The 288,358-nt window shown below is 36.6% G+C and overlaps 1 protein-coding gene across 18 annotated transcripts; it reads right to left on the bottom strand.

Moving 5' to 3' along the window:
- Positions 1 to 47,671: 47,671 nt before the first annotated feature.
- Positions 47,672 to 222,812, bottom strand: MPDZ (multiple PDZ domain crumbs cell polarity complex component). Of its 18 annotated transcripts, none has more exons than XM_015117692.3 (47): positions 222,528 to 222,812; positions 194,020 to 194,092; positions 191,081 to 191,247; positions 167,525 to 167,734; positions 166,737 to 166,876; positions 165,521 to 165,734; positions 164,680 to 164,808; positions 162,877 to 163,086; positions 160,547 to 160,661; positions 160,145 to 160,233; positions 149,767 to 149,950; positions 148,877 to 148,948; positions 139,994 to 140,103; positions 137,029 to 137,175; positions 136,005 to 136,169; positions 133,962 to 134,147; positions 132,603 to 132,812; positions 130,122 to 130,238; positions 127,257 to 127,424; positions 119,222 to 119,503; positions 118,840 to 118,963; positions 111,432 to 111,630; positions 105,774 to 105,878; positions 101,173 to 101,265; positions 93,669 to 93,846; positions 90,763 to 90,873; positions 86,672 to 86,770; positions 83,212 to 83,374; positions 80,911 to 81,107; positions 79,666 to 79,757; positions 79,029 to 79,119; positions 76,772 to 76,852; positions 69,144 to 69,236; positions 68,980 to 69,054; positions 67,678 to 67,852; positions 65,603 to 65,748; positions 64,527 to 64,610; positions 64,179 to 64,372; positions 61,940 to 62,087; positions 57,585 to 57,671; positions 55,914 to 56,004; positions 54,977 to 55,020; positions 53,997 to 54,119; positions 52,600 to 52,704; positions 51,918 to 52,030; positions 50,906 to 51,029; positions 47,672 to 49,086 (listed from the first exon to the last, which is right to left on the bottom strand). In XM_015117692.3, the coding sequence occupies exons 2-47, from the start codon at positions 194,033 to 194,035 to the stop codon at positions 48,940 to 48,942; spliced, it is 6,213 nt and encodes a 2,070-aa protein (XP_014973178.3). In that variant the 5' UTR covers positions 194,036 to 194,092; positions 222,528 to 222,812; the 3' UTR covers positions 47,672 to 48,939. The 18 variants fall into 18 exon arrangements, with proteins under 18 accessions (XP_014973178.3, XP_077822760.1, XP_077822759.1 ...); XM_077966634.1 differs by having other exon boundaries at positions 222,684 to 222,812; XM_077966633.1 differs by lacking the exon at positions 222,528 to 222,812 and adding an exon at positions 194,739 to 194,863.
- Positions 222,813 to 288,358: the final 65,546 nt, after the last annotated feature.

The following is a 288,358-nucleotide window of genomic DNA, read 5'->3' as shown; positions in this document are numbered from 1 at the left end:
CTCTCTTTCTTGTATAGAGCTTGTCAGCTCTTCAGACTCCCCACTGCAACCCGGATAGCGAGGTTCATACTGATTTGGAGGGTAAGTGAGGCCTAAATTTTTAAGACAGCATTGGGAGCCACATAGAACCATATTCGTGTGTGTGTGTGTGTGTGTGTGTGTGTGTGTGTGTGTGTGTATGTGTTTTGAACACATATATCTGTAGGTTACATCTTCAGATGTAAATTAGGAAAAAACTTTCCTAATTTTTCCCATCTACTTGGTAACTTTGCTACAAAATCCTTTCAATTTTTATTAAAAATAATTAATGGACTCACATATATCCTGGAGTATATATTTACCTGTTTTATCTACCCATGTTAGCCAAACATTTAAGAGATTTATACTATGTACTTTTGGCCTAATTATTAAGATTTTAAGCTGGTGAATTCATGCACTGCATCATTTCTGTACTTTGATTTCTTCAATTCCTCTGCTGGTGCTAATATATCACCTTGCTCAGAACTGCCAAATCTTTCCGATCCATGGGATGAGGCTTCACCAGAGTTGGCAGCTCCTCTCTTTCGCAAATTGCTTTGGCACCAATAGCTTCTCCTGAGTTGCTAACCTCAAAGGGCTTTGTCTTACTTCATTTGGGCTGCCATAACAAAATGCTATAAACTGGGCAGCTCATAGACAACAAAAATATATTTCTCGCGGCGCTGGAGGCTGCAAAGTTCAAGATTAAGGTGCCAACAGATTTGGTGTCTGGTGGGGCCCACTTCCCCACAGATGGCGCCTTTTTGCAATGTCTCACATGCTGAAAGGGACAAGGCTACTCTTGGGCCTCAACAGGGGCACTAATCCCTTTCATGAAGGTGCTTCCCTCATGACCTGATCCACTCCCAAAGGCCCCACCTCCTAATACTATCATCTGGGGATGAGAATTTCAATGTACAAATTTGTGGGGACATAAACATTCGAACCGTAGAAAGCTTACACGTCTGTCTCTGCCACACTTTTATCTACCCTCTCTTTAGCGAAAGTTGCATTTCTGACAGAAGAGTCCCTGTGCACACCTTAGCATGCCTGGCATTGAATCTAAAGGCCAAAGGACTCTCATATCTAAAAACATTCTTTAAAGTTTTAGAAAAAGTCAACTCCAGAGAAACTATTTCCAGGTGAGTAATAACTCTAAAAATTACTCATCAACTGCATTCTTCAAAAATATCAAAGTTAAGGCTGGGCGCGGTGGCTCACACCTGTAATCCTGCACTTTGGGAGGCTGAGGGAGGCAGATTACTTGAGGTCAGGAGTTTGAGATCAGCCTGGCCAACATGGTGAAACCTCATATTTACAAAAATACAAAAAAGTTAACAGAGTGCGGTGGTGCACGCCTGTAATCCCAGCTACTTGGGAAGCTGACGCAGGAGAATCTCTTGAACTGGAGAGGCAGAGGTTGCAGTGAGCCAAGATTGCACCACTGCACTCCAGCCTGGGTGACAGAGTGAGACTCCATCTCAAAAAAAAAAAATAAATAAATAAAAAAAATATATATATATATATATATATATATATATATGTCATAAAAGACAAAGAAATCTGGGAAACTGCTCCAGATTAAAGGAGATTCATGGGGCATGAGAAATAAATAAGTAATATGTGATCCCTACTGGGTCCTGTACTAAAGGAAAAACATGCTGTAAAGGACATTGCTAGGTAGGCAAATTGACAAAATTAGAATATAGATGCTACATAAGATAGAAGCCCTGTGTTTACGTTAAATTTACCTAAATTGATAACCATACTGTGGATAGATAAGAGAATATTCTTTTTCTTAGGAAATACCCATTTAAGGATTTAGAGGGAAAGGAGCATGATGTATGCAACTGAATTTCAAAAGTTTGAAACAAAGAATGATGTTTGTATAGATAAAGAAAGCAAGTGGCACAAACCATGAACAATAAATGCATCTGGGCAAAGGGTATTGGAATGTTCTTTAGTGTTCTTGGAGCTTTTCTATGAGTTTCAAATTCTTTCCAAATAAAGGATTCTATGTAATGGCCTGTCCATCAGTCCTACTGAGTTTTAACTCCCTTTGAGATAGATAAAGCTTGGGCCCACAACTGTCACCATCATATCCAACTTTCCAAAGTGAGAAATTCCAACTTCTAGACATTCATATTAGGTTGTGTCTCAGGCAAAAATGCTGGTAACTTCTATTAAAATGGTATTTTTTATATTGTCAATAAAGGTTTTAAAATATATTGGAAAAAGAAAAAAGAGTAAATGAAATAAAAACACTACATATAAAGATATAAAAACAAAAAGAATCACATTTGCATCATAATTTGAGACTCTTGCCTTGTTACATACCAGCTGCATGACTTGGGAAATGTCATTTTGCCTGTTTGTTTTTTCAGTTTCTGTATCTGGAATGTGGAGCTAAAAATCCCCAGTCACATGATAAATGGTAATTATAATTAAGAACCTAAATAGAATCAGTAGAAGCTTACCTGGGCTTGAAATTTCTTTTTGCAGATGATCATAATTATTATGGCGGGATCAGGTACAGCACCTAGCCTAATAATCTATGGGACACAATCCTACAAGCCTAGAGATGATAGGCTTATCATCTTCCTGCAAGATGTGGCACTTCAGTCTTCTTATTTTTGCATGTTAATAGCACCAACTCCACAGAGCTGATCTGCTGAAGACCAACTCCAAGACAGACCCCACCCCATTTCAGCCTTTTCAACATGATTCGTTCAGGCCACACTTTTTCACCAGAGTCTTGATTGAGACAATGGAAATTTCCAATTGGAAAACTTAAGACAATGAAACATACAGCTCTATTCTACAGTCCAGGGCTAAATGATACAAAATGACTTTATGTTTGAAAGGAAAGAATACAAAGGTTTTGACACATGGCATCTGTAATTGCAAGTACATATCAAAAGATACACATGTTTTTAGAGAATTCTTTTAAGCAATTTTTTTAGTCTCAAATCCAATTTTTCCAGGTGTTTCTTTTAAGAAATCATATTCAGACTTGGTGTTTTAGGGCTTTTGTATAATAAAATAACATTTGAGGAACAAGAAAACTTTTTCAAATGGTAACATAACTGAAAAATTGTATGATAATCAATATTTCTGCTGTCTAACTCCCTTTTTCACAGAGAAAATAATTAATCACCTTTATTTCCAGGATATCAGATAAGGGATTTCAAGAATGGAACACAGGAATTATAAAAATGTGCATCAGGCCCAAGAAACTAAGGAGGAAATGAGTTGAACTCCCTATTTTATGTAATAAGAAACAGAGGTCCACAGAAGATTTATTGAGGACTACTCAGCTCATGACCACACATCTAAGTGAAGCTTCCTTGGTCTGCACGCTCTGGATGCTGTTCTGTTCAGCGGGCCTGTACATGCCACCAACTCTGCAGCCTTTTCCTCAATATCTCTTCCCCTCCTCATGGCCTCTTCAAGGCTTTCTAGACAGGCTGCTTCAGATGACATCCTGAAACTGTTCGTATTTCTATTCTAGGTGTCTTCTCACTGCGATATGAAGATTCCTCTCAACTCTAATGGAAAATACCATTCTTATTCACTGAAATGCAATTTGATAGCTTTTGCATCTAGGGGTTCTTCCTTTTTTTCTTTTTTTTTTTTTTTTACCTCCATTTATACAACATTTGTTGAACATCTCTGAGTGAGAAGAACTATTATAGGTGCTGAGGATATAAAGAAGAGTGAGACAAAGCTCCTGCCAGAAAGAACTCAGTCTTCCTTCTGTTGTCATTACAGAGACCATAACCCATCTACCAGCTTGCATTCTTTTGGTTCTTATTCTTGTCTATTGGACACGGACATGACCTAGCTAATATTAGATGATATTTGTTTACATGAGTTCTATTATGTCTGCCCATCTATCCATCAGTCCGTGCATCTATTTATCTCAACAGCTGAGGATACCATTCTTTTCCCTAGCATGTCAACTTGCCTGATTTATTAGTTAGCCTAGCATAGGCATGTTTAGTTATAATACTGTTTCTCACAATGAATGGTCTTTTGTCCACAGGGTAAATCATTTTGAGTTATGTAAAATGAGAATCTGACAGTGTCCCCTCAGGGATGTGGTACTTCCTCTGTTATTTTGTAAAGCCGTAAAATGACATTTAAAAACAGTACCATATAATCAAATCTTCCCAAAATACCAGAAAAGAATTAGTAAACTTCTAAAACTTGAGTCTTCTTGTTCTTAATGGTTAGTCTCTTAATTAACAGCTTAGAGATCCCACCTGCTGTCAAAATAATTGTGCCATCTTCTCACTTAATTTTAATATGACCTCAAAAGACTCCCAGTTTTTTTCTCTCTCTCTTAGAGATTTGTTTTACTTTCTACCACTCTTTTCTCAGAAAGTGTTTCAATACACATTTTAACTCAAGAGGAACTGAAATGAAGGCATGTTTTAGTTTTTAAAATACAGGAGCCTCTTTGACAGGGAGGGGATCTGAAATAAAGGGAGCAGCCTTATTAAAACTTGGAGCTGTGCTTGAACACATCCTAAAATGATTAAATTGTGTGTTCTGGTTAAAAATTATAAGCTGGGTAGTTTAAAGCCACTCCCATTGACTAATAAAATGGAAAATCTTGGGGTAGCCCAGATGCTAGTTTTCTGTGAGCTGCTTCTTTATGAATTGCAATGTGAAATGTTCAGTACAAGTGGCAGTAAACAAAAGTAAGATTAAAAAATGCCTGGAGGATATGTGAGTCACAATAATTATGGAGTCAATTTCTGCCTCCTGATAAAGACTAGTAATAAATTTTAAGTACTGGAGCTACTGATATAGTAATAAATATTGATGTAAAACAAAATTCAGACTCTTTTTTTTTTCCAGCCTGAATCTTCAGCCCAGCCTGGCAGCTATGATTACTCAGACTTTAATGAAGGGAAATTTCTTTATGTTTTTTTAGATTAAACCACAACGGAAAACTCTATGTCTATCTAATAATAATATATTACAATTTACATGAAATGTAAATAAGGCATTGCAGTTACAATGAATTATTGGTGACCCAAGATATTTTATAATACTAAGTCCTTATAAAGGTCAAACAATCTGCCCCTCTAAAATAATTATTATGTCATAACAACAAAAAAGAAAATGAGCTTGCTTGAATTCTTGGTGTTTCATGTGAGCCACAAAAATTAAGAATGTGCATCTACTTTTCTTCAAAAAATGATAATAATAAAAGCCTTTTATTTCCATCTGTTGATATACATTCCTGCTCTTTGCTTTTCTCCCCAAAGTACCTCCATTTGGAAAACCTTATGGGAAAGCAAACTCTTTGTAATTGGCTTTGCTTTTTCCTTTATGCCAAAAATCTAGAAAGTGGCATAGAATAAAAGGATCCCCAGTCTAGAAACTGGACAACCCGTCCTCTAGTTAAATTCCTGCCTTAGGGGTGCTGTGAGACCCTGGGAAATTCATTTACTGTCTTTGTACTTCTATGTTTTCATTTAAGAAATGAGAATATTGACCTGGATAAACCTGTACAGTCTTTGCTGGTACAATTGTATGATATAAAATATGACTTTGTAAGCTCCAACTTTGCACCTCTAAGAATATTGCATTTGAATCCATTATATCTTTGAATTTTTTTACGTTTGAATTATTTTCTGGGTGACTTCCCTGAGAACGCTAGCAATGGAGTAACATGTGCTCTAGCTAAATGAACTAGGTTTTCATTTGATCTTAGGAGTTAACCCAGTACAAAAAAGAAAGTTTTTAAGTCCATTTACAGACACCAGTCACTCTTTCTTCCATTCATCCTGAATTATGCCTGGCCATTTTTCTTTAACCTGGTTTTTATTTTTGCACTCTTTTCCATCCTGACTTCCCACAGCCCCTGTTCCTGCCTGGCTGAGGAGCCCCATACTGCGCCATCTTCGACTGCTCAGCTCACACACCTTATTTCATGACATGTTCCCATGCCCTAAGAAATGAGTTGCTTTTCCCTACTGCTGCTCATGCCTTTCCCACTGCCATGCCTTCACTTGTATTGTCCACTTTTCTCCTCTTCATTCATCTACAGTAATACTGTCCAATGGAACTTTTGGCAAAGATGGAAGTGTTCTGGGTTTTCCAACATGTCAACCATGAGCCATATGTGACTAGTGAGCACTAGAAATGGGGCTAAGTGACTGAGAACCTGAATTCTCATTTCATTTAATTTTCACTGATTTAAATTTAAATAGTCACATGTGGCTAGTGGCTAATATATTGGACAGTGCAACTCTAGATGATATCATCGTCAGGTGTCTAGTTCAAAAGCCACTCTTTACAGGATAGGGCTCATTAAAATCACCTCAAGAATTTTTTAAAAAGAGAGAAGCCCTCAGTTCCATTCACAGATTTTCTAGTAGAATTGGTCTGCCATGAGACCTGGGTATGCATATTTGTAAAAGGTTTCCCAAATGATTCTAACATGTAGCCAGAGTTGATAACGATTGTTCCAGAAAACATGTCAGGCTTCCCGTTTCTCAATACTCGCTTGATACTTCTGAACCTCCGCACAATATTCTGAATCATTGTATCTACCATCTCCTTTCACGACTAGCTTCAGTTCTCTTCATCAAATTGTAAACATCTTTTCTTGTTTTGTCCACTGACATGACACGTCCTGAATACGTTTTTAGTGACTGAATTTCTTTCGCTTATTGTACATATTCTTGAGTTGAAAAATATTCATGTCTTTCCATTTTATAAATCCTAAATGAGGTTAGGCATGCGTGGCTTTCTATCCTGTCTTTAAAACATCACTATTCATTGTAATTAGTCTATTAATGAAAGATGTCTATGCTAGGCTGTAAGTTCCAGGAGAGCAAGGGCCATCCCCATTCACCATTGTATCCCTAGTACCTAATCTGACATATAGAGGCATTGAATAACTTATTGTCTAACGAATAATTTAATGAAAGAAGTACTTGAACAGATGCATTTAAGGTAAAACCCAGGTATTGCCTTGTTGATGAAAAGTGAGCATATTTTCAAAAGATCAAAATACAGACCATCTCCATCTTGAGGTTGTATGCATGTTTGTGCATGTGCATGATATGTGTGCGTGCATGCATGAGTGTCTGTGTGTGTGCATGGATGTTTTGTGTGTATGTTTGAGATGCATGATTATTATGAGCATCCTTAAGAGGATCCAAAACTTGCTGAGTATTCCAAAGAATCTCTCAGCACCTCTTGGTTCTGCACAGCTGGTAGCTGTGCTCTCCCTAGCTATAGTCCTGGGAGATATGGTATTAATACTGAGTGAACAGATGGTGTAGGGTGTGTTACTTAAGACAGTTTTGCCAGGAGGTAAATTTATGCTTTATAAATGTACTTCAAAACTATGCTATTTGATTTAATCACTTAATGCAAAGACAGCTGCATACTATATTTGCCTTAACTGCAGTTATATGGGTTATCTGCCAATCTGTTAATTATAGTATTTTGAAAGACTTCAGGAAAAAAACAGTAATTATACAGATTGGGGGTGGAGGGGAGGAACATTTTTGAAGCCTAAATTCAGACATTCATTCCCAGCTAACACAAACTTATTGAAGACTTAGAAAACCTGTTAGGAAAGTGGGAGTAGATGTGATGGTTTTCCTTTGAAAGGGACTTACGTGTGTGTTCTCACTTTGCATCAGTTTTCCTGGGTAGTAACTGCTGGAGAGATGGGAGTTGAGTGATATTTCAATAGGACAGAGATCCAGTCTACTCACACTAAGGTCTTTTAGCAACTGTTCAAGCCCTTAAAATTAAAATAAATGAAGGAGGAGGTTCAAACATGCCCTTGACTTTTTTCTACTTTCCCATAACCTGCTTGTTCACTGAGTCCTCTGTACCTAAATTTTCTCTGCAAAACTGTTGCAGCAATGATTAAGCATGTTTAATTAATACTATATGAGGGAAAGGGAGTATTTTAAGCTTAGACTGACAGCTTCCTTTTCTTGCCAAGGACTAAATGTCACAAACTTGTAGGAAAAGTCTGGCCCATTTCCCCTATCCCCTGGGAACTCATGTTAAATGAATTTCATTGTCATTTTGAGAACAAGATTTCCTGTCTGTGGGCAGTCCCAGGATTAAAGTGTTGAATGGGATCCAGGTGGTAAATCAAAGAATTCTGGAAAGAACATTAAAGACTCTTTGGTTGAAGTCTCTCATTTGATAGGTGAAGAAACTGAGGATGCAAATTCTTAAATGATTTGCCTTCTGAAACCAGTAAAGGAAACTGGGTGACTTTCACAAGGCATCCTTTTCCATTGGTGTAGGCATTTTTAACATGCATCCTCCTGCCAATGAAGACTACAGAGAGAGAAAAAAAAAAAAAACGGAGGGAGCAAAGAGTTCATTTTCTTGTGCTGGTTCAATACATGACTGGCTGGAGCTACATCTAGGCAAAGTAAGAAGACAGTCGTAATAGTAATAGCTCTTCTCATTGATTTCCCATGGCCTCCACATTCCACAGCAGCCAGGGCCATCCACTTTGAGAACAGTGCCCATGGGGTGTAGCATCGCAGCCTGAGTGGTCACCAGCTACCTACTGTGTGCTAGGCAATGTATTGTGTACTTTCCCAACATCATCTCAATTACAGTATCTAGAAACCTACAATTCAAACATTATTTCATGCATTTCACAGAGAAGAAAACTAGCTTTCAGAGTTTCAATGATTTTACACAAAAAAAAAAAAGAAGAGAAAGGAATCAAAGATTCTCACTACAGAAAATCACCAAACAGCAAAGGCAGACAACAGGACAGGAAGAAAGGAACAAAAGGTCTCCCTACAATAACCAGAGAGCAAAAAATTACAGCAGATGCAGAGGTTGAGTAATTTGCTTCAAGTCACGTAGGTAACTTCTAATGGAGTTCCATATTTAGACTTGGACTTACAGATTCAGAAGGGGTTGCCTTTCCAAGAAAATATTTTTTTCTTAATATCTTTTTTCCAAACCTGGCTAAAAATACTTCTTCCAATCCTCTGAGGTCCTATTACTGAGGCTGTTCAGTACCATCTTGCAGCCTGTTACTCCTAAGCTATCCTCTGCACAGCAGTCCATCTGATGGCTATCTCATCTTCATGGATGGGCTCTATGGAATGTTCAATAAACCTCAACTGATAACCTGATATGTGCTTAAACCAGGTCATCAAAGCTGCCATGTAGTCCCAACTCTTTCTCTGCAGGAAGCACCCATTTTGAGAATATCCTGGTCATGCTGATATGAAGCTGCTTATCTGACCAGAAGAGTAATTAATTTCTTCTTGCATTAGGCAGAAAAAATAATGCCGAAGTTGGCAAATGGAGGAAGAATTGGAGGTTCAGGCTTGGCTTTTGGTACTTCTCAAATCATACTTAAGTGACTGCCGTACTTAACTATGAAGGAGTGTGAAGGGTCTTACAACTGGTCCCTAGGATTTCCATTTCCTTACAGGCATTTAGATCAAAATTAGGACAATGGTCATCGCTTTGAGCCTTTGGATCTCTGCTTTGGACCTCTTTTTTAGAACAGAGGCAGATGTTTTATTAAATTTCTTAAATGCGTGCCTATGTGTGATCCCAATTTTCATGTTTTGTGGCAGCATTTTTGATCAATATTCCTTGGCTGCTATCTATTTTCTCTATTCCTTTTCTAACTTTCTACAATATCTCTAATTAAATATATATTATGTAAACCTTATATATAATATATAATAAACTTTCTTTAACTAGTAGAGGATAAACCTGCTTCTGCTTTACTCAAAGATAACTATATATATATATTACATAATTTGCATCAGTTATCCTGGGTAGTAACTGCCAGAGAGATGGGAGTATACATATATATGTGTATATATATGTGTGTATATATAGTTATCTTTGAGTGAAGCAGGTTTATCCTCTACTAGTTAACTAAATGAAGTTCATGCATTGGAGGCAAGTATTCTAAGGAGAATTTTTTTCTGTTTTATACTAAAGTTAAAAGCTTATGGTATACATATTTTATGGCACAGGGCTGTGTGTGTGTGTGTGCTTCTTTATGGTGTAAAATAACTTTCAGGGAAGATCTGTCACTAGTCCAATTACCCATTTCTGTTGTTCAAAAGCAGGCATTGCTCCTAGGAGGTATGTCAATTCTGGAGAATTCCAGCTGTTTAGTTTCACAGCCCCACATAGAAAATCTGGGTTCCTCTTGGCATCCTTATTTAACCAGTACTGCATTTGGCAATCCTTTCTTAGACACTGTGATTTAGGATTTTTTTTAAAAAAACAAAAAACAAGAAACCTTCCTACTGTCATCAGAGATAAAATCTGTGTCTGTATGCCATTATACTTGTTCCTTTGGGGTGATTTCTAAAACAAGGGAGGAATAAAAATGAACTTTACTCCATCATCTAATCCATGGAAGCCCCCTCTTTACAGATCATTTTTATTTTTATTTTATTTGTTTTTAAAAATCTTACTTTTTAAATAGAGAAAAAAATCATACCCACTCAAATATAGTCCATTGGTCTTTGACAAAGAAACAAAGAAAATTTAGTAGAGAAAGGATTTTCTTTGCAACAAGTGGGGCTGGAACAGTTGGACATTCATGTGTAAAAATATAGATCTAAACACAGACCTTATACCTTTCACAAAAAATAACTCAAAATGAATTATAATCCTAAATACAAAATGTAAAACAATAAAACTTCTAAGAAATAATATAGGAGAAAATATAGGAGACATTGGGTTTGGCAATAAGCTTTTAGATACAACACCAAAAAAATTTTTTTTAAATGCAAGAAAAAATGGTAAGATAGACTTTATCAAAAAAAAAAAAAACTGCTCTGTGAAAGACACTGTCAAGAAAAACATCTCAAGAAAAATCAAGACACAGACTGGGAGAAAGTATTTGCAAAACACACATCTGAAATGATTTATATCCAAAATATACAAAGAACGATTAATACTCAACAACAAAAAAAATAACTTGAAAATAAGCAAAAGATCTGAACAGACATCTCATCAAAGAAGATGTACATATGTCAAACAAACACACGAAAATACTTTCAACATCACATCATTGGGAAAACTGTAAATTAAAACTACAATGAGAGAGCCAGGCATGGTGGCTCATGCCTATAATCCCAGCACTTCAGGAAGCTAAGGTGGGAGGATCACTTGAGCCCAGGAGTTCAAGATCAGCCTGGGCGGCATGGTGAGATCCCTATCTCTACAAAAAATTTTAAAACTAGCCAGGTATGGTAGCTTATGTCTGTGGTCCCAGATACTCAGGAGGCTGAGGTGGAAGGATTGCTTGAATCCAGGAGGACGAGGCTGCGGTGAGCCATGCTTGTACCACTGCAATCCAGTCTGGCAGACAGAGCAAGAGCCTGTTTTTTAAACAAAAACAAAAACAAGAAACAATGAGATACCACCACAAACCCATTAGAATAGCTAAAATCTCAAACACTGACAACACTAAATGTTGGCAGGGACGGCGAGTAACAGAAACTCTCATTCATTGCTGGTAGGAATGCAAAATGGTAACAGCACTTGGAAGAAAGTTAGGCAGTTAGTTTCTCATAAAAGTGAACTTACTCTTACCACATGATCCAGCATTCACACTTCCAGGCATATACTCAATTAGGTGGAAAACTTACCCACACACAAAAGTCCACACCTGAGCGTTTAGCAGATTTATTCAGAATTGCCAAAAACTGAAAGCAACCAAGACATCCCTCAACATATTAATAAATCAACAAACTATGGAACATCTTAACTGAGCTATCATGCCACCAAAAACCTAGAGAAACCTTAAATGCCTATTGTCAAATGAAAGAAGCCAATCTTTAAAAGCCACATGACATGATTCTAATTATATGACATTCTAGAAAAGTCAAAAAGCTACAGAAACAGCAGAAAGATCATGGTTACCAGGAGAAGGAGGAGAGATGAATAGAGGAAGCATGGGATATTTTTAAGGTGATGAAACTACTATTTATGATGCTGTAACGTGGGTAATTGCATTATGCATTTGTCAAAACCCATAGAACTGTCCAACATAGTGAATCTGCATGTAAACTATGGACTTCAGTTAATAATAATGCATCAATAAGATTTATTAATTATAAAAACATCACATAATGAATGATATTAATGCAGCCGGGCGCAGTGGCTCACGTCTGTAATCCCAGCACTTTGGGAGGCCAAGGCGGGCGGATCACGAGGTCAGGTGATCAAGACCATCCTGGCGAACACGGTGAAACCCCGTTTCTACTAAAAATACAAAAAAAAATTAGCCGGGCGTGGTGGCGGGCGCCTGTAGTCCCAGCTACTCAGGAGGCTGAGGCAGGAGAATGGCGTGAACCCGGGAGGTGGAGCTTGCAGTGAGATGAGATCACGCCACTGCACTCCAGCCTGGGTGACAGAGCGAGACTCCGTTTCAAAAAAAAAAAGAAAGAAAAAATGAGAGACTTTGACAGAGGAGATAAAATGTCAAGAGAAGGAAAATGGGGAATAATAGTGGAAGTAAATAAGAGCGAAGTATTACCTGTTTGTTTATAAGGCGTTTTATGCCTGGTGAAATAACACTATTTCCAGGTTAAATTTAACTTTATAATATGCATGCTAACATTATTTCCTTGCAGAATATAAATGATGTTCTGAAACTGTAGGAAAATTAATTACATGTATGAAACAATTTTGGGATGATCCACCCCCTGCTTTAGTATGCCCTGAAGGCCAAACTTACATATCCGTCATTCACAAAAAAACTTCCCTTTTTCATAGATTCTGCTTTCACACAGCCACACCTTCTGTACTTTAAGCTGCCCTAGAGTGTCTTTTAAGTCTTCATGAAAAAGACTTCAGACAAATGATTTAGAAATGGATTAATCGAACAAAGGGTGTTACCCAGTGTATGCCTGTGGCTGTATGAAATGCAAGCTAGGACAGAGTTTAGGATGCAGTTTGTGTCTAAGTAACTTAGTCTCTCTTTGCTTAGGAATAGTAGAAAGAATATCACTGGGAAGAAAAATGCTCTTTTTTGAAAAAAGACAAGGTATTCAGCCATGAAGGCCTGTATCATATGTTGTGTTTCTTAGGCTCCAGAAAAAGGTCCCTAACACAGTTGAAACCCACTGTGGCTGTGATGTATGTCAACAGTTTTGAGTTCTCTACAAACTACACAGACCAAGGTACACTATTAACACTTTCACTCATTAGGAATTACCTGCCTTTTTCTTCTGTCTTATTTCCCCAACTAGATAGTGAATTTCTTAAAGTTAGGAAACACTGTGTCTTTTTCTTTTTCTTTTTGGATCATAACACCATACTGTCTTAAACATCATATATGCTGAAAAAATGTTAATTTTTAATTATTATTTTAAATTTCACTTAGATTTCATTTAAATATATGTATTCAAAAGTGCATGTAGCACAGGTTATAAATTTGTCGTGTTTCTCCTTCTGCTTCTTGAATGTATTTTTCTCATCTTAAATTCATTCCAAAACTATAGCTTATAATAAATATAACATTTTCTCTTTTCTATTTTCTTGTTAAAAACCCAGGGTATTCAGTATTGACCCTAAAAAATTATGCCTTTGTAATAGGGTTAAATCAGCTATAGAGTAAAAGCTATGCCAGAAGAACCTTAATAATGCTTAAAAGCAAAACTCTAAAAGCTGACGTGTAAGTTACTTAACCACCTGGCAGAACTAAGTTCACCACTTTTAAAGACAACAAAAATGGCCAGGCATGGTGGCTCATGTCTGTAACCCCAGCATTATGGGAGGCCGAGGCGGGTGGGTCACCTGAGGTCAGGAAGTGAAGACCAGCCTGGCCAACATGGTGAAACTCATCTCTACTAAAAATACAAAAAAATTAGCTGGGCGTGGTGGCGAGTGCCTGTAGTCCCAGCTACTTGGGAGGCTGAGATAGGAGAATCGCTTGAACCTGGGAGGCAGAGGTCGCAGTGAGCTGAGATCGTGCCATTGCACTCCAGCCTGGGCAAAAAGAGTGAAACTCTGTCTCAAAAAAATAAATAAATAAGTAAATAAAAATAAAGACAACAAAAGCAAATATTTACCATGTGCAAAAAGTATATATTTTGAATTTTTAGAGATAGAAACCACAATGTTGAGACGTTCAGTACGCAATAAAAAATTACTAAGGAGTCAATGAAGTAAGACATTGCAGCCATTATCTGGGAAGAAAAAAATAATGGATCACTAGAAACAGATCCAGAAATGAAAATGATGGTAGAATTAGCAAAGTCTTTAAGTTATTACATATTCACTCAGTATCTTTTAAACATTAAACATCACAAAGAAAGAAATGTGAGATATAAAAAAATGGTATTTGTAGAACCAAAAAATAACATCTTAAATTTCAAACAAATTAGTAGATATGGTTAATGACAGATAAAGCAGTGGAAAAGACCACTAAAATTAAAGACATAGTAACAGAAACTGAACAAACTAAAATACAGAGGAAAAAAAAGAAAAAAAAATAAACAGAGACTCAGTGACCTATGGTTCAATAGTAAGCAATCTAATGTGCATATCGTTGGAGTTCCAGACAAAATAAAAAAACAGTGGGTGTGGGTGATTAAAAATATTTCAATAATAATGTTCAATTTTTCCAAATTTGATGAAATCTATAAGCTTAACACATACTGCACAGTTTAAGTTCAAAGAAAACTACATCAAAGAAAACCATAATCTACTTGCTAAAAAACAGTCATAAAGAGAAATTCTTAAATGCAGCTAGAGAAAAAAAATGGATACACTACATATTGGACAATAAAGAGGGGAATAATTTTAGACTTCTTGACAGAAATTATGCAAAGCAGATGTATTAGTTTGCTAGGACTGCCATAACCAAGTACCACAGATTGGGTGGCTAAAAAGTAGAAATTTATTTCCTCATAGTTCTGGAGGCTAAAAATTATTCAGAAAGTTTTTCTCCCTGGTTTGTAATGACCGTTGTATTAGAGTTTTGCAGAGAAAGAGAACCAATAGGATACACTACATATGTATGTTATGATACATATTATTTGTATGTATAATATCTTATGAAAGTTGTAAGTAGTATGTATTCAATGTACATATCCTTAATTATATATTTTCTTCATTATATAAAAATGAGGAATTGGCTCATGCATGCTGGAGACTCAGGAAAGCCAATGTTGTTATTCAGTCCCAGTGAAAAAGTCTGGGAACCGGGAGAGCTGATGATGTAAACACAAGTTCAAGGGCAGGAGAAGATGAGATGAAATGTCCCAGCTCAAGCAGGGAGGCAGGAAAATGGGGAGAATTTCTCTTCGTCCACCATTTGTTTTAATCAAGCCTTCAACAGATCGACTAATACCCAACCACACTGGAGAGGGTGGTCTACTTTACTGAGTCCACCAATTCAAATGCTAATCTAATCTGGAAATACACTCACAGACACACCCCAAAACAATGTTTAGTCTGGGCATCCCACATCCCATTGAAGTTGATACATACAATTAACCATCATAGTCATATTCTTCCAGTATCTTCACATGTCTTCTTTCTGTATCTGTATTTTCTTTTGTTTCCTCTTCTTGTAATGATGCCAGTCATATTGGATTAGGGCCTACGCATATGACTTCATTTTACCTTGCTTAGGTAAGGACGTATCTCCAACCACAGTTGCATTCTGAGCTACTGGGGGCTAAGACATCAACACATGAATTTTGGGAGGAAATAATTCAGCCCATAACACCAAATAACAATGAAAAGGCATATTTGAAATGATAAATGAAAACAAAAATTTTTTAATCTCTATTTGTAAAACCAGTAAAAACATCATTAAAAATGAAGGGAAATAAAAATGTTTTTATACAAACACAACCTAAGAGAATTCATTACCAGCAGGCCTGTACTACAGGAAGTTCTTCAAGTGTTAAGAAAATAAAACCAGATGGAAATTAACATCCACAAAATTAAGGACATTTGCTTCTGGCAAAGATGGAGTAACAGACTGGATTTCTTCTCCCACATGAAATAACAAAAAATGGACAAAATATACAAAACACAGATTTGCAAGTCACTGTACATAAAGTAACAAAGGATAATAACCTTGAGATGGAAAACAAAGGAATGTTCCACACAATTCCTTCAGCTTACTGCTTTCAGAGCGTCTCCAGGCTGCAAGTCAGAGAGGGCAAACTCACATAGAGCACAGCGGACTCCCTGAATTGAGCAGATGGAGGTGAGAATCTGGAGATTCCAAGGTAGCTAGAACTTGCAGAACAGAGTACCTGAGAAGAGACAATTACACAGGAAGAGAACTCTGGCGTCTGCAGAGAGTTTCCCTCACGTATTTAGTTCAGTACTAACGAGTGTATATGTGTGAGAAAACTACTTGAGATTGTGAAGAAAAAAAAATTACACAAAAGAATGAAGGTATTAATGTATGGTAATCATGGGAAGAGTTCCTATTCCCACAAGCCATATGAAAGCCCTCACGATTCCTGGGGAATTGGGTAAAGTGCACAAAAAGAATAGTTAGCTTTAGAAGGATCACTCTTCCTATACCAGTTAGCAAATCTTAAGAAGCAAGACCTGAAGGGATTTAACTCTTTCCAAGTAACTTATTGTGTCCCAGACAGAACTCAATAGTAATTATAAAAATGCTTGTAAAAATCATCAAGCAGCTGGGCATGGTGGTGGGTGCCTGTAATCCCAGTTTCTTGGGAGGCTGAGGCAGAGAATTGCTTGAACTTGGGCGGCAGAGGTTGCAGTGAGCCAAGATCACACCACTGCACTCCAGCCTGGGCGACAGAGCGAGACTCCATCTCAAACAAACAAAAAAACAAACAAATCATCCAGCACCTCACAAGGTAAAATTCAGTGTTTGATATCAAGCTAAAATTACTAGGCACACAAAAACGTAGGAAAATGGTCAGGCATGGTGGCTTACACCTGTAATCCCAGCACTTGCACTTTAGGAGACCAAATGGGATCATTTGAGGTCTAGAGTACAAGACCAGCCCAAGCAACACAGCAAGACCCCATCTCTACAAAAAATAAAATAAAACTTAGCCAGGTGTGGTGATGCATGCCTGTAATTCTAGCTATTCAGGAGCCTGAGAGGGGAAGATCACTTGAGAGCCCAGGAGTTCAAGGTTATAGTGCCATCATGCCACTGCACTCTAGCCTAGGCAACACAATGAGACCCCTGCCTAAAGAAAAGGTGGGGGATGGGACAGAACAACATAAGCCATAATGAGGAGATTAATAATCAGTAGGAACAACTCAGAAGTGATATAAAGAAGAGATAATTTTAAAATATTGAAATAACATTAGTAAGCTGAGGGACCTACACCTATTATCAATAACCTAGGCAAAGCCCAAAGGAGAGGAAAGGGAGGGCAGGGGAGAACAAATACTTAAACAAGAAAGAACCGAAACATTATTAAACTTTGATTAAAACTATAAATTTACAGATCTAGGAACCCCTAGGTAAAGAAACAAACCAAAAAAAAAATTGCTCAATACCAGTGGTAAAGAAAAAGTTTTAGAAGCAGGAGTATAAAAAAAGATACATTATATATACAGGAACAAAAATAAAGATGCTGGCAGATATCTCATCAGAAACCAGGCAAGTGAGAAAATAGTGGAATAACATCTTCAAAGTATTGAAAGAAAAAAATCTGCCAATTTAGAATTCTATACCCAATACACATACCTTTCAAGAATGAAGGCCAAATAAGCATTTTTTAAGATTTACAAAAGTTGAAAGAATTAATTATAAGCAAATCCACATTACAAGAAATGTGAAATGAATTATTTAAACACGAGGTAAATGGCAAGAGAAAGAAATATAGATCTACAGAAATAATAAAGAGTAATGGAAATTATAACTATATGGGTAAATATGTGAGATTTATTTATCATTATTTAAGTCCAAATTGACAGCTTAACAAAAATAGTAACAATATACTATTGTGGAGCTTATGGCATATGTGAAAGCATTTGACAATGTTAGCAGAAAGATCAGGAGAGAAGAATTGGAAGAACACTATTGTACAAGTTTTATACTGAAAATAGACCGGGCGCGGTGGCTCAAGCCTGTAATCCCAGCACTTTGGGAGGCCGAGACGGGCGGATCACGAGGTCAGGAGATCGAGACCATCCTGGCTAACACGGTGAAACCCCGTCTCTACTAAAAAATACAAAAAACTAGCCGGGCGAGGTGGCGGGCGCCTCTAGTCCCAGCTACTCGGGAGGCTGAGGCAGGAGAATGGCGTAAACCCGGGAGGCGGAGCTTGCAGTGAGCTGAGATCTGGCCACTGCACTCCAGCCTGGGCGACAGAGCGAGATTCCGTCTCAAAAAAAAAAAAAAAAAAAAAAAAAGAAAATAGAGAGGTATAATATCATTTGAAAATAGAGTATGATAAGTTAAAGATGAATGCTATACATTGCTGAAATAAAAAAAGTAAAGAACTATAATGAATAAATAATAAAGTAGCTTCTATGGTCTGAATATTAATACACCACAGCCCCAAATTCATATGTGGACACCTAATCTCCAATGCAATAGTATTAAGAAGTGGGGCCTTTAGGAGGTGATTAGGTCATGTTGACTCTTTGATCTTAGACTTCCCAGCCCCAGAACTCTGAAATATAAATTTCTGTTGTTATATAAATTACTCAGTCTAAGATATTTTGTTATAGCAGCCTGAATGGATAAGAAATAAAATATAATTGTAAGAAATATTTAACCAATGCAAAAAAGGCATAAGCAAAATAAAAGTGAACAAAGACCAGATGGGACAAATAGAAAAACAAATATTAAGGCAATAGAAAGCAAGATGATATATTTGAAACAAACCATATAATAACCATATTAAATGTAAATGTTCTAAATACCCCAATTAAAAATAAGGAATTATCAGATTTGATATAAAACTAAGATCAAATTATACGCTGCCTACAGGAAATTTACCTTAAATAAAAAGGTACAATTGGATTAAACATATGAAAAAAAAGTGCAATGCTAGAACTAATCAAAAAGATATGGAGTGACTATATTAATATAGACATAGTAGATTTCAGAACACAGACTATTACCAGGGATTAAGGGTTTCATTTAATAGTGTTAAATGGGTTAAATCTTTAGGAGGACATAGCAATTTTAAATGTTAATGTACTAATAATACAACTTCAAAATACATGAAGTAAAAACTGATGGAAATATGGAGAAAAAATAGACAAATCCAAAGGTTCAGTAAGAGATTACATGTTTCTCCTAAAAATTAACAGAATATGTAAACAAAACATAAGTAAAGATATACGATATTTGAACATCAACCAACTTGACCTGACATGTTTAAACCATTTCACCCAACAAGAATGTAATGTACATTAATTTCAAGTGCACTCAGAACATTTACCAAGATAGGTTATACTCTGGGCCATAAAGCAAGCTTACAAAATTTAAAAGGATTCGAGTTATAAAAAGTACAGTCATAAAACATTTAGCAACAGGGATACATTCTGAGAAATGCATCATTAGGTGATTTCATTATGCAAATATCATGGAGTATTCTTAACACAAACCCAGGTAGTATAGCCTACTACATACCTAAGCTATATGGTGGTATAGCCTATTGCTCCTACACTAAAAACCTATACAACATGATACTGTGCTGATTACTGTAGGCAATGGTAACCCAGTGGTGAGTATTTGTGTATGTAAATACATCTAAACACAGAAAAGGTACAATAAAAGTACCTTATACAAAAAAATATAAGACAGTGGTCCCCAGCATTTTGGCACCAGGGATCAGTTTCATGAAAGACAATTTTTCCATGGACTGGGATTGAAGGCATGGTTTGGGGATGATTCAAGCACATGACATTTATTGTGCACTTTATTTCTATTATTATTACGCTATAATATACAATGAAATAATTATGCAACTCACCATAATGTAGAATCAGTGGAAGCCTGCGATTGTTTTCCTGCAACTAGAAACTAGATCATCCCTTTTGGGAGTGATAGGAGACAGTGACAGATCATCAGGCATTGGATTCTCATAAGAAGCGTGCAACCTAGATCTCTTACATGCACAGTTTATAATAGGGTTTGCACTCCTATGAGAATCTCATGCCACCACTGATCTGACAGGAGGTGGAGCTCAGGGGGTAATGCTCATTCACCTGCTGATCACCTGCCACTTACCTCCTGCTGTGTGGCCCAGTTCCTAATAGACCATGGACTGGTACCAAGCAGTTTGGGGACCCCTGGTATAAAAGATTAAAAAATGGTATCCATGTATCAGGCATTTACCATGAACAGAGCTTGCAGGACTGGAAGTTGCTTTGGGTGAGTCAGTGGGTGAGTGATGAGTGAATGTGAAGGCCTAGAACATCACTGTACACTACTATAGACTTTATAAATGCTGTACAATTAGGGTATACTAAATTTATAAAAAATATTCCCTTCTTCAGTAATAAATGAACTTTAGCTTACCATAACTTTTTTACTCAATAAGCTTCTGAATGTTTAGCTTTTTGACTCTTTTGTAACAGCACATAGCTTAAAACACGAACACATTGTATAGCTTTACAAAAATATTTTCTTTATGCCTTTATTCTATAAGTGTTGGTATATTTTTATTTATTTATTTATTTTTTTACTTTTTAACTTTTTTGTCAAAAATGAAGACATAAACATACACATTTGCCTAGGCCTACACAGGGTCAAGATCATAAATATCACTGCCTTCCATCTCCACATCTTGTCCTACAGAAGGTCTTCATGGTCAATAACACACATGGACTTGTCATTTCCTACGATAATGCCTTCTTCTGGAATTCTCCTGAAGGATCTGCCTGAGGCCATTTTATAAACAGTTATTTTTTAAATAAGTAGAATGAGTATACTCTAAAATAATGATAAAATACAGTATAATGAATACATAAACCATTAATTATTTAGTATCATTATCAAGTATTATGTACTCTACATAATTGTATTGCTACACTGTTATGCAACCGACAGTGCAGTAGTTTTGTTTACGTCAGTATCACCGCAAACACATGAGTAATGCTTTGCACTATGATGTAATGACAATAGCTATGATGTCACTAGGTGGCAGGAATTTTTCAGCTCTGTTATCTTATGGGATCACTACCATATATGTGGCCCATCTTTGAATGAAACATTGTTGTGCAGTGTATGACTGTATGTACTCTCACCACATCAGAATTAAGTTGGAAATCAATAATAACATGATCCATGAAAATTTTTCAAATATTTTGAAACTAAATAATACACCCCTAAATAACACATTGGCAAATAAGAAAGCAAATGTAAACTGGAAATTATTTTGAACTAAAAAAAAAGAAGAAAGCACAACATACCAAAATGTATGGCATAATGCTAGAGAAGTACTTAGGGAAAAATGTACAGCAAAAAAAAAAAAAAAAAAAAAAATGCCTATAGAGAAGAACAAAATATCAAATCAATGACTTCAGTTTCCTTTAAAAAGTAGGAAACTAAGGGGACACTAAAACCAGGTTAAGTAGAATAAAAGTATAATAAGGATTATGACATAAATTAATTTCAAAAAATAAAAATGTTATAAAATAAGCAAAACTTGGCTGAGCACGGTGGCTCAAGCCTGTAATCCAGCACTTTGGGAGGCTGAGGCGGGTGGATCACAAGGTCAGGAGATCGAGACCATCCTGCCCAACATGGTGAAACCCCATCTCTACTAAAATACAAAAAAATTAGCTGGGTATGGTGGCAGGCGCCTGTAATCTCAATTACTCGGGAGGCAGAGGCAGGGGAATTGCTTGAACCCAGGAAGCGGAGGTTTCAGTGAGCTGAAAATGCACCACTGCACTCCAGCCTGGCAACAGAGAGAGATTCCGTCAAAAAAGAAAAAAAAATCAATAAAACTCAGAGTTGTTTTTTTTGAAAATATCAATAAAATCGATAAAACTTTAGGCAGACACACTAAGAAAAAAAGAGAGAAGATATTATCAACTTTAGGAATAAGGAGAATGATATTCCTACAGATTCTATAGATACTAAAAGGATAAGTGTAATTATGATCTTCATGTCAATAAATTTGACAACTAAATGAAATGCAGAATTTCTTTGAAAGATTTAAATGACCAAAGCCAACGTAAGAAGAAATGAACAACCTGAATAACACCATGTCTATTATATAAAATGGATTCATAGTTCAAAACCTTTCTACAAAGAAAGCCCCAGGCCCAGATGGCTTCACTGATAAATTCTACCAAACATATAAAGAAAAACTAATAGCAATTCTGTATAAACTCCTTCAGAAGATTTAAAAGAATAACCCCCACTCTATTTTATGAGGACTATATTATGTTGATATCAAAACCATACACAAACATTTATAAAAGAAAACTAGAAGCCAGACACAGTGGCTCATGCCTATAATCCCAGCATTTTGGGAGGCTGAGACAGGCAGATCATTTGAGCTCAGAAATTCGAGACCAGCCTGGGCAAAATAGTGAGACCTCATCTCTACAAAAACAAATAAAAAATAATTAGTCAGGCATGATGGCACATGCCTGTGGTCCCAGCTACTTGGGAGGCTGAGGTGGGAGGATCACTTGAACCCAGAAGGTTGGAAGGTTGAGGCTGCTGTGAGCTGTGATTGTGCCACTGCACTCCAGACTGGGCTACAAAGTAAGAATCTATCAAAAATAAAAAAAAAAGGAAAGAGAGAGAAAGAGAAAGAAAGAAAGAAAGAAAGAAAGAAAGAAAGAAAGAAAGAGAGAGAGAGAAAGAGGAAGGAAGGAAGGAAGGGAGGGAGGAAGAGAGAAAAGAGAGAAAGAGAAAGAAAGAAGGAAAGAAAGAAAGAAAGAAAGAGAACGAAAGAAAGGAAGGAAGGAAGAGAGAGAGAGAGGAAGGAAGGAAGGAAGGAAAAGAAAACTATAGACAGATATCTCTCGCAAACATAGATGGAAATGTCATAAACAAAATTTTAGCAAGTTGAATTGAACAATATATAAAAAGCACAATACTTTATAGCCGAGTCAGTTTTACTTCAGGATATGTTTGGTTAAACATTTGAAATCAATTAAGGTGCTTCACCTTTATATTAATAAACTTAAAAAATAATAAGCTCAATAGGCACAGAAAAGGTACTGCACAAAATCCAAGGCACCTGATAAATACTCTCAGCAGACTAGGAAAAGACGGGAACTTCCTCACTTGATAAGGAGGAGAAACAAAAAGCCTACAGCTAATTTCATACTAGACACTGAAAAACTAAACACTTTGGGACAAGACAAACATATAAGCTCTCATAACTTGTATTCAACATTATATCGGAGGTTCCAGCTAGTGCAATACACTGTGGGAAAAAAAGATTAAAATTATCCAAATTAGAAAAACAAAACTACCTTTATTATCAACTATATAGAAAATCTAATGGAATATATAAAAAAGCTATTAGAATTAATATGTATTTAATATGTTTGCAGGATACAAGACCAATGTACAAAATCAATTGTATTTTCACATTCCAGCAACAACCAGAAATTGAAATTTAGAAAATAATACCAATTACAGTAGTTTAATAATATATTAAAAACCTAGGAGAAATAAATCTCACAAAAGATGCAAAAGACTATACTCTGAAAGCTACAAAAGATTATCTGGAGAAATTAAAGTCACCTAAATAAAAAAGACTTTGCTCATAGGTCAAAAGACTCAATATTGTTAAGAGGTCACTTTATTCCAAATTGATTTATACATTCAACATAATTCCATTCAAAATTCTCAAAGGCTTATTTTGAAAATAATTTGCAAATGGACTATAAAACTCAAATATAAATGAAAGGGGCCTAGTGTAGGCAAAAGTACTTCAAAAATTAAGACCAAATTTGGAAGATTAATGTTACTATATTTCAAGATTTATTTAAATCTAGAATAATCAAGACAGGGAGGTATTAACATCAATATAAAAAAAAGTCAACAGAATAGAAATATCTCTACACATACATGGACAACTGATTTTCCACAAAGGCAAAGGCAATGCAGTGGAGAAAGGATAGTCTTTTCAACAAGCAATGCTAGTATGATTTAATATCCAAATGCCAAAAATTAACTTAGATATAGATCTCACACCTTATATAAAAAGTAACTCAAAATGAATCATAGACCAAAATGTAAGACTTAAAACTATTAAACATTTAGAAGAAAAGATAGAAGAACATATTTGTAACTTTGAAGTAGGTGAAGATTTTTTAGATACACAGCAAATGCATGATCCATAAAATAACAAATTAATATTGTCTTTATCAAAATTAAAACTTCTGCTCCTTTTAAGACTCTGATAGTAGAATGGAGAGAAAACCACAGATTAGGAGGAAAAAACAAAGGACCTGTATCCAGAATGTATATAAATACACACACACAACAACAACAACAGAAAAACAACCAAGTCAATTTTTAAAAGAATGGGCAAAAGAGATTTAGACAGATGCTTCATCCAAGAAGACATACAACTTGTAAATAAGAACATGAAAGTTGCTCAACATCATATTCATTAGGGAAATGCTAATGAAATTGTAAAGTAAAAACTGCACACCTATTAGAATGACTAAAATTAAAAAGTCTGGCCATACCAAGTGTTGGTGAGGATATCCACAAACTGAAATTATCATACTTTGATACAGTTTTTTTGTAAAACCACATATATACTTTCCTAATGACCCAGTAATTCTATGCCTAGGTTTTACCTAAGTGCAATGAAAGTGTTATATCAACACAAAAACTTTTTTTATGAGCCTGTTTAGCATCTTTATTTATAATAGCTGAAAATTTGAAATATATGTTCATCTTATAGGTATGAATAAATAAATTGTGGATATAACAACAATGCAATACTACTCGGGAATGAACCATTAATACATAGAACAACACAGATGACCTCAAAAACACGCTGAGCAGAAGCAGCCAATACAAAAAGAATGCTTACTGTGATTTTATTAATATGCAATTCTAATAAAGAAAAACTAATCTGTAGTGACAGAAAACAGGTCAGCGGCTGCCTGTGAACAGGAGTGGTGACTGGGACAGGGGAACTTGACTGGGAAGGACACAATATCCCCAACTTTTGGGGATATTGGAAATGATTGATGTAAAGATTTGTTGAAATGTTTTAAAATCTACACTTAAATCTGGTACATTTTACTGAATATAAATTGTGCCTTATTCAAGGTGATGTTTAAAAAAATCATAGCTATAGATGGCTAACTTCGCAATATGTCCTAGCCATAATACCTATTCAATAGTGAGATCTACATCATTTTCTATACTTCGTGTCGCTCAGATTTGTCTTTTACTTAAAAAAAAAGAGATTTAATGGGTATCAAAGGAAGAAAAAAAAAACTTTCTAAAGATGTGCCAGCTTGCTTTCAAAACAATCATTTATATAACTGAGATGAAAATGTAACCATCCTATTTCAGCATTCAGTCTTTTCAGCTGAAGCAGATAAAGATCTGGGTTGCTGAAACTTGTTTTGCTGCTCCATAAAATAGCTGCTATATCATTGACACTTAAAAGGCATGAATCATGGCACAACCTTTCTGTTTAAAGGCTGTATGTAGCACAACAGTTGCATTCTAAACTCTAACTATGTGGTTGAGAAAACCTTTAACTTGACCTGTCTTTAAAATTCTGATTGAGTCCAGTTTATACCACCTCCCCCCACTCCCTCGGGATGCAACTACAACTACAATTCTGGTAAAAAGAAGAGTGAATGTCAAGTCAAAAGGCGTGGCTTGGATTATCACTCTGTCCCTTTTTATACTGTGTGAATTTGGACCAACTATTTAAATATATTATATTTATTTTCCTTATCTGTAAACTGGAGATTGTTGTTTCCATCACATGAGCATTTGGAGTACCCTGTTTCATAATGTATATGAGAGAATCAAGTCATTCTATGCCCTTAGTCAATAATGATTGAATGGAAAATCAGAGCCTTGTGCAAAAAAGCTAACATGTTGGAGGCCACCCAGAAATAATGCTACAAGTAAGAGAGTATGACTGGTATGACACTATGACACACTAGAAGAGAGTTAATTGGCTGTTATTCTCCAGGGCAGGCTGGCCTTCAAATATGACAGAGGAAATCTTGGCAAAGTGTAGTACAAGTTGGAACGATAGTTGAACTGGATTAAACATCGGGTTAACCAAGGCCATCTTTTTTCTGATATAATATATTCAAGCGTCTCTTTTAAGCATAATCTTATCCATAAAGGAGAAGAAAAGAATCCCTCTCACAGACTTCTCCCCTGCCGCCTCAAAAATAACCTTCCTTGGTAAAAGTTGCCAAATGAAAATATATTTTCCAAATTGGGCAATATTCGTGAGATAAGAAGGAGTTCTGACAGGTTTCCACTTCGGGAAAAGACACTTTACAAATGCAGGTCTTCATACCTGAAATGCCAATGACTGCTTCGAGGTCTAAAGATTTCTCTTCTGCTCTAAAAAAAATAAATGCAACATATTTGAGGTTAACTTTGAACATCAAAGTATTTTTTAAGAAAGAAGTGTCAGAATCCACTATGGCTGTCTCCCAAGGAGTCCTTTTTTAAATCGTTATTACTGGATTGCTTTGGATTGTAACACACTATCTCCTTAAGAGCATATCCTTGTAGTTCCCTAAGAAAAGTCAATGTAAATCGAACCACTGCATGAGTGATAGTAGATTTACTCACCAAGGAGAAAGTTGAACTGAGTCAGAACCATTTTTGTCTAAAAAGTTGCTATTACAAAGCCTTTCAGGAAGTTGCTTGTCAAGCCCCAGGCCACACCTAGAATTAAATCCCTTGCAAATCCAAAAAGTGAGTTTGTGCAAACAGGACAGAATATCAAAACTACTTGTGGGAGTTACAAAAGAATATGTTGGTGACAGCATTAGAGTTTTTGTAGAAAAGCCATCACCTAAGCCAGTAATTGTCAACATTGTCTCTGAGACACTGCAATTTGCTTGCAATAATCTCAGTTTGTTTAAAAATTCCCCAGGGCAATAATTTAGTTCAGTGTACAGGCATATTTTGCTTTATTCTTCTTCACTTTATTGAACATTACAAATACTGAATTTTTTACAAATTAAAGGTTTGTGACAACCCTGTGTCTATTAGTGCCATTTTCAAACAGCACGTGCTTACTTCATGTCTCTGTGTCATGTTTTGATAATTCTTGCATTATTTCACACCTTAAAAAATTATTATAATATCTGTTTTGGTGCTCTGTAATCAGTGATCTTTGATGTCACAATTGTAATTGTTTTAAGGCACCACAAACTGTGCCCATATAAGACAGCGAACTTAATCCATAAACGTTGTGTGTGTTCTCACTGCTCCACTGATCAGCTGTTCCTCCATCTCTCTCCCTCTCCTCAGGCTGTTCCATCCCTTGAGATAACACTATTGAAATTAGGCCAAATAGGAACTCTACAATGGCCTCTAAGTGTTCAAGTGAAAAGAAGAGTTGTGTGTCTTTCACTTTAAATAAAAAGCTATACAGGAGCAGTGGCACATCCTGTAGTCCCAGCTACTCAGAAGGCTGAGGAAGGAGGATCACTTGAGACCATGAGTCCAAGGCTGCAGTGTGCTAAGATTGTGCTGTGAACAGCCACTGCGTGCCAGCTTGGGAAACATAGTGAGACCCTGTCTCTAAAAAAATTAAAAACAAATATAAATTAAAAAATCAAAAGCTAGAAATGATTAAGCTGAGTGAGGAAGTCATGTTGATAGCTAAGACAGGCCAAAAGCTAAGTCTCTTGCACCAGTTAGCCAAGTTGTGAATGCAAAGAAAAAGTTCTTGAAGGAAATTAAAATTGTTACTCCAGTGAACATGAATGATAAGAGAGCTAAACAGCTTTATTGCTAATATGGAGAAAGTTGTAGTGTTCTGGATAGAAGATCAAACCATTCTGTTAAGCCAAAGCCTAATCCGGAGCAAAACCCTAACTCGTCAATTCTGTGAAGGCTAAGACAGGTGAGGAAGCGTAAGAAGAAAACTTAGAAGCTAGCAGAAGTTGGTCCGTGAGGTTTAAGGAAAGAACCCATCTCCATGACATAAAAGGGCGAGGTGAAGCAGCAAGTGCTGATGTAGAAGCTGCAGCGAATTATCCAGAAGATCTGAGATCAATGATGAAAGTGGCTACACTAAACAACAGATTTTTAATGTAGATGAAACAGCTTTATATTGGAACAAGAGGCCTTCAAGAACTTTCACTACAGAAAAGTCAATGCCTGGTTTCAAAGCTTCAAAGGACAGGCTGATTTTGTTCATAGGGGCTAATATAGCCAGTGACTTTTAAGTTGAACCCAACGCTCATTTACCATTCCAAGAATCCTACGGCTCTTATGAATTATACTAAATCTATTCTGTCTGTGCTCCATCAATGAAACAACAAAGTCTGAATGACAGCACATCTGTTGATAGCATGGTTTACTGAATATTTTAGGCCCACTGTTGAGCCCTGCTCAGAAAAAAAGTTTCTTTTCAAAATATTACTGCTCAGTGACAAGGCACTTGCTCACCCAAGAGCTCTACAAGGAGATGTTGTTTTCATGCCTGTTAACACAATAACCATTCTGTAGCCCATGGATCGAAGGGTGATTTTGACTTTCAAGTCTTATTGAAGAAATACATTTGTAAGGCTATAGTTGCCATAGACAGTGATTTCTTTCTTTCTTTCTTTTTCTTTTTCTTTTCTTTTTTTTTTTTTTGAGACAGTCTCGCACTGTCACCAGGGCTGGAGTGCAGTGGCACGAATTCAGGTCACTGCAACCTCCGCTTCCCAGATTCAAGCGATTCTCCTGCCTCAGCCTCCCAAGAAACTGGGAATACAGGTGCATACAGATAGTGATTTCTCTGATGGATCTGGGAAAAGTAAATAGAAAACCTTCTGGAAAAGATCCACCATTCTAGTTGCCCTTAAGAACATCTGTGCTTCATGGCAGAAAGTCAAAATATGACCATTTAGAGTTTCTTCCAAAGTCCAATTTCTTTTGGAAGATGTTGATTTCAATCCTCATGTATGACTTTAAGGAATTCAAGACTTCAGTGGAGGAAGTCACTGCAGATGTGGTGGGAATAGTGAGAAAAGTAGAATTAGAAGTGAAGCCTGAAGATGGGAGTGAATTGCTGCAATCTCTAAAGCTTGAATGAATGAGGAGTTGCTTCTTATGGATGAGCAAAGAAAGCAGTTTCTTGAGATGGAATCTACTCCTGGTGAAGATACTGAGAACACTGTTAAAATGACAACAAAGGATTTAGAATATTATGTACACTTAGTTGATAAAGCAGCGACAGAGTTTGAGAGGATTGACTCCAATTCTGAAAGAAGTTCTACTGTGGGTAAAATGCTATCCAACAGTATCACATGCTACAGAGAAGTCTTTCATGAAAGGAGTAGTCAATCAATAAGGCAAACTTCATTGTTGTCTTAAGAAATTGACACAGCCATCCCAGGCTTTAGCAACCACCACCCTGATCAGTCAGCAGCTGTCAGTATTGAAGCAAGACCTTCCACCAGAAAAAGATTAGAGCTCACTCAACGCTCAAATGATTGTTAGCATTTTTTAGCAATTGCATATTTTAAAATTAAGGTATATACATGTTTTAGATACAATGCTCTTGCACACTCAATAGACTACAGTGCAATGTAAAGGTAACTTATATGTACTGGGAAACCAAAAAATTGTGTGACTCACTTTATTGCAATATTCCCTTTATTGTGGTTGTCTAGAACCAAACCTGCAACGTCTCTGAGGTATGCCTGTTATTGAAAAAAAATAAGTATGTGTCAGGCAGGACTTTTGTCAGGACAGTGGAGATCTTACAAAAAAATAGCCAAATACCATCAGAGTGTTAAACTTAATTTATCTTAGAGTTAGCAATAGTATTTATTAACTTAGAGATTTTTAGCCCTTATCAGGCAGGGATAAGTGTACCTAGCATAGTTTTTGGAATTTGGATATGCTCAATAGATGTTCACGTTGTTCAAAAATTGAGAATCTACTCTATGAAGAGCACTGTTCTTGGGAATAGATAATTATTCAAAAATATAGGTTAAGGCCTAACCATGTCTAATTGAGTTTTCTAAGGAAATCTCATTATGAGGCCTCATAGTTCTTCGAGATGTCTCCAGAGCATTCCATTCTTCAGTAAGTAAAAGTTACACTTCTATAAGTACGTTTATAGAAAAAATTCATTCTGAGTGTTTCAAGGCCAAAGATACCAGCTAAGGTTACTGTTTATTCTTCAGGGGAAAATTTATGCACAAAATGCTGAAGGTTGCAGTGACAGTCACAGAGTTGGAAAGGGGAACTTGAAAACTGATTTTACTTTTATCATTGAAGTGTTACAACATAACTTTATTGAATAAAACACAAAATAAGCACTCTTTAAATCCATTTAAACTCACATAAAAAAAAACTCAACCAAATATTTCATTTAATCAGAAATGAAAACTGATTAGAAAGAAAAAGGAATGGGGGAGGGGGGGAAATGTATTTTAAAATGTCATTATTATCTTCCAAATTCCAGCAATGACACTAAATAGTAATGTCAATGAATAGCCAGGCTTCTAAATGTTGAGTACTTCCTGTGGCAATTATTTTAAGTTCTTCATATATAATTCATTTTCTTTTTGTTCTGAATACAAAGAGCCTGGCTTTTTCACTTTTATATTTTCCCACCTTAAGTTGGATTTTTACAAATGGAGGCATTCCTTAAGAGTTGACTTAAGAATTCATTGATTTAGTGCTTGATATTAATTTTTGCAATAACCACTAAAGCCTGTGCGATACCCTTCTTTTTGCCCAAAACATGTACTTTAAGAAACAGCTAATTTTCATGGAAGCAAACAGAATATAACCATATCCTCAAATCTGGAAAAAGTTGTATCTTACTTTCTACTTTTGTACAAGTTTCTGAGAAAATGTAATGCTCCAGTACTTTGGAAGTAAAAGTACTGAAATTTTACTTTTTCTGAAAAGTTCTTAGAGCCACTCAGAAGAAATGTGAAAGATGCGGAGTCAGTGGGAGGACAGGGTGGGAGCTGGCGGGGCGGGTTGAGCGGGGGAGGGTAACGGATACGGGAGAACACAGCAGAAGTAGCATGGACTCTACTGCCCTCTAGTGCTTGGATTCCAGAAGAGGATTAAGGTGTTTCCTGGCTTTCACGTGTTCTCTTGTGGGTTTATTTTTCCTTGGAGAATTTTAACCAAATGGGAAGGTCTTTAACCAAGTGACAACATTGCCTGAAGTATCAGGAACAGCCATCATTTACTTCGTCAGTCATAATGATCATCGAATTTTTTCTGTATTTACTCAGGTCAATGAGGAAAACACATCAAAAACAGAACCAGCACTTTAAAAGTATTGCTGGAAAGATTCCCCGAATAATTTAAAAGCAGAGTTTCATAATCGTCTGCACATTTTCCCCAAACTCTTGCATTTCTTGTAAGCATCTAGCTTCTTTTAGCACGTTGAAAAGCCCCAGAAGTCTGAGAAAGCTGGCCCGGTGGTGTCACTGTTGCACTGTGCGTGCACAGACAAGCATGGGTTGTTGAAACCTAAATGGCTGATGCTCCCGGGGTGTTCCACATGTTTTAATGTGGGTGTAAGCTATTTCATCTGCTATACTTACTTCTCTAAAACGTGTAGGGTAATCCTTAATTTTTTATTACTAAAATTTCCTTATAAATGGAACTTGCATCTTCTTATAAAAACATTTTAATGATGTTCATCACTAATCTAAATTTATCCATTTGTAATGCACTTCCATTTACTGAATGTGCTTCAAAAGCATATATATGTCAATTGACTACACAACATACACATGCTTTTCTAAATGCACAAAATATTAAATTAGCCACAAAATGGCTCTGCCTGGTAACTTGATATGACAGTCACTATTATACAAACATAAACATTTAATCAAGCTTGTATAGAGAACTTGTATCAATAGTAAACACAATAGTAATCAAAATATCATTTTTGTTTAGTCTTGTTTCTATGTAGTTGTCTCAAGATTTAGTAACTGGCACAATAATAAACCGATATGGTAATTTGCCTGATATTGCTATGGGGAGAACAGATAAAACTTAACTGAGCTCCAAATCACAGATATGATGTAATAATCGGTGAACTTTAATACTTGCTAAGCAAATTGTTCATCCACACTTTCCTACTCTGTTAAGGAAAGAGTTGAAGCTAAAAAATCTTTCAGGTAGCTTCTTGCTAGAAATTTGTATACCTTAGAATATATATATATATACACCCATGTACAAGTTGTAGGTGCTTCTAGTACTAAGTAAAATGTGGACTTGTTTTTCTAAGCAGTGGGGTGCCTAATATATAAATATATATTCTAATGGTTTAATGTCTGAACTTTGGGAGTACAGCTCAATAAATTAATAATAATAATTAGCTACTATTCATCTCCTTTACACCAACTTCAAGTGTGCAAGACTAATGCTTGCTTAATTTCCTTCAATTAAGCTAACACGATAAGATACTATTATAAATTATTTAAGTATTGGATTCTTGAAAAAAACATCATTTTCAAACACTTGTCTTAAATTAAAAGTCACTTATTATCAGAGAACCTGAGTTTTAGTCCCAGTTTCACCATAGATTATTGGTACCATTAAAGATGGCTCATGTATAAAATTAGGGGGTTGTATTAAATTCTTCAGTAATATAAATTTTTAAATCGTATTGAAAATCAAAACTTCTTAAGCCTGTTATTGAGTTTGGAATGATAGCATTCTTGACTCGAAGCATGTATAATCGACGCTTTGGTCAAATTTAACAAGCTAGAAAGATAATAGGTAATTGGAATATAAAAATACACCCATGTACAAGAACTTAATGAGTAAGAACAACCAACTGAGAAACATATTTGACCATGAGAGGACTGGCTTGTACTTTACACTCTAACCTTCCAATATCAACTACATTATTTTGTTGTAACTTAGTGGATTTGCCAAAAGCTGACCCAATATTTCCCTCTCCAGGTCCATGCTTCCTTCATGTTGGACAATACACAGAGGTTTTTCTTTTCACCACTCGAAGTTCAGTTAATTCCTCAAAAATAATAAACACATCCTCTCGACCCTTTCTGGCTTTCAACTCCTGTCCAGGTTCCATAGGAAAAATCTACTACACAATATGCTATCTGAAACAGAAAAAAGAAGTAGTAAAGCCTGCTACGTGACACATCTGTTACACATTATGGAGGTCAAAAGCGGAAGGAGCCCCAGGCCTTCTGGGGCTAAATCACTCTATCAGTTTAAAATTGGTGTGGTATAGGTGTGCTTCCCACAAATGTATTCCTTGGAACTTGAATCTCTCTCGATATTTTTGGTCCCCAGTGAAGATTTATGATATATTGCTATCTTTGACATTCTGATAAGTCTGTCAAAACAAATTTCTTTAACTGTGTTTAAACCAACGTTCCAACATTTTATTTTTGGAGCATAGATTTTTGTGTTTTAATAAGTAATATATAACATTTGAAAAAGACTGTTCCAGAGATAAAAATTTATGAGCGCAAAAAGAAAGATGACCTCTGATTAATAATAGCTACGAGTTTTAAATGTTCATTATATTCTAGGTACTTTCGACAAGACACACCTTAACACATATTAGCTCATTTGACATAAAACTTTCTGAAGGATAAGGGATTTGAGGCCGGCCTTAAAGAGTGAATAAGCCAGGAACATGTTGAGGAAAAGGTCATCCCAGAAAAAGGTAAGTTTAAATAAAAACATGAGGCCAGTATATGCCAATCATGTTTGGAAAATGGCAACATGAGTGAAGGAGCTAGAGCTTCATTAGAACCAAAATGGGGAATTAGACTGGAACATTAGAAGCTAAGTTGTAGGTGCCTCTAGTACTAAGTAAAGTGTGGACTTGTTTTTCTATGCAGTGGGGTGCCTAAGACACATTTGAGCCAGGAGCGGCATGATTAAACAACTGGTTCAAGTGACTTTTGTCAGTGATACATGGAGCCCAGAGGAAATAAAAACCACATATTTGGAAGTAAAATCAGGATGCATAAAGGACCCGTACTTTAAATTTCTAAAGCATCTGAACATGGCCAACAGTTTTCTTCAAAATCTCCACAAGTGTTTTGCTCATCACCCTGCTCTAATGAAGCCTAGCTTTCCTCAAACACTAGCATCTAGCACATCCCACACACTAGTTTTTCGATGTAACTTCATTTTATCAGAATACATTAGTAGTGCTTAATTGTTTCATTCAACTATAAAATTTTAACCCATGTTGGGAGTTAAATATTTAGGAGTGATAGAACCTGTCTTATAAAGCACCGAAGAGGTGTGGCCAGTGAAACAGGAGGGACCCATCAGGAAAGAGGGGCAGCTTGGTCAGTGGAAAGCACAGGGCGCCATGGCAAACTGCCTGCCAAATCCAGACAAAGACTTTGCAAACAGGAGGGGAAACTCAGATAAATCCCAAGTGCATTTCACTCAAAGCGTGGGCAGACGACAGTGACAAATGCAGGACAGGCAGACCACACTTGAAAATGTAAAGCATGTAGGCCAGGCATGGTGGCTCACACCTGTAATCCCAGCACTTTGTGAGGCCGAGGCAGGTGGATCACTTAAGGTCAGGAGTTCGAGACCAGCCTGGCCAACATGGTGAAACCTGGTCTTTACTAAAAATACAAAAATTAGCTGGGTATGGTGGTACACACCTGTAATCCCAGCTACTCGGGAGGCTGCGGCAGGAGAATCGCTTGAAACTGGGAGGCAGAGGTTACGGTGAGCTCAGATTGTGCCACTGAACTCGAACCTGGGTGACAGAGTGAGACTCCATCTCAAAAAAAAAAAAAAAAGAAAAGAAAAGAAAAGAAAGAAAGAAAAAGTAAAAAGAAACTGTAAGGCATGCAGTGTGCAGTAATTGGGCACTAGGTGAGACTTGGTGTTTTGGATATGGAAGGGAGGAAAAATATCTTTTCCTTCTGTCCTTGTGTGTTCTCAGCTGGGGTCCCTGTAACAAAAGGCAAATAAACAAAGAAATGCCTACACATTTATTTAATATAAGCTCTGTGTGACACAACAACTAGATTTGATTATAGTAGGTCTGACGAACAAGAGGAGAGTTACAGGAAACTGTGATAGGACATAAAGCTGGTATGAGCTAAGATTAGTAAACTGGGGGAAACTTAGCAAGGCCTGTTCATTTAGATTCCTCTTGGCGATGCTCTGTCTTTGGAAATAAGGATTCTCATTTCCTCCAGATAAAAGGAGAAAACCTTTCACATGGGGGTCCTATATGACCTGCTTCAGAGGAAAGTCAGAAAGTCTTCCCCACACCTGCTGTTTCTCAAATGCTTTCAGCTTAAAATATTCAATATGCCATATATAGGGTAGCATGTCCTGAACACCATCAGACGGATGTGCCAGCCCTGAAGAGGGAACCCAAAAAGCATGAAGATGACAATCAAAGCAATCAAGGACAAGGACAAGAAAAATAAAAAATCTAAGTAAAAGAGATGTGAAACATGAAAGAAGTGCCTCTTTGTTTGATTCAAGGTAAGCCTGGTAGTCAAGACCACCATGCTGACCTGCAGATTGCATGGTGAGAGTAAACTCTTTCCCTTCTTGACCCTGCTCGGGGCACATACTGAGAAACAGGGCTTGCCCTCTGACAGTGACCACATAACACTGCCTTGGGGAGGGGGGAACTACTGAACTCTCTTCACAGTTTAGAGGAGGAAGATTCTCTCCTTAATAAAACAGTCTGGATCTAGAGAGCCTAACGGTTAGCAAAAACAGTGGTAAAATGGATTCTAAGTTCTCTCCTCAACCACTATACACTCCATCCCCAATTACTGCCAAATACATGTCTCCACTTGGGAGTCGGAGACATCTTCTGTATAAGGATTTAAATACCTATATGTGGGAAACAGAAGCACCATGGTTCTTGCTGCCCTGGCTCTTACAGAACTTTCCAACTGGTAATGAAATGTTTCTCCTCTCACTGCAGCTCCTGCGTCAGAAAATTTCTCTCCATGTCACCAAAGCCATCCAAGTCCTCCAATGCCCCCACTCCTGCTGGGGGACTTACAGGTCACTAGTCCTGTGAGATGGCAGGTTACCCACAGGCAATGGGGTGGGAAAGGGGCACAGTCAGGGCACTATGCATCAATTGCAAAGGAGATGGCAACTGGGGATTATCATTCGAGGACAATTTGGCACTCAGTCCTCTCCCCAAGGCTCCTTGGTCCTAACAATGGAGGATTGATTCTTCTCCTCCTTCCCACTTGAAGGTTCCCATGTTCTCACTCCTTCCATTCGTTCTCCCTCGCCAGCCCTATTATGATATAGTTTTGAGGAGTAAGAACACTAAGGCACCCCCACTTTTTTTCCTAACGTTTTTGCCAGCAGCTATTTTGAGACTTTGCTTAGGTTTCAGTGTGGGCTGGGGAGGTGGGGGAAAAATGGCCCTTTGATAAAGGGAGAGAAAGACAGAGAATATACATGGAAAATAAACATATTTGTACTTCAAAAAAGGATTTTTTTGCTTGCTATTATCTACTTATATGCTGAATCCAGGTAATGGAATGACTTGTCAAGAAAAGGGGTCAGAGTTAGTGATGAACTGTATTTCCTAGGGGACTATTGTGTGCTTCTGTCCATGACAGGTGAGAAGTATATAAAGTTTCTGGGTCATTGAGCAGTCCTGGGTCAGCCTAACACGCCTGGCAGGCAGAAGTGGTCATTACTGTTTGAAGACAGAGGAAAGGAATGGAGCAGTACAAAATGTGAAAGAAAAAGTGCTGAGGAATGAGCCAGGAGGGGGAGGGAAGGTAACTTTAAATCCATTTTTTGAATGTGAAAAATTAGGACAAAACAGAAGTAAAAAGATTTTTAAGGTTAATGGACAAAACAACTAACATTTTGTCAATGAAATGAATGTTTAGACTACTTTAGTTATATTTTTTGGTTGCCAGACTGTGCTGCTTTGAATATGCTGTACTTATAATTGTGTTACATATAAATTATGGTGTAATCAATGATCATGCCTTTATGAAAACTAGCCTTAGATTTCAACTTTACAATATAAATGGAATACGTATGAAGGATTTGGAAAGGGCCCAGAAGAAAGCAGAAGCAATTGAGAAGTTGCTGAGTAAGCCACGGGTAGAAAGGGCTTCATCATCAGGGAAGTCACGTTCAGCTATGGAAGATGGAAGACTAGGGCATGGGGAAAACAGACTTCTTAGAACTCTCCACCCGCTTACCTCTCATAGGCTTTGGCTTCTTCTTTTGTCAAGGAAGGGTTGAAAACATGAAGTTTAGATAACATTTGGGAAATTCTGAGAATGCCTGTGGTGCTTCAGTCTCTCTAGTAAAACAACGGGTTGGAATTTAAGGCTTCCCCTTCCCCTGGTTCTTCCATCAAGTTGCCTCTTCCTACTTACCTTTGCCTTACTTTCTCAGCTTAGCCTCAGGCCATGGGCTTTCTGTCTACTCATCTTAACTGAGGTAACTAATGCTGTGATTCTTCTTGAGTAAATGCCATCACTGCCGCTTGCTCCTTATTTTTATCCAATGCAAAGACTACATCCTTTCATTTCAAAGAATTTAGCTTTTATCTATTTCTACAAAAGATGCAAGGAATCATTCTACAGTCCTGAGCAAGAGTGAAGATAATCACATAAAGAACATGGGAACTGCAAGGGAACTGCTACGACAGTGTGAATAACAGACAAATACCTTTGGTACAGGGAGAGAGTAGTTTGGCGGAGGGGGAGAAGGAGAAATAGGGGAAGATACTACCAAGGATGTCCCTATAGCCTCTGGGATTGTAATCAATTATCTGTTTCTAGAAAACAATCTGTCTACAGTGTTCATGCAGGATACAGGTAAAAAAAAAATTCTCAAACCAAAGAGCACCCTGGTTATCAATTCAGAAATAAAATTCATTGTTGTCCTATGTGTTGTTTTTGGTTTATACTTATTTTGATTATACTTCAAGTCAATTCTATACTAGAGAAATATTTGGATATTGGGCCAACTTAATAATTTAATTCAGAAAACCCATTTCATCTGGAGTATCTAAAATTTGGCATTACTTCACATCTCCATCTCTAGCCATCTGTTATGATGTCTCTCAAGGGACTTTAAGATGGCTCATAAAGGACAGAGGAAATATTCTTTCTCCTTGCATGACACTAAATGGTACCACTGGACTAAACTATGTTGATTATCACTAATATTACCTAAGGAAAAAGTCAAGTAGATAAACAAAGTCTAAGTACTAATTTATATGAAGAGTTTTTGTTTGTCCAATAAATGCTGCACCCAGTTTGTAAAGTGGGTTTGATTAAATAAGATATACATCATATAATATTTTCTTTTTTATAACACAGACTATCTTGAGATTAGTTGTGATTGATGGAGAAGAATTCACATTCTAGAAAGGTTGAGATCATATTGCTTGCATCCGCTTAGATACCATGCTCTCTCATGGATACCAGTCACCGGATCAGAGTTTTGGTAATGTCTGCAGAAAGCAACAGCAGTTGCTTCATACACTGGAAACCTTGAACATTTTTTTCCCCCTGGCTTCCTTAGTGTGTGAAAAATATCCGTAACTTACCACCATTCTCTGTCCCATTTTCCCAAACCCAAAAATTAAAAAAAAAAAAAAATCAGAAAGAAATGAGAGATAGAAGATGCAAACTAGCATTGGCCCACATTTGCATTCTTCTTGGTTTCTCTTTTTAATTGTCCAAGTCCGTCCCAAAATGATTCTTTCATTTACTTATAATTATTAACTCATATTTGTTTAGCAGACAGTTATGAAGCTTAGTCAATGTATGCAATATGTAAGATTTTACAAATTCTGGCTTTTTTCAAAATTAGAATTATAAAATTGCCCCTGCTCTTTTGTTTTCCACTAGACTCTGAAGACGTCCACATTTAACTTTCACATCGGATGGCAGAAATCTCATCAGAATAGACTGGAGGCTAATGATCTTCCCCTTTCCTTTCAACAAACTTTTCTTCTTATTTCCCTGCCTTCTTCCTTCCTTCCTTCATCCCTGCTTCCCACTTCTGAGCAAAATTCTGGTATTAACATTGTTTCCAGGATAGTAACAGAGTTCATAATGTAAATACAACAATACACTGGAACTATCTGTTACAAAATGGATATGTCCAAGACACAATGATGATAACAATGGCAGAAAGTTTATGCTAGGGGTGGGTAAGGGCTTGTTCTTTAATGGATCTATTTTGATTAAAAAAAATATATATATATATACACATATATATATTTGCAAAATTTAAAATTATATGCCACCCCATATTTTTAGGAAATTGTGGGATATATGTTATTCATTAACAACGTAACATATCACCAGAAAGGTTTCATTTCCAGGGCTACATAACAGGAAGTAGAATGCATGTTTAGACAGTATCTTGTCAATATGGTAACTTTTAACCTAAATGTGTAGTTAAGCTAATATACAATAACAATGATCAATGTTTATATAGCACTTTAAAGACTTTCACATCCTTTATATATTGTGACTTTCAAAACCCTGGGAAGGAAGATATTATCCTCATGAATAAATAGATTTAGAGAAACAAAATTTCAAACTGGGGACTCTAATCCTATTTTTCCCCTTCAAAATTTTTTGAGCAACCAGAGTTTCTAATCTGTCTAGTATTCAGAATTCCTATATGTAAAGTTCTGTTAACTTTTTCCAGTAACTTTTCTTTTTCATTTGAAAGTTGAAACATAGATAAGCCTCCTATGTATCATGGGAAGTACAGCACATCAAAAAATATGGTCCATGGTTCATAAAGGAAAAGTTACCAATGATTTTCACACTTCAGAACTTCCCATCACAATTTTGACATGGACACATATATCTTAGCATAGGAAATGATAACGTCCACACAGGTGGCTCCGCACATATATTCTTTTGGATCTCAATTCCTTAATGTTTCAAAGTGATTCTTGGCCCTTCACTGTCTTCCAATATTTGGAATGTATGATTTTTAAAATAAATATTCATAAAACACTTTACTAGCAAGTGGAGATGGAGACTGGTTTAGAAACTTAACTCATCCAGTGTGCAAACCTAAAAATTAGGCTTATGTGTACCAGTTGTCTGCTGTCCAGTTCAGAGAGGCACCACCCTTGCATGACACCCAAAGGAAAGCATGCTACAGTATCTTAAATAGAAGCTCTATTTTCCCAGATCTTAGACAGTATGAACTTTCACAGCCAGGTCTTTGTAGAGCATGAGGCTTATTTTATGGTCACATGTGATCATCCCTTGGCAGAAGTCCTCTTTAGAAGCAAATTTCCTTTACTTGACTGCTTAAAATAATGTAAAAACTTAACCATTAGAGGTATATACAATTTCCACCTTACATTTCTCCAATTTATTTAGTATCAACCGTTTGAGAAATAATAACTAATATGAAGGAAAACAAGCATTTTGCCAATAGTATGATCTCACCAACTTCCTTCTAGAATGCTGTTTAGTCTACCAAGCTAAGTTCTTCTTTTTCCCTCCTTTTGAAGAGGAATTGTACATAAAAAGGGAATTAAAGTGGAATCTACTTATCCTAATTAACACAGATGACTGGAGAGGAGGGATTATATGAGTGATGGATATTTTGCATTTTCCCATTATCTTGTAAATTATATACTTGGCTTATTATACAAGCGCTGGGGCTTTAATTGATAAAACTTCTCACTAGGTTTAAATATCTCCCATCCAAAACATCTCTTATTTAAAATGTTAAGGAGTGGAACATTGACTTCACCAATCAATGAGACCTTGCAGTTCTCAATTCTCCTAGAATCATTTTTGTTTTTAGCTTCCTTTTCTGGCAGAAATTATGAGGAAATCTCTAGGATAAGAAAGTAGGAAGGCACTTTATAAGATTATTTTGAAGGTCGGGATACAAATTCATAGTAGTGTTAGTACACTCTTTGAGATGGCCCCCACAATTCCACTATATGTATCACCACAGCTCTTAAGTTACACTGACTTTTGTAATCCTAACAATATTTCTAGCATTTATCAGGTGCTATCATAAGCAACCACCTCATCTCATTTGATACTAAGAGTGCTGTGAGGAAAGATGTTATTATTCCCATTTTGCCAACAAAGCAGGCAGAGGCTCACAGAAGTCAGCTGCCTGCTAACCAGGAGCCCAGCCAGGTTATGAAGTCAGGGCCCTGAGCTCTGGAGGCCCAGGCCCTTCACATTACATTTCAGAGAAATCTGGAGTTCCTTCCATATACAACATTTATCAGCTATGATTTACATTAAATGCAAGAGCAAGACAGGTAAAGTGAAGGATAAAACATTGATAACTTTGTTATATGAATAACTGTAATGTACAGAAAGGAAAAGCTTTAGAAAAAATTAACTACTGTAAACCAAAAAAATGAAATTCCAAGGTCCCCCAAACATCTGAATGGACTCCTCTTCTCAGCCAAGAGCCTTCCAGAGTTAACCTGAATAATGAGTTCAGGCCATGATGAGAAGGGGGAGCCAGACATGCCTTATTATACCCTCCTCCCTTTTGGAATTACTGATAGAACACACTAGGTCTGATAAGAAACATTTACAATCTATTCTCTCTGAAGCCTGCTACCTAGAAACTTCATCTTTAAGAGAAAACCCTGGCCTACACAACCCCTTATCATAACCTAGACATGCCTTTCTGTTAATAACTCTTTCTACCAGTGTCTAATGACAAAATCTTTGAATTTGCCTATGGACTTAGAAGCTCCAGCTTCCAGTTGTCCCACCTTTCCAGACCAAACCAACATACATCTTACATGTATTCATTTATATGTCATGTCTCCCTAAAATGTATAAAACCAAACTGTATCTTGACCCCCTTGGGCACATGTTCTCAGGGTCTCCTGAGGGCTATGTCATGAGCCATGGTCACTCATATTTGGCTCAGAATAAATCTCAAATATTTTACAGAGGTTGACTCTTTTCATCAACACCGCTGAACAGAAGCAATAATAAGCAGACACTTACAAATAAATGTGGCTTACAACGATTACAAATGTAAATTTTAAATGTGAAACTTTTCTCACAGTACTTTGGGAGGCAAAGGCAGGTGGACTGCTTGAACCCAGGAGGAGTTCGAGACCAGCCTGGGCAAATGGTGAAACCCTGTCTCTGCCAAAAAAAAAAAAAAAAAAAAAAAAAAAGCAAAAGTTAGCCTGGTATGGTGGCTTGCACCTGTAGTCCTAGTTAGCTACTCGGAAGGCTGAGGTGCGAGAACTGCATGGGAGGTGGAGGTTGCAGTGAGCCATGATTGCACCACTGCACTTCAGCCTGAGTGAGAATGCGAGACCCTGTCTCAAAAACAAAAACAAATATACATTTTCTTCATTAACGCTAGGATTAAACAGTAAAAGATAAGGAAACTACATGCTCTTTAGGCTAAAAATAAACCACTTGTTCTTAAAAATTAACTAGCATCCTTTATTATAAACACCTGACACCCGCTCTCCTATTTTGATGAAAACTCTGCCTGAAAAGTAATCATAGTTTACTGGTCCTTTATTTTAAAAAAATGGATGTAATAAATACATGTGTAATTATAAGAAATATAATAGGAATGTGTAACAAATATTAGAAATAGGATTTTAAAAATCATTCTGAAGCTAACAGCAGTAGTTGCTGGTTGTACTTTTAATTGCATATGTATCCAAATGCAACAAAATGAAGTTGACGGGAATACATTCCTTAAGTGAAGAGAACTCACAGAAAGGTTTTTAAAGCTCAGTCACGTTACTGAAATATCTGTAGCAAAATATCTATATTTTTAACTAAAGCAAAATATTTTCTAGAGAAGTTACTTCTTAAAGAATTGAACAAGTTTATAAATATCTCAGCAATGATTAACCAATCCAATTTATACCTAAAGAAAACAAATCAACTTATTTAGAATTCCACTAGTAAATTATTCTCTTTAATTCATGTGCAGCATGTGTAAATATAAACTTACACTTAAGTACTTCCTTGCTAGTTTGAGAACAATCTTTTTCTAATGGGAATGACAGACATATATTTTGATATTCACAGAAAGAACAAATCCAACAGTAATAATAACTTGTTTTAAAAATAAGTATTCAATTGTTTCATTTAACTTATAGAATTATATTTCTTTCCACTAAAAAATAATTATGTTAGGCTTTCTGTGGATTGTGTTGCCTTACTCAAACTTTTCTGGAGCCAGCGAATGAACATATTTCATACTCAGTTGAGAGATTTTTATCAGTACACTTAAAGGCAGCAGGGTGCATAATTAGGTATGCCTGCCATCTGCATAGCCCTCCAGGTGCAAAAGGCATTAGCTTTATTTAATATTACCACAACATTAATTTTACTCCATTAATTTATGTCATTTGTCCTTCATTTCAAACTCAGATTGCCAAAACTAAAGCATTGGGCACGATGACCCAATTCTGATTTTGGTGAAAGTCTCATAAACAAAATCTTAAGCAACCTCCCTAGCTAAGAATATACTTAAGAACAGGAATTGACTGGCTAGCTTTCACATCTTAAAAAAAGGAGTCCTATAAACAAAATGTTCTTGATTTTAGTATTAATATTTTAGAGTTTTTTCCAGAGAGGAAGAACATCATAAGACCATGATTTTAAGTGGCAATGACAAGGCACTAGGAAATATTGAATCACATCATTAGAAAGGTATGAAAATACCATTCAGTTCCTTTAAGCCCAGAAAAGAGTTTCCATGGAGTTTCTGACACTATTCTAACATTTGTGATTCTCTAACAGAAAGCAGGGTGCAGACCTACAGTTTTGACTCTTGGTGGACAACAGTATCTTGGTAAAATTTTGTTCCTTTGCTTTATGAACTTTTGCTTAGAGTTATTATGGCAAATGATACTGGTTTTCCATTGAAAGTAATGAGATACTATTTCTTTTGAGCAAATTTAACTTAAAAAAAATCAGTTTCCTTTAAAGAAAAATGTTTTGTAATTCATAGTACAGTTACACAAAAATATAGGAAACATCACGAAGGCTGTATATAAAACTGAAACTTTGGAAAGTTTTGTGTAAGTTGATTTGCATCCAACTTCCAAAGAACAAGACATGATTACACAAAAATAAAAATTGAAGGTTAAAGAAAGTACTGAACTTATACGATTCTATGTCTTATAAGTACAACTGCGCCAATCATTTCTTAAAAGCTTATTCTGTGCAAGGTATTAGTACTTCACATGCAGTTATCTCATTTAATTTTCCAAAACAAGATAAATCTTTAAAGTTTTGCTGAATGGAATAAAGTACATTTAGGTGAATGAAGTTCAGTGTAGTGGAACTGTGAATGCCAAATATTTTAAGATAGACTCAGGTCAAAAATTGTAATTTCCAGTACATCAATAAGAAAATATGTAAGAAGAAAAATTATGTTTTCTGAGGATAACTGTGTGTGTTTCTGTAAATATGGATGTAAAGAGGAGGAGGGTGGGGGGAGAAAGGATCACAAAATACTCAACACTTGACATAACTTTCCAAAAAGTGTCTAAAGTTAAGTGAACAAGTTGAAGTTTCCTCCTAGAAGCAGCCTAAGGCAGTCTTTTGATGGTGCTATCCTTTTGGAAATTTCATATAACTTCAGGGAGACAGTTCTGAGATCCTTACCATACATTTGCCTCCTGCTTGACAGAATGCCTTTTAAGGGCCTATTATTGAACTTTCAGTACTTGGCTGACAACAAAAATTCTTCCACAGATAATATCATTTTTTTTTTCTAAATTACATTGAAATGAATATGGAATACTTGTATTTTGAGGAAAAGGAAATTTCAATGCCAAGCATATAAAAATCACCTTAAGAACATTTGCTTTCCCATGTTCATGCTCTTAGTTAGAACTTTTCTTGACACCAACTTTTGCCTCTTAAGGTATTGGAGACCAATCCTGCCTTACAAATAACTCTCTTTAGAAAAGCACAAAGTTAAACATGAATTCCTAGTAGTCAAAGTTGAGAAACATCTTTGTGCAAATCAAATGCATTCCAGAATATCTGTCACTGACATGAAACAACACACCAGGGCCGCTGAAAGCAAGTGATGATAGTTTTGACATTCCCACACCTAGACAAAAAATAAATAAATAAATAAAAGCCTATTTATTACTTGTCTCCCTGAACACATCTTTTCAACCTCTCTATTTACTCTGGGATCTCAAGAGGGGCACCAAATCATTGTATGGCATTCTCAGACAATCAAGTAGCTGACCAAATCTAAGGCAGTTTAGTATTGTATATCTCAGAGCAGGGAAGAGCTCCCTTTGCTTCTTCATATCTATCAGAATCTGCTTTGTCAAGATTCATAAAATGGAAAAAAAAAACCCTCTCCTCCTTTGTCTAATCTTTCACAAATTTTAATTTTTTTATGCTTCTAACTCCATCACTGTCCTATCAATTCTGATTTGCTACATTACCTTGCTATTCCTGCTGCTAATATATATGTGTGTGTATATATGTGTGTATATATATATATATATGAAATACTTTATTACTGTTATTATTATCCTTTTGGAGTGGTATGAAGAATACCAGAAATCTCTGATATTTCCAGTTTGATTTAATCAAATATAATTATATTTATAGAACCTATTACGGGCAATCCACTGTTTTGGGTGGTACGTTGGCACTAACATTGTAATATTCAAGTCTTTACTTAAACTCTTTGTTCAAGCACTTTCTTCTTTCACCACAGACAACTACTGTATTTCCAGAAAGAAATAATATAGCAAGCATAAGGCTTCGTTACTTATCCCCAGTACTTACGAATCTATATTTTTTCCTCTCAAACTTTACTTTCCTTCCTCCCTCCCTCCTTCCAGTTTCTCTTTAATGTGCTTTGTCTTTGTTAATTAATAGCTACTCATAGAGTTTCTCCTGTTAGCCAGACATAATGACAGTAGCTCAGCACACATAAACTTTTTTTTTTTTTTTTGAGACAAGGTTTTATTCCCATCGCCAACTGGAGTACAATGGTGTGATCTTGGCTCACTGCAACTGCTGCCTCTCAGGCTCAAGTGATTCTCCTGCCTCAGCCTTCCGAGTAGCTGTCTGGTTAATTATTTTATTTCTTTTTTGTACTTTTTGTAGCGATGGGGTTTTACCATGTTGCTCAGGCTGGTCTCAAAATCCTGAGCTCAAGGATCAGCTCACCTTGGCCTCTTGAAGTGCTGGAATTGCAGGTATGAGCCACCACATGCAACCAACATTTAAGATACTCTATCAGTTTCCCAGTGCTTAAACAAACTGTAGCTTAAAAAAACAGAAATTTATTTTCTCACAGTATGGAGGCCAGAAGCCTGAAATCAAGGTGCCAATAAGGCCAACTTCCTTCTGAAGGCCCTAGGGAAAAAACATGCCTTGTCTTTTCCAGCTTTTGAGGGCCCCCTAGGTATTCCTTAGCTTGTTTGTCTGTTTGGTTTTATTTTGCCTCCATCTTCATGGGGCCTTCTTCCCTATGTCTGTGCCTTCACAATGCCTACTTAAATGGAAACCACAGTCATAGGATAGAGCACATCCTAAACCAGCATGAACTTAACTCACTACATCTGCAAAGACCCCATTTCCAAAGGTCACGTTCTGAGGTTTCAGATGGACATGAATCATGAGGAGACACTATTTAACCTGGGCTGTTCTTGTTGGGAGCACTTAGACATATTATGAAACTTGAAGGGGTTGGTTGGCTTTCTCCCATACAGTCTGGTAGGGAGCATCCTCTATAAAAATTACTTGCTAGCTCAAACTCAGATGGGAGGTTAGTTCATGTTCCAGCAGCCTACCATGAAATAATGGCATCTTTCATTATGGAGAGCCACTAAATGATGGCTAAGAAGGTAGATGTGTCACTGGGATACTAAAATGAGTTTTGTTACATTGGGCACCTAAATTTACAATGATTGGTTAACAACTTTTGAGTTGTTGCAATATGTAGTTTCTTCTATTTATTTTGTGTAAGAATCACTGAATTCTCATATTTTAGAACTAAGTAGAACCTTTGTGATAAAATAATCTATCATTTTGCAGATAAGATGAATGAGAGGGAAATGCATGTTTGTTAGCTAATTTGGTACAAAACTAGTAGAGCAAATTTCCCCTCATTCCTTGCTCAGTGTTCAAGTTGGACTTGTCATGTTTATTAATGCAAATAATTTTGATTATGATTTTGTCCATCTGAATACACTTGAATAGTTCTTGACTACACTGAAGAGCAACTTACAATATTACTGCATTAACAGCATCTGAGAAAAACATATACAGGCAGGATACTTCTCTTTCTACAATGTCATCTTCCTCTAATCTATGAGGAGTCTATGAATCTTTAGTGTTAGAAAAAATTGTGGAGGTAAAAAATATTAAGCTTTCCATAATGATGTTGTCCAAAGTTCCTTTAGCTGTAACTATGGACACCGTATGTGCAGTTAGACATGATAAAAACCAATTTTAAGTTGTAAATCTTGAACAGTATATAACAAAGCTTTTCCACAGTAAAAAGAACAAAAAAAATGCTTGCTGCTTCTTTGTGCACCACTGAAAATTCTTATTTATTCACTTTAATTCTGCATTTACACAAAAATGCTGTAATAAAATATCTGTACACTACTTCTGTTACAAATATAGATAATATTTAAAGTGACTTTATATATTCTAATGTAGGAGTTTCACGCTCTAAAATGGGAATGAACACATGATAATTCCTCACCAGTTGTCTCAATAAACAGCTCCATCTGTTTCCCTTAGTCTTAAACTATTGTATTATAAGATGTTAATATAAGGCGATGAAATGAAGTTATGTTAATCGCCTTAATTTTTCTATCAATTTACTAATGGCAAACAACCAAAATAATTACTAACACATTGTTTTCTATCATTAAGATTAATATGAATTGAAAACCAATTGCACAGCACACTAACACATTTTTAATGTTGCATCAGTTGTTAAAATCAGCACTAAAGATTCTGGGACCCTTCTATGTTCCGCTATGATTAGCAGCATAGTTGCTTTCTAGAAAAACCATAGTCAACATGGGGTGGCATCATCATTTACTGATAGCAACATGAAAATTTTTTATAAAAGGTCAAAAATAAAAATGAAAATTGAGATGTGCATTAAATATAATTTCTTTATAAAATTTAGGGACATTGCTTCATATATTTGCTATTTACTCAATTATAGAAACCAATTTTAGCAGGAAAAATACATATGCATGCAAGAGGTGGGGAGATGCAATGTTTTTATTATACTGTGTTGAAAATTTTAAAATACTGACAGTATTTTTAAAGATTTTTCAATAGAAAACTTTTTTTTTCCTTTTTTTAGTTTGGGGTTTGGAGAGGAGGTAGATTGCCAAATTGAGGCATTTTTTAAAAACTCCCCAAGACTTTCTTCTTTATTTTATATTTTCATTTTTCATCCTAATTTACTGAATCCATTTTTTTTGGTTAGCTTTAGAATTATCTTTCTTTATACTAACGAGATTAGCATGTAATAATTCTTGCCCATGTGACTACAAAACGTTAGATATCTTCACAAATAAAAACCAGATTCACCTACACAAATATTCCTTCTCTTTTTTAAGTTCACAAAATGCAAGAAGAAAAGAAAAATGATGTGAGGTTGTCAGTAAGGAAAGCATTTCTATATGAGAAAAACACACTTAAGTGTTATTTCCCCCCTATAGTTTTGAAGACCCGCTGAACACAGCATAAAAGAAGTCAGGACCAGTCCATTCTCCTCACAGTAGGAGGTGAGCTAGGGGTGGGGTTGGCTCAATTCTGGCAGTCAATTCAAGACAGAACCATCAAAGTGACAGTGCCTTTTGTCCGTTTAAGGATGGCAACAGCTTCTTCATGGGTGACTCCTTCTAGACTCTGCCCATTGACAGCAATGATCTGATCGCCCCTTTTCAGACGTCCATCTTCAGAGGCTGCTCCCTGCAAATTATAAGGTAGACTTGTTTATTTCTCAAAAAATGCTGCCTTGCAGCTCACAACAGAAAAAGATCTCAACAGGAATGTAAATTGCTCTGCATGTACACACACATTGCTCCCAGTGCTCCATGGGTGCTCTAAGCCATTAAGCAATGATGAACATAGACAAAGAAGGTCTTTCTCCTAAATGGTTTTAGCATTGAGATACCAATTTGAGAGAGAATTTAGCAGTCAACAGATTAGTTGGATGGGTTTTTGGCTGTTCAGCACAGCAGTTGGTGGGAACACAAATTAATAAAGAATATTTGGGAATTTGCCTAGTAGGAATGATTCAATAGAATCCAGGATTTTCTATCCTGTAAAGAAGACCTACAGAAAGAAGGTAAATGATTAGGTAGGAACAAAAATAGTTTTACAGGACAATGGCTTGAGGGATGACAAAATCCAAAGGTCTGAAAAGCACAAAGCCACCTGAACGTTCACTACGGCAGGATAAGGCGTAAGTTCTAAATTTAAAACCCACTGCTATTTCTAATTCTTTTTGTGGTTTTGAAAAAACTATGCAAGCTGTCTTAGTTCTTACTTCCCCAGGGTAGAGAGATTCTTCATATTCCTTATGGACCCTAAATGATTAAGATTAAATACAGACATTGTTGTTTGAAAAAGAATAAAGCATGCTTATAGAAGACAATTATACAATTAAATATAAAATTAAAGATATGGAAAAGTTAATGAGGAATCCATAATGATGAAATTCTTAAAATATGTTCTAACTAGCATGCCTTAAATAAATTGTTCCTAGGCTGAGGAAAAGGACTGTGGACTCTTCTATTCACTAGCAAATGCTGTTTGTATTTTTGGACATACCAATAGCTTTTTAAAAAATCTTATAAATTAAGCCTATAGCTAGCTTGTTGTAGGTAACAGCACTTTAAATTGGCTTAAAAAAAAAAAAAAAACCTTTTCCAAAATAATAAAATAAAACATCCATAAGGGACCATACCACTAATCCAAAGGCCCTATATCAAATTTTTAAACAGGTTTGACTAAGTTTTGTTTCTTTTTACACTATAAATTTTGAGATTCTAAATTTTTCCCTGCAGGAATCTTGTCCAATTTTGTAGCTCCTGAAAAACGACTTAACATATTAACAATAATTATATGGGTTTAAATTATTTTAATAGGTTTACCAGTACTGCAATATCTTTACTCTTATTCTAAACCTTAAGATAGAATAGGTATAATTATAACTAGACAATCTTGTTAATTGAATCCCTTGATTGCAAATCACTGACTTATCATAGAGGGTTGCTGGATACTCCCTAAATTTTTTTCAGTAGTTATTTTTGTTTTAGTCAATGAAATTAAACTTATAAAATAAATGCTTATTAATTTTCATGTGTACTTTATGTACTTCTCTATAACTATTTTATACTTCACAACGACAAAAATATGCAAACAGAAATATCAGTGCTCTATAGCATACACATTTAAAATGTTCCATTTTCAAAAGACAATCATGTGCAATTTGTGTTCAAAGAAAAAAAAATAGGCTTTACTAACCAAAGTTCATTAATATTTTTATGTATATTGTTAAGAGTTTCCATGGAGTTTCAATTTGAACCTATTTTCCTTTAAATATAATGAAACCTCAAATTGCACAAAAATATTTAATGACCTGTTCCTGTAGGGAGTTTTGAAAAGAAATGATCAACTGTTAACCATTTGGCATTACCTCAGGCCATAAACTAATAAGCCAGCTGCTGACCACTATTAATGAATGTTTAGGGGAAAAGAGGGTGGTTAAAATTTGCAAGCTTACCTTTGCAAACACTGTTTTAACATAAATGGGTAAGTCTCCATGAGGGCTGCCATATCCTCCAACTATACTGAAGCCTAAGCCATCTGGTCCTCGCTCTAGTGTAATAGACTTACATTGAGGAGGTCTACGGTGAAGGAAAGGAAAAACAAGATTTAAATTAAAAAAACCCTATATCTATATATATGTTATGAATTATCTGACATCCACCTAAAGCTAGCATAATTCTCTTTGTCACTGACAAGGAGTATATTATGGGTATTTTTGAGATGCTTAAATTGTCAGTGCACGCTGTGCTCGGTATTTTAAATTTACATAATCTAATGAAATCCTACTTAACACCCTAATTCGATTACTCATTTACAGTTCCCTTAAACTAACATATTCATGGCATGTTCTCGTTGTACAGAGAAGCTCATTCTTTTTCCAGTTTATTTAAAGTGAGAGGGCTAAAGTTCAGGGGACAATAACAGAATAAGTCATAAACATCAGTACACCCAAGCTCAGAGAGAAAAATCATTTATAAGCAATGGAAAAGCTGCATCAAATTATTTAAATTTTCTAATGTGCCTCTCTCTGTTTTCCAATGCTTTTTTATCCAATTGTTGTTACTTAATACCGTGAATTTTTTCAATCCAAAGTATAATATGTTAAATGAATAGGCAGTGCTGGAAATTTTAAAATGATAGATTTGACTTGCTCCATATTACATGAAGTGGTAACATCAAGATTAAAATATCCTCCGCCCCAAAATCAGAGCTGAAACCATGGGAAGGGTAGTAGCATGCATATCTATCTAGCTAGTTATCTATTTCTCTACTTATCTTTGATCAGCTAAATCCATGCCATAATTATTTGAGTTTAGAAGCACCTGATATGTGTAATTCATACTTCATATATCCTATCATTTTACCTGTACGTAATTCCTAGAAACACGGGACAGAGAATGCAACTGTCAGGAAGACTTGATTCATAAGTAAAAAATGATAACACTAATCATCATGTATGAGCGCACCCTAAATCATCCTGAAATATACTGCTTGACGTCAGCCCAGTGAAAGAAAGACTGGAACTTGCAGGCTCCTGCTGATGACCTGTGACCACACTCACATCTCCTCCAGCAACCACCTGCACACAGGAGAAGGATAAACAGAAAAAACACATGTTCCTGGGGCTAAGGAAAGTAATTTTTCTTCAAAAAGAGCACTTGGATTAAAATGTACATTTTATTGTCCATTTAATCATTTCTGTTAACATAAAATACAACCAAAGAGAATGAAATTTCACAAGGTCCAGAGGCCTCTTAACTGTCCTGACAGTAAACACATTCTTCTAATTCTATTGTACAAAGTTTTTTTTGACGTTTTTAAAATGTGGTCTCATATGTAATTATTTTTTAAAGATCTTTGGAATACAAGCCACTTGCTAGCACTACTTAAAACTCTAGCAAATAATCATGTACTGCTAAGGCCTGGATTTTTTTCCCCTTAAAGTATAAAACAATCAATGCATCCGAGTAAAATGTTACAAAATATGTTTCATATGCACTTTCTTGGAACTCTTAATCATTTACGTTCAAGAGAAATATTAAATAAAATAATAGCAAAATATTTAATCATTTTTACTGCTTTAACATCAAAGTTCATGTGTCTTCAAGCTACCTATATTCTGAATTATGCTTGGGATAAAAATCTTACCTGCATTTCAATGGAGCCAGATGCATTTTTCAGTAGGTTAACTGCTTGGGTGTGAGTCATGCCCTCAGTGGATGTGCCACAGATAGTGACAATCCTATCCCCAACCTGCAAGGGAGAGAAAGAAACGGCCATCTGCTAAAGCAGCCATGGAGAGTGGGTCTTTGAGACCTGAGTATTCATTTCCTTCTCCACCTTGCACATGACATATATACTGCTACCAGCCACTGAAATATAACTAAGGAAACCACTAATTCCAAGAAGTCCAATAAGCAGCAACCACAAAAAGAAGCAGTGCATAATGGTTGAGTTCCATAGTGTCCAGGGGAGAGGGAGGGAGGAGAAAGTCACTCTTCCCTGCTCTTCATTTCTCTTGGGTGAGACATTACTTCCTATTAAAAGAAAAAAAAAACTCACTATCATTTGGAAACTGAAATTTCTCTGGACATTACTATTATAATCATTAGATGTGACTCTAAGTCAGAGGTTGGCAGACTAAGGCCCAGAGGCCAAATTTGGCCCACTGCCTGTTTTGGTTAATAAAGTTTGGTTGGAAGACAGCCATGCTTATTTGGCTGCTTTCACAGGGCAGAGTTGAGTAGTTGCAACAGAGACTCACAGGTCCCACAAAGCCTAAAATATTCACTATCTGTCCTTCCAGAAGTTTATTGACCCTGTGCTATGTATACAATCAGATTTTAAGTGTCAGCCATAAATCTGGATATCAAAGGAGGCTGAACCATTCCCAGCCTAAAGACTATTTAAACTAAAATGTGGTTATGTTCTGAGACCTATTTTTTGAGGTATGAAACCATAGAGATTTTTGCTTTAGAGAGACTGAGTTGCCTTAATGGAATATTCATGTAATTTTAGAGCTGGGCAGTTGGCATAAATTCCATCGTAGTGCTCCACAATTTGGATAATCCCTCAGCTTTGAGGCAACTTGCATATTGTTTTATAACATTGTAAGTCATATTTATATTAAACTTCTGCAAAATTATCAGTGAATGCAAATAAGTAATACTTTTCAATTTAACAGAGTTAAATCAGCATTTAAACCAATAAAATATATAAGAGAAAAATTTCACTTCATACTGGTGTTCTGAAAATACTTTCTGTTCTCTTTTAGCTTGTTCCACAGAATTTCAACATATAAAAATATGTATTAAGAAACAACTATAAATCTCCCTATTTCATTTAATTGCAAATCTGCATTTTCTCCTTTCTTTTAATATTCTTTATCTTTTACCCTAAGCAAGCCTTGCCGTGGTTGGATTAGATGATTTAAAAGTAAACGTAGACATTTAAAACTGCCTTGCAACAGATAGCCAAGTTCAAAGGTTTATAAAAACACTTCTGCACATTTTGCTAGGGCTTCTGGGGTTGTTAGTATGACTTACTCTGAGTTTTTGGGTCTGTGCTGCAACTCCAGTTGGGTGCATCATTGCAATAAATATAGGCACATCACCAAGTGGGCTGCCCACTCCTCCAGCGATGCTGATTCCCAGTGAGTCAGTAGGGCCCTGCCATGGAACAGATACAAAATTTTGGTCAAAGTGATATTTTTCATTGACCTTTTGTTTATTCTTTGGCATGATATCTATAGTCAACTCTGATCTTCTAAGTGGAAGGGCGAAAATGAAGTACAAGAAAACTGCATTACTTTGACGCAGGTGCTTAGTGTGGCTCAGGAAAATAAGCATCTGTTCAGGAAGTAAAATAAATCAAGACATTCTAAATGAAAATCATTTTGCAGAACTGATGAAAAGCAGGTAAACTCACGAAGTGAAAAGACCACACTTTTGGAATCAGTCCTGTGTTCAAAGCCAGGAAGTCACACTTGTAAATGCAGGAACTTGAAATAAGTACACTCCACTCAATAAATCATTAGATCTTCATTTACAAAATGGAGACAACAGTGCCTCTCACAGAGGGCTGCAGTGAATATTAAATGACATGATGATGACATGAAGTGTCTATAAGAGTGCTCAGAACAATACTAAAGGCTCAATAAATCACAGCTGCTTTTACTTTGTCTCTTGTGAATGGCTGTCGGGTGAATCTGTTTCAGAACTAATAAGTATCTGCTGAAGTGAAAGGTTTACTTATCAGTGTAACAAGTGAGAGGCATTGTACTATTTTGTGTGGGGTCAAGTTGATGCTATTTTCAGCAAAAGAGAGTATGCAAACTGATTTTTCAAATGAGGTACTATGATCAGGAAATTCATTAAGGACTACATTATGTTATTTCACATGTAATATGTAATAATACATACTTTTTTGAGATGAATACGTTAAAACAGTAAGCAAGTTAACAAGAAAACGCATAAGATGTCTCCGAAAACACCAGAGTTTATATTGTTTTCTCTCCCCAAGTTACCTTTTTTATTTCAACTGTTCTTAATCCCTGTATTTCAGATGCCACTGTAAAGGCAAAAAAGATAAAATAGGGTTATTTTATGTTCATTCATTTTTTATCTCATTAAAATATCTAAAGCTGGATGGGACTAAATGGAATAACCTAGGTTTCTTTTTTATTTTTTTAAGGGGGTGCTCAAAGCTGCAAGTACACATGATTAGAACTGTCTCACATAGGAACTATTTATTTTTCCAGTTGGAAAAACGTATATACCATCCCATTCTTCCATTCTTCCTTCTCATTTTAAGTGTTGATTATATAACTACATAATCCACTTTGAATGAGTCAAGGGCAAAATGTGCTTTGCATAGAAAGACACATGTGCACAGTTGACAGGAATAAAGTCATGGATGCATTAAAAAAATTCATGAACTTAAGTGCCTAAATTTCTAGAATATTAGTCACATTGCAAACACAGATTGCCATATGGTTAGTTTCTTCAATTTGAACAACTCTCAACCAATGCACCAAGCCAAAAATTCCTCTGCAGCATGATTTCACGTAATTAAAACACAGGAGGATCACATTGATTTTCTCAAATTTTTGCAATCTTCATGGAAAAAGAAGGCTTCACTTAATGGCATCTTCTGATTTACTGGTGTTACATTAAACACAGAAAAGGAATAAAATCAAATACACCAATCTGCTTAGTAAGAAAAAAAATTACAGAATCCTGATTAAAATGTTTAGTGTATCTTGTAGGGTAAACATCAAATGGGAAAAGCTGCCATAGGCACAACTTCATGTTGTTCAGACTTTTTGCTAACACATGTTTTTGTACCTATATTAGGATATGGGATGATGTGGGGGAAAAGAAAGCTCAGAGGTAAACAAGAAAAAAAAATCAGTGTTGACAGCCAAAATTCAAACCATGTTTAAAATACTGAACCAATCTTACATGCATTCTTCTTTGAGCTACTTTCCAGTGACTCCGATGTACTGGATCCAGAGAGTGGAAAAGTGAAAGATGACAGGCTGCCTTCACTCACCTACAAATACACAACTATTTCAGAATGTTTTCCAAGTAACATACTCCCTAAATACCACTTATTTCAGAATTTAATCTAGAGACACATACCTGTTAAGCAATGGTGGCATTTGATAATTTGATGAGCAATTTAAACACAGTTTCTACTGGTGTTTTTTTTTTTTTTCTTTTAAAAGGAGAATTTGTCTAGTGACATAAATGAATTAGAGCTAAAAGGGTAGATGAAATTGATTCCAATCTACCTAAAATTTTAGTGGATAGTCATAATCTAATACAAACTAATCTTCTTTAAATTTAAACTGATGTGGTAGGAAGACTAGGACTTAAACAAAAACTGTAGAATTACGGTCAGCTAATAGGAAACTTATGGTAGTAACTTAGAAAATTAGTATCGGGTCTTTTCTTTTTTTTTTTTTCCTTTGAGACGGAGTCTCACTCTGCCACCCAGGCTGGAGTGCAGTGGCGCATCTCCGCTCACCACAAGCTTCGCCTCCCGGGTTCACGCCATTCTCCTGCCTCAGTCTCCCACGTAGCTGGGACTACAAGCACCCTCCGCCATGCCCGGCTTTTTTTTTTTTTTTTTTTTTTTTTCCAGTAGAGACAGGGTTTCACCATGTTAGCCAGGATGGTCTCAATCTCCTGACCTCGCGATCCGCCTGCCTCAGCCTCCCAAAGTGCTGGGATTACAGGCGTGAGCCACCGCGCCCGGCCTACTATGGGGTCTCTAGGGATAGATTGATGAAAATTGGCTTCCACCATCAGTAGACAAGACTGAGGAGAGGGTCAAGAGGTCTTGTCAAGAGTCTTGAAATATTTAACATCATATTTTTATACATGGTGCTGAGTATCTATAGTTCACTTATATGGGACTCTTCAGTTGAATATTGATTGATGTTGCTATAAAATATTTTAAAAATATGTTATCTTGGGGTGAGGTGCAGTGGCTCACGTCTACAATCCCAACACTTTGGGAGCCGAGGCGCGTGGATCACGAGGTCAGGCGTTTAGAGACCAGCCTGGCTGACGTGGCAAAACCCCATCTCTACTAAAAATACAAAAATCAGCTGGGCGTGGTGGGGCACGCCTGTAGTCCCAGCTACTCGGGGTGTAGAGGCAGGAGGAGAATCACTTGAGCCCGGGAGGTGAAGGTTGCAGTGAGCTGAGATCGTGCCACTGCACTCCAGTCTAGGTGACAGAGAGAGACTCCATCTCAAAAAAAAAAAAAATAAATAAATAAATAACAAATAAAAATAAAATAAAATGAAAATAAAAAATATGTTATCTTGGTAGGCTTTACATATATTAGGTAGTTACCTTTTGAGATTATGGAAAAAGAATCATGTCAAAAAAGAATGCTTGAAATCAATTTCCTTAGAATAACTTATAAACTACTCAACAGCTACACCTTGTTTACCTGGCTACTCTGATTCTTTGTTCTTCTCTGTCTCAAACTCTTTACCTCAGTCACTATCCCATGTTGCTAGGGGGCCAGACCTTGTACACAGACCCACAGTCAGGGCCATCTATGTGTCTTCTTGGCATGCTGATTGCATCACCCTGATGCACTCCACAGCTACCCACCTGGCTGCTTTGAGAAGGCCTCCTTTCTGAATGGAATGGACCAGCTTTGATTCTTCCAACTTCCAAGGTTACTGTGCCTAGGGAACACTGGGGGTGGGGATGGAGGGGTGTTTTATGGAAATGTTTAAATAAATGCTATAATCATCTTTAGGAATACATTTTATTCTTCAAGACTTTTTTGAAAGGCATCTTCCTTTTGGAATTTCTATAAGCAAGGATACCTCCAATCCCTTGTGGAAAATGGCTTTTTTAGAAAACATTCAAACTAATAAAAATAATAACAAGTAGCAGCAGCAACACCAAGTGTCTGTCTTATCACCTCATGATTTCTATGGAGACTACTTCTACCAAAAAGAAATGGAGAATTGAGCAATTATCTCATGAAACACACTAATTTTGATAGGCCAAACAAGCTGAATAACTGAGGGTTTAAAAAACAAAGTGACTGTAATCCCAGCACTTTGGGAGGCCGAGGCAGGTGGATCATGAGGTCAGGGGATCAAGACCATCCTGGCTAACACGGTGAAACCCCGTCTCTACTAAAAATACAAAAAATTAGCCAGGCGTGGTGGCGGGCGCCTGTAGTCCCAGCTACTTGGGAAGCTGAGGCAGGAGAATGGTGTGAACCCAGGCGGTAGAGTTTGCAGTGAGCTGAGATTGTGCCACTGCACTCCAGCCTGGGTGACAGATCGAGACTCCGTCTCAGGAAAAAAAAAAAAAAAAAGCAAACACAATGAAACCACCACTACCACCACCTCAGCAACTTGTTTTGCCCTCAATAGAAGACGTACTTAGATAATTGGGTAAATTCTCTTATGGCCACACTGGGCCTGAATAAACTTATGATATAAAATTTAGATAACTACTACTATCAACAGGAAACATGAATTGAAGACAATCTTCTTGTACCCCTTTACAAATAAACCATAGGCATGCAAGAAATGATGCACAGTCTAATATGGAAGTAGCACAAGGAGGTGTTTGAGATCCTGTTTTGGAGTCACTGGATTAAATCCAGACTATGTGATTTATTAGCTGTGTGACCGCAATGGATGTTTAACCTTAATAAATCTTTTACTCTGAATTTTAAAAACATACAGTATTATAGGTTGTTGAGATAAATAATCCATGAACAATGCTTATGACAGTGTCTAAAATGGAGTAAGATTAATACAAACATTGGATACTGATATTATTATTCAGTGATGAGAGTACAAAGGGATGTGTTATTCTTGAAGATGTTGATCATGAATCATACTTTGAAAGGTCAAAACTTGACTTGTAATATCCATAAGTTTGTTTTTTTATTTGTCTGATTTGGGGTTTCTTTGCTGCAAATTTACCAAACTCTTCTTGAAACTATTTATATTTTCAGTTTACATAACTGTAAGGTTAACATGTCCATACATTAATTATTCACTGTGTAATGTTGCAACCCGTTCACCTACCTGTAACACTTCTCTCAAATATCAAGGGCTTTATTTTAAAAATTGTTAATTTTTCCAATACAAAAGCAATTTACGCCCACTAAAGAAAATTTTGGAAATAAAATGAAAAAAGATGGGGAAAGAAAAGGACCCATAAGTCCAACAGATACCTCATAATTATTGTTTAAAAAACTTAAAAGATTGTATTTTTTACACAGTCGTATCTATGCCGTAAATACAATCCTCTGTCTTATATTCTCCACTAATTACAGTAGTCCCCCTTTATTGTAGGGGGGAATATGTTCTAAGACCCCCCGCCAGTGGATGGCTGACACTATAGATAGTGCTAAACTCTACATATACTATGTTTTTTCCTATACATACAGTTTAATTTATAAATGTAAAATAAGGTTTAATTTATAAATTAGACACAATAAGAGGATAATAGTAAAATAGAACAATTATAACAATGTGCTGTAATAAAAGTTATATGAATGTGATCTCTCTCTCCTTCTAAAAATACCTTATTTTACTATACTGTGGGCAACTGAAACCACAGGAAGAGAAACTGCAGATTAGGAGTGACTACTGTATATATTTTATCATGTTAAAATAGTTGTCATGACACTTTGGGAGGCCGAGATGGGTGGATCACGAAGTCAGGAGATCGAGACCATCCTGGCTAACACAGTGAAACCCCATCTCTACTAAAAATACAAAAAATTAGCTGGGCGTGGTAGCGGGCACCTGTAGTCCCAGCTACTCTGGAAGCTGAGGCAGGAGAATGGTGCGAACCCGGGAGGCGGAGCTTGCAGTGAGCTGAGATCACGCCACTGCACTCCAGCCTGGGTGACAGAGCAGGGCTACCGTCTCAAAAATAAATAAATAAATAAAATAAAATAAAATAAAATAAAATAGTTGTCATGAACATCCTTTCAAACAGATACACGTTTGCCATGCATCCTTACTATTTATACCAAAGTTTATGTAGTTTTTGCCAACCACGTTGCTTCCAATTTTCCCACTATTACAAATAACACTTCAATGAACTCTATGTGCATGAAGAACTTTATGTGAAGTTGTGTATTAAGGATTATTTATAGAAGATTTTTAAATGAAAAATTAATAAAACAAAAATAAGCAGCAGCAACAAACATGTAAGTTATACAAATATTTATGGTGTTCATTATGTACTGTCAGACTAGCTTTTTTTTTTTTTTGAGATGGAATTTCATTCTTATTGCCCAGGCTGTACTGCAATGGTACAATGGTGCGATCTCGGCTCACTGCAATGTCTGCCTCCCGGGTTCAGGTGATTCTCCTGCCTCAGTCTCCCGAGTAGCTGGGATTACAGGCACATGCCACCACACCTGGCTAATTTTGTATTTTTAGTAAGGGGTTTCTCCATGTTGGTCAGGCTGGTCTCGAACTCCCGACCTCAGGTGATCCGCCCGCCTTAGCCTCCTAAAGTGTTGGGATTACAGGCATGAGCCACCACACCTGGCCAGACTAGCTTTTTAAATGACTGTTTTAAAAATTATTTACATTGTTTTATGGATGCTTCCATTTTTTCTCTCTTTAGGATATATAATTCTTAAAGAGATAACAATTGTTTTTAATGTGTCTCCAAAAAGAATGTATTCCTCCTTAAAGAATTCTAATTACATTATGTTTTAAAGATTGAGAACCCTAATGAGAAGTGATAGATGTTAACTTTGCTTTAATAACCAATTTATAAACAAATTCATATGTTTGGTTTATATAAACCAAGTGCCCACTTGAAAATCCCTCCATGAAGCCCAGCCACTCAGAGGCTCCCCTTAGCGTATTAGACCTCCAACAGCTCTACTGCTGCTGGGCACTGTCATGCAGGCTTATGTTAATTGCTACCCATGATATGGGTACTGATGATGACAGTTTTCTAGTTAATGTTGAATTATACTTCTTCAGGTCATAAAACACATTAGGTTAAAAAACAAAACAAGGAGATAAGCATTGCCTATTTACAGGAATGCAAATTCCCTCTAGAAACTGGAATATTCCCTGACAGAGAATATGGCTAGGTCCCAGGAATTGTCAAGTGACTTTTCTGTGCTTTACAATTCATTCATTTTTAAAAATGAAACTGGTTCTGCCTTTCCAATTGGATAATGATCCTTCATGGTGAGTTTTCTTTGGAGGAAAGGAGGAAACCAATTTTATAATGTAAAATGTACTTGAGTTTAGAATGATACCTAGGGATGGAGGCCTTATAATTAGGATAATCCCCAGTGAAGGTACTGCCGAGTGAATCTGCATTAAATTACTTTCGTTGCATAAGGATGACCATTCTGCTTCTGATTTTAAATGTCAATTTCAAATAGTTCAATAGTTTTGAGTCAGATTAGTATTTGGAGCAAACATTCCCTTTTATGAAAGATAAATGATAAAGTCTTTCCATTTTAAAAGATGACTTTTTTTTTTTTTTTTTTTTGAGACAGGATTTCTGTCACATAAGCTGGAGTGCAATGGCATGACCACAGTTCACTGCAACCTGTGCCTCCCAGACTCATGCAATTATATACTGTGAGTAGCAGTGTGTATTACCATTCTCATTTTATGGGTCACTCAGCTACTAAGTGGCAAAAGTAAGACTTAAGAATCAGTCTTAAGGCACGCACCACCATGCCCAGCTAATTTTTATATTTTTTTTGTAGAGATGGGATTTTGCCATGTTGCCAAGGCTGGTCGCAAACTCCTAGGCTCAAGTGATCCACCCGCCGTGGCCTCCCAAAATGCTGGGATTACAGGCGTGAGCCATTGCACCCAGCCTTGAGGTGACACTTTAAATAAAGAGAAGTCATTAGTAATTTGACTATGATAGCCCAATGTTAAAATTCTCTTTTTTCTTCTATGCTATTACACAGAATTATTTTTGGCATCTTTTACCTTTAGCAAAGCGGCAACCGCTTCCTGGGTGGCATTACGAACATCTTCCCCATTCACCATTAATATCTGGTCTCCCTGCATCAGTCTTCCATCGGCATCTGCAATTCCTCCTTTGACAATGTCTGACACAAATACTCCAGTATCGTTTCTGCACACAATTTTGAATTTCAACATTATCTTTTCCTCAACTGTAATGCAATGCTTATTTAATAAAAAGTTATGTTTTTACCCAAAATTTTTACTTGTTTTTATGACTTTAAAAGTTTTATTATTTGGAGCAACACTGGGGCAACATTAGAATTATATTTTTTGATAAATAACAGCTTATGTCTTAGAGTGCTTCATAGATTGAAATATCTCCAATAAACATATTTATTCTTCATCAATTATATACTGTGAGTAGCAGTGTGTATTACCATTTTCACTTTATGGGTCACTCAGCTACTAAGTGGCAAAAGTAAGACTTAAGAATCAGTCCTTGGATGCAAGCTCTACTGTTCTTTCCAAACAAGAATGGAGCTTTGAATGATAGTAACTTGTGGTTAAATACATATGTTGCTATCACCATCAACATCATTAATATTGCTGAAAATCATAACAGATGTGTATCTCAAACTAAACACCATTTATTAACTAAAAATCTAAATACCATTGCTGTGATGTCTTTTATTTGAAATCATTACACATCTTCCACACGAGACAGGTTTATGCAAAATAAACACAAATCTTATTCCCAACCATTCTTTCACAAAACTTAAAAAAAAAACAAACCCAAAACTTCTAAAGATACGAAGATAACCATAAATAGAAATACATAGTAAAAGCTGAACTGTATCACTTGTTCTTGCCAAGGTCATGACATCAAACCATTTCACCATTTGATCTTCCACTTTCCCATCTTTATAAACTGGATATTGGATTAGATGGTCTTTGTATGGTCTTCATAGAGTTTAGGGTTAATTAATGGTGGTTTTTATGATGACCTGGTGACCCCACATCCTGTAGTAGCCATGTTACCCATGTCATGTTTCATAAGAACTAGGCTACTGATACTGTATTCCAAAAAAAGTATAATGTTTAGACATATTCCCACTGAGACTCAAATAATATGCTAAATTCTTTGTGTTTAAAAGTAATTAGCCTTTAGCTGTCTCTGAGAAAACAAAATGGTGTAAACGCTTTTTATTTCCATACAGAAAAGTCGCTGCAGAACCAGGGGTCTATGCTGCTGGTTTGGCAATTCTGAAGAATGCCTATTTCCAAAGAAGGATATCCTGACATAAAGATCACCATTTCACAGATTTCCAACTCACTGGAAGAAATAAGCTGATTTGAAATGGTGGCTATCTGAGGCCCAAGGAATGACGAAATCAACTTAGGGCCACTGCAGACTGCAGGTGCGCTTTTTACTGAATGCTGACTTCACAAGTTTAACTATCTGGTAGATTCTGAGATCAGATCCAGATGGGCTTATAATACTAAAAGGAAGAAAGATTTATGAAATTTGCTGGATTATATATTTGTTAGTATCGCTTATAAATGAATTTGTTAATATTACTTATATGTAAATACTTTTCAAATGTACTTATATATAAATGAATTAGGTTGTGAATTTTTGTGCATTCACTATTCCATTACCACCCAGGCCCCTTGCTTTAGGTCCTATTGATGGCACACTCTTGTTCACTCTGATCCTTCTCCCTACAGTATCTTCCATTCTCCTTTAATAAACCAATTCTCACTTATCACTTTTAGCCTCAGCTCAGACACCTCTTTTCTTGGAAATTTTCCCTAATTCACTTTAATTAAATAGGGTCAATTGGTCCCTTTCTCCTTTGCTACCATGGGTCCCCCACAAAGCATCTTTGTCACTCATCAATAGATTCCTTTGTTGCAAGAATATATTTAATTCAACATTCACCAGACGATGAGTTTTTGGAGGTCAGGAACCATGTCTTCTTTAACCGTGTTTCTGAAAACTTAATGTATTTCCTAGCACATAGCAGGTGCTCAAAAATATACCAAATGACTTTTTGTTAAGTACCTTCAAAACCTTCCAATATTCTGATTTTAAAAGTCCAAAACCGACATCTTTTTATGGTTCTGTAGTGAGGGGGCTAACAATTACCTATTGAACACTAGCCACTGATAAAAGATTCAGCTACTGCTATTACTCTTTAAAATAATTTAAGTCCCATCATTTCCAAGGGAGCATTGGGTTTGTCTTCCTCAGTCACACCTTTTACCAACAATACTTAATCCTAGGCCTTTTCCCGGCTTCTTCTGCAGCTCAATAGTGAGGGTGTCACACACTTCCTCCTCTTTGTATGGGGCCTCATCTCTGTAGAGTGTCAGGCGCACCCTCTGTGGCGTCTGTCTCAGGACATTGATTGCTTCATCATGTGTGGCCTTTCTCAAGTCAATTCCATTCACCTGGACAGAAATGGGACACTGACTGTGAGGAACATGAGAAGCAAAGGGGAGTAAGGTGGGGAAAGGGAGAGAGAGAAAGAAGCAAAGAAAGAAACACTCCCCCCAGGAGCCTTTTCTCTGTTAATTTTGAAGGTCAAAAACAGGCATTCTATACCTCTAAGATCTGATCTCCAGCCCAGAGTCTTCCATCTTTACATGCTGCTCCTTCTTCATAAACTTCATGGATAATAATGGCACCCTAAGGGCCCAAACAAAACATACCCATACTTATCCCATTCTCCTAGGAATGGTGAGCAGAAATGGAGTCCAAACACATTACACTTTGACAGACAGCAATAAGGGTTATAAACTCTGGCTCTACAGGTACAAGCCCCATATAATTCAAGGGAAAGTGTAACAACAATTTTTGCTAAAAGGCTCAAAGGAGCTTATACATTTTTCCTAATGATAGAGAACATTAAAGAAAAAACTATAAAATAAAACATGCATACACAGATGAGAGACAACTTTCTTATTCATAAATGAAATCATTTTTAAGGTATTTTTGGCATTTAGAAAATTTTGTCTACAAAGTATCTAATTTTTCAAACTCTCTCTCTCTTTTTTTTTTTTTTTTTAAGATGCAGTCTCACTCTGTCACACAGGCTGGAGTGCAGTGGTGCAATCTCAGCTCACTGCAACCTCTGCCTCTCATGTTCAAGATATTCTCCTGCCTCAGCCTTCCAAGTAGCTGGGATTACAGACGCCACCATGCCAGGCTAGTTATTGTATTTTTAGTAGAATTGGGGTTTCGCCATGTTGAACAGGCTGATCTCAAACTCCTGGCCTCAAGTGATCCACCTGCCTCAGCCTCCCAAGGTGCTGGGATTATAGGCATGAGCCATCGCGCCTGGCTCAAACTCCTCTTAAAATGGGTTTAACTCAACCTGGATATCAGCAAAAAGGAAATTAAAATGTAGCAAGGACTGGTGAACTGATAGAAACACTTTGAAATTTCAAGGTCAAAATCACCAGTGTAGCAGAATCTTGCTGAGTCAGTATTTATTGGCTTGCTCAAAGGAAAACCCCCTGTACCCAACTGAATATTTGCCTTATAAATTAAAATAACAAATACAATTTTTCTCGGCCTTCACATTTCCTTTACTAGAACTGCTAGACATCTCCCCATAATGGTCTCCGAGGCATGGCTGAAGGGCCGCCTGTGCAGAAGCACCTCTGGGTGGTGCTCACCAGCAGTGTGTCTGAACCCCCAACGATGCTCAGGCCCAGCCCTGTTCGCCCTTTGGAAATCTCGATGGTGGTTTCACAGCCAGGGATAATGGGGCAGGTTGCAGGATCAGACGCAAAAATTGCCGGTGTTGATGATCTGCTTGTATCTAAAAATAAGTTAAAAATGAAATACAAATAAAAATTAGTTACAAGGCATATCCATCAAACTCATCACACAGATTGACTCTGAGGGATCGGCAGGGAAATGGGTCCAAGACTGTGGGCAAAAAGAGACTTTATATTTACCTCAATCTTTTAATTATATTTAAAAATAAAACAAATGTGATTAAATCGCCATTGTTAATTTAAGGTAGTGGGCAGAAAATTACTCATTTAATTATTTTCTATACTATCCTGCATGTTTTAAATTGCTAGAGATATAAAGGATAGGATATGAAGAAGAGAGAACAGAGTTAAATTGAACCTCAAGTTTCACTTTGATATTATCCATTTCAGTGAAGCCAAACACACTTCTTATGAGTTAAAAGATTTATAAAACTCAGAATGGAGATATGTTGCAAAGACCTGGAAGTATATTCAGGGAAGACCACAAAACACATCAATAATTTTGGTTGTGATGCCTGCTTTTCGGGGCTTTTTACATTTTTGTTTCCTTCTTATCCTAGAGCATCTCTTCTTATGTAATCAATTCTAAGCAAAAAAAAGGACCATTTGCAGTTTTCTCCTTGGGTCTCACTTGATGTTTTATACATTCAGATGTCAAATCCTGGTGCATATATGTTCCGAAATGAATAGGTAAGAATAGATCACGAGAAAAGGGGAATATAATTTCACACATTATTTTATGAGAGTCTTCATATCATATCATATGTTTTATGATAAAACAAAGAGCATACAGCAAATAGCATGTTTTGGGAAAGCTAGGACACTTGGTATAGTAGCGTATGCTTTAGACAAGATGTTCTCTTTTTAGGAAATCAGAAACAGACTATTTTCTTGCTCCTTAAATGGTAAGAACAGGTGTAAGATATTTTCTTTTATGTTAAGTTTTCATTTAGCATTTCATATTTTTATAGACAACACTATTTAGGGATCAACATAAAATTGAAAAATGAGAAAATTTCCATAAAATCTTTTAGCACTTCAGTGAATTATCCAGTCTTTCTAAATAAAGGATTATTTTCGGAGATGTATTACTTTAAGACTTTTTCATCCAAGTACATTACAAATGTTTTAAACTAGTGTTTCCTTAAAAAACTGTTAAAAGAACAGTTTGGAGGCCAAAAGAAATTTCTCCCCCCACCCCCTGTTACAGAAAAAGCCAGTGCCTTTAAGTAATTTTTTAAAGTTTTGATGCTGCAGAGCTTGAAACTTACTGTTTTATTACACATCAGTGTATTCTTTCTCGAAAAGTAACTCAAAGGAATAATGTACCTCCGTATACTAGACTGGAAGTGTAATGACACATTAAAGTGTCATCCTACGGTTCACTTAACCTAAATCCATTTCCATTATGACAAGACCCACTATTACACCTAAAACATAGAACTCAGATCTGCTATGTAGACCACGGCAATGACTAAAGAGTTTCTTAAAGGGGCAGGCAGTACTGATCCCACCTATGAAACAGGATAATTGCACATTCATTCTACAGATAAGAAAGCTGAAGCTTAGGGAAGTTAAATTATTTTCCCAGTTTAAAAAAAATCATCTACAAAATGATATTTCTAATTCATTAGTCAGATGCCTGGAATCAAGGTGCCCTTAGCAACAGATTTTTGGAGAGCAAAGAATACCATTCTCTTGTTTTAGAGATGAAGAAGCTGAGGCTTTGAGTGGTAGGTTTCCTAAGATGCCACAGCTGCTTAATGTACAGCACACAGATTGCCTGCCTAACAGTCCAGTACTCTTTTTCTAGAAGTGCTCTCTTTACACCCTGCCCTCACCATAGGGCTCCCTGACTACCACCTTCCAAACAATGAGCCACAGTCAGGCAACTGCCTCCCAAGCAGAAACCCTTTGCTGAGTTCAGGTGTTCCATATGTGCGGGACTCTCATGAGCCCAGAGGCCTTACTTCGGATAGACTCTGGTTCCGGGGAGCCAGACTGTGGGACCATCAGAGACTGGGAGCTGTTCTTTTTTTCTCCACTGGCTGCACCAGCTGCTGAAGGAACAGCCTGGGAATCTGGATTCTCAGCATGGATGGTAAGTTTTACTGTCGTCTTTGTTGTCTTCAGAAGGCTAATAAACTGGCAGGGTGTATGTGTGGAAGAGAAACAAAATTCAAAGGTGAATTAGTTGACATACCAATGAGTCACCATTACCAATGGAATCTAATTCTCTCTGTGGTTAAGGGTCTCGAGAGACAGATGCAAATTATTTCTTTGTCAGGACTTGGGTAAAGAAAGAAATGGCTCTAATTTCTCTCTATCTTTTCCAAATGCCTGATGTAGATTAGGGCCATGGTTACTTTCTACTTTAACTCTAGCTCTGACCAGATTTTTCCTTACATAAGACTTTCAACTTTTTACATCTCTAATCTCATCCATTTTTCTGGATGCCCACAACCTTAGAAGATATATGGGTTATTTTACCTACTTCCTGATTCTATAGAAGCAGCTTACACAAACAGTTTTAATAAAATAGAAACACATATGTTACAAGCAGAATAAGAAAAGCATGCAACAAAAAAGTCAAGGCAAATGAAAAGTTAAAACATAGATTTATGGGTTAAAGGATCTGGCCTAAATACTTATTAAAAACTGAATTTTTAAAAAGTAACTTTAAGCTTCTTACTGGACAATGAAGAAATGATTAACAGTTATATGGTTCTCCCTCATTATAAGAAAGAAAAAGCATACCATATTTCAAGGAAACAAAGCTTTTTTCTGGCACTTATAAATAAAAGGCCTCAAATGAGATACTAAATAAATATTAAGATCTCTTTTAAGGAGAGGAAACTCAAGTACGAGATATGTTTAACCCTAATAAAAGTTATATATTTAATGGTTGAGTCTTACAATCTGTTTATAAAGTAGTATACACAGTGGATATTTATAACAGCAAATATTCATTAAAAACATTTTTGCACTAACAGTCACTATTAAAGAGTTTAAAGTTTTCCTAAGGAATAAATGGAAATATTTATCAAAAATGCCCAGTGAATATCGAATAATTTGGCAACAAAAAATACCTTAACGCTACCTGGAAAATAAGAAATAGAAATTGAAGAACTTGTGAATAATCTCTTCTTTTCCTTAAGAACATGTCTTTTACAGCTACAAAACCCTAATTCCCTATGATTTGTAGACACAAACACTTTAATCATGCCCAAGGATGGGCCTATATTACCATTTGCTTTATTTTGGAAAATTACCTTTTCAACAGGGTAACCAACAACAATTTCATCATCTACAGCCAATATCTGATCTCCGACTTTGAGTCGTCCATCCTAAATGGAAATGTAGAAGAATTTGAGTGATATTCCAAAAGTAATTCCCTCCCCAACTACTTAATGACAGCAAGAAAGGTAAACCTCACCGTGGCTGCTACCCCATGCTCTGTTAAACTCTTTATGATGACTCCACGGAGTGTATCTTCTTCGCTGATAGCAATACCCAAACCCCCCTGATCCTAGAAAAGTAAAAACAAAAATGCTCAGAAGACTTGAGATAGATTAATTTTATCCAAATGGATACCAAGGGTAAGAAAAGCAATTAAAACTCTTCTAAAGTCCAGAAATCTAAGACCTTAGATCTTACATCTAAGATCTTAGAAATCTTGTCTTTTCTTAAGCAAACTTTCAAATTTTCCTAATGGGCATAAATTTTCCTCCATCAAATATTCAAGTGTTGTCACTCTTCCCATATGTCTGACATCTTTAGTAACTTTAGCAAAATATCTAGACAGCAAAAATACATTCAATAATTCAATCAAAACATTCAGCATTTACAAATTTTGTCTAATGACTGAATAAGTCATTCAAAACCAACCAAAGAATCCCACCTCCTCTCTGGCCTGTCGCTTGGAAATAACAACAGGATCTAGTCCCTTCATTCTTTTCTGTCCCTCTTCTTCCTTTAGCAGGCAGACTGCCATTACTGATGCAGACTCTGTCCTTTTGGGGGCTGAACATTCAAGAGTTGTTTCTCCAGAGAACAGCATTTCAATCTGCTGCAGACTGAAAATGCCTCTCAGTCCCAAGACAAGTTCCGAGAACCTGCCAAGGCTGGGGAGCTACACCTACTTTGCTACATTTTCCACATTTCCCTTTATCAAAACCAAATGTTCAGAAATACTGGCTTTTAGCTTTCTTTAATGTTTACTTTAATAAAATTAAAATCGAGTTTTTAACATTTTCATGCTGGCCAGAGCCAGCAACCTAATTTTTTCTCCAGAGAAAAGTTACAAAAAGCAAAGAAGAGAAAAGGGAATCTTGACATGGTTTCTCTGAAATATACACATGAGTTAAATGTGCCATCAGAGATGTTTATGGTAATGGCTATGACATCAAGGTAGGTTTCAACATCATTTTAAAGATTATCAACCTGTGGCTCTTCTGAGGTAGATTATTAATGCCTGATGAGTTTGAAACTGTCACTGACCATCTCTCTGCTACCTCTCTCTTTCCAGGTAATCAGTCATGTGTATCTGCCAGAGTAAGCTGCACCTTTAGAGTGAGCAGAATTGACTTTACCTTCTACCTAACAATAGAAATTTGGATATGCCACTTAACATCTCTAATCCTCAATTTTCTTACCTACAAAATCTAGATTTTCTTGTCTACAAAATGGAATAATAATACTTGTCACGTAACGGTCAGGAAAGTACTTTATTGGTACAGTGGGTATTTGCTGATTGTTTACCTAATACTGCTTCCCATCTTACCCCTTTATACAAATTGATTTTTATTAGAATATCTAGCCTTCCCACCCACCCCTCTCTTCCCCCAACCGTCATATTCTCTCTCCCACCTTCTTCCCTCACCATGTTTCAGGCTGTAGATTAAAAATATGAGCAGAAATTATTTGCTACTTCTCCCTTCAAGAAGGAACCTAAGAGCAGGAGCTCGACTTAGAGACTTGATTCTAACAAAGAGAATAAAGCAGAAGTAATGGTGTATAACTTCACAGCCAGGTCAAAAAAGGCAAAGGGGCTTCCTCCTTGCTGTCTCTCTTGGATAACTTGCTCTGCAAGATGCCAGCCGCCATTGTCCTAAGAAAACTCAAGCAGCCCCATTTAGAAGAAATAAGGCTTCTTGCCAACAGCCATTTGGGTAAATCATCTTGGAAGCAATGTCCAACTCAGTCAAATTTTGAGATGACTATAGCCCTAGCTGGCAATGTGTCGGCACTTGCACAAGAGATTCTCAGCAGATCCCCCAGCTAAAATGCTCTGAAATTCCTAACCCATAGAAACTGTGAGACCATAAATGCCTGTTGTTTAAGTTGTGAAGTTTTGTGGTAATTTGTTACATAGCAAAAGTTAAGGAGCTCCAAGAATGGGGTTTGAACAACTGAAGTCAATTCTACAATTACAGTCCCATGGTCACAGTCCCTGGCTCAGAAGTAGACACATGATCTGAACTGATTCAATTAGGATAATCTTGGAACTTTTGTTCAGAAGGCTTGAATAGCCATTCTCTCCCTTCCCCCAAGATACATATAAAAGAAGTAGTGCATGGCCCAACTATGGTTGGCAGCCATTCTAAAACCATGAGAAAGACAAGTCTTGGGATAAAGTTGACACTGAATGGCACCGTATCACACAGACAGGGAAAGAAACAGGCTCTTGATGACACTATTCAGTCACAGGACCAACCACCCTTGAAGGTTGCTGACCTGAGTCCACAAATCCTCTTCCTTGATGAAACCTAATAGAATTAGTTCGTTTTTTTCCTATTATTTGCAACAAGAGGAGTCCTAAAAGAAACAATAAGCAACAAATCTGCATGCATAATATGCCCAAACTCAACTAGAATACTACAAAAACAACTATATACACATCAACAAACAATTTATTGATATCAGAAAAGCAGGATGAGGCTGGGCGTGGTGGCTCAGACCTGTAATCCCAGCACTTTGAGAGGCTGAGGCAGGTGGATCACCTGAGGTCAGGAGTTCAAGACCAGCCTGGCCAACGTGGTGAAACCCCATCTCTAATTAAAGTACAAAATTAGCCAGGCATGGTGGTGCACACCTGTAATCCCAGCTACTCAGGAGGCTGAGGCAGGAGAATCGCTTGAACCTGGGAGGTGGAGGATGCAGTGAGCCGAGATCACACCACTGCATTCCGGCCTAGGCGACAGAGTGAAACTGAGTCTCAAAAAAATAAAAATAAATAAATAAATAAATAAGAAAAACAGGACGACAAATAAGAAAGGATAACAGCATATGAGTGTGCAATTTTTAATTTAACTGCTCAACTTTCCAACTTACTTTTACCAGAGTGCATATAGTCCTTAGCAAGAAGAGATCTGAGATACTTTGTTTGGGGCTAGTTATTAAAACACTACCATACAGGAAATAGAAAACAAATTAAGGAAATATATTTTCATGGTTTTTTTTCTGTTTTAAAATATTATTTTAAAAGTTATTTAGAGATGGGGTCTTGCTATGTTTCCCAGGCTGGTCTTGAATTCCCACCTCAGCCTCCCATATAGCTGGGACTACAGGGATATGCCATTGCGCCTGGCTTCAAGGAAATATATTTTTGAATGAGCTGTATCATTAAGCAGCTAGAAAAGAGTAATAAACAAGAATGAAAAGTCGAATTAAGTTTAACAAATTATTATTATTTGGAGGATTATTTTGAAGGTAGAAGCTTCTCTAAAATTCAAAAGAAGAAAAACTCTTAATCCTATTTCAAGGCTTTCCCCACATAAAATTGTATGGATATGAATCACAGCTTTAACAGTCATAGAACGCTATTACCTGCTTTGATGCATGGGTACTTCCTAGGGCACACTGTGCTAAAAATCAATCTTTAATCAAAACTGTTTTCTGATCAATTGAATTTGCATTTCAGTCAGCTACTGTGGGTTTAGATTCTACATATGGGAGCTTTCTGCTTATACTTCTATTTTCCCATTTTTAAAAAATATAAAAGATTAAAAAAAAGATAATTGACTTGTCAAGAGTTTCTAAGGAGTCAAAACAGAACTAGAAATGAGCTGTTAGTAGAGCTCTCACTTTTAGACAATGCAAAAATTATTCTCTTCCTGACTCTCCTGATCTCAACATCTTTCCCCCTTATGCATGTACAGCACATAACCGTTTATTCATTCTTCCTTCCCAGATATTTACTCAGTCTGAACTATGTCCATGACAGTAAGTAATGGGAAAGAAAAAGTGAGAATTTCTTCTCTCAACATGTGTACGTTTTAGATGTACAGAAAAGATACCCACATCAAATTTCATCACAGGAGACAAGCTCTTGGGTCAAACATGGTTAAGTGACAAATAAAATGAAGACATTAATAGTAAGTACTACATAAACCAAAATATTGAAGTAATATTTCAAAATAAACACAGGTGAGATTTAAGTTCGGTCTTTAGTGTATGTAGGATTTATATAAGTTAAAAGAAGTCAGAAAGACCAAGTGATATAAACCAAGGCAAGGAGGGATAAATTCTCAAAACCTTCTCCATGAGCTCTTGATTCAAATCAGTTTGACTGAAGTACAGGATTCCTAGAAGGAACATACAGGCATTTTAGAAAGGCAGAGGGGGCCCAGCAGCAAGTTGAAATAGGTAATGGATGGGAAATGGGACTTGGAGGCAGAAGACCAGAGTTCAATTCCAGCTCTACTATTTGGAGTTATGGGAACAGTTCAAAGTGGAGAAAATAATAGCAAGCTCACAGGGTTGCTAAGAAGTAAATAACATAATGAACACATGTTACATTACCATTAAATTATTATGTCAAATAACTAACTATAATTTTAAAAAAATGTAGGATAGTAAAAATGACAAAAGATTTAAGCTGATTCATGAGTGTTAGAAGCTGTTTCTTTCTCCCTTCTTTGCTTAATTGAGTTTTATTCCCAGAGCCATATAATAATGGGGTTAGGAGTGCCAGGCTTAGTGTAATATGTCACTTAACGTCATTTTTAACAATGGCTTCCTCAAGAGATGTTTTCAAGGATATATTCCATCTGGAACTCAGAAATTCATGGTTAGAAGTATTAACAAAAATAATTATAATAACTCACACTGTGGTAAGCACTTTGTATAAATTCTTTCATTTAATCCTTACAATAGCATCTCTAATGTAAAGGGATTTTCTTCATCTCATGAGGAAAGTGAGACCCAGAGAAGTTAAACGGTATAGAAAATAGCCTGTTGTATGGCAAGAGTGACACCACCTTGAAGCGAAACTGCCATGGTGACCAGTGTTTGACTCCTGCATACCAAGGTGTTCTGTAGCGAGCCCTGTAGTATAGATAATCCTTCATAAAGATGTTTACCTAACCTCTCCACTGGTAACAAGTTTCAGCAAGAAACTCTGAGACGTGACCAGCTACATGTCTTTATCCTTGCTACGTAAAGAATACTTTCTGGAGGGTGGATGCTGGGATCCACTGTCTTGTGGCCACCAGCAACATGGCTTCTGTACATAAGTCCCTGTTAAGCATTTCTTTCTGATAAACTGGATTTGTCAGCCTCTCTCTTCAGGCTCCCAGCTCCCTCAGTCTTTGGAGGTTGGTTTGCATATACCTGCTCACCATGGAACAAATGGCTTGCCTATTGCTCAGAGAAGTTAAGTGACTCCAAAGCCCACACTTAAAATCATTAAAATCATGGTTAATTGCCTCTTCTGTCTAGCTACTTTTAAAAGATTCTTGTATCCCCTTAGTTACTTTGGCTTTCATCAATAAATACATTCTAGCTACCTGAGCTTTAGATTTGTTTGAAATCTACATATAAATGGAAGCTTTCAGTGGGCAATACATTGAGGTTCTCCAAGGTCCTGCATTCCTCAATAGCATCTAATTTAGAAAGGGAAGTACACATAATAGACATCTGCTGAATAAATAAAAAAGGAGGCGAAAGGCAGAAACCAGCTTTTATATTGCAGAACGAAGGAACCTTGCTCATTAGCTCATCCAATCCCAACAATAACCCTTAATATAGGCAGCCCATTTACAGAAGAAGAAAGTGAGGACCAATGGGATTAAGTGATTTATAGCCGATCACTCAGGATGTGAGAAGGGCTTCTGACAGACAGCACAGGCTTCTGTCCACCCTCATTGCTAAATGCCCAGCCAAAGAACTTGAATGTATCTGTTAGGAAATGAACGTCCTTGGGAGGTTCTGAGTAGGGGATTAAGATGCTATGAACATCTATCAAGGACCTTAATCAGGTAGTCTAATGTGGAAATAGAAAACATCAGAGAAAATCACTGACAAGTAGCCATCAGACAACTCTATACCAGCTTATTCATCCCTAATTATTAAAACAATAATAATAGCAAACAATACTTGTATATGTGTGCCAGGTGCTGGAAACTGTACATATGTATATTTAATTTTCACAATATATACTTAATTCTCACTACAAGTCTATGAGGTAAGTTGGACAATTATTAAGTCCATTTTCAAAAGGCAAAACTATGTACAGGTTAAGAAACATGCTCAAAGTCACAGTCTCATAGCCAGTGAGTGATAAATCTAGGTCTCTGACCCAGGTGGTCTGGCTTTAAGTCTGTGCTCCCAACCACTACAGTAGGCTGCTCTTTATTCATCTAACATGTTCATTCCACAAACATTTCCTGGGCACTCATTATATCCTAGAATATACTAAGCCTCAGATGATAAATTAAAATCCATACCATGAAAGGATATTTTAAAATTATCTAATTTTGGACTTTTCTAAAGATCAACATAAACAGATTTTTTTAAAAAATCATTCATTATAAAGTATTCAACATACATTTAAATGTTTCATAATTAACAAATTATAGGGAAATGATTGCACTGTTAAATATTATAAACTCTTCAGGATTTAGGAGGAAAAGAAACTAAGAGCGGAAATCAGAAAGGGAAAGAGGAAGATGTCATCTCTCTTAAATGGCGACAGAATGAGGGATTCTCAAACTGAAGTGTATGGACTTCTTGATAGAAAGGTAAAAAGACTTTAGTAACTTCTTTTCTTTTTAACCACAACAGAAATAGTCCATCACGATAAAGACTCCTCTTACGTGTATAGTACAAGACTAGAGCGATGCATTTTTGTATATGGTTATCACTGTAAAAAACAATAGCAATAAAAATATCAATATCGTCAGGGTACTTTTTTCCCCTGAATACTTAACAGAATCTGACCATGTGCCAGGATAAAGGTGCTCTTATCATCTTCAATTTACAAATAAGGAAACTGAGGCAAAGAAAGATCATACAATGTGTGAAGCGTGTACTTGATGAAACAAGGATTCAACCCAGACAGAATGACTCTGGAGCTGAGGCTCTCAAGCATCATACTGTACTGCCTCCTGGTTGGAGAGTGGCAATACGGACCACTCTCTTTCCTTCTGTCTGCAGCACTTCCTATAAATATTCTCTGACCTCCCTACCCCACCTCCTGCCTTCCTCTTCTTCCTGGGCACTTCACTGCTCTTTCAGCTTATACTCATGCTCTTCCATTGTCCACCTGCTTAACTGCATGAGCCTGAAGCACCCAAAAGCATTTATAGGTTTCTGTTCAGCAAACTATCTCTTAAAGGCAATCATCTGAGTCGAAAATTCACTTCTAAATATATGAGCTTTCCTATTTTTAAAGGACAAAACTATAATTTCTATTTCTTTATTTTTATTTCCTCCATAGCAGGACCTTAGTAAAGGAATCAATGGACAGATACCTAAATTTCCTAATTTGAAATAATGACAAAAGGGCAAGCTGGACCCCTGATAAAGTATCAGTTAGCACAGTAGTTTTCAAACTTAAATGTGCATCAGGCAGGTCTAATAACACATAAACTTCTGGGCCCAATCCTAGAGTTTCTTATTCAGCAAGTAAGTTTGAGTGGGCCCAAGTATTTGCAATTCTAACAAAATCTCAGATGATGCTGATGCTGTTAATCTGGAGACCACACTTTTGAGAACACAGTGAATTAGAACACTGATGTAAAGGAACTCACATCATTTCATTCCAATTCAAAGCAGATTTACCTTGGGAAGCTCCAGATGTTGCACATTTTTAAATGAACTGAGGTCCACAGCTGCATCAGAAGTAGTAACAGTTGGCTCTGTCTGACAGAGGGAAAGAAATGACAAAAAGGACAACTGCGTGTTAGGAATTTTGATTTGTTTAAATATAAGGGCCACTTATTCAAAATTATTTTATACATTACACAAAATTATTTTAATACATTTATTTATTTTAATACACTATTGTTATTTTAATACATTTATTTATTTTAATATATTTTTGCTATTTTAACATTCTATGGAATTTATGAACATTATATTCTTTTCAAAATACTTATGAGGTGTAACTGGACAACAATCAGTTGAGAGCACAGATAGACCAAGTGGCTTGAAGACTGCCTGGATTTACTGTATAATGAAAACTGATGGCAGCCCAGCTACCAAATGGTGAAACTCACTGACAGAGCACCAGCAGAAACACCATTCATTATTCTTTACTGCGTTATTTATCAAGTGAATTGAAAACGTTAATGTTTTACCTGAACGTTATTAAAAATTCCTTAAGAGACATATTTAGCACAAGTAATATGAAAAAAATATATTACTTTATAACCTAGTTATCTTAAATAACCACATGGCATAGTTGAATGTTAGGAGCAGCCAGAATGAGACAATGATTTGTACATCTATCTTATACACACATAAGCTCTATTTGTATATATTGATTTAGGAAAGAATGTTTCTCTTCCTACAGCTATCCCCACTGATAATCACCAAAGTTCCTCTAATTTAAAGCTTTTCATTCTCTACTAACTCCTTTTATTCATCATACACATGTATCCAAAGCTTTCCTAAATCAAAACAAAACCACTCTCCCAATTCTCTATCACTCTCTAGCCACTGCCTCTCTCTCTCCTTGATTTCTTGTCCATCATTTGCCTTCTCAAAAACCACTAAAAGTCTCCTAGTTACCAAACCCAAAGGACTCTCTCTACTCATCCTCTCGCTGGATTCTTGCTACATGGCAGCATGTAGAGCTGTGGAGTGTACCCTTAAAAGACACTCTCCTCTGCTGCTCTGCCACATGCCCTCCTGGTTCTTCATAGCCTTGATCTCTTTGTTCGCCTTCCTCCTTATTGTTGCTACCACATGATTCTGCCCTTGGCCCTCTTTCTCTCTAAATGCTTTCTCAAGACCTCAGTTTCCATGGCTTAGAAATGCCAAATCTGCATCTACAGGAAATCATCTCTAAACTGGAAACCAAATGTCCCAATGTAAACTTCTACCAGGCTATCCAACAGCCACTTTGTTCTTACCCTGCCACAAATAGAATGTACCATATTTTTGCAAATATCTTTCTGTATTTTCTATTTGGTAGAAAACAGCCATCCCTCATATCACTAAGTCAGACATCTGAAAACCTTGTATATCCTATCTGTTTTATTCTCCAGTCCAAAGAGCAATATCTGGTATAAGGCAGAGTACTCAGAAAATATTTGTTGGTTAAACACATCTTCAACCACTCATTTTTCCTCAATGAGTACATTTAGTTGGGGATGAAGTATTACCAATTTGGGTCTTAAACATCTGATGTAACCATTCCCTCTTCTAGCTTTAGTTCAGGTCCTCGTTAACTGTTTCCTGAATGATTCCAATAATTATCTTACTTCCTCTAACTTCTCTCCCCTGCTACTTCTGATTTTTCTCTACAGTACTGCCAGAGAAATTTTTAACTATACATTTCTCATTCTTTGAGCTCCACACTGTCTCAAAGACAAGGCTGGCACATGTTAGCCTACCAGTGTATTCCATGATCTGACCCTTTCCCCTCTAATATTGACCCTTTCCCCACCAGCTCCCATTCCCTGCCCCTCATTGCTCAGTGATGCTCTATAATTTTGTTCCCTGCATTGGCCAGAGTATCCACGCCATTACTCACTCCATGCCCTCTGCTTGCAACATTTTTACCCCCCAAATCTTCCAACATACACTTCATATGTAACCTTCCCTATAAAGTTTTATTCTCAATTTCTTTTCAGAGGCAGAACTGATAACTCTTTTCCCACCCTCACTACAGGCTACAAGTACTCTTCACATAAGTGGTATGCTTATTTCCATGAGCATCTTCTTATACTAGGATTTACACTCCGTGAAGGCCAAGGATGTAACTTAGCTACCTCTAAGATCCCTCTCTAAGTGTTAGGTGATTGTTTGATTGAATTAATAAAGTGCACATCAATCAAGTCTTCCCAGAGAAACAAATATAAGTTACATATACCTCCTTATTTTGAAGATTTTCTGAGGTAGAAGGCAAAGGTTCTACTGCATTTCCAGGACATACGGCCATCTGATTCACTGCATCTTTATTTCTGAAAGCAAAAAAACAACAACCTGTTATAACATAATGGTATTATTTTCATTCTCTTACTTCAAAAGTCAGAAGGTTATCAGAGAAAAATTTTTAACCCCCAAAACCTGGAACTATGACACTTACATATTTACAAATATTTCCTTTTCTTTCTTTTTTTTGAGACAGAGTCTCTTTCTGTTGCCCAGGCTGGAGTGCAATGGCACAATCTCAGCTCACTGCAACCTCCGCCTCCCAGGTTCAAGTGAGTCTCCTGCCTCAGCCTCCCTAGTAGCTGGGACTACAGGCGTGTGCCACCATGCCCGGCTAATTTTTCGTATTTTTTCTTTCTTTTTTTTTTTTTTTTTTTTTTTTTAGTAGAGACGGGGCTTCATCATGTTAGCCAGGATGGTCTTGATCTCCTGACCTCGTGATCCGCCCACCTAGGCCTCCCAAAGTGCTGAGATTACAGGGCCCGGCCACAAATGTTTTATTTTCATTCAAAAGAACTCCGCGTAGAAATGCTAACAAAAAGTATTTGGTAAACTAGCAAAAGAAAAATGATCACCTGATAAAAATTATTTTCACTTTAGAAGGGGCACATTTAATGATTGATGAGGCATTCTGATGACTTCTTCCATATAAAATCTGACCATTGATCTGTGAGAAATAAATAGCATTAGTTGGGCCTGAAATTTTAGTATCATAAATTTTTATCATCCTTCCTCATTAATGAAAAGCACATTTTTTCTTCCTTTCAAATATATTTTATATTAAATGTTATATATTTTCCTCCCCAGAACATGAACCTGACTTTTCATGGTGAATAAAAGAATAGCTCATGTTTAAAGCCAGCATTAAAATAATGCACATGAAGTCTGACATCCATGGACTGCTGATAAAGAGGCACCACTTGGACCAACTGCAGGAGAGTAGACAGCAAATTTCCTGGCAGGCACTGGGCTCCCAGGATGCTCTGCACAAAATGAGGGCTCTGTGGAAAAACTTGTCACCTGCAAGACCATCCTGGGAAGTTCCTTACTGTCGTATTTCCCACTTAGTCTCAAAACTCAAGCCCTGGAAATAGGTCACTGGGAGAAGGAATGCTGGGTAGATTCAGGATTTAGGCAGCAAACTGTGCCTAAACAGTATAGTGCCTAATGCAAATGACTGGCTCAGTCATTCGGTCGTTTAGTCCCTGCCAACTGAACCTTCCATGTCTATAGGGAAACATACTCAGCATGGGAAGAACATAAAGGCAGTATAAAATCATGTGGATCCCAGCCCGGGAGGGGCAAGGACAAACAACAGAAGCAAATAAAATTCTAAACCCTATAAAGTATGGTCCACAAATTTATTTTGTTTGGCAGGCTGAGTTACTGCTTGTTATTTAGCCTTAACCTTGACCCCACCCCACCTCACCCTCATCACTTCTCCCATTAGTGATTCAAGTTCCAGAATGTCCAGTGGGTCAGCCTCTGGGGAATTACTGGTCACTTGGCTTTTCAAAAACTCCTAATAAAAATGCAGCACACAAAACAAATGCTTTTGAAGTGTGAGCTTTATTACTATCTTGGGGCAAAAATTGTTTCTGGTGCTACACAGTCATGACCTTTTAATGGATGTTAATGGGAACATGGACTCTACTTAGTAGAAATTTGGTTTAGAGCCAGATTTGCTGCAATGCATCTATTTTATTAAGCAAGCAATGGCTTTCTCAGTCGCTATAAGGTATAGGTGATTTTCTGGAAACTGACGGTTCCATTACACTTATAAAACAAGAATAAATCCAAAGTTTTCCACAAAAACTTACCTCTAGAAGCTCATCTGCAATTTGTAATCGACCATCTTTTCCTGCAGCTCCATTTGGATCAATCCCCACTATGAAGACACTCATCCTGGATCGGTCTTTGTTCCCAGCAAGACTTAGGCCCAAACCACTATGACCTTTCTCCAGTTCAATCATATGCAGCTCACCTGTTAGGGTTCCATAACGCTCTCTGATATTTTCTACATACAACAACAACAACAAATACATATTTAAAGTTAATTTACAGTCAAATGCTTTACTGTGGAAAGCTATTTAGTTTTATCTCAAAAGGGCAGTATTTAGTACCAAAATGTAATCTTTGTCAGTTAAAAGCTAAATAGACTAGTCACTTGGGCATCAGAACTGGCTTCCTGGAGGACCCAAACTTTGAGGAATTTCTTTGCATCTAGGGTGCAGAGAGCACAATGTCTGATTAATCAGTTCACCTTGGGGTGGTTATGCCAAAGAGAAGTAATTCATATTTACAAACTCTCTTTTTTTTCTTTTTTTTTGAGACGGAGTCTCGCTCTGTCACCCAGGCTGGAGTGCAGTGGCCAGATCTCAGCTCACTGCAAGCTCCGCCTCCTGGGTTTATGCCATTCTCCTGCCTCAGCCTCCCGAGTAGCCGGGACTACAGACGTCCGCCACCACGCCCGGCTAATTTTTTGTATTTTTTTAGTAGAGACGGGGTTTCACCATGTTAGCCAGGATGGTCTCGATCTCCTGACCTCGTGATCCGCCCGTCTTGGCCTCCCAAAGTGCATATTTACAAACTCTCAAAAGACTATGATTAAACCAGAAACTTGATCACTTGCAGAGGAGAACAGAACTGAGGCATCCAGAATATCTGTGTTCACTGAACAGTGGGAGCTTTTCTCCCATTGGAATATCAACATTGTATATCACATCATGTTGGGCAGTTTCTGGGTAGATATATGCAAAATGAAGGGAATGAGCTTCCTTTTTGCACAGAGCTATCACGCCAGGACAACTTGATATATGTATCCCAGCTTTGGGACACATTTCCTAATTAGATGACACCATTTACATCTCCTACCCCACATCTTCAAGAGGTGATGGTTATTGTGCACCCTATTTAATCTATGAGGGCTAAGGCCTCACGTAGGTGCTCCAGTGCACAGCCACAGATGAGCAACCAGCCAACAGCCAGCATTACTTGCCAACCATGTGAATGAGCTGTCTTGGAAGTCCAGCCCAGCTGGGCCCAGTCACCCACTGCCCTTTGATAGATTAATAATAAATTGTTGTTTTATGCCATTACATTTTGGGGTGGCTTCATAATAGAAAACCGAAACATTCCAGTTCACATTTTCCTCAAGAGTACATTCTGACCACACTGATTGTTAGCAATACGCTCTAGCGTCACTGACAACAGACTGAGAAACCTACAAACTTTACCAGTCATCTTAGAAAGTGTTACTGTATGGCTAATGGGCTAATGTCATGCGTTCTACATTGATTCCTAACTGCATCAACCTCATAAACTATTTCCTGATTCCCACAATATAGCAGCACAATTTTTATGTTCTGTACTTCCTAAAAAGATGTACTACAGCTTTCTTAAAGGAAATAATTCGATTTTTAAAATAAAACTTTTTAAAACAATGACATTGATAACTTTGGGCTAAATTTTAAGTATTTTTCCTGTAAAATGGTATTTGCTTAGAAAACAGAGACTCCCTATTGGTCCTAAGAACGGCTGCCTATGAAAGCCTGCTGGGCACCAGGCGCTGTGCTTAGCACTCTTTTGGCACTGTCTAATTGAATGTTAGCAACCTGAGGGAAGAACTCCATTTTAAAAAGAGAGATAATAACTAGGCTAAAGCTTACAGACAGTTAAACAGTTTAGTCAATACCTAAAGTTTTTGTCTCCACAATTATACTACATCACCATTCTGGTATAGAAAATGCACCAGAAGTTCAAGGTGTGATATCAACAACAGCCACATTTTACATGAGGAATCTGAGGCCCAGAAAGGGGTGGTGACTTGTTCAAGACACAGAGTGGCATAGCTTCTGAGAGAGTGCCCTGTCCTTATTAATTCTCATACAAAAGGCAGAGTGAGCTTTAATAGCACTTTTAAAGGAAAGGAAGAGTATGATTTCATGCTTCAGGAATGTATGCTGTATTCAAGCAAAACAAACACCATTTTTTTCCACACAGAACTGCAGTATATATCACAAAGCTGCAACATACTTATTTATCCAGGGCACAATCCTTGAGAAACTCAGAGCTATTTTAATACCTCTTATAATTAAATGCATCACAAAAAGACAACTTACTCCAGCTGTAACCAAACTCATCCTCTTTGTCCACATCTTGTGAGGTTTTGCTTGCAGATGACTGTGTGTGATCACTACCCATTTCTGCAAAGGCTGAAGGAGGGGGTGGGGGCACACTGCACAATGGAGCCTTCTCTGGCTCTGACTCTGACTGACTGGGTGCCTGCGGGAACAAAAAGAATGCAGTGGGTTTGTGCAGTCTAAGGAAGAAAACTTCAAGAAGAAGAAATAAGATTATAATGTCAAAAACAAAGACTGGCTTTAAAATAACTAACAAATAATGGAAAGCTCATATATGTATATAATATATATATAAAATAACAAGTAATGGAAAGCTCATATATATATATATCTCTAACAAATAATGGAAGGCTCAGATTGTTAAATATTTTATATAATACATATATGATATATATATATAAAAACATATATATATGAGCTTTCCATTATTTGATATTTTAAAGCCAGACTTTGTTTTTGACATATTCTTATTTCCATATATATCTATTTATACATATAGATAGATAAGAAATATTAGATGGGATTCAGGCAAAGTTTAAATATATTAAACTAAGTAGTATCAAAGAATAATTCACTAAGCTTTTATTTGCTATTTTAAGCCAATGAATTAATGAATTTGAAGGCTTAAATGACTTGGTAGAAAACTGAACTTATCCTTTTAGAAAAAAATGTCATTCAAAAGTTATAACGTTTGGGTCTGGGTAAGATTTGAGGCATGTAGAAAAATCTGCCAAGAAACTGCAGAAAAAAAAAATTAACAAAGAAGTTGCCCTTCAAAGCTTATTAGTGAAACTAAACATAAATAATTATTTATTGCTACCTGAATCCTCTCTCCACATGATTCTCTTAACAAATCCAGGACAGCAAGTATCACACATGCAGGCTTGTCTACCAGGGAGCCAGTTTGTTAGCACAGAGCACACACTCGGATCTGAGAGGCATGGTTTTAAGAACACCAGCTTTCCCTTGCCAAGGCAGATCACAAGATAAATGAGGAAACACAGAGGCTCCTTAATAGAAAGCCAAAGCGTAGCATACTGGCTGTCACTTAGGGTCATAGGTCCTATTTCAAAAAAAAAAAAAAAAAAAAAAAAAAAAAGGATTTGGCATCATCAAGTTCTTATATTGCAAAAATAATTCCAGTTTTTGCCATTAAAACTCCAATTAATTTTGCACCAACCTAATATTATAGATGATCAAACAGAATGCTAAGAGTTTGAAAGGTCTTTAAGTCACTGAGTTCATTTTATTCATTTTGCAGATGAATAAACCTTTTGAACCTGAGGCTATAAGAAGTGAAAGTTTTTGTTTCAAATCAAACAGTGGTACTAGACTTCTTTTTGCTTAACTCTTAATCCAGTACACTTTCCATTATATCATGATGTCTCCTCCAACTTGCATAAGTAAGACAGTACCTAACTCAAAGGTCAGGGACATCCAGCTAAAGTTCTAACCTTGTTACGAAGCTGTCCCTGATGCCTTGAACCTATGGTTTTCCTATATATCTTTATTTTACTTTTTTACTGCATAAGAATTCCTCTGATACAATGTTTTATTATGTATGTTTATATCTAGAAAAACATTTTTTTAAACTGACTTCTTATAAGGATACATTAAGTGATAAACATGCACAAATTACTTAGCAATTATTTATTGGTGCCAAGAATTAGAATACCTAAAAAGATATCTAACACTAGAACTATCTGAGACTGAATGTGACCTTTCTTTGTTGATTCAGAAAGCACTCAATTTCTGGCAAAGCAAAAAGCTGACTGATAGGGATTTAAGGGCCTAAGTGTCAGATTACAGAATCTGCTATATTGAAATGTACAGTCTATACGTCATTGGACAAACAGATGAAAGTTACTAATGTAAATGGAACCCTTGTCATCTTCCCAAATGCTGTGCCATAAATGTCTCAAATAAATAATATACCAATAAAAGCGAACAAACACACACACACACAAAACCCTCATTTGATCCAATCAAGTTTCATTATCATAGTAAAAGGAGCAATATATGCACTTTAGAATTTTTCTGGCTAAAAAAATTTACTTCTCTGTAACAACAGAAAATGTTATCAAGCATTGATTAAGTCCATTCCATTTTTTAAAAGTAGAACAAAATCTAATTTAAACTTCCCATAATTTTAACAAATCTAAAGATGACATTTTATAGATCTTGCTGCATAATTTTTCTGAGCTGTTATTTTAAGAACAAACAAACAAACAAAACCTGCTTATCTGAAAAACTGTCTGGGATCTCAGGCACAACATTTTCATACTGTGAGTAAACCAAAACCTACCTGACTAGTAAAACCAATATAAGCCTCTATTTACTTGAGGGGCAATCAGGTGTTACATTTTCATATCCCTGACACCCTCATTCTCATCAAGATCATGTATCTGCCTTGTTAGTGACACTTTTTAAAAGGTACTCATGAAAATATAGCTCTTTAACAAAGATTGCTTAGCCTTCATTGTCAAAAATGCAATGTATACTTGAAATCACTCCATGCCGTGTATGTACATATCAAGTACAGCACACACATAAAGCACACTGTAACACACCCACATACGAAAATTCCACACTGACACAAACCTTAAAGGGTATGGGAGCAAAAGGGTTAGTTGGGGAACAACAGAAGATAATTCTACTTGAATTCTGTAATTCCTATAGCAATAGAAAACATATTGCTTCAGATATAGCACCTTTGGTTATCCATATCAATAACATGGCATTTATTACAATAACATGGAAATCTGATGAATATTCATAAAGTGTTTCCTGAAAAAAAAATTGTTGACTGCTTTCTTCCTTTTCATGATTAAATTATGGTATATAAATTATTGTAAATTTTTGTTTCAATTTTGGTTTTATAATTTCATCAGAAAATGAGAAGATCCAAGTATAGATTTACGAGCATTGAAACAGTTACGTTTCCTGATTCAGGCAATTACATGGGCATGCTTCATGAATATTCAATAGACTCCTGCATGTACACATACACAATTATTTGTGCAGTGATTAACTCATGGAAGAGCTTTTATGATCACCTTGTAGAAGTCTTTAAAGGATTTAAATCCCAACACATGGTTTTAAAGAAATTATGTGTGAACGTATCACACATTTGGCAACTAACAAAAATTTAAATATCAGAAATTTTAAATCACACCAAAATGAAAGAAAAGCATTGGACTCATGATTCTCCCTTACTCTTCAGAAGGGCCATTTAATTTCAGCAATAAAAATAAATATTCTCTGGCAGGAAAATGTGCTTAAGAAAGGATTTGCATGCCCACTCCAAACAGCTTTGAGGGTTTTTTTTTTTTCCTGCCCAAATGTAGTAAATAGTGAACTGGGACAAAGACACAGCAATAACAAAGAACAAAACATTTGCAAAAGGCAACCAACAGCAAGACAATGGGCATTATCCAACCTTGTCGGCGTTGATTTGTAGAGAGTCAGCAAATGGGTTAGTGCTGCTGAAGTTGTACTTAGGGTAAAGGTTGTGCGGCAAGGAAGGCAAAGGGGATTTCTAAAAGGAAACATAAGAGGCGCTGAACGCAAAGGAAATGTATTGAAAACAACTCAGTTTTAAAAGCAAAGCACATACTGATTTAAAGAACTGCCTGTGTGAAACTAGATCCTATCAGATCCAGTCATTAATAGCAACATCTTAAAACAGTCTGGAACTAAAGATTTGTTTCTGATGACCTAAATCTATACCTGAGTCTAAATCAGGTCACAAACCACACAGGAGACTAGTTGTCAAAGTGATTCCAAATTTCTTTTATTTTTGCTCAGTGACTTCAGTATTACTAACAGAGGCACATATATTTTGCCCATCTTATATATTAATACACGTTTCATGAATATCAGTAAACATGTCCAAAATTAAAACCACACAAGTTTTTAATTTACATCTAAAAGCTAAATGTTTTTTTAAAATAATCTGTCTAGAATGCAAATTATAAATTGGTCTGCTAGTTCATTGGTAACCTTCATTATTCTTTTATTTTGTCTCCCAGTAAGGAAACTTTCATATTTTGACTTGATATTGACAGTGCTTCAGAGCAATTGTATTTTTTAACTTAAAAAATCAATAATTTATTAAAAAATGAACTCCTGTACAGTGGTGTTCTCTATTTCTGCCCAGTTTTTGTGGAGGTAGGAACCTGGAGATTCATGTTTTAAATAAATTTCCTATAAAATTGCCCACATTATTGGAGAATTTATGAGGCTTTAGACAATATTTGAAGTCCTGCCTTACAGTGTTTCTCAGAGGTTTTGTGGCTTGCCAGTAATAAGCCCTGAGCCAGACTGTTAGAGTTGAAAATACATATTAAAGCCAGGATGACTGCCAGATAGAATTTAGCATTTTCATAGTTAAAAAAAAAAAAAGTAATTTCCTTAGCACAATAAATTCTTCTCCTTCTTTTCACACCCGCTATCTTTTTCTTTTATTGACTGTATCTTTCAGGGGAAATTGCAGACATTTAAAATTCATTTTGGCTCCAATTAAATGTTTGTGTTACTTCTCTCTATAAAAAAGCCCCACTGGCAGGCGTCAAGTATAGGGAGAGGTTGTCATGTGACACCACCCTGTATGGGAGAACACTCTGGAAAGACTCTATCCTCAGTATGCCTGCACTAAAGCTTATGCCACATTACCCTTTCAATCTGCTCTTCTTGCAATGTTTTTCCTACAGAGGGAAGACAGGAAAAGAAATGGGCACAATGACATTTCTGCTCATCTCAACTCTCTCTCTGCTTTTCAGTTTAAAATGTCAACTCCTGCTTTACAAAAGAGAAGATCACAAATACCAAGACACATGACCATTTATTAAGGTGGAAGAAATGACTAGGCAGAGGTGACAAATACATCCTAGGCAAAACAATTCAATGCTATGGAAGGTGGAGATTATTTCTAATCTCCCTACATGGGACTTTTAGGTTTCCAGTGTACTGTATAATTCTGTAGAACACTAGAAAACAAAACTAGCAACAAATGGAATATTTAAAGAAAGCTCCAGTTTATAATTTTTTATTACTTTTGTTTTCTTTTCAATTTGCAGATCTTAGAGGATTAGAATTTGGCCCTGATAGCAAAGTGTAAAAGTATAGCATAGGCACAGCAGATACAATGGTAGATTACTCTATTATTAGGAAAAGATTTTTAGAAACAAACTATTTCTTGTTAAAAAATCAATGATGATACTTCTGTTTATAGTCTCAAGGGCTGAGAAAAGCGGAAATATTAACAATGAAGCAGCACAGGGAAGACAGAAACATTCTCTGGTCTATATTAAATAAGGCCCACCTTTCAGTGAGAAAATGCGGTCAGACTGAATTCTGTGAAGGGTCATACAGGTGAAATTATCAGGGCTACTTCTGGAAGTTTCTGATTCGTGAAGAGCCTAAGGGCCAACGCAACTGACTGTCTTTTCACCTTACGTTTAAGATTTCCTAGGAGCTTTATCCTACAACTACAGATAAAACAATTATCAGTAAGAGACTTTTAAGTATGTGCATTTGTGAGTGTCCCTTTTAGATTACTGGAGACCTAATTATTTCCATAAGGAAATAAATCATTGAAACAAAATATATCTCGTTTTAAATGCAAAATTAATTTTAATTTTCTAAAGCAAAATAAGTATGACTTGACTAAATATGTCATTTATAACAAGATTTACCCTGGAACAACTGCTATAAAATCAGGTATCATTATACCTCAGAGAGTAAAATAAGAGTATTTTCCAGGTATATGAGACAAGATCTTCCCAGCTCATTGGAAAATGTGCCTGACACTGAAAGGAATACTTGTAATTTTAAGTTTTTAAAGCAACATTGAGAATCACTATTCAGCAATTTATAGTATTGTCCCAAATGATGTAAAAGTTGTAAATTATAAATAAAACAAAAAAAAGCACTAAAACCCACCCACAAAAAATAGCTTTAACTTAAACACCCATTTAACATTATTATGTTGTGTCTATGTTTAACACACAAATGGAAACAAATGTAAAAGGATTTAGAGTTATTTAAACAAATAGAATAGTTCTGTAAAGAATGCAGCATGATGCAGCCCTACCATTTGGCAAATTTTCTTTCTGAATGGATAATTATTACCTAACAATAAACAACTGAATGATTAAAAATTGTAGATGTTGAAGTGCTTACATTAAAAACTACTAGATTCACTCTTACAGTAAACCCGGAACAGAGTTACACCTGTCTTCACAACAGAAGGGCCAGTAAAATAAATCTGGTCACTTTACAGTCCATGCATAGAATATTGATAAGTTACTTTGACAGAGTTCATCTAAAGAGCTGTTGGTTATTTTCATATTTGAACCTTAATATCTTAAATTCTTAATTTCAGAAGTTAAACTGAGCCCTAGTATCTTAAATTCTTAACTTTACAAGTTAAATTAAATGTATTTTGCAGGTAAAATTACATATTTTAAGTTTTAGATGATACCTTCAACTTCCCTCACATATGTTGATATTTTTGTTTTAAAGACAACCAACCCTAAAAACTAGTAAGCAGGTAATTCAAAGAGAATCACTATGATGGAGGTTGTTAACTTAAACCCAAAAAAGGAGCCTGTAAGTGCTTCAGGATATCTAGGAAATGGTATGCAATTTTTGAATGGATGTGTATGTTTCTAAAGAACTTTCAAAGGGGTATGTGAATCCAATATGCTTAATAACTGCTGCATGTGAATTTTTTTTTTTTTCCCATGAGGCACAAAGAAGGAGTAAAAAAAACAGTTTTAAACTCTTGGCATAATTTTCATCTTCAGCATCAAGTCATATCAAATCCAAAGCCTTGCTCTGTATTTTTGTTAACAACAATCATTAAATGTAACTTACATTTTCTAAAATGTTTTTGAAAGCTATTTTACCTGTAGTGACTGATGGCAAAATGGGTTGGCAGGTTTCTGTCCACCAATAGCTACACAGTGATGAAGAGCTACACAGTGATTGTGGCTAGAGTACAGTAATTATGAAATCACTTGTAAACAAATCTACCCTGTGCAAATTTAACGTTCAGTGGGATACACAAATACATGAAAGATCATTCACAGATGATTATGGGATTGCATAAGCAGGAGATTCTGTCTAGAGAATAAATTTCGAGAAAATGTCATTTATTTGGCTTCTAAGGGGCTCCACTAGAGATCACCGATGATTAATCTGAATTATGATGCCACATTCCTTTTAATAATTTGTGTATTTTGTGATTAAAATGAATACTAATAATTAACCATCTAGATACCTAGAGATACTGATAAATCCTACTTCTGTGTATATTCAACAGACCTCAAAAGTCTTTATTAAACATGGTGGAAGGGATTTCCAGGATAACTCAATTTCTGAGAAAGCAAAACAAACTTTTAACAAGTCTTCTGAGATTTGAAAAATCACTGTCTTTGCTCATACAGACAACTTGGCCCTTGATACATTAGATTCCAAGTTGAACACTGTTTGGATATGCCTACCTTGCCCTTTGTGTTCGCTTACCCTTGATCTGTTTATAATGCTCTGTACCATAAAGACTACAGGGTTGCCTGCTTTCCGAATGGCTTCCACAGCTTGTTCATGGCTTGCATCTCTGAGGTCCATTCCATCCACCTGCAATGGAAGGCCTCAGCTTAACATTTCAAGAATCTATAGAACAACAAAAAAATGTGTGGATATGGAGTTTTAGGGGTACTTGGTTAGACTCCTAGAAAATCTGTTTTAATATCAAAAATAATTGAGACTACATGTGAAGCTGCAGAACATTCTGTCTGTCCAGCAGACTTGTGGTCCCTTGCTTTGGACACATATCTCTGTCTCCAATAATTAGTTCAAGTCATAATTAGTTGAAATGAAGGCTCTGCTTCTTCATTCCTTACATTGCTCAGCTGCTCCTTCAAATTAAAAAATCAGTATCATTAACGAAATAATACGAGCGAACTATCTAGCAGCACTGTCTTCATCATGAAAGTCACCGTACTAATTTTCTTCTAATACATTATAGGGTGGTTTGGGAAGTAAGGGGTGATGCCTTGTGTCTGTACAAGGAAACTTGAAGTTCAAAACAAAATTCTGATATCCAGAAAAATCAGATAATGGTAAGGTTAGTTTTGCAAAAGAGTCCTTACAGTAGATATGACAGGAGCTGGAAGCTAAGAAACTGTGTTTATTTGTTAGTAATTCTTACATAGTTTGACAATGAAAGTTATCTTGTAAATTTTGTTGATCATGGCTTGCCTGAGTAATGATCAACTCAGCTTACACACTTTATGAATAAGAAGGAAAATAGTGTAAAAAGCCAAATGCTAATCCTATCAGAAAACTATAGGATGTTAGTGTCATTTTATCATTTCCAATTACCATGTTATGATATATACAACAAAAGAGTAAACCCACAGTGGACACAATTCTAGAAAAGAACATTATTAGATCTTTGCACAGAACATTACCACCTTTAAAAGAATTATATAGATTTAAATAAAAACCTCCCTCAGGTTGATAATTAGATGACAATATTTTTTTCAGTGCATATTAAAATAGCTTCTAACTCTTTTGTAGAACAAAAGTCAGTATTCACGTCTACCATATGTCTACTATATATTCCATTCATGGAAAAATTTAACAGGATGTTAATTATCTTTCCTCAAGTCCAAAGCATTCCATTCTCAGAATGGAATGATTTGCAGATCTGCACTCACCTAGTCTACATACATTCTGAGAAACTCTTAGTAGAGGCACGCTTTAGAATCCTTGGGATTACAGAGGACTGAGGCTTCCTACATACTAGAAAAGCCCTTGCAATATGGCACAAATCATTGCTAAATTGCATACAGTATTTTAAAATGCATAAAAAAGTTCTTTCTTTTCCATTTTAAAGGGGAGTTTTAACTTTTTAAATATATTTAAACAACATTTGAGAGCAAATTATGACCTTTCCTGACTATAAAAAAAAAAAATCTCTTCTTCTATTTAGGTCAAAGGTATTTAATAGTGAGGTATGTGTAAAATAAACTTCTTAGTGATAATCCAAAATGTGAAATTTTAGGTAGTGTCCTACATAAAGGAGTTTGTTAAAACGGTTCTAAGATATCATCTAATGAAAGAATGCAGGAGAGAGAAAAAGCCTATCATTCTTCCTTATAAATGGTCATCAAAAAAAGGACTTAGTCCCTGTTTTCTCTCAGGTCCCAATCTTCTTCCATCTAAGGCTCTCAAAGACAGTCAGTCATTGAAGGAATCAATCAATCAATCATCAAAATGTTCATTTTAAAGTCATGGTTGATATGTTATAATCTTCTTCTGAACAATTAAAGTATTCCAATGTGTAAGTTATATGGGTTTAGAAAATGAGAGTCACTTGTATAAAGTAAATATAATGGTCATTACAGTGTTAATAAAATTATCTTTATTTAGAAGTTGTCTCTTTTAGTCTACTCTGTAAATCCTGAAAACTCAGAAAATCTGGGTCAGGTACTCCTTTCTCTATCCTTCTAAATAAAATTATGCTTATCCCGATCAAATAATTTATCACACTGTTCTGAAGTGACTTGATTACTTGTCAAGTCTGTCCCACTTGGCAGGCAGGCACAGTGCCTTGTTTACTGTGGGATGCCCAGAGCCTGTTATAGCACCTGGAATGCAACAGCTGTTCCAGGAATATTTGTTGAGTAAATGAGTGAGTGACTTATGAGAGGAGAGTCTATTTAAAATATTGAACTTTGCTTTGAATTAAGAGATTACACACAACTTGACATGCTTCTAACACGTAACAAAATACACATACATGTGCACACACATGCACACAGGCACACACACAGAGCCTTCACTGATGAACACAGCACTGAAAAGGAGCGAGATCCTGGCTTTGACTAAGAAAGATTTACATGAAAGGTAACTGAGGTCTCAGCATTAAATATTTTACTAAAACAGACTCACTTGGGGAAAAAAAAACACACACACACTCATCCAACAAAGTTGATCTGCAATGAAATGATAATAATAAAGTATTTCTTGAAATACAACCTCATTAATAACTTAATTATATGTACATTTTGTGTGTGTACATATACATACATTGTATGTCTATATAATCTTAATTCAAATTTTTTCCCTGAGAATTGTGCTTTGTTCTTTCAAACAGAACATAATTATTTTACCTTGGAGCCAATTTTTTTAAATGGTTGGCTTTATCTCCAAACACCAGTCTCTATATCAAAACATATAATCTGTCATTATATACATAAGAGAAAATTATGTATGAAAATAAACAAATAAAAAGAAATAATTTAACCACACACATATTTTACTCGAATGCTGGGTTGAGTAACTAGTATGAAGATGACAATTCCCTTGGTACAAAGGATGGAGCAGGTGAAAAATTTTAGCACAGAAAGCTCACTGGAGGGTACCTCTACGATTCTATCTCCAGGTTTCAAGGTTCCATTTTTGCCAGCTGGACTATCTTCCAGAACATGTTTGATGAAAATGCCCCTCATCACTTCTCCGTTGCTTAGACGACTCCCCATCCCTCGTCCACCAACAATGCTGATGCCTAAGGATTTGCTTGGTTCTCTCCAGAGTTCCACCCTAAAAAATAAATAAAATTTTCAACTCTTAGGAAAAATCGTAAGGGTAAAGCTTCATGATACTGGATTTGGCAATGGTTTCTTATATATAACACCAAATGCACAGAGAACAAAAGAGAAAATAGATAAAATGTACTTTATCAAAATTAAAAACTTTTGTTCATTAACGATACTCTCAACAGAAAGGAAAAAAAATATTTGCTAATCACATATCTGATAAGGGATTCATATGCTGAATACAAAGGGAATTTCTAAAACTCAACAACAACAAAAAAAACAAGTGGTATAAAACACAGGCAGGTGTCTTGAATATATATATATATATATATGACCAATAAGTACATGAAAAGATGTTTAACATCACTAAATATTATGGAAATACAAATAAAAAGCACAATAAGATACCATCTCACATCCAACAGGATAGCTACTACCTACTAAAAAAAATCACACACACACAGAAATTAATAAGGATGCAGAGCATTTGGAACCCTTGTGTACTGTTGGTAGAAATGTAAAATGGTGCAGCTGCTATGGAAAAGAGTATATAGGTTCCTCAAAAAATTAAAAATAGAATTATCATATGATTCAGCAATTCCACTTGTGGGTATTATAACCAAAGAATTTAAAGCAGGATCTCAAAGAAATACTTATACACCCATGTTCACAATAGCCAAGACGAAGAAGCAAACCAATTATCTATCAAGAAATGAGTAGATAAAATACTATATACATTCAGTGAAATATTATTCAGCCTTAAAAGAGAAGGAAATTCTGAAACATACCATAATATGAATAAACCTTGAAGACATTATGCTAAGTGAAGTAAGCCATCTAAGTAAAATAAAGGACAAATGTCATTTAATTTCACTCATATAAGGTACCTAAAGGTACCAAATTCATAGAGGCAGAAAGTAGAAAGGTGGTTGCCTGGGATGGGAAGAGAGAAGAAAGGGGAGTTGTTGCTTAATGGGTATAGAATTACAGTTTTGCAAGCTGAAAAAAGTTCTGTAGATAGACGGTGGTGGTGATTGCAGAGCAATGTGAATGTACTTAATGCCACTGAACTGTACATGTAAAAATGGTTAAGACAGCTTAAAACAATAATAAAAATATTTTAACAAAATGAAATAAAATGTCATATATGTTAATTTTTACAAATATTACTTTGCTCAATTTATTAAGGTTTTACTAGTAGTAAAACAAGATAGTTTACCTTCTCAATTATGTGTCTTGTAGAATCTAATAATATATTAATGTCTTTCTGAAAATAATTTGTTATAAGTAAAACTGGACTCATACTCCAGGCTGTAGCACATACCAGTGTAAAAGGATGATTTTACTGGATCTTAGTATTACATATATTAAGCAATCAAAAAATTCAGCTACTGCTAAACAGATAGTAGCTTCTAACCTTAGCAACCAAATCAAAGGAAAGAACGCTCCTGGACACACTATGTCAGAAAGTCACCTCTGTAGAAGAAGTCATTCTTGCCAAGGCAGACGTGGTCACTAACAGTCAGGACATGAAGAGCAGTGACTGACAAAATCCTACAGGATATGATTTTCTCACTATCTCCCCAACCTCCCCTGCTGATATGATTTGGCTGTGTCCTCACCCAGATCTCAATTTAAATTGTAGCTCCCACAATTTCCACATATTGTTGGTGGGAGCCGGTGGGAGGTAACTGAATCATGGGGGCAGGTCTTTCCTGTACTATTCTCATGATAGTGAATAAGTCTCACAAGACCTGATGGTTTTATAAAGGGGAGTTTCCCTGCACAAGCTCTCTTCTCTTGTCCGCCACCATGTGAGATGTGCTTTTCACCTTCCACCACGATTATGAGGCCTCCCAAGCCACGTGGAACTGTGAGTCCATTAAACCTCTTTCTTTTGTAAATTGCCCAGTCTCGGGTATGCCTTTATCAGCAGCATGAAAACGGACTTAATACACCTGCAGTGGGCTCTGTACTTTTCTCTCTCCACTCTAGCTACCACATCATCTCCTCACTATTCCTTAAGTTCATCTGGCATGCTCCCCACTTGGGGCCTTGGGGCTTGCTAATTCCTCTGCCTTGAATACATTTCCCATACCCACAAAATAAAGACAGGAACTCATATGTAATAACCGCAAATAGCTATAAAAGCTATGAGTATATTTAAAGCACATGCATCTTGTGAAAAGGCAGGATGTAAGAAAGAGTAAGGTGATTTGCAGTGAGGTCTTTGGCCGAGATGAGTCAGAGCTCAGGTTGTTGGAGGAAAACAGACCAAACAGAACTTTAAGGAGATGATGAGGCCCTGCAATCTGCTCCATGCTGCACAAAGGAAGACAATGTTGGACATTAAGTAGGATAAGATAGCACTGTCAAACACGTTTTCAACACTGACATTTAAGGAGCTCCTAGAGAAGAGAAAAGGTTGAAGTAAGGACCCCTGCAAAATGATTGAGGTAAGAAGAGGCTGGCGATGAAAGAGTACCACAGAGAGGAGAGGACGGGAACCAGGTGAAATGAAAGCAGATGCTGAGGCACATCTTCCTTTGGCCAGTAACTCTTTTTTTTTTTTGACTGCAAATCTATAACTCTAGAAACTCTACCTGTTTAGTTTGAAAGGATCTTACCATGATCCTTGATCTTATAAAATCTTTGTTAATAAACTAGTTAAAATCCTATTCATTGTTTTCTCTTACTCCAGAAATTCTGTAACAGAAAAGAACCAACATCCACCATCCTTCCCTGTTTTTGTTTGTTTGTTTTTGTTTTTGTTTTGAGACAGGGTCTCATTCTGCAGCCCAGGCTGGAGTGCAGTGGCATGATCATAGTTCACTGCAGCCTTGACTTCCAACCTCAAAGTCCTGGGCTCAGGAACTCCTAAGCTCAAGTAATCTTCCCGTCTCAGCCTCCCTAGGCGCTGAGATTACGGGCATGAGCCACTAAAACTGTTCCTTCCCTGTTTTCTTGAAGCTGTTCCTAAGGCAAAATGGCAAAGGAGTTAGTAAGTTTAGCCATTGCACATATAGTACATTTTACATATAGTAAGTTCAGCCACAAGTGTACATATTTAACAATCCAGAATACATAGGTAGGACTCCTTAACTCTTTTCTTAAAAATAAAAAAATAAAAAAAAAGAAGGAAGGAAAGAAAATGTCTCCAAGAGCTCTTCGTGTTTGGTGCAAATTAGAAAGTGATTCTTACGACTTCTTGAGTAATACAAAAAAACATAAGTAACAGCAAATGTTTATTAAGGGTTTTACCATGTCTTCAGTATTATTCTCTAAGTAAGTTACATATACTTTCATTTAATTTTCATGTCATACCTATAAGGTAGACATTCTTACTGGCCCCATTTTACAAAGAGAAGAGACACAGAGAGGTTAAGTAACCTTTGGATAATAGCACCTTAGGTCTCATAGGGTTTGGCACAGATAGCAAAATACTTTCCCTGGAAGTAAAGGTTGTAAATCCTTAAAACAATGAAGACGATAATCAAAGACAGAACTGCCAAAATGACACAGCAGTGAGAAACCAAACTCATTATTCACTGAACAGAGAACAGAAACACAGTGAAAGAAAAAGGAGGCCTAGAAAAGAAACAACTACAGAATATGTTTGCTTCAGAGATCATTATGTAGGGGGAAAAAAATGGCAGCCTATTTGAGATTTACATATAGGTTTAAAAAGAATGAAATTCAGGAAGACAGAGCTGTTAAACACAGCTCTGAGGCCAGATTGCCTGAGATGTAAACTGAGACTCTGGGTGCCACTCCTGCTCTTTTGCTACTTAATGATTATGTGACACAGGGCATTTACTTAGTCTCTGTGTTACTTTTCTCAGCTTTGAAATTACAGCCAACAAGAGTCTCTGAACAGAGCTTCTGTGAGGATTAATTAATACATGTAGAGTCCAAAACCAAAGCTTTGGCACATAATAAGCAACCAATAAATCTTTTATTACTCGTTATGATGGTGGTGGTGGTGGTGGTGATGAAGGTGATGATTACTGTGGTAATGAAAGCAAGATATGAAACTGAAACTCAATCCATATAACAAATGACCAAATGTTCACCATACCTGATCAATCCTGTTATACCTAGTACACCTTGTTTATTTAGAAAAGGGGCCATTTTCCACCCATTAGATTGATAAAAAAACTTTTAAAAAAATGATCATATGATGTGGTAACAAGAATGTGGGGAAAAGGGAACACTCATATACTGGAAATAGAAATAAAAATTGGTATAGTGGCCAGGTGCGGTGGCTCATGCCTGTAATCCCAGCATGTTGGAAGGCTGAGGTGGGTGGATCACAGGTCAAGAAATCGAGATCATCCTGGCCAACATGGGGAAACCCCATCTCTACTAAAAATACAAAAATTAGCTGGATGTGGTGGTGTGCACCTGTAGTTCCACCTACTCGGGAGGCTGAGGCAGGAGAATCGCTTGAACCCAGGAGGAGGAGGTTGCAGTGAGTCAAGATCATGCCAGTGCACTCCAGCCTGGCAACAGAGGAAGACTCCGTCTCAAAAAAAAAAAAAAAAAAAAAAAAAAATTGATATAGCAATCTTAAAAAACAATCTGACAACTGAAAGTAAAAAATGCATATAAACTTACAGGCCAGCAATTCCAATTCCACTTCTGGATATATTCCCTAGATAAATTTTCATGTGTAAGTATAAAGAAATAAATATATTTACTGCACAGAATTATTATAATAGCAAATAACTATTAACTAATATGAATCTGACAATTAATAAACCATGGTATATTCATATATTGAAATGCAACACAACAACTAAATTGAATGAATTAGATCTTTAAGGTATCAAGCTTGACAGATTTACAAAACGTAAGAATTGAGAGAAAAATTAAGCAAAATGGAAAATACATGTAGTAGTATAATATCAATTGTGTAAAATGAAAATCACATGCAAAATAAAATATAACCTATTTTATAATATTAAAATTTATATTTTGCTAAAAAGAATTCTCTAGTTTCAAACGAATTAAATTTTTGTTGATTTCATGAATGACTGTCCCATTACATTTCCAATGCTATGAAGCATGTTAACAACACTAACTCCTAATTTATTAAAAGCTCTGGTTATTCCATTAAGCTTTCTTCTCATGCTCTATGAACTTCCCCTAGAAGTAGCTTAGTGCATCTAGGGGAAGCACTACATTAGTGAGTACAGAGTACCTTCTTAGAAGGATATTTGGAAACTTTGGACATATTCTTCATGTAAGGTTGTTAGCACTTTTAGAGCTATCTTAGGATTGCATGAAGGTTAAAAGCATAAAAATTTTCCAGTCCAGAAGTTATGTTCTTCTTTCTCATAAGAAAATTTCAGGATTCCTGTGTCAAAGGCTTTCTCTCTGTTTAGGTACCAGTGACAAATATTTTATCAATATAGACAAAGCCAACCACTGACTCACTATGTGTCAGGCACTCTGCTAAGGATTTTAGACGACACTGAATTTTCCCCCAAATACAAAAGATTCTATTATTAACCTCGTTTTACAGATAAAGTGGCAGAGACCTAGCAGAAATTAGGAAACTTGTCTTAGAAAGTACCAGAGCCAAAGTTCTAACATGGCTCTTACTGACACCAACCATTTTGCATACTGCCTTCTGTTTAATCCATTTTCATGCTACTGATAAAGAAATACCCGAGACTGGGCAATTTACAGAAGAAGGAGGTTTATTGGACTTATAGTTCCACATGGCCAGGGAAGCCTCACAATCATGGCAGAAGGCAAGAAGGAGCAAGTTACAGCTTAAGTGGACAAGAGCAGGCAAATAAAAGAGCTTGTGCAGGGCAACTCCCATTTTTAAAACTATCAGGTCTCGTGAGGCCCATTTACTATCAGAAGAACAGCATGGGAAAGACCCACCCCCATAATTCAATCACCTCCCACAGGGCCCCTCCCACAACATGTGGGAATTATGGGAACTACAAGATGAGATTTGGGTGGGGACACAGAGCCAAACTATATCACCTTCTAAAATCTACTTTTCCTCTTATAATATTGTTTCTAAAACTGACCAACCCATCTTTTTTTCTTGTGATTACTGTCCTCCTAAAAAATTCAAGTTTATCACCGTGACTACCTGCTACAAAACAGTTTCATTTAACTTATTTCCACCTCTAACCACAAATAAATATGACACTTAACACCTCAGAATATATTTTCTGCCACAGATCTAGCACTTATACCCTGTTCTCAATGTAGGCAGCAGTATAGAGAGCTTGATGGGAGTTTTTAAGTGAGCTAAGTGACTTCTGAAGAAACTGAAATAAGAAACTCATTTTAGATGGCTGAAAATCCATGCTGCTTCTTTGAAAGCAACATAAAATAATGTTTTTTATATTTTAAAAATATTTAAATGTGATGGCTACAGGTTATCACTGGTGGGCAGGGGAAATCATTAAATTGTACTGGCATTTATGAATATTACATATTCTTCTCTTGAGCATTTTATTTATTCACTATGTAACAAATATTAATGTTTACTAAACACAAAGCACCATCGTGATGGTGACCTTGAGTTTGGGGTGGATGTCCACTGATTACCTGTGTTTTACTCTAAATGTGAAATATCTTGTGTTCTTAAATTGTTTCATGTGTCTCTACATCTTGCCCAGCCAAGTACATTAGAGGTTTCTTGAGGCAGGATTTGCATCTTCTACTTACCTCCTTGTTATTCACAAAATCACTGGCTTTAAGTCTAGGTCCATAATCAGGACTCAGTAAATTCCTATTAAACTAAAATTGATTTTACTCAGTATAAACACATCAACATGCTTTAGTGATGCACGTGATACATCTAAGTATATTTGAGGATGTCATCTTATCTATTATACATGAAACTGGTCCTAGACAGATTATGACTTAGGATAAACTCGGCCTACGGTAACAAGACTACAAGGGTACTTTTACACACACACACACATACACACACATGTTTTGATATATGTTTGCCTATATAGTTTCTACAAATGCTAGGTAAAATTTAAATGAATACTTTTTGGTATACCTAAGATCAAACTCTACAGAATGTAATCCATTCCAACTATCTATGCATAATTTTCTTTAATTTAGTTCCTACTATGTGCCAGATCTCTCCATATATGTTAGTTTTAACCCTGTGTGATACACATTATTCTCTCCACTGTACACATGAAAAAAATGATGGGTTAGAAGTATTAAACAACTCACCCGATGTGACAAGAAGCAAGTTGTAATCCAGCACTTGAAACCACACCTGCTTATCTTTAAACCCTATATATCCATTGAGTGGGCTGAAGACAGAAAAAGTCCTTACCGCCTGGGCTGATTCCAATTGCTATATGCTGTGTTTTGAAGTTCACTTTCTTCGCCCTCTCCCTCTTCTCGCTCTGGTAATTCTGGGATGTCTCTGGTTAAAGAATTACACAATGAGTACCCCAAAATCCTAGTAAAAACATGCAAGATTATATGTACTCTACTATTGATTTAGCTAAAAATGCAGGACTGCTTTATATTTTCACCGTACACGGCCTTAAGTATAAAATATTTTTACATTGGGGGAAAGAAAAACCTAACCAAACAAAATTAAAACCTTGCTTTAGAATCAACCTACCATAGCGTAGAACTGAACGCTAAGACTCTTGTCTAGTCTGTTTTTTCCCTGATGAGACATGGGAGCACAAAGGAAAGGAATGGGAAAATCGGATAAATACCAGGTTTGTAAAGAAAACTCATTGAACAAGCATTTCTTAAATTCCTATAATGTGCAAGAAGCTAGAAGTACTATGTAGGTTTTAAGCATGTATGCACAGCCCTGAACCCTGTCCTGAATGAATTTCTCGTCAAGTTTGCCAAGAGTTTAGTATTTCTGCTTCCTAAGGATGGACCAATGATTTTCTTTCCATTTTCAAAAAATTAAGTGAAATGCTTGTGGTCCAGCTTCACCCCATCCAGAGGAACCTGGCACAGAATACTTCTTAAGGGAAGCAGTTTACAACGTATCTGTGTTCAAGGTCACTCTTCCACTTCTGTAGCAATTTAGATTTTGCCAAATGCCAGGCATGTAACAAAATGTGCCCAGTCTACTGATTGACTGTAAAGAAAACTGTACAATAATAACAATATCAAGACATATTTTGTTAGTCCAATGGAATACTTTGTATCAATAAATGATGCTGTGAGGACAACAGAGAATGGTTAAACTGATTATAGCCTGTGCCTCGGCTGTGGTAAAAATTGGATTGCTAAAGAAACATGTCCACATATAAAGCAAAGGCGGCTATAAAAATTCTGATTCAACAAATGTTTTCAGTCGATATTTACAGAAATTGAAGAATTAAAAGAAAGTATGTAAAATTACAGCCATTCTCCCCTGACAGGAATACTGAACTCTCTCAAATGATATAATATTTAGAATTCAAGATCAGAAGTCAGCTAATTCAGTCATCCATCTGAGCTTTAATGCGCTTTGCAACATTTCTGGCAAGCAAATATCCAGGCTCTCCCAGAACATCTCATTCTTTCTTAGACCTGAATGTTAAGTTTTTGTTTTTAAGCTACTAGAGTAAAATCTATTTGCTATTGGTCCTACCCATTGGTTTTGTGTTTGAATTTCCCTCCTGTGCAATTAAAGAATAAAGCTCTGAATGAGGCTAGGGTTCCCAGAGTCTAAGTCTGACTAGGGTAGGAATGGCGGGAAGAGCTCCAAGAGGGAGATCCTAAAAACGATGTCAAAGAGTTGACAGAGAAATATTAAAAGTGAAATCTTCATCCAGAGGATGCAAGGCAGAGAGGTTAAAAACTAGCACTAACCTTCTGGAAATACAACGGGAAAGAATATGATGAAGAAAGCTGACTTAGAAGACAGACAAGAATTATAACTTAGAAACAGTCCTTAAAATACTCAGTGACAGCTAGGGGATGTGGGGAGGTCCTCAGCCCTAAGGCCTAAGCAGTGGGAGCTATTCAGAAACAGTGTAGCCAAATTGCATCTTGCTTCTTCCTTTTTAGGTACAAGAAGATGAATATCCTGAATAATCCAATACAAGGACCCCGGTCTCTTCAGATGATTCTATAATCTTGAATCCTTTCGCAAACCCCATATATGCTCCTCTACATGTGCTGATTATTGTTTACTCATCTTAGTGTGTGGTTTCAGGGACTCCAGTGTCATGTCTTCCTGCATGCACTCAGCCAAGAAAGAAGTCAATCAACTGCTTTTCCACTGTCTTAAACCACTGAATACCAACAAAATTTTTATCAACTATAATAAGTAGATCTCTTTATATCTGCAAATATGTACCAGGTAAAGTAACTGGCAGAAAGTCACATGGTGAGAAAGATACATGATGAGAAAAACAGTATAGGTGAGATTTGGATCGAGGGCAACTTACCATAAAACCTGAGTTCTTAACTTCCATGCTATATGGTCACATATTTTTACATGGTGCATGCTTCGTAGACTTCTGCAATTCCTTCCTTGCATCCAATGGTAAGAACACGGATTATGTTTACATTCTACACTTGGCTCTGGCATTTATTAGCTGTGGGAAAGTTACTTAACCTTTCCCTGCTGTAGATTGTTCCACCAAAAATGCATATCTAGTTGCTCTATTTTAAGCATTCTGATATCCATAGAAAATACACTTTCTCTGCAGTGAAGCAGCTAGTCATAGCATAGGACAATCCAGGCTATTCTCTTTTCTGTGCTTGGAGGAAGCACAGTGCTCAAAGTGGCTTTCTTTCTAATAACTTTTGAGTATTTTAAGGCCCTAGAACTTAACAAGACTCAGATGTTAGCTGGTGTATTCTTTAAGTCAGTCATTTGATACAACCTTTCAGAGAGACATTGAAATAATTTGTTTTACCAGTTTGATAGGAAGCACTGGGAAACTATAATCAACTCATGTCATTAACCCAATAGTGGAAATTCTGGAATGTGGCTGAGCTTTATACAGTGTAAAAGTAAATATAGTTGTCTCCTCTATCCCTCGTATCCTTGAGTCCAACATCCATGGATTAAACCAAAAGCAGACCAAAAATATTTGGGGAAAAAATAGATGGTTGCATCTGTACCAAACGTGCACTTTTCTTTTTCTTGTCATTATTTAAAAATATACATATAACAACAACTTACATAGCCTTTACATTGTATCAGGTATTATAAGGAATCTAGAGATGATTTAAAGTATATGGGAGAATGTGTGTAGGTTACGTGCAAATACTACATCATTTTATACAAGGGATTGAGCACCCGTGGATTCTGATCCGTGGAGAGTATTGAAACCAATCCCCAACAGATAATGAGGGACAATTATATCCTTTCCCCATAATATTCATGAGGCCCCAAGGACCATGCCATTCCTTCCCTTTATTAAACAAATAACATACCTTCCCCTTCCCTGACACTTTCTGTATTCTGTAGTCATCTGTAATGTGCAGAGGAAGCAGTGAAGCAAGATCACAATGAATGTAAGGTCACTGGAGACCGTGGTGTTCTGGGATGTTCTCACATCCACTAAAGAATGGTAGAACTCGGCTGGGCATGGTGGCTCACGTTTATAATCCCAGCACTTTGGGAGGCGAAGGCGGGTGAATCACCTGAGATCAGGAGTTCAAGACCAGCCTGGCCAACATGGTGAAACCCCATCTCAACTAAAAATACAAAAAAATAGCTGGGCGTGGTGGTGGGCACCTGTAATCCCAGCTTCTCAGGAGGCTGAGGCAGGAGAATCACTTGAACCCGGGAGGCAGAGGTCACAGTGAGCCAAGATCGCGCCATTGCACTCCAGCATGGGCAACAAGAGTGAAACTCCGCCTCACACACACACAAAAAAGAATGGTAGAACTCTTCTGAGAAGACCTCAGAGTGCTTGCAAGGCCATTTCTGCTCTACCACATGCTTACAAGAAATTTGGTAGTCAGTTGCCAGCACAACTGAAAAACACAGGTCCACAACTGAGAGTGTAGAATGGTACATTCTTCATGGAAAAGTGATTTGACATTATTTCTCTCCCTGATCTTGACTCAGTCAGCAGCAGCATCAAAACCCAGTTCCTCCCTTTCCTAAGAAAAAAGAAAATGTTCCCTTTATTATTTAAAGGCTCTTAATACATTGTATATCAAGTGCCTTTAAAAAGCCAAACACTGTTTCCTAACATGCATACATGCTAACAGGTTCAGCTCAACATTCTCCAAAAGAGCAAGAAAATTACAAACAAAAAATGTTCTGGTCTAGGCATGGTGGTGCATGCCTCTGAATCCCAGTACTTTGGGAGGACGAGGTGGGCAGATTGCTTAAGCTCATAAGTTTGAGACCAGCCTGAGCAACATGGCGAAACCCCATCTCTACAAAAAATACAAAATTAGCCTGACGTGGTGGCACATGCCTATAATCCCAGCTACCTGGGAGGCTGAGGTGGGAGGATCCATGAAGTGCAGGTGCAGCAGGTAGAGGCTGCAATGAACTGTAATGGCACAACTGTACTCTAGCCTGAGCAACAGAGTGAGGCTCTGCCTCAAAAAAAAAAAGAAGTTTCTGAATTTGTATGCTTGTTAATAAAAGAATAAATAACATTTCTGAAGAAGTTTGATAATATTTATGAAAGAATAAGAAACATCATACAATTTCTTCTGTTCTAAGAAATTAATGAAATAATACTCCTTTGGGACAAATTATCAAAAATCAACATGTTAAAAGTGATACATTGTGCAGTAGAATTAAATATTAATTTATTAATTTGAATATCTGTTTCTCAAATTTTCCATACTATATAATAATTGCTTATATAACTGAAGGAAAGGGAAGAAGAAAAGGATTCAGACCTTTTCTTTGCTCTAATCCTCCCTGACTCTGAATTCCAAATTCTCTACAACTTGCTGTATCATTCATCGCATTTGATTTAATGTTTCACTTACCTGCCAGTGTATGAAGAAAAAATATCCAATGCCATTATTTTTCCAGATTGTTGTCCTAAGCTTATTTTGAACTCTTCCAAATGTTCTGCAGGCACATAAGTAATTCTGGAAGAAACCAGAATCCATGGAAGTGAAGGGAAATAATATTTTGCCTGTTAGGAAAAGCTTCTAAAATAAAGGAAACAAATCATATTGTCCTTTTCTCCCTACTTTTTCACACAGCTCATTTAATCAGTATATTCAGCAGAGAATCCAAACTTCAATAGGATAGAGTATTCTATAGGGAAGAATAACAACAGAAACTAAGTTTTTAAATGCTGCTGATTCACTATGTGTTTACCAATCAACAGGCAGGGAAGGAAAACAATTATTTATATTGTAAAATGAAAAGGCTAACAACAATTTTTTTAATATTAGGAAGATCTACAAATCCCTAGAATAACAATTGTCAGTAATAACATTAATTTTGCCCAAAGATTTCTGGGATCTCTAGCAGAAACAAATTAGGTATACTCTATTAAAATACTGAATATCACAAATTACTTTGCATCTTTCTATAATACATAATTAATTCTAGAGATTAACAAGCATTATCAACAATTATGTTAGCTCTATTAAGTTATGAACTCTCAAGTCTGAAGTATGAGACTAAACCATTTGAGTTTATGGAAAGACTTACTAATTTGTAGCAATTTTTAAAAATTCACTCTGGTCTCAAAGAAAAGTCTACTATTTACACGTGAATGGCCATCTACTAATTCAACAAGTACTGACTGAATGCCTATTATGTGGAAGACACTGAGCCAAATGCTGACTCTTGCTGTAATGTTCAGAAACTGATACATAAAAATTCAAGTTTACTGCTTTCCTGTAAGGCTTCTTACATAGTGGACACACTTTTTAAAGCAAGCTGTTTCAAGATCTTCAAGTTAATGAATAGTAACATAAGAGAAATACAGTATCTGAACTCAATACAGCATGTTTGTGCAACTAAAAATTAGAAATCACAAAGAGGTATTAAATCATCTGTCCATAATTTAGCTGTTAAAATAATAAGTATACAAAACCTCAGCACTGGAGGGCAAAGGTAAAAAGATTGTCTTTTATGTTATAATGAAATAAAAAATTAAACCAGTGTCATAATTTACTGAATGAGTAGTATACATAATTTCAAACATATTGGTTATTCTATAGAAAGCATTCACTCATTTACTTCAAAGTGTGAGGTCACTTGGGTTTGGAGTCGGAAGACACAGTTCTGCTACCATACAGAGTGTCATGGGGTAAATCACCACTGCTGAACCTCCATACCCTCTACCACAAAAAGGATGCCACTTTCGTGATGCTACTGTAAGCTGAGAAGCACAATCCAAATAGAAGTGAGTGCTCTCACAGGTCATCAGCTCTCCTGGTCATACTGATCACTCGGGCAGAATACACGGAGCCTTTGGGAATCTCTTCATGACACTTTTACCTCAAAGGTCAAAAAATGAAGCAGAAAGTACAGATCAATGGATTTAAGACTAGGCTGGCTGAAAAAGTTGCATTCTAATTCTGGCCCTATTTAATTTATTCATCTATAAAGACACCTTCTCTAAGATGCTACAAAAATATATTGAATAGCACATTTGCTTTTATCCCTTCAAACAATACATTATGTCAGGACAGAAGTCTGATTATATTTTAAACAATGAAAAAATAAAATAAAGGTAAACATGAAACCTAAAATATGAAAAGGCTATTGAAGAAGACTGGTATTATTCCTGAAGATTCAGTAAAACTCATATAAATAAAACATAAGTTTAAAAAGCCAGGAAAAGGTCAGGGAAAAAAGGCAGGATAGAATAGCAAAAATAATAGCAATCAGTACAAAGTCTTTAATTTTTTTATTGGTTTGAGAAAGAAGGTAAAGATGTTTCTTCCCAAACAATGTTAAAAATGAGTTTTTCTTTATATTTGTTCAAAGTTGTTTTTTCTTTTGAGTAGCGGAGGCATTTACAAATATTTTTCTGATACTTTGCGTAGTAGTGAGAAAGAGTAGAGACGGCAGTTTTCCTAACTATTTAGCCACTACAGAGTGAGGCCACCAGAACAAGCATCCCACAATGCAACAGAACATGCAGAGCCATGCTACCACAAGCCTGGTCACAGGATCATACAAAACCTCCGAATGGCCAGCAAAAATGCCAAAGCTAAATTACGAGATGCAAAAACACACTGAAAATGCTTATTTGAGAGTTGAATTAAAAATTCAAACTAACTTTTGGTTACACATGGACTAACTTTTGGTTACACATGGACTAGAAGAAAAAAGAATACCATTAGTGATGCTGAAATGCGATATGGCTATTAATGCAGAGACTATTCCTGCACGTGCAGACAGGATCGTTCCCTTACAAAGGAGCTTGAAAGCTTCATAATTGGAAAATATGATTTTCAAGAGTTCACAATCATCAGTACAATGTGAAAACGTAACAATCTCATAGCTCTGTTGGATTTTATGTTCTTATTTAAATAAAGAAAACAATCCAAAATGTATATACGAAATCCATATCTGGATCTATCCTTGCATTGGGACATTACAAAAGCACAAAATTGTTTTCACAGACAAGTTGTAACACACAGCCATAATGAGCTTTTGAATCACTGATACTCACACATAAAAGGGGGCTCGATCGTCAGCAGGTGCTGCAGAAAATCTAGAATGTGAAGCATACGCCGCGGCATCTTTTTACAATGGTGTTAACAAATGTCAATGTCTTGTGCTGAATGTGAGATGCATACATATGTAGTTAAAAGTGGGTGCTCCTGGTTGTTTTTTTTTCCCCTTTCCACTTCCCTCCCATCTACACCTCCCCCAGAAAAGCATCTGCTCTTTACTAGTGTCTATAGCAGTGATTATTAACAAGCATGAAAAAATGTAACTGCAATCAATCTTTTATTCCTTGATCAGGAATTCATCCCACACTTTAGGTTAAGGCAGGTGAATTCTGATTCAGCTCAGTAATTATCTGGCAGATGTTATAAGCAGCTGCTGCTAAGCACAAAACCCTGGCTATTATTACAGAAATATAAGAGCTCCTGGCAAGGTGGAGTGAGAAGTGAAACAGAATGCATTCTGGTGAGGCTTCGCATCTGGTTTTCCATAGAAAATAATGAAACCTGGATCTTAAACTGGCTGTTCTTGAACTCTTGAAACTCAAATTATCTACCCATGCATGCATGAACACACACACACAAAAGTTCCTAGCTATCTATCGTAAATGGCAAAAAAGAAATCCAGTGCATTGTCTCAACAAGCAATGCTTTCCCTAAAAACCAATCAGTTATGTAACTGAACCACAGTCTCTTTTTTTAAAGTCCCTACAATACACCCCTCCACCACCACCCAGATTAAGCTAGGTTCACAAAGAAAAATAATGAGAAAGAGATGTGGATGGAGCCTAGATCCAGGTAATGAGCACAAAGCTTAATGGGCCCGAGGCAATGTTATGGTTCCATTCAGAGTAATGGAAGGACTAAATGTTCCTTTTGGGAAGATTATTCACAATGCTTTCAAGGTAATTCTAAACCTTTTGCTTCACGAAACAAGTGGTAAGAGAGGGACAGGGCCAAAAACACTTCATGCAAAATGCACAGAACATGCTGCTCAGCCCTGGTCAACCTAAATGGCTCTTTGTGTTTTAAAATCTAACATATTTTTGTTTCTAAAAAAGCATTATGTAAGGATGATTTTAGTTTATTTTTATCATTACTCAATGAGTTAAGCTATGACCATTTGAATCAGAGCATCTTTAAGGCATGTGAGAAGAAATCAATGTGTTTTGAATATCTGCATGTGTGTTTACCTATATGAGAGCAAGACTGACTGAATGAATGAATGGATGATTGATTTCCAGAGGAGGGAAGGTTGTATGATTTTTCTTCTTTTTAAAATAATTTAAGGTTCTATAGTACATTTTGCCTCCTGAGATCCTAAAGCAAGTACTTATGAAGCTAGCTCTCTAGATATCTTTGATAGTCATAATAAAGCTTCTGCCCACATGACAGGGTAAATTCTGCTGAATTGGTGGGAGAGGGGAAACGGAAACACAAAACAAAAAAATAAGGAAAGGGGAAAAAAGACTTTGAGACTGAAAATGTACCTCAAAAGTTTTCTAGAGTTGACCAGATGCATGACTTATGCTAAACTGGTGTCACAATCGTCTTATTTTTTAACCACTCTTAAAGTTCTGCAGTACATTAGAACTGAGGGGTAGGGCTAGTACCAAGTACTAATTCTGGTGATCAGAATGCCAAAAAGTGGGCAACAGAGCAGTATCAGCACACACAGCATAAATGTACATCATGGCACAATAAATCAGATGAACGGTTACTAGGTCGTCTGCATTTTATACTACATCTAATCCACGTAAACTAAAACCCCTGCAATAAATACATAGATCTATGCCATGGAACACTGGCCATAAGTGGTAAGGAAAACACTTGAAGTTTCTCTTTTCTTATGATAAAAGGACTGACATTTTTAATGAGGTTCACTTGTACTCCAATTATTATAAGGCAATTAAGGAAGAGTAACATGATCTGATGATCTGTTCAACTGTAAATAAAAGTCAAAAAAGCATACAAAAATATGAAAGCCCATTAGTGAGGATTTTGCCTAAAAATAATACTTCTTTTATATAAGACAGAGGAATCTGTTCCAAATGGTATATACTTTTCTTTTTATTGACCACAGAATGAAAAACAGTCTGTACAGCTTTTATTACCTAAGACCTAGCAATACATACTTTGCAAAAGGACTGGTAATAGAGAATGTAGTCAGTAAAATAACATTAATACAAAAAAGTCTCCCACACTAGTAATCATTATATCGATTTTAGGTAAACAATCTTTCCCTGAGCTCTTATTTTATGATGTTATCCCTCATACATTAAAAACAAATATTCAAAGATTAATGCTAGAGGAAAACGTCACATTGATGAAGTGTCACAATAAAGTAATGAGCTGATTTTTATGTTGGCTCGAGGAATGTTTAGTGACTTAAAAACCAAACCACATATATGATGTGCTTTTAGTACATTATGGGATTACTGGAAATTTTAAGCACTTCCTGACAAAATATCCTCCATGACCTACTAACAGACCATACCAATATATTGGTCTATCCCCTGGGGTCATGAGGTAGCTCAAGAAAGGGTAAGTTTTGGGTCAGATGGACACTGTTTTATCTGGTCTTTTGCATGCATGGCCCTTAAAGAACTGTCTTAGTTCTAGGATTCACACAGGTCAATTAGGTAGGGTACAATTCCTTATAATGGAGCCAATCCAAACATCTTTCCAAGATCCCAAAAGTGGGCCCTCTTGCTCTGTGAGAATCATTGCATCCCCAACTTCTATGGTTGTTGTAGAAATCACTGGAGAAGTATAATTAAAAATACAAAGCAAGGTTTCCAAATTTTTAATATTGCTATAGTCTCCAAGAAACTATACTTACAATCGAGAACTACTCAAAAATAGTCAATTTCTTGAGTGATTTATGTTTAAAAAAATGTGAAAACATTTGTATCTCAAACAGAAGTGTATACTGAAAAAGAATTCTGGTTAATTGAAATTCCTGAATTTCCCAAGCCAAACTGGGCTCCAAATGATACTTACTTTATGTCAGGGCCAATGAGAGAATGTCTTCTCAACATAGCTCGTGCCTGGGCATTGGTTACACTGATGGTAGACTCTTCATTAATGGACAAGATGCAGTCCCCAACGGCAATCCGGCCATCTCGACTAATGGCACCTCCATGAATAATGCTTCGAACAATCATCCCCAAGCCATCTTTATTAGCACTAACTGTCATTCCTACAGGAAAAGAGAAATGCAAATATAATTAAATACATGATTTTCCAATTCATTTTAATTTGAATTTAATAATTTCTATGATTTATATATTAAAAAATACGAGTAACATTTTAGTCAATAAAAAGCACAGCAAAAACAGGAAAAATGTTTCTAACAAAAAATATTAAAAAGTGTTTCTAACAAAAAATATTTTTAAGTAAATTTGTAAATGTTTGTGAAATTGTATATAGTCAATACATTATAAATCAAACAGGTCTACATTGTGGAATGAATGTAATTTAGACCATGTGATGTGCTGACCCCTTGAATAGAAAGGTCTCTCAGGGAAAGTACTATGATAGCATCAAATCAGTTTTACAATATTAGATCATCTCTTACACATAAAAGAGAATAAAAGGACTACAAAAGGAAAACTCATTCTATAAATTAAGCAATTATCCGCTATTACCTTATTCCTTTATCACTTGTTCATTCAAGATCTATTTACTATATGGCTAATATGTGCCAAGTACTATGTTGGTTGCTTAGGATAAAAGCATAGCACAGAATTCCTAACATCAAGAAGCCTGTATTGAAGTCTTCACACCTGGAGCCTATCACAGTGGTGTCCGAAAGCATAGTAGTTCGTTGAAATGAATTTGTGTGAACTTAATCTATTTCCATTTTATCTTTGAACTTCAATAAGCTTCTAATTTGGATATTAAATTGCTCTCTTTTCATGTCCCCTGGGTATCTCACAGAAAATGCAATCTTAGCATGCATAAAATTGAACCTGCAATTTTTCATCTTACTTTATTTCACCATTTTTCTTCCCTTTTTTGGTAAATTGCACTACCACACTACCCTCCATTATTCAAAGTAGAAATATTGGGGTCTTTCTTGATGCATACCTCTCTCTTATCCCCTGTATTTAATCCAACACCAAATCCTGTCATTTCTATTCTCAAAATTTATCTTGAATCCATTTACCTACATTTTTCCATTTAGATACTAACTCTAGACTAAGTCAACACCTTCTCTTGCCTGACTTTTTGCAAAAGCCTCCTTCCTAACTGGTCACCTGCCTTCCATGATTATCTCCTCCAATGCATACTTCCCTCAGAAGACAGAGAGGCCATTAAAAAAAAAGACAAGTAATATCCTATCAGTCCCTTGGTTGCAACTCTTCAATGGTTTCCTGTTATAGTAACACACAACACACTTGCTCAGCACAGTCTATAGGCCAGGGGTACACTGGCCTTTGCAGTGTGAATCCTTGCACTGTGTTATGTCCTTCTTGGTTCCCTGAGTTCTAGCAACAAATACATCTCATCTCTGTCCATTTTGAAGTCTTTGCCTGACACCTTCTTTCGGCAGCTCTTGCATAGCTAACTTCCTCTCACTCTTCAGTATCAGTTCCTCAAAAAGTCCTTCTCAACAGACTCTATCTGAATTAATGTTCACTCCTCACTCTATCCTCACTCTATTCGTTGAAAAATATAAAATCTTAAAAATTATATTTGAAACTTTGCAAAAATAATGTAAGTTCACTTAAAATGAAGTGTTGAAAGTTTCTTCCAAAACAAAATTATATAATTAAACAAGCTATGGAGAGATATAAAGCTACCAGGGTATTTATAAAAACTTTTCTTTGACAGATGTCACAAATTCCTTTTTAGGTTTTCATATATTTAAAAAAATGATGTCTTTCCAAATATTAATTCTACTCATACCAAATCAGATATGATATTTCAAACATTTTAAAAAATGATTCTGATTATGTTTCTAGCCTAACATCTCATATGTGGATATGGGCAATCCAGGCTCCTACTTATTTTTTTCTGATAGAAATAAAACATTTTTAAAGGTACTTAAAACATTCTGTTAAGACGCATACTAACGATTTTTCAGTGTATTGTTAAGAATACACCTCTGCTTACCATAAAACAATAAGGTATCATTTAGGAGAGAAAAAAGGCTGGATCTGAAATTTTTCAAAAGGTACTCTATTTTGTACTGTTAAAGCCAGCCTTCCCAGCAATATCCACAATACAACTGTACTTTGGTAAAATAAAAATGTGTCAGCACAAAGTAAAATTTAACTCAGTGGATCACACTGGGAATCTAACTCATTGTCTTTTTCTCATTAGCATCATGCAGACTACAATAAGGCAAGACACAGACATGAAACCTGTCATGAGCTATGGCCGACATGATCTCTGAATTCACTTTTAATAGCATATTTAACTCATGACTCTCAGCTATTATGCTGTCAGGTCACATCAACCATGTAAACCAGGAGGTCAACATCAGTTAGCTGAGTTTATACTTTCCTTTCACCAAACGACAATTTTCAACGTTCAATAACTTGGAGGTAATCTCCAATAACTAGATTTTGGTTGTAACTTGTAAGATCTTTCCATTTTATTCGTGGAAGAAGTATGAAAGAATATCCCAAATCCCAAATCGTGTGCTTTGGAAATAGAGAACCGGTTACGAATCTGAATTATTCCACCACTTCCAATCAGCACAAGCTTGGGCATCTGACTTAACCTCACACAGAGCCTCAGTTTACTTATCTCTAAAAAGGGATGACATTTGCTCTTATGGTTGTTTAAAGAATTAAGTGAGAAACACATATGTATAGTAACTTTCAAAACACCTGACACAAAGTGTACAACAAAATTTAGTCACAAAACTAAAAACAAAACAAAACTCATAAAATATGTTTAAAATGCATCTCTCTCCCAAACCAAGGTTACATTGCTCCCTAAAGACTAAATGTAAATATTAATTCAGCTTCAAAATGAAGCTTGTTATTACAACAATCATAATGTGCCCTTGGGTAACTCAAGTATTGAATGTATTGTATGCTATATGTGAAAATCAGAGACAGACAGGTTTGAGTTCTGACTCTACCTCTTTAAAGGTTGAGTAATTTCAGAGAAATTCCTGAGTCTGTCTATGTTTCTGTATCTAATCAGTGAAGGGAAGATAAGACTTCCTTTCTTTTCCCCTGAAGAACCTTGTTTTTTACCTTCAAGTCCAAACACCACATCATTAACCAAGGGACCACAGACTTACGAAAAAGCATCAAGATTAGAATTTTTTAAAGGTCACTATATGCATGTGTACATTTATTAATGTATCTGTATTTCTGTATACAACATTTTCATTCTAATTTTAACAAAATTCAAAAACCCAAATGATTCATGAAATCAAAACAATGGATTATGACAGATTTACAGAAACCTGCCATTTATTAAAACTTCTTCTGGTTATCACAAGACAAAGAAACAAATTATCCACAAAGCTAAAACTGCAAACAACTGCTTATAGCTGATTAAGGGGAGACTATGAATCTAAGAAAATGAGCTCACTGATAGACCCCTTCATAACATACTTTTCCACCAGTACAAACCCAGCCTCTATTTAGACTGCCTAAAATACTATTTATCACACTTCTTGTTACTTCAAGTTATACAGCCAACACCTTCCTACACTAAAGCTTTATTGAATGCTTTATTTTAATATTTACACAGATTTTTCAAGATTCCTTTACATTTAGTTATTCGAAGTGCTACAGAAATCTGAACATTGAGCATCTCCTGTCAAATGAGATAACAGAGTAATGTTCTTGCCTTGGCATGCAGTAAATTTTAACTCCAAAATGCCAGAGGAACCTCACTGGGTCCCAGGAAATCAAAAAGCCAGGGAGAAAGCCCTATAAACATATTGGGCATATCAATAATGGAAATGAAGCAGAAAAGTTAAACTAATTGTGATTTACAGTTTTGTATTACAGTGTGAATGGTAAACTAATGGTGCTGTGATTTCACATTTAAATGTCTTACTTTTTTTTTTTTTTTGAGACAAAGTTTCACTCTTATCACCTAGGCTGGATTGTAGTGGCATGATCTCGGCTCACTGCAACCTCAGCCTCCCGGGTTCAAGTGATTCTCCTGCCTCAGACTCCCAAGTAGCTGGGATTACAGGTGCCCACCATCATGCCCAGCTAATTTTTTGTATTTTCTGTAGAGACGGGGTTTTGCCATGTTGGGCAGGCTGGTCTTGAACTCCTGACCTCAGGTGATCCGCTTGCCTTAACTTCCCAAAGTGCTGGGATTACAGGCGTGAACCACCATGCCCAGCCAATTGTTTTACTTTCACTAAACAAATGACAGGGCTCTTTTACACTTTAATTTTAAAGTCAGGCTGTTGAGGGAGGTTTAAATGGATTTCTAGATGTGATAGAAAGGAAAGACAGTTCTGCCTTTCACTGTTTTCTTCCAATAACTTAATTAACCTAGTATATTTTTATATCAAAACTTAAAAACTAAGATGGAAGCAACTCAAGTGCCCATCGATAGATGAATGAATAAACAAAGTATAGTGTATACATACAATGGAATATTATTCAGCCTTAAAAAGGAAATTCTGACACATGTTACAACATAGATGAACCTAGAAGACATTATACCCAATCACATATGGACAGATACTGTATGATTCCACCTACATGAAGCATTTCGTCAAATTCATAGAAACAGAAAAATGAATGGTAGTTGACAGGGGACTGGTAGAGAGAGCAATGGGGAACAATTGTTTAATGGATACAGAATTTCAACTGGGGAACCCAAAAACGTTCTGGAGATGGATGGTGATGATGGCTGCACAATGACGTGAATGCACTTAATGCTACAGAAATGCACTCTTAAAAATGATGAAAATGGTCAATTTTATGCTATGTATATTTTACCATAATTTAAAAAAGCAATATATCTTGACATATTAGCAGAATAAATAAGAAAATCCATATAATTCCCCAAAAGATGAAGAAATGCTTTGACAAAATTCAACATTCTCACAATTAATTAAAAACTGGTAAGCAGGCCGGGTGGGGTGGCTCACGCCTGTAATCCTAGCACTTTGGGAAGCCGGGATGGGTGGGCTGCCTGAGCTCAGGAGTTCAAGACCAGCCTGGGCAACATGGTGAAACCCTATCTCTACTAAAATACAAAAAATCAGCCGGGCATGGTAGCAGAGGCCTGTAATCCCAGCTACTCAGGAGGCTGAGAGGGACAAGAATTGCTTGAACTCAGGAGATGGAAGTTGCAGTTAGCCAAGATCATGCCACTGTACTTCAGCCTGGGCAACAAAGTGAAACTCTCTCTCAAAAAAAATAAAATTGGTAAGCAATCCAAATAGTCAGGTTGCAAAATCTGATGTGCCCAAACCATGGCTCTTACAAGAGCCTCCTAACTGCTTCACCAACCTAAGCTCAATGTTCTTCTTAAAACACAAATCTGATCATGTCACTTTCATACCCTTAGCTCCCGCTGCCTACATGAAGCATAAGGCAGTACATGGCTGCAGCAGAAGTTCTGTGTCCTGCACACAAACCCATCCAGCAGCTGTCTCCCACTTATCATTCCTTTAGTTCCAACTCTGACTTTGCTGGTCATCATACCACACTTCATCCATATCGAACCAGTTTCAGTAATATTTAACATCTCTCTGCCTTACTTCTAAGTAGCTTTCAACTTTTTCAAATTCCTCAACTATGTGGTAAAAATCTCCTCTTTTTAGACCTAAATCATACATCTCCTCTTTTCTGAAACCATTCTAAAGTTCTCCACACTTGGAGAGCAGGGATTAGTTATTCCCTCTTTAAAGCCTTCAATGTTCTCTATAAGTATCTATCATAGCACGTACAATATTCTAACGCCTTTAGGATTTTAAATGTCAATTAGCTTACTCTCTTAAACCTGCATTAAGAACAGTAATAATATTATGGTGTCTATGCATAGTGGATAGAGAATTAAAATAAATGTTTGCTACTTCAGTAAATACACTAGAATAATAGTTCTCAAATAGGCTTTGTAAAATCTCTGCCTTATCAATTATTCAAGAAAAATGAGTTCTATGGCCAATTAAATGTGAAAAATGCTACATCTGATAATCTCTTAGTGATTCACAATGCACATGGAGTATAAAAGATATTGAGATGTAAAAAGAAACCTGTCTTCTTAAATTTATCTCATTCCAAACTTTTAAACTTGGAAGTCATTTATAACTCCTATTAACATCCTACAGAACTAATATTTTGAGTAATATGGCATCAGAAACACTAAATTAGCCGATAAAATAATTCTAGCATGGCTTAGATATCTGTCTCATAATCAATGAGTTATGGAAAGTTCTGCAGTTAAAGCTTTGTATCATCCTATTAAACATAATGTATATAAGAAATATTACAACAACATAAATATTATCTGCTACAATTCTTTGTTTAGCTGCTGTTGGTAGTACCCCGCCACCATCAAATGGAACAAAATCTTGGCAACCAAGGCTGAAATCCCACTCACCAAGTAAGCACTGCTGGATTCCTCTGCCAAATCTCAAAACAAGGAAACAAGACCCTGCCATAAAATGTCAATGTAATGGGTAGTGGTTGGTTACTTCACAGAAAGAAAAGGATCTCTGATACTGAATTAACCATAGAGTCTTGGGCTGCATTTGGACACTCAAAGCAACTCATCTACCACCCTATTTATCAAAAAAGACAGGGCTGAGTCACATGACTGTATAACTCAATGAGAGAACAAATATGCTCTGCCTCAACAGTTTTAGCTATTGTAATTAGGATATTTCTACAGAAAGTCTTCTTTGCCCAATTCAGAGGGTTTTGTGGTTAAAATAGGACACAAAAATCCTGCCACCTGGGAAGTCCTACTGAATAACTCACATTTACATTTTGGTGGTGGCACACCTGGTTGTCTTTTTAGTCTTTCTTTCAGCGAGTGAAAGAAATTAAATGCAAACTGACTTATACATCACTGGTTCATTCAAAGAAACTAATAATTTACTTTTCCAAAGAATTTAGAATTCCAAATTGCTGAGTTTTCATTTTCTAAGAATTCCTTTTCTGATTTGCTGTTTCATACACAAACAATTCATATATCTTTTACTGAATGTAAATGAGGCTTGTGAATACTCTGAAATAATTAAGACAATGAGGGATTTCTGCTCATACGAAGTAAACAAACCTGTAAACCATTTCAGAAAAAATAATGAGGACACAGAAAGAAAAACCATAAAAACTACAGGAAAATTTCTACCATCTGTTCTCTTATCTACAGCAAAAAAACATTGAAATTTACCATGTTCAATATTTCCCCTTGTCAAGGGGGTTAAGAAATAGGTATATGAGGAAAATGAGAAACTTACCTAGGCTAGAATTGCCTTTGGCTATATTAATAGTCCTTTCAAAAGATTCTTTAGATACATTTTGAAGCATGACACACTCAGCATTAGAGGCCAGGGAGCTCTGTTCAAGCAGGTACTCAGAGCCCTGTAAGAAAGAAAAAACAAGCCACAAGTCACATGGAAAGGGAAACTAGACTTTGGAGTGTGATTTCAACATCACGCACATTCTCTAATTGATTGTGCTTTATTCTGCAAGAACCTGCAACCAAAACAAGTTCATAGGTTGCTTTCTGAAAATCTTAGTGCCAAGAAGCACTCATTCCAAATGAAGAGAATGGCCAGAATAACCCTTCAACATTCCCTACCTCATCATAAAACACAAACCATATCTTTAAAATATTACCTTTCCAGCTGAATCGGGTAGCACAGAAGGAAGTTCTGCACTTGATATAACTTCACTTGGTAAATGAGATTCAGTCCACACTATTGTGTTTTCACATTCATATTGCTGTTCAATAGCATTTGCAGGTGTGTAGTCATTTACAGTAAAGCCAGAAGCAGACCCCATACTTATGTCTACCAAAGGTGTATTCTCATCCTGTCTTTGCAGGAGATTCTGGGTATATAGTTCCTCCAAAGACATATGCAGATCAAGTAGTGGATCACAAGAATTTTCAATAACATCCTGGTAGTTAAAAAACAAAACAAAAGAAAATGAAAAACGTGAACAGAATTACATCACTTCTTAATGAACAACTATTTAGTAAAATGTAAAACATAACATTTATTACTCAAAAAGCATTAACAAACACAATTCTTCACTTAGCAGGTTTTCTGCATATCTTTATTTTCATAAATGCTTTTAAATATATTTCCTGCAAGTCATACATCTTATGTTCTACTGCGTTATACTTGTACAAGATACTAAACATAAGATCATTTAGATATAATACTACATTATATTTACAAATAAAATTATTCAGAGTTTAAGTTACATAGAAGAGCAAGTAGCATACTTCCAAATCTCACTTAAAGTGTAGTTTGTTTCCCATCAGTCTGAAGTTCCTATTTATTATGAGATCAAGAACATAAAAAGTATGACATTGATTTGGACTCATAAGAGCCTCCCAGAGAAAATTATTTTGATAGGCATTTATAAGTATTTATGGAGAAGAATAGACAGCCTTACAATTCAAATTATCATAGGAAAAATTTGCATAAATACCCTGTAAGATATAACAGAAGGAACAGTAAAATGGGTTGTCATAAAATGTAGGCTCTAAATCCAGGGTCTGTTATTAACAATTTGTATATCACAGAACCTCTCTTGGCTTTATATTAGATAATTTCTACAATCCACTGAAACTCTAAAATTTTATAGTTCTATATAAATGTGTGTATCTACTTACAACAGATATATTGTATCACTTATGTGCTCTGGGAAAGCAGTCGCTTCACAAACTGCTGTTGAATAAACATATCAGTTTTCCCTTCAATTCTTTCATTGATAATTTTAATGTATAAAAGTAGCATATGAACATACTATTGCATAAAGGATTCAAGATACAGACATATATTGTGTATGCATATAGAATACAATACGAAGAGTCTTTGCTATGGCTTCTACTTCCATTCCCTTCCCCAATAAAAATGGCTGGCATCAGTTAGGTGTTTATCCATCAAATTTTTAATGCATTTGCATAATATATACATATAAGTACACATGCACACACTCACACATACAAGCAGATATACATATATTTTTAAAACTAAACACAGCCATACAATAAATAGCATTGTTTTTTTTTTTTTTTTTTAATTTATTTATTATTATTATACTTTAAGTTGTAGGGTACATGTGCATAACGTGCAGGTTTGTTACATATGTATACTTGTGCCATGTTGCTGTGCTGCACCCATCAACTCGTCATTTACATCAGGTATAACTCCCAGTGCAATCCCTCCCCCCTCCCCCCTCCCCATGATAGGCCCCGGTGTGTGATGTTCCCCTTCCTGAGTCCGAGTGATCTCATTGTTCAGTTCCCACCTATGAGTGAGAACATGCGGTGTTTGGTTTTCTGTTCTTGTGATAGTTTGCTAAGAATGATGGATTCCAGCTGCATCCAAGTCCCTACAAAGGACTCAAACTCATCCTTTTTTATGGCTGCATAGTATTCCATGGTGTATATGTGCCACATTTTCTTAATCCAGTCTGTCACTGATGGACATTTGGGTTGATTCCAAGTCTTTGCTATTGTGAATAGTGCTGCAATAAACATACGTGTGCATGTGTCTTTATAGCAGCATAATTTATAATCCTTTGGGTATATACCCAGTAATGGGATGGCTGGGTCATATGGTACATCTAGTTCTAGATCCTTGAGGAATCGCCATACTGTTTTCCATAATGGTTGAACTAGTTTACAATCCCACCAACAGTGTAAAAGTGTTCCTATTTCTCCACATCCTCTCCAGCACCTGTTGTTTCCTGACTTTTTAATGATCGCCATTCTGAGATACCATCTCACACCAGTTTAAATAGCATTGTTTTTCTGCAGTATCTTTTCATCTTGATGTGAGAAATTTCCATGTCAATTTAAAAACAAGTCAACTTCAATCTTCTTATGGCTGTAAGTTATTCCTAAGTATGAAAGACAGTGGTGTGTCGACTCTGAAGCCAGGATGCCTGAGTTCAATTCCTGGCTCAACACTAATTAAATGCTAGAGCTTTGACAAGTTACTTAAACACTATGCCTTGACTCTCTCATCTACTAATTGGGGAAATCAACAGAAACTAATACAGGACTGTTGGGAGGACAGAGAGTATTAATCTCCACAAAGTACTAGAAACAGGCCTGACTTAACAGAAAATGTGCAATAATTTTTAGCTACTGCTGTTATTTATACTCTACATCTTTGTCCATATGTGTGAAGATATATTCACTATGAATCACTAGAATTGCAATGGCTGGTCAAATGATATGCACACTTAAAATGTCGGTACGTGTTTTTAGTAGAGACGGGGTTCCACCGTGATGGTCTCGATCTCCTCACTCGTGATCTGCCTGCCTCGGCCTCCCAAAGCATTGGGATTACAGGCGTGAGCCACTAAAAATACAAAAAAATTAGCCAGGTGTGGTGGCTGGTGTCTGTACTACCAGCTACTCAGGAGGCTGAGGCAGGAGTATGGCGTGAATCCAGGAGGCGGAGCTTGCAGTGAGCCCAGATTGCGCCACTGCACTCCAGCCTGGGTGACAGAGCGAGTCTACATCTCAAAAAAAAAAAAAAAAAAAAAAAAAAAGTTGATATGTACTGCTAACTTGTCTTCCAGTTTTCTCTCACAAAAGGACAATATGGGAATACCTGCTAATGAATCTTGCCAGCCCTAGATTAGTTTGGCAATCTGATTTGTAAGAAATATATTCATTAGTGTTTTATTATGTGTGTTCCTGACAATTATCAAAGATAAGCCACTTGTATTTCTTCTGTTAACAATCTCTTCAAATTCTTTATCCAATTTTTCTCAGAGTTTAAATTATATACAGAAGCAAATACCTCATAATTTCAAATTTCACTTAAAATGCAATTTAGTTCTAATCACTTTGAAGTTCCTATTTATGAAGAGATCAAGAGCACAAAAACTATGTTATTAATTGATCTGGATTCACAGGAGCTTCCAAGAGAAAACTATCTTAATAGGCATTTACAGGTATGTATGGTGAAGAACATTCTTCTCGTCATTGGCATGGTCTGAGTATAAAGTCTTTGTGATATACACTGCAAATATTCTTCCAGTCTGTCACTTGTCTTTTAGTTTTTATAGGTACTATTTTGTCATGCAGAAGTTAAATTATCTCTGCAACCAAATTTGTCATTTTTTTATGCTTCTGGGTTTTATATATTACTTAATAAGTCCTTTCACACAAAGTAAATGAAATGCTTTCTAGTATTTTTCTTCTTTTATAAATGCTTTGTTTTACATTTTAACCATCTAGATTTATTTCAGGGAATGGGGTGAGATATGGGTCTGTCATTTTTTTTTAAAGGGGTAATTAATTGCTCCAACACAATTTATGACACTCCTCTCCTTGAATGCAACTTATTATCTCTCTAGAATTATCAGATATTCCTAGCACAAAGAATTGAGGCAAGTGGAAATATTATATAAGCAATCAACATCTGTAGTATCCTCAGAAACAAATGATAGGAAGGTATCATCCTCCACACTCCCAGAATCTAAACAATAACCTATTGGCTCCCTCACCCAATTTTGATAATTTTATTCTTAGGAAAAACAATAATGTACTTACTACAGAATTGGTTAGCTTCTATATTACTAAATTAATTATAATAATTAGTAAATCATCTCCCCCATGCCTCAAAGATAGCAATCAAAATTGCTTTTCATTAGAAAAAGAGGTCAAGTCACCCTTGTTAGCTGGGGTGTACTGTAAATGGTATAACAGTCCCATGAATAATTCATGAAGGAGTTAACACAGACATGTAGAAAAGAAAGAGCTAATCAACACAGTAGACAACATACACCCACTTCAGAAACGTTTCTGGTTGCTCAACAACCAACTCAGTTTTATTTTTAAAAGTCTTATGGATCTAAAAGAAAAACAGTTCTTCCCTCATAAGAGGTACAAAAATAACCACAATTTCCCAGTGCAACTTGATATCTAAAGTGAAGTATTTCAAAAGTCTATATTAATATGTGACTTCGCTTGATATATTCTTGTCCTCACTACAAAATTAGAAAAAGGTTAAATTAAAATGTCAAATGTACTTTTTTAAAGTTCTATTTCTTAAGTGCAATGCATAAATTAAAGTTAGACTTGCGCATATTATTTACCCAGATAATATATTTACAAAAACTAACTAAATACACGAGCATTCAATAGCCATAACCTGCTTTTCTTCAATAAGCAGTCTACCAGAGAATTCTTATTATACTTTTAAAAAATATATTGCAACCACAGCTGCTCCAACTGTCCTTCTCCAACTCTTTCTGAGATAAAGTACACTTCCTTTATTGTTTTGACACTGATCCTACTAAGGAAAAAGGCAACATCCTTTAAACCTTTGAGAGTCTGCAATTTTGTCACTAAGACTCTCACAGTCACTCTCATCATTTTAATTAGAGTGATTTAGTTTTTTATTCTAACCCCATCTGCAAAAAGAACAATTAAGAAATAGTATCAACATTCTAAACATGGATGTGAAGGCAATAATATTTTATGCCAGACAATGACTCTAAGAATTTGTAAGAATGTTCAGACTACTAAAAAAAATCATTAAATCTGTTAGTTGAGCTGACGTACAAGGTGCAAAAGGGTTCCTATCTTGATAAACATCAAGTTCAATCTGCCTTAGAATAAAAAGTATTTCCTGGCAGAACCGACATTCAAGAATGAAGGATGGACACCATGTTGGTAACAATATTGTCACTGGACAGAGTGAGAGTATGGGTGTACACCGGAGGGTAGGGTGTAAAGGTGTGAATAAGCAGTAGAAGGGGAAACTTCAATAGATATTAAATCTGTATCCGTTGTATTTTTAAAGCAAAACAGAAAAAAAAAATGTTCTAAAAACCACGTTAAGATTTTAAACAAAAGTCTGCAAATTTATAAAACAATTATTTCTGCATTTTGTCATATCTTTGGAGGTAACAAGGGAAAAGGAGTAAAATGATTAACCAAAGAAATAAAACTTAAAATAATAAGAAAGGAAAAACATGGCTAGAGCCATGTTGCTTTTAAAATCCATACTTCAATGACCTGCCTCTATTAAGCCAAATGCCATAGAGGCAGGTATATTTTTCAGGTTCTTGAGTAACAGCTATTTCCCATAAATCTTTACATGGTAACTAATCAAATTAAACAAACACATACTCTTTAAAAAAAAGTAAAGCAAAATGGACCCCCAAATTAGATAATTTTGTGAGGAAGAGCCCCAATGTATGGCTGCAGCCCTTTAGTGTTTAGGCTGCCCTGAAGAGCGAGGCCTCCCTCTATGAAGAGTTTGTGCTGCAGGTGATTAGCACTGATCACTTCTGGTAGTATACCTGACGAAGGCCAAAAGACCATTCATCAAGGGGAAGAGACAGGTAAAATTATTTGTTCATTTCCAGTTGCCATTTAAGGCTCCAAGATTATCACATATTTAGCAAAGTCAAAAATCTAAGGAACCGCTGAGATCCTCACACTCTATTTTATCCTTTCAAATCAGGATAGAGGCATCTTTGTTTTTCTTAAAAATCATATACTATATGGTATTACTTTATAATTAAAAAGCCTTTAAGTAAGCTCACTTTTAAGAAAAATAGTCAATTGTAAATTCCATAACAAATCACCATTGGGTGTTTTTAATATAAATTTATTGCAAAGAAACAAGGAAAGACACATTATATACTTATTTTATTTACATGAACATTTTTAGTAAAAGTCTAGGTATTAGAAAGTTGTCCCCAAAAATATAAAATGTTGCAGAGATTTTACCATGATGTAGGAACAGTCCCACATTCTAAGAAAACTAAGAGCACACAGGAGTTTCACAATGTGTTTTAAAACACCCTCATTAATGTCTTCTTTGTTGTTTTGTAGTTTAAGTATTTCAGTTGATAAACCAGCTTGCCAAAATTTGCTTCAACAAAAGAGTAAACTGCTTGGGGAAAAAAAAAAAATAAATAAAAAAGGAGGCAAACAGACTTCAGTAAGCCAATATGTTGTGCTGCATACAGCCAGCATTTGCCCTGTAAAATATATGCTTCTCAGTATGCAGATTGTGTAATCCCTTTAAGTAACAATTACTAAGTTAAACAATGCAATCTGTCCACTGGCAAGAAGACGTGTGCTATGCTGTGGATTAGGAGATTCCATCAGGAGATGAACTCAGCTTCCAGCCCTGAGGCTAGTAAAGACTGAACACATTCCAAAACACATTCCAGACAGGACACAGCCAGACAGACAGTCTCAGGTGTGGTGAGAGAGGAGCATCTGCTCCACTCAAGATTATACCTTGCAAACCAATTCAAGGAGATTGCCCAGCATCACTTGCAAGGGTAACAGGTGCACCTTGAACATAAAAGAAAATGCTTTGAAAATGTTCTGGCTAAAAAACCTGTTAATCAGGAAAAGAGGAAAACAGTGCTAGACCTATGGAAATTCTACTTTCCAACTTATTCATAAATACCCTTCCCACTGACTTCAATTTATGCAGAAAATACATACTTCATATATTAAAAAACATTGTCCAGTCTTTTCAACTTAATTTTAAATGTATGTTTATCGTATATTTCTGACATAGAAAAATAAAGAAAATATATTCATATATGAACTGTTTGCCATGATTTAACATATATAAACATTCTGCCATATTTTCATCAATCTTTCTTCATAATATGCTATAATGTATTAGACACATAGCTAAATTCCCATACTTCCTTTTTTCTCCAAGGATAACTTCTTTTTTGAAGTTGAGAAGTATCCTGCCAACACATTTTTAGATTTTACTATACATATGTACACAGATATTCATAAAAAATATATGTTGAATTGCTTTGCATATCAATTTCCAAAAAAACAACTGCAAAAAATCAAAAGAAAAATGAGCAACCCAATACAAAATGGCCGTAAGATATGAAGAGATCTTTGATTAAAAGTGAAAAACAAATGGCCAATATTATGAAAAAATATTCATTCTCATTAGTAATCAGGAAATCCACATTAAAATGGCAAGATACCATTTCATACCCAAAATACTGGAAACATTTTAAAGCATTACTTATTCAACATCATAGAGTATGTCAACAATAAAATTAATATAGTTGGGGCATTTATGCCAATAATCTATTTCTAAAATATGAACGGCACAGATATGTCAAATAGTGACTAAACTCTCCATTCATATCCAGTGACATAAACATAATTTACCATTCACTGTGTTTTTTTATGTACAGTATTCTTTGGCATCATTTTGTATGAAAACATATGATAGCATTAAGTTTAACTTAGCTAGTAAATGTTAAATTAATGCAAGAAATATTTTACTATTCAACTCTGCATAGAAGTCAGTTTTAAAACCATTAAGAAAATAAAGTTATTCTTGTAATTTTTCCAAAGTAGACACTGCTAAAAACACAACTTGAGAAATATATGATGTTAAATTTTTCTTTCTGACATGCAAACCCTAATCAAAGTTTTGAGTCTCTGCGTCTATCATTCTCAGACACTAAATTTAAATAGTTTCTAGTAATCTGAAAGCTACCCGACCAACACTGGCTAAATGAAATTGTACTTTAATCCAATAATGAGTCCACAACTGGAGAAACATAATGTCTCCAATATGTTATTCCCACAACTCCCCATAAGGACGGACCTCTGGAAAATTATACACAAGACTTTCCTATAAAAGAAAAATGGGTATTTCCTTTGTACCTTAGGAGAAGACGATGGAAGGGAAGAACCATAGTTCAGGCCATCACCACAAGAACTGCCATGAAGAGATAAAATAGAGGTTTGAGTAGAGTAGATGCTGTCATTATCAGGAGAGTATTGAGACTCGAATGTGGATTCATCTACTAAGTCAGCATCATTTGTGTCCACCTAGAAATAAAACAATAATGTTAGCTGGGAATTCTGTTATATTACATATATGACAAACTCCACTTGAGACTAAACGGCAAACTGGTAACATTCTTTTATCTATTATATTTTCTGTATGCCCTCTTCACCCTCAACAGAGACTGCTAATGCAGCAGAAAAAGGATAAATAGCCCACCTGCAGTAGAAAGTGCTGGCATACAAAGTTATTTTATTTCATCAATAAAAGGGCTAAAGGCAACAATTAACAAAGGGCCTGGATCAAGTCTAAGTTTAAACAGTTCCATAGTTAAGTAAAATATTTACTTTCTTCCAGTTCCCACGCCCAACTCTTATAATTTTATAATAAAATTATGTCATAATTTTTCCTAGTCAACTAAAATAAACTGTTATTCAACGAGGCAGCTAGGCAATTATATATTTGTAAGCCACACTAAAACTATATATTTTGTTTAAATTATCTTGAACTAGATTTTAAAACCATTCAAGTTGCAGAAACCAAAAAGAAAATCTGTGATTTCATGCTAAAATTATACTAACAAACAAGGGGCCTAATTATGATCTGGTTATGGTGAAGCTTTAAGTTATAAACTTGTTAGAAAATGCATAAAGAGTGAGATAGAGAATTTCACTACATATGCTCTAATAATCCTATTGCTGTCTTCTGTCACAGAGTCAAGATTAATATTTAAATCAAGATGAGCTTGAAGTTCTTTTTGCAATTCACTCAAAGTCATACCTCAGAATAGGCAGAACTGACATATATACTACCTTTCTCTGATATTACCAGCATTTTCTGTCTATCTTGGCAAAATTCCATATGTTCTATTTTTTTTTCTTTTTTTTTTTTTTTTTGTAATTTCAACGTATTGTTTAGCCAGGAGAAGTTAGAAGAATTGTAGCATTGTATCAGGTCACGTTCTTACAAAAAAACTATTAAAAATACCTGTGGGCCATTTTGAAATGATTTTCTCTTCAAATATATTTCATAGGCCTAATAATTTAAATACATGTTCAAATTCACTAATGAGTCACTATGTGGAGGTTGACCCTTACAAATATACATAACATACAACAATCTAGATAGATGGTATTAACTAAGCCTTGTGTCATAGATTACAATACATATTTAAGTAACATTAATGAGAGAATACCTCAATATAATTTGTATGTATACTGCTGGTATCTTAGGATCTTAGGAGAGACATTAACAATCAATTCATTTATTTACCGTAGAGATAAAACACTAAGAGTCAAAGAAGTTGAGTGACCAGTCCAAGATTACTTAGCTGGCTAGGGAGAAGACCCAGGATGCATACTACCATTATAAGATGCCAAGCTCACATAAAAGTGGAACTAATCTGCCTTTTGATTGGTATCCATTTAAGGAGGTTCAAGGAAGCCATGTAAACTCCAGAGAATATTACTTCATCGGTACTTTAGAAACAATCATATATAGTATTTGTATCCTGCGACATTTCAAAAAGTATTTGCTATGGCTGGGTATTATTTAACACCACAGTACCTTACGTAATTTGTTGTATATACTAAGCTCTCTAGTTTTGAAGTGCTAACATAATACTCCCGGAGAGCAGGGCCATACGTTACCTGGTATGTTAAGTATTCCAGTGTGAAATTGTTGCATTTATTATAACACATACAAAAACTTCTCAAATAGCTATTTCAAGAGCTTGCAATTTAAAAATATTAACGAAAGGAATCGTCTCCCCCAAAATTAGAATCAGCAAAATGTATATATAGTCAAAGAAATAATTCACTCTTTTAAAGCAAGATGTGTGCAGTTATAAACACATAATGAAGAATTTAACAGGTTTTAAACCTTTCTCCAGTCTAATGAAACTAAAACAAGTATTTAAAAAACAAGTATATTCCTTTTTAGCAACAGTGCACAATGTCTGCCCCATAAAAAAAACGTTGAGTAAGGAACCTAGCTCTAATAGTAGGGGTAATGTGAATAGGATGTACAATTTGTTGTATTTATATTGAGTAAATGTCATATGTATATTTATGCTTGGTATTTAGCTTTATCCTTTAGTTATTAATATAGCATTGTACCCTCTACCAGAAAAAAAAGTTTCTTAAGGGCAGAGTGGCTCCAAATACTTTTATTCCAATGGATACTATTTTAAACATCAAAAAGAAATGAAATTTTAATTTATAATTTTTCTGGCAAATCAGTATATTTACATATATGTATATATAGAAAACATGAGGTTTACCTTTCCTTAAAACTGTGGTGTTCTTAATAACTGAACCAATTCATATGATTTTCAGACTATAAATATCTAATGGAAAAAAGATACCGATTACCTCATTAAATAGAGCCAAAACAGTGCTTTGTGACTGAATATTGAACACAGTTAAAGAATGCCTAGAGATATCTAAGCGTGAAATTGGAGCAAACAAAAGCTCCACCAACTTTAGGTATGGCACAAAGACTGACTCTACACACTGCTACAATGCAATGTTAATTAAATTTTCCTCACAAATGTTTTTCATATTTACTGTGGTTTTTCTTCCCATATTCAACTATGAGAACTAAGTTGGAGAAAACATGTTTATCTTTCCAAAATATAATAATGAACAAAGAATATAGTAGATTTCTTCAGAATATTTTGAAAGGCAAAGTAAGACACATCAGGTTTCTGAAAGAAAGCTTGGTAAGTCATAGCCACTAACCAGAGCCAAGTCAGCCCTAAAGAGGGGTTTGTCAGCGAGCCCTTCTTCCTCACAGGAGTGTGGTGGGTAGAGAAAGGAATCCTCCTTAGCAGAAACATAACCTTCTTCTGGTGAAAGCTGTGGGGAAAATGGTATTCAAGGAAAAGAGAGAGAACAGCAAAGAAGAAAGAAAATGGAAAAGAAAGGTAAAGGCAGGAAAAGTGAGGGGGGGAAGAGAAAGAAATTGGAAAGTTTTCAAATGATATGACTTCAACATAGAATGTAAGTATAAAATCTGATATTCATATTTAACATTCATTTGATAAGATACAATGAGGATTATTTACTCTAATATAAAAATCACCTGTTGGATGAGAATCCCTTTCTACTAATTTTTCATTCTTCTTGTAAGATTATTTTTTAAATGAATGAATTTTAATATTCTAATAATCTTCTGGTTCTTTTTATCTGCAAAATATTCTGGCCAAACAATGACTTCCTAATATAGAAATGAAGCAACTTTTAGGTATTAAGAAATAAAAGAAGTTGCAGAAAAACAAATATTAAAAAGAAATATCAACTTCAGTCATCCCCCTACAAGAATATTATTTTAAAGAATTCAATTTACTTGAAAAGGAATGTTAGTGAACTCTACAGTGAACTCAATTTAGCATGGCTTATAAAACAAAACAAAACAAAAACCAAATCTCTACATGTCCACAGTCTGCTTAACTTGCAGTTTAGAGAGATTATGTTCCAAACTTGGTCACACTGACAGAAAAGCTACCACATTTATTCCACTCTCAGATGAAATGGGCTAAAATATTTAGATAATCAACCTGCCTACATCACCTGGTATCAGTAAAACATACAGAAGAAGCATTATAGGGGAAAAAACCGTTTTTCTTCTCTGCCCATATATGTGAGCTTAACATATATTAAGCCTCTATCATATTTTGCAATGTGTACTGAATTTAAAATATCAAATACTGTCATAAAAGAAATTTATTTTGGAACTATACAGAAAAAAAAAAGACTGCTTCTGAATAACTGGTATGGTTTCACCTTAAGGACAGTAAAAATAAAAGGTATATTGAGTCATATTTGCCATTTCTCTATGTCCAACAGAAAGACCAGAACCAAATTTATAATCCAATCTCAAAAATACATAGAGTCCCTGATAGCCTATCTTTATTCTTACATTCCCGTCCATAGTGCTCTTTTGTCATGATTTTTACAAGCCTGGTTCGATTTCAGATTGGATTACCATATTCTTCAATCATCTTGCCCTCCTTCTCTTTCTTTTTTCATAAATACATTTTAATAGGCTACTGAAATCATTTGTGAACTAAAAAGTGGTGCATAAAACTTTAACTGACACTTAAAATACATTGACAAAGCTTACTGTTTTAACAAATTCTTTCACAAAAATCAACAAACTCATATTGCTACTTATGAAACTATATTTATGTGTTTGCATTTTCTTAAGAAAATGTGTATCTGCTTTTTCACTTCAAACTATATTCACGTACTGGAAAACAACCCACAAATATTGAGAACATCTCTAATATTTAACTGCAATACAATAAGTGCATCTAATACAATATACTGCTTTATGTAGCACAGATTCATAAAGTTGTTTCTATTATTACAGTAATTTATGATTTGGGAGCTATTCCCTGCCAGGAGAGCCACAAACTGATGAACCCATTTTGGAAAGTTTAATTTCCTGCTCTGCAGTAATTAGACAGCAAATGTGTTGAAGTCAACTGAATTTAGCAACTTGAAGTCACTCTGACAGAGATTCTACTTTATTCCACTGTGATTAAAGATTTTGTTGTTAATGCTATTAATTTTTCTAATACCCCACTACATTGGTATAGATATTGTAAGCCATATTCCTTTTAACATATTTGATTTTGCATTCATCATGACCTTATTATCAAATATAAAATGTCAAGGCTGGGCACGGTGGCTCACGCCTGTATTCCTAGCACTTCAGGAGGCTGAGTGGGGGGGCAGGGGGGGATCACTGGAGGTCAGGAGTTTGAGACCAGCCCGGCCAACTTGGTGAAACTCTTGTCTCCACTAAAAATACAAAAATTAGCCAGCCATGGTTGTTGTGTCCCAGCAACTCAGGAGGCTGCAGCAGGAGAGTCGCTTGAACCTAGGAGGTGAAGATTGCTGTGAACCGAGATTTCGCCACTGCACTCCAGCCTGGGCAACAGAGCAAGACTCCATCAATCAATCAGTCAATCAGTCAATGTCAAAAGTGAACCAAAGACCAATAAGTTAGAAGTTTATTTGTAAACTTCCTGGCTATTTTCTTTCTTTCTTTTTAAAAATATTACTCAAAATTAAATCTTTATACCCATGGAGCTAGTAATCACGTTGATGAAAAGTACTAAAAGTCATGATTCAGTCATGAGAACACCTAAAGCTAAAAGTAGACCTATGAACCATTTTGCTTATAAAAGGAAGCAATAAAATCTGAATTCTTACGGGTAAAGGCTTAGCAACTCCTATTCTCACAGTTCCTGATGGTGCTCCCTTCAGTGCTTCTACAGCTTCCTCAAGACTGCTATTTTCCAAGTTAACATCATTTACAAACATGAGTCGGTCACCAGGAAGAAGTCGTCCATCCTTTTCAGCAACGCCGCCAGGCACCAAAGAACGAATTATAATCACAGTGCTTGCTGGATCAATTGGATCCTGACAGAAGGCAATAAAGAAAGAGGAGTCAGCTCATTTTACAAAGAAAATTCTTCTACAGGTCGTCCACTCTAAATTGTAAGGAATGAGTAATTGTTTCAAGTGTGTTTAAAAATTTTCATGCCAAAAAAATTTCATACAAAATTTCTAATTAATTATTTAGACAAAGATTATCTCCATTTTAGAGGGTTTAGGAAGAAGTCACCTTAAACAATGGCACTCTCACTTCCTAATATTCCTGAGTAGACCTCTTAAATTGTACAGATAACTTTAAAATTATAATTTTAACTTTGATAAGTTATCAAATTTTGTAACTATTATTGGAGGCCAGATGTTGGGTATACTAATTATTAACAAAAGCCCTTGTTAAACAGGGTGTTACTATATGGAACATCAACTCACTACTAGAATATAAGTGCACTGAAGGTAGGACACATTGTTTTGAAATGAAAGAACAGAGAGAGAGAGGCCATAAAGTACGTGGTACTGAAGTATTTTCAGACACACAGCAACCTTAATGTTTTAACAAGGCTCTAGAGTCAGGCCCTATGAACACAGCTTCCTGGAGTCATCTACGGTGGCTTTCTGATCCAGGGTAAGGAGCAACAGCTGCACTCCATCAGACAGGCTAACCATCTCCTTGCTTAGCCAAGAATGCAATGCAGACAGGGACACAAGGCCAACTTGACCAACTTAAGTATATTCATAAATTTTGTCAAATGATTGGAACAGCAGAAATATTAATTGGCATATCAGATTATACATTAGCATTCATGTTATAGACAAAAGAAATATCTACTTCTTTATGACTTATCATTAAAATATGAGTCACCAAATAAGTGCATGGAAGTAAAAATAATATAAACACTCCTCAAATAACAAAAAAAAAACCCACTATGATATTCCTAAAATGTGTATTCCAATTCTCAAGAGGTGAAATAAAAATAGCTCAATGAACTCAATATTAAAAGAAATCCTTTATGACAATCAATGAATCATATAAATCACTATTGTGAAAGACTGACTGGAAAAAAGAAATTGTCTTTGATGGCTGTAAACTATCATCATCTGCTTTTTCTCTGATAGCAACAATATGCCTTTAGTATACAGCATCTTTAAAAAAAATTGTTAAAAGCAGTATATACTTACCTGATAATCTAAAATGCTAAAACCAAGTCCTTTGCTCCCTTTCTCCAGCTCTATGTGCTGAATGCCAGCCTCCCACATGGCCAAAGGTGCTTGAACCTCCTCTGTACTCTGATCCGCATCAGTCATCGCCAGCACTGGATCCTCTGTCTCTGATGACCCGATGAACTCACCTAGATCTACATGAGGCTGGATAACATCAGACAGCTCTTATTTCAGAGGCATTACATTTGCTGACACACATACCAGCACTACAAGAAAAGGGGTATTCCCAGCGCCTGTCCAGAACAAAACATCCTCAAACAAGAGTAGCAACAGCTTTTCATGAAACCTTTAGGAATTAAGGTACTAATTATTGAAAGCTGTTAAAAAGGAAGAAATACCTAAGTTTTAACAAACATTAAAAATATATGATTCAATGGTTTACGAAAATATGCAATGTTACATCTCGACAGCACGACTGTGGGTGACTGTCACTTCCTTCGTCAGTGTTTCAATCATCTCTACAGTCAGAAAAAAATGTAAACCCATTTTGATATTAAATAAAAGGAATTCTTAAGATAATTAAAAACAAGAGAAAATGGATATATACAAAAGTTATATACTCTATGCAAATAAGAGTTCTAAAATGCTGTGACTTGTGCATATGGTTATTTCATTAACAAATTAACATACACAGTGGCAAAACATAAGATTTGAAACCAGATTTGCCCCAGCTTGAAGCAGCTTGAATATTTAAAATCTGAGTTACATTGAGCAATGTTCATAACCTGGGCCCCAGAGTTACCCATCTCATAGAATTTTCTGAGGACTAAATGAAGTAACATTTATAAAGCATCTGACAGAAATAGGGATTCAAAATGTTAGCTTCTTTCAGTAAAAATAAATTAAAGAATATAGGTTAATTCAAACTTTGTTCATCTATACGAACATAACTTAAAGATGTGTTTATGAGGATGAAATTCTAGTTTGTACAGTATCTTTGCTTCTAATCAATTATTGCACAGCCTAGGACCACAAATGCAAATGATGCCTATCTGCTTTATTGTAATAACCCCATTATACACATAAAAACATGGATGGATATATATAGGGTGCTAGACTTTGAGTGCTATAAAATTTGGAATTATGTTTCTTGTTCTACCCTACTCTAATCACCCATATGAATATTAAACTATGCATTTTATTCTTCCAATTTTTCAAAATTATTCCATTGTACTGATTCATTCAATATAATATAAATCAAATCCTAACATCATCTCTCAATATACCTTAAAGGAGATTTGATTAGACCACAAATTATGCAAAGTCCAAATTCTAACTTTAGGTATGTATTGTGTATCCTCAGAAAAGCTGATTAGCTCCATTTCTTGACATCATGATATCAATGAATGAAAAATAATAAACAAACAGGAAAATGTGACTTCCTGAATGTCACAGAGAATTATCTGACATGTAGCATTATGGACTCAAATTTACGGTATTTTAAAAGGACAGTATGTAAACAAGTAAGACCTATCCACACAGAAATGCTGTGTCCATCCATATTTTAGCCATTCACTAAGTGGTAACTGTGTGCCAGGCAGAGTTGAATAGGTTATTCAAAAATATTTTTTAAAACTTATGTACTATGTACACACTATTTATATACTTCAGTTTTCTCTTCTGCAAATGGAGATGAATATGAGCATCTACTTCATAGAAATACTGCAAGTAAATTAAACAAGTATGTAGTGTGCATTAATATCTAACATGATTACATAATCTTATTTAACCTTCAGGGCAACTTTTTGAGACAGGCATCATGACTGACATTTTACCAAGGAGAAAACTGAGGTTCAGAAAGATGAAGTGATTTACCCAATTTCCCACAGCTAGTGTCAAGTCTGATTCAAACCCAGATTTGTCTGACTTTAAATTCTATACTCCAAGCCATGGGCTATGTGAGTAAATCAAATACCTAATTAAAAAATGCTTAAAATTTTTTAAGTCATTTAGCCTTTCCATTATATATGTAGGTTAACCTCATGTATGCAAATCTGATACCTTTTCTGTTAGCTCAATATCACATAAGTCCAGGCTATCCAATTCTGATTGGGTGGTGGGTGGCACAGTTCGACGACAGCACACCATTGTCACTTCTATAGGCAATTCTTTTAAGATATTCACCACGTCTTGGTGATTTTCCCCAAGTAAAGTTATGCCATTTACCTGTGAAAAAAGATATATTGTCCAAGAAACAACACTTCATAATATGAACATTCTTTTGAACACCTTTTTTATTAAATATAAATTTTACTATAGTCATTACCATAGTTTACTGTGCTCAGAACTATAGTGAGACCTGTGGAAATACCATCTAAATTTATGTGCAAGTTTAGAGTATTGTTGGAATTAGAGCTTCTAAAGCACTCAAAGAAAAACCACTAGCTTTCATTCATGTTTGATCTGCCAGTGTAGTGGTCTGGGAAAAAAAGACAATAAAAATACTTCCAAAGAATGAAAGGGACAAGGAGAAGAATATTATAAAACGTTGACATTTTATGTAATTATAAAGTAAAAAAAAATTGGACAATGACATATATTGTATGCTAGTGTGTTTTGAAAAGTGAGGGAGAATAATATATTCAAACTTTCTTATTTATGCATTAAAAATACTGGCAGATTACAAAGAAGCAAATATGTTAGTAGTTACCTAATGAAGGGTGATGAGAACTGGATGAATGGGGACAGGAAGGAGACTCTTGGAAACATCCTTTATCTTTGTATTCTCTGTGATTTTAAACACGTGAATGTATTACTTATTCTAAAAATTAAATAAATGTTAAACAATTTTCAGACTGTTTTTATAGTTTTCTGAACCTAAATAAAAAATGGCGTGGAATTAGGTCTAAAGCTAAATGTACACACAGATACAAAATTTCTGCTTTGGGTTGTTTTCATCTGTAGATTTTTCTCAAGTCCCCTTTGGAGGGGAAATTTAAAATGAGAATTTATTCACCACATTAAGCCTCCTGCAACCTTTTCCACGTCTCGTTTAAGGAGGAGAAGGAACAGCATAGCTCCTTACTTCCAATAGCTCGTCTCCACTGAAAAGCTTCCCGCTGTGTCCAACAGGACCCTCTGGCAGAACAGATCGGATAAAATGATGTCCCACTGTTGCTTCCAGGCTTATCCCCAATCCACTGTTCTCACTAAACTTGCTCACATGGGCCACCTGAAAAGAAAAAAAAGAAACCATCACAATTTTTATATTCTTTCTTTTTATTTCTACTCATGCACACATTTTACGTTTTATGTTTACCTAAAAGTGGTCATCTTTCTCACAAAGCTTCAAAAACCATATGGTAAAAAACTGCAAAGCTTTGGGGCTTTTCCTTTGAAGGAGTACTGGTGTCTTTTGATTTCATGAACTAACAAACTGAACAGAAGCAGTGAGCTGCAAGCACCCATTACATAGGTCTCATTTGCTTCTCATAAATAGGTACAATTTTTCTCCTTGTTTCCCAAGTAGAAAAACGAGGTTCAGAAAAGTTACCATGACCAGAGTTGCACAGCTAGAAAAGGGTTTGAATCTAAACAAAGAGCCTAGAACCACATTCCTGGTTTTATGCTGTATCCAGAGACAATGGTCTTTAAAAATGATCAAAGCTTAAAACAAAAGAATGAACTTCCAATTTCCTACTGTTAAATTAAATAATGAAGAATGTTAGAAAGCTGCTCGTTTTCACACAGAATCCAAAAAATATAATACTAAAATCAGAAGGTATGCCAAAGATGATCTACTTTATCCCTTTCATTTTATAGTTAAGGAAACTGAGGGATAAAAGGACTAAAAAAAAGTTTCATTAAAAAGAGCTTTTTCAACTTTTAATGATAATGTGCAGAAGTCAGTTTCAGAGGCGATATCATCTGACTTTGAAATCTAATACTGGATGAAATCCTTCTCACTCCTGAAAACCCAATTTAGACATCACTTCCTCTGAGAATGTCCCATCCAATAATGTCCATTAGTCAGTACTGTTATACTACTTCCCTTATGATTTCATTTATGCTGTATCACTACATAGCAAACAATTTGAAGTCAGATCTATGTCTTATTACCTTTATCTGACCACAGCCCATAAACAACTTAGTCCTTTTTCATTTATTGTACACTTTTGCCCTTGACAGATTACTAGGAATGCCACCAAGAAAGCATGAGCACAAAGGGTAGCTAAAAGTTCAGCCTTTGGATAAAGAAAATGTAGCACATATACACCATGGAATACTATATAGCCATAAAAAAGAATTAGTTCATGTCCTTTGCAGGGACATGGATGAAGCTAGAAGCCATCACTCTCAGCAAACTAACACAGGAACTTATGAGTGAGACCACCATATGTTCTCACTCTTAAGTGGGAGTTGAACAATTAGAACAAACGGACACAGGGAGGGGGACATTACACACCAGGGCCTGTAGCGGGGTGGGGACAAGGGGAGGGAGAGCATTAGGATAAATACCTAATGCATGCGGGTCTCAAAACCTAGATGATGGGTTGATAGGTGTAGCAAAACACCATGGCATGTGTATACCTATGTAACAAACCTGTACATTCTGCATATGTATCCTAGAACTTAAAGTAAAATTAAAAAAAAAAGAAAAAGTTCAGTCTGAGCTCTGACGCCTATGACAAAAAGGCTAGTTAAAAGGTCTCCTTCATTATTCAGTTACCACCCAAAGAAATGCAGTCTCAGTTATGCACACCTGCCACATTAACCCTATCCCTCCATGAAAATAATTTCTAAAGTTTCATGTTAAATTAACCACTGTTAAGATGGACCTTAATGTATTTTTCCTTAAGTCAATTCAAAATGGTAGTAACAGCTATACTTACTCAATCCATATTTGACTGTTAATCATTTTGAATGTTTAAAAAAAAAGATTATAGCAAGGTGCAGTGGTGCATGCCTGTAATCCCAGCAATTTGGGAGGCTGAGGCGGGCAGACTGCTGGAGTCCAGAAGTTCAAGACCAGCCTGGGCAACATGGCGAAACCCAGTCTCTACAAAAAATACAAAAATCAGTTGGGTGTGGTGCTGCATGCCTGTAGTCCAAGCTACTTGGAAGGCTGAGGTAGGAGAAGTTTGAGCCCTGGTGGTCAAGGCTGCAGTGAGCCATGACTGCACCACTGCACTCCAGCCTGGATGACAGAGCGAGACCTTGTCTCAAAAAATGAGAAAAAACACCCAGATGATTATGGTCACGAGGATTAAATCAAACACTAAGAACACTGCTGCTTGGCACAAAGTACTCTATAAATGCTAGTCATTAATATATGTCATCTGTTGTATCTTCTCCCTTCTAGTCCAGAGGCATACAAATTTACAAGAAATATGAAAAATTCTACCTAACATAGTATTTTATTCTTTCTTTTGAAATCCGTGAAATTTGCTGGTATGTATCTTAAGATTGATCATTTATATGAATTTTGTTAGACCTCCTTTTGGAATGGTAGATCACAATGGCTATGCTAGATATACAGGCTATTAATAAACATAAAACATTCACCACAGCATAAGAGGTATGAAAAGAAGTATGCAGAATTAACCTCTTCAGGAAGGTAAATACATAGGAGGGGAAAAGAAAGAGTAGAAAAGAGTCCTTTTACAATTTCGTTCATAAGTCATGATACATTTTGTTTTATTTTTAAATAAACTCATTCTATTTTCATTCTTTCTATAAATCATAGGTTTAAAAATCAGAAAAACCCTTCCTTGTGTCTATATTATTCATACTATTACTGGAAATATTAAAATACTGATAAAATACAAGTTTCAAAACTTCTATCCCATTTATTTCAGTTCCTTTGTTACTATATACCTTTTTCCAACCTAAATTTTTTTTATTACCTGAATCACCACATTAGGTTGTCTAAAAAAGTCCTGTACATTTGGTTCTTCTCTGGAACTCTAATGATTGCCTCTATTATTCCCTCAAACTGCCTGCTGAAATACAGTTACAAGTTGTAAATTACAGAAGGTAAGCTAACCCACCACTATTTCATAGTTAATTCCCATAATCCTTTGCCACTTTGTCAGCAGGACAGCTTCTTGTTTTCGTGCATCTTCTATTTCTTCTATCTCAGCTGACAGTAATGGATATCCTGAAATAGTCAAGGCAATTAAGTTAGTAGCAAACTACAAAAATCTCCATATCTTAACATCCTGTACCAAGGATTCTGTGATCAGATCCCATTGTATCAAATCAAATTCTTCGCCCAATATATGGGCTATTCTCATCTCCATAATTATTTTAATACTTCAATTAAGAACCCTATCATTTCTATGTTTGACACTACTCACTTTTAACAGATTTATTTTAAATCTTAACTATATTTCTATTAAAGTGTCCATGTATTATCTAATTTTTATTTAAAAGAATAAGGACTCTGAGTAGTTCCAGAATTCACTTTGTAGTCCTCTGCTAATGCTACAGTAAAAAGTGATGTCATCTTCAATGTTGTCTGTTTTATTTTCATTTAGTTCATCAGGGGGAAAAAGGACTAAGTTATTACTTCACAAAATCAAACAAATGAAATCAACAAACAATATATATAACTCCATGTACAATGAGAAAATATAAAGAAATAATAAACTAAAGCTATACATTAAAAGCCTATAATTGATATCTCAATAATTTACAAAAAGAGAAATTTTTAAAAGGAAAGAAAAACACTAAACAAATTATGTAAACAATACTGAATTTAAAATGCTTACCTAAAACAAGAAAGTGGTTGAGAAATTTAAAGTCATAGTCAAAGATTTCCATATTTCATGACAGTTCCTACTCATAAGAGTTGTCTTTTTAAAATCTCTATTAGGCACTATTCTCTAAATTAAATTTCAATATCCTTTTTAGCTTTCAAATTTCAAAGTTAAAGAGTGTTAAAAAATTCAGATTTCTTATTAGTTGCCTCCTCTTTTAGTGGGAATATCCAGGAGCTTTCATTTCAGGCATATTTTGTAGATCTGTTATGCTTTAAGCGAATAAGATGATTCTGTTTTCTCCTTAAAAGACTAAACAATAAACTATAATTTCTTTTTTGGTTTGAAGACTAGCCTCCCCAAATAAGTGTTATTTTCTCAAAATTAAATTCAGTCCAGAGGTTAACAGATATAAAAGTACAGCTAGATAGAAGAAATATGTTCCAGTGTTTTTGTTTGTTTATTTGCTTGTTTTTAAATTAGATGAGGGATCTTGCTATGTTGCTCTCAAATTCCTGGTCTCAGTAACACTCCTGAGTAGCTGGGATTACACCAATAAGCCACCATGCTGAGCAATTCTAACATTATCGGGTGACTACAATTAACAAGTTATTGTATATTCTCTTTTTAAAATATTTTAATGATACATAATCATATATATTTATAGGGCATATATGATATTTTGATACATGCATACAATGTGTAATGATCAAATAAGGATAATTAGGATATCCATTTCCTCAAACATTTACTATACATTTTTTTGTGTTGGGAGCATTCCAAATCTTCTTCCTATTTTGATATATACAATAAGTTATTAATTATTGCCACTCTACTGTACTGTTGAACACTAGAACTTATTCTTTCTCTTTAACTATATTTTTGTACCCAGTAACCAATATCTCTTCATCCCATCCCTCCCCAAACTCTTCCAAGCCTCTGGTCATTCTACTCTCTATATCCAGAAATCAAGTTTTTAAGACCCCACTTGTAAGTGAGATCATGCAGTATGTGTCTTTCTGTGCTTGGTTTATTTCACTTAACACAATGTCCTCCAGTTTCATCCCTGTTGTTACAAAAGAAAAAATTTCATTCTTTTTGTGGCTGAATGATATCCCATTGTGTATATATACCACACTTTCTTCATCCATTGTCCTGTTGATGGGCACTTTGGTTGCTTCCGTATCTTAGCCATAGTGAACAGAATGGCAATAAACATAGGGGTACAGATATTTCTTTGCTATACTGATTTCCTTTCTTTTGGATATATACCCAGAGTAGGATTGCTGGATCATACGGTAAACTGTTTGTTTTTTGAGGAACCTCCATATTGCTCTCCCCAGTGGCTGCACTAATTTACATTACCACCAACAGCATATGAGGGTTCCCCTTTCTCCGCATCCTTGTCAGCATTCATTATCGCTTGTCTTTTGGGTAAAAGCCATTTTAACTAGGGTTAGACGATATCTCATTGTAGTTTTGACTTGCATTTCTCTGATGATCAGTGATGAACATTTTTTCATATACCTATTGATCATTTGTATGTCTTCCTTTGAGGAATGTCTATTCAGATCTTTTGTGAATTTTTAATCAGATTATTTGTTTTTCTATTGAGTTTTTTGAGCTCTTTATATATTCTGGTTATTAATCAGATGGATAGCTTGAAAATATTTCTCCCATTCTTTGGGTTGTCTGTTCACATTGTTGATTGTTACCTTCGCTGTGCAGAAAAGCTTTTTAGCTTGATGTGATCCCATTTGTCCATTTTGGCTTTGGTTGCCTGTGCTTTTAAGGTATTACATAAAAAATCTTTGCCCGACCAATCCAATGTCCTGAAGCATTTTCCTAATGTTTCCTTCAGGTCTTATATTTATATATTTAATCCGTGTGTGTGTGTGTGTGTGTGTGTGTGTGTGTGTGTGTGTGTGTGTGTTTTGGGACAGGCCTCTGTAATATACTTGGAAGTCTGTTGGTGTGATGCCTCCAGCTTTGTTCTTTTTGCTCAAGACTGCTTTGCCTATTTGGAGTCATTTGTGGGTACATGTGAATTTTAGGGTTGTTCTCTACTTCTGTAAAGAATGTCATTGGTATATTAATAGGTATGGCATTGATTATATAGATATCTTTTGGTAGTATGGATATTTTAACAATATTAATTCTTCTAGTCCATGATCATTGAATATCTTTCCATATTTTTGTGTCCTTTTCAATTTCTCTCATCAGTGTTTTGTCGGTTTCACTGCAGAAATCTTTTACTTCTTTGTTCACATTTATTCCTAGGTATTTTATTTTTCTTGCAGCTGTTGTAAATGGGATCACTTTCTAGATTTCTTTTTCGGATTATTTGCTACGGTGTATGCTACTTATTTTTTATGTTGAGTATGTATCCCGCAACTTTACTAAATTCATATCTCAGTTCTAACCATTTTTGGTGAATTCTTTAGGTTTCTAAATATAGGATCATTTTATCTGCAAATAAGGACAATTTGACTTATCTCTTTCCAATCTGGATGCCTGTTATTTCTTTGTCTTGCTTAATTGCTCCGGCAAGGACTTGCAGTACTTATGTTGAAGAAAAGGTGGTAAAAGTGAGCATCCTTGTCTTATTCCAGATCTTAGAGAAAAGGCTTTTGACTTTTCTCTGTTCGGTATATTAGCTGTGGATCTGCATATATGGCCTTGATTATTTTGGGCATGTTCTTTTAATTGCTAGTTTGTTGAAAGATTTTATCATGAAGGAATGTTGAATTTTATTGAATGCTTCTTCAGCATCTATTGAAATGATCATATGATTTTTGTTCTCTGTTCTGTCAATGTGATGTATCCCATTTACTGATTTGCATATGTTGAAACATCCTTGCATCCTTGGGATGAACGATACTTTATGATTAATGATCTTTTTAACGTGTTGTTGAATGTGGTTTGCTAGTATTTTGTTGAGGATTTTTGCAACTATGTTCATGAAGGATTTGTAGTTTTATTTTCATTGTGTGTCCTTGTCTAGTTTTAGAATCAGGGCAAGGCTGGCCCCATATAATGAGTTTGTGAGTATTCCCTCCTCTTCAATTTTTTGGAATAGTTTAGTAGAACTGGATTAGTTCTTTAAATGTTTGGTAGAATTCAGCAGTGAAGTGTCAAGTCCTGGGATTTTCTTTAATGAGAGACTTTTTATTACCAACTCAATCTTGTTACTGGTCTGTTCAGGTTTTCTATTTCTTCATGGTTTAATCTTACAATCTTGGTAGACTGTAAGTGTCCAGGAATTTATCCCTCTCTTCTAGGTTTTCTGATTTACTGGTGTGCAGTTGTCCATAATAGTCTCTAACAATCCTATGTATTTCAATAGTATCAATTATGATGCCTCCTATTTGTCTCTGATTTTATTTATTTTAGGTCATCTTTTTGGCTTAGTTACTACGGCAAAAGACTTGATGACTTCGTTTACCTTTACAAAACCAACCTTCTGTTTTCTTAATCTTTTGTATTTTTATCTCAATTTCATTTATTTCTGCTACAATTATTCTTCTTTCCTTCTGCTCCATCAGTTTGGTTTGTTCTTGCTTTTCTCAGTTTCATAATTAGTTTGTTTATTTGAAGTCTTTCCTCTTTTCTGATGTAGGTATTTGTTGTTATAAACTTCCCCCTCAGAACTGCTTTTGCTGTAAGCCATAGGTTTGGTATGCCGTGTTCCCATTTTCACTTGTCTCAAGAAATTTTTAAGTTTCCTTTTGAATTTATTGATGTATTTACTGTTCAGAAGCATAGTATTAAATTTCAATGAATTGGTAGAGTTTTCAATGTTTCTTCTGTTATTGATATCTAGTTTTATTCCATTATGGTCAGAAAAGATACTTAATATGATTTTGGCATTTTAAGATTTATAAAGACTTGTTTTGTGTCATAATATATGGTCTAGCCTGGAGTATGTTTCATATGTTGTTGAGAAAAACGTGTATTCTGCAGCTGTTGGATGGACTATTCTGTAAATGTCTATTGGGTCAATTTGGTCTACAATGAAGTCTAACTGATGTTTTACTGTTGATTTTCTGTCTGGATAATCTGTCTACTGCTGAAAGTAGGGTGCAGAAGTCCCCTGCAATTATTATATTGCAGTAAATCTCTCCCTTCAGGTTTATTAATTTTTAAATATATTTGGGTGCTCTGATGTTGGGTGTATATATATTTACAATTGTTATACCTGCTTGCTATATTGAACTACTGATGCTTTTCTCATTATATAATAATCTTGTATTATTTTTTTACTGTGCTCACTTAGTCTATTTTATCTGATGTAAGTATAGCTACTTCTGCTCTTCATTTTTGTTTCCATTTGCATGAAATATCTTTTTCCATTACTTCACTAGAAAGCAATGTAGCAATATTGGGGCTCCTTTGAATGTGGCGTTTCTTTTCTCTTGATGCTTTCAGTTTTCTTTTTTATTTTGCTAGTCTGATTATGATGTGCCTTGGGGATTTCCTCTTTGTATTGAATATATTTGGTTACCCCTAAGCCTGTAGCTGGATGGTGTTGTCTTTCTCCAGATTTGAGAAATTTTCAGTTACTATTTCCTTAAATGTGCTTTCTAGGCCTTTTTCTCTCTGGTCTCCTTCAGGAATTCCTATTACACAGAGGTTAGTTCACTTGATGGTATCCCACAATTCTCATAGGTCTCCTTCACTCTTTTAAATTATTTTGTCTTTCTGCTCCTCTGATAGGGTTATTTCAAATGGTCTCTCTCCAAGCTCACTAAGTTTCTCTGTTTGATCAAATTTGCTTCAATAAAACTTTCTAATGAGATTTTGGCTTACTGTATTATTTATTTCTAAGGTTTGTATCTTTTATTTATAAAAGATAAAAATAAAAGATACAAAGATAAAAATAAAAGATACAGTGAAATAAAAGATACAAAGATAAAAATAGAAGATACAAAGAAATAATTCTTTATCAAATTTCTCATTGTGATCCTGGATTTTTTTAAATTTCATTTTGTTTTCTACCCATATTTTCCTGTGATTCCCTGAACCTCTTTAGCAGGATTATTCTGAATTTTCTGTACAACATTTCATAGATCTTCAATTCTTCTGGGTCCACTGCTGGAGCTCTGTTAGTTTCTTTTGGTGGTATTCTACTTCTCCATGTTTTCACAATCCTTGTATTTTTACACTGATGATGGTTCATTTGAGGAGCTGGCTACCTCTTCCAGTTTTTGCAAGTGCTCTTTGGTGGTGTCAGAGCTTTACTACTTGGTATCAGAATTTAAATGCTGGGCTGTTGTTTTTTCCCATTCTGGGGAGGATTTATATGAGTACTGGAACTAAAACACTTCCCTGGAACTAACTCCTTGATGTGCTATTATTTCCCGTCTAGGGAAGGCTTACAGCGAGCACCGAAAGTTAAACATTGCCCTAGAATTGCATTGTTGCCCTGCTATGGGTCCCCGGTCTGCGGAAGATTTAAGCTGGCACCAAAACTTAACCCCAACCTTTCAGTTGTTTCTAGGCCAGGAGACGGCTCCATGAGAGCACCCGGATTTTGTGGAAAATCCAATTAAAGACAGCATCTTCCCACAGATTGTACCCCAGCAGCAACATGGAACCAGCCAGTCTCTTCAACATGGCGTACCCACTTATCAGAGTGCAGAATACCTGCCAAAATGCATGCCAGTCACTGTGATCAGTGCCTCTGTCTTTGTTCCCAACTCACCCCAAGTGCTTTAGCCCTCCCAGAACTCCCAGTGGTTCACAGGCAAGGGACCTAGGTGGATTTCCAGTGAAAGATTACCAGACTAGTGGAGAGACTGAATGTCTAACTCCAATTTCCTCCTCTCATCTTGGGAACTGTGGGTCTAAAGCAATTCTCTTTGAGCGGCATTATGCCAGCTTGAGGAAGGGGGCAGCTCAGCCTAAAATTACCATTTATCTTATCAGTCATGGCTTCTCTCAATTCCGTAGGCCTAAGAAGTTTCTCTGCTTCTCCCTCTAGTTCTGGTGAACTCAGGGTTGAACTCTGGTGAACCCAGGGTGGTATTTTTGTCTTTGATAGTTTCTAGTTGTATGTATGTAGGAAGAAGGATGTGGGAGGAATCTTCTAATCTGTCATCTTGTGATATCACTCTTCAATTTACTGTATATTTTCAAATAGCCAGAGGAGCAGGATGTTGCATTGAGTGTTCCCAACACAAAGAAAAAATAAATCTATGAGGTGATAGATATGCTAATTACTCTGATTTGATCATTATATACTATATACATGTATGGAAATATCAGACTGTACCCCAAACATATGTACAATTATTATAGGTCAACTAAAAATAATAAAAGCAAATAAATTCAGTACAGAGGGAAATAACTATGCAAGGATGAACACAGATTACAGGGAAGCTTTGAACTGATTCTGCAAGAGAAATAGGAGAGTGTTCAGAGTCCTATCTCTTTCCACACTTTCTAAGTCTGCTGTGTTTACACAGCTAGGCAGTGATTTAAGCAGGTGAGATTACGAATGGAGAAAGTAGGGAATCATGCTGCTGATAAAAATAGTCTGTAATTCATATTCAGCCAACCTTCAGCAGAACAACTCTACATTCTTACCCTCTCACAATTGCCCCAAGACTGGATTTCAGGCATATATTTAAAAATCATAAAGTCTAAACCTCTGATCTGGCTGGGAAGTCAAATGACTCGTCCAGGCTTGCATGACGTGTAAAATACCTGTGGAAGAGGCAATAATATCTTATCCCTTTTCTGAGGACTGGTACTAGGGCAAATGCATTAAAATCACTTAGAAGTCTGTGCTTTATTTTGTTTTAAAAAGATTCTGGGATTCCTGATTCTAGGTCTATAGTCACCCCCATGTATCCTGCCACAAACACACATACACATACACACACACACACACACACACACACACACACACACACAGAGAGAGATTTCTCATTAGCTACCTTCACCAAAGCAAAATAGATGGTTCTGCACCTTGGTGATAACTCCCACACCCATGCCCACTTAATATCGCAAGTATCATGCTCTAAACATTTTTATCCTTTCCTACAATTCTTGATATTCACTTTAGCCTAAATAATTTATTTACTTATTAGTGTAAAAATGGCAGAATGTTATTAGTACATGTGAATTCTACAGATCTAACTTCTGGAATATCTCTGCAAACATAAATATCCCTTTAAAATAGTAAAGCTCATTCAAAATTTTCAGCAGAAAATCCAATAATGAAGGAACAGATATGTTAAAGAACAACAAAGCTTTGGTGTAATTATATAGCAAAAAGAATTCACACGAAGGGAGGGAGATCAGTCTTGTATTCTGTTCAGTGGGTTTAAGTTATCAAGTACCTAAAGCAATCTGAAAGGTAAAAGAAGCACAAAGCACACAGAATAAAAAGAGGAGAGCAACATTCTGGCAAAACTATGTATTAAAATAATGCTACTGGCCAGGTGTGGTGGCTCACGCCTGTAATCCCACCACTTTGGGAGGCCAAGGTGGGTAGATCATTTGAGGTCAGGAGTTTGAGATCAGCCTGGCCAACACGGCAAAACCTGTCTGTAATACAAATAATAATAATAATAATGCTACTCTAAATTTTTAAAAATAGCTTGATGGGTCCTATGTTTATAGTGAGAGAATTCCCAGAAGGTGTGATAATTTCTCTGCAATTACCTTCCAAACCAACTTCCCAATATTAAATCTTGGAACCCCTGAAAAATTAAGAAGTGAGAAAAAAGCCTCCCAAAATTGAACAGTCTCATTCCCAAGAGCTTATATGTTAATGATTCTCCTGTGTTTATTTTTAAATACTTTATAATTTTATAACTGTTAGTTTATGTTGGCTGTATACAGACAAAGAGATTAAATTAGAACCACATATATAACCAGTTAATTCCTAAGGAGTTCTAGTCAAAAAAATATGGAAGAAAGAATAGACTGACTCAGCAAGAAAGTATAAGTGAACAATAAATGAAAGAATAATTTAGCTATAAATGGAATGTTTTAATCTGTAAGACCACTTAGTCACATTTATAAATAGGGATTTACAAACATCACTTTTTGAAATTTTTTTTAGTAACTTACAATGTATCCATAGAGGCTTAATCACATTTGTAAAAATCATTTCTAAAAAAGAAAAATAATGAAGTACAAAAGCTGGCTCTAGGTGTTTACCTTCTTCTTCAATTGGTAATATGTTGGTGTTTCTCCTCGAAGATAAAGAATCCTCATCTTTTTCATAATTTTCTTAAAGATAAAAATATTTTAGTAATTTTATCTTTAGTATAATCAAGCACTTGAATTTTTCTAAACCCAGTATATTTATTTGAACTCCTACATGAGAGTCTGTTTTTTAGAGATAAACTTCTTAATAACTATATGTACTTAAAGGCAAGTTCTGTTAGTGGAAAAGAAGTAATACATTTCTCCTGTGATTTGCTCCACTGTTTCTTGATAGTGCAATATGTATAAATGGCATAAATATCAGAATGGTCCACAATTTTAGAAATGAAACAGCCAAAAGCCTTTTCAGCCAAAAGCCTGATTTCTACCAATAAATCACTGAGCTACATAGGGGTTTCAGTAATTTGCAGACATATTCATGTACAAACAGCTTATGAATGACATTTCTAAATGTGGAAGTAAAGTCAATTCCTTCAAGGAAAGGCTGGGCATTTAGAATTATTATGAAGGTCACATAAATAATCCAGGTGGACGAGCACTCCCCTAAAGTGAGAACATTGCAATGACATCCAAGAGTAAGGCAGAAACAGAAAGGTAGATGACTGCCTGTTTCCAACTGAGAAATGGTGACAATGAATAAGACAGAAAGAAATCTGCTCTATTCAGCAGCCTACTCTATAGTTTATAGACACATTGCTGGTCCCGATTAATCCTGACTTTATTAAACTTCCTTTCTTGCCTTGGTTTATAATGAATAGTTGAGGGTAAAAAGCATTCTGAATAATTTAAAACCATTCTGAAATAGTAAGTTACTTTGGAATTTAAAAAAAATTGGAGACAATATAAACGTCTAACTAAAAACCAGATTAACCTAGGATTACCTTTGATTATGCTGGCATTAACAGGGGACAAATCTGCATCTTTTGTGACGTCTTCCCTTGACATGAGCTCGGCTTCCTGCTTCATTCCTCTCCTCATTAGTGTCAGGAGCACCGTTTGTCCTGTGTGTCGCAATACCTCTACTGCTTGTTGATTAGTAAAACCCTGAAGATTTGTGCCATCTACCTGCGATTAAAAAAAAGCATGTTATGTGTTAAATAAATGGATATTTGTATTACCAATTCACAAAATGTGTATGTATAGTTTATTAGTGTGAAAAGAATGGGGAATAAGTATTCCTCTCATTAGGGAATGGACAGGAAGACCCTAATATCTCTTTGGGAACCAGTATTAACAGGGATGCACTAGAATCACTTGAGAGGGTTCTGTTTATTTTAATATAGATTCTGAGGTACCATATTCAGAAACTGAGTCACTAGTTCTAGGGTAGGACACAGGCTTCTACACCATTTTTTTTTCCTTTTTGTTGAGACAGGGTCTCACTCTATTGCCCAGCCTGGAGTGCAGTGGCGCAATCATGGCTTCCTTCAATCTTAACCTCCTAGGCTCAAGCGATCCTCCCACCACATCTTCCCAAGTAGCTGGGATCACATGTACACACCACCACACCTGGCTTTTTTTTTTTTTTTTCTTTGAGACGGAGTCTCACTCTGTCACCAGGCTGGAATGCAGTGGTGCAATCTCAGCTCACTGCAACCTCCACCTCCCAGGTTCAAGTGATTCTCCTGCCTCAGTCTCCCGAGTAGCTGAGACTACAGGTGCACGCCACCATGCCCAGCTAATTTTTGTATTTTCAGTAGAGATGGGGTTTCACCATGTTGGCCAGGAAGGTCTCGATCTCCTGACCTCGTGATCTGCCTGCCTTGGCCTCCCAAAGTGCTAAGATTACAGGCATGAGCCATCGCGCCTGGCATACTTTTTAAAAATTTTTGTAGAGATGGAGTCTCCCTATGTTGCCCAGGCTAGTCGTGAACTCCAGGGCTCAAGGGATCCTCCCACCTCAGCCTTCCAAAATGGTGGGTTTACAGATGTGGGCCACTGTGCCCTAATCTACTTCTTTTTAAATATGCTTTTATATTCCTCAGGTGATCTCAATGCACAGTTAAGTCTGGAAACCAAACTATGCAGGATTAAAAGGAATAGAAGACAGTGATGAATGTGCTTATCAAGTGCACTGACGTATCACAAGGTCATATTTATAATGCCTTTCAAAAAAGAAAGAAAAAAGGTGTCTTTTTATTTGTCTTTTCAAAAAAATAAATACATTTGATTTTCCCCTTTTCACAAATGACAAAACATTCAAAAATGTCCCTGTGATCTTTCCAAAATATAGATATTATCGTATCTCCCCAACCCTCCCTTCTACAGATAACTCCCAGGACAATGCTCCAAATTCTCAACGTGGCTTAGAACGGCCTGTGTCAACTGCCCCCATCTCCCACCAGCCCCAACCTCATCTCTCATGATGCAGTCCATTACTCTCTGCCCCTCAGCCACAGAGGGCTCACTTTCATTCCTCTGACTCGCAGTGCTCCCTTCAGCCATGGAGTCTCTGCAATTTACCTCAGCCTGGACTCTCTGGATAGCCCACTCTAGACCATGCTCTTTCTCAAGAGCTTACTTAGAGAACACTTATAATTGCTTTATATCTCAGTTCAATAGTTGTTTTCATAATAAACTATCTTGATGTCTTTGACTGCAATCAAAGCCCTCTTTTACACATTCTTCCTCATAGCAGTTTTCAGAATTTTAATTTTACATTTTCTGCCATTATGCGGTTTATGACTATATGCTCCAAGGACAGGCTCTGTATTATTTTTGCTTACAGTAGTGTCACCAAAACATGGTGCTGTCCATACTATAGATATTAAAATATAGAGCCATTGGCTCATAGGTCAAAAACTTATTTGTAAAGTAAATTATATTTTGAGGAAGATAAATTTTAACATGTTGTTCAATTTATAAAATCACAGTAAAAACAATTTGAAAAATCAGAGCAATAAATTTAATGCTGAAATTCAAAGTCATTGATATTCCTTAGAATTGCAAAATGACTATAAAATGACTGTACATGTAATGCTTTTCCAAGCATAGTGGGGCCATATTAGGCATTCAAATGTTTACTAAAGTAGAAAAGATCTGGATTTTATAATCTAAATCTCATAATCCAGATCTTTACTAACTTAGTAAATATGTGAAAATCATAAGATCTAGATCAAGGCTGGGCACAGTGGCTAATGCCTAGTAATCGCAGCACTTTGGGAGGCTGAGGCAGAAGGATTTCTTGAGCCCAACAGTTTGAGGCCAGCCTGGGCAACATGCTGAAACCCTGTCTCTATAAAAAATAGAATAATTAGCCAGGCGTACTGGCACATGCTTGTAATCCCAAATACTTAGGAGGCTGAGTTGGGAGGATCACTTGAGCCCAGAAGGTTCAAAAGGCTGCAGTGAGTCATGCTCATGCCAATGCATTCCAGTCTGGGCATCCGAGTAATATTTTTTTATATTTTATTTTATATTTATATTTTACATTTATAAAAAAAAAAGAACGAGATCAGTTGTCTCCAAGATGGAGTACCCTTACTGCAAAGGTTTCTGAAAGAATGTAATAAAACTTCTAATTAAACATTTTAAAAACTCATTTGCTTTGTAAATATGTGTATATGTGGATGTGTATATATATAATTATGTATATGTACACATAGGTAAATACCATATAATGTCGTTAAGTATATATATGATATATATAATATATATAACAATATATATGAATACATAGTGAGGAGGAAAGAGGGAAAATGAGTAGTTAGCTATTTTTACTAGAGGAAATATTCAATCAAAAATCCAGAAACCTCTGATCTAGTTGAAAATCTCATACTCTGTCAGTTCCTTAAACCTTCTACAATACTTCTGAGCTGGATGGTAACTTGAACATAAGTATCTGGCTCTGTTCTTTCTCCCTACCTCCACCCTGCTGATTACCTGTTACAAAAACTAACAAAACAGAACAGAGAAAATACTGCAACAAAACTGGAAACCAAAGAAGCACCAAAGTCCTTAGACCAGCAACCTGGAGGAATTTCTACTAGAAATAGTCTGCGCATGGCCAGATCAAAGGCAGGCCAACTGAATCTCTGTATGTGTGGGAATAGCCTGTCTGGCAAGAAGAAACTTCAGCAACAAACAAACAACACCCTCTCATTAAATGAGGCAGTCAGATGGTATATGTGGATCCTAATCAGTAACTCCAAGAAACACACCAAGTACTAAAGGCCATACTAAGCTGGGTTCCAAGTAGTAGCACAGAATTACTTTATTTGTAATAAAAATTACCTTATCCACACATGTGTGCACACAAGCACACACACAACTCCAACTAACTCCTGGCTATCACAGCAAACACAGAAAACAAAAACAGAGGCAAAGTCTCCCAGTGTGATCCTCTACCACTGGTTTCCTCTTCATTTTGTTAATCTACAAATGAATCAAATGAAGCTACAGTAAATTTAAACTTTCCCCTTCCCTGTCACTTTGTCAATTGCTAAATCATCTGGGAAAAAAAACATACAATCTGCAGCAGAACTCATCTCAACTTCTATCTGTACAAGCCCAGTTATTTTTGAGGACGACCAAGGGTCATGGGATGTGAAATAAGATATCACAGTCCAAAAGCAGGTTGTATATTGAAGATCGGTGCATGTATCTTCCTATGAAGTTGTTATTGCAGTGAACAGGAAAAAAGATATTTCCTGTAACTTACTATCAAAGTAATTCACATTTCCTTGTATTTATGGAAGCAGGAATTACAGTTACAAGAAGACACACGTATCTACGGAACAAAAAAAAAAGAAAAAGAAAAAGAAACTTACAATGATGGCAGTCAACAAGATTTTAAGTACTGCGAAAACAAAGTCAGCACATGGAAGACCAGGTCATGTAATTTTCCCGTATCTCAGAGGAAAAGAATAAACAGATAAAAAATGATCAGAAACAAGGCTGGAGACACATAGGCTGATATAGGAAATTCAACACACTAATAAAAGAAATTATAAGAAGAAGATGGTAAATGAGGGGGGAAAAATCAAAGAAATGATCAGGGAGAAGGGAAACTTACCCAAATCTACAGATCAAAGAGGCACATGAAAAATCAGAAAATGATGAGAAATAAATAAATAAATAAAACTTCACACCTGAATGTACCCTGATAAAATTCTTATATTTCAAAGATAAAAAGAAAAAAGATCTACCAGCCTCTAGGCAGCAAAGAGAGAGACTAGGTTATCTGTACAATTGTGGTAAAGAAATTACAAACCAAGAATCTTATACTTAGTGTGATGTATGAGAAAACAGAAATTGTGTGATGTATGAGAAAACAGAAATTGTGCTTGAGATGCTATGATTATTAATATCCTATATCAAAGCAAGTTGTAAAAAGGGCCACCATGCAGAAATTTAAACTAGGTGGTAAAGAACTACAATTCAGGGCATAAAAGAGCTGAGTGTTGTTAAATGTTAAGAAAAACTTAAGAGGAAGATTTTTTTTAAGAGGAAAGAATGCTATACCTACTCAGGTATTTCCCCCTTGACTTCAAGTCCAAAGCCACCTGCAGAAGGGGCAATGCAGTAGATTGTGTCTAATGCCACCAGGAGGACAAGGAAGAGGCTGTTTAGCTGCTTTGACAGTGAAGCCAGAGGAAATTTCTGTTATGTTGGGACCTGCTCACCTCCCTAGCTTTGTCTGGGCATAGACCAGGGGAGGACCACACACAGGAGTGAGCCAGGCTCGAGTCTCTAGGTAAGCCATCAGTTCGTAGTGGGCTTCTAATATTCCAGGGGGTTCATTTGAAATTAGACTATTATTTAGTATGGGAAAATTTTACTAATTTGTAACTGTGTCTGATTATTTTGATTGGCCACAGGATAACTTATTCTATAAGAATACCCTAAGACATGAAGACTTGCCTAGGATTTCTTCTAGGGGAAAGGGAAGAACCTTCCCCATTAAAAATTAAAACGGGCAGTTGATGACAAAATTTTTCAAGTTAAGATTATACCTAATAAATCCTCTTTGCCCAACATAGTTGTTATCCCCAGCCAAAGAGTCAAAATATAAGAAGTCAACAGAAGAAGTTCTCAGAAACAAAAAGTTTAGAAAGTCCACTAACACCTTCTCTTCCTGAAAGTTTACTCAAAACACTCTAGCCAAATGCGAGATTAATTAGATTTAAAATTCAGTAAGAAAACTGTAGTATACAAGATCCACTGCTGAGCAACAAAATAAGTAAAATTCAAATCTAAATAATAGTATTACAGCAACAAAACAGAATTTAAATGTTTCATGTCCTTAAAAGAAATATAAGGTAGTATGTAATAATCTGTCTGTAACAACAAACTGTAAACAACGTAACTATCCATGATTAAGCCGGCCTCAATATATCACAACAGACCTACATGTGCTTACATAACTACCTCTCCCAGGTAAATTTTTAAGTAAAATAAAAAGGTATAGAAAAATATAATATGATGCTATTTAAATATAAATATATGGAATTTTTCTAAATTTTAAACCATAAACTAGTGGTTTCTATGAGAAAGCTTTTTAACCATGTTCAAATTTTATATTCTTTAAACCTTAAAGACAAAAATTAATCTAAAATAAATGAACTTGCTATTTACTCTCACACTAATAAAGGAAAAAAACAGCAAAAATCTCCACGTTGGGGCTCCATGAATATTCATAAAATACATAGAACTTTAGGCTCTTTTTATCTGCAAAACATTTGTATTGTTCAATTCTATTAAAAGTGAAGTTTTATTAAGAAAAATCTAATGTGTATGATTTTAATAACAATAAACTAAAAGTATGTTTAAAAATGCATTTTTTTTCTTTATCTTCTGAACTTGATGACTTGGATTTCAAAATGGATTCCTTACTCAAATGTCAGAGAATAATACTAGCACAGAAGAAATTGCTATAATGGAACAGTCATGAACTTTTAAACCTAGACTTCTGTTCAAATGTCTTAGTTATCTTCATCTGTAACATGGAAATAAGAAGATCTATTTTCCAAGAATTATACCACTTGGCACTTTGTAATGGGAAAATACTCAGAAGCTGGTATTATTATTAAAAGAGTAAAGAAGTGAGTAATAAACATAAAAATCTCCAAGGCTTTCGTGGGAGAGGTTTCTCTTCAATATAATCACACCCATGCTATATATAAGCCAAAGTCACTGAAGCCTAAGAGGTCCTGGTTAGCTCTGGTTCCACTTTATCACAAGAGAGTCAAGAAATCAGTTCAGAACCCATGGTACCACAGAGAAGAGTGCAGTAGAACTAGGTAGTATAATGGCAGCAAATTGCCTATGCGCTGTCTCATGAAAAGAAGAGATCCAGGCAGGGTGCGGTGGCTCATACCTGTAATCACAGCACTTTGGGAGGCAGAGGGGAGAGGATCTGTCAAGCCCAGGAGTTCAAGACCACCTGGCCAAGACTAAAATTAAAAAAAAGAAGAGAGCCAACATCCTCATAATGTGCACTGCAGACACCACAATTAACAGGAACAATTACAGGGGAGAAATACTCGTTGCAACAACTTACAAAATCTGGCCCCTGAGCATACTCAACCCAGCTTGCCAGGGCCTCCTCCAACATATCCTATACGTATAGAGAACTTCAATCTATGAACACAGTCACAGAAAATCAAAGGCAACATGTGATACTTTTCCTTATTTATATGCTTATTTAATAATTTTTTATCAATTATAATTTCCTACTGCTTTTAGCACAGATATTGAATATCAAACTAAAAAGAATGAGTGTATGTTTTCATCTTATGACAAGTTTGGTCAACTTTTGAAAACACAACAGGATCCTTTTGTCAAATAATCAAGTTATTAACAGAATATCAACATATGAAATGGGAAAAATAGAAATTCAGTCTATTCCTTGTCACTGTAATGCCTATAGTGAAACCCTGTGGATGTAGGAGTCCACAGAACACAATGTGTAAAACAAGAACCTTGTAACAAAATATTTTTAAGTTACAAAATAACACTTCATCAAAATAGTAAGAAATAATTTCTTAATCTCATCACTTCAACAACCACAAAATAAAAACAGATTATACTTCTAATAGCTGCTGTCCAAACAAAAATCAAACAAACAGACAAAGACTGCAGTTGTGAAAATGCAACTAAATGTGAAGAACATTGCTGCAAATATCTCAAAAGTCCACAAGATGGTGATATTTAGTAAAAAATTAATAAATGATCAAAAGCATTGCATGATATTCTTCAGGATTTTAAAATGTTTGTATCTTTGTAGTAAAAGAATGTTTGCTAAAAATTACAAATCAGAATACTGATGAGAGTGAAGTCAAGTGATTTTATTGAAAGCAAGAAAACATTTCAGAGAAAAGATTCTTCCACCTTTGCATCAACAATTTCTTTCATCACTGACCTTGCCTAAGAGGAATTATATTTGAGATTCCACTTGTACAAGAATGAAGATAATGACAAATTTAGAGGGAAGTTATCATGAGACCCTTCAAATATGTAATCATTTTAGACTCTCTAAATAATTAATATCGGCTTAATTATTAAACTGCTAACAGGTATTTTCAATAAAACACTCATTTGATTTTCCTGAACATCACACAAGAGAATTTTCCTTATCCCAACTTTGTAAGTGAAGAAACTGAATCAGGAAGTTTGATATGTAGTAAAATACAGAATTATAAGATTCAGCAATTCCACTCCTAAGTATACACCCAAGAAAAATGAAAACATACACCTACTTAAAAGCTTGTACATGAACGTTCACAGCAGCATTATTCATAATAGCCAAAAAGTAGAAACAATCCAAATGTCCATCAATTGATGAATGGGTAAAAAAAAATATGGTATATCCATATAAAGGAATATTATTCAGCAATAAAGGGAAATGAAGACTGATACATGCTACAACACAGATGAAACTTGAAAGCATTATGCTAAGTGAAAGGAGTCAGTCACAAAGAACCACGTCTTGTATGATTCCATTCACATGAAATATCCAGAATAGGCAAATCCATAGAGACAGGAAGTAGACTGGTGGTTGCCTAGAACTGGGAGAATGGGGGAGAAAGTGAATGCTAAGGGGTACTGAAAATGTTTTTAGGGTACTGAAAATGTTTTACAATTCATCGTGGTAATGAATGCAAACTCTGAATATACTAAAAGCTATTGTACTGTACATTTTGAATGGGTGAATTGTATGGTATCTGAATTATATTTCAATCAAGTTGATTTTTTAAAAAAGCTTTCTAATTGATTAATATAGATAACAGGAGAAAAAAGAGTAAATTCGCTATGCTTTCAATTTGTAATTCAGCATCAGATATGGATTTAGACTCCGTAACTATTCCTTCTCTCTTTCACTTTCCCCCAAAACAAAAAAAAATGTACAGTAATTCATTTACATTGTATGGTAAAATGAAGATACATAGAGAAAGCTCATTTCAGGCATATAGCCAGATGAGGTGGCAAGCATAATTTGATCTTTAGTATAGATTTGAAGAGATGAACAGGTGTAGGCAGGAGTTTCACAGAACTAAACCCAAGAAGACTCATGGAGCTACAATGTGGACTTAAAGGGAGAGATAAAGGATTCCTTTATTTTTTTAAATAGTGGTAGGAAAACACACAATATTTACCATCTTACCCATTTTGAATAGTACAATTCAGTAGTGTTAAGTATATTCACATTATTATGCAACAGGTCTCCAGAATTTTTTCATCTTGCAGAACTGCAGAAGTATACCCATTGAACAACTCCTCATTTATCCCTCTTCCCAGTCCCTGGGAGCCACTATTCTAGTTTCTGTTTCCATAAGTCTATTTTAGATACTTCATGTAAGTGAAATCCTACTGTATTTGCCTTTTTGTGACTTATTTCACTTAGCATAATGTCCTCAAGGTTTTTCAGTGTTGAAGCATGTGATAAGACTTCCTTCTTTTTAAAGACTGAATAACATTCTATTGGAGATATATATATATATATCACATTTTGTTTATCCATTCATAGTATTTGGGTTGCTTCCATGTCATGGTGATTGTGAATAATATTGCTATGAACAAGGACTCCTCTATCTTAATATCCTACTTTCTCACTATTATTAAGCATAAACAAATACCTATTAAGATATATCAGCATTCCCTCAAGATGTCTTTCAAAGAATATGAATATATGTTTGGAAGAATAAGGACCTCACAATTACAAAAGTTTAGTAAACACTAAGGTAAAACAGATAAACAGGTTTCTCTATTGCAGAACTCTTGTGTGTGTGTGTGTGTGTGTGTGTGTGTGTGTGTGTGTCTTTTTTTAGAGACAAGATCTCATTCTGTTGGCCAGGCTGGAGTGCAATGGTGCAATCATAGCTCACTACAGCCTTGAACTCCTAGACTCAAGGAATCCTCCCGCCTTGGCTTCCCAAGTAGCTGGGACTATAGGCAGACACCATCGTTCTCAGCAATTTTTTTTTTTTTTTCAGAGATAGGATCTGCCTGTGTTGGGATTACAGGGCATGAGCCACCAGCTCATTGAAGACACCCAGTTGTCTTCAATTTTTCCATGTGCACTGTGATTTCATAGGAGACTATACTATAGGCGGTTTTCCCCTAAACTTATTTGATCAGGCAGTTTTGGTGCAGGGTCTCTTGAATTTCTGTTTCAGGCTGCAGTCTGGGGAGTCCAGTATCAACTGAACACTGAAATTAAAGTTGGACTCTTTTGTACACTGCCTTGAATAGCCGTATGTTTAAAACACATTGATGTTAGAATGATAACAATGATAGCTTGATCTAATTAAAAGAAGCTAGATTTTTTTTTCCATTCTTATATACCCTTAGGGCTGAAAGGAGCCCCGGCCATAAAGCCAACAAGAACAGTATCATTTTGCTGATTAAAAAAAAAAATGCAGGCATCCCTAATTCATATTGCAGTACTCTAAAGGTACTGGACATCTGGTCTCTACCTCTGGAGTATCTGCAAGGAAAGTATAATAAGTGTAATATTAATATAATAACTTCATTACAACCAGAAATTAGATATATCAGGAATTATTCAAGAAAGAAGTCTCCCCTTCCGAACTGAGACTAGTAAAGCTTATATCCAATGCCCTTATTTTACTTCCACAAAATAATAAAAAGGGTAATTGTAAAAAGAGCCTCAAGTCACCTAAAAAGCTTAAGCTTTTTTTAGTACAGAGGTATTTTTTTAGTAGAGAGTTAACTGTAGCTCTCAAAACTAAGTAAACTAGGAGAATGCAATTCTCAACTATGAAAATTAACAAAGGTATTGTTAAATGTGTAACTTACTGCTATAATTTGGTCCCCAATTTGGATTCTGCCATCATGCTCAACAGCACTGCTTTTTGTAATGCTCTTTACAAAGATTCCTGAAGGTTCTAAGATTAGAAATAGGTTATTTTTCACAATTTTCAAAGCACATTCAAAGAATATCCATCTTCAATTCTCCAAATATAAAGCTCTAATTTAGAATAAATATGTATCATCTAGTAGAAACATAGGCTAAGGAATAAAATAATTGTTTTGTCTGTCTTAAATACAATATAAGAGTCGCCTACACTAAATTATTCCTAAGGAAGTTTTCAACCAGTTTATCCAACAATGTGAAACATGTAATATCAACTCAATATTCTGTAAGAGATATCAGAGGTAACTGCCAAGTTTAAAAGAATATTTAATGTTTAAAATTACCCAATTTTTTATCTCCAATGTAACCAGCAATGGTAATTCCTAATCCTTGGACATTTTTAGTGAGTTCTACATCAAATGTCTCACTTTCTTCACCTTTCTGAGTAGAAGCATCAACCTAAAATAAAATCAATAAATATACAGTGAAATAAATATGTAAAAAGAAAGCCAGGGGCCTACTTTAATTCTCTAGCAGAGAATTATAATAGAGATGATACCTTTAATCCTGAACACAGGGATAGGCATCATCATATTTTTTCTCAGAAAGGGATGTTAGGAATAAGATTGAACCTTCCCTTATCAGAGAATACATTATTGTTTGCGTATACTAAATTTTAAATCAAACAGTTTTTTTTTTAGCAAACTCTATTTTCAGAGATGGCTCATCTTAATTTCTGAAGAAGTTAGGATGCAGTATAGCTGAAAAACTAATGTTATGAATTCAGATCAACAAGTTAAATCTAGCTTTGCCACTTAATCTAGAAAGAAAATATCACTTTTGTCAACTGTCTATCAGGAAAAGAATAACAACAACTAGACAAGCTACCATTTATTGAGCAGTTTGTGTGTAACTCAGAATTAAGACTTTACATGTCTTAATTCATTATTCCTCATAATTCCTCATAATTCAGCATCCTGAATGAGAGCTGAAAGTGGGTTTCTCAGATGTCAGCCTTCTCTAATAGAATTGTTACTAATTCTATGTTGGACAGAAGAGCAAGTCTCCCTAAAATTAAGCACTAGTTAATTGGTACAATATATCATCGATAAGCTATTGGTACTATGTATTAGTATGGTGTCAGCAGATGCTACAGAGAACTGTAGGAAGGGCACAACAAAATCAAAGCTATAGAGTCTAATGGACAGTCAGGTTGGGGCTAGCTGATGTTTTCTAATTTCTTTAAACAAACTCTGACAGTCCACTTAAATGAGATATAATTTTACAGTAAAGTTTGATTTATTTTTTTCATTGCACATAATTATCTGTGCAAACTTAGCAAAAGTTTAAAGTTTAGATAATTACAAGAAAATGACAGGATGAAATCTGCTTCAATTGAAACAAATGTGTTTTCTATTTTTAATAAGACTTATGCGAGTGCTATTTTAGAGAGTGGCAATTTGACTATCGAATGGTTTTAAAAGGGGCACAAGCTTCAGAAATGATGATATGCACAGAACAGATATTTTTCTAAGCTTTCAATTATATCAAGTGGTTTTCGGTATTGCATTCATTTATATATCGCTGAATAAAATGTTTTGTTTACCACAAAAGAATGCCATTTAAACACTTTCATAAACAAGCTTTCTTTACTTCTTTCTCTTTGCAAAAAATAGCAACCAAATTCAATTCCTAAAAACAACAGAATCATGGAAATTACAAGTGTTCTAATAAAGTTTTAAAGGGCTTGTGGAGGAGGTTAGGATATTAAAAAAAAATTTGTAGCAACTGCTTAGAAAAAACTTCAATAGAACAAAACAGATTTTTTTACATCTATGGGAAAAGAATATAGGACTTGTATTTACTATAAGGCTTACCTAGAAACTGGGTGTAATTCTCTTCTTAAATATTTAAGAGATTTCTGGATAAATTATTTTGTTAGTATTTATCTTCTGTAGTCTGGTGACCTATAAATCTGCTGATATACCCACTGCTTTCCAATAATTTCAAAATTTTCTAGCTTTTTCCATATCAAGTTAAGGACAAGGATGGAATACTATGCACATGAATAGAGCTTTTGTTATAACACCAAAAGAATAACTTTTGTTTAAAAGTATATAACTGGGTCAGAATAATGACTACTTATTACAAATCTGATAATAGTTCTAAGATATACTTTAAAACAATAACACTAAAAGGTTTTAGTAAGCCTTTTTCATGCCCACCAAGCCTGCCCTCACTCCTCAACCTCCACACATTCAAAACAAAAACAAAAATACTAATGGAAGGTTGATGAAAGAGAATGATTAGAACTATGACCCACCTTACAGAGAGTCTTCTAACTGAGAAAAAGACAGAATTAAACATTTTAGATATCAGTACCAAATAATTTTTAAACTTTTATCCATACTTTTAAACATTATCCTCACAAATGTGCTGCTTACATAAAAATGTAAAATAATCTAGCATTTTTAAACAACCTGTTTTTCATTTTACACATTATTCCTGATTAATAAAATATTATTAGTGCTAAAGCATCCCTACATTTGAATTTCATTACATTATTTAGCACTAATATATGAACATTAGTAAGTCTAGTTTCTAAATAAACATCACTGTCGTCATCTAAGTGCTATTTCTCTGACTTTCACATTAACTATTCTTAACTACTTACCCGCAACTCTGGAGTTGAAGTTGGGGATGAGGAGAGGGTGATGCCCAAAGCAGTGGGTGCTGTATGTTCTTCTATGGCACCTCTTGCAATCATCAACTTAACTCTATTTCCACATTGCCTAAGGACTTGTGCTACTTGCTCACTGCTCATTCCTGCTAGATCTGTGTCACCAATCTTTAGAATGTGGTCTCCACTGCATAAACGCCCATGCTGAGTAAAACAATATTGAATAATTAGACTATTATTATTTTAACTGCATCAGAAAAATCGCAAATGAGGAGAGGGGATTAATTTTTTAAAAAGCAATAATATGAGTTACCAAACAGGACATAAAACACACGGTTATAATATGAACTGTCTTTTGAAACATCTTAGCATCATTCGGTGTGATGCAATAAATGAAATCTACAAATATTCTTTAAATCAATAGTTCATATCAACTTTCCATTTTGACTTCTACCTACCAAGAGTTCATACGAACTTTTCACTTTGATTTCTACCCAAATGCCTTTTTGTGAATTTTTTGGAGGGAAAGAAAAAAATGCCATTAAGCAAAGTTGTATATAAGTCACTATGCAAATATATATTACCTAAAATATGGTATAAACCACAAGAAAGCATTATATTAATATCACAACTTTCTGCCTGGCTATTTCTATTATAAATGTCCCAAAAGAACTCATGTGCAGGTGAAATACTTGTGTAGTGAAAATTCTGAAAGATGTGAGGAGTGAAAAGCAGTCTATGAGCCTCCATACACATGCAGTCCATTAACTTTCTGCAATGATGGCACTCTTCTGCACTACTCAATACAACAGCTATGGAGCTCTTGAAATGTGGCTAGTCCAACTGAGAAACTGAACTTGTTATTTCATTTAATTTTAATTAACTTAAATTTTAATTTTAAAGGTGATATGCAGACAGCTACAGTATTGAAAAGTGCAGCTCCATACTGAAGATAAAGCATGTAAATATCACATGCTAGTCAACTAGAGACATTTCATTTGATGCTGCTAGATGCTAGCTAATGTTTAAAAGGAAGAAAAATTTGCATACTATTATATTACTGTTAATACCCCCACTGACAAGGTTGTCATTAAACAGGGATTTCATTTATGAATACAGGAAATATTTGATGAACTGGACTTCCTAGTTTAAGTTCAGACACACATGTACGAACAACCACTTTATTTTTTAAAAAGTTATAATCAAGGCAAAACTTACTTAAACCAGTAAGCCTTATCAAATTAAAATATAAATCATAACAAATGTGTTAAATCTTTTCTCACATATATTGCAACAATATCACATATCATAAATGAAAATGCCTCAATAAACTACTTAAGTGATAAAAACAGGCTGTGTTTCATATACAAAGACGATATCAGTGACCCATCACTAAAGCAACAAGTTGAATTTTTTTGCCTGAATAATAAAGTATATTTTCCCATAATACCTTGTGACTACAAAACAGCTGACTAGGTTTATAAATATGAATTATGACTATAAAATAGTAGCTACCTCCACAATTATCAAATCCATAACCTTGGCTTTAGTCTGAGGTTCAAAAGTGTTAAGCCCATTGTCTAAAACTATAATTTAAGATTAATGTCCCTTTTCAAAGGTATTCCTCCCCTAGGTCTAAGACAACACTTCAGGGACACTCAATAAAACGAAAGATTCTAACTCAATTTCTTTGGCATCATCTAAGGCCAAAGTTTCTTCTCTATAACAAAAAAAATGTAAAAGATGTACCCATATTATTTGATAACATAGCATAAAAGATCTATTGATGTAGCCTACCTGATCAGCTACTCCTCCAGGCAGAATGGTTTTTACTATCACACCAGTTGCTTTTCCTCCTATGATGCCAAATCCCAAACCAGATCCATCATTCACCAATTCAATAGTTTCCACGTGTTGCCAGTGAACCTACAAACAAAGCTCATATATGAATTTGTAGAAATTTATAAAGCACTAACATTTTATATTACAGTAGAAATTTTTGTGGTTATTAAATAATTAAATTCAGACATAATGAGTCCTAACAATGTCCCTTTCACTTGGTATACTTCCCTTTCAACAGAATGTAAGCGCTACTGACAGAACCATTCTTGAAATTATCAATATATCATCATAATGATTTCACTTCAGCAGTTAAAGACAGGCACTGATTTGCAAGATCTTTTGTAGCACTTCTTACAAAAAAAGAAAAAGATCAAGGGAAAAAAAAAGGTCACATGTTAAGAATGTCTTCTGCACAATCCTGCCTTGAGGCAGGATTCCAAATTAGATGACTTCTTAAAAGTTACTGACAGCTAACTGTAACAATATAATTGTATAATTTTAAAATCAAAATCAACAATGTATTTGTCTACAGATAAAGTCAATTTTTGTTAAAGGACTACATTTTCCATTTTTAAGGAATGCTGTCAAAGGAAAAAACTACACAAAGAAAAGTAATGGTTGTTTCAGAACCTAGAAGCTTTATCATGCTTAAAGAACAAATATTCCAGGCTAGGGAAAGATAATAGTCAGACAAAAACTAAAGAAGTGCAAAGACCCTACACAAATTAGAAACTTGGAGATAACCAAAAAGAACTTGAAAAATACGTTGTTCCTTTTGAAAATTTTAAGTACTCACTGGATTAGAGTGAGCTGAAATGGTGCTGGCTGCAGATGGAGAACGGGAAACTATGGGGCTGACGAGCTGAGGCAAAGAGCCTCTGGCGATAACTAGCTGGACAGTATCCTTGGCTTTCTGCAGGATGCTGACAGCCTGCTGATGTGTAATTGTCTGATCAAGAGCCTGTCCATTGATAGCAAGAATTTGATCAGTTTCTTTCAATCTTCCATCTCTATCAAGGATGAAAAAGGGGATAAAAGACAATCTGAGAGTTCTCAAGGAAATGACAGCTTCTTTAGCATGTATGTTCAAGTCATTTTTAATCCTAGTTTTAATTCCAATACTCTAAGCTTTTTCCTGCAGTTCTACTTTTAAAAAAATATACGCTTTGGCTGCAGGTCATCAACTCTCGTAAGGTTATTCCACTGCTACTCCTACTCAACTCCTCCCATTTAAAAGTACTCTTTATTTCAGCTCCCCATTCAGCCTCCATGACATCTTGGATATTCCCATCTTCTAAAAATGAAAGTGGATATACCTATACAGTTGGCCCTCTGTATCCATGGGTTCCACATCCACAGATTCAACCAACTGGGGATCAAATATACTCAGAAAAAGTAATGCCACAACAATAAAAAAAAAAAATCACACAAATTTTAAAAATACAGCATGACTACTAATATTTACATAGGATTTGCATTGTGTTAGGCATTATAAGTTAAAGATGATTTAAAATATATGGAAGAATGTGCACAGGTTATATACAAATACTATACCACTTTATATAAGGGACTTGAGCATCTGCAGACTTTAGTATCTGCAGGAGTCCTGGAACCAATTCCCCACGGATACTGATGGACAACTATATTAAATTATTGCTTTGGGTATATAAACAAATGCAACTCGAATTATTTTGGGTCATTTCCAGTATAGTGATTTTTAAAATCTAACCAAAAAGAGCCCATTTAATTAACAATCAAAATAATGTTATCCTCAAATTTTTCTTTCCTTACCAAAACTTAAGTAAGTTATGACTATATTTAAAAGCTACTCCCATTTCAAAGGACTTGCTATTTTATCACAACAATGTTAATGACTTCTAAAAACTGGTTAATAACCAGATTATGTTCAATTATTTGTTTCTATTCATTATTATCTTTCTAAATTCCCGCACAGTGACCAAAACCTTCAGAATGTGGTATCGAAAACAAAGTAGACGCTGTGACCATCTCACCTATGAGCCACACTGCCCTCTTGTATCTCTTGTACAAATATTCCCAGCTCTCCTCTGTTTTCACTTCTTAGTCCCACAACACTAAACCCAAGGCCTCCAGATGGAGGTTTGAGGAGCTCAAAAACTTCTACATGGCGACCCTGTTTAGGAAACAAAAAAAGAAACAAAATTAAAAGCCAGGCCATGCATGGTGGTTCACGCCTGTAAATCCCAGCACTTTGGGAGGCCAAGGTGGGAGGATCACCTGAAGCCAGGAGTTAGCGACCAAACTGGGCTACATAATGTGACCCTATCTCTATAAAAAATAAAATTAAAACTTAGCTGAGTGTGGTGGCACACGTCTATAGTCCTAGACACTCAAGAGACTGAGGCGGAAGAATCCCTTGAGCCCAGGAGTTTAGAGCTGTCACAACACTGCACTCCAGTGTGGGTGACACAGCAAGACATGTCTCAAAAAAAACTTAAATTAAAAGCCAATTATTGCAATAACAGTCATCTTATTAGAACCATTTCTTTGTTTAGAAAAAAAAGAAACTGAAAAAAATTTTTCCAAGGTAATTGTTAGCACTTTATCCTGAAGAATATTTCTATAATACAACATATAATACTCAAATTTAAATGATGATAAAACTGTACTAGAAAATCTCTGAACCATCTAAACTCCCACAACTTTTTGTTCCAATTGTTTCAGATGTTATAAATGTCACTATATTCTCCAAATTATCCACAATTTGATCACATTCTTAAATTATTAAAGGTATTACAATAACAGAAAGAAATGTTCTTACCTGGGCCATATTTTTGATAAGCTGATCAAATTCATCACAAGCAGGTTTCCCATTAATGTGTGGAATACCAGATCCTGTAAGCGCTTCCAGATTCCCATTGTTTGGGGATAATAAAAACGATTCATTTTGCAGAGTAGGAATCACAGCTGGGCTGAGATGAGGAATGTGGGCATATTCAATATTTGAAGTTGCTGAAGTTGCAATATTTACCTAAGAGTAATACAGGGAGTATTAAGAATTTTGACATTCCATAAACTATTTCATAGGAAATATTCCAAGGGTACAAGGACGTACATATGAAATTTCAAAATGTCCGAATCCTTTGATCCAGCAATTCTATTTTGGGAAATTTATTTCAAGGATAAACATTAGGATAATACACAAAGATGTGTGTGCATCACTAAATGTTCAATGCAGCACCATTTATTAGATGGGAAAATTTAAAAACTAATTACTTCCAGGGTTCAACTTCAGGGTACTCATTAAAACACACCCACAAATACATCCAGACATACATTTTTTTGTCCTCAGATCCTATGAAGTAACCTCTGAACTCTCAGAATTTCCTCTCTCAGAATTTCCTGAGTGAAGAGGTATCTTTCTCCTTCATGGTGGGCCCCAAGGCCACATGATATAAGCCCAAACTCGGAGTTGAATTTTAATCATATGGGCAGGGCAATCAATCACACCTATGAAATAACACCCCAATAAAAAATTCTGAACACCAAGATCAGGTAATATTCCTGGGTTTGCAACACAGTCAAACACAGCTACACATGTGCTTGTGCTTTAAGCTAAGTGCTATTATGGAGTCAAAAGTTTTTTTAAAAAAATTAAAACTTTATAAAGCAAAAAAAGTTACAGTAAGCCAAGGTAATTTATTATTGAAGAAAGAAAAGTTTTTGTAAATTTAGTATAGCCTAGGTGTACAGTATTTATAACTTATGTATAAACTCTATGCATAAGTTTTTTACCTGTCCTTAAAAATAAAACAGAAAACTCATTAAGTTACCAAAGTTACCAATAACCCAATCATTATAATGGCTATCTAGTAGCATACAGTATATTGACTATTTAGCAGTGTTCAGTAATGTCCTAGGCCTTCACATTCACTCACCACTCACTCACTGATTCACCTATAGTAACTTCCAGTCCCGCAGGCTCCATTCATGGTAAGTTTGTCCTATACAGGTGTACCATTTTTTATCTTTTAACCACATTTTTACTGTACTTTTTCTATATTTAGATACACATATAATTACCACTGTGCTACAACTGCATACAGTACTCCATATAGTAACACGCTGTACAGGTTGGTAGCTTAGGAGCAACAGTTGTTGCCTAGTTGTGTGGTAGGCTATACCACCTAGGTTTGAGTAAGTATACCCTACAATGTTTGCACAAGGATGAAATCACCTAATGACACATGGCTGTACTCTATACATATTGTCACACATAGATCAAGCACAAGCTTGTCACACAAGCTTTTAGTTTGGAATCCTCCCATAATCTGCACTATGCATCTCTTCCTTTGGCTGACTTTTAACTGCATCCTTTCCCTACAAGAGATGATAATCATGTGTATAACAGATTTCAGAGATTCTCGAAGACCCTCTAGTGAATTATGACACCTCAAGGTGGCTGGGGAACCTCGCAAACTTGCAGCTGATATCATAAGTGAGGGTGGTTTTATGTATCCTTATACCTTTAAGTTTGTAGCTGGACCTTAACTTGCCGCAGTTGGTATCAGAAGTGTGCGGCAGCACTGGCAGTCTGGAGGACTGTGCCCTCAAATTGTGCTGACTGGCTAACTCTAAGTACAACGACACACGTAACAACAATGGAAAAGATCATCCCATTTTGGGAAATGATTTTATAATTATTTGTGTGTGCCTGTTACAAAGAGTTTGAAGTTAAATATAAATAATAATAAAGCAATGCAGTCAATCCTAATTTCATATTTATGTTGGGTGTCTGGATTGTGACTTTTTGTCTATAACTACTTAACAGAAAGCTTACTTCAATGATGTTTTGGGGTCACTCTCTGACCTCATCTCCTAGCAGTCTGTCCCTCACCCACTTAGCCTTAGCTGTGCTCCCCTCCTCACTGTGCCTCAAACTGCCAAGGATATACCACTCTACCAGACAGGTATATCCTTCTCCAAATATCCACATGCTTCCTTATTTCATTCAGGTGTGCCCAGCCTCACCACAGAAAAATCCTCCTTGGCATCCCTATCTAAGACAGCACCATTATACTTCACAAACTTACTCTGCCCTGTTTTAATTCATGGCACTCATTACCACGTGATCCACACCCTGCTGTCATGAAGCTTTCATCCCAGTCAGTGGAGATAGACTAGAATGCAAAAACTCTCCAGCGGAAATTTGTGACTATTTTGTTTTTACTATGCCCTCATTCTCTAGAAGAATGCCTTATACAGAGTTGATGTTCAACATACATTGGCAGAAAAAAATGTTTATCTATTTTTTAAGGATCTAATTCTGATCCAATCTCCCGACCAACCTTTCAAGTATCATCTCAATTCTAAGGATGATGAAATCATGTAAAGTCACACACCTAAGCTGTTTGTGACCTAAATTTTTTTCATCATGGTGTTCCTATCATCCTTGTATTATACACAAAACATACAGTCCTTGTATTATACACAAAACATTTTAGATATCATTTTTGAAATAAAACATTAGGCAAAGAACATCCCCTGGCAGAAGCTATCAAAATATTTCACAATATGTCACCAAAATCTACACATAAGAGTTACCTATCCTTAAAAATAAAACAGAAAACTCATTAAGTTACCAAAGTTACCAATAACCATTATATTGGCTATCTACAATCACAGATGAAAAAGAGATCAATGTGATGAGAAGAGACTTTTGGGAATCCTTTTAAATGTTTATTTTAAAATCTATAGCAGACACGATCAATTATTACTTTTTCAAAAGTAAGCTTCTTATGCCAAGACTGATTTTTTTTTTATCCTGAGCCATGACAACTTCAATAAAGTCTGCCAGCAGAAGATACACAGCTCAGGTTGAAGCAGATGGCATAATGAAATTTGTGACAGGCTGAGGATCCCACACACCAAGACCTAATGGCTATGGTATGTTTACATAGGAAAAAATATTTGGACTTATGCTATGGTAAGCCAGAATGAACAAATCGCATTCAGAGAATAGAGAATCTGTCTATAAGAAATTCACGGTAAAATAGAAGCTCTGATATTATGAAATATTAGGTATAAAGGCATTCCAAGAGTAAAGTCAGTGGGAGCAAAACAAGTAAAATATTATAAAATGAGAACTGTATAAAAGTATTTAATATCAATTGTCATTTCCTAATTTGTTAAAGGTTTGAGGAAGTTCAATGACTCCTCCTACTTCATCCCTGACCTTGAGGTCTACATAAATGTAAAAGCAAAGGTTACAGAGATCACATATTTAAAAACTATTATTTAATTATACCACCATACAAAAGTCTTATTTATACATTGGCAAATTTATACTCATAAGAAAAAGCAGAAAGGCACCTTTGATTATGCTATAATTCTTTATTTAAATGGCTTTCTGAACTATAATCTCTTTGAGGAACAGGAATTTATCTTATTTGCCTTGATAGGTCTGTTCATAGCAGTCATGCTATAAATGTTTAATGAAAAGATCTTGATTCTCATCAACAGAATATAAATTACACAAAATATAAATTATTTTGAGAATATAAATTAAACAAAATATAAATTAAACAAAAGAAAACATAAATATCTGGCAATTTTTATATACAGATAAACATTCTGTATAATTTACGGAAGTTGTTAGTAAATGGGCTAGAGTCACCAAACAATTATCTGTTTTCTGTTTAAGTTCTGGCTGAACATTTCAGTCTAAAAGAGGCTTTTATGTATTTAGTAAATAAACACATTAATTTATAGATTTTAGTTAGTGCTATTACCTAAAACATAACCTAAATACTATGCAAATTATTCAATTTAAAAGTCTGCAAATTCTATGTGAAAGGGCAAGCTAAAACATCTTCTAAGTATTTAACAGTATAGGAAAAGTCCTCTTATAAGATGCAGTTAGAACCAGTATTGGTTCACATGCTACAAAAGGTCAAATAAAGCAGAAATCATAACAAAGAACAAATATGTACCTTACTTTTACTTAAAAAAATGCATGTATATTCATCTGTATATAGGATTTGTTCATACATGCAATTTGTTCAATCTGGCTTACCATAGCATAAATCCAAATACTTTTTACTATGCAAACATACCATAGCCATTAGATCTTGGTGTGTGGGATCCTCAGTCTGTAACAAATTTCATAATTCTAAATATCTTTTATCATAAATATGTTTTATAGTTTGATCAAACATAACTAACAATTTCACCAATAACTGTTTTATCAATTCACCTATATAGTTTTTCAAAATAATTTAAATACTTTTTCACAGAAAAATAAACTTGTCATAAAATTGTATATTATATAATAAAGTTGTGCAATTATAAAATAAATACAACTGGTACAAATAGCTTTAAAAATGACTTTTTGAGAAATGCACATTTAGCTGGTACAAGCTAGCGAAGGACACAAACTAGAGAAGGTCTGAGTAGACAAGTGTTTAGTGCCCTAGGTATCATTCAATATGCCTTCCAGAAGAAATGGACAGTATCTTCTTAGCAAGTTCCTCATTTGCAGGTGTGTAGGAGAGCTGCTTCTAGAATAGCATCCAAGAAAACATAATTTATCTTTAGTTCTATATACAATGAAGGTCATTCTGTGTGAATAACTGTATCAGAGTAACTTTTCCACTGAGAACAATTAAAAATGTGTATAAGAGCTGTTAAAAAATAAATAAACCACTTTAAAGGTATCAAAAAGAAACCAACTCTTCTGCCATACTCTATTGATGCAAAGCAAAGCAGTATCCAGCCCACATCAAAGAAGAGGGGAATATACAGAAGCATGAATATCAGAAGGCAGGAAATACTGGCCATCTTAGAGGCTGACTAGCATGGCATATCATAGCAAAACAGCTAAAAGCCAAGATAGAAAGAAAATCTTAAAAACCACTAGAGCAAAAAGGTATCTAATCTTCAAAGAACAATAAGACCAACAGCTGACTTCTGAAGAAAAACAAAGGCCAGATGTTGATGAGATGATTAAAAAACAAAAAGATAAAAATACCTGACAACCTAGATTTGTCATGCCACACACCACACACACACACACACACACACACACACACACACACACACTCCACCCACAGTTACCTTAGATTTGCATAAAAGAAATACCAAAGTAAAATCTTGGGCAGGAAAATAATTAAATCTCAGATGATCCCTATGCAGAAAATATTACAGTACAAAAAGGAGTTTAAAAATGTAAATCAGGCTGGGTACAGTGGCTCACGCCTGTAATCCCAGCACTTTAGGAGGCTGAGGCATGTGGATCACCTGAGGTCGGGAATCAAGACCAGCCTCACCAACATGGAGAAACCCGGTCTCCACTAAAAATATAAAATTAGCCAGGCATGGTGGCGCATGCCTGCAATCCCAGCTACTCGGGAGGCTGAGGCAGGAGAATCACTTGAACCCGGGAGGCGGAGGTTGCGGTGAGCCGAGATCGCGCCATTGCACTCCAGCCTGGGCAAAAAGAGCGAAACTCCGTCTCAAAAAAAAAAAAAAAAAAAAAGTAAATCGGTATGAATTCCTTAAAACAGTAAATAATCTAAACTTGTGGAGCTTTAAAGATATATGTAATTAAAGTACATACAGTTGCACAAAATGTAGGAGTAGGGTAAATAAAGTTGAAGTGTTTTAAGTTCCTTGCACTTTTTAGAAAGTGGTAAAAGTACTAATTAAAGTAGAATCAAAGAAGTCAAGGATACATATATCTGACATATGACTCATATCTAGAATATATAAAGAAAACCCAAAACTCAATAGTTAAAAAAAACCCAACTAGAAAAGGAGCAAAAAACAGAGACATTTCATGAAAGAGGATATATGGCTGGCAAGTAAGTACATAAAAGAAATTTAGAATCATTAGCCATTAAAGGAATGCAAACTAAAATCACAAAGAAATATCACTACGTACCTATCAGAATGGTGAGGATGTAGAGAAGCTGGATTGCTCAGACATTGCTGGTGGAAATGTAAAATGGTACACCCCACTGAAAATAGTTTGGCAGTTTCTAAAAACAACTAGACATGCCTTTACCACACAACCTAGCAATTGCACTACTGGTTATTTATTGTAGAGAAATAAAAACCTAGGTCCATACACAATTGCTCACAGCAGCTTATATATAGTGAAAAAAATAGTGAAAAACTGGAAACAAAATGCCCCTCAATAGGTACATCCAATAAGAAATACTACTGAAAAATAAAAAAAGAAAAATATTAATATATACAACTTCAAGATATCAAGGGCATTATGCCGCATGCAAACAAGCCAATCTCTAAAGGTCACCTATATTATGATTTTATTTTTATAACATTATTGAAATGACACAATTATAGAGATGCAAAATGAATTAAAGGTTGCCAGGGGTTACAAATGTGGGAAAGGGGTTAAGTATGACTATAAAAGAATAGAATAAGGGAGATCTTTGTGGTGATCTTGATTGTGGGGATAGTTAGGTAAATCTACGTAAGTTGAAACAAAACAAAACAAAACAGAGGGAGAGGAGGGAGGGAAAGGAGGGAGGGAGGAATTTAAAACAAATCTTGAACTGAATGATAAGGAACATACGACACACTGCATATACTGCAAACTACATCCAGAATTGTTGGATATGCAGCTAAAGAAATGCTTAGAAATGTAGACTTAGATGTAAGAGGGAAAAAAAGGAATGATGAAATGTCAATGAGCTGAGCATCCGAATCAAAAAGCTAAAAACAGAAAACCAAACTCAGAAAAGGAAGAAAATAACATATATTACAGCAAAAATCAACAAAACAGGAAAATGATACAATAAAGAAATTCAAAAAAGTCAAAAGTTGATCTTTGAAAAGAAGATGAGATTAATGAAACTGATAAACCTGTAACAATACTGATTAAGAAAATATAGCAAACACAAATTTCCAGTATTGGGAATTTAAAAAAAGGAACATAGACTCTACAGGCATGCAATAACCTTATGCAAAAAAATGGGGAAAAAATACATGAAATGAACAAATTCCTTGGAAACACATTTATCAAAATACCAATAGTGTGAGGCGGACTACTTGAGGCCAGGAGTTCGAGACCAGCCTGGCCAACATGGCAAAAACCCATCTCTACTAAAAATACAAAAAATTAGCCAGGCATGGTTGTGCGCGCCCATAATCCCAGCTACTCGGGAGGTTGAGGCAGGAGAATCGCTTGAACCTGGGAGGTGGAGATTGCATTGAGCCACTGCACTCCAGCCTGGGTGACAGACAGCAACTCTATCAAATAATAATAATAATAATAATTTTATATCTATCAATGAAATTGAATGCACTATTAAAAATCCCCCCTCCACCCAAAAACAGAACAAGAACAGGTTTAGAGTTTCACTGGTAAATTCTTCCCATTTTTTTTTCCAAATTAAATCAATTTTTTGGTGACAAGAAAAAGACGGAATTGCTCTCCGTCTTTTTGTTTGAGGCCAACAAAACCTCAATTGCCAACTCCAAAAAGGATTATATTAGACAGAAAAGCTATAGATCATAAACATAAATAGAAAAATACTAAATGAGAATGTTAGCGACTCAATTCAAAGATACTTAAAGAGGAAAATGATTATGACCAAGTTGGGCATTCCAGAAATGTAAGGTTGAGTTAACATTTGAAAATCAGTTAGTTTAATTCACACAATGAACAGAATACAGGAGAAAAACAGGATCAGCTCAAAAGACGGGAGAAAAAAATAATGGATAAAATCCATGCTATCACCACTTCTATTCAATATTAGACCCAAGGTTTTAGGTCATCCAATAAGGCAAGAAAAATAAGTTAAAAGTATAAAGACTAGAACTGAAGAAACAAAAACCATAATTATTTGCAGACCACACAATTTTGTATACTGAATATCCAAATTAATCTACAAATAAACCATTAGTTTTAATAAGTGAACTTAGTAAGTTGGTGGATGTAAAATCAATATCAAAAAATACAGTTTAGTATTTCCCAGCAAAACAATTAGAAACTAAAATGTTTTCTAAAAATACATATAAAATATGATAAAATTTTTTTAATTGGAACACAACATGGAGTTTAGAAACAGACCCACACATATATGATCCCGTGATTTACAACAATAATGACAATGTAAGGGAGAAGGGATGATCTCTTCAATAAATGGTTCTGGATCAAATGGATATTCAAATGGAAAATTATTTATAAATATACACATGCACATAAATACTTTATTTCTACCTCATATCCAAAATTTAAAAGGTAAAACTTTAATAAAGCTTCTGAGAGAAAATCTCTGTATTTTAGGAGTAGCCAACGGTTTCTTAAGTAGGGCAAAAAAGAAAAAAAAAAGCAATAGCCATGAAGAAAAATTTTATTTTTAAAATTTAAAATTTGTTTTTAAAATAAAAACAACTTCTGGGGTCATTAAAAGATACAATTAAAGGAATGAAAAGCCAAAATACAAAGGAGAAAATGGTTACAATACAAATATCCAACAAAGAAGTTGTATTCAGGAAATATAAAGAACTCTTGTAAATCACTAAGAGAAAGACTGAAAAATCAATAGAAAAATGGGTGAAAAAAAAAAACAGGAAGTTCCCAAATTTTGAGAAGATATCCAAATGACCAATCCCACATGGAAAGGTGCTCAGCATTATTATTCATCAGGAATATGCAAATTAAAACAATAAAATGATAATATAACATATCCCCCGAGTCACTAAAATTGGAGGAAATAAATTTAAAGTGGGTAGTACTAAGTGTGAGCATTGATGTGGAGCCACAAGAACTTTCATACACTAAATATCGTGAAAGAGTTGGACTTATAATTGCCTTGGAAAACAGTTTGGCAGAATCCATGAAAGCTGAATATATACCTTAGGACCCAGAAATATCACTCTTAAGTGAACATCCAAGAGAAATACACACTTATGAATATTAAAACATAGGTACTAGGAAGTTTACAGCAATTTTATTTATAACAGCCAAAAACTGCAATCAACAGAAGAGTGGACAAGTATATTCTAGAATATTCAAACAGAAAATGAAAAAGAACTACTGTTACACATACAATACAAATGAATCTCACAGACACAAAGACAAGACAAAGAAGTCAGGCACGAAGCATATATGCTCAGACTGTATTTACATAAAATTCAAATAGTAATACTTATCTCTGAGATAAAGTCAAAATAGTAATTCCTAAAGAGGAGGATTAGGACTGAATGAAAGGTGAAACAAATTATGAGTGCTGATCATTTTCCATATCTTGATTTACATAAGGGTTACATGTATATCTAATTTGTTAAAAAAAAATCCTTGGGCACACCTTTTCCCTTTAATGTATGTTATTTCTCAATTTTTCAAAGTTTGCAAAATAAGACATATAATCAAAGCAAAAAATCTGGGGCATTCCAATGAAAGATGTAAAAACACGTCTCTTAAAGAAGGCAAGTAATAGCAACGGCCTGTATACAGAAAGCTACATCTTGTCTATCCGTAACTATGAATTTAAAGTTTATTGACCAAACATTCACCTTAAAATGAGGAGAACAGGAACTAAATAACTGAAGACGAAGTTTGGTCTACCACTGTGACATGTGGCCCTCCACCGGCTTGATGTGGATTAAATGGGCTAATTCCCACTCCCAGAAGGAGTCCTTTAACAAGTGCTCTGGTAAAGATGAATCCTCAACAAACATATTTTAACCTCTGTAACACATTTAGATTTGTCTTCCACAAATATTATAAATTTTTAAAACTTTTAATAATTTTATTGCATACCAAATTATTTTTTGGAAATAACAATTATGCCATACTTCCACACTATTTTGATACATGCTGGGACAAGGCTAATGTAATTACAAGATTTCAAAATTATAAATTACTTATACCTCTTTTCAAAAACATTTACAATATTTTCACCATAACTACATGATAATGCACTCAATTTTAAACCAATAGAAGATTTTCAAATACATATATTCATTTAACTAAATGTACTATAAAGCACTAAAATATCACTTCTTATATTTCATCTATTCCTTCTGAGTTGTTAACTGAAAAGAAAGTTAATATTATTAGCTCTGTTTTAATGGTTACCATCCATCTTTCCAGAAGTATTTCTGTAAATACCTACAAAAATGACTGCTTAGGATCAAACTTTATTTCATAAAGCATTTTTTGGTAGATTATCAAATCTGTTTTATGATTGTTATTTTGACTTATTCTCAATACACAGTATACCAGCAAGAATGACCAAAATACTTATATATGTCTGATGGATGTTATAATCTATCATTTAAAAGCTAAAATATACGTCATCTTAAATTAGGTTAGTAAGAAAAAATGAGTACTACTTTTGCAACCCTAGTTTTGGTAAATTGTTTAAACAGACATACATTGCTAGTTCAATTTCCCATATTTTTTGTTTATTTGTTAGACACCTTAACATAATGAGAAACAAGAAATAAGCCATTCTTCAGGGAATTTGCCATAACAGACGCACCTCTTATAAACGCAGACTTTATTTTAAATCATGCACCTTGTATTTGCTTCTTGCAGAACAAAAAAATGTGCTTATTTTCTTGTGAATTTACCAAAAATGCTGTAAAACACTCTCTGGAAATGATTCCAACTATGAAATGCAAAGATTGGATGCTGAGAGCATTCAATGAAATACAGCACCTAAAATGATAGCAATCACAAGAAAAAATTTTTATACATGATAGGACTCCATTTCAAGTTTGGAACCTAGAGAGGCCTCCTTTTCCATAAATCTTTCAGTGAAATACTGATTAAAGCACAGCTCTGATGCATTATTGAACAGGCAAACCCTTGCACAGTAATTGATGGTGGCACTCTGATTTAATGATCCTTATTTTTAAAGCTAATTAAAGAAATTGAACTGCATGTTCAAAGGGGATTAGCTTAATGTGACGAAACTATTTTAGACATAAGGTAGCTCCTGGCTCCTGAACTAAATGAGACACAAAACGGAGCAATAAGTTATAAGAAGGGAAAACAATATTTTCAAATACAACAAACAAAATTTTACATTTTCTATGAGACCTTCCTTTCATTTATTCAAGTATTTATTGAGCATCTAAAATGTCTTAAACATCACTAGGTGATAGGGATAGTAATTAAAATGACAAAATGCTTTCCATAATCACTAATATGTTAAATATCCTACAAAATTATTCTTCTAGGCTTAGCTCACTCAGCTACTGAGATAAGATACCTTTCTGTTCACAGCTATGAATTCTCGAATACCAAAACAGATAGTAATTGAGAACACACATTATAATTTGCAGATATTTTTAAGTAGCCTTTGACTAACATTTGCTGATAAATTTAAAAGATAAGGGTATTCAATTGAGAAAGTAAGTCCTTAACACAAGAATGTTGATAGAGTCATTTTAAGTAATCAAAATTTAAATTTTCTGCACCTGCCCCTATATAGGTACAAATGCGTATTTGTCTTAAAATTCCCTTGTGCTAAAAAAGTTAAACTGTGAACTATAAAATTGAAGACAGAAAGCAAAGAAAGCTTAAAAACTAAACAAGGAAATAAAGTGTATGTTAAGACTCTGCCTTTTCCCTTTTTATATTTGGGAAGGTGTTCCTGGATGATCAATAATCTACCCAATGTAACACTGATTGTTATAATCTGTTAAATGACAAAACCAAATACAAAACTATAGACTTTAGCTTTTACACAATGCTGTCAATTTAAGTGGATGAATGAGGAGTTAACAGACTATTTTAATATTTTAGTTTTTATTCAAACCTGCAAAGATCTTATTTATTCTTTAAACTACATAATAAGAGATTTTTATTAAAATCAATCCACAAGGCATACTGCACTAAATACTGAGTTGTGTGTGTGTGTATATATATATTTATATTTATACATAAATATATATATTATATATAGTATATATATATTATATATATAAATATATAATATATTTATATATATATTTATATATACACATATATATATATTTTTTTTTTAAGACAGAGTTTTGCTGTTGTTGCCCAGGCTGGAGTGTGCAATGGCGCAATCTCGGCTCACGGCAACCTCTGCCTCCCAGGTTCAAAGGATTCTCCTGCCTCAGCCTCCCAAGTAGCTGAGCTGGGATTACAGACATGCGCCACCACACGCAGCTAATTTTGTAGTTTTAGTAGAGATGGGGTTTCTCCATGTTGGTCAGGCTGGTCCTGAACTCCTGACCTCAGGTGACCCACCCACCTCAGCTTCCCAAAGTGCTGGGATTACAGGCGTGAGCCACCGTGCCCAGCCCTCCATGTGTATTTTATAAACGCATTTTCTTCTTTAAGAAGGCCTAAATGACACTAAAACCTTTGGGAATACACTTAGGTAAAAAAATTAAGACTCCCACTTGCCCAAATTTCATAAAATATTTATGAACACTTGAATAAAGATTGGAAAATAACTTGAAGTTAAAACATAGTTTTGTTTTAAACTCTTTTCGTTATTGTTATCAAAAAAGTGTTTCCTAACTTCTTTTCTAAAAAGTTGGCTCCTACAATGAAGTAAAACATACCAGGATGTTTTACCTCTCCCCTGAGTTCCCACTGAGATCCTAATTTCAAAAATAATGGGTTATTTTTTCAAATTCGTTTGATCTTTTTTGATAGTATCTTTATTTCTTATTATTGTCATTGGGTGGGTAGAGGTGTCCGAGGTACGCTGAAAAAAAGACTACAAATTCCTTTCAGCACCTCTCATAAAGAGCAATATTCTATTTCCCCATCCTTTAAGTTACAAATTCTTGATACAGTAAAACTTGTTGATTTTATTAAATCTTGACCCTCAAGAACATGTCTTTTTTATGTTCCATGTTTCAAAATGGTAAGCAGACCAGGTTTCTGAGTGTTTCAAGGCCAAAGATACCAGCTAAGGTTACTTTTTATTCTTCGCGGGAAAATTACAGGTGGTTCATGCCTGTAATCCCAGCACTCTGGGAGGCTGAGGTGGGCAGATCGCTTGAGTCCAGGAGTTTGAGACCAGCCTGAACAGCATGGCAAAAGCTCGTCTCTACAGATAGATAGATAAATAAATAAATAAATAAATAGCCTGGCTAATGGCACACACCTGTGGTCCCAGCTCCACAGAAGGCTGAGGTTGGAGGGTCACCGGAGCCCAACAGGTCGAGGCTGCAGTAAGCCATGAACATGCCACTGCACTCCAGCCCAGTCTACGTGACAGAGCAAGACACCGTCTCAAAAAAAAAAACCAAAATGGCAAAATGGTAAATATAAAGTGTTTATGCTGCACAATAAATTCAATGGTTGTCTCACAGAAAAGCACTAATTTGAGTTGCAAGCTGAACTAGCCTAGCCGCTTTTTTCATAAGTATCATATTTGGAAAAAAAAAAAATCAAACTGTGATTATATAGACTTGGGTACAGAAAAGACATTTTCTCAAAAATAAACAAAGTAAGCCCGTGACTGCAAGGAAAACAACAAACAGGACTTACTGCCCATAATAAAATTTGAGCTTTCAAGTGAAAATTAGAATTTTAGAACATCTGTATCTGCCACCTTGATCTTGACACCTTTCCATAACTGGAATTTGTTGATAAAACTGCAACTGATACCAGCAAGTATAACTGTTTTATATTATATAATGAAACGGGAAATGTGATTTTTCCATTTTTCAAATTTTCCAAATGACCAATGTAATATATACGAAGCTTTAGTTTAAAAAAAAATTCAAAGACCAAGACAGACAAATAGAGTTTCCTGTAATAGAGAGTGAAATACTTAGTGATTTGGTTTCAGATTTCACAGTGATACAGGAGTTAAGAAGAAATTACTTAGGCTGATAGTGAGGGTATAGTCCTTGGTAAGGTTTTCCAGAAAAGCAGCCCCAAAATCATTTTCTTCTCTAACAAAGAGCAGCCTGTGAAATTGAGCTGCAGACATAAATAAGCTGTAAGCTTGCACAGGTGAATGCCAGCAGCTGTGCCCACTGGAATACACTACCTGGGACTAGGCATGTTCAAAATGGTGGCTCCATCTTCTCTTTTTGCCAGCCACAGGTACAGTAAGGAGCAGACAAGATGGCAAGAGCCAAGTGGAAAGTCCACTTGCACAGTAAGATTAGAGCGGGGCGACCAGCCTTCCCTTCGAACTGGTCAAACCAATCTGTGTGCCCTACATAAATCAGACACCCCCTCCTCAAGCCTGCCTATAAAATCTGCTGTGGTCTGCTGCCTTGCCCCTTCTTTCAGATGCCTCTTTCTGGCAAGGAGCTGTTCTCCTCTCTCCTTTCTTCTGCCTATTAAACTTCTCATTCCTTAACCCACCCACATGTGTCCATGTCCTTAATTTTCTTGGTGCAAGATGACAAACCCCGTATATTTACCCCAGACAACGATGCTGCTTCAACAGTGCAACTAAACTTTAAGAAACCGCCACAAATTTTGATGCACTACCAAAGAAGGATACCACAATTATCTGAAAAAGCTATATCCCTCCCTTTCCCAGCTTACATATCTGTGTGAGGCCAGATTTTCTTCAAAAACATCAACTAAAACAGCAAATCCAAACAGACTGAATGCAGAAGCTGATGAAAATCTAGTATTCTGCTATTAAGCTGCACATTAAATATATGTGCAAAAATATAAAATAATGCCACTCTCCTCAATTTTTAAACATGCAATGGGGGATTTTTAAATACATAAATATTTAAAACATTTCTGAATTCTGATTTCTAACATGGCATATATTGATAGATAAAACCATATGAACAAAAGATTTTTGCAGACCTTAATAATAATTTATGACTGTAAACTGATCAGGAGACCAAAATGTTTCACAGGATATATGTACTGAGAATAAACTCTTACTTAATATCACCTACTAATAAATATCAGTACCAGAATACAAATCTGGATCAGGTTTGTCTCCAACTACTACTAGACCACTCTGCCACAATCTGAGATGAGATAATCATAAGAAGTACTCAAATCACCCACAAATCCTTAAACTATATTCACTATGCTGTTTAAGAAGAAAATAAAATAAAATATATGGAGTTCTATGATTAAGACCTAGGGTCTGGAGTCCAGCCTGCCTGGCTCTATCGCTTAACCTCTCTGTAACTCCATTTCCCTATCTACAAAATGAGGAAAATCATATTACCTACTTTATAGTATTGTTGTAATGATGAAACCATTAACTACAATAGAACTAGAACAGTTCTGGGCACATAGTAAGACTTGATGCTATGATAATTGCTATGATAATGATAAGTGATGTACTTTTTCAATGTCATCACTAAGAGAAAAGGTGGCATCTCCAAAATAACTTCAGTTATTTGGTTAATTTACTTATGTTAAAAATTAGTTGTCTGTCAAGGAAAGATAAATAATGAATGACAGTTTTGAATATTTAAGAATACTCATGCATTCATTTATTAAGCAATCAGTTTTTGAGCTTAAGTATCATATAAGGTACAAATATTTAAAGATGAATATGGCATGGATTTTGTGCCAAAAGTAGCAAATGGATGTCAAGCAAACCTGAAATACAATTAATTATAAAGCTCCTTTTTACGCTTGTTAAGAACAAATGGCAAGTGGAATGCAGCATATACCACAGTCTAGGCATGTGTGTTTATGCATATTTACAGAATGTCTTTTCTTTATTTAAATCTCAACAATTCTGTGTTTTCTTAGCTAAATTTCCAAGAGAAAAAAATTTAAAAAGTGTAGCTTGACCTAAAATTATATTCTTACCAAGGTATGCTGAAATTTTCTACGTCAAAGTGGGGAAGGTATCAAAATTAAGTAAATTAATCTATTTGAAATGCCATGGCAAATAAGTAATTTAGAAACTGAAAATTTAAACAAACAACATGTTAGAATTCTTGCAGTGTTTTTCCTATCAGTCCCACATTTCTAGGAGACAAAACTGACTCAGTGTTCACAATCTGCTTAGAGGAAAATAAAAATAAAATAAAGCTTTACAGAGAAGTATAATTATATAGGAATGGACACACGAAGATTGATTATATTTTGCCATATTCTCTCTCCATTCCACTATTATCTTTAACCAGATCATTCACTTTACCTTTAAAATCTAGCAAAATTATTAATATAACCAGACTGAAAGTACTGGTTTATGTCAAAAAGACTCTATGATTAAAATTTGGGAGAAGAATTTACAGGACATGGCATATTTTAACTTAATGAATTTGAGTTTAGATGATGTTTAGCTCAAGTGCATTTCTCTTTAGGGATGCTATTAACTGTTTTTCCATCTTATTTGCTCTTTAATACAGAGAACTAAGGGTTCAGAAACAGTGTAACTTATAATAAAAGTAAAAAAAAAAAAAAAAAGACTGGCTTCAGGGTTAGACAGACCTCAAATTCTCCTAAGTCTATCAATGAATAATTTTGTGGGTCAGATTATGTTATATAAGCTAACCCCCAATTTCCTCACTGGATAAAATGAAGACAAAACCTACCTTATGGAACTGATGGACTAGCTAAATGAGGCAGTCTATAGTACACAAGGGCTTCTTGAAAGGTAATTGTTGTAGCTTTAAATGTAAAATGAGGCCTATTATTCTTAAATTTGGAGGTTCAAAAAAACTCATTTAGGTTATAACCAGTAAATTTCACATTTTTTTCCTTCTTCTCCAAAGACCATTTAACATTGTCACAAAAATACCATACAATTATCACCATTTGCTGTTTTAGACACACATGCATAGCCAATAGCAAGATGGTGTTGCATTTTAATCCAGCACTGTATAAAAAGCTTGAACAGTGCCTTCTTGCCCACGGTAAAACAAAAATTTTAGTCCCTTCAATGGCTCTATATTTACAAACTTTTAGCTAAAGGAACAAACATTTAAAAGCTGTTATTGTACCAAAAATAAAGTATTTGAAATTCCTACAGTAAATAAACTTTACGGTAAATGTAAAAACATAAGAACCACTCATTCTCTTTTAACTTCTCCTAGATAATGCACACTAGAGTCTCAAGAAATAGATACTTCGCTGTCAGGTGGCTACAAAGCTCTATCGTAAAAGTAAAACTATTTCAGGTGTAAGAAAGATCATTTTCATTTTCACAAGCAACAACAGCTGGGAAGAGTTCTGCTCCATTTTTAGATAATTCTTGTTAATGAAATCAAAGCATATTTCTTCCTTTCTGTCCTCCTTCCCCTACCAACACCAAGTCATAACTTAACCTAGACATTCTTGGAAAGACAGTAGTCGTCTTCCCTTTACTGATAGCAAGCCTACAGGTGAATCATCCTCCTTTTGGTCTCAAATTAGAAACTATAGGGAAAGGATCTTTTTTTTTTTCGTCATTTATGTAAGTAATAAAGAGAGGGAGACACAAGCACTTTTGTCCTTTAAGATATGAATCAAACAAAACAGTATCTTTCTGACTGTCAAAGTCAAAATAGAGTAAGAAAATCCTCAGTTCACAAAATTTCTCATTTTCCGTCAATCTAAAATAATAAATGTAAGAAATTATTTGAGCTGCTGCTGTTGCTACTTTAAGTAGCAACATACCTCAACACTTTGGCCATGAACTCTTCGCAGTCTTACAAATCTGTATCTACAGAATAAAGACTCCTCAGACATGTCCTGGTACAGTGTGTGTTCCACCTAACAACCTCTGCTCACCTCAGATATTTGAAGCTGAACCTCTGAAGTACACATTGACTACCAGACTACCTACATCTCTAGGTTTCCTAGAATTTGCTCCTGTTTTGAGCATCAGAAGAAAAAAAATTCACACAGAGTGTACATTACTTGTGTGGCCTTGGGCAGAAAAACCATTAGTAAATTAGGATGTGATGCTGTATTCTTAGAATTAGTAAGACGAAAGAAGTATTATAACTGAAGATCTTACTCATCAAAATGTCATTAAAATCACTACCTTAATTTTATGTTAGGATGATTTTTTTTTTTTGAGACAGAGTCTGGCTCTGTCGCCCAGGCTGGAGTGCAGTGGTGCAATCTGGGCTCGCCACAAACTCCACCTTCAGCCTCCCGAATAGCTGGGATTACAGGTGTGCACAAGCACGCTTGGCTAATTTTTGTATTTTCAGTAGAGACAATGGGGTTTCACCATGTTGACCATGTGGTCTTGACCTCCTGGCCTCAAGTGATCCGCCCGCCTCGGCCACTGCATCCAGCCTGTTAGAATGATTTTATCATGTTAAAAAATGTGAAGAAATAAAAAACAAAATGATTGCTAAAATAATGTATATAATAGAAGGGTTAGAAGACAAAGTTAATACAATATCAAAAAAAAAAATGCAAAAGAACAAAGGTGATTAATCAACCAACAAACAAAACACCTTACTTGAAAAGGTTCTTCACAGTCTGGCTCCATAGTTTCCTCTCCTGCCAATACCCCTCATATAATCTACTGCTCTGATAATATAGGTCTGCATGGGGCTCCACACCAGGGTTTCTGAACCTCAGCAATGCAGACATTATAAACCCAATCGTTTTTTTGCTGTAGGAGGCTATGCTGTACACTGAAGGATGTTTAACAGCATCCCTGAACTCTACCCATTACCTGTCAGCAGCATCTTCCAGTCATGACAGTAAGAACTGACTCCAGACACTGCCAAGTTTCCCTTGGGAAGGGAGAGCATAAAAGAATCCTCAGTTGTGAACTGCTCTGTATCCCTGTAAACACTGCTCTCTCTACCTGAAATCATTTCCCCCACCTCTGCAGAACTCATTTTTCAAGCCCATTATCCATGCTATTGCCTCCACTGTGAGGTTTTCTTCTAGTCAAAGTTACTCATTCCTTCTTTACTATTCACCTTCTTCGTTTTCTTTTCTATGTTCTATTTTCCCCCTCTAGATAGTGAGAACCTCCATCTGATTATTCTTTGTATTTTTATTAATTTAGATGTTCAACAAAGGTTGATTATTAAATGAATATGAGAATATGAGCCTCCATGAGATAACCCGCCCATTGCCAAGGCAAAACTGGTTCACTGAATCCCACATTGTCCTTCAGTTCTGTCTGTCTCTCTCATTTTTTTTTTCTTTTTTTCTGTTTTGCTTTGCTTCTGGGAAACAAATTAAATGACATACTCAATTTTAGTAACCCAAGGTCCTTGGTATATCTAGTTCTGTGATATTTTTATTTGGTCTTTGTTTAGGTTTACATTTTAATCATTCATTATTTAACAAGTTTTGCCATCAGAAGTTGCTTCAAATTCTTTTTGAAATATAATTAGTGAAAACTTACAAACATAGAAATATAAAACCAAAATTTTATATCATGAAGATCTCATTTCATGAAAAAATTTCAAAAAAAGATTGTTCACTGTAGGATTCAGTGAACCAGTTTACTCTAATCAACATTTAAGAGTAATTTTCAACCCTGATCCTATGTTAACACAGCATCTCTGTAGTTATTTCAAGAGTTGTCATAAAATTTCCAAAGAAAAATCTGCCTTAATTTTGTGTGCATATACATTATGCATCTAGATGATATGTGTGTAAGCCTACACTTTTGGGAAGGAAAATAAATGAACTAGAACCCTGGAAACATTAAACAAACACCAACAACAAAACAATAGAATGTCACACTCCAAAAAGTCTGAAGGTCATTGACAAGGAGAGACCTCCTGAATATTCTGTGCTGAGGCTTATTTGCTGTCTAAGCAGCTTTTGCAGCCTGAGTTATCCACATTATTTCTCTAATCTTGGAATTGTTCTCTGTTGCCGTAGCTTTAAAAATAATCTTAGCAATGTCGATTTTTAAGTATTGGTTCTAAATTTCTATTGAAATTAATCATTTTAATTCTCAGTTTTCCTACAGATAATTCAGGGTAAAAAGATTAATTTAGTGCCACTGGTCAATTCTTAAGGCAAAGCAATTAATTAATCAAAAAAGTAGCATCCACCTATACTGGACTGGAGAAACTTCACAGAATAAATATGCAAATCCAATATCCTCAAGGCTGACAAGTTTCTATTATTAAACTGCTAACGTGTTTATTTCCCCCACAATAGCTGGATTTTTGTCATGAATACGCATTAAGCCCTGTAGTGATTAGCAGTGATGACTAGGTGACAGTGAGGACACTACTTGAGAATTTGCATTTGACAGATCATTGACATACAGTCACAGTTCTTTTTTTTTGTTTTTTCCCTTCACTTAAACAGGAATCATGCAATAGGAAATGAACCAGAGCTATTAAAGATTATTCAGGTTTAATAGCATGCATCCTTTTAGCTGGCATTAGAACAATACACAATGTGGCAGAGTTAAACAGAGACATCAATTATATTCTCAGACCTGCTAATATTTTTGACAATATTTAAATAGCACATCCCTTCAGGGCATGGCTTTTTTGCCCTCTTAGTTACACACCTGTCAAGTGTTTAATTTGCCAAAGGGAAACAGTTTGATTTCTAAGGGCAGTCTTAATACTGAAGAAGCAAATTGAAAAAATTAAACATTATTGAATAGAAGTAATGAGAAGGATCTGAGGGAAAAAAATTGTAGGCTTAATTCAACATGGCATGTCAGCATCTGTCATTAATGCAACAATATGATCATGTTTTCCAATATGCTGCATATACCTCAAGCTTTTCAATTATTCAGTTCCTTTACTTCTAAAAAAACAGGAGGCTGATGGAGAGGGAGAATCAGAGGGTCGTATTTTCTAGTAATAGTAAAAAAGATGGAGATAGTAAATTGTACCTGTCATGCATATAAAATTATACATTTGAAAATACGGAAGGTATGAAGTAATAAATATAAGCTAGCCATTGGTCAGATTTGTGTAGCCACTGGTTTAAAATAATAAATTTCATTCCTCAAATTCATTAATTATTAAATTATAAATATTAATAAATCAGCAGTTGGTAAACTACATAGAAAATGTAAATCTGACATGACAAAAGTCTAGAGTACTTATATTTAAATTTTAGAATAGAAAATAAGTTTTTAAATTTTTAGTCATATAAGAAAGAATCTGGTAAACAAATGGAATTGAATTAGTAAAGAATGGAGATTAAAAAAAAGAGTCACAGACACTGTAAAAAGTTATTAATGATTTTAAACAAAAGAAAATTCTTGGCATCTAGGCACCAACTTTCTACCAAAAAAAAAGGAAGAAGAAGATGTAAGACAGGCTCCAAAGAAAACTGACTTCTAGTTCTACTCTACTCTTACAATCAAGTCACTTAACCTCTCTAAGCCACTGTAATCTACAGGGTATAAACTAGGTGTTTTTCTTGGTCCCCTTCAGTATTAGTTTTTCACTGTACATGAACATGTGGCCAAGAAGCCCAAAGTCCAAAAACATGTAAGGCATGCCCCATAGAATTCTCAGACCTCACAATTTTTGTAGTCTTAAAATATACCAGTGTCTATCATTAACAAAATAATAAGATTATGCTGTAGTTAGTCTCAGTCTCAACACATTTCCAAGTAGGTTTCATCTGAATCACGTGGGACCCAGATAGTCTTAGAGCCCATATCCTACCTCCATATGGAAATGGTAAAACAAGCTTAATAGGCAGGCCTATTTGTCCCCTCCTTTAATGGGACACTGTATGCACAAATACTATACCTTTTATATAAAACTGTCTGCAAGGGAAATTTCAAGTTATCTCACTGGGCCAGTGGTATGTCCCAACACACTTGCTAGCACTCTTTTTGTTTCAACTTTTCTTCTCATTCTCATCATGTTTTCACATAACATAATAAGAATAGAAGATATCTGTTCAACTTCTTTACACTCTCTGAAAAAGCAGATAATTTTCCACAACATAATTATGCTTTTATTCAGGATATTGGTTTCTCCAAAAGCTGGCCAATCCATTCTGAAAACCAGTACTGAAAATCAATCTTGCCAGGTATGGTGGCTCACTCCTGTAATCCCAGCACCTTGGGAGGCTGAGGCAGGTAGATCATTTGAGGTCAGGAGTTCGAGACCGGCCTGGCCAACATGGTGAAACCTCCATCTCTACTAAAAATACAAAAATTAGCTGGATGTGATGGTGGGCACCTATAATCCCAGCTAGTCGGGAGGCTGAGGCAGGAGAATCTCTTGAACCAGGGAGATAGAGGCTGCAGTGATCCAAGATGGTGCCACTGCACTCCAGCCATGGTGACAGAATGAGACTCCGTCTCAAAAAAAAAAATAAAACAAAATCAATCTTTTCAATAACTTGTAAAGGAGACAAACACAACTACATATAACAAAAACACCTTAAATTCATGATCACGACTTAAAACCATTAGATAGAAATTTACTATAGAAAAGTATTTGTGAAGATTCTTCTTGATTTACTTTTTTTGCTACAAAATATCTAGATTAAGAAGTTATATGATATTAAACAAATTCATTCTCTCTTATTACTTTTTGTTCTTTCGCATTAGCCACATTTTGGTTTTTTTTTTTTTAACTGAAGCTGTTTCACTCAGTTATGAAACTAATCTTCAAGTTTCATTTTTAACCTTAAATGGCAGAATATTTGCTAGCAAGTCATCTATAACCGTTAAATTAATGCTAAAGACATCAGAATGAAAACCAACTTGGATTGAAGGCATAATTAGATTGATTTCAAACCTTGAAGATAACAAACATTTTTAAAATATTTTTTAAAGCATAGAAATGGTGATTAAATTAAGTAAGTTCAAAGAACATCTGACTTCAGTTTTCATTCTGTCATTGTGAAATGTTTCAATTTTAATATAAATGCTAGGACTTTTTAATGCTCATACTTTTTACAGAACAAAAAAGCACTGTGTTACATTTAGAAGTTCTAATGTTTATCACCATCTGAGCTGTCATGGAAGCAATTGCTACTTACACTCTTTAAAGAAGTGAGAATTGCAATTCCTCTAACTGATGACAATGTAATTATTCCTTTTACTGTCAAAATAGAGGTGATTTCCCTTCCTCATACACATGATTACACATGCAAATCCAGGCTTATCTGAAATCTTGTAAGTATACTGAATGTCCGAATCTGAATGAACGATCACATGAACAATGAGCCTGAGTGATGATGGAAACCAAGTCTACAGCCAACCATCCTAAACATATTTTTATCATCCGTTTTTCCTGTAGAAACTCATTCTTCAGCATCCACACAGCTTTCAACACAATGTCATATCATCTACAATATACAGCAACAACCATTACAAAAATAACTAGGAGGAAAAAAGCCACATTGAATCTGAATGTCTCATTTGGAGGTTTAAATGACTTCATTAACTATTCATTAACACATAGAAAAATCAGCCTTTCAGAAAAACACCAGCCTTTCACAAGATCTATGCCATGTCGTGAACGCCTGCTTGGGTGAATGATGTCCTACCTGGTCTTTCAGCTGCTGTACAGAAGTCTGAAGGCTCAGAATCTGACTGAAGAGAGGGCTCTGCAGGACTGACTTCAGAAGGCTCAGTTTGTCTTCATTTGCTACATCCCCACGTTCTCGCAGCTTGGTTTGCAAGCGCTCTGCTGCCTGCAGGGCCCGATTTTTGTCTATACCAAAGAGCAGCATTTGTCAATAATAGGATTCAAAGGACACATGTCCAGCCTATGAGGACTCCATCTAGTAGAAATTCTAAAACTATTTCTATTGAGTGCATAAAATTGTCCCTTTTAAATTGAATAAAAAACTGCAGGCCGGACACGGTGGCTCACCCCTGTAATCCTAGCACTTTGGGAGGCTGAGGCGGGCGGATCACTTGAGCTCAAGAGTTCGAGACCAGCCTGGCCAACATGATGAAACCCTGTCTCTACTAAAAATACAAGAAATTAGCCAGGCGTGGTGGTGCACTCCTATAATCCCAGCTACTCAGGGGGCTGAGGCAGGAGAATCACTTGAATCTGGGAGGTAGAGGTTGCAGTGGGCCGAGATCAGGCCACTGCACTCCAGCCAGAGAGACAGAGCGAGACTCCATCTCAAAACAACAACAACAAAAAAAACTGTAGAGAAAGTAGACATTTTTTAATGGAGTACAAAAACACAAAAAATACAAAACTGAGTACTTTTTTTTTTTTTTGAGACAGAGTGTCGCTCTGTCGCCCAGGCTGGGATCTCAGCTCACTGCAAGCTCCGCCTCCTGGGTTTACGCCATTCTCCTGCCTCAGCCTCCCGAGTAGCTGGGACTATAGGCACCCGCCACCTTGCCCGGCTAGATTTTTGTATTTTTTAGTAGAGACGGGGTTTCACCGTGTTAGCCAGGATGGTCTTGATCTCCTGACCTCATGATCTGCCCGTCTCGGCCTCCCAAAGTGCTGGGATTACAGGCTTGAGCCACCGCGCCCAGCCCTGAGTACTTTTTAATACTTTAAATATCTTTCTCCAAAATTAAATAGCAAATAAAATAGCATATTATATTCGCTTCAAAGCTAATCAATTCAAATAATTACTGAACACCGTATAAATCAGGCACAAAGTTGCAAAAAGTAAATATATTCAGTAATTATGTCCTACTAGTCCTAGCGTCTTACAATCATACTTACGCCAGAGTTTCTACCACAAATAATAGTTAAAAACCTTTCCCTGAAACACAAACACATACACTTACACACTCTTATAAGTGAAGCCAAAACTTTTTTTTAATGGAGATTGTTCAGATGTATTACTTAGATTCATCATGGTAACAAGTATATCTATTTAAACATATTTCCCGTATCCCAGTAATGATAAAAAGGGTGAATCGGCAGGGCGCGGTGGCTCATGCCTGTAATCCCAGCAGTTTGGGAGGCTGAGGCAGGTGGATTACTTGAGCTCAGGAGTTTGCGACCAGCCTGTTCAATATGGTAAAACCTCGTCTCTACTAAAAATACAAAAATTAGATGGGCATGGTGGTATATGCCTGTAATCCCAGCTACTCAGGAGGCTGAGGCAAGAAAATCCCTTGAACCCGGGAGGTGGAAGTTGCAGTGAGCCAAGATCATACCACTACACTCCAGCCTGGGCGACAGAGTGAGTGAGACTCCATCTCAAAAAAAAAAAAAAAAAAAAAAAAAAATGGAATCATCACCACAGACACTTTCTATAGCACCAAATCTGAAATTGCAAAGAAATAGGGTGATTAAAACATGAATTGATGTTGATCATAAGTTCACACACACACACACAATGAGTAAACAAACAATATTTACTCATATGCAGAATTTTAAAAACAAATAATGATAAAGATACACATGAGCATCTTATTCTGGGTTATATGTCCCATGGTATCTCAGAATACAAATCTAATATTAATTTCCACATCAATTATTTGGAAAGTGTGCAACTCAGCACAAAACAAAATAAAGACTAGAAAACAATGGTTTAAATAATTCTGTATTTGCCCTTTCCTTTCCACTTTCCTATTAAGAACTTTCCCATGTGGACTAGGAGTCTTTACAGCATGTGCGTTTAGTATAAAATGGGAAGTGAAGGAAATGTACATACATACATTTTCATTACCAGCACAGTACCAGGAACAAAAGCCATCATAGAGATCCCCACGATCACAAAAACAGGTCCTTCTCTCGTTACTGCCACTGACTCTCACTCTATCCCTCAAAACCCACCAACGTCAAGGTATCTGCCATAATGATTAAGGTGCCAGAGTGAAATCCAAACACTTTCCATTTAGTCATACCCAAAGAGTTACCTGGAATAGGGTAAGGAACTAGAGTGTCAGATAATTGCATGTATTGTGCCATACCTGATATATCTAGCTATAAATGGTTCTACTAACTAGTTTCTTTAAAACTAAAGAGCAGTGGGAAAAACAAATTATTATCACATGAGTCTGGGAAATGTAGATATTTCGACCTAAATTATCTCATGTAGAAATTAAACTGCCTTAAAGCATAAGACTAAGTAACATTTTTCTCTTTATCAATTAATAGCAAGAGCTCAGCAGTACTTCACCTGCCACAAGTAATATCTTCTTTCAGTATTAAAAATACTGCTAAAATTCCAAATGCTTTCCAGAAATAGATATTAACCAGAACTGGGCTCATAAATCAGAATTGGGCTTACATTAAGCTTTATTAAAATCCATAACTGGAAGAATATCTCATATGTTTTTAATTTTTGCTCATATGTAATGTGTTTTTTATAACACTTCAGATGAAATTGTCCAAATACAGAAACATATTACCTTAGTACAATGTTAGTAGGTAAACACTTTTTAAATCTAGATACTATAGACAGAATCCTGCTATGTTAAACACACCATATGTCAAAAATCCCAATGGGAGGAGTTACAATTCTTATAAAAGTAGGCAGAAAAGAATAAGTCTTACCAATGGCTTCTAACATTTTTTTCAAAGTTCAGTGTTCTTCTCTAAAATGATTAACAGCAATTAAAATGGAACTCTGCAAAAAAGAAATAAAATAGAGTGGTTATGTTTTATCAGAACTTTATATTCTAAAGCTAAATACTCTAAAATTTTAAACACTCGATACAACTCAAATTCTTTTGACCATTAAAATCTTGTTGATACAACTTAAGATAGTTCTCTTTATAGACAATAAAGTAATCATTTTAGGACTTATTCAAAATAATCTTCTATGTATATATTTACCCATAATACTTGGATAAGGTAAAAGACATAAATTCTGTTTTAAATAAGGTGGCAGAAGTTTCAAACATATTTCCATAAGAAGTTCCACTTACAATACAGACCACTATAATCTTGTATTCACTTATAGATCTTTAAGTGTAGAATAAGAAGCTTACTTAACTCCACATAAGAAATTCTGTGGCAAAAAAACATAAAAAGTAGAAAATGTGATCCTGCCCTCAAAGGCTCACACCCCTAACTGAGGAGACAATGCATGCATACCTATTAGAAATGAACTGTGGGCTGGGCGTGGTGGTTCACACCTGTAATCCCAGCACTTGGGGAAGCCAAGGTGGGTGCGTCACTTGAGGTCAGGAGTTTGAGATCAGCCTGGCCAACACGCTGAAACCCCGTCTCTGTTAAAAATATAAAAATTAGCCGGGTGTGGTAGTGCACACCTGTAATCCCAGCTACTCAGGATGCTGAGGCAGAGGAATCACTTGAACCCAGGAAGCGGTGGTTGCGCTGAGCCGTGATCATGCCATGGCACTCCAGCCTGGGCCACAGAACAAGACTCCACCTCAAAAAAATAAAAAAAGAAAAGAAAAGAAAAAAAGAAATGAATGTGACACTCAAGCAGTACCTGAACTACTGGAAGATAATATATTAAATCATGGATGAAAAACTGAACAAAAGGGAGCACATAGTGTTAAATTTTTCAAAAGTTCTCAAAATACTCTCCTGACTATAATGTTCTGCTCTTTCCCATTCAAAGAAACCTTCTCAACTCCTTCAATCCACACATCTCATCTTCCTCTAAGAATACTTAACTAGATTCTTTTAAGTACTGGATACAGATCTGCAACGCTAACATCCACGTCACTAATGCATCTTGAGCCTTTGCTGCCAAACAAATCTGCACAACTATCCCCAAAGTTCCATCTCTCTTTTGCCTCACAGAAAACCCTGAATCATGAAGAAGACAGTCAGTCAGTCATTCCTTCAATAGAAAAAAGAAATCTACCACCACACATTCTCATTTTTCATCTGGAAGATAAAATGGGATTTCTCTTAGAAAGAACAAGTTGCCTCCTGTTACCTCTTTCAGACAAAATTCATTTGGCTAAAAAGGAAGTGTGTGATGTAGATGAGCAGATCTACAAAACATCAATGCCTGCAATTAGCTCTGTGTGATAACAAAGAACAGTATGTATTGACTTGTCTTATCCCAATTTAGAATATACTATTTGAAACATCAACTCCATTTCAAATGTCAAATCGTTTAACTACTGGCACTTGTTTTAAAAAGTGTCTTTGTGTCAAGAAAAGAGGATACTGGCTCTGACCTGGAATTGAAACCTAAATAGAAGTGTGGCCTTGAGCAAGGGACCTATCATTTCAACATCTGTTTCTTTTAAAACACACTTACTCATTGGGTATATTTTGAAAAATGAGATAAAGTATGCCAATTTCCAGCTCATAGCATAACTTGTAACTATGATACATTTATTCAGGATTAATGCCGAGTCAATATATTCCACATAGATAGGAATTCCAATGCCAAGCAATACATTATTTCATGAGGCCTAATATAGGGTAATATTAACAAATAAATTGGTGACTTTTTTACTCTTATTTATAAGGAGAATATAATATTCCTTCACAAAACAGCCTACTATTAGCCACCCCACCTCAGAAACAATTAACTTCTGGTAATTAAAACACAAAAATAGGCCAGGCATGGTGGCTCATGCCTGTAATCCCAGCACTTTGGGAGGCTGAGAGGGGTGGATCACGAGGTCAGGAGATCGAGACCATCCTGGCCAACATGGTGAAACTCCGTCTCTACTAAAAATACAAAAATGAGCTGGGTGTGGTAGAACATGCCTATAATCCCAGCTACTCAGGAGTCTGAGACAGGAGAATCACTTCAACCAGGGAGGCGGAGGTTGCAGTGAGCCAAGATCGTGCCACGGCATTCCAGCCTGGCAACAGAGCGAGACTCTGTCCCCTCCCAACTCCAGAAAAAAATAGGGCTGGGCATGGTGGCTCACGCCTGTAATCCCAGCAAATAACCTCAGCTCAGAAGTTCGAGATCAGCCTGGCCAACACGGTGAAACCCCGTCTCTACCAAAAATACAAAAATTAGCTGGGCGTGGTGCATGTGACTGTAGTCCCAGCTGCTCCAAGAGGCTGAACCAAGAGAATTGCCTGAATAAAGATACCCCAATATAAGGAAGCCCAGGGCTACAAAAGTATATTTAATCACCCAGGAAGAAGCATGATAGCAATAAAAAAGCATGGACTAGAGAGTCTGATGACCTGAATTTAAATTTCAACTAGCTATATGCCCTTGTTAAGTCACTTATCTTTTTCTGAATCTGAGTCTCTATTTATAAATGAATGATGTTTATAACGTTTTGAAAGGATAAAATTATACATGTTTTTGGTATGCACATGAAAAATTAATTCTAAAGATAGACAGTGTTCCTGACATACATGGGAGGTAGACCTCGGATTTAGAAGCTCACTGATTTATGGGAAGTCTGCAGAGAAAGTACAGCGTAGGCAGTTCCTAATTGAGAAAAACACTGTTGTCCGAAAGTTCATCTACAAGTCGGTTACAGTAAAATAGAATTACTTTTTCTTCCCCCAAAAATTACACAAAGGTTAAAAAAAAAAACAAAAAATAGCTCCCAGATGAGAGAGCTCTACTCTTTTGTATTTCAATGATTTTTTAAAATTACAGTTTCAGAGTTTCTTTTCTAGGCTTGGATGTCCCTAAAATAAATGCATAGCTTTTTTTGAGATTTTTCAGGGGATTTCACCATTAGCAACCCCGACAAAAACATAAGAACTTTTAAAAACTTGTTCCTTTCTGTGCCTGATATACCTGTCCTGAGGATTCAGTTCTAATTATAAACAAATTCATTTATAATCACAAAATTTTTGAGATAGATTGAGTCTACTCCCTTCAAATTGCAGCCATGAATTCCTCTTGTCACCTTTTCACCACCCTACCATTTCCTTTCCCTTTTTGCCCATTTAAATACTATATGGAAACTTAAGGATACCTGAGTGATAACAGTGGGTCATGGCCAACTGGCATGACTTAAACAAGATCCAACATGTCAGAAGAATGGCAAGTTCTGAGGGATTTTCTTTTTCTTTTTTTTTTTTTTTTTTTTGTCTGGACAATTCATGCTAAGCAGTGACAATAAGGAATCAGAGAGGCAGAAAAGAGATGAGCTATGGATATGATAAGAAGGAGATCAGCACTAATGCTGAAACAGAAGCAGAAATGATAACAGCAAACACACAGCACCTACCACATGCTGGGTACTATTCGAATCATGCTTCCAATTAAGTCTTTTAATACTTACACAATTCACTCACTTTATAAACAAGGAAAATGAGGTACAGACAGGTTAAGTAACTCTTCTAAGTCCACACCACTACTAAGTGATAGAGCAAGGATCTTAACACAAGCCATCTAGCTCCAGAGTCCACAATTTAATTTCTACAATATGCTGCCTCTAGAAAGCAGGAAGATTCGACTTCCCTGTTTCCAAGTTCAAACAGACCATGCCCTACATAAAGTGAAACCAAAGGAAGAAATAGAGACCCAAAATGAATGAAGTCTGAAATGGAATAGACTGCTGTAGATAGTCAAATCAGCCAACTGTTCAGACAAGGTATGAAAAAGTCAGAAATACATATGTTAGAAACCAGCAGTGGGTCTATCAAAGACAGATCAGGAATATTCACCATTTATGTAATGTTAATGTCCATACGTCTTTAAACAAATCACTTTTAAAATCCAAGATTTTAAGAAAAACCCTTAAGAAGCCTCTTTAAATTGATATTCAAAGTATATTCAAAAACACTGCTTTTACATTTCAAGGTACTAAATCCCTCAACACAAAGAGAATTAAGAATACACAGTATATTGTTGTAATTGTTCTATTTTATTATTAGTTGTTGTTAATCTCTTATTGAGCTTAATCTGTAAATTAAACTTTATCATAGGTATGTATTTATAAAAATAAAAAAAAAAGCATACCTCAGAGATATTGTAGGATCAGTTCCAGACCACTGCAATAAAGTGAATCTCTCAATAAAAGGGGTCACACGAATTTTTTGGTTTCCCAGTGAGTACAAAAGTTATGTTTACACTACACTGTAGTCTATTAAATGTGCAACAGCATTATGTCTAGGAAAACATTCTATACACCTTTATTAAAAAATAGTTTACTGTCAAAAAATGCTAGTGATCATCTGAGACTTCAGTGAGTCATAGTCTTTGTGCTGGTGGAGAGTCTCGCCTTTGTAGTGATGGCTGCTGACTGACGGGTGGTGGCTGCTGAAGGCTGGGGTCGCTGTGACAATTTCTGAAAATAAATCAACAACGAGCTTTGCCACATTGATTCTTCCTTTCATGAAAGATTTCTCTGTAGCATGGGATGCTGTTTGATAGCATTTTACCCACAATAGAACCTCTCAAATCCTGCTCCTACTTTATTAACGAAGATTATGTAATAGCCTCAATCCTTTTTTTCATTTCAACGATGTTCACATCTTCACCAGGCATACATTTCATCTCAAGAAACCACTTTCTTTACTCATCCATAAAAAGCAACTCCTCATTCATTCAAACTTTATCATGAGAGTACAGCAATTCAGTCACATCTTCAGACTCCATTTGAAATTCTAGTTCTCTTGCTATTTGTACCACATCTTCTGTGACTTCTTCCACTGAAGTCTTGAACCCTCAGCATTATTTGTAAGAGTTTTAGAATCAACTTCCTCCAAACTCCTGCTAATGTTGGTATTCTGACTTCCTCCCATGAATTACAAATATCTTAATGGCATCTAAATTGGTCAATCCTTTCCAGAAGGTTTTCCATTTACTTCGCCCTAATCTAGCAGAGGAATAATTAAGTACAGAAGCTATAACTTTACAAAATTTATTTTTCAATAATAAGACTTGAAAGTCAAAATTACTCTGTGGTCCAGGGACTGCAGAATGGATGTTGTGTTAGCGACATGAAAACAACATTCATCTCTTTGTAAAACTCTATCAGAGCTCTTGGATAACCAGGTGCCTTGTCAATGAGCAGTAATGTATTTTAAAAGAACCTTTTTCTGAGCAGGAGGTCTCAACAGTGGGCTTAAAGCATTCAGTAAACCATGCTATAAACAGATGTGCTGTTATCCAGGCTTTCTTTTTCCATTCACAGAGAACACAGGCACAGCTGATTTGGCATAATTCTTAAGGGTCCAAAACTTTTTGAAATGGTAAATAAGCACTGGCTTCAATTTGACATCACCAGTTGCATTAGCTCCTAATGAGAGAGTCAGTCTCTTTAAAGCTTTGAAGCCAGACTACTCCTATTTAAGTCCCTGATAGCCTCTTCTTTCAATATAAAGCTGTTCCATCTACATTAACAATCTGTTGTTTAGGGCAGCCACCTTCATTAACGATCTTAGCTAGATCTTCTGGATAGCTTTCTGAAGCCTCTACATTAGCACTTGCTGCTTCACCTTGCACTTTTATGTCATACAGATGGCTCCTTTCATTAAGCCTCATGAACCAATCTCTGCTAGCTTCCAACTTTTTTTCTGCAGCTCCCTCACCTCTCTCAGCCTTCACAGAACTGAAGAGTGTTAGGGTTTTGCTCTGTATTAGGCTTTGGCTTAAGGGAATGTTGTGGCTGATTTGATTTTCTATCCAGACCATTACAACTTTCTCCATATCAACAATAAGGCTGTTTTGCTTTACATGTGGTCACTGGAGAAGCTCTTTTAATTTCCTTCAAGACCTTTTCCTTTGCATTCACAACTTGGCCATTTGGCACAACACACCTAGCTTTCAGTCTATCTCTACTTTCAACATGCCTTCTTCACTAAAGTTAATTATTTCTAGCTTTTCATTTAAAGTGAGAGGCATGCAACTCTTCCCTTCACTTGAACACTGAACAGCCTAATTTTAATACTGCTCTGTGTCAGGGAATAGAGAAGCCTCAGAGGAGGGAAAGAGAATGGGAATGGCCAGTTGATGGAGCAGTTGGAAAATGTGCAACATTTATTAAGTTCGTCATCTTAAATGTGCAGGGCTGCAGCACCCCAAAATAATTAAAATGGTAACATCAAAGACTACTGATCACAGATCACTGTAACAGATGTAAGAATAATAAAGGGCATGAAATATTGTAAGAATTAACAAAACGTGACACACACAAAGTAAGCGCATGCTGTTGGAAAAGAAAATGGCACCAATAGACTTGCTTGACACAGTGTTGCCATAAACCATCAATTTGTTTAAAAAAATTCAGTATCTGCAAAGCACAATAAGGCAAAATTCAATAGAATAACAGGTCTGTACATATGGGGTAAGGTACTATGTTTGGTTTCAGGCAACTACTGGGGGTCTTGGAATGTATCCTCCACATTCCAAGGGGTGGGACAACTGTATTCAAACCTGGCACAGAAAAATTACCAGTTTCCCTCTAGTTGCTGTTCAGGTATCCTGCTTGTGGCTATATCACTATTTGGTCATAAAAACTGAACCTAAAATCTGTTCCAACAGCCTTAGCTTTTAGAACCACAAGACATATCAGTAATAGCTCAATGAATTCAGTATCTGTTAGGCACCAGAGTGCTAGGCAAGTGCAGTTTATCCACGCTCCATCATGCGTGTGAGGACTCTGACCACCTTGCTCCCCATAATATCCTCCAGTGCCTGACACATTATTCCAGATAACACAACAGAGAAAAGGAGAGGTCGGGGTCTTAATCAAGGTGACACAGCTAGTAAGTGGGAGAACTTGGAATTGAACCCTACTGTCCCTTATTTTAAAGCCCAAACTCTATCACACTACCCCCTATTTTCCGAACTATCTCGCAAAAATCACATGGTGAAAATATATTGTCGAATTTATAAAAAAGAAGATACAGAACAAGGTATGAAGTTGTTACACTTTGTACAGAAGAATAGGACGGCAATTGTTTAGGTAAGTAAAAACTGATGTGTGCGTGTTTATAAAAGCATAGACTATTCTGCAACTTTTTCAAAGACACTGATAGTGGGATATGGCAGGCTGAAGGACGCCGAGACAATCTTACTTTGCACTGCATTACTTTTGTGTTTTTCAAACTTTGTATCTTAATAGAGGGCTGCCAGATTTATCAAATAAAAACACAGGATGCTAATTAAATTTGAATTTCAAGTAAATGAATACTTTTTTAGTGTATGTCCCATGCCATACTTGGGACATATTTATACTAAAATCCAATCTTATTTATCTGAAATTCAAACTTAACTTGGGCATCTGCTATTTTATCTAACAATCCTACTATGTACATGCTAGCTTAGAGAAAAAAAAGACATATAAAATCATTTTACCTTTCACGCTTCCTGTAAAACTTTAACATCACGAGAGAGCTGCCTAATCCTCAATACATCTCAAAGATTTTACCTGTGACCATATGATTCTCCAGCAATTTGTTGATAACATTAGTGTCAGCAGGGGATAAAAATAAAACAGAATATTTGGTATTATTTAGAAGTAGGAACGGATTAACTGAGTAATCATTTTACTTTTCAACAAGTTGTAATGGTAACATGTAGGCACAGCTTTTACAAAGTAGAGAATCAACGTTTGAAACATAACACAAATCATTCTGCTCAATGCAGATTATATGGCAACTAACAAGTGAAAATATGTTTTATGCTAAAAATAACTCTATGTAGAGAAAATGCCCCAAATGCATACAATTTTCTAGTTATCTTAAACAATTCTGACTGAAAAAGGAATACAACATTAAAAGTGCTTGTTTCAATGGCTTGCAGCTTGTCAAAGTTGCTCAGCATCTGTTATTGCATTTAAATTTACCATTCTATCATTCATAGTTGCCGCAGCAGTACCTGAAGTTAGCAGACAAAGGCACAACTGTAGTAGTCAAATGCAAGTAGATTTTCATAAATTCAATTGTCCATAACAGCAATACTTACACTTTCAGTCATAATTCCTACTTTTGGGTAACATTACTGAACTATAGCTCTAAAAGTATAGAAATGTCACAGTACCCACCAACATCACGCAGTCATCCAACAGAAATCACTCAGCCTTTTCTTAGCATCTGTTCTTCTGAACTGCTCCCTCATTTTTATAGGCTTTGATCAAAAAAGCATTCATGAACACAATTTTTATTTTCAAGTTGACATTTATAAATCTTCCTAAATTTATTCAATGAAAATAAGATGTATTAATTCCACTTTGCCCACCAAAATGAAAGAAAATCAAGTATTAAAGAACCTTAACTTCACAACATACTTCAAATATTGATTAATATTCTTATTCTTTATTTATAAAAACTGCCATACAAATTACCTGAAATGGAAATGCAGTAGTCCCAGCTACTGGGGAGACTGAGGCAGGAGAATCACTTGAACCCAGTGCAGCCTCCGCCTCCTGGGTTCAAGTGATTCTCCTGCCTCAGTCTCCCAAGTAGCCTGAGATCGAGCCAGCACACTCCAGTCTGGGCAACAGAGCAAAAGTCTGCCTCAAAAAAGAAAAAGAAAAGAAAAGAAAATGCAGGGAAGGTCAAGAGATTAGAAAAGGACTCAAATTCTGTCATTTACTGATTCTGCAAACACACATGGGGCACTTACATGACTGGCATGTTGTCTAGTAGCAGAATTGGAGAAATGATGATACAATCTGGGAACTCACGTACAAGTGAATGAAAGGAAAAGAAATAAACAATTAAAATATAAGAACACAAAGGAGGGACACCCAAGCTGAACTGAGAAGTCAGGGAAACTTCCTGGAGTCACAGACTCCTGCACAGAGTCTTAAAGAATAGGTGGGGGAGAAGGTCTGATGAAAGAGCTCCCCACATAAACGCAAGAGTGCATGGTACCTTCTGAGCACTGCAAGTAGTTTCTTATGTAGTACCTGGATTGGGGCTGAGGAAAAACGAGAGACAGAGAAGATGAGGCTGGAGATGTGAGTAAATGCCAAATTATTCAGGGCCCTCCATACTACTCTTAAAAAGTTGACATTTGTTTTTTGTTTTGTTTGAAACGGAGTCTCGCTCTGTGGCCCAGGCTGGAGGCCACAGCGGCACAATCTCAGCTCACTGTAACCTCCGCCTCCCAGGTTCAAGCTATTCTCATGCCTCAGCCTCCCGAGTAGCTAAGATAAAAGGCCCCCGCCACCACACCCGGCCAATTTTTGTTGTTGTTGTTGTTGTTGTAATTTACTTTATTAGAGACACAGTTTTGCCATGTTGGTCAGGCTGGTCTTAAACTCCTGACCTCAAGTGATCCACCCACCTCGGCCTCCCAAAGAGCTGGGATTATAGTTGTGGCCACTGCACCCAGCCATTAAAGAGTTTAGATTTAATTAGAAGTTTATTTTGGCAAAGTGATCTTTAGAAAGATCACTCTGGCAATGGTATGGAGGACATACAAAAATCAAGAGAAGCTAGGGATAAGGAAGTCAGGTAAGAGGCATTTTCAAAACTAGAGAAACAAAGAAAAATGGGAGATAGATTAAGATTAGTTAAGAGACATAAGTACTGTGACATGGTAATATGGAGGTAAGGAAGATGAGTTTAGGATAAATCCCACCTTTCCTGCTTTGGTTATTGATGGATGGTAATACTACAAGGAACATGTCAGTGTTGTGAGACTATTCTAGAAATGTCTGCCCTAATAGAGTTTGAATAGCTGAGTATAGTACCTTACGATGTTGCTATGGAATGAACTGTGTTGCCCAAAATTCCTATGTTGAAGCCCCAACCCCGATGTGATTGATTTTGGAAACAGGTCTTTTAGGGAACAGTTAACATTAAATGAGGACATAAGGGTGGAGTCCTGATCCAACAGAATTGGTGGTCTTCTAGAAAGAAGAAGAGAGGAAAACCTGTCTCACTGTCTACATGCAAGCACTGAGAAAAGGCCACATGAGGACACAAGAAGGTAGCCATCTGCAAGCCACAGACAAAACCCTCATCAGAAGCTGAACCCTGCCAGACCTTGATCTTAGACCTTTCAACCTCCAACACCATGAAAATAAATTTCTGTTGTTTACACCTCTCTAAATAATTTGTTATGGCAGCTCAAGCTGACTAATACAGAATTCAACCTTCCCACAGGCCCTCCTCCAAGGACTATGCTATCATGTACTATGCTTCGCCCCCTTCTTCCAACCATAACCAAGGGAACCACGGCTAGGCTCCTTAATTCAAGGGAAGCCAATCTAAGTACTGACATGAAAAGCATGAATGGACTAGAGTGTCTCTTAAGAACTTAAGAAATATTCAGAGAATAAGCCAATTAATGGTAGAACAAGAGTTGAGAAGACAGAAGGCAGCTGAGTAAGAGATGAAGAAGCTAAAATGAGGTACACACAAGCCAGAGTTATGAGACAGCAAAAACAAGTCTGTTGATAGAGATAGAATACAACCGACATTAAGAGATACAGGCATTCCTTGGGAGATGCAGCACAGCCAATAAGAGGAAAATAGAGTAACTGGTCCCTACAGATGCACAATCACTGATCTCCATTTACAGTGAACTCCATTTTGCCAGAGGTATGTTGTATGAGGCTCTGTTTGCTCCATTTAAACACACCTATTCATTCAAACACACTCTGCTTTGGTATGGTACCATATCATCATATCCAAAAAAAAAAGAAACTCCTCTCAAGTACCCTTGCTTACGAAATACCCTTGTTCCTTTATTTCATTTGGGCACTGTACTTCCAATAAAGATTTGAGGGAGTTAACTAGCAAGACAATTTTAGTAGGACCACTAAATAATTAATAATCCTACAGAAGAGATAGTTACATCAGAAAAACAAAGTGCAGGGAAGCTCCTACACTTGGTGGGTGAATATAACACTATAAAGTTCTGTTTTGCTCAGAGCCTGAGAGAAGCCATTAGCTGCCACCGAATAAAACATAAATCCGCTGTTAAAACAAAGGTAGCTGACGGAGTATGGTGGCTCATGCCTGTAATCCCAGCACTTTGAGAAGCCAAGGTGAGAGGATCACTTTTAGCCAGGAGCTCAAGACCAGCCTGGCCAACAAAGTGGGACCCTGTCTCTACAAAAAAAAAAAAAAATTCTTAAAATTAGCCAGGCGTGGAGGCACATGCATGTAGTCCCAGCTACTTGGGAGGCTGAGGTAAGAAGATTATTTGAGCCCAGGAGATTGAGGCTATAGTGAGCTATCATTGTGCCACTAAACTCCAGCCTGGGCAACAGAACAAGACCCTGCCCCTAGAAAATGAAAATTAAAAATTAAAAAAAAGGAATGTGAGCTCTGACAAATTTTCATTATACAAATGAAATCTGAGTAACTGTGAACAATATTTACAAACAGTAAAAATATTTCAGACCAAAAATCTCCATTCAGGCCAGGCATGGTAGTTGATGCCTGTAATCCCAGCTTTGGGAGGGCAAGATTGGTGGATCGCTTGAGCCTAGGAGTTTGAGACCAGCCTGGGCAACATCACAAAACCCCATCTCCACAAAAAATTTAAAAAAAATTAGCCAGGAGTGGTGGTATACACCTGTAGTCCCTGCTATTCAGGAGGCTGAGGTGGGAGGATCACCTGAACCCAGGTGGTAGAGGCTGCAGTGACATGTGATCGCACCACTGCACTCCAATCTGGGCCGACAGAGAAAGACCCTGTCTCAAAAAAAAAATTATAAAAATTAAAAAGAGTTCCACTCATAGGAGGATAGAAATGTTCTTTCTTCAAACTCTACTAGAAAAATTAAGCCAAGTATACATGTTAAAACCTTAAGGTACCACTAAAAAAACAGAAGTAGATTCTACATAATATACACACCAAAATGAAAGAAGATGAACTAAAAATACTCGAGCAATTTAAAAGAGGTTAGGAATGGGAAAACAAGGAAAAAGGAGAAACCACAGTAAACAAAAAACACAAAACAAGGGCAATGAAATAAATCCAGATATCCATATTCACAATAAACAAATGGGTTAGACTCATTTTTTAAAGAACAGACTCGGAGTCCAAACCTCAACAATGAAATGGAGATTTACAGAATAAGTAGTTTATTTATATTTTAAAAATATAAAAAATAGTATATGGGCCACATAAAAATATGTATACACATACTTTCCTCATATTCAACAATGGATTAAAAGGACACATTCTAAAATGACAGTAGATGGGAGTAGACAGATGGAAGTAGTAGCCTCATATGTGGGGACTCAACGTGGGAATTTAGCTTTCTCTTTTTTTTTTTTTTTTAAAGGAAACTGTATTTTTATAACGGTTTTAAATTATGCATGTAAAAAGCAGTTGGGCTGAAATATTTATGCATAAAATAATATAATATCCACAATTTGCTTCAAAAACTTCCAGGGAAGGGACAAGGGAAATGTCTGAGACAAGAGAAGAAACAAGACTGACCATGAACTAGTGCTTGTTAAAACAGAATGATGGGTATATGAGGATTCACGACATTTATGTACATTTGAAATTTCTCATAATAACTATTACAAAAATAAGGCAGCCAATATGTGAAAATGTTAGCAATATCCAGTTTTAGAGGCTAGGACTAGAGATGATTAGTGTAATATTTTTCAAATCCTCCTTATCCTTGTTTGGCAAAAAAAAAAAAAAATTTCACCTAAAACTATAATACTAAGTTATTTGGAAAAAAATAATGTTACCATTGGTAAATTCTCCCAGAACAATAATTTATTCAGCTAGACTACTTAATTCCAGCAAAACTAAAGGAAATATTATGAAAACATTTCTTCAAAATATAATATCTCATAAGGAATCATTTTCAGTTTTACTATTAAAAACAAAGCTTCATTCTCATTTTCTGATGCTATTCTGCTTCTAATTTTACCAAGCTGTTTGAGATACAGGCCTTAGAAGCAGATACTTATTGCCCTGGATTAGTCAACTTCTCATCAGAGAGCAGGAGGGCAGGAAGTGATGAACAACTATTGCTGTTCTACTTTCGAACATATGTTCAAAAACCCCACCTTTGTGAATTATAGGGGATCCCAAGAAAGTATAAACATAAACCTGTTTCAGTTTAAATAAAACTTATTTATCTTCCATGAATATTCAAATGACAATATAATGAAGAGTCACACAATATATATAAGCTAACACTAAATTATGGAAAAAAGGCATGTTAATCCACAATTATATAAACATACACAAATCAAAATCACTACATTGACCAAGAATCCACATACTCTAAGAAAGTTTGGTGAAAATAGTATCATATCGTATTTTCCTGTTAATTTTCTAATGGAGGGGATGAAGCCTACTGAAAATGAAAATAAATATAATATGGAAATTGAATATTTTCTTACAAGTATTCTTACATAACAAATGTATTTATACCAAAAAACATGTTCATTACATTTGCTTTGGCTTTTGAAAGTTAGTTTTATTTTTAAGATTGTTGGTCTGAGGCAAAATGCTCTTTCAAACAGTATATATGTTCTTAACTTATCTGCAGATTCTCTAAAACACATAGATACACAAGTTTTATAAAGAATATTAGCAGATTCATATCCGCTTCCATAATTATGTATTTATATTTTATGATACTTTGAGTTAAATACCCTTATTTACTGCTTACACTCATCTATAAAGTTGAAAGGGGCCTCAAAAAACACATGGGTCACAGAGAAGCTAAAGCTCACTGAGAGTTGATTACGTAACAAATCAGTGGTATGTCTAGGATCAGAACCCTGGACTGCTGGACTAACTCAACCGACCCTCTGGAAGGCTAATTTTCCTTTTCTAAAAATATTTAGACCAATCAATTCTGTTTATAGCCCATTGCATTATATTTATTTCCTTCCCTATTAACCTTCACCCATAATTTAAAAAAAAACAAAAAACAAAAAAAGAGTCCAGAATACACATTAGAGAACTATGGATTCTAACACTTTCTCTCCGAACACCCATTTTGCATACTTTTCATTCATAATGTTCTCTTCATGTATCTCTGTTGGACAGGGTACCCTCCCCTCAAACTGTTAACTCACACCAAACATGGTGACTGAGGGGAAAGATTTAAGTTCTTCTCAGAATTAAGATTTGGCCTCTTCTGTTCTCTCACTCCTCAGTTAAACTCAAAGGAATTTAGGTTGTTGGGCAGAATGCCCCTGTTTGTATCACATTTTCAGTGTTAAGGGTCAAGACACAACATGCCAGGCATATTTCTTGCATAGAACCAGGCAGGGGGATTCTTCCAAGAGCTGCCCTCGCAGGTGAACACAACAATGTGTCAATGCCAAACTCCAGAGGCAGCTAGCTGCCCACAAAGCACTCACGGTAGCCACATTATTGTATTGGGGGAAACCTAAAACATGCAGAAGACTTAACTTTATGCCATAGAATTCTTCAGTGCAGTTCCTACACTGGCAACAAATTCTCCAGGGAAATTCAGGCTCTTACCTCCTGCCCTTTTCCCTGCCTGGAATGAGGCAATTCAATGAGTCCAGGTCGACTGTGTCCTGGTGCTTGTAAAAAGCATTTGGGCTTTCGCCTGTCATCCCAGCACTTTGGGACGCTAAGGCAGGCAGATCACCTGAGGTCGGGAGTTGAAGACAAGCCTGACCAATATGGAGAAACCCAGTCTCTACTAAAAATACAAAATTAGCCAGGCGTGGTGGCACATGCCTGTAACCCCAGCTACTGGGGAGGCTGAGGCAGGAGAACCACTTGAACCCAGGAGTCAGAGGTTGCTGTGAGCTGAGATTGCACCATTGCACTCCAGCCTGGGCAACAAGAGTGAAACTCCATCTCAAAAAGAAAAAACAAACTGAAAGCATTTGGTACTCAAAAGCGTACCCATGGGACCCAGAAATATAGTTGGCAGCAGGTCTCTGTTGTTAGAACCTATCAACTGCTGTCGGAGGTGATAGTACAAAAAATGTCTGTCATTTCTCAGCTGCCCTCTCACGGACAGGATCTCCATTGAGTTTGTGAGATCTTGATGACACTGGGGCAGAACAATAGGTGGCTTGTCAGTTGTGACTGAGTGGCTCCTCAGGGGAAAGTGTTAAATGATGGAGACAATATTTCCAATACAGAGAAAACTGTGGAACTAGGAGGTAGGAGAGAAGACCATAATATTACAACCATGCGCTTCAACTTATCTCCCCATCCAACTTCACGTTCTACTATTCTCCCAAGATCATTTTCTAGGACTTTCCCAACTCTTAAAATAACTCTACTTCCACAATTTCTCTATTACTGTTCCAAATGGCTTCTCCTGGAATCTTTTCTACAAAAATTATGAAAAGCGTTGTATATTATATAAACTCCTTAGGTATCACTGAGCTATAAGTACTATACATAATTAGATATTTTTATCCTTCCCCATCCATCAGCACCTCCTAAATTCAGTCAGTGGCTTTCATGACTTCCCTTTGCTGAACGTGGACAGGAACAAAGTTTACAAACTTTACTCAGGAAAGGGCAGGCTCAAATTTCTCATCAGAAGTCCTCTGGGAAGAAAACAGCATTTTGGAATAATATTTAATGTGGCTGTTTTTCTCTCCTATACTGTGCTCGTGGTAACTAGTGGTTTGATGCCTGTTGGTTCAGTTTCAACTCTGCACAGAGAAGTACAACAGATGCATGTACTGAGAAGGGCTTGTGAACAATCACATTCTCTCTCTCCCTCTCTCGGCCCATTCTTTGCAATACTTTTTGTGGAGTATTTAGCAATTCAGAACCCTTAAATTCAGCAGACAGAAGAAATCAACACTTTTTTTTTCAATTATCAATCTTAATTACTTGAAGATGTAAGAAAATTTTGTAAGCTTTTACTCTTTCCAAACATGTAACTTGTTAAGACCACATTTAATAGATTCAGTAGAGAGTCAAAGAAAATACTATAACTTTTCCAGGGTTCCCTAACTCAGACCTTTTATTAAGCCATCCCATTTTTCCAGCCATTATTAGGTGGGGTATTGAAAAGTCTATGTAATGAAATGTCAATAATTATCTGAACAGTTTCATGCAAAAGTAATCTCATTCAGCTACTCGAAGATTTGGGGTCAGAGAAAGAAGGAAGAAGGATTTAAGGAGGACAAAGGCTTAAAAGCCTTAATCAGAGGGGATGTCTACCCTGACAAGAGTCCCTAAGTAACAAACTAACTTTCCATATCATTTCACTGATGTAAAAAGGCAACTTTCTTCCTCAGGAACATATCCACCACCAAATACTCCAAGAGGCAAAACTTTCAAAATATATATTCATCACTAGAATGTCTAAAATGTAGGCTTGGTTGCAATACACAATTTAAAGCAACAATCTGTTATTTGGGGTTCTTAAAAATGCTATTCAATAACAACTAATAATAAAATTGCATTTAAGAATTGATTGCTATTGCATCTGTTATAATAATGACTTTCCCAGAAAATAAAATAGGCTACATAGGTAATTTTTTAGGTAATGAAATTGGCATCAGTTTTAGTGTTTGAAATGAAACCATTTGTTTATAATACCTTCCATATATCTTATCCCTGTTTTCTTAAACAAAACCTATGTCCTTTACAAATATGTATTTCCTTCAATCCTACCAAGAGCTCCATACTTTATACCCTCATTTTCAGGTAAGAAAATTGAGGTTCAGAAAGATAGTGTTTTCTCCTACATTCATGAAGCTTTTAAGCAACAGAGCTGTCTTACCTATGCTGTAAAGTACACAGTTTTGTGATACTTTCTTTTCCATTGCTGAAAATTAGGTGTACTTTTTACACTACTGAGGATCCCAAGATACACCCCATAGTACTTCAAAGAAGTAGAAACAAATTTGAAAATTGCAAACTACAAAATTCAGCTTATTCAAAGTAATGACACTTAAAAGTATCAATTCATCTGAGAAAAGACATGGAGAAGAATGTGTTTGATGTATGGCAAGACACAAATAACAGGGGAGGAAAGGAAGAAGAAATAATTGAGGAAGCTGAAAGGGAGAAGGGATGGAAAGATGGAATGACACTGAGATGATTTGGAAAACTCTCAGAAAATTCTTTAGCATTCACCAGGCTAACAGAATATAGAGCAAAGTGGTGTTGACTGAGGTTACAGACGCAGAGGAAGAATTGTCATTTCTCCTACCAAAGTGAAATCTGATCTCAAAGGAAGAACTTCAGCTCCCTTTTCCTTCACTCACTAAGTAGCAAAACACAGAGTCATTAAGTCTGAGTCACTTCCCTTGTGACTCAGTTGTCAAAATCCTGTAAGATAAGGTATTCAGAAGTGTTTGGAAATGGGAAGAAGTATGGAAGTATTAGACATTTATTATTAGCAACAGTATTAGCATCAGAATGGCTAATCATGTTTCCTAATTTTAAAAAATAAACAGCAAAAAGAAAATTATATACATATATATAAATATAGATATTCAGATGATACTTATAACGCATCCCAAAAAAACCACACCAATTCATCAAGTATTAAGTGAGCACTTACATATTCCTAGCCATGTGTATAGGAAGATTTAGCATGTGTATAGTAAGATTTAGCATGAAGGTACTTGCATAGGATTCTTCAATTCTCATATAAATTATTTTCATATCTAATTTTGTAGTTATGATTTTCTATTATTTTTAAGAGAACCACCCCAAATTCCATATACTTCAGGCCCCCATGTCTTTATCCACCTCTGTCACTGAAGCATATGACAAAAGAAGAATGAGGACAAGTATCTAACTTCTGAGTTCCCAATTTACTGGAAAACAGTAAGTAATTACGGGGCAACGTGATAGGTAAAGTTCTCAGTACAGAGGAATCCAATACTGCCAACATGAGTCAGAAAGAATTTGTAAGAGTTATGACAGATGAATCATCTTGAAGTATGAGCCGATCAGGAGAGTGCGGAGGAGAGCAGTAAAGGGAAAGGCATTTCTTATGAAGGGAAGGACATCTGCTAAGGCAACAAAACCATCAAGAACCCAGAGAACTTGATGACAGTGAGGCTGCAGCACTTGGGTCCAGAATGACAAGAGCTATGAAGGTAATGTTTCCATGGCCTCATTGGGGCTTTGCCCTGCAGGCATGCTGGACCATGCAGGGACACTGGGGAGGGAGTTTGGAGGGTACAGGGATTACTAAAATTTATTTTCTGATAAAACAATTCTGATAATAGTGTAAATATTTCATCAAAGAGGGAAAAGAACTAATGATAATACAACCAGATGTTAAGCTTTTAAAACAACCTAATCAAAAAAGAATGAGAGCCCAGATGAAGGCAATGGCAAGAAAACAGAGAAAAGATACAGACTCATTAATTACAGGCAATCAAAAGAACTCAGTGACCACTTGGTGACTGTTAGGGCCAGGAGGGGTGAATGAGTGACAGAAATAGAGGTTGACTCTCCCAATGATTTTAATCTGGGAAACTAGAACTGTCAGGACATCATTTAGCTGAAAGAACAAGAGCAGAAAGATAAATATATGGTTTTAGAGGAAAGAGAAATATGGTTATATTCTTTTTGGACATACTGAGCTTGAAATGCCTCTAGAAAACAGGAAATAATAGAATTTTAATTTCATGAAGGTAGGAAGTTTTGTGTTGCTGTTGTTTTCTTTTTCTCTTGGGGCTATATCCCCAGCACCATAAATAATGGTTGTGAGATAAATTAAAAATCATAGTGGAATCAATAACATTCCTGCAAGTTCCAAGATGGAACAGTGTACATATATAGATGAGCATATTATCTAAAAAAAAAAAAAAAAAAATTGTCTTGATCCTTTCTTATTCAGCTCCATACTAAACCAAAACAAATGTACCTTTGGTGTTTCTGTTAATTGAACATGCATACACACAAGAAAAAAATAAAATTTGTTCACAATAAAAAAAGTATTTTTCATAATCTGTACCAAATAATTCCTAGAGAGAACCCTGTAGTCCTCTGCCAGCAAAGAGGTGTTACTGTCTAAATCTGCTGATAAGCTTGTCGGTCACTGATAGTCTACACAGTTGAGAATATACTGAGAAAATTCAGCAAGAAATGACAATTTACATGTTGCTGGCAAGATTCCAGGTAGTTCAGATGAGGGAGAACTGCATAAAGGAATCCAAATTATTATGAACCTATCTGAACACGTACCTTAGCCATATAAGAAAAATAAGCATGGAGCAATTCGATCCCCTAATTACTAATTCACAGATAATGTAACAAGCTACACTATTTAGTTACCATACGTAATTCTATAGGATTCATTGGGGTTATCTTGATAAGTGATATTTTCTCCATGAAAGCATTTTAAAAAGGCTTATCTTTCAATTAATATGACTATTTGTTTCTTAATTAACTCATCTACTATTTAACTGCCTCCATTAACTACTTTTACTCTGGCACTCAAAGGACTAAATGTTAATATTAACAGCATAAACCAACTTTTACTTTTGTAATAATCTAGAGAGGACATCTGCTTTAAATGTAGTTTGATTTTGTTTGTCACTTCAACTAAGTGATCAGAAGGTACAGACAATATATAAACATTACAAATGACCCAAAAAAGGCTGAGTGGTTCCAGCCAACATAACAGGTTTTCATAACAGAATGAAGACATCTTGTTTCTTGATTTCATCTGACCTTATAGCTTAGCTGCATGAGGTAAAGTTGTGTTGACCAATACAGTAGCCAGGAACCACAATGAAACAAGCCACTACCCAGCACTTATACCTTGGCCAGTTCTAAAGGCAATATGATGTAAGGGTAAAAGACATAGCATATTTTGGAGAGCTTTTTTTTTTTAAGAAAGTAAAATATCTCGATAATGTTTATACTTATTATACGTTGAAATAATAATTTGAAGAAAGTGGGTTAAATAAAATATATTATTAAAATTAATTTCACTTACTTCTGCTTTTTTCTTTACTGTGGTTACAGACAACTTAAAATTACATGTGTGGCTCACATGATATTTCCACTGGCCAGAGCTGATCTAGAATGATGCAGATCATCCCCTCTCCGACTCTTGGTGTGTTTGATGATCTGAATTGCAACATATACAGAATGGCAATTATTTGAATAATTTCAGCACCAAATTACTCCTTTGTTATCCAATTCACTATATGACTATCATATAAATTTGTCACAGGAGTGACAGATAAAGCTATCAAAAATGATAAGAATTACAAAAAATATGCAAGTGGGTGAGGAATATTTAGCAAGCAGTCAAAATAAAGCATTGGGTTCAATACTGAAACTACTGTGCTGTGCTTAAACTCTTCATAAGGTAGGATACAAAAGTTTATGGAAAGCCTCAATAATCTCCTGACTTTTTACTTAATCATCTCCTATTTTCAAAATTAAATATTTTTACATCTTTTTTACAATTACCAGTAGTATTTTTTAAACTACTGACTTACGTATTTTGAAGCTCCAACATTTAAATAAGGGCATTTAAATTTTCTGTTATGTTTATCAAAATGAGGCATGAATTTAAGAAGACTGAGAAACACTGTCAAATACAAAAGTCAGACGCACACAGTTGAATCCAAAGGGGATCAGAATATGCCACTCCAAAATATGCTACTTTGGCATCAGGATTATTTTGAACTGAAGGCAAATAGGAAATGGAAGACAGGAGCACTCTCTGCCCTGGCCCTTTCTGCGTAAAAGTAGAACACAAAATTTCCTTTGTAAATGCGACATAAATGTCCATTTGTAAAGATGATCATCTCTCCCTTACCAGTGAGAACAACTTTTATTATGAAAATGATGCAAAAACCCCAAATCTATCCTCTTCTTTGGGTCTCTTTTCTGTGTAGCCCCTATGCACGTAAAATTAAAAAGATCGATTAAATGTTAATCTGTGTTTTGTTAGTTTTAATTAACAGGCCTCATTTATAGAACCTCAGAGAGTAAAGTTTTTCCTCCCTCACAAAAGCAAGAATGAATATGCACCATAAGACAATGGACAAAGTGCAGGAGAGTTCTAAATGACTTAAAAACTCTTTAATGGTATATCCATGCAATGACTACTACTACTCAGCAATGATCAGTACTAAACTATGAATACAGGCAACATGGATGAATCCCAAAATAATTACATAGTGAAAGAAGTCAGACAAAAGAGAACATACTGTATGATTCCATTTATTTAAAGCTCTAGCGAATGCAAATTAGTCTATAGTGATATAAAGCAAATGAGTAGTTTACTTGGAGATGGGAGGGGTGGGTAGAGGAAAGGATTACCAAGGTGTATGAGGAAAGTTTTGGGGGTGATGGATATGTTCACTATCTTGATTGTGGGGGATAGCTTCACAACAGCCAAAATTCAACAAATTGTATACTCTCAATATCTGCAGTTTATTGTCAATTATAACTTATACCACAATAAAACAGTTAAACAGTCCCTCCCACCTCCTTGAGAAAAGGATAGGGGCTGAACAGGTTGACTTTAGCATCCAACAGATGTTCACTGAACATCTTAATAAAGCTAGCTAGGGAGCAATAATCCAGGCCCCAGGGCCATTTCTTCTCATTTTCCTACCTCAGCCACAAAACAGAGCTAAAAATACTTTGTGACTTAGTCTAACCCAATATATAATCAATAGATTATATCAGAATGAAGAGCCGTATCCAATGCTGTAAAACAGCATAGGATAACTACATTTCCTAGCCCAGAAAACTGAATGTGATGGGAAAGGGGAGGAAGGGTCAGACAACACTCCACTGAATCATACCGATGAGGCCCCTATAGTCCCAAATTGGAATATGAGGCCAGGCGCAGTGGCTCACGCCTGTAATCCCAGCACTTTTGGAGGCTGAGGCGGGAAGATCACCTGACCTGAGGTCAGGAGTTCAAGCCCAGCCTGGCTAACATGGTGAAACCCCGTTTCTACTAAAACAAAATACAAAAGAAAATGAATGCTGTCCAGAAGAGGATTCAGGCCTGACTTATTAAAATGCAAAAACCTGGGAGACTTGTGGGGAGTGAGAAGCAGAGGAGGAAATACATAAGCTTTATGAAATTTATCTAGTAATGCCTTAGACAAAGCAGGACCTATTAAGGGGGCTGTTATGGTCTGAAAGTTTATGTTCCCCCCAAATTCATATGTTGACATCCTAACTCCCAAAGTAATGGTATTAGGGGGTGGGGCCTTTGGGAGGCAATTAGATCACAAGGGCAGAGTTCTAATGAGTGGGATTAGTGCCCTTATAAAATAGGTACCAGAGAACAGCCTTGCCCTTTCCACACCACATGAAGACACAGCAAGACATAATCATCTACGAGGCCCTCGCCATTCACAGAACCTACTAGTGCCTTGATCTGGGACTTCCCAGCCTTCAGAACTATCAGAAATAAATTTTTGTTTATAATGGACTCACTGCTTGATATCTTGTTAGAGCACCCCAAATGAACTAAAACAGGGGCCTAGCAAGGTATAAGAGAAACTGGACATATCTTAAATATACCAGAGAGGAGTTTTTAACTTGTAGAATAATCATTAATCTTTATGACTCTATCATCATGGTTTTGTTAGGTTAGTGGTATCTCATGAACACAGAAGGATAGCTTCTCATGACCATTTTCTATGACAGTTCCCTGAAGCAAAGTATCCTATGGGGCCACCTGAGTACATAATATAAAGTTATTGTGAAATTAACAATATGACTATTAACGCTTAATTTTAAGCAGAGATCAAAATTTTTAAAAATACATTCTCCACTGGTGTCCTATATGCCATGTGGTAGTGAACTGTATCATACCTCTTCAAAAGACCTGAGACATCAGTTCAAACAAACGCTATTAGTATCAACTCAAATTATATGAACGTTTAATAATCTCAGATCAGATTATGCTTACTGAGAAAGACAGCAATTGGTGAAATCTATTGATCAACAGCTCTATCTATTCATTTGTTATAACAAAATAATGTAAGTATCTTCCTTTTCAAAATATGTGTTTTGGGGATTTTCTTGTGGGAGTGGTATATGGGTGATCCAATTACAGGCAAGTTTTCTGTCTTCTTTTCACTTGTACCTTCCATACCTTTTTAAATGTGCTATTTACTAAAATAAATAATTACCTTATGTATTTTTAAAAATAAGCAACAACAGTAAGTTTTTCCTTAAGTTTTGTGTTTTTCTCTTTTTTTTAATAAGTGTTTCATTTTTCACTTTCTCCTCATACACTTATTTATAACACCTCGGATCTGCAAGTGGTTTACAAGAAAATAACAATGAATGTTGCTTTTGCAGACACAAATAAAACTAAAAGGTGGATACAGATAAGAATTCCCTAAACAAAACAAATTTAACCACTGCAGGCAGACAGGCCAGAAAAGAAAAAAAAAGCAAAAATTTGTCTCTTTTTATTTATTTATTTTTTTTTTAAACTTAGTTGGCCAGATCTGGAAGAATGGTTCTAATGGTTTCGTTAACTCAACAAATACAACTGCAACACCTAAAAAACATAAAATAAAAATAAAAAGTTTTTATTTTATGTAACATAAAATCCCTTTTATTAATCATATTTTCCCAAAAGGGGGAAACATTTCTGAAGGAAAAAAAGATTATGCCATATATTACCCCACAAAACATGTATAAGACAGTTTTTAGATCAATGGAATTTAAAGAATAAATTCTGTTGTTTTAATCAGACTCAAAAACCACTGAGATATTTACAACACAATGTTTCAGCTTTGCCAAATTTAGCGCTTTACTATTTTTAAGAACCATTAAAAGAAATATTTTAAGAAAACAAATGCTTTTATAAAACACTTCAAAAGAAAATTAATGCTCTGTCCACAAAAAGGAAGGTCATAGAGGCACAATTTCCCAATGAACACCCAGAGAAAGAAAATAAGTGGCCTCAGGCCAAAGATAAAATACCTTTGTCCTCAAATAGCAGTTTCCCTTTCTTGCCAAACATCAGATTACCCCAGTAATGATCAGACTATGCACTAGCCTCCAATATGATCTCACTGCCTCAGGGTCTCACTAGCTTACAGACTAGGTCTCTTTGAGAACCTTGTTATGGGCTAAATTATGTCTCCTAAAAATCCACAGGATATCCTAATTCCCTGTACCTCAGAATGTAACTGTACTTGGACATAAAGGTTAAATGAGGACACTAGGGGTGGGCTCTAACACAATATGACTGGTTCCCTTATAAAAAGAAATTAGGCCATAGACATACACAGAGGGAGAGTATGTGAAGAAACAGGGAGAACTCAGCCATCTACAAGCCAAAGAGAGAGGCTCGGTAGAAACCAATCCCACCAACACTTTGATTTTAGCCTTCCGGCCCCCACAACTGTGAGGAAATAAATTCCCGTGGTTTCAGCCGCCCTCCCACTCTGCGGTATTTTGTCAAGGCAGCCCTATCAAACTAATACAGATTTTGGTACCAGGAAATGGGGTGCTGCTGTAACAAACACCAAAAATGTGGAAGTGGCTTTGGAACTGGGTAACAGGTAATGGCTACAAACGTTTTAGGGTGCATGGTAGAAAAAGACCAGATTGCACTGAAGAGGTTGTTAGAAATATAGACACTAAACGTGTTTCTGGTAAAGTCTCAGAAGGAAATGTGAAACGGGTTACTGGAAAGTGGAAACTTCAAGAGATAAAATTCAGCCTATACTTCATTGCTCTCCATTAATTGCTCTTCCCCATCCAAACTTTTCCCCTGGGCACAAACCCTCTATCGCACTCCAGAAATATACAAATTGAATACGCTCTTCAGTACCCACTGCCCACTCACATCCAAGCCTCTTCCATACACCATGTCAATTTTCAAGGCAAAACCACTGACTTAAGCTCACTTCATACCAAAAATCTTTCATTTCCACCCTCTTATCTCAAGACCAAAGCCCCCTCTGTGTGTTATTTACTAACCACAATGATAAGAGCAAGTAATCCCTATACTTAACTACTTTCCTAGAATCCCTGTAACATTTTTTATGTGTAAAACCTTTCTATAATTTCTCCCATTAGATTCTTGCAACTAAGACCCTATGCTACTGGAGCAGAATCGTATTTATTCTGTGTTCTCCTCAATGCCTAACCCAATACAACAGTCTTCCTAATCCACCTATTACTACCTATTACATGAATACCTCGGATCTTCTCTGGAAACAAAGCACAGGAAGGCAATGGATTCCTCACCACTGGTTTCCTTTATTGAGAAGTAGTTATTTATCTCCTTAGTCTTATTATCCCACATGGAATCCCACTAAAATTATTTAATCACAATATATCAATGTTACCATGCTAAATATCATTTCCGAACTGTACTTATATAAATGTTCCCCTTTGTATGACACTAATTTACAAGAAAAAAATGAAACTTTTATTGTTATAAATATGGAGTTGATAATGTATGTAACAATATCAAATGAAATCCTACTTCAAGCCAAATAACTATTTTTAAAAGTACATGTAACTGTTTTGGACATATATCATCATTTATAGGCACCATCAAGCAGTCCTAAATTCACCAGGAAGTTGTCTGCTTCTTCACTTTAAAGTGTAGGATCTTTCTCTGGCAGATGTGCTATTCGCTCTACCATATTTGGGGACATTCTGGTCCAACTTTGCCTCAAAATATTTCATGAAATTCAGAGTACTTTGTATGTTTCCAAATATACAAAATGTAGCCAACCTGCAGCTCAACCTGAGAGACAAGACTATGTCGGATCTGGGATGTAATCTGGAGAAAATAATCTGCCTCTAACTCAGGATAGCTACGTTCCGGGCAATTCATTGTTCTTCTCCAGCTTTTAAATCCCTTAATCTCAATTCTAGACAATGGATTCACTTCATCATTTGTCAAGCAAAATCTCTCCATCCTAGCAGTTAAAAACTAAAAGTGGCCAACTAGGCCTAAATCCATGAAAGTTACATTTCAAGGATTTCCAAGAATCTCTCTCAATAGCTTCAACTTGTAGAAATAAACTAGACTCTGAGAACAGCTTCTATTCCTCACAGTTAGGTGCATTTAAATGCATCTGAAAAGGAAAGATGTCTTTAAGGGCCAACGAGAGCAATGTCTAGGTGATAGGACTTTGAAACACATTAAAAACTGACTAATGATCCCTCCCTTTCCAAGCCACAACCACCAGGCCCAGTCAATAAAAAGAAGTGTGGTAAAGAGACAAAACCAGAACTAGAGAAGGTACGTGAAAAGAATAAACACAGAAAGGAACAAAGGGGAAAAAAAGAAACATATGTAAGAAATAAGGTACACCATAATCTATTAGTAATACGTTGAGAATAATCTTCCTAAGTTTGTTCGTTTTGGCAAACGAGATAGGAAAGAGGAATGGAGAGTCAAAGGGTACCCAAAACTAGTTTTGCCTACGTTGCACACAAGGGCACAGGTGCATCCATCCAAAGCGCGGTATTGTATTAGAAGATCAGGTCAAAGAACTTCAAGTTTTGCTAGGTTTTTATTTATGTTTTTTATTTACTTATTTATTTATTGAGTCAGAGTCGTCTCGCTCTGTCGCCCAGGCTGGAGTGCAGTGGCATGATCTCGGCTCAATGCAACCGCCGCCTCCTGGGTGCAAGCGATTCTCCTGCCCCAGCCTCGCTAGTAGCTGGGACTACAGACGCGTGCCATCACGCCCCACTAATATTTGTATTTTTAGTAGAGACAGGGTTTCATCATGTTGGCCAGGATGGTCTTGAACTCCCGACCTCAAGTGATCCACCCACCTCGGTCTCCCAAAGTGCTGGGATTACAGGCGTGAGCCACTGCGCCTGGCCAAGTTTTGCTAGGTTTTTTAAACACTATTGTTTGCCGAAATTCCATCAAGTGCTGAGGCATACATTATACAAATTTAGATGGTTCCAACATTACAAGATGTTCACTGTAATCACTCACACCCAAATTCAACATGTAAAACTCCCAAGCCCGAAGCCATCACCTCCTCCTCGTTAGTTTTCAGATAAGGTGTTATTCTATAAAAGGTAACCTAAACCAGGAATTTCTAGGGAAACACGAAGGGGATGTTTACATCAAACTATCTACAAGGCAGGTCAAGGCAGTCTGGTCACTTATCAGATTCCTTCTCTATGACATCAAAAGAACATGGAGAAGTTTTCCTTCTAGGCTGGTGAAGTCATAGTCCTCTTATCTATCTGGTGATACCTACCAAACACTAGCCTCCAACCACAGCCCCCACTGCACAAAGACAGTGCCCATTGCCGGGGTCTTCCCAAGCAGAGCACCTCAACAGCGCCACCGCGGAGGAGAGGTCCCCGGGGACCCCCCACTCGCCCCCAGGGACTGCGCAGTGGCCTCCACCTCCCGCCGGCGCCTGGCCACTTCTCCTCCCCCGCAGTCTCCGCTTGGATTTCCATGTGACTGCAGGGAAGAATAGCCCGGCCTTTGTGCCTCTGCAAAGAATGCAAGCAAAAATGTACACCATCACCACCCGACAAACGCGCTACTCCGCAAGGCACAAAGCGTCTCCCAAACATCGCTTCCCTAGGAACATCCGGCATCCTGGGGCTGCCAAATCACAGACAAAGGCGCCCATCAGAGCGGGGGGTGAGGGCATTAAGGGAGAGACAAGACCAACATGCTCCCACCAACGGGAGCTGCGGTTAAAAGGGCATGGGCGCCAGGGGGGGGGGGACGGGGAACCGGTACCAATTAGCGGCTTGCCTTGGGGTCCCCGAGGCTAAGGCGAGAACGCAGGACCGGGAGCATTGCTGCCCACTCTCTACCGCACCCCGCGCAGCCCGGCACCGCGTAACGGCGGACAGGGCATTCGGGCGCGGCCCCGGCAGCGGAGAGCAACAGGCTCCCGCGCCCCGGAGGCCTGGTCTGCGCTCCGGACCCCCAGGCTAACACCCCACCCCCCGCCCCCCGACACCAAGACTGTGCCCCTCTGGGTCAAGGAAAAGGAAGAACTTTTAAACCTCTTAGAGTCAGCGAGAGCAAAAGAAAGGGGTAGGGGTGGCTGAAAGGTCTAGGATTATCCATCGCGGGGGTGGGAGGAGTGGAGACTTGCGAGTAGCAAAGGAAACTTCTAGACCCCATCCTTTTAAAAAGCCACAGCAGCGGCATCCGCGAAGCGCCTGGCCGCGCGGGGTGGGGCAAGCGCACCGCCCCACAGCCCGCCGCCACCCCCACCCCCGCGCGCCGAGCCCCGGGCGCCCGCGCACCTTCCCCGCCGGCGCGCGCGCAGGGCGCGGGGGCGCGCCTCGGCCTCCGGGCCTGGGCTCACGCGCCGCTTACCCGGCTCGCTGCGGCCGCCCAGGGCCGGGACGCGAGGGGGCAGAGGGCTAGGGAGCAGGGGTCGCCGGGGCCTCTGGATGCCTCGCTTCGCCCACGCTCGCTGTCTTCTGAAGTAACGGCCCGGCGAGGAGCTTCGGGATCAAAGCGCACACTCACGCGTGACTGAGAAACTTAATCCCGCGGCGGCCCGACGCCAGCCTCGCGCTCCGCCGCGCCCCCTCCCCCAGCGCGCGCCGCACTTGCGCCGACCGGGGCTGCCGCGGAGGCGGCGGCGGGGCCCAGGCTGCTGGGGCTGCCGTGACGCCTGCGACCGGCGGGGCGGCGGGCGCGCCTCGGCCAATCAGGGGACGCGGCCTAGCGGGCCGGTGCGGGATTTTAAACTCGCTCCTGGGCCGCTAGGCCTGGGGTGTGGGTAGTGGATTTATGAGGTGGTCAGATAAAATACAGACTGGCCTGTTAAATGGGAATCTCAAAAAAGGAATAATTTTAGTACAAGTATATCCCTTGCAATATTTGGGACGTACTTATACTAAAAAGTTCTTCATTGTTTATCGGAAATTCAAATTTAATGGCAGTCTTGAGTTTTTATTTGCCGATTTTGTCAACCTGCGGAAACTGATAGCCTGTTTCTGGTTCCTCAGATTTTTCTTATGTGCACTGCCCTGAGGATGCTTTCTGCATGGGTAGCTTACTAAGTGGCATAGGATGCTGATGAGAAGCGCTTTAATCAGAAAGCGGGGCGGGGGGGGGGGGGCAGTCGTCTCACTTTCTAAGAAACTTTTCGCACATCAGGGTGCATTCTTAGTCTGATGATCCAATTTAAAAGCAAAAACAGTAAACATGGAAAAGTTATTAGAGTTACATGGCCCCAGGAAGAACAGATATTCATTTTTTATTTTGTGCCACTTAAGATTTTCTTTCTGTTATCCTGAATTTGGAAGTCCCACGAAATTTTTTCTGCATAAGAAACTCTTTTTCAAAACATCTCTCTAATATTATAGTACCAAAGGATACTCAGAAGTCCAATTTAGAACATTTAATAGAATTTCTCTTATTATTCTGAATAAAAATACTCTTTTCCCGTATTCCTTGGCCTTTCAAACACAGTCACAGCTGTTGACCTCTCTCTTCCTAGAGCCCTCCCCACCCCACCCCTCCTGTAATTCCATGCAATCACACTCTTGGTTTTGCTCCTTCCTCTTAGTCAAGGGTGGAGGTATGGGCTCTGAAGCTTGTACAATTGGGGGTCTGCTTTAACAAAAAACAAAACAAAACAAAACTTTCTTTTGAAAAATCGAAAAATAAACGTCCCTGTAAACACATTGCTAGGGTTGCTCCCAGGCAAGAGAAGGACCCAGAATGTTAAACTACTTCAGTTTCCAGGTAGATCTGCCCCTGTCACTAGGCCACTCTTCAGTCTTCTTTGCCACCTCTCCCCCAACCTTTAGATGCTGGAGTTTCTTAAAAATCAGTTACGGGCCCTCTTTTCCTTTTAACTCTTACCTCTAAATACGTTTTCACTTCTAGCTTATCATCTAGTAGCTATGGAATCTTTCTTACATTCATACCTTCAGATTTATCCATATATTCAAGTGTTTATTCGACTTCCCTCTTTGCTTGTCTCAAACCTAGATTGCAAAAAAAGAAAAAAATGCAACCATGATAATTCTGCTCAAGCCTGGTCATCTTCCACAGTTCAGTGTCCCAGTGAATGGAACTGCCATAGATACATGATTCCCACAAACTAGGATAAACCCATTGTGATGCATTCTTATTGTACCCTATGCTTTTGCTTCATAATATTTATCCTATTTTGTAAATATGCACTTAATTTTGTAATTATGCAATGTCTCTTCCCACTTCAACCATAAAGCCCATGAGAACAGGGGCTGTCACCATTTTATCCTCAGAGCCTAGTTAAAACTTCACACTTGGTTGGCACTCATATGAAATAGGATGAATATACAACTGCAAGAATGAACAATTTGTCCATATAACTTTTGTGTTCTTGTCATAGAGTCATCTCAAGGCATCCCATTTGGAAAGGATTTTCTTATTGCTTAGAAATTCCAAAGGGCTCCTCCTCTTTGAATAGCACTTCTACTTGTCAGTTTTCAAATCTGGTCATTCTCAAATACAAAGGAAGTATGTGCATGAAATGTTAGCTGCTGGGATAGTGTAGGAGGAAAAGAATTTCTTAACTAGCTACTGAAGGAATTCCGTGAGTCCTAAAATTTTAAATGGCGTTTTTTTATATTGAACCATAGGGAAAGAGCCCATAAAACTGAATTAGAGGAAAGTTTTAGAAATTTAACTCTCTGATTTATTGTGGATAAATGAGATTAAAACAAAGGATTTTACCTTGGTTTAAAAGGTGCTATTGTTCTAGTCTCCTTTAGCCAAGCAAAATCCATGTGCCCTCTTTAAACAACAGTGTATCAGAGGATAAAAAAAATCTTGTTTAGATTAGTCCTTGCATAAAATTATCCAGCGTTTGGGGATAATTCCACCCAGAAGTTTCTCCTTTTGAAGTTAACCTGCAGAGCTATTGCTCTATTCTCTGTAACTTGTTCTAATCCAGAAAACCTAAGATTTTCTAGAAATCCACCAGGGATATTGCACTAAAAAAAATACCTAAAATAGAAGTTAAAAACATTAAATTAGTTGAAATAAAATCTTGCAGAGAAAGACAAAGTGTAAAGCAGATAGACTCTGTGGGATGGGTTGAAACTTACCCCGTAAGTAAATGGATTAATAATGCTTTCTATTTCATGTCAATATAGCCTCTGGGGTCATTCCACCTGTATCCTCAGTGAGGCATTCTCCACAATAATTTGTTTTTCTCAAATTTGAGTTATATTCAGAGGACTTTTATAAGGGAAAAAGTCCTGGAAACTTCTGAGATTGGTTTAAATGATTGGTTTATTATTTATTGTTCATCATAATTGAACAAGTACAAATATAAACTATGTATATGATATTGTTTTACATTTGTGGCTTCTCTACAACTCTAAAACTAGTGAAAGGCCCAGGTTGTCTACTCAAAACCTTCAACAGCTGCTGAAAAGACAGATCCTGGAAATTGAAGTTTTGATCCATCACAATAACAGAGGATTCTTTTAGTTGCCTGCTGAGCACACAGTCTTCATTCTGCTTTTTAACAGCAGATAGCCAAGGCGTGGGTGAGACCCCCATGCTGGGAGATGTTACTCCAGAACTGCAGGGTTAGAACTCTGTATGAACTAAATCTTTTCCCAAGGACTAAGTGATTTGGGGTAATCCTAATAGTGGGATGATGGGCTATTTCCATCACCTTTAGCCAGCAGTGACTCTTAGTAATGATGCAGCATTTAAATGCAAACTAGATGGCATGCTTGCCAGTCCCTCTACCTAAGGGATATCTAATACATAACAACTGTGCAGTTTTAGTTTATTATAGTTTGTAGATTTTTTGTGTTGTCTATTGGCTGACTGACTTTATGGTTTCAATTTGCCTCAAATGTCTCAATTAAAAGAAGAGTTCAGATAAATTTTTTTTTCAGTTTGTTCAATGTTAAAAAACATTTTAAATCCTTAATTTTTTCTCTCCATTGAAAACAAGTCAAGGTTGAAGAAAGAAGATAAAGAAGAAAGAGAAGAATGTTAGGATAATGGATATGTATGTGTCTAGGAGAAAGCCATTAGGGGGGAGAGAATGACTAAGAGAGAATCCCAGGAATGAGAAAAATGTAAAAATTATTTCTCTTTTGAGAACATACAGAGTAATCTGTCTCTCTTCATATAACAAACTGTTTATAGAGAGATAAAGGCTCTGAAATCTCCAGTGTGTCTGATTAGGCCTCATCTCTCTAAGCATGAAAGAAAGGGCATTGGGAGGTCATGACCTTCTGACCTTGAATTCATCTGCATTTGTACCCACAAAATTCTAACTCTATAAGGAAATTCCAGGAGAAAGCATTGGGACCAGGTTAATTTTAGGGAGAAACACATCCAAACTGTTCCAGAATCTGCGCCTCAAGTTTATGCCAGCTAGAATGACATTTTGAAATATCTTAAAAAATACCTTCCCTGTTATGCATACTCTGAGGGCATAAGTGAGTTATCCAAAAAAAAAAAAAAAATCAAGAAAAACCAACAATAACAATAGTGAAAAGAATTTGTTCAAGTTGCATAGTATCTTTTAGGTAATACTCCCCCTTCATGATGGCAGAAAGAATAGAGGGGAAAAATTAAGCTTTGAAAACACCAGTGAGTCACTGGATCACATGTTACCTGAAGCCCACTCCATCTCTTGTCTTTCCACTTGTATGAGCCAATAAATTTTCTTTAGTTCTTAAACTAGTTTGAATTGAGTCTTCTGTTGTTTGTAACTGAAAGCATTCAAACTGATGAAATACACATATTAAGCCATTCACAGTGAGCTAGACAGGTACTTTGAAGTTTCAAGGAACACACTGAGATTACCTCAGTTAGCTGGAGCTTATTAAAGGATAACTAGAAATATAAGGAAAACATGAGTTTCCATTAGTGAACAGCCAGGTCTCACAGAGAAATGTGACATCTTTCTGGTCACAACACAAACACGCAGAAACGAAAGGTCATTTCAGAGGATGCAGCTCTAGAGATGAGATTTTCTTACAGTCTGTGTGATTCTACCATAATTATAATCCAGTGTACCTCTGTCCCTATGTATCTAGCTTTTCTTCTTCCTCTAATGTTTGTTTATATTGGGTCCTTAAAAGTCTGGTGATCATCGATGGTCTGTTTATATTTAATAATGAGGCAGTGAGCAGTGTGGGGCTCTGTGCACACCTCAAGGCTTTGTTGACTTGTACTTCACTTCTGAGAAAGCATTACACTCAGGGGCTCCTCCATTCCAGAATAAGGAAGTCTTTACTCCGTAGCCATTTGATGTTTTTAGAGAGGACATTTCTGGATGTTTGCCTGAGAAATAGATGCCTGGCTGCCAGGAGTTACGTATGGAAGCTATGTGTGCATGTGTGTGTGTCTAGAGTGTGCATGTGGGTGTTTATGTGTGTGTATCTGTGCATGCGTGTGGTGATGGTAATGTCGGTTGTTCCAATACCCAGATTTTGCTCCTAACATTTTACTTCCACTCTCCGTTGTACCTAGGATTTCAATGTTACCAGCCTCTCTGAAGTTTTAGTGGATAGAATAGCTCCCTCCTCTGCTGTAGTATCATAGTCCTAGGACACTGCTTCTCTAAATGCAAAGGGTCGGGTGATTTGTTTTTTAATTTCCAATGTGTCGCTGACCAATGCACTAAAAGTAAATTACTGGAAAAGTGATGACTTGCTTGGATGTTGTGTCAGTGTTCAATTGCTATAAAGATTTTTAAAGGTTAAGTTTTAATTTTCGTGTGTGTGGACCAGGCTCAGACCACACTGTGGGGAGGATTACTCCAGGTGTAATGCATACAGAAATAATGCATCACACGGACGCTTGTTAAAAATGCAGAATTTCGGCATCACCTCGACCTACTGAATCCGAATCTTCATTTTAAGCAGACCCCCAGGTGATTTATATGCACTTTAAAGTTTTTAGGGAGTTTCCACTCCATCTGTTTTTTATCTTCCAGGAATGTGCTGCTGTATCTCTACCTAGAAAGCCTTTGCTTCACAGCTTTAGACAGCTAGCATCTTCTCCTCATTCAAGTCACTGGTCAGATGTCACCTCTGTAAAGAAGACTTCTTTGGCTCACCAGTAAGTTAGTAGCCCCTTCTCACCTCACATTGCACTGTATTATTATCTCTGCATCATTTATCACTATTTAAAACTGTTGCAGTCTCCCTCCTGTCTCCTACCACCATCCAGCTAGAATGTAAGCTCAATGAGAGCAGAGATCTTGTCTGTCTCGTGTCCTGTCCTTTCCCCTGTGCCAGCACTGTGCCTGGCAGGTAATAGGTGCCACATGCTGCCTCCGCTCTGTTTCTGCGTTCCTCAGGAATTCTGCTCACTCTGAGCTTCTGCTGCCTAACTGCTTCTGTGTATTGCTTTCTCTGTATGTCTCTGAGTCTGTAAAAGAAAGCCCAACTCAAACTGGCTTATAAAATTAAAAAGATGTGGGCCGGGTGCGGTGGCTCAAGCCTGTAATCCCAGCACTTTGGGAGGCCGAGATGGGCGGATCACGAGGTCAGGAGATTGAGACCATCCTGGCTAACACGGTGAAACCCCGTCTCTACTAAAAAAATACAAAAAACTAGCCGGGCGAGGTGGCGGGCGCCTGTAGTCTCAGCTACTGGGGAGGCTGAGGCAGGAGAATGGCGTAAACCTGGGAGGCGGAGCTTGCAGTGAGCTGAGATCTGGCCACTGTGCTCCAGCCTGGGTGACAGAGCAAGACTCCGTCTCAAAAAAAAAAAAAAAAAAAAAAAAGATGTTGGCATATGTCACAGGAAAGGTACAGAGTAAATGCAGTGATTAGGTATAGTTTACTGAGGGTGCAGGACCCAGCTCTGATTCTTCTGAAATAATCAGAAAGAACTTCTGATTCTTTATGTGTCAGCTTTGGCCAAGCTGATAACTAGATAACCATCTCAGTTCCAGCTCTCAAATGCACAGAGAGTGATGTCCAGAGACCATACAATGCAATCCCTCTCTTTTTAAAGAGTAACTCGGCCAAAAACCTCCAGCAGTATTCCTCCAGCATTCCTTAGGCTGAATTGGATCATAGGCCTGTTCTAAACATATATGCACGTGGTATAATTACAAACAATAAAATGCGCAGATCTGAAGTGCACAATTCAATAAGTTTTGACAATTGCATACGCTCCCCCATAGACAGTAACCAAACCATGATGTAGAATAGTCCCATCACCCAGAAAGTGTCCTTGTGTCCTTTCCAATCAACCAGGAGTAGTAACAGTGCCTTGCCATGCCATGTTGAAATCTGAAGCAAAAGGAACAACCAGCAATACTGATCCTGTCTTTATTTAAGATGTTGATGTTTTATTCATTGTGGATTTTTTACCTTTTTTTAAATATGACATTAAAATGCAATTCCTCTTGATTCCTGGGGTTGTTCGGTATTCCCTCCTTTAATTTTGTGCCCAGGAAGAGGCCTCATCCATCTCACTTGCCTCTCCCTAGTTCTAGCCCCACAGCTTTTAATTCTCTCCATATGATCTCTTTGTGTGGTCTTCTCCATATGGTGGCCTTCCTCATGAAAGCCAAACTTCTTTCATGGCAGCTGAAGGCTCCCGAGCAAATGGCCAAAAGAAGCCACCAGGCCAGCTGCATGCCTTTTCTAATCTTGCCTTGGATATCACACAATGTCGCTTCTGCTGTAGTTCATTTATTGAGGCAGTCACAAAGGCCCACCAGGCACACACAAAAAGGACGTAGACCCTATCTCTTGATAGAGAAGTGTCAAAGAACTTGCAGATGTATTTTAAAACCACCATGAACCCTACTGCTTTTATAGCCATTTGGGGGGTTTAGTGAATAGCCCTCATTTTTGAGGGTTAAATATCCCTGTATAAATTTTTGGAAAAAAAAATGTATCTTGCATTTAATTTAAAGCAGCTCCTCTTTGCCTTCAGGTTTAGTTGATTGTTGGTTTTATTCACCCTGACTTCTCTCAATTTACTCACTGCTGTTTCTAACTCTTCTAAGTTTAGGATAAGGAGCTGGGGATGAGATGAAAAGAAGTAAAAATATCTTTTTACTTGGCTGAGTGTTGAAAACTGTCTTCTATGGCAGATCTCCAAAGGCTGGCACTTTCTCTTATGGGGAGATTTAGTGAATTGTTTGGAGACCTTCTCCACTCTGGCTTCTTCGACCTCTGCCTTTTATGGGGATGATGTAACATTCCTGATGACCTCATAAGACTCCCATTCAAATCCTGATTTCCTGGTACACCCCACACAGAGTCTTCCTGATAGAGTCCACTCATCCAAGTCGGCAGTTTTTCTGGGAAGTCCTTTCAAAATGGTGCTAGTCTAGACACACTACCTTCCAAGTTACCTATAGGTGTCACAGAAAAACTCAGCGACTCAGCCTTGCCCAAATCTACAGATTTTTCTTGGACTTGCCATCTTAGGCAATTCTTGGAAGCTTCCCTCATGCAAACCTTTCTAGGATAGAGTCAGGTGATAAACTCTGTGCTCTCCAAACTCTAGGGGATCCAGATCAACTTTCTCTGAAGACTTTCTGCCATGCTGTGTTTCAATAGCTGCACTCAAAATTTCCTTTCTCCACAGTGAAAACAGAAAAAAATAATTGGTGAAATTGGCTATAGTTTCTTTACTGCCTTTCTCCTCCAACTTGATCTGCTTCTGACTTACTTTTCCGCGTATCTTTTTGCTGCTTTTTGCATCTTGCATTTAGTGCTTTTCTTCTAGGTCCAACATTTCTGCAAGTAGTTTGTGAACTTAGCAACCCACTAACCTTGACCCAACCACCAAAAACACACTTTTTCAACTGCTCTAAGGTCATCTTTACCCAAATAACTTTTACACTAGTTTGTCTGACTTGATATAGTTTGGATACAACAAATATTCTCACATAGTTTCTTCTTCTTGATGTTTACTCTTCTCTTGGATTCCAAGTAATTATTCTCTCTTACTTATTTCCTCCCAATCTTCTTTCTGCATTTAAAATTTGTTTTAGCCGGGCGCGGTGGCTCACGCCTGTAATCCCAGCACTTTGGGAGGCCGAGGCGGGCGGATCACAAGGTCAGGAGATCGAGACCACGGTGAAACCCCGTCTCTACTAAAAAAATACAAAAAATTAGCCGGGCGCGGTTGTGGGCGCCTGTAGTCCCAGCTACTCGGGAGGCTGAGGCAGGAGAATGGCGGGAACCCGGGAGGCGGAGCTTGCAGTGAGCCAAGATCGTGCCATTGCACTCCAGCCTGGGCAACAGAGCGAGACTCCGTCTCAAAAAAAAAAAAATAAAAAAAATAAAAAAAATAAAATAAAATTTGTTTTAAAATGTTTTATTATTCTCCACTTTGGTATTACTGTTATTTTTAGAACCTTCTGAGAAAGAAAAAAATATTTCTTATCAAAATGGTTGTACCTTGAAATCTTGACATTTTGATTGTAGCCACTTTATCAAAGCAAAATTTTTAATTTATACCTTTTGTCATTGCTCAGATTCCCTAGGAAACATGAAGTTTACTGGACAATAGCCTTGGAGTCAACAACTGGGTGAGGGGATTGTGAAAGTAGGATTGGGCAAAGAGAGGCATCAAATGTTATAGTATGAGGCAAAGGCTTCAGTAGTATAGTATGAGGCAAAGGCTTGTGGTACTCTGGAACTAACAGGACCCTTTAGAGTTATCCCACCTTGATGAAAAGGGTTGGCCTTTGATAGGCCTACAGAAATTGCCTAATTTATTAAAAATTATTCCCAAATATTGTTTCAACATTATCATCCTTATTTACATCTTTGTGGACTTTGCTTAAACTGCATTTCCTGATTCTGTAGTTGATTTTCAAGAGTTTTTCAATTCAAATGTAATTATGTTGAGTGGATTTGTTACAGGTGGTTAGACAGGCATGAGCGGGGCAGGAGAGGCCTCTTCCTCCATCCACTAGGAGTGTTGGGTGATGGTTCAGCAATTATTTCATTGCCTCTGTAAGTGTGATACATTGGCAACAGGGAGAGGCTGTTTCCTCATGGTCCACACCTGTTACACTAGAGCGTTCATTGATTGCAGATGCCAGGTGGAAGCAACTTCCCAGGTGTACGCATTAAGAGACAAAATAGCAGAATAATGACTTTCCAGGAATACTCCAGCAGGAAAGGGAAGAAAGCCTCAGAGGGGCATGCATACAACTTCCTAAACACACTGTGCATGCTCACTTCCCAAGGGTAAGGAGGGCACTGCACATGCAGGCAGCCCGCCCTAAGGAAAGAATCATGTGAAACAATCCTATCAAGTCCTAGGATAAGGGTTAAACATCACATTTAATCTTCAGGTGCCCGCTTGAGTCTCTTCCAAGTATACTTTCCTTTCTTTCCTGTTTTAAAACCTTTTCAAATACTCTTCCTGCTCTGAAGATTTGAATACACGTGCTCTAAAATTTGCCTTGGTCTGTTTTTCTGCCGTATGCCCCTCAGTTTAATTCTTTCTTCTGAGGAGGCAAGAATTGGTTCTTGCAGATCTGTACAAATTCACCAGTGGTAACTCAGATACCTTCCACCAGTAACAGGTTCTGCCAACTTTCCCTCCTTTCTATGCACAATGCACTAGGGCAAATCCCATCAGAACATTGGTTAAATGTTGCAATCTTGAGTACAGCAAGATTAGGGTACAGTCAACTCATAGAGGTGTTTTCAAGTGGAAGGAGACAAAAGGATGACTGATTCAAGGCTAGGAAAACAAAAAGATCAAGTCCAAAGGTACAAAGAGGGTAATCAACAGGAAAGGTAGTTGGATGTCAGGAGCAAGACAGAAACTGGAGTGGGGAAGAAACTAGGGCAGAGGAAGAGTAGGACACAAACAATGCTATTGCTACAAATAGCACCCAGTGACCACAGTTTGCCTGTATTGGTCATTTAGCCTTGAATATTTGATGAATGAACTTGCTAGCATGGCATAAAAGTATATAAAAAAGAGGAAACATTTTCATACTTGGGGTTATTTCAAGAGAAAAAGTATAAGCCATATAGGAAATCAGACCAATATTCATTCTGTGTAAAACAGGCCACAATTATAGAATCTAAGAAAGCAAGCCCTGGACTTAAAAAGCCTTAGTTTGATGCTGGAGTCAGGACTTACTCTCTCTTGGGCAAATTGCTTAACTTTCCTAAACTTGTTTCCCATCTGCAATGACAATGACATTATCTCATAGAATTGTGAAGAGTCAGAGAACTAACCCTTGTAAACTGTAAACACAATACCTGGTATGTAATAAGTGCCCATCAGTAGCTTGATATGATGATGGTAATGCTAATGGTGATAATGCTAATGGTGATGATGATGAAGAAGACAGGGTGATTATTATTATTATTATTACTATTTTTGAGACAGGATCTTGCTCTGTCACCTCAGCTGGAGTGGAGTGATAGAATTATGGCTCATTGTAACCTAGACCTCCGAAGCTCAAGTGATCCCCACAGACTAGCCTCCGGAGGCTCAGCCTCCAGAGTAGCTGGGACTACCTGCATGCACCACAACACCTGGTTAATTTTTTTTTTTTTTTTTTTTTTTTTTTTTTTTGTAGAGACAGGGTCTCACTATGTTGCCTAGGCTGGTTTCAAACTCCTGGGCTCAAGCAGTCCTCCTGCCTCAGCCTCCCAAAGTACCAGAATTACAGGCATGAGGCACCACACTGGGCCTAGAGTAATTTGAATGGCACCTGTAACATACTCCTGTCCCCAATTGTCTACCTTATTGTCCTGTAAATGCTAATCATTTTCTTCTGGATTTAGGTTGTAAAAATGTTAATGGACCTTGTAATGCAGAATTCTCATAAGCAAAACATTTTTATTATAGCAGGAAATTTGCTTCCAGATCCTTTCCTATATGACAACTAGGATAATGATAAAGATAAAAATCCAGGCACAATGCCTGAGTACCTACAGCCTAAGAAGTTTAATTAACTGAACCAAAATCTCAAAGTTACAAAGTGTTAAGGTAGGAGTTTGAACCCCTCCAGTCTGACCTTACAGCAGTGGTTTGAAGTCCTCATTGTGAATCAGAATGCCATGAATGATTTTTTAAATCATTCATCTAAATACGGATTCCCAATTCCACCTCAGATCTCTCCTTCTGTTTTATTAAGTAATTTCCCCCAAATGATTCTAATGTGTAGCAGTGCTAAGATGTACTGGAGGAACCCCGAAAGAAAAATAAAGGGTGAATTATAGCCAGTTTTAATTTAAAAATTTTTAAAAAATATGTACTCCAACATCTGTCTTACTTAGGAGACCTAGCATGGCTGCTACATTCTGGCAAAATTCCGTTCTAGAAACAATAGGAAAACATGGAATTGGAAGTCAATAACAATGGTAGAGGGGGCAGTGGTCCCTGCTACTCCAGAGGCTGAGTCAAGAGGATTGCTTGAGCCCAAGAGTTTGAGGCTAGTCTGAACGACATAAGGAGACCTCGTCTCAGAACAAACAAAAACGGCAGCAAAGACATGATATACCACTGGTGTGTGGGAATTGAATTGCAGAAGCCTGGAGTAAATTAGCTACAGACTAACGTGGAAGATTTTTTGTTTGTTTGTAAATCTGCAAAGGAGAAGAAAAACATCATAATAAATACTCATGTACCTATCATCCTGATTTATCAACTGTTTGTACCTTGCCACACCCATTCCATCCCCCGCAATATGGGCACATACACTTTCCTTCTGCCAAATCATCGACAAGTAACTATAGACGTCATGAAACTATATTCTTAAATACCTGTGTAAGAACAGTCTCTTACACAACAACATCCTTATTGCCACACCTAAAAAAATCAGTTCTCAGACTCCTGGGCTCAAGTAGTTCTCCTGCCTTGGCCTTAAGTATTAATTTGATGTCAGTATCCAAAAGATAGTCACAATCAAATATAGTAACCATATTAAAAGTGTCATTTTTAGCTGTATTTTAAAATTCCAGCATCCAAACAGGATTTGCATTGCATTTGATTGTTTTGTCTTTGTAGTGTATCCACATGACCACCACCACCAATCCTACTCCCTGATTTCTCTCAGCTTTTCATTAAATTGAATCCTTTGAGAAATCCAGGCCAATTGTCTGTGGAACATCCCATATTCCAGATTTATCAGATTTTTTCTCATGATTAGACTGAAGTCAATGTCTCTGGTAGGAATATTATAAATGATGTATATTTTCAACTACATTATATAAGGAGGGAATACCATCAGGCTCTCCCATTATTGACAGTTCCACGCTTGACCACTTGGGTAATGGAGTAACCCCAAATATCTGCATTGCAAATGCATATTCTCCTCTTGATAATGATTGATAAATCTATGATATGATAATTGGAGCCATGTGAACAACCTATTTCCCAACAAACTTCAATCCATTAGTTTAGTCATTCTTGACTGAATAAACTATTAAATTGTAGGTACTCCATTAAATTAAAAATTGTGATTTTTGTAATTATGTTATTTGTGTGCTAGCTAGTGCTTTTTTTATTATTATTATACTTTAAGTTCTAGGGTACATGTGTACAACGTGCAGGTTCGTTACATATGTATACATGTGCCATGTTGGTGTGCTGCACCCCTTAACTCGTCATTTACATTAGGTATATCTCCTAATGCTATCCCTCCCCCCTGTCCCCTCCCCACAATAGGACCTGGTGTGTGATGATCCCCTTCCTGTGTCCAAGTGATCTCATTGTTCAATTCCCACCTATGAGTGAGAACATACAGTATTTGGTTTTCTGTTCTTGCGATAGTTTGCTGAGAATGATGGTTTCCAGCTGCATCCATGTCCCTACAAAGGACATGAACTCATCCCTTTTTATGGCTGCATAGTATTCCATGGTGTATATGTGCCATGTTTTCTTAATCCAGTCTGTCACTGATGGACATTGGGGTTGATTCCAAGTCTTTGCTATTGTGAATAGAGCCACAATAAACATATGTATGCATGTGTCTTTATAGCAGCATGACTTATAATCCTTTGGGTATATCCCCAGTAATGGGGTGGCTGGGTCAAATGGTATTTCTAGTTCTAGATCCTTGAGGAATTGCCACACTGTTTTCCACAATGGTTGAGCTAGTTTACAGTCCCATCAACAGTGTAAAAGTGTTCCTATTTCTCCACATCCTCTCCAGCACCTGTTGTTTCCTGATTTTTTAATGATTGCCATTCTAACTGGTGTGAGATGGTATCTCATTGTGGTTTTGATTTGCATTTCTCTGATGGCCAGTGATGATGAGCATTTTTTCATGTGTCTGTCTTCTTTTGAGAAGTGTCTGTTCATACCCTTTGCCCACTTTTTGATGGGGTTGTTTTTTTCTTGTAAATTTGATTGAGTTCTTTATAGGTTCTGGATGTTAGCCCTTTGTCAGATGAGTAGATTGCAAAAATGTTCTCCCATTCTGTAGGTTGCCTGTTCAATCTGATGGTTTCTTTTGCTGTGCAGAAGCCCTTTAGTTTAATTAGATCCCATTTGTCAATTTTGGCTTTTGTTGCCATTGTTTTTGGTGTTTTAGACATGAAGTCCTTGCCCATGCCTATGTCCTGAATGGTATTACCTAGGTTTTCTTCTAGGGTTTTTATGGTTTTAGGTGTAACATTTAAGTCTGTAATCCATCTTGAATTAATTTTCATATAAGGAGTAAGGAAAGGATCCAGTTTCAGTTTTTTACTTATGGCTAGCCAATTTTCCCAGCACCATTTATTAAATAGGGAATGCTTTCCTCATTTCTTGTTTTTGTCAGGTTTGTCAAAGATCAGATGGCTGTAGGTGTGTGGTATTATTTCTGAGGGCTCTGTTCTGTTCCATTTGTCTATATCTCTGTTTTGGTACCAGTACCATGCTGTTTTGGTTACTATAGCCTTGTAGTATAGTTTGAAGTCGGTAGCATGATGCCTCCAGCTTTGTTCTTTTGGCTTAGGATTGTCTTGGCAATGTGAGCTCTTTTTTGGTTCCATATGAACTTTAAAGCAGTTTTTTCCAATTCTGTGAAGAAACTCATTGGTAGCTTAATGGGGATGGCATTGAATCTATAAATTACCTTGGGCAGTATGGCCATTTTCATGATATTGATTCTTCCTATCCATGAGCATGGTATGTTCTTCCATTTGCTTGTGTCCTCTTCTTTCACTGAGCAGTGGTTTGTAGTTCTCCTTGAAGAGGTCCTTTACATCCCTTGTAAGTTGGATTCCTAGGTGTTTTATTCTCTTTGAAGCAATTGTGAATGGGAGTTCGTTCATGATTTGGCTCTCTGTTTGTCTGTTACTGGTTATAAGAATGCTTGTGAGTTTTGCACATTAATTTTGTATCCTGAGACTTTGCTGAAGTTGCTTATCAGCTTAAGGAGATTTTGGGCTGAGACAATGGGGTTTTCTAAATATACAATCATGTCATCTACAAACAGGGACAATTTGACTTCTTCTTTTCCTAACTGAATACCCTTTATTTCTTTCTCTTGCCTGATTGCCCTAGCCAGAGCTTCCAACACTATGTTGAATAGGAGTGGTGAGAGAGGGCATCCCTGTCTTGTGCCAGTTTTCAAAGGGAATTTTTCCAGTTTTTGCCCATTCAGTATGATATTGGCTGTGGGTTTGTCATAAATAGCTCTTATTATTTTGAGATGCGTTCCATCAATACCGAATTGATTGAGAGTTTTTAGCATGAAGGGCTGTTGAATTTTGTCAAAAGCCTTTTCTGTATCTATTGAGATAATCATGTGGTTTTTGTCTTTGGTTCTGTTTACATGCTGGATTATGTTTATTGATTTGCGAATGTTGAACCAGCCTTGCATCCCAGGGATGAAGCCCACTTGATCATGGTGGATAAGCTTTTTGATATGCTGCTGAATTCAGTTTGCCAGTATTTTATTGAGGATTTTTGCATCGATGTTCATCAGGGATATTGGTCTAAAATTCTCTTTTTTGTTGTATCTCTGTCAGGCTTTGGTATCAGGATGATGCTGGCCTCATAAAATGAGTTAGGGAGAATTCCCTCTTTTTCTATTGATTGGAATAGTTTCAGAAGGAATGGTACCAACTCCTCCTTGTACCTCTGGTAGAATTTGGCTGTGAATCCATCTGGTCCTGGGATTTTTTTGGTTGGTAGGCTATTAATTTTTGCCTCAATTTCAGAGCCTGCTATTGGTCTATTCAGGGATTCAACTTCTTCCTGGTTTAGTCTTGGGAGAGTGTAAGTGTCCAGGAAATTATCCATTTCTTCTAGGTTTTTTAGTTTTTTTGGCGTAGAGGTGTTTATAGTATTCTCTGATGGTAGTTTCTATTTCTGTGGGGTCGGTGGTGATATCCCCTTTATCATTGTTTATTGCATCTATTTGATTTGTCTCTCTTTTCTTGTTTATTAGTCTTGCTAGCAGTCTATCAATTTTGTTGATCTTTTCAAAAGAGCAGCTCCTGGATTCATTGATTTTTTGAAGGGTTTTTTGTGTCTCTATCTCCTTCATTTCTGCTCTGATCTTAGTTATTTCCTGCCTTCTGCTAGCTTTTGAATGTGTTTGCTCTTCCTTCTCTAGTTCTTTTAATTGTGATGTTAGGGTGTCAATTTTAGATCTTTCCTGCTTTCTCTTGTGGGCATTTAGTGCTATAAATTTCCCTCTACATGCTTTAAATGTGTCCCAGAGATTCTGGTATGTTGTATCTTTGTTTTCATTGGTTTCAAGGAACATCTTCATTTCTGCTTTCATTTCGTTATGTACCCAGTAGTCATTCAGGAGCAGGTTGTTCAGTCTCCATGTAGTTGAGCGGTTTTGATTGAGTTTCTTAGTCCTGAGTTCTAGTTTGATTGCAGTGTGGTCTGAGAGACAGTTTGTTATAATTTCTGTTCTTGTACATTTGCTGAGGAGTGCTTTACTTCCAACTATGTGGTCAATTTTGGAATAAGTGCGATGTGGTGCTGAGAAGAATGTATATTCTGTTGATTTGGGGTGGAGAGTTCTGTAGATGTCTATTAGGTCCACTGGGTGCAGAGTTGAGTTCAATTCCTGGATATCCTTGTTAACTTTCTGTCTTGTTGATCTGTCTAATGTGGACAGTGGGATGTTAAAGTCTCCCATTATTATTGTATGGGAGTCTAAGTCTCTTTGTAAGTCTCTGAGGACTTGCTCTATGAATCTGGATGCTCCTGTATTGGGTGCATATATATTTAGGATAGTTAACTCTTCCTGTTGAATTGATCCCTTTACCATTATGTAATGGCCTTTTTTCTCTCTTTTGATCTTTGATGGTTTAAAGTCTGTTTTATCAGAGACTAGGATTGCAACCCCTGCTTTTTTTTTTTTTTTTTTTTCCATTTGCTTGGTAGATCTTCCTCCATCCCTTTATTTTGAGCCTATGTGTGTCTCTGCATGTGAGATGGGTCTGCTGAATACAGCAAACTGATGGGTCTTGACTCTTTATCCAGTTTGCCAGTCTGTGTCTTTTAATTGGAGCATTTAGTCCATTTACATTTAAGGTTAATATTGTTATGTGTGAACTTGATCCCGTCATTATGATATTAGCTGGTTATTTTGCCCTCTAGTTGATGCTGTTTCTTCCTAGCATTGATGGACTTTACATTTTGACATGTTTTTGCAATGGCTGGTACCAATTGTTCCTTTCCATGTTTAATGCTTGCTTCAGGATCTCTTGTAGGGCAGGCCTGGTGGTGACAAAATCTCTAAGCATTTGCTTGTCTGTAAAGGATTTTATTTCTCCTTCACTTATGAAACTTAGTTTGGCTGGATATGAAATTCTGGGTTGAAAATTCTTTCCTTTAAGAATGTTGAATATTGGCCCCCACTCTCTTCTGGCTTGGAGAGTTTCTGCCAAGAGATCTGCTGTTAGTCTGATGGGCTTCCCTTTGTGGGTAACCCGACCTTTCTCTCTGGCTGCCCTTAAGATTTTTTCCTTCATTTCAACTTTGGTGAATCTGGCAATCATGTGTCTTGGAGTTGCTCTTCTTGAGGAGTATCTTTGTGGCATTCTCTATATTTCCTGAATTTGAATGTTGGCCTGCCTTACTAGGTTGGGGAAGTTCTCCTGGATTATATCCTGCAGAGTGTTTCCCAACTTGGTTCCATTTTCCCCATCACTTTCAGGCACACCAATCAGACGTAGATTTGGTCTTTTCACATAATCCCATATTTCTGGGAGGCTTTATTCATTTCTTTTCACTCTTTTTTCTTTACACTTCTCTTCTCACTTCATTTCATTCATTTGATCTTCAATCACTGATACTCTTTCTTCCAGTTGATCGAGTTGGTTACTGAAGCTTGTGCATTTGTCATGTAGTTCTCATGTTATGGTTTTCATCTCTATCAGTTCTTTTAAGGTCTTCTCTGCATTGATTATTCTAGTAATCCTTTCATTCATTCTTTTTTCAAGGTTTTTAGTTTCTTTGTGCTGGTTGCGTAGTTCCTCCTTTAGCTCTGAGAAGTTTGATCGACTGAAGCCTTCTCTCAGCTCATCAAAGTCATTCTCCATCCAACTTTGTTCCGTTGCTGGCGATGAGCTGCTTTCCTTTGGAGGGGGAGATGCGCTCTGATTTTTTGAATTTCCAGCTTTTCTGCCCTGCTTTTTCCCCATCTTTGTGGTTTTATCTGCCTTTGGTCTTTGATGATGGTGACGTACTGATGGGGTTTTGATGTGGGTGTCCTTGCTGTTTGTTTGTTTTCCTTCTAACAGTCAGGACCCTCAGCTGTAGGTCTGCTGGAGTTTGTTTGAGGTCCACTCCAGACCCTGTTTGCCTGGGTATCAGCAGCAGAGGCTGCAGAAGATAGAATATTGCTGAACAGTGAGTGTTGCTGTCTGATTCTTGCTCTGGAAGCTTCGTCTCAGACCTGCCGTGTGAGGTGTGAGGTATTGGTCTGGGGGATGGCTCCTAGTTAGGCTACTCAGGGGTCAGGCACCCACTTGAGCAGGCAGTCTGTCCGTTCTCAGATCTCAGCCTCCATGCTGGGAGACCCACTGCTCTCTTCAAAGATATCAGACAGGGGCATTTACCTCTGCTGAGGTTTCTGCTGCTTTTTGTTTAGCTATGCCCTGTCCCCAAAGGAGTCTACAGAGGCATGCCGGCCTCCTTGAGCTGTGGTGGGCTCCACCCAATTCGAGCTTCTGGGCAGCTTTGTTTACCTACTTAAGCCTCAGCAATGGTGGATGCCCCTCCCCCCCCCGCCTCACTGCAGCCTTGCAGTTAGATCTCAGACTGCTGTGCTAGGAATGAGGGAGGGTGCGTGGGCGTGGGACCCTCTGGGCCAGGTGTGGGATATAATCTCCTGATGTGCCGTTTGCTAAGACCCTTGGTAAAGTGCAGTATTAGGGTGGGAGTTACCCAATTTTCCCGGTGTTGTGTGTCTCAATTTCCTTTGGCTAGGAAAAGGAATTCCCTTCCCCCTTGTGCTTCCCAGGTGAGGTGATGCTTCGCTCTGCTTCAGCTCTCGCTGGTCAGGCTGCACCCGTGGACCAGTGCCAACTGTTTGACACACCCCAGTGAGATGAACCCGGTACCTCAGTTGAAAATGCAGAAATCACCCATCTTCTATGTTGCTCATGCTGGGAGCTGGAGGCTGGAGCTGTTCCTATTCGGCCATCTTGGGTGCACCCCTCTTGGTTTTTTTGTAAAGATGAGTTTTTCCTTTTTTCTCCTTGTGCACTCTCACTTACATTTTTATATGTATATATATAGTGCTATAATATCAATTATATTATTTATTCTATAGAATTTTATGTTAATATGCATTATATAATATTTATTTACAACTAAATGTTGGTATCCATTACTGTCATTATTCTTTTTTTGGTTGTCAAGTTGTCTCAAATTTGTCCAATGATAATCCCTTGAAGATGTTGACTGCATCTTTTTGAGATGATACAATTAATCTTGAGCCCTTTTTATTTCCTGAAATAAGATATTCCAGGCTTATCTTTTACTTTCTTTTTCTTTCTTTTCTTTTCTTTTTTTAAAGACAGGGTCTTGCCCTTTTGTTAAGGCTGGAGTCCAGTAGTGTGATATCGGCTTACTGCAACCTCCACCTCCCAGGCTCAATGATTCCTCCCACCTCAGCCTCCCAAGTAGCTGAGACTACAGGTGTATGCCACCACGCCCACATTATTTTTCCAATTTTTGTAGAGATGGAATTTTGCCATGTTGCCCAGGTTGGTCTCAAAATCTTGGGTTCAAGCAATATGCCTACCTCATCCTCCCAAAGTGCTGGAATTACAGGCATGAGCCACCATGCCTGGCCTTATCTTTTACTTTCTTTGTCCTAGTTCTGGAATTGGCCATTTCTCCAAAGGGGCCTGTTTTCTTTTATGGGGGAATGGTATCTAGAAACAGTCTAGGTATTAGGTGTGCAGGAGAATTCTGTCTCTCAACAATGTGTTTTAGGGACAATCGCTGTCTGCTTGCCACTTCATTGCAGAAATTGGCAGCAAAGCTCAGCCTGCCAAGGACTACTGGTAATATTTCAGCAGCACAAAGAGTTGATGAAAGCAGATAAGAATGGTCCAGGCTCCCTCAAGCATTCATGTCTAATCCTTTTCCCTCTCCAAAGCCTCCGGACTGGTGGATTATAACCTAGCAAGACTGTTTCTGTCAGTGTTGTTTATCCCTAAGGGGTTAAGTGTTGAATCTTGATGAGGGTTTTGGTTGGTAGAGGGATAGCAAAGCCTATTGAGAAACAGACTCTGTGGTGCCTAAGGCACTCTGCCTTGGGGATCATGCCCTTCCCTCTTTTAAAATTTACTGACAATGATTAGAATATGGTCTTCTCCTTTATTTTTATCAGTAGAGATATCAGTCAATTGATGCGTCAAGGGAATATAAACTCACAGGGCAAAATAACTAGACAAAGGAGAAAGAAATACCTATTAAAACAACAACAACAACAACATTAAAAAGACAACAAATGATCTCTGAATGTATTTAAGAAGATAAAGGAACATATTTGCAATACGTGACAAAGATAAGACATTAGAAAAAAATGTAAATATTAGGTATAAAGTATACATTGATATAAAAAGAATAGATGGAATGAATTTTAGGATGAATATAATTGGAGAACAGATTAGTGAGATGAAAGATCAAATTAATAAACTGTCCTGGAAACTGGCAGGAAGGAATAAAGCAATATAAGTTCCAGATCAGCCTGGGTGAGACACTGTCTCTACAAAAAAAAAAAAAATTAATTTGGAAAAAAAAAAAGAGTGGATTAAAGGGATAGAAGACTTACACAGGAAGGGCATTATAAATAGGTAATTGTAATGAATGTTCATTGAGTTTACACTAAATACAAGGCACTGTGCTAAACTCTGCATAGGTTACTGAATCTCAATTAAGAGGCTGTTGTAGTAAATCAGGTGAGACATGATTGGAACCTGAAGTTTGAAGGTAAAGAAAAGGGGATTTATCTGAGACACATTGGAAATGTGACATTTGTAGAATTTGTGTTATTGATGTTGGGGAATGTGGGCAAGGATAATAGTGGAAGTGAGAGTTAAGGGAAGGTGAAAAGAGGGTAATGTGTATGTTTCTGGTTTGGGAGATTAAGATGATGTTACAGACATTCAGGAAAAGGTTGAAGGAGAGAGATTTGGGAGAAATTAATGAATTAAATTTTGAATATGGGCCAGGTGTGGTGGCTCACACCTGTAATCCCAGCACTTTGGAAAGCTGAGGCAGGTGGATCACTTGAGGTCAGGAGTTCAACACCAGCCTGACCAACATGGTGAAACCCTATTTCTACTAAAAATACAAAAAAATTAGCCAGGCATGGTGGTGCGCAGCTGTAATCCCAGCTACTCAGGAGGCTGAGACACGAGAATCGCTTGAACCTGGGATACGGAGTTTGCAGTGAGCTGAGATCAGGCCATTGTACTCCAGACTGCATGGCAGAGAGAGACTCCGTCTCAAAATAATAATAATAATAATAATAATAATAATAATAATAATAATATGGTGAGTTTGAGGTTTCTGTGAGACATTCAAATAAAGTTGGCTTGTAGCTGGCAGAATCGTATGATAGAGAGTGTTGACAAGCTAAGGGCAGGAAAGACGTACTGATCTTAGAAAATATATTTTGGCCTCAGTGGGGGTTTTGTGAATCAGTGAGAAACTCCATTGTAATAAAAAGGTTTTCCTATTGCTTAGGGTGTCCATCTTCTTATCACTTCATCAGTATAGAAACTGAAGAAATAGTCAATGTTGGAAAAGAGGTTGGTATGTTAAATGGCTCATGTTATGTATAGACTTAGTGCCCTGGTTGAAAAATTCTATATGCTGTAATCACACTGGTGAAATACATTAGAAAGTTGGGGGGTGGGTATTACATAAATTAACTTTCCTATACAACAGTGATAATAATTAGCATTTAACAATACCCAAACCACTTCTTATTTTAGTTTACAAGACAGACCCAAAAACTTGTTGCTATTTGATTTAAAGATTAGGCAACAGATTTTGTGTAGATAGCTGAAGTTTAAATATCTTTGTTACTAAATAACTCTTTGGTTTGGGGAAGTTTTTTGTGTTTGTTTTTAGTTTTTCTTTGAGAGGGATGAGAGTAGAGGCTAGTTTGTTTTCAGCCAGAGTTTAGAGAATATAATGGCCTTAATAATCTAGACATTATTATTGATCCATATTGCTCCAATTATAACCACAATTTTTAACTTTACTAGTTAATTATATAGAGAGAAACATACCAGTTTGTTTTTCCATTTGCCTGTGTTCTCTGGGATGCATTTCTTACCTATCTCTGCAAATACCATTTTTTAGGTTCCTTGGCCAACTGGCTTTCAGTGAGGTTCCACCAATGGATGGGTAGAAAAAAGAGTGAAACCAGTTTTTGCCCTCTTTCTTTTAACTTTGGGCAGCCTTTGCAGTATCTTGTCTCCTTCATGACTCTTGCTCCTGATAAATAGACCTCCTTGACCCTGCTTTTGAGCTCTGGTAAACCTACTTTAACCTTTGTCACTTCCTCCCTGGGAGCACTAGCGGCTTCCTGCAGTAGCTGTATCTGGGAGGTCTCACCATTCCTTCTTTGATTTCCCTGTTTTTCTAATACCTTTGTAGCTAGTTCCTCATACTAAACTCCTTCTGTTAAATTAGCTGACACAGGCTCTGTTTTTCTGCCCAGACCCTTATATACCCACTCACTTGTGTCCCCTTGTACACAATGAGAATCATATGGAATTCTAAGGTTCCTTTCAGCTCTTGTATTGTAGACTGCTTCCTGCCACTTTCTCTATGATCTTATACCTATTCATTCATGCATTCAACAAACATTTACTGCACTGCTCCCAAGGGCTAGCCAGCATATAACAGTGAAAAAACCAGTCTTGCTCTCATAGAGCTTGTATCCTACTGTGTGGTAGAAAAAGCAACTGTCTCAGTCTGACTAGGACTGAGGGGACTCTCTGGACACAGGATTTTCGGTACTAAAACCAGGAAAGTCCCAGGCAAATTGGGATGAGTTGGTCATTTGTGTGTTGGAAGATAGATAAAGAGCAACAATTATAAGAAGATGTCAGATGGTAATAAGTGCAATGAAGAAAAATAAAGCAGGATAAGAAGAAAAGGAGGCTCTGCACATGATGAGGTTTCTTTTTTGATAGTCTGGTCTGGAAGACCTTTTGGATGAGGTAACTTTTAGCAAAGGCCTGAATGAAGAAACGAAATAAATATTGCAGATATCCCGACTGGGAGGCCAAGGCTCTGAAGCAAAGATGTATTTGACATGTGTGTCAGTCACGGTTTCAGTGAAACAGACAACATCATAAAAAGTAGGCAGGGACCTCGTGATCCACTGCCTTGGCCTCCCAAAGTGCTGGGATTACAAGCATGAGCCACCACGCCCAGCAATCATGATGAAACCCTCTCTCTACTAAAAATACAAAAATTAGCTGGGCGTGGTGGCGCGTGCTGTCGCCTGTAGTCCCAGCTACTCAGGAGGCTGAGACAGGAGAATCACTTGAACCTGGGAGGCAGAGGTTGCAGTGAGTGGAGATCGCACCACTGCACTCCATCCTTGTGACAGAGCTAGACTCCATCTAAAAAAAAAAAAAAAAAAAAAAGGTAGGCAATGAGTAGGGGTACTTTGAAGATAGTATGGTACATTTGGGTTAGTAACTGTGGGGTTTTTTTGCAACCCTTAGTTCTGAAGGGGCAAGAGAAGGGAGAAGTTTCCAGATCTTGCAGACAGAGAGACATGTAGAATGAGATGCCTGGCAGCAGCCGAGGACTTCAGTGGAGGCACACAAACTCAGACCTCATGTACCTTCTCTCAGTGTTCCTGTCCATCCTTCCCATTACTGCAGGGAGGGAGGTGAAGGGGAGAAAGCAGAATAGAGAAAGGACAGATGAAAATAAGCAATAAGATAGTGTTATTGAGGAAAAAGACAGGGCAAGAAGTAGGAGAAATTTCCTTGTTGTGGAAGTTTCAAGGAACATCTGTTCCGTGGAACACATGTATTAGTCCATTCTCACACTGCTATAAAGAAATACCTGAGACTGGGTAACTTATGAAGAAAAGAGGTTTAATTGACTCACAGTTCCACAGGTTGTACAGAAAGCATATCCAGGAAGACCTCAGGAAACTTACAACAATGGAAGGGTGAAGGGGAAGCAAGCATGTCTTCACATGGTGGCAGGAGAGAAAGCAAAAGGGTAAGTGCCACACACTTTTAGGCCATCAGATCTTGTGAGAACTCAGTATCATGAGACTAAAAGGTAGGAAATCCACCCTCATGATCCAGTCACCTCCCACCAGGTCCCTCTCCCAACACTGGGAATTACAATTTGATATGAGATTTGAGTGGGGACACAGAGCCAAACCATATCAGATGGTTAATGGTCATTTTGAATTACTTGCCTTATTGTGATGTAGTCTTTTTCTCCACCTTCTCCCCAACAACAAATCTCTGGTGCACCTATAGTCACAGATGTTGTGTGTATGTGCACATATGCACACTGTGAATGGGGATGGTTTTCACAGATGAACCATCATGATGTGGAAGAGTGACCAGCACGTGCAAAATAAGCAGAGATTTAAAGACAGGGGTGACCGAAATCAAATTCCACCAAAGAAATTGCAGACCTCCTCAGGAGGGCTTTGAACATTGACATGCTATGAAATTGAGGATTTGAGATAATCCTATATAAATCATAAAGAATCAGCAGATCCCAGTAAATATCCTTAATCTTTTAACAACTCTAGTAGTAGTCATTATTACCTACATTCATGGATAAAGAAACTGTTTTGAAGAAATGAAACTACTTAGTTCACATAGATTCAAACTGAGTAATGTATTTCTTACTTTGTTGAGTAGCTGGTTTTCTTTTTTTCCTCCTCAGTTTTATTGAACCGAGCAAATGATTTTCCAACAGTGAGAATAATCTAGATAGGTTTCTTTAAGAGAATGTATAATTATAAAATGGGAAATGAAAGCTTTATGGTTTCCCAGAGGACACTTTCTAATTTTTGATCTCTAACATTGACTATTTCTTGGGTTAATATGTTATCATGTTTGGAAAACTCAGTATTCTGCAAATTAGAGATATTTCCTTGAGTTATTTCATTGAATTGAATAATTATATTTGGTACTTAATGGTTAATTTAATATTATTAGTCCTGAAGTGACATCTACAAAATCTACAAAGCATGTACTCTTTCTTTCTTTTTCTTTCTCTCTTTTCTTTTCTTTTCTTTCTTTCCTTCCCTCCTTCCTTCCTTCCTTCCTTCCTTCCTTCCTTCCTTCCTTCCTTCCTTCCTTCCTTTCTTTCTTTCTTTCTTTCTTTTTCCTTTCTTTTTCTTTGTCTCTCTCTCCTTCTCTTCTCTTTTTCTCTTTTCTCCTTCTGCTTCTTCCCTCCCTCCTTCCCTCCTTCCTTCCTTCTCTCTATCACTCTCTCTCAACGGAGTTTCACTCTTGCTGCCCATGCTGGAGTGCAATGGTGCAATCTTGGCTCACTGCAACCTCCGCCTCCCAGGTTCAAGTGATTCTCCTGCCTCAGCCTCCTGAGTAACTGGGATTACAGGCACCCACCACCACGCCCTGCTAATTTTTGTATTTTTAGTAGAGATGGGGTTTCGCCATATTGGCTAGGCTGGTCTCTAATTCCTGACCACAGGTGATCCACCTGCTTTAGCCTCCCAAAGTGCCGGGATTAAAGGCGTGAGCCACCACACCTTGCCCACTTTTTATTTTTCAATGCCCTAATCTATTTCACATCAAATGGTTCTACAGAAATTTCAGGTGAAAGGCAAATTGAATTTGCATCCATGGTTCTTCCAAGTTAAGCTTCTTAAAGTTGTAGCAGACTATCAAGGGACTTTATTCCTCATTTTAAAGAGGCCTACAAAGATGCCTAAATATGAGCTAGGTTTAAAGTCAAAAATACTTTCTCCTAGATCTTCTATGTATGTCTGTTAGTGCACATCAGTAGAACTGTCACAAATATACTAAAACAATGTAACCACATGTGAGTCCCAACATATAGTGCAAATATTAATCCAACCCTTTTGCTGTGACACCACTGATATAGGAACTGTGATGGAATAAGCTGTCTGATACTTCACCAGCATGTGAGTATATGCTGACACACAAACAATACTATCAAATTCAATGGCCCTTAGAACTCACCTACTTATGTAAGACCACAGCCTTTCCCACTATTTTGAGTTGTCCCCAGCCTAGTTGTGAGCCATTTGTGTTCAGGTACGTAATTGTGTGTGATCTTCTTTCAGAACTTCTTGTCAGTGGTCATGGGTACCTCCTGCTGATGGTGCTCTATGTGAGAATGCTACTCTGCTGGACATAGATATTCTCTGCTGTGACCACCTGAACCTTTAGGGCACCTTGAGTGGTTGCACTGTGTAAGTAGAAAGAATGACCTTCATCCTAGGTCTTCCTGCCAGTACTACTTATTGCGCTTGGTCTAAAAGGGAGTTTCCCAATGGAAGATACACTGCATATAATGATAAATTTATTCCCTCATGGCTTTGGGTTCTGGGAATGACCTGTGGGCAGCAAGAGCCCCTAAGATAGTTTCCATAGTCATTAATAGTTTCATCTATTTCCTCTAGAGCATTCAATTTTTTTTTTTTCTTAAGACAGTTTTGCTCTGTTGCCAAGAGTGGAATACAGTGGCATGATCTCGGCTCACTGCAACCTCCGCCTCCCAGGTTTAAGTGATTCTCCTGCCTCAGCCTCCTGAGTAGCTGGGTCTATAGGTGCACACTACCATGCCTGGCTAATTTTTGTATTTTTGTTAGACATGGGGTTTCACTATGTTGGTCAGGCTGGTCTTGAACTCCTGACCTCAGGTGATGTGCGCACCTCGACCTCCCAAAGTACTGGGATTACAGGTATGATCCATCGTACCTTGTCTCTCCAGAATATTCAAATATTATTCCTTTCTGTGTGGTAATTGTATGAAGTATACTGGGGACTGCTGGATAAGAAAATCTTTGAAGAACTTAGATCCTTGAGGTTCTTCTAATCTGTTTTATGGAGACACTAATTAGTGAGACTGCATATGTGAGGAGATGCCATCCCAGTTTTTCCATGATACTCATCTCTTATCTGTTCGTTTCAAAGACATCATTAAAACAATCCCTTCCCACAAAATAAAGGAAAAATGAACATAAAAAATACTTCTTCTTGCACCAAATCAAAGACTTCATGAATCAAAGGTTCTTTAGGAAATAAGTATCTTCCCATACTATAAATATCCAAGTTCTAAATGCAACCTAGCTAGAATGCTAGACTATATTAAAGTATATTATTGTAATGCTTTAAAATACATTGGATTATTTAAAGCTTCATTAAAATAAAAAGTATTATATATAACATAGAAATACCAGAAAATACAGTAAGCTGGTGTGATATAGTCTATGACATTTATATTCAATTTCGTTCTTTTCTTCTTCCTTGGTGACAGGACCCTGAATTTGTTCAGGGTGGTAATGTGTGTTGGCAGAGGCAATATACCAAGAGCCTTTAGCATACCTTCAGGATCTTGCTAGGTATGTCAAGAATGCAAGGTCTCAGCTGCTCTTGATCCAGGCCGTTTTTCAGGGTTGTTTTCATAGCATGCAACCTTGAGGGATGAAGTATTGCTTTCAGAACCAAAAGCATGTTTGCTTACTGCTTGCTATAAAATGTTGGGTTTCCCCAAACTCAGTGCTCTTCTGTAACATACTTCATTGCATGTGCAGGCTTTCATTTGGGCCCATGATATCATTCCTGTGGGATTTGGGGGCCTAGGCAACCTACACAAACATGCTGGAGCTCATTTGGCTTACGGTGCCATGATAGGTAAAGATCCAAGTGTCTCTTGTCTTCAGTCAGCATCCATATAACATTAACTTAGTAGCTTGTAAGTTAGGTAAAATCAAAGTCCAGACTCAGCTTGTAGGAAATTATATTATAGCTATATGTGAGTATGTAAGTTCTGGCCAAGGACGGTAAGAAGTTACTTGATGGAACCTGTGTGAAGACTTCTTAAAAGGGAAGGGGTGGCTGGGCTGTACTTTCTCTTTTGTCCCATTTATTCTCCTTTCTTATGTTGTTGGAATAAAAGTAAGATTGACTTATCTCTAGTAGCCATTATGGACTATGTGATGATTTTGAAGATGAAATCCTACATCAAGATGGTAGAATAGAAATACAGAAGAAGCTTCCATGTAGTTGAGCGGTTTTGATTGAGTTTCTTAGTCCTGAGTTCTAGTTTGATTGCACTGTGGTCTGAGAGACAGTTTGTTATAATTTCTGTTCTTGTACATTTGCTGAGGAATGCTTTACTTCCAATTATGTGGTCAATTTTGGAATAAGTGCTATGTGGTGCTGAGAAGAATGTATATTCTGTTGATTTGGGGTGGAGAGTTCTATAGATGTCTATTAGGTCTGCTTGCTGCAGAGATGAGTTCAATTCCTGGATATCCTTGTTAACTTTCTGTCTCGTTGATCTGTCTAATGCTGACAGTGGAGTGTTGAAGTCTCCCATTATTACTGTATGGGAGTCTAAGTCTCTTTGTAAGTCTCTAAGGACTTGCTTGATGAATCTGGGTGCTCCTGTATTGGGTGCATATATATTTAGGATAGTTAGCTCTTCCTGTTGAATTGATCCCTTTACCATTATGTAATGGCCTTCTTTGTCTCTTTTGATCTTTGATGGTTTAAAGTCTGTTTTATCAGAGACTAGTATTGCAACCCCTGCTTTTTTTTGTTCTCCATTTGCGTAGTAGATCTTCCTCCATCCCTTTATTTTGATCCTATGTATGTCTCTGCGTGTGAGATGGGTCTCCTGAATACAGCAGACTGATGGTTCTTGACTCTTTATCCAGTTTGCCAGTCTGTGTCTTTTAATTGGAGCATTTAGTCCATTTACATTTAAGGTTAATATTGTTATGTGTGAACTTGATCCTGCCATTATGATATTAACTGGTTATTTTGCTCGTTAGTTGATGCAGTTTCTTCCTAGCCTAAATGGTCTTTACATTTTGGCATGTTTTTGCAATGGCTGGTACCGGTTGTTCCTTTCCATGTTTAGTGCTTCCTTCAGGGTCTCTTGTAAGGCAGGCCTAGTGGTGACAAAATCTCTAAGCATTTGCTTATCTGTAAAGGATTTTATTTCTCCTTCACTTATGAAACTTAGTTTGGCTGGATATGAAATTCTGGGTTTAAAATTCTTTTCTTTAAGAATGTTGAATATTGGCCCCCACTCTCTTCTGGCTTGGAGAGTTTCTGCCGAGAGATCTGCTGTTAATCTGATGGGCTTCCCTTTGTGGGTAACCCGACCTTTCTCTCTGGCTGCCCTTAACATTTTTTCCTTCATTTCAACTTTGGTGAATCTGGCAATTATGTGTCTTAGAGTTGCTCTTCTCGAGGAGTATCTTTGTGGCGTTCTCTGTATTTCCTGGATTTGAATGTTGGCCTGCCCTACTAGGTTGGGGAAGTTCTCCTGGATGATATCCTGAAGAGTGTTTTCCAACTTGGTTCCATTTTCCCCCTCACTTTCAGGCACCCCAATCAGACGTAGATTTGGTCTTTTTACATAATCCCATACTTCTTGCAGGCTTTGTTCATTTCTTTTTCTTCTTTTTTCTTTTGGTTTCTCTTCTCGCTTCATTTCGTTCATTTGATCCTCAATCACTGATACTCTTTCTTCCAGTTGATCGAGTTGGTTACTAAAGCTTGTGCGTTTGTCACGTATTTCTCGTGTCATGGTTTTCATCTCTTTCATTTCGTTTATGACCTTCTCTGCATTAATTACTCTAGCCATCAATTCTTCCACTTTTTTTCAAGATTTTTAGTTTCTTTGCGCTGGGTATGTAATTCCTCCTTTAGCTCTGAGAAGTTTGATGGACTGAAGCCTTCTTCTCTCATCTCGTCAAAGTCATTCTCCGTCAAGCTTTGATCCATTGCTGGCCATGAGCTGCGCTCCTTTGCCGGGGTAGATGTGCTCTTATTTTTTTGAATTTCCAGCTTTTCTGCCCTGCTTTTCCCCCATCTTTGTGGTTTTATCTGCCGCTGGTCTTTGATGATGATGGTGACGTGCTGATGGGGTTTTGGTGTAGGTGTCCTTCCTGTTTGATAGTTTTCCTTCTAACAGTCAGGACCCTCAGCTGTAGGTCTGTTGGAGATTGCTTGAGGTTTAGGACATAGGCATGGGCAAAGACTTCATGTCTAAAACACCAAAAGCAACGGCAACAAAAGCCAAAATTGACAAATGGGATCTAATTAAACTAAAGAGCTTCTGCACAGCAAAAGAAACTACCATCAGAGTGAGCAGGCAACCTACAGAATGGGAGAAAACTTTTGCAATCTACTCATCTGACAAAGGGCTAATATCCAGAAGCTACAAAGAACTCAAACAAATTTACAAGAAAAAAACAAACAGCCCCATCAAAATGTGGGCAAAGGATGTGAACAGACATTTCTCAAAAGAAGACATTCATACAGCCAACAGACACATGAAAAAATGCTCATCATCACTGGCCATCAGAGAAATGCAAATCAAAACCACAATGAGATACCATCTCACACCAGTTAGAATGGCAATCATTAAAAAGTCAGGAAACAACAGGTGCTGGAGAGGATGTGGAGAAATAGGAACACTTTTACACTGTTGGTGGGATTGTAAACTAGTTCAACCATTACGGAAAACAGTATGGCGATTCCTCAAGGATCTAGAACTAGATGTACCATATGACCCAGCCATCCCATTACTGGGTATATACCCAAAGGTTTATAAATCATGCTGCTATAAAGACACATGCACACGTATGTTTATTGCGGCACTATTCACAATAGCAAAGACTTAGAATCAACCCAAATGTCCATCAGTGACAGACTGGATTAAGAAAACATGGCACATATACACCATGGAATACTATGCAGCCATAAAAAAGGATGAGTTTGTGTCCTTTGTAGGGACATGGATGCAGCTGGAAACCATCATTCTTAGCAAACTATCACAAGAACAGAAAACCAAACACCGCATGTTCTCACTCATAGGTGGGAACTGAACAATGAGATCACTTGGACTCAGGAAGGGGAACATCACACACTGGGGCCTATCGTGGGGAGGGAGGGGGGAGGGATTGCATTGGGAGTTATACCTGATGTAAATGACGAGTTGATGGGTGCTGACGAGTTGATGGGTGCAGCACAGCAGCATGGCACAAGTATACATATGTAACAAACCTGCACGTTATGCACATGTACCCTAGGACTTAAAGTATAATAATAAAAAAAAAAGAAAAAAGAAAAAAAAGTGCTAAAAAAAAAAAAAAAAAAGAAAAGAAATACAGAAGAAGCTTAAGTCCCTGCTGAACTTTGTGGAGTTTTAATACTGTTTTGGCCTACTTCTTGCCTGCCTCTATGTAATTATTTTTGGCGAGAGAATAAACTGTTATGTCTTTATATTTTTAATTTTTTAAAATTTTTTATATTTAGACAGAGTCTCGCTCTGTCACTCAGGTGGAGTGTGGTGGTGAGAACATGGCTCACTGCATCCTCAACCCTCCTGGGTTCAAGCGATCTTCCCACCTCAACCTCCTTAGTAGCTGAAACCTTGACCTCCAGGGCTCAAGTGATCCTCTCACCTTGGCCTCCCAAGTAGCTGGGACTACAGGTGCAAGTCACCATGCCTGGCCAATTTTTGTATTTTTTGTAGAGACAGGTTTTTGCTATGTTCCCCAGGGTGGTCAAATAATTTTTATATAGTATGAATACCTATTAAACAGAATATCACTAGATTGATTCATTTATTTTAGAGACAGAGTCTTACTCTTTTGCACAGGCTGGAGTACAGTGGTGTGATCATAGCTCATGGCAGCCTTGACCTCCTGGGCTCAGGCAATCCTCCCACCTCAGCCTCTTGAACAGCTAGGACTGCAAGTGTGCATCACCATGCCTGGCTATTTTAAAAAATTTTCTGTAGAGACAGGGTCTTGCTATGTTTCCTAGTCTGTTTTTTAATTCCTGGGCTCAAGTAATCCTCCAGCCTATGTCTCCCAAAGTGCTCAGATTACAGGCATAAGCCACTGTGCCTGGCCTGATATTAGTAGTTTTAAATGTTTCCAAAGTATTAGTAATTTATAAGAAGTACCCTATGGAACCTTCTGAAAAACTGATTGATATACTGAGGCTCAGAGGGTCTGTTGGTCAGGCCTCTGTACCCTTCTCCCACCAACCTTCACTAGAGAAGGCTTATTTTTTAAAAAAATATGCTTTGTATTAATTGGTCTTCTGGTTAAGATTTCATTTAAGGAAGGGCCCCACCTCTGTAAGAAAGTTTGAAAACTACTGTGTTAGAGAAATAGTTTATGAAACACCATCTATGTTATTATGTGAACTTAAAATTAGGAAACTTAATCTTAAGTTTATTACTTGGAATTCATTTGCTATCTTTGTAATTGTATTTGCAAGAATGGAAAATTAGTTTTAGTTGTGATGAAATGCATTTTGGCAGTACCAGAACATGGCTTTTCTGTTTGTAAGTAATTTTAAAAGGTTATATTCTTCCCTGAGTACCCATTTGTGAGTACCTATTATTACTATTCTACTTTATGTATTAGTATCTTGGGAAGAATATGCCCCTTAATGTAGAACCAGGGATTACAATATTATTTTTTAAGATTTTTAAAACAACTACTAAAAGGATGATGCAATTACAGCTCATTAAAATGCTTTTACTGTTGTGCAAAAATTATAACAACTGCTTTAGCTTTTACCATAGTAAACACAGAAAAACTTCTGATAAAATACATAGAGAGTGAAACAAACATGATTTTTTAGATGCTAACTATCTGAAGTAAAATCTGATTTGGTTCTATTTTATTCTTAAGTAGTCATATATGTATATTTCCTTTGAATTCAGATCTAATAACATGTATAATAATAATGATAGTTGTTAAGCAGTACATATGCTAATTAGTGTTGAGTTTAAACTCCAAGTTTAAACACCAAGGTGTTTTCTGGGTAATAGATGTTTTTCAAAATTATAATAATGTAAAAGTTGGTCTACTAAAATCCTTCAGTAGCAATAATGCTATTTCTTATGTAGATAGCCAGAAAAAAATGCTTCAATGAACCATTCACTATGGTTTCATTTCCTTCCAGTAAAGGAAGATTATGTAGCACAGGGATCCAGAATCAACAACCAATTGAGGCTGAATAGCGGTTTGAGTAGGGATCTATTCAAAACGTTTAACAATTAGGGAGGGATAGGCACTAGGGAGAGGAGGGAGATGAGATTCCTCTTTATGGAAGGAGTGGCAAAGTCACATGGCATTAAGTCGTGTGATATGGGAGGAAAGTCTGTGACCATCTTTGGAAACAATCTACTACACTCCCTTTTTGTCTGTTTGTCCCTATTGGTTTACATCGCAGAATTAGAAGTCTCTCATGGGTTGGCTAGGAGGAGGAGGCAAATCATTTTGTTTTCTTTTAGAAATATTAAGCACTCCTAAGATTCCACGTGAGCTGCATTAAGATGCACTAGAAAGATCCAAGAAAACTCAAGCCACAGTCCTTAGAGTCATGAAAGATCAAGAGGCCACAGTGTAAACGTGTGACTGTGTTCTAGTAACTTAAATAAGGTGTTAGAATGGGTGGCGTGCTGGAAAACTCCTAATGTGACTCCTGTGACTTTTATGTCATTTCTCAAATGTCACCTATATTGTACCCAAGATAAAAGATCCTCCTACTTCTCTAGTGAAGACATTCCAATTACTGAATAAATTATGATCAGTAAGACATCCAATTGCAAAATGAATATTCCAAACTCTCTTCCTTTTTTATAAGCAAACATATTTAGTAAATATGATGAAAGAAAAGATTCCATTGGTAAAACCAACAGAAAGTGTAAAATCAAAACTAGAAATAAAATTTGTTAAAACAGAACATACAAGATTATTACTCAATTAACATACAAAAAGAAAACTTGAGTAAATAGAAAGCTATGCTTTGTTGTTAAATAAGACTTGGCATCATATCAGTTCCCTTACATTAATTTAGAATTTAGATGTATGCCAGGCGCGGTGGCTCACGCCTGTAATGCTGTCACTTTGGGAGGCTGAGGCGGGTAGATCATGAGGTCAGGAGTTTAAGAGCAGCTTGACCAACATGGTGAAACCCTGTCTCTACTAAAAGTATAAAAATTAGCCAGACATGATGGCACACACCTGTAATCCCAGCTACTTAGTAGGCTGAGGCAGGAGAATCACTTGAACCCGGGAGGAAGAGGTTGCAGTGAGCTGAGATCGTGCCATTGCACTCCAGCCTGTGCAAAAGAGCAAGACTCTGTCTCAGAAAAACAAAACAAAACAAAACAGAGTTTAGATGTAATTCTAATAAAGATTTCCATAGAAATATTTAAAGGAGAATTTGAGTCACTAACTATAATGCATATATAGAAGGATAACTATTTAGTGCTTCTAATTAAAGATAGTTGAATAAAACATGCATATCTCCCTTTACTCCTTACTTCACTCCTTGCTAAAATGAGAGTAAATGAATATGGTCATATTTTCAAAAGGCATATATAAGGGTAAAAATATTGGGAGAGGAGACTACAATAACAACATTCTGAAAATTAGAGATGGAAAGCTGCAAAACCACTTGATTTGTGTTGGGCTTGGAAATTGGTAGCACCAGGAAATCCTAGAAATGGGAGTAAGAGTAGTGCAAAAACAGTAGAATTGACTGAAAGTATGTGTGTGTGTGTGTGTGTGTATATATATATATATATATATATATAGTTTGTTTGTTTGTTTGTTTTTTGACAGAGTCTTGCTCTGTCATCTAGGCTGGAGTGCAGTGGCACCATCTTGGCTCGCTGCAACCTCTGCCTCCTGGGTTCAAGCAATTCTCCTGCCTCAGCCTCCCAAGTAGCTGGGGTTACAGGCTCATGCCACCATGCCTCGGCTGCCCAAAGTACTGGGATTATAGGCATTAGCCACTGCGCCCAGCCTGAATGCAAGTATATTTAAGCAGAAGTAGGCTCCAAGACTCCATAACCCATTCCACACAGCTAGATTGTGAACTCTTTCCTAACACAGCAGAACACTGGCGGGGGGCGGGGGGGGGGGGCGCGGTTATTCTTTGTGGAGGGTGATACCAAACGTCTTTGGCCTGTAGAATATTGTGCACAATTGGGGGCCAGGATACAGTACTGAAGACAGGGACATTAAAGTGTAGACTGGATAATTAGTTGTTAATATCCAACAGTCTTCTCCTTAATTCAGTTCCCAGAGCATGACCTATTCTCTTAAGCATTGTAAGACCTATTTTTATCTTAAACCTGACCTATTCTCTGACCTGTTCTTTTAAGCATACTATTAGAAAATTATTTATTGAAGAATCTAGTCAATCCAAGGTAAAATTCCTAAAGAGATTGCTATTAGATCTTCCCCCAAACCAAAACCAAAACCAGCAAAAAAAGAAGAAAAAGTGATTGCAGGTGAGGTTCCTCAGGAAATAAACTCTGAAACAGAGATTAGCTTGCAGGAAGTTAATTAGAGAGCACTCATGGGAACCACACTCAGGGAAGGAAGGAAAGGAAAGGAAAGAAGCAGGATTGGGGAGAGGTAATTGGGCTGTGGTCACACCTCAAGCTGATCTCATGGGGAGTTCTGAAGTAGTAATGGTTTTTCAAAGTTGTCCTGCAGTATGACAAGCATGGTGGGCTTTTATACCTTCATGCTGACCAGTCACTGGATGCAGGTTGCCCCCAAGAAAAGAGTACGACTTCGGTGAGGAAGTTTTCTTTAGTTGAGAGCAATTTCCAGAGCTGTCAAACAGCTAAGGACAGTCAGTGGCAGCACTCCTAGCAGCTGGTGAAATAAGTTCTTCAGTTCTGAAGGGGGAACTGGGTAACACTTGCCAGATCATCTCACAGTGAATCCCACACTTGTCCATGTGCATAAGTTTCCCATTGGCTATCTAGTGTCTGTATCAGGCAGGAAAGGTTATGCTGCTGTGAAAAATGCAATGTTATGGCTCAGTCAGTTTCAGTCTGAGACTAAGACTTCTTGGAAATAGCCTCTATATGGAACATTGCTGACTTTTTGCATGTAGGAAGAGCACATGTTATACCATGTACTGATTCTTAAAGCTTTTGCTCAAATGTGACAAGTATCACTTCCGTTAATATTTCATTGGTTAAAGCATGCCACATGGCTAAGCCTAAGGTCCCGAAGTGAGGCTATATCATACCCCCTACATCAGTTAATCTATTACCACAGAGCTTAGTGAGTCAACACAATATGTATTGATGTGTTGTTTTTCATATTTTTAAAGGTTGGCTGGGATCAGCATGGTGATTCTTCTGCTCCTGTGGCATCAGCCAGAGTCAGTGAGGTGGCTGTATTCAACTGAGAGCTCAGCCAAGGCTAAAATATCCAATATATGACCTTCTTCCACATATGACAGCTGCTATCAGCTGTTGTTTAGTTAAATATTAAGTTGAAATATTTCAGAAAATAAAGCACAATAGGAAAAATAGTGGAGAAAAGATAAGAAAATAAGAGGATCAGTCTGAGAAGTCCAAATTTTCAATAGTCAGAGATGCAAAGATAGAGGACAAAGAAAACCAAGAAAGATAAATTACTGTGTAAATAATGTTAGGAAATTTCCCCGTAATAAAGGTCATAAGTCTTCAGATTACAAAGTCACCCTGATAGCAAAATGGGTGAAAATAGATCTAAACCAAGTCACATAATTATGAAATTTCAAACATTTGGGATAAAAGATAAGGGCCTATATGCTACTAAAGAGAAAACATGATTTCATTTAAAAGACCACGAATCACAATTTCATTGGACTTAGCAATAGAAATACTGGGAGTTAGAATACAAAGGAGATTTGTTTTCAAATTCCAAGAGAATAAGATTTCCAATTTATAGCTCTAAACTCAATGAGCTACCTATCACAACTAAGGGTATGTAACAATATTTTTCAGGTGTGCAGAGTCTCAAAATATTATCTTTCATTTACCAAAATAAGGGAATAAATCAAGAAAGCACAATGCGTGCAAGCCAGGAAGCAAGAGATTGATTAGAAAAGAGAGAAAAAGGAATACTGCAAGATAATAACTGCCTTTGAGGGCAAACAGGACAGATGAAAAAAGATGAAATTCATTGAGGACTTAATATATTTGAACAAACTGAGAGAAAATTAACACTTCTAAGAGAGAGTTGACATTTGAGTTAAATAAGTAATTATATGGTTCATATTTAAATGACATTTACATAACTGTAAAAATATAACCTTGAATATTGAACTATATTGAAAAGTATAGGTGAGGAAATGTGGAAGGGGAGCAGTTTAGAAAGGGATGCATGGAATAAGAATTAGTGAAAAACTAAACCCTCATCTCCTGTAGTGGGAGGTAAATAGGTAAGTTCTATAACTGAAATATTAAGAATTGAAACTACTCATTTTATTTAGAAACAGAAAATATATCTGTATTTGTTCATTCTTATGCTGCTAATAAAGACATACTCGAGACCGGGTAATTTATAAAGGAAAGAGGTTTAATTGGCTCACAGTTCCATATGACTGGGGAGGTCTCACAATCATGACAGAAGGCAAAGGAAGAGCAAGGCATGTTTTACATGGTGGCAGGCAAGAGGGCGTGTGTAGGGGAACTGCCCTTTATAACACCATTAGATCTCATGAGACTTATTCACTGTCACAAGAATGGCATGGGTAAAACCTGTCCCCTTGATTTAGTTACCTTCCACTGGGTCCCTCCCATGACATGGGATTATGGGAACTACAATTCAAGATGAGATTTGGGTGGGGACACAGCCAAAGCATACCAATATCCCAATAGAAACATCTAAAAGAATAGACTCTTCAATTCTGTGAATTAATAAATTCTCTTTTTTTGCTAAAGTCAATTTGAGTTGATTTCTCTGTTTTTGTTGCTGTTGTTGTTGTTGTGGTTTATTTTGTTTTGGTTTTTGTTTCTACACTAAAAGAATCTTGTCCAATACATATACACATATTTTCAGATCCCACTACAGAATTTTCAGAAATACTTTGAAAAACTTCCCATGTGATTTTGATGCATAGTCTGGTTTGCACATCACTACTCAGAAGGACTATGATGTTAGCAATAAGCTGTATTCCTTCAGTAAGGAGTCTAATGAACTCATCTTTCAAATTCTGATAGAGATGATAGCTCATGTTCCAGCACACCTCTTCACTTTTCTTCTTATCTTCAGCTTAGGAGGCAAGATTTTATCTCATATATTCAAGTATGAAATAGTGATGATAGGAGGAGAAAGAAATACATTGCTTTCTGAAGGGGGAAAAAAAAACCCAAAACGAAAAACAAAGGACTTGAAGAAATTAGGAATTTTGTTATCTGATAAACCCATAAATTTCCTCATGTGCTTTGAACTTCCTGACTCCCTCTGCTCCTTGCCTCTGTGCCCCAAACCTGGAAAAATGTTTTAGTACTTTATTCTTTATAAATAAAGCTGAGCAAGGGTAGTGCCTTCATTCTATTAAGAATCTATTTCTTCTGCCAGGAGATATTTTACCAGTTGAACTGAATCTGTAAATTCACTTAATAAAATGGCCAACTGGACATTCTTTATTACTATTTCACCTGATGAACAAATATCTCTCCATTCCAATCCATTCTGTAGAAAGCAGAATTCTCTTAATATCTACTCTATCAGTGTTACTGACATAAAATTGGGATTGAAATGCTTAAATAATAAAACCACCAAGTAGTTGCAGACAGGGAAGAAAGTCCCAGTTATCAATTGCTGCATAACAAACCATTCAAATTTTAATGGCTTAAACAATGGCCACTTTTTAATATCTCATGATTTTGTAGGTCAGAAATTTGTGCTGGTCTGGGTGATTATTCTGTTCCGTGTGGCATGAACATAAATCACTCTGAGGAACTGAGCTAAGGAGTAGACCAGTCTGGAGGGTCCAAGGTGGCTTCGCTTGCATGTCTGTTGCCTGTTAGAGGATAGCTGGAAGGCTGGGCTCAGCTAGGACTGCTGACCACAGCCTCTATACATGGCATCTCTAGGATGATGGTCTCAGGGTAGTTGGAGGCCAGGGCTTCTGGAAGAAATGTTCCAAGAGATCTGGGCTGAAAATTTAAAGCCCTGACCTTAGGCACAGAAGATCCAGAATATCTCTTTTGTTACATTCTATTGGCCAAGGAAGTCATTAATTCAAGGGGAGGGGAATTAGACTCATTGCTTCTTAATGAAAAGATCAGCAAAAAATGTGTGGCCTCTTTTAACCTACCACAGGAAGTATCACTACACTCACATTTCTGGGAACTGGAAAATCCCTTACTACCTACCATCAATCTAGAAATTATTCTTCCTACAAAAATGTAGAAGAGTTCAGGCAGTGGCTCACGCCTGTGATCCCAACACTTTGTGAGGCCAAAGGGGTTGGATCACTTGAGCACAGGAGTTTGGGACCAGCCTGGGCAACATGGAAAGACCTGAGCTCTACAAAAAAAAAAGAAGAAAATTTACCCAAGTGTGGTAGTGCACAACTGTCATCCCAGCTACTCAGAAGGCTGAGGTAGCCTGAGAGCTTGAGGTTGCATTGAGCCATGATAGTGCCACTGCACTCCAGCCTAGGCAACAGAGTAAGACACCCCAAAAGGTAGACAAATAGTATGCCACTCAGATCCTTAGAAGACGGAACAATAAGGAAGACATGAGCAAGATACAGAGACCCATAATTGAGGCAACTTCAATGATTAGGAAACAAAGCCTTTATTGGTAATAAGAATCTGATGTAGTGATTTAGCAGAGCATATCAGAAGAGGCAAAACCTCTGTACCAATATAACTGAAAAATACTTTACATTTAAAATAAGTAATTTGCAGATGTAATCAATAGTAAGAATTTTCTGGTAGTCAATAGTAAAAATTTTCTGAAAATAGTGCTACATTTTATATGTGAAAAACTTCTCAGTTCATGTGGTGAAATACAAGAACAACAAGAAACCAACAAAACTAGAACCTGGACAATGAAAAAAGAGAATTACGGATCTGGCAAGAATTAAGTGCATCCTTTTAGCCAAAGATGACTATGTGATTTGGGTGGTTTCTTAGCATGGAGGATTAAGCTTTTACTGTAAAAATCCTATTATATTTATTTTCATAGTCTGTTTATATTCACCATCTAGCTGAAAATATTTTTATCTTCTCAGGCATTATTTCTGACTCAGTAAACATTTGTTGATTGGCTAATTAAATACATGATGCAGGTATAAATAAAATAATAATAAGGAATGCATAGTTGAGAGTAATACCACTATCCCCTATGACGACATAAGATTCTCAGACACTTCACAATCTGTGTGATAGTTGAAAACAATATAATGAATTAGAATAGAAAAAGCTAGAACCTCTGTTTCTGCATACCTAATAAACAACTTTAAAGATGCCCAGTATTTTAAGATAATGGATTTTGACCTGAAGTTATTTCAAGTGACAGCAAATTTCTTTAAAATGGTATGCTTATATTTTGTTTCTAATTTAGAGATAATTACTCCATGGGTGATGTGAAATGTGTATAGAAGTATACAGGAATAGTACAGATTTCTTTTTTTTTTTTTAAGTGTGTACTTCAAGGCTATATTTGTAGTTTCTAAACTATTGATCCATCCAGCGTTTTCTTGTCACACATGTGCATCAATAGAAAAAAAAAAAAAAAGAATCACTGTCATCCCCATCAAAGGAATGGCTCCTTTCCTAAAATTCTTTGAAAATATGTGTTTTACAATCCTTACACCTCAACAAAAGTGGCAATGGAGTAAATACCCTGGTTTATGTTGTTCTCACAATTAAATGGATATCCACAAACTACCTGTCATAAAAGCCCTCTCTTTTCTTCCCAGTGCTTTTTCATTGTTTTCTTGTTTTCCCTGGGACATTCGGGACAGTACCACTTGCCGTTTGGTTTATGACTGAGTCCCATGCTCACTGGACTTAAAATCATAAACCAAAGGGAAGTGGAGGCCACTCCCTGGGGCACTCATGGTTATTACAGCCGCTCTTTTCTCTGTAGACTGACCAGCACGCTGGTTGTCTCCTTGGGGTCCATGGCGGGGTTCTCTGCTTTAGCCTTGGAGTGGTTCTTTTTCTTCAAGGTCTTTGCTTTCTTGCCTTGGCCGTTCCTGTGGTGATCTCGTCGTGGTCGTGATCATTGGATGCATCCTCTCGATTCTCATCGTTGCACTGTCACGGAGAATTCTTGTTATCCGGTGTTTCTCCCTGCATGATTATCGTTGTTCCCCGCATTGTGGTGGGCTCTGCAGCTAGCAGGGACCCTGATCTCTGGTTGCGCCCCAGGGAGCTCGGGTAGACCACCCACCTGTCTGGTCCTGCTTTCCACCAGCTCCATTATAGGGACTCATTCTGGATCTTCTCACCACCCAGCTCCTGGCTCCGAGTCAGGGCTCTCTGCATGCACGGCAACACTCTCCTTTTCTGGATACCCTCCTTCTGTCTCACGTTATTATGAGAGATTTATGTGATAAGTAATATAGCCATCCAACTCCTTCAGGATTTTCTGCAGGGCCAGCCCAGGCTTGTCAGGCTCACGCTGTCCTGGGGACATTACCTTCCAAAAACGTCTCCAAGCCTAGGGCCCTGAGCGTGGGCACAATCCCTACGGTCACTCACACTTCCCTGGCCATCTTTTTTATTATAAAAGAAAAAAATTATAGTCTTGCTACTGACACTGAAAACTTTGATGGTAAAGATAGGCATGTTAGAAAATTTGGTCTCCCAGATTAGCAGGCACCTCTTGAAGGAATTATGTTTCAGGAATAAGAAGGAAAAGATTACGGCTTGTAATAGTCAGTGGAAGAGCAGAGCAAGTTATCAAGTGTGATATAAATAATTCAGGACATATAGATTTTAAAAAAGAGAGTTTCCTGAGAAATGATGGATAACTTTATGTAACTTGAAATTGGGAGATAATACTCATAGTTTAGCTTCATGAAATGTAATGATAAATTTGCTCTGCACTGTTAAAAATATTAGTTGTATGGCCTGGGATATGATACAAACTGGAGCCAGGCCAGGCATAATTACTATGAATGCTTTTTATTTGTGTGGGATTGTAATTATACAAATTAAAATTTAGCTTTAGTTGCTCTTGCCTCAGTGCTGAATGGATTGTAAGCATAGCTCTCATGGAAACTGGAATTATGCTTTCAGTGCACATTGCACCTGTACATCAGGAAAAGGCATGGAATAAAAACTGTAGACATAAAATATGGCTTTGGTGAGTCTGTACTTTATTGAATTGATACTGTGGCTTCATGTAAAGATGGAAATCTCTTTGTTCCATAGAAGACTCCTCTGAATTTCCTTCTTAAATATAAATATATATGTATAAATATAAAATATATTATACATATATATTTATGAATATAAAATTAATTTTTGCATACTGGAGGAAATCCAGAAATTGCACAACAGTAATATAAGACACCTGTAATTTCACTACTTGGAGATAGCTACCATTTACATCTACTTGCTTTACCTTCCAATGTCTTTTATGTATTTGTGTATATATAATCAATATTTCAGAAGTCTATATAGCATAGTGTTTGAAAGGGCAGTTGGCTCTCCATATCTGTGGGTTCCACATATGTAGAGTCAATCAACTACAGATCAAAAATATTTTTAAAAAGTACGATAGAAATAATACAACAATAAAAAATAATACAAACAAAGCCCCAACACAGTTTAACAACTATTTACCTAGTATTTATATTGTATCAAGTATTATAAGTAATCTTGAAATGACTTAAAGTGTACAAGGGGACATGCATAGGTTTTATCCAAATACTCTGCCATTTTATATAAGAGACTGGAGCATCCACGGACTCTGGTATCAGTGAGGATCCTAGAACTGATCCCCCATGGATACTGAGGGATGACTTTACATACTTTGGAGCCAAATTGCTTGGATTAAATTTTGGTTTCATCAGCTCTTATCTATATGATTTCTCAGTTTCCTCATTTGTAACATAGTGATCATAATTACCTAGGGTTTTTTTGGGACATTCAATGATGTAATTCTCATTAGAGCACCCAAGGAAGGGTTCCTTCTCCTCCACACATCCAAAGTTTCTTGAAGAGGGCCTGACTGTGGCTCATTCAATGGAAAAGAACTTGCTGTGATGACACACTGGCAGAACTTGCCAGAAATCTGACCTGTAGAGTGCCAGGGAGATCTTTCATGAGGAAGTGTTTCATAGGACGCTCTGCTACACAACTGCTTGTCAGGGAAGGACAGATGCCAAGGGAAGCTGCTGTTGGCACTGTATTTCGGAAGTATTGTATTGTATTGTATCCTGGAGAAGCCACAGAAACAGGAAGTAAAACCCTTTTCTTCCACTGTGTCTCTCCAGCATCCTCCACTGACAAAGCTTAGCACTGAATCAGATGGTAAAGGAAAAACATCTAAAGAGCCTAGTTCAGTTTTCACAGAACAGGCAAAAAGGATGAATTTGGAACTGAGAGAAAATAAATTGATAATTGGTAGTTATTTTAAAACACTTAGAACAATGCCTGACATATAGTCAGTGCTCAAGAACTATTAGCTTAGACTATTTCAGTCACATATGCACACAGATGTGCAAAACTTGGATTGCCTCTACTGAATACACATTTTGTACCGTGAATTTTAGCTTAACATCGTATTATGATTGTTTACATTAAAATTTCTTGGAATCCTAATTTTATGCCTATACAATGATCTATAATGAAGAAATATAATTTATTTAGCTGTTACAGTATTGTATATATTATGGATTGTTTCTAATTTCAGTCTGATAAGTAAAACTGAGTGAATATTCATGTTTTCAATGCATTTAAAAGAGTTTTTTTATTTTATAAAAATAATTTTAGAGATAGGTTCTCACCATGTTGCTCAGGCTGGTCTTGAACTTCTGGGCTCAGGCAATCCTCCCTCCTCACCCTCCCAATGTGCTGGGATTATAGGCATGAGCCACAATGCCCAGCCTCAATGCATGTTAAATAATTTTTTTATGATTAGCCTCCTAAGGAGATATTCAAAGAATGAACATTCTTAAAATTTTTATGTCTTGTCAAATTTCTTTTCAGAAATATATTTCCAATTCCCATTTTCTCTTAAAATTTGCATCTGACACAATAGATTTAATATTACATAATTTTAAACTTTGACTCTTTGACATGAGACAAATAGTCTTATGTTTGTCTTAATTTGCAGTGTGACTACTAACAAGGTTTCACATATCATTTTATACTATTTACTATCATAGTATTAGAGATTTGTTTTACTATTTTGAAAACATATGAAGCATAACAATCCCTAGGCTACTCGATTTTTTACAAAACGATTTTTCCCCCTAATTTAGCATTTGACATTTATTTGACAATTTGGCATTTGACAATTTTTTTTAAGTATAGGCTTTACATTTATAACTCAAAAATATAATCCTCATGGTTTTTCCATATCTTTTGTGGTGAAATACTTCGACTCCCATAAGATTGTTTACCCATTTAGTTATAGTTTTTTTCTAGTTTATTGTTTTATTTGTTAGAGATTTAATTCTAAGCATGTGAAATTAGGTTTGGTGAATACCTAACATTGTATTTTTTTCAAAATAGATTAATTAGGTCACAGAACATGTATTAAGCAATTTAAGAAGATTGACATTATATCAAGTATCTTTTCTGACTACAATGGTATCAAAATAAAAATGAATAACAGAAGTAATTTTGAAACAGTCACAAAAACATGGAATTAAACAACATACTCTTGAATGGCCAATAGGTCAAAGAAGAACTTAAAAGATAAATTCAAAAATAAGTTGGGACAAACAAAACTGGAAACACAGCAGATCAAAACTTGTGGTGTGCAACCAAAGCAGTTCTGAAAGAGAAGTTTGTAGCAATCTACATCTACATCAAAAAAGAAGAAAGACCTCAAACAAACAAGCTAATGTTATACCTCGAGGAACCAGAGAAAGAAAAACAAACTAAGCTGATATTTAATAGAAGGAAGGAAATAATTAAGATCAGAGCAGAAATAAATAGAGACTAGAAAAACAATAGGAAAGATTAATAAGGTGTTTTTTGTGAATATGAAATTGAAAAAAAATTAGCTATACTAAGGAAAAAAAGAGAAGTATCCAATAAATAAAATCAGAAATGAAAAAAACATTACAACTAATACTGCAGGCCAGGTGTGGTGGCTCATGCCTGTAATCCCAGCACTTTGGGAGGCCGAGGTGGGCAGATGACTTGAGTCCAAGAGTTCAAGATGAGCCTGGGCAATATGATGAAACCCTGTCTCTACAAAAAAATACAAAAATTAGTCAGGTGTGGTGGTGTGTGTCATTACTCTCAGCTACTTGGGAGGCTGAGGCAGGAGGATTGCTTGAGACTAGGGAAGTTGAGGCTGCAGTGAGCCGTGATAGTGCTACTACACTCCAGCCTGGGCAGCAGAGCAACACCCTGTCTCAAATAAATAGATAGATAGATGAAACTGATACTACAGAAATACAAAGGAGATTAAGAAACTGTTATGAACAACTATATGCCTACAAATTGGGTAACCTAGAAGTGGTGGATAAATTCCTAGAGACATAAAACCTACCCAGAGTGAATCATGAAGAAACAGAAAATCTGAACAGACCAATGATAAGTAAGCAGATCAAATCAATATTTTAAAATCTCCAATCAAAGAAAAGACCAGGGTTTGATGCCTTCACTTCTGAATTCTACCAAACATTTAAAGAAATATTAATGTGAGTCCTTCTCAAACCATTTCAACAAATCGAGGAAGAGGGAACACTTCCTAACTTATTTTATGAGGATAGCATTATGCTGATATCAAAGCCAAACAGGCACAACACAAGAAAAGAAAATCCAGGCCAATATCCCCAATGAACATAGATGCAAAAACACTCAACAAAGTACTAGCAAACTGAACTCAACAGTACATTAAAAGGATTATTCATCATAATCAAGCAAAATTTATCCCTGGGATGAAGGAGGGTTCAGCACACACAAATCAATAATTGTGAAACAAGGCATTAACAGAATGAAGGAAAAAAAAACCGTTTATCTCAAGAGATGTAGAAAAAGCTTTTGACAAAATTAAAAATCCTCCCATGATAAAAGCTCTTACCAAATTAGACATACAAGGAATGTTCCTCGACAGAATAAAGGCCATATGTGGCAAGCTTAGAACTAATATCACGCTCAATAATGAAAATTGAAAGTCTTTCTTATAAGATTAGGAACAAGACAAGGATGCCCACTCTCGCCTTTCCTATTCTACGTACTACTGGAAGTCCTAGCCAGAGCAGTTAGGCAGGAGAAAGAAATAAAAGGCATCCAAACTGGAAAGGAGGAAGTTAAATTGTCTTTATTTGCAGATGACATGATCTTATATATACAAAAATTTAAAGACTACCTAAACTTCAAACTCACAAACAAATTCAGTAAAGTTGCAGGACACAAAACCAATATACAAAAAAATTGGTAAGGTTTCTATATACTATCAATGAATTATTTGAAAAGCCAAGAAAATCGTCCCATTTACAATAGCCACAAAAACATGCTTAAAGTAAATTTAACCAAGGAAGTACAAGATCTGTATCCTGAAAACTACAAAACATTGATGAAGGAAATTGAAGAAGACACAAATAAATGGAAAAATACCCTGTGTTCACGGATTAGAATAAGTAATATTGTTAAAATGTCCATGCTACTCAAAGTGATCTACAGATTCGATGCAATCGTATCAAAACCTCAATGACATTTTTTACAAAAATGGAGAAAAAAACGTAAAATTAGCTCTTGGCATTTCTGTGGAAAATCAATGGATCGTGAATATGTGGATTTATTTCTGACCTCTCTACTCGGTTCCGTTGGTCCATGTGTCTGTTATTAGGCCAGTGGCATGCTGTTTTCATTAAAGCTTTGTAGTACATTTTGAAATCAAGTAGTGTGAATCCTCCGGCTTTGTTCTTTTTGCTCAAGACTGCTTTGGCAATTAGTACTTCTTGATTGCAAGAAATCTGAGAAATACAGAGAAACATAAAGAAAAAAAATTAACATCATTCAAAACTGATGATCAGAGAAAGCATGTTAACATTTGGTGTATCTCCCCCTATTTCCCTGCGCATGCATAAGAAAAGAAACAATTTTTGGAAATAAGTATTATATAGTTTGGCATTTTTTTCTGTTAAATACATACACATATGGAGTATTTTTATACTATATAATATTTTAAAACATATTGTTCTTAGAGTTTGTGTGGCATTTTAGCATATGACTTTTCCATAATTTAATTCTACATATTGAACATTTATATGTTTTTTTAGTATTTATTTATTTATCTAATTTTATTTTGAGATGGATTCTCACTCTGTCGCCCAGGTTGGAGTGCAGTGGCACAATCTCAGCTCACTGCAACCTCCCCGTCCTGGGTTCAAGCGATTTTCCTGCTTCAGCCTCCCGAATAGTTGGGATTACAGGTGCGTGCCACCATGCCTGGCTAATTGTTATATTTTTAGTAGAGACAGGGTTTCACCATGTTGCCCAGGCTGATCTGGAACTCCTGATCTCAGGTGATCCACCTGCCTCAGCCTTCCAAAGTGCTAAGATTACAGAGGTGAGCCACTGTGCCTGGCCAATATTGTTCACTTTAAAAAGCTATTATAATGGTATGAATACTTGTCTAGATCATTATGCAGTCTAATTAACTTCTTCTTTTTTCTTTTTTTTTTCTTTTTTTCTTTTCTTTCTTTCTTTCTTTTTTTTTTTTCTGAGACAGAGTGTTGCTCTGTGGCCCAGGCTGGAGTGCAGTGGCGCGATCTCGGCTCACTGCAAGCTCCACCTCCCGGGTTCAAGCCATTCTCCTGCCTCAGCCTCCCGAGCAGCTGGGACTACAGGCGCCCGCCACCACGGCCGGCTAATTTTTTGTATTTTTTTTTTTAGTAGAGATGGGGTTTTACCGTGTTGGCCGGGATGGTCTTGATCTGAACTCGTGATCTGCCCGTCTCGGCCTCCCAAAGTGCTGGAATTACAGGCGTGAGCCACCGCGCCTGGCCAGTCTAATTAACTTCTAAAAGTAAATTACTAAAAATCAAATTGCTAGGCCAAAGGGTATGAACATATTTAAAGTTCTTATCCATAATGCCAGACTGTATCACATTAAGTTTGTATCAATTAATGCCCTCAGCAACAGTGTTAATGTCTTTTTCACCACATCTTGCTCTGTACTGGATGTTTAAGACAAAACAGGGGCTGGGGGGAATCCTTCCAATTTAACTGATAAGAAATATATTTGACAATTAAAATATTATTTTGTTAAGTTCCTGAATTGAATAGGCATGTACAACCTCAATAATCTTTAGGGGAAAAAAATCTTAGCTTTGTGTTCTTTTGCCAGCTTTCTTTTAAAATAGCTTTTAAAAAATTTCTATTATTTAAAAAATAGTATGAAGAACTTAACTGAGCTTAGGTTAAGCCTAAAATCGATTTGGGAAGAAATGACATCTTGATGATATTTCATCTTTTCACAAAGGAGCATGTTACCCTTTGCTATTTATTGAAAATTTATATTACTTAGTAAATGTTTTCTTTAGCTAGTCCCTGTATATTTTTAAGGATTATTCCTATGTTTTTTTACGATTTTGGTATTTTAATGAATTGGGACATTTAATGATTTTTGCTGCCATTGAGACTAACATCCTTTTTCCCTTTGAATCATCTAAATTGTAATTTCAAGATTAGGGAGAAACAGTATAATGTAATTAAAAGCTCGGATCCTGTAGCCAGGCTTTCCCATCTGTACCTGAATTCACCTCTTACCACCTGACTTGGGCAAGCTGGCCATGCTGGATACTTCCCTTTCTCCCCTCCAGAGTCCTCTCCCTGCTCTGCATCCTGCTCTGTGTCCCTAAGGTTCCCCTCGCTGGGGCTTCCTTACCTTCTGGCTTCCAGTTAGGTTCAGCCAATGAGGGCATTGGCAGGAAATCAGAGTGGGAGGAAAGTGAGGGAAAAGTACTTGTTTCCAAGATTTCCTCCCTGCTTAATTGGTGCCAGAGGCTGTGTCCTGCCAAAGGCTACAGCTCTTATCAGAAGGCCTCTCTGCATAGCTACCCTTCCGGCCACATTTCCCTGCTGTTGCTAACCTAGGGTGCTACAAGATCCTCTGGGGCTTTTCTAACACATGGCCCATGCCTGGGTAATGTCCCCATTATCCAGCTTGAGTGTGTCATCTGGTTCCCACCAGGATCTTGACTAAAAGCAAATAGCACACAGGAATAGAAAAATGACATATCCTTGTCATTTTTCTCGTATCATTGGGAATGACTCTTGGCTGCCATTATGATTATAATTTTGGCAATCAATGTAAGATAGGAATTCTACAGTATGTTCAGGAAGTATTATTCTTGTGATTTTTTTGAGTTTTATAAGGAAAGATTGTTGAATTTTATCCTCTGAATTTTCATATATATAAGTTGTTTTTAAATTGGACTTATTTATATGTTACTTTAAATTTTGAAGTTTTCTATCAATAAACCATTCTTTCATTCATCCCTGGAATAATCCAAATGAAATTTACTTTGCTAATATTTTATTTCAGATTTCTAAAAATCATCTCAACTGAATGCTAGATATGTTGAGGCCATCTAAAACAACAGACTTAGGAAAATTAATATCCTTAAACTGACCTTTGTTTAAACATGCATTACTTTGAATAACTGGAAATTTTAATAGCCTTTTTTTTACCCCAAATTCCTTTTTGTGCTGTTTCCTATAGTTTGTAGTCCAGAAGCAATTGGCTTATGCAAGTGTTAAGAAGGCATATTTGAGGAAGGTGGTGTGGGAGTGGAGGAGACAGACCACAGCATAATGTCTAGGAATTGTGAGTAAACCAGAGTGAAGGGAGTGTAAAATAACTGTTTTCCTCCTCCCTTTTTTTCTGTATTAAAAAAAACCACTCTGTTTTTTCTATCATGTTTTCTATTGGGTTTAGAACTTAGGACTTAAGTTTATAGCACTTGGTAATTCCAATATTTTATACATGTTATACCATGCAATACCATTTTATTTCAATCATGGAATTTTAATTTCGGGTCCCATGAGTTAATTCCATCACAGCGGGATCCTGAGCACAATATCCCCTAGAGATAAAAATAATCGTATATAATATTTTTATGAGTGATTACACATTTGGTGTCAAGCACTTGAAACACTGAAATCATAACATATAATTGCTGAACCATTGGCATAAAGAAACTGACGCTATTTTGTTCTGTCCCCAAAGAGTCTGGCATTGAAACAGAAGTAAGACTACAAAGGTTGTATTGGAACATTTAAATGAGATTCTGCTTGATTTCATGTGACTTAATCTAAGGACAGAATCTGCAAATATGAAACTTTACAGGCCGGGCATGGTGGCTCATGCCTTGTAATCCCAGTACTTTGGGAGGCCAAGGTGGGTGGATCACTTGAGGCCAGGAGTTTTGAGGCCAGCCAGACCAACATGGTGAAGTACATGTTATCTACTAAAAATACAAAAAAAAAAAAAAAAAATAGCCAGGCTTAGTGGCACGTGCCTGTAGTCTCAGCTACTCAGGAGGCTGAGGCAGGAGAATCGCTTGAACCCCGGAGGCAGAGGTTGCAGTGAGCAGAGATTCCGCCACTGCCCTTCAGCTTCAGTGACAGAGCAAGACTCTGTCAAAAAAAAGAAAGAGAGAAAGAAAGAAAGAAAAAGAAAGAGAGAGAGAGAGAGAGAGGGTGAGAGAGAGAGAAAGGAAGGAAGGAAGGAAGGAGGGAAGGAGGGAAGGAGGGAGGGAGGGAAGGGAGGGAGGAAGGGAGGAAGGGAGGAAGGGAGGAAGGGAGGAAGGGAGGGAGGGAGGAAGGAAGGGAGGGAGGAAGGAAGGGAGGGAGGGAGGGAGGGAGGGAGGAAGGAAGGAAGGAAGGAAGGAAGGAAGGAAGGAAGGAAGTTAGTTTACATTTTCACCCACAATTTTGTCAGGCAGTATCTAGTAATGACAAAATGTTTCTATTTGTAATCAAAGAGTTACAAATAACAAAGAAGACTTAGAATTTGTTTGGAGAAGAGGCAGGTTGCTAAATTGCATAGTGGAGAGTTTCCTTTTTGATGTGTTTTCTTATTTATCATCCTTTGTCACTTCCCACTCCCTAGCTAAGGATATTCCCTTACTCTGAACCCACTGGCGTGTGAGAATTCCATTCCCACAATAAACTTGCTTTATGGGCTCTCTTTTCTAGTATTCTTTTGTGGTTTAGAACTGCAAAATCAAGTGTGAGAACATACAATATCTAGTAAAAGCCAGCATTACTGAATGAACTCATTAAAGCCAAGGGGGAATTGCAACCTCCAAAAATTAAAACATCCGAACATCTGTTAAAACTCAATCTGTGTTTCTTCTTTGAGAAAAATAATAAATCTGATCAACTCTCGGTATAACATCTGAAAAGAATAAACAAAGAAGCTAGATAAGTAAAATTAATTTGGCAGATGGTTCAATAAGTTAGGAACTGAGACAATTCTTGAAAAGTTTCTGTAATTTCTTTTGAAAAGTAAATGTAAAGCAGGAAAATTCCCAAGCAACAATAAAATGAAACTGAGGAATTACATTTACTAACAGTATAAGAGATAGAAAATGAATAAAAACAACTGAATTATGTGTGAAGAAAGGAAAGTCAACTGGCATGTATTTTATCAGCACATATTTTATCAGAAAAGTTAAAAGTTGTTTTAAATTTTATTTAAAATTGTCTACTTAAGCTTTATTTCTTATGAAGTACTTTTTCCTTCTCTAAGAAGAGGTCTTACCCTGACTTGATCATTACACATTGTATGCATCTAACATGTATGCCATAAATATGTAGAACTATAAACTAAAATGTATCAAAAAATAGGCCTTATGAAGTTGTTTTTCATTCTTCCCTCTTTTCTTTTTTGTATGCTTTTGCAATTGGCTTTGTCTCATAATGGCAAAATAAAATGTTTGTAGTATTTGTGAAAAAGTCAAGTTTCTATAGAATATGTGTCATATACTTGCAAAAGGCGTCACATATTTCAGTGTTGCTGTAAGTATTACAGTTAGGCCAGGTGCAGTGCCTCACGCTTATAATCCTAGCACTTCAGGAAGCCAAGGCAGAAGGATTGCTTGAGCGCAGGAGATCGAGACCATCCTGGGCACCATAGTGAGAACTCATCTCTATAAAAAATTACCCAGGCGTGGTGGCACATGCCTGTAGTCCTACCTACTTGGGTGGCTGAGGTGGCAGAATCACTTAAATCCAGCAGGTGGGAGAGTCAGTGAGCCATTATCATGCCACTGCATGCCAGCCTGGGTGACAGAGCAAGACCTTGTCTCAAAAAGAAAAAAATAGTGCTCTTATTGTCTAAGAATAGACAAATTCTCAACTCTCCTATTATAATTATTTGTCTTTGTTCTCTCTATAGCCTCCAAATTAAGGTGTGATTTCTGTCCCTTGCCCTAGAAATTCTTAATATCTTCATGTGTTAGCAGATTTAAAAAATAATAAGAAAAAATTCATTATCAGTTTACATGCTTTATGTTAGGGAATATAGTTTTATTACTGAAGCCACTGTTTCCTTAAGTTACCTCAGTGTAGGTGTCAAATGATATCAAATACACCTACATGGCTGGGCTCCACAAACTGGGATCCTGAAACGTCAGCTCCACACCCATCCCATCCTCATCACTGTACTTTCACCTCAAGCAGAACACTCAAGGGAGAAGAGATGCTCACAAAATTCTCCTTGATCTTTGATTTTGTTCTCCGTATCAGATGTTGCAAATAATACTGTTTCAAGCCATCTGGTTTTTGAGCTCCCAGGTATAGATGTATCAAGTATGTCTGGTATTTTTGTGGAAACCATCTGGAAACGTAAATACAAAGGCCTGCTTCAACGTATGAGAGACAGCTCTCCGTGTGGACACCTCCACCCCATTCACTTTTACGCAAATGCTATTTCCATGTCTGCTGCCCTTTCAGATGCAAGTTCCAATGTCATCTACGCTGCTGTCTTTTAGGCATCGAGACTCTGAGCTGGGATTGAGATTGAACTCCTAGGATTATTTCCGTGTTCCCTCACTCACATCTTCTCTTCCACGGGTCCCCTTTTGCCATCTTTGTCTCTTTTTGCTCCTCCCTCCCCTGTCATCCCAGCTCCAGTTGCCCCCAGCTTCCTTCTAGACAATTTCACTTCCTTGTCAAGGTTTTCCCTGACCTTGTTTTAGTTTGGGAAAGCAAGTAATAGAGATGATGCTGTCTTTAGATACATGGTATTTCCACGTGTAGCATTTTAAAAGGTGATATTCTATGTAATCATTTTTTTGTGTGTGTGAGATGGAGTCTTGCTCTGTTGCCCAGGCTGGAGTGCACTGCCGGGATCTTGGCTCACTGCAAGCTCCGCCTCCTGCATTCACACCCTTCTCCTGCCTCAGCCTCCCCAGTAGCTGGGACTACAGGCGCCCATCACCACTCCTGGCTATTTTTTTTTTGTATTTTTAGTGGAGACAGGGTTTCACCGTGTTAGCCAGGATGGTCTGGATCTCCTGACCTCGTGATCTGCCCGCCTCGGCCTCCCAAAGTGCTGGGATTACAGGCGTGAGTCACCGCGCCGGGCCAATCATTTCTTTAAAAATTTAATTTTTTTAAAAAAGTCAAAAGTTTGTTTACATGAACATGGTAAAAACCAACACGGTGCAAAAAGGTTATAAAATTAAAAGTGCGTTTTCCTCTCACCTTTGGTTCCTATTCATGTGATTGTTCATCTCAGAGGAAACTCCTGCTCTTGGTCCTATGTACCTTTCTAGAAATAGGTAAGAAGATACGCATATTTAAACAAGTGTTTATGATCATTTTGCATAAATGCTAACATGCTTTATACACTCTTTTTTATCTTGCTTTTTGGTTGATGAAATAATCAATTTCCCCTTTATCTTTCTGTGTATTTTTTCTTCTATTTTTAAAATTTTTTTTTTCAATTTTTTTGTTCATTTTTCTATTCCTTTCATAGGTATGGATACCTTTCTGTTTATTATCTGTTTGTATTGGTTAGAAATTCCAGTATAATATGGAATAGCACTGGGAACATTTTCACTTTTCCTGATTTACAGTGTCTGCTTTATTAAGTATGATGTTTACCATACTTTAAAAATAATATCCCTATTAGATTGAGGACGTCTATTCTTAGGTTGCTGCGAATTTTTACTGTGAATAAAATATGTAAAAAGTGTAAAACTTTATGATGATATTTTAAATCAATGGAGATAATTATGTGATAATTTTCTCATTTCAAGGCATACCTCAGAGATATTGTAGACTCTGTTCCAGACTCAATAAAGTGAATCATACAATTTTTTTTTTGTTTCCCAGCGCATATGCAAGCTATGTTTATACTATACCATAGTCCATTAATTTTACAATAGAATTATGTCTAAGTAAACAATGAACATACTTAATTAAAGTGTATTTAATTGCTTAAAATATTAATAATCATCTGAACCTTCAGTGAGTCATCATCTTTTTGCTGGCGGTGGGTCTTGCCTCTATGTTGATTGCTGCTGACTGATCAGGGTGGTAGTTGCTGAAGGTTGGGATGGCTGTGTGGATTTTTGCAAAGAAGACAACAATAAAGTTTGCTTGCATCAATTGACTCTTGCTTTCACAAAAGACTTCTCTGTAGCATGCAATGCCCTTTGATAGAATTTAATCCACAGTACAACTTCTTTCAAAACTGGAATCAATTCTCTCAAATCCTGCTGATATTTTATCAATTAAGTTTATATAATATGCCAAGTCCTTTGCTTTCACTTCAACAATGCTCATAGCATCTTCACCAGGAGTAGATTCCATCTCAAGAAATCATTTTCTTTGCTCATCCATGGGAAGCAACTCCTCATCAATTCAACATTCATCTTGAGATTGCAGCAATTCAGGCATATCTTCAGACTCCACTTCTAATTCTAGTCCTTTTGCTACTTCCACCGTGTCTGGAGTTGCTTCCTTTACTGAAGTCTTGAACCTGTCAAAATCATCATGAGAGTTGGAATCAACTTCTTCCAAACTCCTGTTATGTTGGTATTTTGGCTTCCACACATGAAATACAATTGTTCTTAATGGTGTCTAGATTGGTGAATCCTTTTCAGAGATATTCCATTTACTTTGCCCTAAACCAGCAGAGGAACCATTATCTATGGCACCTATAGCCTTACGAAATGTATTTTTTATATAATGATACTGGAAAGTCAAAATTACTCCTTGATCCATGGGCTGCAGAAAGAATGTTGTATTAGCAGGCATGACAACAACATTCATCTCCTTATACATCTCTATCAGACCTCTTTGGTAACCAGGTGCATTGTCAGTGAGTAGTAATATTTTCAAATTTTGAAAGAAATCTTTTTTTTTTTTCTAAGGAGTAAATCTCAAGAGTGGGTTAAATGATTCAGGAAACTACGCTGTAAATAAAGGTGTTGTCATCCAGGCTTTCTTGTTCCATTTATAGAGAATAAGGGCAGGGTAGATTGAATATGATTCTTAAGGATCCTAGGATTCTCAAAATCCTTTGTGTGTGTGAGATGGAGTCTTGCTCTGTCGCCCAGGCTGGAGTGCAGTGCCGGGATCCTGGCTCACTGCAAGCTCCGCCTCCCGCATTCACACCATTCTCCTGCCTCAGCCTCCCCAGTAGCTGGGACTACAGGCACCCATCACCACTCCTGGCTATATTTTTTGTATTTTTAGTGGAGACAGGGTTTCACCGTGTTAGCCAGGATGGTCTGGATCTCCTGATCTCGTGATCCGCCCATGATCTCGTGATTCTCAAAATCCTAGGATCCTTAAGAATTAGCATTGGCTTCAATTTAGAGTCACCAGATATATTAGTCCCTAATAAGAGAGTCAACCTGTTCTTCGAAGCTTTGAAACCAGGCATTGACTTCTCCTCTGTGGCTATGAAAGTCCTTGATGGCTTCTTATTTCAACATAAAGCTGTTTCATCTACATTAAAAATCTGTTGTTTAGTGCAGCCGCATTTATTAATGATCTTGGCTGGGTCTTCTGGATAACTTGCTGAAGCCTCTACATTAGTACTTGCTGCTTCACCTTTCACTTTTATGTTACACAGATGGCTTCTTTCCTTAAACCTCATGTACCAGCCTCTGCTAGCTTCTAAGGGATCTGCCTGCCTTTTTTTTCCTGCAGCTTCCTTACCTCTTTCAACCTTCATAGAATTGAAGAGTTAGAGTCTTGCTCTGAATTAGGCTTTGGCTTAACAGAATGTTATGGCTGTTGTGATCCTCTATCCAGAACACTGAAACTCTTTCCGTATCAGCTATAAGGCTATTTTGTTTTCTTATCATTTGTCATTTGTGTGTTCACTGGAGCACTGGAGTAGCACTTTTTTTCTTTTTCTTTCTTTCTTTCCTTTTTTTTGAAATGGAGTTTCACTCTTGTTGCCCAGGCTGGAGTGCAACAGTGTGATCTCCTGGGTTCAAGTGATTCTCCTGCCTCAGCCTCCCAAGTAGCTGGGACTACAGGCATGTGCCACCACACCCAGCTAATTTTGTATTTTTAGTAGAGACAGGGTTTCACCATGTTGATCAGGCTGCTCTTGAATTCCTGACCTCAGGTAATCCACCCGCCTTGGCCTCCCAAAGTGCTGAGATTACAGGTGTGAGCCACCATGCCCAACTGGAATAGCACTTTTAATCTCAGCTCACTGCAACCTCTGCCTCCTGGACTCAGGTGATCCTCTTACCTCAGCCTCCCGTTTAGATGGGACTACAGGTTCATGCCACCACACCCAGCTAGTTTTTTGTATTTTTAGTAGAGGCAGTGTTTTGCCATGTTGCCCAGGCGGGTCTCAAACTCCTAGGCTCAAGGGATCTGCCTGCCTCAACTCCCACAGTGCTGGGATTATACCTGTGAGCCAGCGCACCTGGACTAATTTCTTTCAAGAACTTTTCCTTTGCATTCAGAACTTGGCTGTTTGGTACATAAGGCCTAGCCTTCCGCCTATCTATGCTTTTGACATACCTTCCTCTCTAAGCTTAATCATTTATAGCTTTTGATTTAAAGTGAAAGACATTCAAATCTTCCTTTCACATAAATACGTAGAGGCCATTCTAGGATTATGGAATGGCCTAATTTCAATATTGTTATGTCTGAGAGAATAGGGAGGCCAGAGGAAGGGGAAAGAAACGGGGAACTGCCAATCAGTGGAAGGGGAGAGGAAAGGGGGAACTGCCAATCAGTGGAGCAGTCCAAACGCAGACACACCATTTATTTATGCAGTTTGCCCTCTTATATGGGCATGGTTCATGGCATCCCCAAACAATTAACAATAGTAACCTCAAAGATCACTGACCACACATCACTATAACACATATGATATTAATAAAAGTTTGAAACATTGTGAGAATTACCAAAATGTGATACAGAGACATGAAGTGAGCATATGCTTTTGAAAAAATGGCCCCAGTAGACTTGGATTGACACAGGGTTGCCACAAACCTTTAGTTTGTAGCAAAATACTATTATCTGTCAAGTGCCATAAAGCTAAACACAATAAAGTTAGGTATTCCTATTCACCATTAATATAGCTATATTGTAAATCGTATCTGTTGATTTTCTAATATTATCTTTGCTTGCTGAAATAGACCCTACTTGATGATGATATATTACCATTATTATGTGAATACACTATTGAATCCTATTTACTATTCTATTGGTGTTTTTACATCTGTATTTATAAGTGAAGTTAGCTTATAATTTTATTTTATAATGGTTGTCTGTTTTATATACTAGTCCTATAAAAGGAATTAGGTAGCTTTTATGCATTTTTTCCTTCTTTCTTTAAATTTTTAAAAATTCTGAGACAGTTTCCATAAAATAGTGAGTTTATTAGTCCATTCTCACACTGCTATAAAGATACTACCCAAGACTGGGTAACTTATAAAGGAAAGTAGTTTAATTGACTCACATTTCTGCATGTCTGGGGAGTACTCAGGAAACTTACAATCATGGCAAAAGGCAAAGGAGTAGCAAAGGCACTTCTTACATGCTGGCAGGCAATAGAAAGAATGAACAAGTGAAGAGGGAAGAGCCCCTTATAAAACCATCAGATCTCATGAGAACTCACTCACCATCATGAGGACAGCATGGGAAAAACCACCACCATGATCCACTCACTTCCCAGCAGGTCTCTCCCTTGACCCATGGAGATTACAGTACAAGATAAGATTTGGGTGGGGACAAAAAGCCAAACCGTATCAGTGAGTATCATGCCCTGATACTTGGTAGGAGTGAGAGAATTTGACTGTTATTACATTGATTATTTGTTATTGTTATTGAGGTTTCCTAAATTTCTTTCTTCTTTTTTTTTTAGGTTTTGGCAACTTCCTTTAATATTTTCAAAAAGTAAAGCAATATATTTATTATATATTTTTATATTTTATTAATTACACCTAGCATGGAACAAATGAACTCTTATTTTACATACATTTCTTACAATTGTACCACAATTGTACTTAGCCCCTAACAGAATAAAAGTAGTGTGGCTATAGAAGTAGGCAAACCAACAGGAGGAAATGTGTCCAAAACTCCTAGTAAATGAGAAAATAGGGAAACTTTTTTTTTTTGAATTTTGTATATTTTTATTGCATTTAAAATTGCTATTCTGTAATATCGGGAAATCAAGTGGCTTATCATGTATATCATGTACTTATTTCTTAAGTCAACATAATTTGTTTTAAAAAACACTTTCCATGATTTTTGCAAGTATATTGACATAAAATTGTTCATTGTACTGTAGTTGCACACTATGAAAATTTTTTGTTTTTGCAAACATTTTTTTTTGGTTAACTTTACTAATTTTTTTGTTGCATTGGCTTTTATTAATAAATTACTCTAATATATATTTACTTGTATATTCATTATTAGTTAATTAATCTTTGCTCTGTTCCTTATAGCACCTTTCTTATATTTTCCATAGTTTTCCTTTCTAGTTCTTATCAGGGTTTTTTCTATTTTTTTATATAGTTTTTAATTTCCATTTTAACATATATGTGATTTGTGGGTGAGATTTATAGTTTCTAAACAGTATGTTTGACATTTAAAAATTATTTATCATTTAATTGCAATAATGACCACATGCTTTTTTCTACCCAGCTTCTCCATTAATATTTTTCACTTCGTATTTTACTGCCCCCATAATATTTTTATTTTATAGTAAATAATTATCTTTTTCATGTATTTTCTCTATTATTTTAGAGCTTTAATTTTGTGATTTTTACATCTATTTCAAAATTCAAAATGTACAAGAGGGTCTATGGTAAATTTCTCTATCATTCTTTTAGCTCTCAGTTCCCTTCTCCTCTGGAGGTCCCAATCTTGTCAATTTCTTGAATAGAAGGAGGTAGTTAAGCAAGAAAATATGTTCCAATAAAACTCTCAAACACATGTCAATATGAGCAGAGAAAGACTCTATGTGCAGTTAATAACGACTAACTTGCAGGGATGTCAAGATTAACTGAGACATTAAAGCACTTATGGTCACTGGGGCATGATAAATGCTCAGCCAATTAGAAAACTACAAACATACTTGTGTTTATTATTTATTAATGCCATTTGAGGCTGGATAGTAACTAAGAATACAGACTTACTTATGGAAATTCATTTATTTAATTAATAAAACAAATAGATATTACAATAAAATAAATAAAAAATAAGACACTCCCAGATTAGAGTCACTCTGTTGCCATTTTTTAACTGTGTGATGTTGGACAAGTCATTTTAACCTCTAGAATGTTCAGATTTACCTCCTTATAATACAGGCCTCATAATCATACTTAACTATTAGAATATTGTCAATTAAATGAAATAATGGATATAAGCAATGTATACATCTAAATCATAGTATTGTCTGGAATATAATAAGCACTCAATATGTATATTATTATTATCTTATTGTGGTAGTAATTAAGGAAATAATTTTAAAATTGTATTTCTTTGGGAGGGCCAGTAATTGATTCAGTTTAGACTGGAAAGATAGGTTGGATGTAGACAAGAAATTTTAAAAATTGACAGGAATGTGACTCTCCTAGCCTTAGGCCATAGGAATATTTATATTCAATTAGTTTCTTGGGTGTTATTACACTTTAAAAATGTAAAATATGTTTGTGTCCATTTTAAAGAAAAAGAAGATAGAGCTGCCTAAATAATAGATGGTCAATCTATGGGTTCCTAGGGTACCTCAGAGATCAAGGGAATCACAGCCATGTTACTACATACTGCCTTATTTAACTTTCTCTTTCTCCTCAACACCAGCTCCAGGCAAGACCACAGATTTAAGTTAAGCATATAATGGATGGGAGAAGGCAAGAGTAGGTGGGGAAGACTGATCTGGGTAGGAGGTAGGCTGATTGCCAGATTCCCCAGGATGATACGGAAAGCTTTTTATTACAATTTAGTAAAAAGTCTTACTCCAAAAATGTTCCCGTAAATAAATACAAATGTTGGTTCTTGTTGAAAAATGCAAATCAGATGGTTTCAATGCTTTAAACCTTACTTGGAATACCTTAAATAACAAGCACAAACATGTACGTGTGTACATATATACATTTAAATGTATACCAAATTAGGCACATAGAAAATGTATTAGAAAATCTATTATAATAGACCCCCCCCAGCATCCTGACATCATGCCGAAATGCAAATCAAATAATGCAATCCTGGAAGCGCTGCAGGAACTTTCATCACCACAGCAAGTATTCATTAGACCTTTCTTTAGGTTGTATTTAAACAATCGCAGCCAAAGGCAGACAGAAATAAACATCTGGTCTGTCTGGCTGTATCATTCCTATTCCAAAATATTAATCTTCTACTTAGAGGACATCAAAACAAACTTGGACAGATTAAATATGCCAGTATCTGATCCAAAGTCTGACTGTTCTATATGAAGTAGAACTGATCTGATGTTTTTTTTCTCGACTGCTGAAGCACATATTACAAGGCTTTCTTAGAACTAGGATGTTGGGGTAAACTATAGGGACCTGGTGGTTGAGTTGAACTAAGATTGTCCCTTCCTCATAAAACATCTGTAGAACATTTGGATATTACTTGATTGGCATAGATGATAAACATATATAATTTACTTTATTAAAACTTTCCTGACAAAATCAAAATATTTTCTGAGCTATGATGGCCAATTAGTTTCTAAATAATGAATTCCTGGGAAACAAAGACTGTATTCTTAGACTATTGGCTGGTCTATCAAATTGCAAACTTCCCCAAATACAATGTAGATTGAGGACAGATTTCATATTTGAATTATAAATCATCATTGAATATTTTTATGGATAAGTAAAGAGAATGTCAATAGTAACAATAACTATAATGATTATCATTATTATGTGCCCTGTAATTCACACATATCTTATTATAAAAAATACATATATATTATAAAAATACATTATAAAATATAATAAGCCCCTCAAGTAGTTTCATCATTAAGTGACTTGGAGCGGGTTGGAGAGTTAAGTAGTGGCTAAGATGGGACTTAATAGCAGGTCCCATGTTCTGCCTTAAAAAAATTCTGGGTATGGTGGCTTATACCTATAATCCCAGCATTGTGGGAGGCCAAGGCAGGAGGCTCATGTGAGGCCAGGAGTTTGAGACTATCCTGGGCAATATAGTGAAACCCTGTCTCTACAAAAAATAAAAAACAATTACCTGGGTGTGGTGGTGCACATTTGTAGTCCCAGCTACTCAGGGGCTGAGGTGAGATGATTGCTTGAACTCAGGAGTTTGAGGCTGTAGTGAGCTATGATTGGGCCACTGCACTCCAGCCAGAGCAAAACCCTTTCTGAAAAAAAAATGAATAAATAGAAGAGGAAGAAGGAGGAGAAGGAGAAGTAGAAGTGGTGGTGGTGGAGGAGGAGGAGGACCTCTTTTTCTGACAGGGAAATGATGATTTATATTTTAAAATTAAACAAAGTACTTAATAAAATGGCATGTTATGACCCATAGACAACTTTTGAAAGCTGAGAATGAGGTGCAAATAACTTCAAATCTACTAAATAGTTTATGTAATTCTTTCACAATTTGACTTTGGTTCAGAGTGTTCCAGTGAAGCACCTGAATAACTTCGTAGAAACTCTCATTGCCACAAATGGAAAAAATAGTCCTGCATATTTTAATAGTTATTATGTAAGTGAAAGATTACATGATTAATTTATAAATAAACACTATTCATTTACGAGTAGATGAACTATGAATAGATAAACCACACTGTGCTTGGTGTAGGTGGTAGGGATGAATAAGGTAACTTGTCTGCCCTCAAAGACTGCATTCTAGTAAAATGAAGTGGGACTGAAGATGCTCACTTATGCCCAGGAGCTAGGTATATATGGATGGAGGATGCACTTAGAGATCTTATGATGCCTTTGGAAATAACGTATTAATAACACACTTCCATTTTGTGTCATAATGGAAGGAGAGGATGCTTGGGACTCAAGACAGATTTGGTTTAGAATCCTAAGTTTGTCAAGACTATTACCTTGAACAAAGCATCTGAATTCTCCATTTCTCAAAATCTGAAGCTCAGATTTTTGTGTGTGTGTGTGTGTGTGACAGGGTCTCGCTCTGTTGCCCAGGCTGGAGTGTAGTGGGGCTATCTATCTTGGCTCACTGCAAGCTCCACCTCCTGAGTTCAGGCTATTCTCCTGCCTCAGCCTCCTGAGTAGCTGGGACTATAGGCATGTGCCACCACACCAGGCTAATTTTTGTATTTTTAGTAGAGATGAGATTTCACCGTGTTAGTCAGGATGGTCTCGACCTCCTGACCTCGTGATCTACCCGCCTCAGCTTCCCAATGCAGAGATTACAGGTATGAGCCACTGTGCCCAGCTCAGATTCTTTACCTGAGAAATAGAGATGGTAGTAGCTAACTTGAAGGGTCATTATAAGAATCAAAGTCCTTATATCCAGCCTAGCATATTCCCAGCATTTTATGGGTGATATATAAATGGACTCTATTGTAATAATTAGTAGTAATAACAAAAGAAGAGTACGTAAAGAGTTTTTTTTAGTGGTGTAATATAGACCAAAAAATAGTGAGAATTCAAAGGTAGAGAAAGCCCTGGTAATAGAGTGGGCAGGAAAGGCTTCTTAGGATTTTTAACAATGTATATAACTTTGTATGGAGAAATGAGGGCGAGAAGGACACGACTGACTCGTGTGTTTGGAGAAGACATGAAATGGAGAGATGTGCCACGTCTAGCTGGCTTTAAATAAGGTCAGAGAGAAGGAAGTTGGGTCATATTTGAATAGGGCAGTCTTGAGCATTAACAAAAGGAGTTTGCAACATGAGCAAGGACACTGAGAAAAGACCATATTATCAACAGGGAATATACAGATCATATCCAGGGGGCCCTCAGGTGACGGTAGAGGTGACCATCTCATAGATCTGCAATTCATGCAAAAGGCTTCTATCCCCTTTATTTTCTCCCCAATTTGTTAGAAATAGCATCTCTCACAGGCATCTTGGAGAAGAAGAGACATCTGGTTTTGCACAAGAGTAAATTAAATGATTTGTGAAAATCTGTTATCAACAAAAAGTACATTTCTTCATCATACTCAACAAAGATAACAAAAATGACTTCATGACAAATCCTTATTCTCTAAAAGAAAATGTTACTTGTATGTATATTTATGTTACCAAAAAGCTACTGAAATAAGTTAGCTGATGAAAAGAAAGAATTTTGTGTGACTAGTGAATTAAAGAGCTGAGAATAAAAATACGAACCTAGGATACTATTATTTTTAAGTATCTTTTAGAATTAGGTGTGCTTCATTACCAGTAGGTGTCACTGCAGGCATTAAACACAGTCTGTTTCTAGGGAAATTTGTCCCATAAATGTTGGTGTAATTTAATTGGTATAACATAGTTATGATAGGCATATAAAGGATATTTATTCTGAAAAGCAATATATTTTATCATGGTCATGAACTTGTAAAAACATTGGCTTAAGGAAGCTAAAGTGTATGCTTTAAATGGGCTTACTTAATACAATATACAGCATAAGTAATAGTCTCTTATGAGGTTTTAAATATATACAGTGGGTTTTCCTGGATAAGATAAGGTTTGCTTTTTAGAGTTATTCCGTAGAATCTGATTTACAGGACTAATTTAATGAGAATTCGTAGATTCAATTGCTACCTTCTAAATCTTCGCAAAATTGACGTTTTTTCCTTATATGCTACATTCTTGTAAGTTTTGTTAGAGAAGGGAAGGAAATTAAGAACTTTAACTGGAATTACAGTACATACCCTCTTTTGAGTTTCTCTGGCCTTTTAAACATACAGTATCTAGTATCAGGAAGTTAAATTCACTAAGCTCTTTTAGAGAAACATAATTTAGTGGCATCCTAGCATCTTATACAGAGAAATATTGGCCATTAAAAAATAGTGATCTTGGTTCCCTTTCTGCTGTGGTTTTAGAATTGATTCATTTGTGCAATCCTGCTGGCATTGCTGAGCTGAACTTTTGAACAGAGTATTCTCAATAGAAACGCTTGCACTTTAAAATTGATTTGCCTGTTGCAGGTGTTGGTGGTTCTTATTTATGCATAATTTAAGGGCTAGGTGTATGGAAGTGCCCCTAGCGACTCTTTCATTGGTTCCATTTTACAAATTGAAACTGATAGTGGTGGTTGTGGCACTTTTCAAGGGTGACTTGAGGGCAATCTAATTTACCTAGCTGTTCAAAGGCGAACTCAATATTTTCAATCGTAAATTAAAAATCTACTCCAGTTTTCAAATCAGAAACAGCATAAATTACATATCTGCAGGCCATAAGTGTTCTCTGCCCTGGCTTAACTCCATTGATTTTACCAGGATAGACGTTTCTAGACATTCTGTGTTTTAACATGTCCCTGTAACATCTAAAGTATTTTAGGAACACCATATTGCTTTCTTTTCTATGTATACCAACAGGAATTTTGTGAGCCCTTGGCATTTGCCTCTCTGTGTAGACCCATCTATGAGAATCTTTTCAACCTGTTAGATTCCTGGGCTAGCATAATTTGAACAGGATTTCTCTGAAAGACATAATATTATGCACTAAAAATCTACATCACTGGAAAATACTTAGCACTATCAAATATGTGTACCTTCTTAACATATAACAATATGCTGTGTTAATTATAACATATAGACACTGCTCTCTAAGAAGCCTACAATGTAAACCTACATTATAGATCTTACAATGGAGGTACAACTGATGGACAAAAATGCATGTCAACCAACTGCATGACACACACATCATTGTATTCATAGTGTTTAGAGTAGCACTCATATGTAAAGTTTGAAGCACAGTCATTGTCAAGTCCCGTCTTCCAGATATCCTAAAACTTACACCTGTATTAAATTGGACTTCATAAATTAATATACTTCAATCACATAATTGTGGCAACTAATACTACTCTTTTTACTTTAATTCATTTTGTTGGAATGCCTTTGGCTTTTATTGAGAGACAGCGTTGGAAATAGTTTTTTAGAAATTTAATGTGTTGAAAGTAAGGATGTTGTTAAGAATAATGATTATGTTTC

This window comes from Macaca mulatta, chromosome 15 (genome assembly GCF_049350105.2).
Source record: "Macaca mulatta isolate MMU2019108-1 chromosome 15, T2T-MMU8v2.0, whole genome shotgun sequence".
Classification (NCBI taxonomy): Eukaryota; Metazoa; Chordata; class Mammalia; order Primates; family Cercopithecidae; genus Macaca; species Macaca mulatta.
Note: the sequence above shows the minus strand (reverse complement) of the source record. Positions and strands in the feature narration are given on the sequence as shown.

What these genes read in the sequence shown, in the direction of transcription:
- MPDZ (XM_015117692.3), bottom strand. An exon ending in GAGTTGCTAAGCCTTTACCC is followed by an intron (nt 130,239 to 132,602) that starts GTAAGAATTCAG and finishes TTTTCCCCACAG; the next exon opens with CTTTCACCAGAAGAAGGTTA. An exon ending in TTAGGGCTGACTTGGCTCTG is followed by an intron (nt 127,425 to 130,121) that starts GTTAGTGGCTAT and finishes TTTTATTTCTAG; the next exon opens with GTGGACACAAATGATGCTGA.